The sequence below is a fragment of the Onychostruthus taczanowskii genome, unplaced genomic scaffold (assembly GCF_017590055.1).
Source record: "Onychostruthus taczanowskii isolate IOZ18803 unplaced genomic scaffold, ASM1759005v1 scaffold6, whole genome shotgun sequence".
In the NCBI taxonomy this organism is placed as follows: domain Eukaryota; kingdom Metazoa; phylum Chordata; class Aves; order Passeriformes; family Passeridae; genus Onychostruthus; species Onychostruthus taczanowskii.
This window is the reverse complement of record NW_024503679.1, coordinates 7942526-8230883: the sequence shown is the minus strand read 5'-3', so window position 1 is coordinate 8230883 and position 288358 is coordinate 7942526. Positions and strand designations below refer to the sequence as shown.

General features: G+C 39.9%; 5 protein-coding genes across 8 annotated transcripts in view; 3 read left to right on the top strand and 2 right to left on the bottom strand.

Moving 5' to 3' along the window:
* The window catches only part of SHC4 (SHC adaptor protein 4), a 27491-nt gene extending 5258 nt beyond the window's left edge, over nt 1–22233 (top strand). The window contains exons 2-12 of the mRNA XM_041418680.1: nt 2421–2491; nt 8435–8498; nt 9388–9507; nt 10542–10595; nt 12958–13009; nt 13354–13480; nt 15493–15673; nt 16987–17047; nt 18429–18608; nt 20080–20333; nt 21030–22233. Coding sequence (XP_041274614.1) covers nt 2421–2491; nt 8435–8498; nt 9388–9507; nt 10542–10595; nt 12958–13009; nt 13354–13480; nt 15493–15673; nt 16987–17047; nt 18429–18608; nt 20080–20333; nt 21030–21185 — 1320 coding nt within the window. The 3' untranslated portion in view covers nt 21186–22233. The remainder of the gene's footprint in view (nt 1–2420; nt 2492–8434; nt 8499–9387; nt 9508–10541; nt 10596–12957; nt 13010–13353; nt 13481–15492; nt 15674–16986; nt 17048–18428; nt 18609–20079; nt 20334–21029) is intronic.
* Nucleotides 22234–24687: 2454 nt separating this feature from the next.
* On the top strand, nt 24688–45943 carry CEP152 (centrosomal protein 152). Its single transcript, XM_041418646.1, has 25 exons — nt 24688–24731; nt 25800–25922; nt 26592–26692; nt 26907–26973; nt 28005–28176; nt 28814–28954; nt 29854–29993; nt 30289–30489; nt 31873–32020; nt 32680–32771; nt 33599–33762; nt 34357–34561; nt 35343–35435; nt 35564–35694; nt 35866–35994; nt 36130–36265; nt 36994–37173; nt 38389–38502; nt 38796–39446; nt 40828–41002; nt 43157–43229; nt 43317–43423; nt 44163–44319; nt 44600–44703; nt 44824–45943. Exons 2-25 carry the CDS (start codon nt 25836–25838, stop codon nt 45693–45695), a joined length of 4440 nt encoding a protein of 1479 aa, XP_041274580.1. The 5' UTR covers nt 24688–24731; nt 25800–25835; the 3' UTR covers nt 45696–45943.
* A 15708-nt stretch (nt 45944–61651) lies between these two features.
* FBN1 (fibrillin 1) lies at nt 61652–207423 on the top strand. 2 transcript variants are annotated; one of them, XM_041418594.1, is made up of 66 exons: nt 61652–61705; nt 62125–62396; nt 75998–76080; nt 76971–77069; nt 83639–83734; nt 85249–85344; nt 113385–113582; nt 116831–116956; nt 121368–121493; nt 125228–125386; nt 128265–128423; nt 129773–129913; nt 130672–130791; nt 134357–134482; nt 136593–136715; nt 141697–141819; nt 142742–142894; nt 144100–144153; nt 145034–145159; nt 146985–147110; nt 147644–147763; nt 148700–148837; nt 149833–149883; nt 152417–152542; nt 153337–153561; nt 154735–154860; nt 154953–155081; nt 155519–155644; nt 155773–155898; nt 156639–156761; nt 160365–160490; nt 161312–161437; nt 169455–169577; nt 170125–170247; nt 172018–172143; nt 173678–173800; nt 174361–174483; nt 175359–175523; nt 175908–175976; nt 176091–176216; nt 176833–176955; nt 177066–177224; nt 178117–178188; nt 180438–180563; nt 181315–181437; nt 184246–184371; nt 185075–185191; nt 185535–185663; nt 185932–186051; nt 186498–186623; nt 188580–188729; nt 190134–190199; nt 190899–191015; nt 191375–191494; nt 193115–193237; nt 193663–193794; nt 194339–194464; nt 195014–195220; nt 195791–195916; nt 196125–196247; nt 197161–197277; nt 198038–198166; nt 199011–199130; nt 202364–202595; nt 203630–203804; nt 204549–207423. In XM_041418594.1, the coding sequence occupies exons 2-66, from the start codon at nt 62230–62232 to the stop codon at nt 204936–204938; spliced, it is 8595 nt and encodes a 2864-aa protein (XP_041274528.1). In that variant the 5' UTR covers nt 61652–61705; nt 62125–62229; the 3' UTR covers nt 204939–207423. The 2 variants fall into 2 exon arrangements, with proteins under 2 accessions (XP_041274528.1, XP_041274527.1); XM_041418593.1 differs by lacking the exon at nt 61652–61705 and having other exon boundaries at nt 61913–62396.
* A 22795-nt stretch (nt 207424–230218) lies between these two features.
* Nucleotides 230219–236990, bottom strand: DUT (deoxyuridine triphosphatase). 2 transcript variants are annotated; one of them, XM_041418902.1, is made up of 7 exons: nt 236870–236990; nt 236143–236305; nt 234579–234670; nt 233450–233494; nt 231995–232069; nt 231005–231075; nt 230219–230565 (listed from the first exon to the last, which is right to left on the bottom strand). In XM_041418902.1, the coding sequence occupies exons 2-7, from the start codon at nt 236301–236303 to the stop codon at nt 230509–230511; spliced, it is 501 nt and encodes a 166-aa protein (XP_041274836.1). In that variant the 5' UTR covers nt 236304–236305; nt 236870–236990; the 3' UTR covers nt 230219–230508. The 2 variants fall into 2 exon arrangements, with proteins under 2 accessions (XP_041274836.1, XP_041274835.1); XM_041418901.1 differs by having other exon boundaries at nt 236698–236905.
* Nucleotides 236991–243217: 6227 nt separating this feature from the next.
* On the bottom strand, nt 243218–287206 carry SLC12A1 (solute carrier family 12 member 1). Of its 2 annotated transcripts, none has more exons than XM_041418612.1 (26): nt 286678–287206; nt 282736–282870; nt 282461–282536; nt 277874–277969; nt 276391–276530; nt 275826–275936; nt 274769–274880; nt 274152–274279; nt 271360–271444; nt 268876–269027; nt 267160–267267; nt 266271–266394; nt 265280–265381; nt 263420–263575; nt 261640–261739; nt 261444–261555; nt 258917–259057; nt 256981–257087; nt 256039–256121; nt 253709–253852; nt 251681–251812; nt 251336–251447; nt 248375–248461; nt 246112–246247; nt 244083–244150; nt 243218–243353 (listed from the first exon to the last, which is right to left on the bottom strand). In XM_041418612.1, exons 1-26 carry the CDS (start codon nt 287086–287088, stop codon nt 243218–243220), a joined length of 3294 nt encoding a protein of 1097 aa, XP_041274546.1. In that variant the 5' UTR covers nt 287089–287206. The 2 variants fall into 2 exon arrangements, with proteins under 2 accessions (XP_041274546.1, XP_041274547.1); XM_041418613.1 differs by lacking the exon at nt 277874–277969 and adding an exon at nt 277143–277238.
* Nucleotides 287207–288358: the final 1152 nt, after the last annotated feature.

Sequence of the window (288358 nt, the reverse complement as noted above, 5' to 3'; positions counted from 1 at the left end):
GATGAACACCCCTCCCTGAACACCACCTTTGGACCTGGTTTTCACAAAAGCGCCTGGTGAATAGCTTGCACTGGAGCAAGAGCTGTGGGCTGCTGTGCCTTCCACTCCCAGGCACCTGTGGTTGCTGCCCTGCTCATGTTTTCTTTAACCTTCCCTGCAGCAGGAAAGATGGAGCTGGCCTTGACCCTGCATCACCAGAGAAGCCCATTTATGTTTTCCTGGCATGTGCTGTTCGGGGTGTACAGGGTGGGGAGTGGGGCATCAGCTGAACTGGAGTTTGGGTGCAGAAGTCTCTGAGACAAACATTATCCTTCTCTTATGCCTTCCCCTTCCTGTCATGCATTGGTTGTGCTGCTTCTCATATTTTGCTATGGAAGGGTTAATATTTTTGTTTATTGTTAATTTTTTTCCTCCTTGGAGAGCATCTTTTGTTTTCTTGAATAGGCTTCTGGTATCCCATTGTCCTTTTGTGTGCTCCATAAGCTTCTCCCAGGCTCTGTGACCCTGACTTGCTCTGCCCCAGCCCCACATTGTCCCCCTGCCCAAGGCTCTGCTGGTTCTCTGTGCCCTCGTACTGCGATGTGAGGGTTCAGCCATTTCCAGCTGTGCCAGTTCAGATAACCAACGACAGCTAAAATAAATGAGAGATGCAGTGAGGTGCCATGTTAATGCACTTCCCTACTCAGGCTTTTAAAGGGAAAAAAAAAAGGTCTTTTGTGAATCATTGATAAGTTCAGCTTCACTCAGGGTCACTTATGCAAAAACCTAATATTGATTTTTCATCTTTGCTTAGAGTAGCTTCCCACGCATCTGTTCAGGATGCAATGGGGACTCACTTGTCAGCATATGACTCACCTACTTCTCTAAATTTTTCTTTTTTCAAGGATAGAGGAGCAGCCAACCAGCTTACAGGATGCTTGACCTTATACTGTAGGATCAGAGGTCGTTGCTGTGCTACAAGCTGGGGCTCTAGACATATTTTCCACATTTGCTTTGTTCCTGTTAAGCAGGAATATCTTTAACAAGGCAGCTAGCTCTCAAAGTCATTAAATGTTCATTAGGGAAGCAGTTCTGCCAACCTTTCAGATTCTTATTGATGTCCTTCCAGGTCTCTGACCTAATTCTGGAGTTCTCCCAAGGGTTACATTGCTATCTGTAAAAAAAGCAAAATAGGGATAATACAATTGTTGTGGAATCCCTGACTGCACATATGACATTCTCTTTTTCACACACTTATTTCTGAAAGTCTCCAAAGCTGAAACAGATACCTAAATCCAACCCTCTCTGAATGGCCCAGTAGAAAAATTGATTTACAGGCAAAGTGAGGCAGAGGAACTAAATATGGTACCTCTCTCTGACACAGAATGCCTCCTCCATCCGTTCAGATAAGGGACAGAGTATGCCTGACCCTGCCTGGGTTTTCCAAGTTGTCTCTTTGTCCCAGAGGCTTTGACTTCCTGCAGGAGAGGTCTGCACAGGCATGCTGTGACTGCAGCCCTCGGGCACTGTGTGAGCACTGCAGGATGGTCCCAAGAGGAAAAATGAGAGAGCCAGACCTGTGCCAGCCTGTTGAAATGAAGGGATCAGACTGCTTCAACAACAGAGAGATTGACATCCATAGAAATGCTGAAGGATTAGTAAGATATGGTTGGGGATATTCCATCACATCCTTGATATTTCTGAGAATTAGTATTATACAAATCCCAAATGAGTACAGAAAAAGGCTCAGCTCTGTCCCATACAACAGACATGTGGCAGTCAGCCTTTAATTTAAAGCAGGTCAGTTTATAGTGTAGGCTCTTAAGGGCTGTTGCTATGAGCTGGAATTGCAACTTCACATCCTTCATCTTCTGCAGAGGTTATTTGTCATCAGACATGTAGCAGTGTGGAGCCAGTGGTTTTCCTTGTGGCCTGTAATGCCTCCTACTCTCTGAAGGGACACTCAGCTCTTCTGCATGGGGGCTCTGAGTGCATTGGTCTCGAGGGGCTTCCAGAGCCTCTCTGCTCCTGAGGACTCTGTTCTCTCCAGTATTTCCTCTTGTATTCCTCCCAGCTCAGTGTCACAGGCTAATAAGTGAGAGTAAGCAGAAATGGAAAAAAAAAGGAATAATTGGATTTTGTATCCCCAGAGTGCTTTGCCTTTTTTGTTTTTTTTTGGTTTTTTTTTTGGTTTTTTTTTCCTTTTTTTTTGTGCTATGGTGTTTAAGCCATTGGTATCTTTATTGCTCTTCTCTACACTTTTAGTAAAACAAGATCTATTTAGGAAGCAGCTTTAGGATGGCTGATTTGATTTTCCATTTAGACTGTGGTTCTGCATAAACTTAGTGGACAATAATCACATTTGCTTCCTCCTGTGATCCTCCTCTTACTTGTGTACCAGATATTAACAGTCCTCCCTTTTCTCTTTCTGTTTTCCATAGTACATGGGCTGTATTGAAGTGCTGCAGTCAATGAGATCTCTGGACTTTGGCACACGAACACAAGTCACCAGGTAGGTGGTGTAAAACTGAGATTCAGACCAAGAATGAAAAGCCCAAGTGCTAATTTTTGTATAAAGCTGAGGGTGCGTGCCAAGCTCCGAGACAATTCTGAATAGGAGTTTGCATGTTTTGTTTTGTCTTTTCCTAAGTGATGATTTGAATTATTTGATCATTACAATAGGCTATTTGCATTGGAAAATGAATTGTTTCAGGCACAGACGTAATTTCTCTCCCAGTGCTTGCTCAGAGAGCCTCCCCCTGCAGTGGCAGCACAGAGCAGACATCCGCAGCCAGCTGGGGACAGCAGCAGCTGGGCTGTGCACGCGGCTCAGCGCTGCCTGCACGGCTCTCCCAGGCCACGGGGGAAATCCACTGGTGCTGCTGGGCCAGGCTGGAGAGCCAGGACCCTCATGGGTCTCTCTGTCACGCCTCTTCCCACCTGATGCAGAAAGTGCCATCAGTCCCTCAATCCAGCAAGGTCATCAAGGAATTTTTATCAGATGTATGACATCGCTTGACCCCATCTGCACCAAGACCAGCCTCAGCTGGAAGTGGAATCACAAGGAAAACATGTTGAAATACAGCTGTTTCCATCTGTACTGCAAGCCTAAGTTTTTAGGCTGCAAATCAGAAAAAGATTAATGTTTCATTCTCAGATACAGCTGGGGATGTGGTTAAAACATGAAATATCTTGTGGTCTTTTGAGAACTTTGCAACTTCTATTGCAGGTTATTGCCAGTTTCTGGGTGTAGATTGTTAGTACTCCTGTGCCTGTGGGGTGGCTGAAATGTCCTATCAGAAATAGAAAAGCACAATTTTCTTTTTTCATTTATTCTTGTAAGTCTGGCAGTGCGGGAGTGTTTGAATTTTCAAAACAATCACCTTCTCTCCAGCTCTGAGTGCTCATGGTCCACCAGTCAGGACAAGTGTCAGGCAGCCCCAGCAGCCTCTCAACAGCTTCTTGGAGAGGTGGGTGGCTGCAGGTTGTCTTCACCTGGCCTTAGGCATGTTCCCTTGTCCTCTCAGCTGCTTTTCTAGCATAGTTCGTGATGAGGATGCCAGGAGTGTGGTTGAGGCTTTCTGTGCCTGCCCAGCTCTTTCTTCCTGCTGGAGGGAGATTTTCAGATGCTGTTTTGCTTCTTCAAGTTTGTATCCAAAAATTCATGGAGAAAGGAAACCAAGGTGAAGGGATTAGTGTTACATCTATACCTGCTGGCTCTCAGACTTACCAGCTGAAAGGAAGTGAAAAACATGAATCCTTCAATGCCTATAGACTTCACTTGAAAGCTGTCCTGTTTGTTTTATATTCAAAACCAGCAGTTATTGACATGTACAACTGGTATAAGCACACACTCACCCAGTTCCTGCATGTGTGTATGAAGAAGTGCCTGAGATACCAATATACTTCCCTCAGGCAGGTCCTTCACACACCAAGAGCCATGTAGTGCACCCAGCCCAGGCCAATGTGTTCTTCACAGCTCAGCCAGAGGGCAAGGTTATCTCCTGCTTGCAAGAGGTGTGTGTGCTGCTGTGCTAACAGAACAAAGCTTTGGCTGGTTTGTCAGGAAAATAATGAATATGAATTACTGCGTGACAAGAGCTTGCCAACTTAAATTTGGGCTAGATAGTAAGGTTTTGTTAAGCAGAACTGTGTCAAAACTTAACAATGGAAATGTTTCCATCACCAAAAAAAAAATGCCACTGCTGACCTTAACGGGCTCTTTTGTGCATGAGAAATTCAAAACTTAAACTGTTTGCAAACCAAATGCTGAAGTGCTGAGCTCACACATGCAGACTTTAAAGTTCAATCGATGACAAGCTGACTGGAGCAAAGATAACATTGATTATTCCCCTATTGTTCTCTCGGGGGAGTAAGTTTATAGACACATGCACAATGCACCAACCAAGGAGCTGCTGGAAATTACCCCATTTTAACCATGCCTGTTATTTGAATTGGGGTAAAAAATATTTTTACTTTGATGGCATTTCATTAAACAAAGAGGCATCTTCTGTTTTAAAGTGATGTAGAAAGGGTCTCTAGTTATGTCTGCATCCTGCCTTGCTTTATGTGTATGTACATGCTTAGTTACCTCATGGTATCTAAAACTGAAGATACCATGATATTATTACACTGATATTATTACCTTTCTCATGAATGTTGGAAAGATCAACAAACTCTTGTTTGCCAAAGTGCAGTGAGGAGTCCAAAGGAGTTTACATGGAGAATTTACTTTCTGTTTGCTTGCTGGACTTGCATTTTCAGTTGCTTGGCAGGCACATGGTCAGGGAAGGCAGAAAGTGGCCTCTCTGGTGCTGACCATGGGATGCAGAGGTGCTGTGTGGCCAAATGACCACAGCACAGCAGGAGAAGGGCTGGGCACTGAGGTGCTTTTACCCTCGGTGGCTGTGGGGAGAGGAGGTTGGCAGAGGAGATTCCACTGCAAGTTTTCCAGCTCTGCTGTTGCCTGCCCATGACCTGACTTTTCTTAGGGACATCACTCCCATTTTGCAGAAATCTGAGATCTCAAACTCCATGTAGATGACCAAAGTAACACCAAAAAATAACAGTAAGTCTAACAGGTTCTTCTGCTTGAGGGTCTTTGTATTTTTTTTTTTTTTTTGTAATGGTTAACCTAATGCTTGCTGCTCTGGATACAAGACATGTTTGGGTTGTCACCCTTGTGCTGTGGCAGGTCCTGCCTTTGCTGGACCCTAATGTGTGCTTCTCTTGTCCAGCCATTCAGCTCTTTTCCTCTTACACATTTCCCACTTCTGTTAAATCAAGCTGGTTATTAGTCATCAAATTTGGGCATTTCTGGGAAAAGAGATTCTGTATCTTGGATTGGGGCATTAACTTGCAAACTCGAAAATGTTCAGGCAGTGAGGGGTGAGGGGTGTCTGAAATGTGCAGCCAGGGAGGGCTGCTGGAAGAAGGCTGACTTTGTTTGGAAGATTAATTTCAACTTTGTTGAGCCACATAATCCCTTTCTGTTACATGGTGTAGGCAGGGCCCTAGATGCTTAAAAGCAAATCCTCAACAGCATGCTTGCTTGCTTACATCAGCCCATCTTTCGTCTTTTATTCTCGTTTTGGGGGAACAATAAACAAAGTGGCTCAGTGTTCCTGCCCACAGACACCCTCCCTCAGGGGCACGCTCTGGGAGCTGCAGGAGCTGTGTCTGCCACAGGTCTCACTCCAGGCTGCGGATCCAGGGAAAACCTGTGGACTGTACTTCTGAGTGGGCCTGAAAAATATCCCAAAAAGCTGGTTTAAAGACTTATGGATGCCAAAAATGGGTCACTCATTTTGGTTTATCATGTGTGCATCCAGAGTTTCTTTTCTTCCTAGTGTGTGGTGCAGGTTCTAGTTTGTGGAAATGACTGCATGTAAAAAGTGTTCAGTTTTAGCAGCGAGTGTTACCAAACTCCTGCTTTTCACACCTTTCAAATAATATTTGTAAAGTTTTGTTAGATCACTTAGAAAATCACCCAGGAAGAATTGTCTGTACAACTATTTCCCCTACCAAAGACAGGTAATAGAAACTATTAAGTGGAAATGGTTTGCTACTTTTTGGTTTCTTTTTACTGGACAGTTGCTTCAGAGCATGGTGAAGTGGGCAGCCACCACACTGGCTTGTATGAGGACAGGCTCTGTGACTGGCAACTCTGCCTACAACTCTTGATTTCACATGGGCTGCCTGATGTGCAATAACTCATTTGTCACCAAAAGAGACAACTTCCCTGTTTTCCCGATTTGTTCTGTATCTGGTTTTCTTTCTAGGTAAGGCTAGACTTGAAGGCTCCAAGTAGCCTTAATGTCTTGGCTCTGATTTTAATTTCCTTTAATATTGAATGAGAAGATGAGTTCTCATTTTCCAAGCTGAATATTGGAATCTGCAAGATCATCCTGCAGGATGCCTTCCTCTTTTTTTTTTTTTTTTTTTTTTTTGGGTCATGTTTTTGCCTTCGTTCTGGTAACAGCTGAATAAAACAGGAGCCAACCAAGAAGGGTATCAGAAATTTGCTTAATAAAATATATTTTCATTTTTTTTTTTTTTTTTTTTTTTTTGGTCATGTTTGGCCTTCCTTCTGGTAACAGCTGAATAAAACGGGAGCTAACCAAGAAGGGTATCAGAAATTTGCTTAATAAAATATATTTTCAGTTGTGTAGGGGAAGTACTTTGCTTTTAAATGCTAAGAGGGTCAGTGTTTAAAAGGCTGGGTTTCTGATCTTGTGTAACCCACAATGAGGCCCCTTTTCTTCTCTGCTGTTTTCACTCAGAAAATATCAATTATATGTTGCTGTGGGTGAGGTCTCCATTCATTTGACAGCATCCAGGTTGAATTTCTCAGTGTGTTCCCTCAGTGTGTATCACAATCTCCAGTGCTTCCAGCACTCAGCCACTGGTGTGGCAGCTGAGGGGCACTGAGCAGTGACTCTGGGGTTCACCCGTGCTGGGCTGGCTTTGCTTCCTCTCGCATCTGCAGGGTCCTGGGGACCACACTCCTCACTGAGCACTCCTTCATGGGACACACCTGGCTGGAGCCTCTTGTCGTTGTGTGGTCTCCTGACACTTTTCAGCCCTTCTGGACTAAATACTTCTCAGGAGGTGAAGGCCAGTGGTGTTTTCCTCCCACACACACGCTGGGATCTGGAAACAGACAAGATTTCCCGACCAGCTTGTTTCCTAATTACCTCTTTGGATAATAATTCAATAATACAAACAAACAATTAAATGAACTCCCTTCCCCTTTGGAACCAAATAAAATCCCATCTTTGGAAGGTAAATCTGAATTCAGCCACAAGAGAGAGGCTGAGAACACTACAGTCCCTGTGGGACAGGGCCAGGGCAGCAGGAGACGCCAGGGCTGCGGCTCCAACCGGGATGTCCAGGCAAGGCTATGGAAACTTGCTGAGCACACCCCAGCCCATTTTCCTGTTGGCTTCAAAGCAGTAGCTATCAGTGAGGGAAAGGCTGTAGCTGCCAGCAGAAAGGTTTTGTCCCAGCAGCTGTGCTGACCTTGACCAGGGCCATCAGTGCTGTGCTGTGTGTCCAAACCAGTCACTTGCCTGAGCAAAGGCCAGAATGTGCCTTGTTCAAGTGTGGAAAACAGGCACAGCGCAGCACTCTGTCATCCTGTGTGGATTTATCTTTCATCTAGAAATGGGCACTGTGTGTGCTTTATGCCTCACCCTTCTGCTGCCTGAACTGAGAGGAACCTGCAGAGGAGAATGGGTGGCTAGAGAGAAGGTCTAGTTTGGGACATTCCTACCAGAGATGGGAAGATATGGATTGATAGCTCTGAAACGGAACTGGAGAAGCTGATTTTACATCCCAACCCCTCCACTGTTGTTTGGGTTATTGTGTTTTTTTGGATTTTTTTTTGAGGAGGGGTATTGTTTTGGGTTTTCTTCTGTTGTTTCTGTTGTTTTTTTGTTGTTTTTTTGTTGTTTTTTTTTTTTAAAAAAAGAAATCCCAAACCCCAGAAAGTCAATCAGAGAACCCAGCTGGGCTCACTCAGCATGCACCTGCTGTGCTAAATAGGAAGGATTAAGCAGGGAGGACCCCCTCCTGCCATGCAAGGGATCTATAAACCATTCTGAAAAAAAGGCTTTGAAAGTATTAGGTTGCTTGTCTTCTGGTTGAAGTTTTTTCATTAAATAAATTTTCATAAGATCAAATGGGTGGGTTTGGTAAAGAAAAAAATACAAACCAGGCTGCTGAATCACTGTATTTTGTTAAATAGTTCTTTTGCTTGTTTTTTTCTGTTTTTTTTTTTTTTTTTTTTTAACAGTGGGAGGAAAGAAGAAGGAAAAACAACTGTGAGAGACCTTCCAGAAGATTTAAGAGTTTATAAGTGGGCCGATAACAATAAATTGCAGAGTTGCTGGCTCTGTTACAGATGGTGCATGTGAAATGATCCAATGGTTTGTGCTGTATTTTTTGTTTGCAGGGAAGCAATAAGCCGACTGTGTGAAGCTGTGTCGGGTACAAATGGAGCTATAAAAAAGCGGAAGGTAAATCCTGTTTTAGCTCAGCAATTATTTTTCTATATCTGCTTTTGATAAGCTGGATACATGATTCTCTAACAGGCTTCAGTCCATGCTGGAATTAGTGCATTTTAATCCATCTGAACTCAGCCTGGATAACATGGAAGTGCTGGTAGCAGTGTGTTTAGCCTGTTTGGTCTGGGGCTGAGGCTCTGCCCTACTTTATTTTTCTCAGGATTAATGCTTTGCCCAGAGTTCCTGCTTCTACCAGCCCTTGCAGTGCATGATGCTTTATAAGTTTTAAGCTTTGACTGCTAAACTATTGGAATTGGGTTGGTTTTTTTTTTTTGGTTTGCAAGAGGGAGCTAATTCACTGGAAGATTATCTGCTGCTTATTTATATATACAAAAAATTAAACACATTAAACTAAAATGGCAGTGTGCAATGGATTTTATTAAGTGACTGGGATGCAGTGAGGGGCAACATCAGTGGTTGCTGTTGGGTTGTGTCCAGCAGAACTTACAGATTTTCTTCTGTAGCTGTGGAGCTCAAGAGGAATGAACTTGCTCCTGAAAGAGGAATACATGAGATAATTTCTTGCTTTACTCAGAAACACTTCATCCTCTGGAAACAAAGAAGAGTTCAGAAAGAAAACTGCACATTCTGAATTACTGAGCCAGCTATAACATTTAGCTCACTGGGATTTTTTTCCCCATTATTGACATAAAAGCTATTCCTACCAGTATTGCATTCAGAGCTGATGTTTGTTAGAAGATCTATTTGCATTTGATCAAGCCATTATCCTTGCTCCATTGAAAGTCTCAACAAGATACCATAAAACCTCCTTGACTTTCATATGTTTCTGCCCCTCACAGACTGGGCTGACAACCTCTTTCTTTTCCTTCTTTGTTCAAAGCCTCCAGTGAAGTTTCTGTCTTCTGTACTTGGCAAAAGTAACCTTCAGTTTTCTGGCATGAACATAAAGCTGACCATTTCAACAAGCAGCCTCACTTTGATTAATGCTGACACGCAGCAGGTAGGATACATGTAATCAGTGTCCTTCTCTCCATGCTACAGTTTTGTCCTCATTTGTGGCCTCTGAGGGAAGGCTGTGCCTGTCGAAGGGAATGCAGCACCCTTCAGCAGACCTGTGCATGCCTGGTGAAGCTGAATTTAAAAAACACTTTGGAGGAATTGACATACAGCACAGGTCCTTTTTGTTCATGATGGTGTGTTCCATGGGGAGGGATCCTTGAGCACTTGGCAAACTGTTTCTCTGGATGTGTTTGCCTGTAAAGTGCCTAATAAACAAGGCACTAGTCCTGACTGTAGTTTCTGACAAGTCCTAGGAGGAAAAAAAAAATTGATATAGTTATTAAGTCAGAGCTTGGCTTTGGTGTCATTCAAAGCTATTTTACAGCTGGATAGTACATGTGTACAATCAATTATACTGTGTAAAGACTTTAGGCTCCATTGAGGTGTGTTCCTGAGAGCCTGGGTTTGCTTGGAACTGGGCTGTGCTCCCTTCCTTCTTGGCAGATATGATAAGGATCTTTGTCTTGCCCACCTAATTCCTCCCTCAGCTGTTGGTATCACTCCCTGAGTGATCTCATCCCGGGCCAGCAGCAGGTTTGGCTCCAAGCTGGAGCAGGGGAACATCAGGGAGGTCATTTTGGCTCACTGGCTCTGAGGAATGCTGCACTGAGCTGGTGCCATGCTGAGCATCAAGGGGCTCTTAGGGGTTTGTCTGTAGTGCAGAGGTCTCCTGTCCATTGCACATCTGTTCCAGGAGGGGATTAGGATACCAGGTTTTCCTTCCTTTTGGGTACAAGAAGTGGGTGGTTGAATTAATTCTGAAGACCCTTTAAGGAAGATTACTCAGGGATCTAGACATTGCTAAACATGAATAGGTAGTGTAAAAAATATTCCTATTTTTATCTCTTTCCTTCCTAAATGATACATGCATAAATTAATAAATGGGATTGTTATGAGTTTACTTGCTTGTTCTGTTCTGATCTCTTCTAACGTGTGGCCCAAGAGCATATTTAATTAGCCTGTTATGCTTTTCAGATTATTGCCAACCATCATATGCAGTCCATCTCATTTGCTTCTGGAGGTGACCCAGTAAGTATTGATTTATAAAATATACTTCTGCAGGTGTAGTAAACTCATGTAATAATTGTTACCTGAAAATGCTTTGCTTCATCCTTTCCTTCCACAAGCACTAACAGAGTACACTGCACTTCTGGATCATGAGCAATAATACAAGAAAACTGGGGGACTGACATTGAAAAGGAAACGTGGAATAGTGACTCAGTGCTTATTTAATAGATACATAGTTAACTTTCCTGTTGCCCATCAGTGAGTGTCAGTCAATTCAAAAGCCCTCTGACTTGGGGATCTGAAAATAAGAATGTGAACATAGGAATTGATCAGTTCAGTGGTCCCTGTGATCCAATTCCAATACCTGTCATAAAAGCTGTCAGCACTGGCACCTCTAAATTTTTAGATTAATTTTGACTCAAGCAAACAGCTCCTATGAGACAGATATAGCATAACCACCTTCTTCCTGCAGACAGGGCTGTTCTTCCTAGTGTCACTGCCATGCACTCATGGATGTTTTCAAGTCGGAGGGTTTTTATTCTGTTCCAGACTCTTTACTGTAATGATTGTAAGCAGCAACCCAGATTGCATCTGTCTGGATTGGATAAGTAATTCCTTGGGGCTTGTTTACCTTTTTAGTGTTTTTTATATTATTATCCTGCACTGGTCTTGCACAGTGACTTCAAATTTCAGAGGCTACACAGGGCTGGGTTTGGTCAGTGCTTAATGGCAGGGCCAGCAAGAGATGTGTGTGCACACAGATGTGCTGCAGGAAATGGGCTCGGTGGAGCAGCTGCTGACACTTCCTACTGGAAGGATAATGTAAAATAGAGGCCTTGCTCATCAGTGGTAACTATAAATCTAATGGCCCTTCACATAAGAGGCAATTTTGTTGTCTTGTTCAGGTAATTTTTTCAAAATTCCCCTTTCATTTAAAATGGGACACAGTTTCCACAGGACCTGTCTTTCCACCTGCCCCACATTCAGGGTCTAAGTGAAGTTCAGTGTTGTTCTCGGCTGTGAAGGAGTAGCAGTATTCTGCCTGATAATTAAGCCTATTCTGACTTTATTTTAAAGCAAAATCATCCAGGCATCTACATAAATATAAAAAGACAAAAAATACCAGGTGCTGCTCCAGTTACTTGAGTTTCTAGTCACTCCCTAGATCTGATTTATTTTAAAATATCTATCCTGAAATATTTATGAACTTTATGAAAAACTTGAAAAGAAAAGGAAGGAAATTGAGTTCACTAGACACATAAGAAATATTTAGCTTGCTTTGCTTTACTGATATTAACTTTAGAGATTTAAAAAAAAAATCTAGGCCAAGTTCTGCTGGCCATAAGACCTGCCTCTTGTGTCATTCATTGTGAATTATTAAATGATTGTTTTTGTGCATATTGCAAATGGGGCCTTGTTTCCTGCCAGCTGATTGCATCTTCTCTCAAGAGAACCATGCCTTTAAGCTGTGAATTGCATTTTCCCTGTCCCACCTTAAAGATCCAAAATAACAAAATGGATCTTTAATAATTAAAATAATGTTATTCATTACCTCACCAATTTGACTGTAACACTGAATTATCAAGCCACTCTTTGCTTTTGTGGTATCATTAGAAATGTTAATTTTTCTAATCCAGTTCCCTTTTCAATTTGACTAGAAAAAGAGGATTATTTCAGTGCTGGCTAGAAAGAGAATCAGAAACAGAAAACTGATTATACTGAGGTTGTCTGATCTCAGCAGCAGCTTTGAGATCCAGAGTAATTTAACCTGATTGTAGCTAGACTAAAATTGGGCAGGAGCAATTGAGATCAGATACCCATTTTATTCTGCGTAATTTTAAAGTTTAACTTTTCTCTAAGATGCCTTCAAAACTCAATCTTATTGCTACCAATTGGGACCACTGGAAACTCGTCCTTTGCAGTATGCTAGCACTATTTTATCTTCCATTGATTCTGGCAGGGACTGTCCCAGCCAAAAGCTGTGAGCAGCAGTCACACAGCCCTGATGTGTTACATGGGAAAGGCTGTGAGCTCCATGGGAGCAGTGGAAGGAGCAGCACTGCCTGGGCACCAGTTGTGTTTCTACTCCTGTTGCAGAGCTGGAATTGAACACATGGTTTATTCAAGACCCAAAGAATGACAAATTGTCTAGTGCATTTTTTAGAAGAAAAAGAATATGGGACAATTGCTGTGTTGATAGCCACTAGTGTGTCATTGATATTTTCCTTGGCTTACTTTGCTTGTACCTCTGGTTGTTTTTCCCTGAAAGAAACGTGCACTTTAAAGCTAAAAATGTATCTATCTGTATGCAATTGCTGTGCTGTGGTGGTAGGATTGTTCATAATTACAATATTCAAGACATTTGTTGTCTTCTTTCCTGTAGGATACAACAGACTACGTGGCATATGTAGCAAAAGACCCTGTTAATCAGAGAGGTATTGAAACAAGCTTCCAATTGTTATACGTGTTTATATGATTGCTTTATTTGTATGTAACAAGGAATTGTTTGAGTTGCAAAATAAGGAAGCTACTGAACTCAGCTCAATACTTTGTACAATTTCTGCCTTTGCTGTATGTATAGGGGTAATAATATGCAGGCTGTGGCTTTAAATGTCATGTTCTTTGTGCAATGAAGTGGGAATCTGCAGGTCAGACTAAAGCTGTACTAGCTGCTGCCTCCATGGAGGGGTAGGAGCCTTGCCATAAGCAATATAGCTTGAGTCTCTACTTTCTGGTATAAACTGCATTTACTTAATTAAAGTAAGGTGTCTCTTTTCAGCATGCCACATCCTGGAATGTCCCAATGGGATGGCACAGGAGGTGATCAACACCATAGGGCAGGCTTTTGAGCTGCGGTTCAGACAGTACCTGAAGAACCCATCTAGCCTGGTTACATCTAATGAAAGGTCAGCACATTCTCAGTCACTTAACTGGCAGTTTCCTTCTCTTTAGTACTTTTCAGGAAAAAGTACACTACAAAGAGTGAACCATAAGTAAGATGCTTTGAATATGCTTTCTGGACACAGAATAATTCAAATGTATGCCTGTATGTGCAGTGTATAAGACACTAAAATTAGCTTACTCCAGTGAACTCCATTGATTTTTGTGACATTTGTACAGGTGCAGAACACAGAATTAAGCTGTATTGTTCCTTAGAGAAAGCAGCCTTATTTTAAGTCATGCAAGTTGAACAAATGTTCAAATTACTCTGCCCAAGTAAGTTCAGCTCTATAAATAGCAGACACACACATACAGACAGAGACTGAGCTCAGTCCTGACCTGTGCCAAGCTTAAGCTTGCTGCAGCTCTGGAAAGTGTGTGGTGGGGAAAAAAGCCATTTTGATTCACCTTTCTGCTATTCTGCTCATGTTCTGGCAGCAGCCTCAGTTTTCACCTGGCACAACTTACATCAGCCTCATGAACTGAAATAAACACAGCCACCACCTGGCATTTTAAAGTGTGAAGCCCTGTCCTCTGCACATTGCCTGAAATACAAGGCCTAGATTAGTTTCTGGACCACAATTCCCCATTTCAATTACCCTCCTTCCATTGCACTGGGGACACAATTCTTGCTCTAATTTGTGGCTCTCCTCACAGATTAGCCATGCCTATTTTTCTCAGGCTTCTTTTTACTGTAACACCAAATTTGGTTGCCTGCTACTTCTCATGAGTAGGTAAAGCTGTGGCACTGCTTACCTGCACCCTGAGCACAGCAGTCCTGAGCAGGCAGTGTCACTGGAACAGGGCCTAATGCATCACAGCAGAGCTGGTTTTATTGCATAAATGCAACTTCAGTTTATATTTATTTCAATGTGTATGGTGGTTCTTGCCATTCCACGGCTAAAACTGGGCTGATTTTCCTGGGGAAAATAACCAGAGGAAAAGCCTTTTATTCCTAAGAAATCCTGCTAGGTTATGCCACAAGCAGCATAGGAGCAGGGAGAAATGGAACAGGGTAATTAGATTTCCTCCTTGAGCATAACCCACAGCCAGCCTCTGAGAATGGTCCTTGGGCAGAGGAGTCGGATATTGCTGTGTGAATGAGTCACTCCCTTCCAAACAACTATGAATCACATAATCAAATACTTGCACTGCATATCACATAATCAACTACTTGAACTTTATCTCTTTCCTGCTCATGGCCTTTTATCCAATTATACTCTTGTTAATCAGAGAAGTAAGATTTGAGATGAGTTTTTTTTTATTTTGGGACCGGAGACAGTACAGGAAGCACCTAGTTGTTTTGCAGTGTATCAGCTGTACATTTAAACTATCATTATTCTGGTTTAGCTCAAAAAAAACATTGTGTGCTCTTCTTCGTGTCATTCAGTGTTCCCTTCAAGCTGAGCCAGAATATTGATTGTGGCTATTAAAATCAGGGTAAATGTCTCTGATGAGATGAGCCTTTTGGGTTTTTTTGGGTTTTTTTGGTAGTAATATTTGATTTTCTAGAATAGTTGCAGGCTTGTCTGACTAAATGCCATGATGTTTTAATTTTTCTCTTGAAGTCTGGCCACCCCCCAGCAATCTCTAGATTTACAGAGTTCAGTCAAGAAGCCATAAGAATTAGTTTTATGGTCAGCATTTTGATACCTTAATGAACAATGTGTTGGAATTCCTAAAGTTTCAGTAGATTCCTCTTACCTTTTCTTTGACTTGAAAATATATCTGGACTGCCTGGTGCTAATGAAATGGTTGTTCCTCCCTTTATCCCAAATGGCCATAACTATTTTTAATTCAGGAAGAAGTAACTGGAAGAATAAACAGCTCTGAAAGTTCCAGCCCAAAGCCCTTTACAGCCTCCATATGGTGGATTTGTGTACCGTGTGTTGTGCAGACACTGCGGATGTTTGCCTACACTAGAAAGCAATTGATTACATCAGAAGCTTCTTTTTTTTTTTCCCCATATTTTTTTCAGTGAGGCAGCAAATGCTAATGGATCAGCTGGGAATTCACAGGAGAGGGAGGATCATCATGAATATTACAACGAAATTCCAGGGAAGGAGCCTCCCACCGGTGGAGTGTTAGACATGCGGATGAAAGCGCAGACAGACCCCAGGGCTAAGTGTCCTGTCCAGTGCAAAAAGCAGTATTGCTCAGTAAGTACAGCATCTGCTGGGATAAATATTCACTGCCTATTATGGGAATGAATAATAAAATGTTTCTGTGGTGTTAAAGCATGGCATTAACATCAGAACCAGGTCCTGATTATCCTGGGAAAAGGTTTTTTTAGGCTAGATTTAATGATGCTTAGTACATAATTGAATCCCAAAGCACTTTCTGAATATTAACTGGTTTGTCCTCAGAGTACTTTCAGGAGACCAAGTAATATTCCCTTGTTCACTCATTAGCTCTGAGAAGAAAATAGATACCAATTTAAATGGCTTGTTGGAGAGAACATCTGCAAAATCTGGGACCTCCTGGCTCCCTATTCTGTGATCTAATAAATATTTCATCCTGTCCATTATGCTCTACAACTTATACATACAACGTTGACTGATTGCAATATATATGCAATATTCATTACTCTTGGATTGTTTCAAGAAACTCTGTTAAATCAGCAAAAGATATCTGTGGCTCTTGTCTGGCATAGTGGGAAATAAAAACCAATCAGGGAGTAAAACAAGCCAAGCTCAGACTGGCTGCACAGATTTCAGTCTGCTGTGTGAGGCCTTGGGAGCACCATCATTTCCTCACACAGGAAAGAAGGCACCACCACTTTGCTCAGAGGGAGCACACTCAGATGTGCCTGCTGGAATCCAGTTGGCTCTGTCTAAAAACTTGCTGCTCCCAGGTGTTAGTTGTGTCTGGTGGCAACTGCTCCTGGGCTGTGTGTTCCTGTGCTACTGCTCCATCCATTTTTTGCTGACATGAACCATACTCTGCATATCAGGTCCCCACCTCCCCAACAGTTCTCCAATTCTAAAAATGTTTTACTGTATCCAGAGTTTGCACCTGATGCTCACCAGTGTTGTTGCACAGAGTTACCCTGCAGGTAAATGCCAATGCCCTTTTCCCATGAGGTGTTACTTTTTGGTTTTCCTTTCTCTCTCAGTGCTGCTCAAACAATTTAGTAACCAATTCACTTTCAAACCATGATACTTGTAGTTGATTTTATGATGAGGGACACTTACTAGAAAATCTGAGCTTTCTTACCTAGGAGTTATACTGTATATATACTAAACATTAGATACATAACTGGGCAGTTATGACACTCAGGTTGGAGTCCAGATGTGACATCTAAAGAAAGAAGATTATCAGTGTGAAATGTTATTTGAGGAGATGGGATTTTTTTGGTGAAGAACATGTTTAATTACCTGTATGTCTATTAACTAATGCATGGATGTTTTGAAGTTACCTGAGTTTTTCTAGGGGACTGCTTTATGTGACTGATTTTAAAATTTTTCTACAGACAGGCAGTCCAACCTTCATCAATATATATGAAAATTGTCCAGAAGAAAACAAAACTGTGGGTATGTACTCTCTTTTCCTTCTCGTGCATATGCAGAATTAACCAGGGCAGGCTGCCTGGAAGAGCTGTCCCTTGGCTTTCAATACAATGGTGAAAAGTGTTCTACTTAGTGGGTCATTTTTAGTTCCCTAGATGGAGGGCAGACAAAAAAGCCTTACAGCTTTTCTAAAGGCCACTAATCTATCTTCATGTCTGCTGGCAGACTTACTCATTTTACTTCTCATGATACTGTACAGTAGCTCTTTGTTTTTTTAATTCTCTTTCATACTCTTTGTTGTTTTATTCCCTTTCTTCATACCATTTGAAAAAGGAAGACACTTCATTACTTATCTGTCTCTGAATATATCCCTTCTCCTACAAATGCTCAATGAGATCCAAAGTATCAGCATCAGTTTTTTCCAACAGAGCCTGGCCCCTTGGTTCCAGCATCCCTGGCTTCTCAGTGGGACTGTGCCCTTCCCCTGCCTTAGGCAGCTTTGTACCCAGAATCAATTTGCCTTTAGCAAAGTCTGCTCTCAGGGACCCCAGGAGATCATCAGCCTCCATCCCTTTCTGGACTTCCTTTGCCACAGCTGATGCCCTGAGCACATTTCCTCAGCTCCTCTCTTTCACTGCACAATGAGGTCCTTTCTGAATTCCCACCTGCACGGCTCTGAAGTGATCCATTACACTGTCTGTAGGGGATACTTCAGTTTCTTGTGTTATTTCCAATTCAAGGAAAGGAGAATCAAATGGTTTCTACAAAGAAAGGGTGAACAAATAAAAGAATGAATGAATAGATCTATGAATAAAACGTTTGTTGAAGAGCAAAAATATGCCTGCTATTTGGCTAGCTGAAGTGCTATTATTTTCATACCCTGTAGGGGATATTCTGTTATCCTGTTCCTAGGCTTGGATCCTAACCTGACAGATGTGGCTTGGGCTCTCCAGGCAGAGCCTCAAAGCACCAATCTCCTCCATCTCTCCCTTCTCCACCAGAATAGCAAGAGAGAGAATTGCTCAGCTTCCCACAAGCTCTTTTTGTGGTGCAGAGGGGAAGGAAAAGGTTTTGAAATAAATAACATGTATGGTTTGTGTTTCTGTAGAGGCATATGTATTAATTTCTTTCCAGTCTGTGGGGGGTGCACTACTGACATTGAAGGAGAACTGGACCAGTGCAGAACATTTCTGAAAACTTCATTCTAATTACTTTTGGACATGGTACCTTCTAGACATATGGAAAAATAAGTTCATTTGCATTTTTATTTTCCTTCTGAATTACTTTAGTGGGCTATAAAAAAGAACATCATTCCTATTTCAACTTTTACAGTTACTTAAAGCTGAGTTAAAAAAAAAAAAGAAAAGTAATCTTTGCATACTTACATACCATATACTAATTACAGGTAATTGTGATGAGAGATCACAGAAGACAATAAAAGAGGCAACCTCAGTGAAACCTGCCTACAAAGCAGATCTCTTTGATGATCCATGTTACATCAACACCCAGTCCCTGCATTCTGCAGCCTGTGCAGCCCGAGGTCCAGCAGCAGCACAGATCCCTGGGAGCCCTCTGCGCCAGGCCAGTAGGTTCCCTTTGCCATGCCATACCTGTCTAAGCACTGCTAGGAGGGGGGCTTCTCATTTCTCTGCATGCAGAAAGATCTGGGATTTCCATATGAAATATAGAAAAGATGGGGGAAGAAATCTATCCTGGTTGTTCTTTTTCCTTGTTAGATTCAAGAGAAAAGGGATTAAAGAGCAGAAACAGTGATGGTAAAAATGCAGAGTAACCTTTCATCTTCTGTAGTTCATTGGTGACAATGAAGGGAGTGCCACAGGTATTGAAAAGCAAGTCTTTAGGATGATGGGAGCTTGGGACTGCACATTGCCTCAAGGAAGAGGCTTCTCCTGTATGTTCTAGGTTTTAACCACTCTAAGGTGGAAATGACCTCAGATGCCTTTGCTTCACAGGCAGTAGCATGCAAGGCTAAAGTGGGATTATTGTGACTGTCTTTTCTCATCTCTTCCATAAGTGACCATTGAATCTCATCCAATAATTTCTAAATCAAACAGTTTGACCTGTGGTATCAATTATATGTATGTCCAAACTTGATTTATGGACTTAAAGTGGTGGATATCCGTTAAATGATTATATAGTTGCTACTGATTGTCCTCATTATTGAATATACTTTATTAGCTTTGCCTTTTATGGTTTCCCACTCAGTGTTTTCTCTGTCAGAGTTGGCTCCACACAAGAAAGTGGAAAAAGGACTGGACAATAAAGGAAACACAATAAAGAAATCTGTAACCATTGAGACATTTCCAACTTGGGACTGCCTCATGCTCTAAAAGGAACTGCCTATATCCTGAGGAGTCTTAGGTTGCACAATTCCATTGAAGAAGTGGTATCCCCTCATATTTTCCTTAGAAGAATCCTGCCTGTGAATCATTTGCAGTCTGACTGGCTATATCCCAAACCACTCAGTTTTTTTAGTACATTTGGTAATTGTTCGTTTTTTAACAGCAAATGCATCATGCTGTAATCCTTCCCTTCTGGCTACATTGGCTATGTTGTCTTACATTCCTGCACATAGCTGGAGCCACTCAACATGACTCTCCCAATGATCTGTGACAATCTCTTCAGAGCTTGTTAAGGAAGAAGGAAAAACAAGATCTTGAGGGGAAAAAAAAAAGAAAAGCTAAAAAGCCAACAAAAAATCTTGTTTTTACAGGGAAGATTTGACTTTTTCATACAAAGAAATGTAACCCCAAACTAGTACAGCATCAGAAAAATTCCTCTTTCTAATCCCTGTTGCCTAGCGACCAAAGGCTTTCCCATGTAAGGTAGGGGAAGAGGTGGTGTGATAATTTTGCCTAATGCACTGGAGGGTCATGAGCATTCATGTGTGCATATCCTTACAGTCTGTAAGGTTGGTTTGCTTCAAGACTGAATTGTTTGAATTTTTTAAAAGCTATTAAAGATATTGGCTTGCATCCTTTTAGGATGAAGTTTTAGGTGAAGTGTCCAATACATTCCCTTTCATTTAATTTTAGAGTTACCGGAACCTGTTCAGCAGAGTGCCACAAGCAACACAGCTGGTCTCTGTGTTCTGCCACAAATAAAGCAACAGCTAAAGAATGAAGATTGTTACCATGGCAAACTGAACAGGAAAGCAGCAGAGAGCCTCTTAGTCAACGATGGGGATTTTCTGGTACGAGAAAGCACAACGTCACCTGGTCAGTATGTCCTCAGTGGACTTCAGGGAGGGCAGGCAAAGCATCTACTCTTGGTGGATCCTGAGGGCAAGGTATGAATATTTCATATAATGAAATTTCAGCGCTGCTCAGATATTCCAATCAAAATGCATGGGTGCATTCCATGAAGTGAAAGTGATTTGATTCTATCCAGGTTAATTTAAATATAGCCAGTGGCTACAGTACGTTTGAAAGTTCAAAAACTTGTAAACACTGAAGTACTGTGGAAGTAGCAGTGAGGAACTTAAATACTGTTAGTCCAGGTGCTGATAATTAGTGTATACACTTAACACATTCTGAGAACAGTTAGTGTTAGAAAAAAATAACCCTATCTTTAATTATGAATTTCTGGATACAAAAAAGGTTTGTTGTTACTTCAATTCTACTTTCTTCTGCTCAGAAGAGCAGTCTTGAGTGACATTTCTGAAGAGAGAGTAAATCAAAAAAGTAATCCTCAATGGGATTTAGGGAAAAATATCTCTTTTCTGTGGAGAAAAATAAAAGGTTATTTCTTTCCCCTGTGCATAATCAGCCCTGTTTGACATACAATCTTTTTACTTTACCACTACTTTTCTTGTGAGCTAATGGTGGGCCAAAGGATAGATCTGAATTGCTGTCTACAGCCTAATGATCCTGCTCAAGTGAGTTCAGTGGTTTAAGCTTCTTTTGATTTTAATGTGTTAGCCTCATGTCCAGCTGGTTATAAGAACAATCTAACTTTAAATATATTCTTTTGCTCCTTCCACTAGGTGAGAACCAAAGATCATATATTTGATAGTGTGGGTCATCTTATTCAGTATCACATGGAAAATAATTTGCCAATCATCTCTTCTGGAAGTGAAGTGAGCTTGAAGCAGCCTGTAAGGAAAGAGAGTAATACGGGACATATGCAGTATCACAAATAATCCCTTGGATCTCACAAATCCCAAGACAATTCATACCTGAACTTTCTATTATGAAGACAAGTCAAAAAAGTATAGACTGCACTTTCTGCTGCTGTTCCAGAAGAAGCTCTTTTGTGTGTGTATGTATGAATATATGTATATGTGTATATCTATGTAGATCTATAGAGATCAACAAGCATAGTTATATAGATACATATAATCTTAATCTTAACAAAATTACACCTTCAGAGTGTGAGATTCATTTGTGAGAAGGTATTTTAGACATGCACAAATGTCACTTTCAAGGTCATACTGAATCAGTAACTATTTAAAAGCACAATTAAAACTCTAGATACAAAAGCTCACTTGAAAGAACTGCTGGAACATTAGTATGTGCCTTTTAGCATAGAATTATTGAAACCAATATTATTTATACTGAATTAGTTTTGGGTGGTTAAACAAACATGTCTATGCTTTTAACTATTTGCCAAAAACAAGTACAATTTGAATATTACTAAAATGTCATCTTCTTTCAATAGACACTAACAATTTCATTTTGCTTGTAACAGCACTTTACTAGCAAGTAATGTTTGAAATGAATGGCATTCACAATACAGAAAGGTTGTCCGGTTTCTTAATAATTTTTTGTCACTGTCTGACTACTCAGATTTGAGATTATGAACATTTACAAAGTTGAAATTAATATATGTAATATAATTTTGGAATAGAACTTGTTAAGGGACAAGCATGCTAGATCTTAATATTTTTGTCTTGCATATGATTTTACTATTATCACTTAATACTGGAAACATCTTTTTAAAGGTAGGCTGAATATATTTTCATTGATTACATAGTTGTTTACAAACTAGAAAAGCTGAACAAAACTAATGATACATTTTGGGAGAAAACTATTTAAAAGATGTTTGAACTTTGCATGTGTCCTTAGTCAGTGTTCTTTCCAAAACAAGATAGTTTTCCCCTCTTCACACAGAGTCCATTTGTTCCTAAACATGGAAAAATCTTTTAAAAGAAATCTATTAATTGTTTTGCCACAATAAATACTCTAAACATGAACAATCTTATATTCAGAGTGAACAGTGATTTATTTGGCTTCCTGTTGAAGAAACAGTGACTTAATAAGTGACTGAAGAAAGGCAGGGGAGATTTGGGGAATGAACTGGTAGTCCAGGTGATGGCCTGAGGGAAATGGTGCATTTAAGACAAGCAATGTCCTCTGGCATGAACAGACATAATTCTCTTTGTCTCCCAGCCCACCGGCTCAGTTCCTAAGGCAGACAATTGTGGAGTTAAGCAGTTGCTGGAAATCTTCAACATAAAAGAATACATTCTGTTTGTTTGCCAGTGTTCATGGTAAATGGAACACTGTAGTATGAGCTCTTTCCTCTAGAAAACACGAGGAGAGAGGTCTTATAAAATTACAGAAGACAAACTTCCTTGGAGGGGAAAATGTAAACAGCCACACTTAGAACCTACTAGAAAACACTTTTATTTTTATCCTCAGCTAATAGCCACAAAAATACATTTCATTCTTTGATAATAATATGATTAAACTATTCAATTACATATACTGAAGCAGTGAGAAGGTTTAAAACATTAGTAGTTGATTTCCTTGCTAATAGTCTGGCATTTTTGATACCCTGAGCCTTCAGGGCTAGCAGCCCAAACTCATGCCCATTCTATCCTAAGCAAGGAGCTCACCTGTGAAGGCCTCCAGCAAGAGCTCATGCTGGAGCCTTGTGCCACAGCAAGAAGCAGTAACTGGGATATCAGTCCTCTGCAGAATATCCTTTCTGTTCTCACATCTTGTCCAACTTCAGAATGTGTTTGATATGACCATAGAGCAAGCAATGAAGCAAGCCCAGCTACTTGTGTGGCATGTCAAGAGAGAAAGACCTGCTGTTTTGATTTTTGCATCGAAGCTGAGTTTTGTGATAGGTCATAGAAGGAAAATGTGCAGAACTCCACCTCTATTTTTAGTACAAATCAAAGTTACTCAGGACTTAAGTAAAAGCATTTGGAGCTGTGATAGTATGAGATCAAAGTTTTTTGACTTTGCCAGTCAAGATGCTGACTCAGGGACTTTTTTCACTTCATCAGTTTTCACTTAAGCAGTGAATAAGATCAGCCAGAGCCAGTGTGTGATGTATATCACAGTATAATGCAGTGTCTCTCTCTTTGAATATCACCAATGTAAAACGTTTGAAAGACCTGGATCTTTGTTCTGATGCTCCTGCATATTTTTATGTGTCTGAAGCAGAACTGTGAAGTAAAAAGGAAGGAAAGGGAGATAACTGGGTGCTAGAGCAATAAAAGAAGTATATCAAAATCTTTTGATGTGGGAGAAAGCAGATAATCCAACTAATTACAGATAAAAATCAAACACAACACATCCATGCATTTTCCTAGATTCATTCTCAGTTTTTGGTTTCTAGCATTTACATGCCTTCATTTAAGCTATTAATGCTGCTCTGTGGCCCAGCTGTCTCACGTAAAATACACTGTCAGTTCCTCTGTGGAAATCTTAGGAATAATCATGCTAAAAAGAAAAATAGTTTTTTGAATTTTGGAAAGTTTCCTAAATATTGTTCTTGAGAAACTCAGTATGAATTGTCAGACACATTTAAACCCTTTTTGTTCTTGTTTGAATAATTTAATTCCTGTAATTATTATGAGAATTGATTAACCTCTGTTCGAATGGTTACTAGAATCCTCTGTGAAAATTGGCTGATTTTGCCTATAATGTCACGCATTTACTAGACACAGCTTGTTCGTTCCTTTTCAAATTTCTATAAATTTCACTGAAACACATGAACTGTTTGCTCCCATCAATAAAAATCCTCTAACAAATGACCCAAACGTCTCTGCCCCGCGGTCCTTTCCCGCTGTCGGGGCTGAGGGCGAGGCACCAGGTGGGGCTGTTACAAACGGAACCAACTCTCCGTCAGAATTGCTTCCTGCCCACGACTCCGCGCAATAAATCTGCTCCTTCTGAGGAGGTTTTAATTTTTTAAAGAGAATGAGGTCGGGAAGCAGAGCGGATCCCGAGCAGCCAAGCGAAGGCTGCCTGGGGAAGGGCTCGGGCAGGAGCGGTGACCGCGCATCCCCTCAGCGCCATCGTGACACTGCCGTGAGGCGCGGCTCGCGGCCCCGTGACGTCACCCCGCGGCCGCGCGTTGCCAGGCGACCGCCACGTCCCGCTGCGAGATGGCGCCGCTGTCCGCCCGCGGAGACCCCGCCCCTCCACGAAACTCTCGTTGCCATTAGTGGCCAGCTCAGCCAATCGGCTCGCCAGGCGCGTTCCCGCGACCATGCGCGCCTGCTTTCAAACAATCAGTGGGGGCGGGCCTGCCCGCCCGGCGGCTGGGCGGGCCCTGACCGCTGATTGGTGCACGGGGCTGTCAGTCAGCGTGGCTCTGGGCGGTTCTGGCCGCGGGTTGGTGCCCGGGGCTGTCAATCAGCGCGGCGGGCGCGGGCCGGCTGTGGTGCGGAAGAGCGGCGGGCCCGCCCCGGTGGTGGCTGTGAGGGCGGGTGGCCAGGGCGCCTCAGGTGGGTTTCGCTGCTCGGGGGCCCCGCGGGAGCTGCGCTGAATAACGGCAGCATCGCCCCGCGCCGCCGTCGCAGCGGACTGAGGTGGCGGCGCCGAGCTCGCCCCGTGCCCCTGGCGCTGCCCCCGGCCCGTCCAGGTCCGGCTCCCGGGGCCGGTCGCGGCTCCGGCGGCTGCGCGCTCTCCAGCGGCTGCCTTCGCTGCCGGGGCCGGGGAGGGCTCTAAGGAAGGGGGCAGGGCCGGTGGTCGTGTTCAGCCGGTGCGGTGTGGGGGAAGCGGGAGCCTCGTGTGAGAGGGGTCGCGGGGGGTGCACAGAGACAGCGGCTGCGTTGTGAGGCCTCCTGCCAGCCCTGTTAGAGTGTCCTTGAACAGCAGTGTGAAAGAGGGTCCTTTAAACGTGACGAAGTGACTTTAAACTTGGAATTAATGCTCTTGTAGTGTTACGTTATATCAAGTGAGGACTTCAGTACGTGCTACACCTGTGTGCCCAAACAAGTGTCCCTTCAACAGGGAGTAACTTATCTTGTAACCAAACCTGGACCAGCACTCACACACAGCAGCTTTCTGTGAGCACACTGCTCAGTGTGCACAGTTCCTTGGGAGTCAAGACTCTCTTAAGCTGTGAAATCTGCAACTCATGTGATCCTTTTTAGATTTCTGGGATACTTCTCCTATTTTTCCTTTTGGGGCTATTATACAGCATACTTTCAGTTTTTAATACAAGATGTAGTTATTCCCTAGAAGACTACCGAGCAAGATGCAAAAGTGGACATAACTATCATGTATCACATCATGTGTACAGTGTACAGTACTAGAACTTGCAGAAAATAATGTCTGGTTGTAAGTGAACTTCAGAAGTTATATTATGTCAGCCTATGAAAAACCCAAATACTTGTTTTAAGTGCTAAATTTTTGCAAGTGGATAGGCTTGGATATATGAGAAACAAATACTGTGCAATGACTGTTTCAAGAATTGCATTTTCATGCTAAGTAATTCAGATGATGAGGGTGGTGCTTTTTGATTCCTCATGTATTTTACTCAGGTGTGATGTTTTCCTGTCCTGTGGTAGGTTTTGCTGGATACGCAAAATCAATATTAGAAAACAATGTCCCTTGACTTTGATAGTGGAGCTCTACAAACTCAACATGAAGATGAAGACTATGACCAAGAAGATTATGCAAGAGAACAAGAGGTGAAAAATAATTAAGTAATTTAATCTGAAGGCTTGTGAATTTAGCTTCTTCCTGTCTTTTAAGCACATAAAAAGAAAGAAAAAGGTTTATGTAGTCTGGTAGGAGCAAAGAGGGTACAGACTGTGCCACTCTTGAAAAGCGTAAGAAGTGAAGTTGGGGTGGGTTTTAGTTGTTTGTTTGTGTCCAGTTGCTTGGTCCAGAGCAGAGCACTAATCATTGCAGTGATGACTTCTTGAAGGTAGTGATACTGGCTGGCAAGTTCTTAAGTGGATTTCTATCCAGGCTTCTCAGAAAGAGCATGTTTTGAATGCCTACTGCCTCTCTAGCCTGGAGTTTAGAGAGGAGAAATTCTGGCATCATCAATTTGCAGATGATTCTTTGAAATTAGTCTGTCCTGGACATGTCTGCTAGATGGCATTTCCCTTACTTCTTTCTGGTGCAGCTCTTCTCTCAACAAGAGTTTGGCAGAAAAATGCTTTGGTTGGTAGTCTAGTCTAGTAAGCATTCTGTGGTACAAGCCTCTTTGTGAATTCCAGTGTTGTGAATTCTTCCTTGGAGGAAGAAAACCAGGATTTTGTGCAAGTGGCCCACTTTGCCAGTGTTTTTGGGCTGAACTTGTATTAATTCTCCTGAAGAGCATATAATGAATGTTGTTTGTTCTATTTCAGTTGCAACAATTGTTGACAGACCTTCCCCATGACATGCTGGAGGACAGTGGAGACCAGCTCTCCAGTTACTCAGACTGTAGCATTCAGGAGACTGAGGAGCAGTAAGGCATTTGGCAACATCTTGTTATTATTTATGTTGTGCTTTCAAGAATAAAGCAAAGTCTGAGTTGATGAGGTGTGTAAAAGTAATCCAAGTAAAAGGGGAGCTGTAGTGCAATTTGCAGTAAACTAGATATGCCTTAATTTTAAAAAAAAGAAGGTTTGTTTTTTCCCTGAAGTTATTAGTGCATAGTTAAGCTGCTTGTGTCTCTCTAGGTCACGTGAGCCTGGGAAGCTTGATGGAAGGTGGAATGATCATCCATTGATCAGTGATCCTCCAAATGTAAGCTTGTATGAGCAGGAATGTAATTGCTGCTTGTTCATTATAACATGCTAAATAGTGTTTAAATTAATTAGAGAAATCCGTGTAGGTGATGTGTTTTGGTATTCATTTGAAGTATTTCTAATTTGAGGGCTGGTAACCTCAGGAAAAAAGAGGGTGGGGTGAAATCTGAGTTTTGAGAGAGCAATTCTAAACCTCATATCCATTCATAGGGCTATGAACAAGGACAAAATCTGTACCCTGAACAATTCTTGTGTGACCAGCAAACTGATCATGTTGAAAAACATGGGAAGAATTGGAATGGCCTACATAATGATGAAGAGAAGAAACATTTATATGATGTTAAAGAAGATTACTGTGGCCAGGATGGCCAAGGTGGTCAAGTTGATGTGTATCTTGGTAGAGATGGGTTTAACTCTCCAAGCTGCTACCAAGATAACAATATGTATCATCTTCCTGAAAACTTCAGGCCTTATACAAATGGCCATAAACCAGAATTTAACAATCAGCAAAATAAAATACTAAATTTTTCTGATGATCCAAAGGAACATCTTAAGGTATTTTAGAAGCTGACACATTTTTCTGTCTCTTGGAAAATTTTCACAAGACTTTAGCTATTGATAGTAATATTTCTAAATGTCTTGAGTCTCTTCCAATCTTTTGAAACAGTGATGGGAGGCTTCTGTAGCCTATTTTAAAAAATGAGACATTAGTAAGTAAATTTTCATATTTTCATGTTATGATTTTTGTTCTTTCTCCTGTTGCCTTGGTAGAATTCCATGAGGCAGAATGAATGTGATTCACTTAATTGTGTGCTTATTCTATTTAAGTTAATACTTCACTACTTTTCTAAGGTGGAACTTTTCATGAAGAATTCTATCATGCTTAAATGGTGTGCTGGATTGGAGCCTGAAAATGAAGAGCTACTAGAACTCTTCTTAATGTCAACCTGTAAAATGAAAGATATTTTCACTGAGCAAGAGTATAGTTGTAGTTTTAATGTATTTCTTCTTATGTGTATGTTGTCACAGCAGCAGTTTGTTGCATCTGATGTTGTCAATGGCCAGTCACCAGAATCTTACAAAGTGGCTTATAAACCATACCAAAATGGCATTCATCAAAATATTCCAGGAATCCAAGAAGGAAACAGAAGAAATGAAGTGTTTGAAGGTTTGCAACATGAATTCTTGGGCAATGATGAAAGTAAGTGTTTGGTGCTTAGATTTAAAATAAACTGGTGTAAAAAGTTCACTGGAAATCAGTGAACCTGTTGATTTCAGTAATTTTTCAGTAAGAGGACAACTAAAAGTATGTTGAAGTATAGAATCTTTTATGTCTAGAAATGATCTCTTTTTGCTGAGGCTATATGAGTTTTGGGCATTGAAAATGTAGTTTTGATTGATGAAACTGAAAAAATGTATCTGATGACTTGATGTCAAACCTTGTTGACACTTTGTGTTCTTTCATAATATTGAAGATAATGACTCACTGTACCTTAGGAAGTGCACTCTGAGTGATGCCACATTGGGCTTTTCTGTTAGGTACACTTCAAATGACAGAACTACTTTGTTAGACTTGTTGTCAACTTGTAGTGGCCACAAGTTTGTGAGTTCTTTTATCTGAGCTTGCTGTAAGGTTGGAATTGTACTTTGCACACAATCCTTCAGCCATTGCTGCCAGAGCAATTTGTGTGATGCAAATCAAATGTGGATAAAAAATAGATTTTGTGCACCAGCAATGAACTTAGCACTATAAAAACAATATTTTGGAGCAGGAATTACAGTGATGACTTTCTTAGTATCTGTGCTGACTTGTCTGCATGCTGTTTGAAATTTGGCAGATTCTTCAGAAAACATGCAGATTCTTCAACTTCAAGTTCTAAATAAAGCAAGGGAAAGACAACTGGAAGAACTTAATGAAAAGCTAGAGAAGAGTGCACAGCAGATTAGGTATTTGAATCATCAGCTTTCAATGGTCAAAGGTAAAATATTTTGTGCTAATTCTTAGATTTTATTCATATCTAGCAACTTTTAAATTCTGAGATTGATTTAGAAAAGTGTCTTTAAAGGTATTTATCATAATTCTAAAATTGATTTGGGACAATATGTGCCTAAACCTCTTCCCCCAAACATTGTTCTAAGTGAAAATCTCTGGATTGGTGCCTGACTGCATAACTGTCTTAACTTTTACTGCATTTTCAAGACTACTGTTGTTTCCAGAGTCCAAATGTGTCAGGCATCACAAATGTACAGAAAAGTGAGAAGTCTGCCAAGTAGTCTCTTCAAAGCTGGGGGGAGGGGGGGAAAAAAGTCAACACCAAAACACCCAAACCCCAATAGAAGTGGACATCTGTGAAATTTTTTATTTTGGTGGTGTCTAGTGTAACAGGCCATTTCATAGACTGTATGTAGAGAAAATCTCTTTCAAAAATTACAAAATCTGATTGTCTTAGTTTCCCATTTCCTATAGTAACAGAGAAAAAAACCACTAAACTTAGAGAATTAAGACTATAGTTTTTGGAACGCAAAAGAAGCAAAGGAGAGAGAAAAGTTCAGCTGTCAACCATTTGGCTGTGTCTTGGCTGTTCCTCCAGAGGACTCTCCCTTTAAATGGTGTAGGGGAGGAGGTCAGGTCCTCCTGCTGCCAGGATGGGGCTTGTACCTTCAGGACCCTCCTGGAAACAGTGTATTGGAGTGCTCCCTGCTGCCAGGAGCACACAGTGGTTGCTGGATGGAGACTGAATGGTTTTGTTCAGTCTTCTGTTGTTTCCACAGTACAACCAGAGTGAATGGTTCTGTAGAGCAGCTACTGAACAGTTGTGTTCATGAAGCTCTTGGGTGGCTGGCCACGGTTCTCACACAATGATGTCTCTTTCTTCAGATGAAAAGGATGGTTTGGCTCTTAGTCTTCATGAGTCTCAGAAACTGTATCAGAATGGAAAGGAACGGGAAATGCATCTTGAAGGCCAAATCAAGGCCCTTGAAACTCAAATTCAGACTCTTACTACCAATGAGGAGCAGGTACTGTAAATATTTTTAGACTGTTTATTGTGGAAGACCTCTACAGTTCAATGTGTGGTGCATTTGCATTAAACAGAAGTGCTAGTCTCTTGAAATGCTGGTCATGATTATTACAAAAGCTAAATACATGATGGATGGATAGGATTCATTGGTTGAAAATACTGTGTGTGAATATACAGGCATCATCTGAGGACTTGTGGCAACTTTTGCACAAAAGAAATGAACTGATGTACAGAATGTTGGAGCAACAGTGAAATGTATGTAACTAGGAGCTACTGTGATACTGTTCCTACAGATTCTGAAGCAATCCAAAGTGGCAGAGGTGGCCATGGAAAGCTTGCAAAAGCAGCTGTTAGAACTTCAGCGATCAGATGCCCTCCAGCGAGCCAGAGAGCAACACGAGGCCATTATTTCTGCACTCAAGCAGAAGTATGAACAGCAAGTATTGTCATTAGAGCAGAAACTTGATACTACACAATCTGCACTCCGAGAGCAGGTGAGAATTATTTTGGGATGCTGAGTGCTGTACTGGAGACACTGTAGGGCTCCCCGTGTTTCCCAAACTGCGTTTCTTGACCTACAATTCTAATAACTCCTTCTGGAAGCTGCTTAGAAAATGGAAAGTCTCAACATTATGAGGCCTATGTGGTATGTTTTCATAAACATCTGCAGGCAGTTGTAAGTTCAAATTGTGAGCTTGTACACAGCAGATGCAGAGGAGGCAGGAGTTCATTGTCTTAGTTGCTCTCCTGAGCTTTCCTTCTGTGCGCTGTCTTTTTGAAGGAGTCTGCAAATAACTCTGGGAAAGAAAAGGACTAATTAAGAAATAGTGTGATATTGTTGCAAGAAAAAAGCAGGAGAAACTTTTTATTGAACAGTCAGTTGCCAAGATTTGTTCTCAAAATGCTGAAGGATGACTAACCACTCAACAGTGACCTTATTTTAGAAGTAAGGATTTAAGAGTAGAGGAGATGTAAAAGGCTGTCTTTAAGATGGAGTTTGATATAGATTGTATTACATGGTTGTAGAGCTTACTGAAATTATTCCACTTATATATCATAAGAATCCATTCCACTATTAGAAATATTCAAGCAGTGTATTCCAGGTAGGTCTTAATAAATTTTCCTCTTATTTCACATAAAGAAAATAAATTTCTCTAATCCTTGTCTCAACATATAGAAATAGGTGGGTTGTATACTTGGAAAGATAACTGGTACTTGCTTCTAAACAAAATGCACTGCTGAATTTTTGTCTGTTAGTACCACAACAAAGCTTATACAAGCTTGTCTGTACTGTAAAATATATGGTAGCATTTTTGGGGTATTGAAAGAGGGAGATCTGTTTTTTGAGAGAAGATAGAAAAGTCAAAAGGTGTAGATACAAAGCAGGTCTGTGTAGGTAACTAAGTAATGCCATATAAATGTCTACTTTGTATATCCTGTGAAAAAGAAACTACAGTTCCTCTTTTAAAGAGTATTGGCACTTGCTTACTTGGCTTAAGTCTAGTTAAAATAAACTGACTGGCTTGATATGATGTGAAGGCTTGATTTTTTTCTGCAATAGACTAAGTGTATGTGATTAATTACAGGAGATAATCTGATGTGCTGAAAAGTAACTGCTCTAGGAAATATGAAATGATTCTCATCCATGTATGTTTATATATGAGTACAATTACTGCCTCCCAGTGAAAACTGAACTTTGATGCTGTAGGAGGTCACTTGTCAGCCAAGGACAGTGTTTGATCTGTGATTGATTTAACTCTCCTCTACCCCTTTAGGTATCTGATTGATTATTTTTCTCTTTTATCCTGTATATATTGAATTTTTCTGTATCTGAAACAGTTCTAGATGTAAAACGAGTAAAAATACTCTCTTCCTAGAAAGAGCTTTGCAAAAATCTAGGAGAGCACGTTAAGCAACTTGAAAAAATGCTGGAAGAAACCAAATGTGAAAAAACTGAAATAATTAATCGACTGACAAGAAGCCTAGAAGAAAGCCAAAAGCAATGTGCAAATTTACTGCAAACAGGTCAGCCTTTTACTCATACTGTTACCTTTCCTTGCAGAAATATCTTCATTTTTTCTAAATATGAAATTGCATATTGATGTTTCTGTGGAAGTGGAATCAATGTCAAGCTGATTTGTGTTCTAGACTGTTTCCTGTGCAGTGGATTAGTCAGACTGAAGGTTCATTCTAGACTAAGATGTAAAAACCAAATAGAAATAAAAGTAAACATCTCCAATCCTCAAACAACAGTGATTAAAGTGTTTTCATATGTATTTTGTGCTGCATATGTGTAAACCTTGTTTCATACTAAACAACAGGATTTGGATGCAAGTTATTTAATTTTGTATTAAGGTGCTTGACTTGAATTGCCATTCTAAATTGAAGTCCTAGTGAGAATTGTTTTAGGAGCTGGAGGCTGATTCTTAGAAACCTGTATCATAGAAATAGATTGTGAAATGTTTTGCAGTTTGTGTGTTTGACTTTTGCCTACCTTCACACATTGAAGTCCTTTGATAGTAATGTATTTAGTAGCTGTTAGTGAGCTCAAGGAAATAGAAACAGTAATGTCTATTGCCAGAATCAACACTGCTATTTTTAACAGAGATTTTTTCTTCAGATTGCATAGACTTTCTTGCATATTTATCACTTGCTCTTTTTCTCCCTTTTCTTTCCTACAATAGGCTCAATGCAGGAGACAAATCAGTTACGGTTTCAGTTGCAACAAGCTCAGTCTGCACAGATTATAAGCAACAACATGAACAAGGCTTTGCAGGTTCATTTTATTGAATATTTTGTTTGAATAAAATGTTTTCATTTGATGGGGGTGGGGAGAGGTATTGTAACTAAGAAGTTTGTGGTTGAAACACTTTAAATTTTTGGAGGAAACAAGTGCATAATCTTTGACTACTTCCTCTCCCAGTGTTGCATGTTGGACTTCCTCCCTCCCCTCCAATTAAAACACAGTTGGGCAATTGTATTGGCACAAAGCTGATCTCATACTTCTGTCCAACCTGCTTTTGGAAAAAATTTGAATGTAAATTCTGTGTGCTTGGAGTCTTGTAATTTAATGAGGAGATACCATGTTCTGAATTTTATCTTTTGTCAGCAAAAGGGAATGCTACAAAGTTCTCTGTAAAGCATCAGTGGAAGTCTGTGTTTCCAATTCATATATTTGATTTAAATCTGTTGTCTTGGAAACTGTGAATCCTACTAAGTACTAGAGTAATAGCTGTTTCTCCAGGTATGTGCTTTTCTGTTGTCATCCATTTTGCTATACAAGGACAGCAGGAATGCAGAAGAGCAAAACAAATAATACTTCATGGATGGACTGTAATGAGAACAATAAGGAATATTGCTTGTATATTTAAACAAATTTTTAGTTTTAATATATGCTTTTAGAGGTATCAGAAATGAAAAATTAGCGTATAAGTAAGTTAATGCTAGACAATTCAACTAAATGCAGCTAAATATAACTATATTTAGAAGGAAGAGCTCCATGTGTTTATTTTCTTTGGTAGAGTTATCATGGGCCTGATATGTTGGCTTGGAGTCTCTCTGGTCAGTGTAATTTTTTTTTTTTTTTCTGTTTCCTCCTTTCAGGAAGAGTTAACGGAACTGAAAGAAGAAATAGCTTTGTATGAATCTGCTGCCAAACTTGGAGTGTTTTTGAATGATGCAGGTGGAGAGCAACCTATGAGCCTGGGTGATTCCTATGTAGAACTGGGAATTAAAAAAATTACAGGGAAGAAGCCAAAATTCTGCAGGTATTGAGTAATTCTTGTTGAAAGAAAAATTCTAAATCCTTAAGAAATTATGCATGTTATTTGTAAAAAGAGGGCTCTACTGGATCTACACATAAGTTTTTGATAGATATTTGAAATACTGCTTGTATTGCCAGGTAATCTGAGAAAGAGAAACTGTACTAATACCATAAATTGGTTGCCTAATTAATAAATCTTGGTTGCTATTTAATAAGTCTTCAGATTTTGTAGGGACTATATTGCTGTTCCTTTAACTGTTGAATTATATTCATGGATACTTTTCTTGCTCAAAGCTCCACATAGTTGCTTAAAGCTAAAGCTGTCTTTTACATCAACTAATTGAGTTACTTCAAAACTCTCCACATAGGGTGAGGATGAATCTTTTGAGGAAACAGCTGAATTAACAAGTTTTCTGTAAATTAATTGCAACTTGATGGAAAAGCTTTGATATTCATGTCCTCTTAGGCTTTTTACTATTACATCTTCGACATCCCGGTATTTCTGGTAGCATTAGTTACTCTTCTCTTTGCTACCACAGACTTTGAGCTACATTATTTTTGTCTTTTAAATACTGAATGATTATGTCTTTCCTGATAGTGCAATACAGAACAGAGACGTGGATAAAGAACTCTCTAAAGATGAAATTATAGTAGAATTAAAAGCTGAGCTGGAACGTTTATTGAGCAGTAATAAAATGAAGAGAAACCAGATTACTCAACTGCAAAATAGTCTTAAGGATTGCCAGAAGACACTAGAGGAATACAAGCAGTTGAAAGCAGAAAAAGCATCAAGAGATTCAGAGGTTTGTCCTTTTACACTTCTTTAAAAGTCAAGTATTCTGGTTTTTGGTGAAAAAAACCAAAACTTCTTATGAGAAGAGATAAAAAAATTATGCATAGTTGAGTATTCATAGCAACTCTGGTTTGGTATCTTGGTTTGAAAAGAAAACAAGTGAAGCAGAGCCTGGGCAGCCTATGCATTATTAAGTGAGTCCTAAAATGATGACTTAGATGCTTGAGAGTGCCTAGTGTCTCTGCCCTACTTATGTTAGAAGTAAATTTAATTGGAAAAAGATGGTTTTCTTTAGCCAAAAGGACCTTGTAATTTCTGCAAGAGAGCTGATAGTACCATTAGATTATACAATCAGAACATTTAACAGATTGCCTTCAGAGGGCCTTGACAGGTAATTTGATCAATAAGGAATCTCCTCGATATTGCATCTCTCTTCACCCCATTATTGCCTTCCCTCTGTGGATTGATCAGGCTTGCAGTATCTGTGCATGGAGACCTGGATGTGGGATAGAATACAATGTATGTGGGAAGTGTGCTCTCTGTTGGATGACTGTTGTCATTCAGCTTGCAAACACAGCACTGGGTGTGTGCTTCTGCAAAGCTTCATGATACTGAGTTTTAAGAATTCATCTAGAATAGCAGTGATTCTGTGATCTTGCAGTGCAATAATTTCCTGTGTTTTTTGTTTTTTAAGTACAATTTTTATTTGGCAACTCTGAATTTTTTTTAAGCATTAACTGCTAAATCATTTATGTATTGAAAGATATAATCTTAATTTTATTTATTTTTAGCCTGTCACAAATTTGAAGGATGCTTCTCCTAATCTAAAGGAAGAAGTTCTGAGACTCAAAAAGGCTAATGAAGCTTTGCTGCAGGAAGTTGAGGTAAGACAGAGATGCTGCTTACCTCTACAGGAAAGAAAAAAGTCACAAAAAACCCCCACCCCATGCTAAAAATCTGTGATTAGAAAAGGTTCTTACAACCCCATATTACTTGACCCTTGTTTGTCCAGGCCCATGCTTCAACTATTGAAGAACTGAAGAAAAATGAGGAAAAACTGAAAAGCTTAAATCAAGACCTCTGTTGTCAGATGAGAAAGATGGTTCAGGAGTTTGATCATGATAAGCAAGAAGCCATTGACAGGTAAGTGTGTTAACTTAGTTTAATTTAATTTGTGGATTTTCATCCTGCACACACTCTCGTTTCACCTATCAGGTACAAGAGGAGGTCAATGTTAAAAGGTATTTTCTTACAGAAAACTTAAACCTAGGTTGTTGAAATCAGGTAGTTATTTTTCCTTTCTTGGAATTGTAGGTGTGAAAGAACTTATCAGCAACATCATGAGGACACCAAAGCACATTTTGAGAAGGAGCTGATGGAGAGGTTTGCTATGGAAAAGCAGCTGCTTCTTCAAACTTCTGAAGAGACAATCTCACAGTTAAAGTAAGACTTAGCATTATTTTCATTCCTACTGAAACTTTCATGTTTCTTGTCTGACCTTCACTGCTAGTTACACTTATTTAAAGCTGCTTGCTGTCCTCTGAGGCCAATTGATAATAAGTCATCTGTCCTTTGAAGGGATAACATAGAGGAGCTGAACAAAGAGATCACGGCAGTGAAGGAATGTTACATTGGAGTTTGTCAGGAGAAGGATGCCTTGGAAACTACTTTAAGACAGAAATTTCAACAAGAGCAGCAGCTGAAGGAAGAGAAGGTACAAATGGAATTGCCTATAAACCATATAATTCCACTCTGTTTTCAAGATGTAACATTAAGAAGTGTAATTAATTTTGTACATGTTTGCGGAACCTGCTTGGGAGAGATGCAGCTGAATCAGAAAGCTCATACACAGGACTTAGTGGTTTTTAAATTAAGCTGGTCTTGTGTTCTGGGCTTTGAAATACTGTACAAGTAACTCTTTCCAATAACTGTTTGTTTTCATGTAGTGAACTTCCATAATTCTGATTTCTGAGGATGCTTAGTCAGCAGTATGAGCTTTTACATTCATAAGACATTTTCAAAAACTCTGAATGATTATACAAGTTTACTTCTCCCTGTATAAAACTGATCTAAAAATGCTGTGTTTTTTTAAAGTAGTAATGAATTCAGATTGATTTGATTAAAACTTTGCTTTTCTGAAGATCTTAGTGTGCAATGACTGAAGCAGATCAATTGTCTGGGTAAGCAAGAGGTGCAGCTCAAAGTATGATGGGAGTAAAGATGCTTGATACAAAAACTTACTTTACAGCAATAGCCTCTAATAACCTCTGATATAATATCTTAAAACACCTTTTTTGCGAGTTAAATTTCTTGTCTAGGTGTCATCTATAAGGTCAGTGCACAGCCTCTCCAGGGTTTATAACGTGTCTCATGCGTTCTCATAGTTTTGTACCAGAGCAGTTGTGCCTTGGAGAGTACTTCATTTATTTATTTTTGGTCTAGCTCAAGAAGCAGCTACTAGAAGAAAAGGAACTCTCCCTTAAACTTCTGAGGACTGAGCTTGAAGAGGAACACATCAGGTCCATGATAGCAGCAAAGAAGCAGTGGCTGGAAGAGAAAAACCAGCAAGTTCAAGAAGAAGTTGCATTAGCCAAAGTTCACTGGGAAAAGGAAGAAAAGGAGGTGTGAAACTTAGATCAGGGAATTTCAATTTGTTGTTGTTGTTTTGCTGTTTATTTTCAGAAACAGATCTTTAGATTTGTGTGCTGTTGTTCTGTCATTGGAAGTGGCTGTTAAGGATTTGTCAATTTAAAAGCCTCTGAAGAAGTCATTAGGTATTACACACGTTTCATATTTTTAAAGAAACCCAAAACCTATATGTTGCAAAGTATGGAACAGAACACCCTGGATGTCACAGCTGGTAACATGCTGGAGTTTTCCACCCTGGTGCTTGAGTGAAGGTTATGCTTTCTGTTGTTTACTTGGGTGTCATGTAGAAATCCTTTGTGTATCCTATCCCATAGGGGAAAGCTGTGATGAGTCACCAAACTCTCTCGTCTATACATGGTTTTGTTCTCCTGTTAAGGAGGATCATTGATGTAAACAGTGTTTCATTTGCTAAACACCAGTGAAATCTGTTTATTTAGACACTGAGGAGATTTTCTTAAAAAAATATTTTTGTTCTTAGAATAAAGAACAAGTCTTTGCCAAATTAGAAAGAGAATGGCAAAGTAGGCTGGAAGAAGTGAGAAGAACTGTAGCTGAATGTAATGACTGCAGCTGCCAAACTGACCAAGTTGTGGATGAAGCTTCAGCAAAAGAGTTAGAAGGGGCTGTTCAAGACCAGAGGCTGCAGATCCAGAAGTCTCTGAAAGAAAATGCAGCCTCTGAAGAGGCCTTAAAAGAATTTGAATTAGAACTGGAAAATAAATACTGTAAAAATCTTTCCAGCCAGGTAACAAATAATTGTTCTGTCTGCCTAGAGTCTGTGAAACTGCTGTGTCCACTTAAGTCACCTAAAAAAAAAAAGAAAGTGGACTCCTTCACTAACTTCCTATTAAGTTTAGTATTGATATTTGCTATATTAGAAATAAAGTTCTGAAAAAACTGTAGCATATGATTTGTTTTTCACACTGTTAAACAAGTTTTGCAGGAGTTTTGAACAGAACTGAGCAACACTGACTTAGATTTTATATAATTTTGTTAAAAATAAATTTAGTATTTTTAATTTTGGCATAATTTTTTGCACGAAATGCTGCTGGTCTGATTCTTTTAATTTCTATAAACGTAGGCAATCCAAACTGAAATATGTTCTTGCACTGTTACATGAAAGTAATAATAAAAATGTATTCAGTGTACCTACCTACCTACTGAAGCAGGTTTTTTATCTGTTTAAAGGTAGATGCAGCTTTAGCCCAAGCTCGTGCCAAGTGGCTGCAAGAGTACAAACTAAATCTAAAGACAGAACAAGAAAAATGGGAAAAGGAACACCAAAAGACTACAGCAGAGCAGGTAGCCCAAAATATATGTGCTATATAGCTATATGTGTGTTGATAAACAGTGAAGTCTTCCAAATCCCATCTATTACTGAGGAATGATTGTAGACATAGGCACAGGGAGTCACTAAGGAAAGATGTTTGTTGGGTACTCTGCTCCACACCCTTTTTTTTTTGCCTATATAAGGTTTAATTTTTATTAAATATATTGAAAATATCTCCAATAGATTTTTAATGACTCAAAGTTACATTTTGTGTATCTGTGAATGTGTGTATCTATTTCTAATGACTATGTTGTTTATTTGCCAGTTAGCCCTGGTTCTCTCAGCTGCTGAGGAGAAATGGAAGAAAGAATATGAAAGTACAGAGACACCTGGACTAAGAGTTAAAGAACTTGAAGAAAAGATCATTTCTCTGAGGAGGGAACTGGAGCTAAAGAACGAGGAAATCCCTGCAGCTGTCAAAGCAGAACTAGCAAAAGCCCGTGTGCAGTGGAACAAAGAAAAGCAAGAAGAAATTCTGCAGATACAAGAACAAAATGAGAGAGACTACCAATCATTCTTAGATGATCACAGAAACAGAATTAAAGAGGTCCTTGCAACAGCAAAGGAGGACCTTGCAAAGCAAAAGAATGATCTCTCCATTCAGAAAGAGGCAGAAATCAAGATGTTACTAAAGCAAAAGCAGCGAGAATGGGAGGCTCAGGAAGCCAAGAGACTGCAGGATGAAATGAGGCAGTATGAGGAGAAGACTCTGGTTGAGCTGGAGTATTTGTTGAGTGAAATTCATGAAGAACTGGTCAAGTGCCCACAGAGTAAACATTCTTGGAAGGACAACTGTTTTGACTCTCATGTTCAATTAACCAGTCAAGACAAAGACAAACTGAAGGCTTGTTTACAAAAGGCCTATAGAAACACGGTGTGCACAATTCTGGAAAAGAAAGAGAGAGAATGGAAACAGGTAATATTTCTGTACGTTGTAACTGCCAATCAGAAAAAGTATTTGAGAAGTCAGTCAGGCCTGTTTTCTCCCATGAAATATCCATGTAATAGTAAAAAACAGGAAATTCAACATTTGTGTTCATTGATAAGTGTACTCTAAAACTAAAAGGAGGCTAAATCTACCATTAACAAGTGAGAAGGAAAAGGATGTAGCTTTGACATCTTCAGTCTTTAAAGAAGAGAAGGTCAGGTTAGGAATGTCATTTGTGCAAAGACTTGTAAATTAAGGAGATTAATCCACCTGCTTGAGGTTGGGAGCCTGTTAAAGGCTCCTTGTAATCTCTTTGATGGGCTGTAATGAGAGAACCCACCTCAGATTTTTGCATAGCTGCAAAATCCAGTTTGCAGTGGTGGTTGGACAGTGATTATGGATCATGTTACGCTTTTTTCCCCTCCTCTTTATACAAATCAAGATGAAAACCTTGCAGAACTAAAAATCCTTTTTACGAATTGCCTGCAGTAGGTTTGTCAGTCAGCTCTGTTTTGGGAATAAGAGTCTTGCCTATTTTATTGTGCCTCTAGGAAATCTTTTTCAGTGTGCCTGCCCAAATGAGGAAAGATGTCTTACCCTCTTCTAGAGGAGTTTGGGGCTGAGTCAAATTGTGTCCCAAAGCCCTTGTTTCTGTTGTTTTAGCAGATTCCTCTTCTTGCAGTGCTTATGCTTGTAATACGTTTTTTATTGTGGGGAGCATCCCACCGGAAATGCCATTGCTACCCAGCAGTTAGTAGCTGGGGAATTATCTGAGAATAGGACAGAGAAAATTCTTGTTTTTCAAGAGAAGATGGCATGTTACCATTTCTTTAATGTTAATGTATTTCTGTTCAGTAAGTGAGTCTTAAGGGTTTTCATGTCACAAGTCATATCCACGATGATAAAGAGAATAATTTTTTCCTGTGCCTTATGCACCTTCTGTAGTGGAAATGAAATGTCTCTTGGTAAACTGCTTAATATGCCTTTGAATCTCAAAACATTGGTTGGCTTGGACCACCTTATCTAGTGAAGTCTTTTTAATTTCCTACTAATGTCTTTTCTCTTTAAAAAGCAAGTTATCCTCAACAGTTCAAAGACAGGGTATAGTTCTGCTATGTTAAGGGCTACTGACATTTCCAAATAATACTCAAGATATTCAGGCACTGCTGTTGCGATGATTTATGCTAAATACAACTTCTATATCATAGAATAGATGTTTTCTTCACTATTTGACTTGTAATCTGTGGTTCTACTGCAAGTTTAAAGTACCTGTGTTAAAATTACTAAAGCTACTTGGTGACCAGGATTGGTTGTGGTGTGGAACACTTTTTGCTGTGTTGTGTTTTCAGGAAGTGTGTTTCAATTGCAGAAATATGAAGAGCTAATGAGTAATGCAAATAAAGAATCATACCCTTACCCACAACATGGTGCAGGAAACACTGGGGACGTGGCAAGACCCCCTGTGTGCAATGTTGGACACCAAGCAGAAGCACAAAGGAGGCTGAGAAGACAGACACCCTTGCAGGAAGCTGGAACAGACAAAGGTATTGAGTTTGATCTTAATCTGGCAGATTGAATATTAAAGACTGCTACTAACAAGCTCAGTTTGATGATATACAATGTCCTATTGATGACCCCAAAGCAAAGTTAGTTAATTAGTAAATATTTGGGTGATAGAGGAAGATACAGTTCTTCTGACTGTAAGGTTGTTTAATACTGCATAAGCTAAGTTAAAGTCACAAACTGCAACAAATGCTACTGGTCTCCAGTTTACTGATTTAATGCTGGGCTTTGAGGTTTCATTTTATCAAATGCTAGTAGCTTGCTGCTTTTTAAAGCCATTATTCAGGAGGAAAGAAATAGCTGTCTCATCTGCTAGAGGTGTGTGCATTCTTTGGGAGTTTTTAGCAGCAAATCCTTTGGAGTATATAGCAGTTCACATGCAAGGCAGTGTTGGCCATGATATGCAGGGTATGGTGTAAACTGTGTTTGTAAATGGGTAACACTAGATTGGAGCTTTGAAGATTGAATTGTACTGCTTGCTCTTGGCATTACACAAGACAAGGAATTCTGCATTCATGTAAAAGATACTATTGTGTTGAGAACTTGCTTGACCTGGCATGGTAATCTTCTCTGGTTCTTTTGGTCAAGAATGTAGCTGAAAAAAGTGTGAATCCCTGGGTGGTGTTTCTCTCTCTTTTTGTTTTTCCCCTTCTTCCCTTTCCCCCCACTCCCTGTGCCTAGTATGTACTTTGGCATCGTAGCTCTTCCCAAGGCTGGCACGTGTACTATGGCAAAACTGGAGACAGTGTAGATGGGAAAAGCTTCATGGGAGGGACACATGTCCCTGGGGCTTCAGTTTAGTTTGAGTTCTTGTGCAACTGAAAAACATAAAGCACCAAAACCCAAGAGAGTTTTTGGCTCTGTGCCTGTAGTGTGGCTTGAATTCCTTCAACACCAACATGAGGAGGTCTATTAAGACAGAACAATACCAGCACTGCAGTGCTCCTGTCTCTAGAGCGCCCTGGCCTGGCTGTGGGGAGCAGCCAGCGCTGGCCTGGAAGGAGCCCAGTCTTTGTGTATCCCTTAACCAGGCTCAGACATGTGTGAGGCTTTCCAGCTGGGACAGTTTCCTTCAGCTGACTTCAAAAGACCCTACTTGGATGTTGTTATTTAAAAAAAATACTAAAAACATTTAAAAGCATTTAACCTGCAAGTCTTTTTGCTGACTGAAGAACTCAGATCATCAGTGATGGAAGTGCATGGAGGCTGTGAGGGCTGTATGAGTTGAGAGATGCTGCTGCACCTTCTGGAACAGGGTACCAGCCTCTTGTGGTTAGTTTAATTGGGCTAAAATATTGCACACTTTCCAGTGAGAAGAGGACTAAGTAGAACATTGAAAATAGGTTGGGCTTGATTGTTTTGTTTTTTTTTTGGTTCCATGTTGATGTATAACTTTTAGCAATAACTGTTGCAAGTCAGAAATGTACAAAAAGGAACTTTGGGTCTCAGGAAGATTTGTGCTGCAAATGCTGCTGCCAGGAGCTTGAAAAAAGAGAGGCTGTGTGCCAGGACTTGAAAAGAGAGCTGGAGATGGCCCATAAACATCTTCAGCTTGCTGTGAAGGAATATGAAGCTAAGTCAGAGCAAATCCAAGGCTAGGATTGTTTGTCTCCTAAAGACAACTTTGATTCTCTCATCTTTTTTTTAATTTTCATTAAAAGATACTGGATACTGGGGTTTCAGTTATCAATCTCAAAACAAACAAAAAACCCTCACCACAATAAACCTACAAAACCTACCAAGATTTATCTTGTATCTTTGTATCTTGAAGGCACAGTTGCTAACCCACAAATTAATAATTCTTTTTCAGTGTTTGTCAAAACCACCCTTGTTATTTTTTATCCTGTCCTTTCTTTCCAAGTACACTTGAATATTCCAGTTTAGTGTTAGTAATGGCATATGAAGGCTTTAAACTTATTTAATTACTGTATGAGATGATTCCTATATTCAGACTTCACTGAAGTGTGTTGGGATTGATTCTTGTCTGCTTGTTACTGCAACAGCTGTACTGCAACTAATGATGCTTTGTGACATTGTCTTGTACCAGAAGCAGCAGTTATTACATAAGCATCTCTTGAACTTGAATTTAGAGACATGCAGTGAATTATGGTTCAGCTTTTTTTTCTTTTTAATAGAAAATGAGATGGTTCTAATTGCACAAAATTCCGACATGAAGACTAAACTGAAAGACCAGGGATCACCACCAAGGTATTTACAAAACTAAGAGAGATGATTTCTTATTTGGGGAATATATAAGTTGCTTTTTTTGTGCAGTGTGATGTGTATGCATTTCAGGTCATTGTCAAGGGAAGGCATCTCAAAACCTTGTGCATCCTCTGACTCTGTGAAAGGTCTGGAAGAAATGCGTGCTCACTACATCAAAGCTTTGAGCAAGATTAAGTGTAAGTACTAAAGTCTTAGTTAAAGATTTAGTGGAGGAAAATAAATTACTTTGCTTCTTCCTTCAGCCAGCTTGGACAGGAATCTGACAACCAAATCACATGAGAAATAAATTTTCCATCTTACTAGAGTGACTGTGAGAAATGGAATTGTCACCCTAAATTCAACATGCAATTGTGATGAGCAAAGCCTTGTTTTACCTTCCTTCCTTTGTTGTACTGTAGTATGTCTTTTAAAGTGGTAAAGTGTATTTTGAGAACTGATCTTGTTTCTCCAGAAAAAAAATCTACCTAGCCTGCAGCTTGTTCTGAGAGAAAATGTGCATTTCTCTTATGCTGTATCCTGCCTTCTGGCCTAGTCAGCAACCTTCTGTTTGAGGAGAAAGGATTAAGTGTAGCACCAGGTCTTACCTGACTGCAGCAGGTCCCCAAATTTCTGCATGGCCATTGAAAAGTTTCTAGACCATATTTTTACCAGCCAACATTCCTCCCAAATCCCTATGCCTGCTTAAGATGCAGAATCAGACAACTGAATTCCTTTCTGATGCTTCATATTGACCTGCTGTGGTTTGCCCTGGCATTCATCCAGTAGGCAACAACTGGCACGAGGATTTGGTGGAATGTTGGCAGGTGAATCCATGTCTTTGCTGACTTGTTCCAGGTCTGCTAGACAATCCCAGTTTGTGGTGTTGGCTTCTTCCCCACTCTGGGGGAAACTGGTACTAATGAAGTGTGTTTGTAGGTGATATGCTTTGTTATATCCGTGAAAGTAAGGAGAGAGCTGCTGAGATGATTAAAGTAGAGGTTTTAAGAGAGCGCCAAGAGACAGCACGGAAAATGCGCAAATACTACTTGACATGCCTTCAACAGCTGCTCACTGATAATGGCAAACATGAAGGGTAAGTTCAAGTATGTTTGGAAATGACTGTTGGCTGTGCAAGAGGTGTGTAGATTTCAGCCTGGTGTTTGTCCACCTTGGAGCAAACAGTGCCTGGCCTGAAGTCTTGCCAGGGTGTGCGTGTTGGTGCCAGGTCACTGCTGAGCTGCCTGGCACACTCTCCTGTCGGTATTCTCTGACTCTCAGTATCATTGCCTTGAAGTAAAATGTAGAGTTGAATTACCCTTAAACTTATTTTTGGTTATGGTTTTTTTCCCCCCATGTTCTGCAATTCTTGACAGAGCTGAAAAGAAAATAATGGATGCTGCCAGTAAACTTGCTATGATGGCTAAAGGACTGGAAACGCCTCTTCGGCACATTCCCCAGCACAAATCTGCCTGCCCAGGTGAGCTGGATTCTGTGGTCCTGCTCTTCTTGAGCATACTGATTTAATGCATGTAGTAATGAAAATGCTTTTCTTCCAGTATTAACATTCTCTTTAATTATCTATCTCTTTCCCTCCTAGCTCTGCGTTTAAATTCTGATCCTGGAGGTGAGTGCTCCAAGAGAGATTGTGTGCTTCGGACTAGGTCACACCATATGGAAAGCAAATCATGTAGTGAAAGCAGTACTGAAAAAGCCACTGATAAAGTTGTCCAGAAGCGTGTTCCACGTGATTTGAGACAGCAGTTTGATGGAATGCAGACCAAAACTCAACATCTGCTTTGTGAAACAGTGACTTCAAATATTCAGAGCAGGAATAATTCTCAAAATCTCGATGGTGCATCTAGAGGTGTTCTACCAGAATGTTACCCAAATGAAGATGGAAGATATGGCCCCATTGCAAATATAGACAAAGGACCGTTGTGTGCTGTGAGCAATGGTGATGCTCCTCCCTCTGCTGGTCAGGGAGCACTACAAAATAGGCAAATACCCAGGGTTACAAATGGCCACAGCAGCTCTGGGCCAACTCATCATATGCTTAAGAGCAAGAATGGAAGAACAGGCTTGAAGGAGGATAAATGTATCAAATCATGTGGAAAATGGAAAACTAAGTCTAAGAGAAGTCAAGAATTTGATTTTAAAGACCCTCCAGAAAGAGATGAAGGAAGCAGTAGTGAATGGAGTTCTGGGGATGGAAGCATGTATCTGGATTGTGGTGAAATGCCTCTCTTGTATCCTCAACAAAAAGCCAATACAAATGTTCAAGCACAGACTGTGTACTGTGAAGAGTTTCCTCACATCAGGTCATTTTCTCCTGCAGATGAAAATGTTACTTCTCAGAGAGACATTTCTAGTGGCAGTGGCAAGACTCTCAGTACAAAAAGCAGCACAAAAGTTTACAGTAGAGGCCAGCAGATAACAAACCCAGAGCATGCTTCATTCCTCAACTCTTGACAAATCGAATTCAGCTGTCCCACAACTCAATGCAACATCAGATTCAAATGTATGAAAATGCTGCAACAAATGCTTGGAGAATAATGGTGTGGGATCCCCAGTCTCAGCAAGATAGTGTTTTTTAATTAGCCCACTCTAACTTGAACCAATACCAGCAGTCCTCATTTGAAGGAAAAAATTAACTTGATGTTTAAATAAAGTGTGATGATTCAGGAAAATCCTTTCTACTGTGTCCATTTCGTGATCAATGTTACACGAACAAATTTTATCAAGTTACTTGAAATACTACTGCAGACTTTTCTTTACCCTTGTAATAACACTCTCATAAATGTTTATAGTGCACTAGAAATAAATTTATTAAATAGAACCTATTTTTATATTCAATTTAGCATGCAGTGTTTATCTAAAACCAAGCTACTGTAACTTGTGGTCATTTATAATTGGTTTTCAAAATTCCTTCGGAGCGTAATGAGAGATGTTTGAAGTTAGTATTTTAATTGACTTTTCCATTTTGAAGGACCTCCTGTAACCTTCTATTTGTGTTCCCACAACAAAAGCAAATATGCTTGCATTTTTTCATTAAATTATCATAACAAATCATGTTTCAATTATTCTTCTCTTTGATATAGCAAAAAATAGCTCATACTGGGCGTAAGTAAGGTATCTTAAGTTAGAATGACCATGTTCTCTAGGTGTTTCTTAATTACTGTGTTATCAGGGTAAACTGAAGGTGTGGTATTTTGCCCTCCTGATGCTTAGAAATCTCCTATTTTAAATGCCTGCTCACATTTTATAGAGAATTGCAAAATGTATCTTTTTTCCTAGACTTTTTCCTTTCCTTGGGGTGGCATTTCATTTCCAATGATCCTATGATGAGCAGAGGCTTTTGCTGCTGGTTATGCAGAGGGTGATTAAATCACACTTGTTGCAATTAATAGTTATGGGCCAGCAATTCATAGCCACAGTAATATGGGAGTTCTAAGCAAAAAGGTTTTGCTTGCTATTGTTTTGTGACATTTGAAGAAGAAAGCTGACTGTTCTCTCAAGGATGTTCTGTGTGCCTTTCATGTGTAACATTTAACTGCTTATTTGTGAAGGTTGCTTATTCGGTCTTTTGGAGTTGAATATCACAGTTCAGTTTGACAATCTTTTGAGTTTTAAGAAGAAAATAGTACAGGATCTGAAGAAAAATGTGCTTAACTTCCTTTACAAAAGTGTCCTGCCTGTTTATATATCAGGACAACTGGCCAGGCAGAAGGCATTTCAGCTCTTGGTACACAGGCCTGGCTTGTGCCTTGGGACTTCCACAGGCACTCGAATGAGAGACTTCTGAATTTCTTGGTGGCTTTCATGTTGCCCATAAATCCAACCCCACTTCCTCTTTAGTGAGGTGGGGTTTGTCATCATCAGTGGGAGCAAACTGAGGCCATGAGAGACCACTGGTGCCTAAACAAACATGGCCTGTGGTTAAGTTCAAGGGCCAAATTCCGAGCTCTTAGATGAGGAAATAGCTGTGGCCTTGTCTGCAAAGGAAAGTTTTTACTAGTTGTCCTCTAAGCCCCAAGTGGAGGCTTTTTTCCTTTTTTTTTTTTTTTTTCCCAATGAGTGGCTGTTTCTAGTTAGCTTAAACATTTTCCCAAGTTCCACAAGGTAAAAAAGAAGCATATTTAGTCCTGTGCAAGATGTTTGAGTGTTTAAACCAATACATCAGATTGATTCAATCATTGGGCAAGTTCAGAAGCCGACCCAGCTTACAGATTTGATCTGTACAAGTAAACATCCAGCAATCCAGGACATCCCTGGCCATTCAGACAGCAGCTGAGGGCCCATCACCTCATTGCTGTGGACCAAATGGAACTTTTCCAAATATTCCATCTGAGGTGGGTTCAGAAGCTTCTCTGTAGTTGCTTCCACAAATGCCACAGTTAGTGACAATGTGCAAACTGCTTTTAAAATTCTAAGATGTAACTTTTTGTAACACATTTCTGTTGCTTTGTTCAGTGTTGTGTACATAAGTCTTACTGTGAATTTCCACAGCTTTTAACAAATTCCCTGTGTTTAAAAGCTCAGTGGTTTCAATCCAGAGTGAAGTACTTACTGATCCTACATATTAAATTTAGAAGCTGGGGCCACACTGATGAGGAGGGACCTTCCACTTGACTGACTGCTCTTGTCTTGCTGTTTCAGTTGCATCATACTGAACAACTTCAGGGACCAAAACTGAAATGTGTGTGACAACGTGAAGGTAGGTAAAGATTCAGTTAAATCCTTGCTCACCTAATATTTACTGTGTGCCTTATTGCAGTGACAACTCCAGAGAGCTCCAGAGCTACCAAGGAGATTTTAAGTTATGCTTAATGAAAACAGCAGTAGAGGCCAAGAGGGAAGATTTACCTCAAAATAGCAGCAATTATTCCGTGGTGAGTAAAGTTTAAGGTGCAAGATGATCCTTAGCCCAAGAATCAACAGCTCCTAGTCAAAAGTGTTCCTCAGCCCTCCTCCTTCCAGTGTCAGTAGGAAAGACTGAAGCAATTAACAGAGTAGCATAGGGGGTGCAACTCCTGAAATTGGACAGCTGACACCAGTCAGCAAGGGGGATGTAATGTTGCAATATGTGTGCTTGGACTTGGACAGCTGAGCCAAGATTGTAGTTGAGTCACTAAATGAATCTCTTAAAATAAGCCTGTCGCATATTCTTACCCACTAGTTCATATGGCTGAAAGAACTTACCTGCTTTATTCAAGAACTGCTTACCTGCTGTTATATGTTTTTGATTCAGATGATTCCTTTTTCAACACTGTATTTATGCTGTAGGAGCCAGATCAAGTTTTATTCTAGTAACGTTGCAGTTTGGCACTATTTAACTTAAACTTTCTTTAACAACATCCCCAGAGTAGCAGAATGCAGTGGTATTCTTCTCTTTGCTGTATTTTTGTTCCCTATATTTTCTTTGGCTGATTTATCTTGCAAATGATAAATAGAAAAAAATTGGACCCAACAGTCTTGGTCCTACCATGCTTGCTAGTTTTCAGTCTGGTTCAGTCAGTTGACCGTTCTGCAGAATTACTGCAATCTTTGCAAAATACTCTATCAGATGGTGAAAGCCTTTCAAGACTGCTATGATTAAATTCAAGTTCCCTAAGTATAACCTGTGGACGTGCAACTAATGAGATCTCTGGCTTACCTGCATTCCCAGGTTTTACCTAACGCCTTTGCAATTTCATATTTCGTTTGCCCCCTACCTCTTACTTTACTTTATAGGTGGAACTTTCCTCTGAGGTTTGAAGATCTATTTACTGCTGTATCATGTCCCCTTTCCCATAAAATCTCAAGCTGGGTACACTTCTCAGAAGTATTGAGATACCCAGTCACATATATATATATATATTTCAGTCATTCATCCTTAAAATTTGCTGTCAAAGCTATTCTTCTGCTGTTGGAACTCTGTTCTCATGTTTCCCTTTGTTCTGTGGGAGTTGCTAAGATTTCCCATTGAAATTTATTTTTCTCTTTTGTGCAGATTCACTGTGCAGTCCTGTCTCCCACAGTGTGGATGGCTTACAATGGAGACGATGGCAACCTGGCAGCGATACAGGAGCACATTACTTGCAGCTGTAGTGAGATTTCACCCAGCATTCTGATGCAGAGTACTTTGCACTTCCAAATTAATCATGCTCCTCTCTGTTCTTGTTGCTTGGGTAAATATTTCACTCTTGTGTAGACTTTGATAGTGATCTTTGTGAGAACCAAGGTTCTTCATTTCGTTCCTGTACATGCTTACCTACTAAGCCAGCTTTTGAGCCCAATGCCTTTTTCACACTTGGTAAAATGAGTCTGTTTCCATCATGCAGCATTGCTTCTTTGTAAATCTGAATACAAGCAAAGAAATACATGTCTATTGCCAAATGTTATGGCTGAATGCCATCCCTGGTGTTCTGGCTTCATCCAGATGACGAATGTTCCCTGTCAGCCTGCAGCCTAGTGAGAGGGGACAATGGTACAGAAATACTGTAATTATCTAATCAACTTTGCTTAGAATGTTAAGCAAATGCAATTCTTTAATACTCTGGCTTTACTATAGCTGTTAATTACCATGTGCAAATGCAATTTGTACAGCAAAACTGAGTAGAGGAAACATTCACTTGTAAGTTACTTTACTCCCCTCTAGTGGTCTCACACCACACGTACGTTTATGTAACACTTCATCACCATACGTTTAAGGACAGTGTTAGTATTCTGTCAAAACCAAAAGTCTCCTGTAACTTCTCCTTCCTTCTGCTCCTCTTCTCTTTCTATAGAGAAACCTCTTCAGGGATTGGAGTTCTTGCCAGTGAAGCTCTCTAAGTGAAATTTTCTTTATATGTTGACTTTAATTGAAGGCCAAACTGTACCCCCAGTTTTAAAATCCTACATGCAGAAAAATCTCAAAGCTATGTAGTAAACATTTATTTTCTGTGCCCCCAAAGGTCTTCACAGGGGGTGCAGAAAACCATTGGTGTCAATGTCATAGTGACTTAAACTGCAGCCAGGGCTGTAGAAACACCAGCAGAACCCAGTCCTAACTGCAGTGCTGCTCTGTGTGTTCTGTGGCACGTGCCAGGTTTTGGTGCATGTCTAACAGTGTTTGGGCCTGTGGAAGCTGTGGGACACAAGGAGCCTGTCAGGTGACTGGGTTCCTCCTTTAAACTTGCCAGTTGGCCATTTTGTGTACTATACAGCTTTCACGAGGTGGAAAACAGGCAAGAACCTACAGGATCAGAATGGAAACTTTATTTTCCTCTATTTCCCCAGTTCATTGCTCAAGTTACTGATGTTGTAATCCAGGTGTGCAGCACAACTACTTTTAGCAATATGGTAATGGATAAGTTCTTGTCTTTTTCTTTGCTTCTTGGAATCTGTATTTTAAACATAAATTACTTCCTAATGTCCTTGGAGAAGATAGGGTAACTAATAAGAGACTTATCATCTGTTTCTGCTTAGGCAGAGGGTATAAAAAAAAGGTAGATAGAGGATTTACTTTTCAGAAGTTAGTTCCTCTTTTCAGTCTTCCCAATAGATACATTTCCATTTTCTTCTAGAATGCTTTGGAGTAATATTTTGAAGAGAGCAAAGGGGAATAAAGAGTATAGAGTAGAGGGTCAATAAAGAAAATGTTGACAATTTTCCATTTGAAAAAATACAGTTATTCTAAAATACTTCACACAATTGTGTTTGTCTTCATATTTAGTTATGGGAGAAAAATGGAAACATTCCAAGAATGAAAACTTTTTAACACTCTTTGACTGGAACCTTTTGTTTTAAAATGAGTCTTGGTTTGTAAACTTCTGCAGCTCTAGAAAGTCAAAATTGAAACTAAACAGTTTAGGAGATCCAAATCCGGCCTTTTTTTCCCACGTGATTTTTCTTTTGTGGAAAAATTAAGTATCTGAGTTTCCTTCCAAACTGGAAGGAAACCAAACGTGAAAAGTAAAATCCTTCATGAAACGTAACTCCTGTCTTCCTGCAGTGCTCTTACAAGAGATTATTTGCCTGTGTCAGCGATGCATGCTACAATAACCAATAGCTGGGGAAACTATTTCCTACACTCCTCAAGATTGTTCCCTTTAGGTCATTAGCAGATAGTTCTAATAAACATGAGCTGAGCCAGCAGAGGCTTTGACTCTATTTATCACTGCGGATGTCTGAGCAGTCCCTGTGGGAAGCTGTGACCATCAGCCAGGGAGTTTAACTTGTTCTTAACTCTTCTCTGGAACAGCAGTGTCAGCAGTCAAACTAAATCAAAATCATCCCCATGTACACATGTAGGAAGCAGGTAAGACATGCAATGTTGAAACAAAATCATCTTTATATCTGTAAAAAGCACACAGGCTGCAGCTGGTGCAGAAGTTGCTTTACTCAATGAGCTGGCAGGCCCTGCCTTGAGGGTGTGTGGGCCTGAGCAGGGCAGGGTCTGCTGCTGCTTGGGACCCTGTGGGACACCTGGCAGTTCTGCAGGTGGGCCCAACCTGGCACTGCTGCTCCAGCACTGCAGAGCAGGCACTGAGCTGAGCTGACACACGTTTCCCTACCTCCTTTGTGGTATTGCTGTGGGTTCCATTTGTTAGCTCTCTGCATCAGTCAGTGTAGTAGTTCCATAACCTTGCAATTCCAGGCATGTGCTCCAGCACCTTCCTCCAAGGAACAGACGTAGTTATTTAAGAGCTTAACACAGCTTAACATTTGAGTCAAAGTAGGACTGCAGGGTTCTTGTGCTTAGGAGAACAGGGCAATTGGCCAGTATGAATTCAAACTCGGTGATTGTGGGTTTCTGAAACAGAAAATCTATTGAAACACTGTGCCCCATAGAAGTATCAGAGAGGAGTGATTGAATAGATTCCAGTGGAATCACCTAGAGCTAGGTGTTCAGGATTTGGAATATTTCCAATGATGGAGACTCCACAACCCCTGTGGCACAAACTGTTCCAGTGCTCAGTCACCTCCACAAATCTCTGAGTTTAACTGATCAATACTTGCTAAAATCCCTAATAATGAGACACTTTCTGCCACCCTTATAATTATTCTCTTCGCTTTTTTGTAGTTTGAGAAGAATGAGGCTGTTGACAAGGAAAACAGGTCATAAAATGACTGTGTAAGAGCCCTTGTAGAAAGCTGTTATGGCAAATGAATTTCTGGAGTAACCCAAGAGATAGGCTACTTGCTGCACGTGTTTCTGCCTTGCTGTCCAAATGTCTTTCTAATGCTGCTGCACCTTGCCTAGCCTGGTGTCAAAGGCAGTGGCCAGTTGTCTGGAACTTGCTTTTTGTCCTGTTCATACACTGCAATAGGCCAGTTTTCCTTGGCGTTTCTGAGAGCTCCTGGAGTATGAACAACCTCATAAATTAAATCACCACACTGTCTGCTGAATGCTTTCTTGCAGAAGTGCTGGTAACTGTGGAACATATTTTGCTGATCATCTGAAGAACGGCAGCTTCTACACCTGGCAGCTGCCAGATGTTCTTGATACAGCTGGCTGCTGGTAGCTCAGGAGCAGGACTGAACAGTGCAGATTCCAATGGGTTTATAGCTGGGATTTGCAGATTAACACTCTGTTGTACTCTGCAGCATCTTCCTGGGCTACATCCCACCTGCATTCTTCGTGAATAGAAGAAATTCCTCAGGTTTTCTTTCTGCTCTGGCCCTTCAATCACAGTAAACAGAATTTAGTTCCAAATGTGTTAGAAGAGCTCTCTTAGCCAGCACGGCACTTGGATAAGTACAGGACTTATCCTGTACTTACATTTCCCATATTATGAGTGTAGCCAATGGCATAAATGGTAATACTCAATTTAAAATGTTTAAACTTTATTCTTTCCTTATTTTTTTACTTGCAAATGGTATTACATAGTTTTTGACTGCAGGAAGGGAAAGGACAGCTTGTGAAACAAGCAGGATAAGTTGCTATCAGGGTTGTCTAAGTCAATTGCCTTTAAAATGGAGTTTGTGGTGGGGGAAAGGTGGAAACCAAACAAAAAGAAATAACACGGAAAATAATAGATTTCAAATGCTGAGCTCCTGAGAAGAAACAACTTCTTCAGCGTTCCATGGGGAATGACTATTGTTGGCACATACATATCAGTGATCTGCTGAACTGATGCAATGGTACAGGTGTTTTTAGAAGACATTTAGCTCTGAATCTGACACTCTTGAACATGGGTATTAAAGCATGATACATAGGTGAATTCTGAAGACTTATTTTTTACAAGTCTGAGTAAATTCAAAAAGCAGTTATTTCTTGGTTTAGAGAACACTTCTGGAATTTCACTTTGTATTTTCCCTGTGCAGGACTCTGAATATTTAGTCAGCAAGACTGCACAGGCTTTTTGTTGTAAGGTCATTGTTTGTGACAAAACCCCAAGTAGGTTAAAGAGCCTCATGTACAGACCAATGAATGCAGAGGATTTCATACTTTGAACAGAGGAAAGACTTTATAGCCAACTATATGGAAGGAGTTGTTTCCAGCTCTCCATAAAGCTTTTAAATCCATGTAATAGGCTCTTTTCAGAAATGTCACTGCTCTAGCTTAGCTTAACTGATGGAATACCCTTCACCACACTGAAATCAGGGCATGTGCTGAACTCCACTGAAATAAGTGGAGAGAAAAAAAAGTATCTTGGGCTTGGATTAGGCTTGGAGTGCCAAGGGAAGCTTCTCCAGGTCATTGCAGTGCAGGGAAACTCTGTTTCCCCAATAGTTTATCATAAAATGTGTCCAGACTGGAGTCTCTGAAAGATTTCCTTATCTTGAAAAGGCACCATGAATCTCCTTATTGACATCATCCACTTTTCAGCCATAAAATTGCACTTCCTTCCTTTTACTGATGAACAGGAGTTGGAAAAGCCAGCCTTAATATATATCCATATATCCACAGATAGATAGATATAGATGTCCTTTTTCCCAAGCATCTCCTGTCAAGTATTTTTCCTTGGCTCTCCCTCATGTGTTTCAAGTGACATTTCCTCTGCTGACTGCCTTTTTGACCTTCATTCTTATTTGTCTGAAATTTTGTGGTATTTTTCTTGGTATTGAAAGGAGTTCATGAAGCTAGAAAAAGTATTCAGCATCTTTGTTTCAAATTTGTAAAGTGTCAAAACCTGACTCTTTAAAAAAGAAATGTAGCAGCTCAGTCTCTTCTGAACTCCACCCCATTCATCACAGTAAAAGCAATTTTGGGTGGACCTGGTGTTGGTAATTTGTAAACCATTAGGGACGTTCTAGAGGCAGTAATTCTGTGTTTTAAAAAAAGCTGAAAAGATTTTTTTTTTATTGTTGGAATTTCTTCCCTCATTTAAACATAATCTGAATAATTTGTACTAGAAACTAGTAAAAGTTACTCTCATTTCAAGTGTTCTTGAATAGATTTTAACTCTATCCCTGTATCTTAATTTTCTGTTGGACAGTAAAAAAGGTTTTCAACCTCCAAAAAGCATACGGAGTTTTATTCCTGTCCCTTCTCTTTCCCACTTTGAGCCACAGTATGTAGAATCTATTGCAACTTCCTCCTCAAATAGCTTCTTTTACTTAATTTGTCTACTGGCAGAATAAATATATTATTTAATTAACTGCAATTTTTATTTCCCTTTTCCTTATAAGTAAAGGCAACCTGATTTTATCCTAAAAAATAGTTATAGAGCATCTATATACTGCAAATCAACCAGTTTGCCATGAGTTGAGCCAATGCATAAACGAGAAGGGGCTAAAAATAAAACAGAATACTCAGTTAATAGGAAGTTTCCTGTTGATGTCTGTGGGCTGGATTTATCCAAATAACTACTGCAAGTGTACAATGCAATATATGAAAGATGTATGTAATAATAAATGGATCATGTTCTATCCAGTGTGGTGTATAAAGACTTTGCATCTGATGGACATTTTGAGGCAATGAAGGCTGGCTGCTGAAACTTGTGACCCTGATTAAATAACACCCAGTGATCCTCAGTAAGTAAATTTTAATACTTTCAACAGACAAAGTGGGAGGGAAATCCCCAAATGATTTGATACCCAGTAAGAAATCACAGACTCTAGATGAGGTTGTCTCAGTTTACTGGTATCTAGAAAACCTGAGGAAATGAAGTCAGCCTTTTGAAAGTTACTGAATAAAGGAAAGTGCAGATCAGAGCTGTTCTGAACTCTTTACTGGCCAGAGACTCATCCCTGTCCTCCGTGAGTCAGCGGCGCTCTCGCAGCGGACGTGGCCAACTGCACATGGGCTGTGCTGTGGGACTGCAGGGAAGGGATTCCCTGCCTCTCAGTGCTTGAGAAACTGTGCCTGCAGTGCTGTATCCAGCTCTGGGCACCTTGGCACAGAAAAAACACTCACCCCTAAACCCAAAAGCCTCTGACACCTGGAGCAAGCCTGGCAGCGGACACCAGTGTGGTGAGGGGCTAAAGCAATGCTCTCTGAGCAGAGGGTTCATCCAAACTTAAGAAGCACAGGTTAAAGAGGAGATAAACACCCTGCTGTCTTCAGGATATAGAGGAGATAGAGCCTGGCTCTGGTGGGCGGTGAGAAAGTGGTAGGATGAAGAGCAGGCACAAATTCTAGGGAAGGGAAATTCCTACTGTGTTAAGAAAAATCTGTCACAGCAAGGGTTGTGAAACAATGGAGTGGGTTACTCCAGAAAAGTGGGGTGTCCATCCTTGGAGATATTCGGAACTCATGTTGGATAAAGCCTGAGCAGCCCGTTCTTAAGTTGGTCCTGCTCTGAACAGAGAACTGGACTAAAGGACTTTAACAAATCCCTTCCTATTTAAACTCATCATTGGTTCTATCAGAGCTGTGTGCAATGCTCTCATAGTGTTATTTCTCTAAGGAAGGGCCTTGCAAATGGAATGTGGTGGGTTCAGTGTCTAATCCCTGGTCTCCTATTACCTATTTTATTATTTTAACTGCATCATGGGGCAACTCCCTATCAACTGAGACATCACATAGCCAGAGGAACACTAGGATGGAAAACAGAGGCAGAGACACCCAATCCCTTGCTGACAGTGTTTGAAGGAATGTAGGGCCTGATTCAGCTGTCTTTGTTGGAGTCAGTAGGGAGTTCTGCATAAATCAGAGTTTAAAGAAGAGGCTCTTCGTTACTGATTTCCACCCACTTGGAATGTATTAATTTGGATAAAAAGTTATATCCATTTTCCTCAGTGTTTTAGCCTGAAAATTCACCCAACAGTTGGCATTTTATGCTAAGCCATGAAAGCTGTTTCACTTTGCTTTTGAGTTTACAGGTGGGATTTAAGAGGTCATTGGGGACAAATGTAAGACTGAGGAAGCTTGGCTGTATTACTGTTACTGTGGCAAAATTCCCATTAAATTTGACAGGGTTATTAGCTGACAGAAAGTAGTCGTATATATATTTCTTGCACTAAGGATGGATTAAAATTCTTATTTTTGAATCAAAGAAGGAATTGCTATTGTTAAGATAGGTTTTCTAGCAGTATACATAGAATTAAATACATCACTGTATGTATATTAGATTTGAATTAAAAATAAAATTCCACTGTATTTTATTTATATTTTTATTCAACACTAGTCTTACAAAAATAGGTTGTGCTTCCCCTGCCTGCAAGATAGAATTAAAGTTTGCATTTCTTCTCATTTAATTCTTTAGGACCTCCTAAAGAATAACTCTGATAATGGATTCGCCTTCAGCAAATGGAGACATATGATATGTTTCACCCTTTCTGGGTAAGGGTTGATTTAAAATGAGATCTCACTTTAGAAATGAAACCAACTATGAATAGGGTAGAGAACATTCCTTAAAAAAAAATACTGAGAAGGGAATGTCTGAATTAGGGTCTCTTTTGAGTTTCCTTGTACTTTCTTTGTCACTGATACTGAGGAATCCAGGTGCCTTGGAGCAGAAAGAGCATCTGTTTCATTCAGATCTTAGTAAAGAGAAATGTATGGGTTTTGGTGGGGTGATGCAAAAATTTGACTTCTTGTAAATTAAAGATGTTAATTTTGTTTGGGACACATAAGATCTGTGTCAAACTGTTCCATAGAGGCATAAATAGGAGAGATGTGTTCTGAATGTAATAAAATGTAATAGGTTTATGCTCACTTAGGTTACAACTGAGATAAAACATTGTAATTTCTGCAGGAGTCTAATGTCTAAGCCAAGAAAGAACTTCTTTTATTTCCTCTCATATTTCTTGTATTACAGAAATATTACAGCAACACTTTGCACTGTATTGCAAATTATGGAATTATATGTTAATGTAGGTTGGATTTCCTTCTCCATCACTGTAAACTCTGCTGACAGATGAAAACTTCAATTGAGCCATTTGTAAAAATGAAGTAAAAGTCTGGAGTGAAATATGTCCCCAAATCTATTAATAATGGATTCCACAGCTACTTATCACAGCTTGTCTGACCAAACAGCATTAAAGAAATTGATGTGTTTTATTTTGAGGTACTTAATTTTTTTATTTTATTTTTTTAGACTTAAACCAGTTAATTGGTTGTCTGGATTTAATTACTGTTTGTGCTTCTAATGTACTTAAAAAAATACACACACTAAAACTTTCCCACACTATTTGTTTTCATTGGCAAAATAAAGGCCCTCTTAATAAAGAAATATGTAAGATGGACGTACTTTTTTTGCTCACTTGGGTTAGAGTAAATTTACAGATAAAAAAAATGCAATTATTGCAAAAGTTCATACAAATTGAAATAAAGAAAAACTTTTTGAAATGAGCTCCCAACTTATCATCGTACTTCTAGTGATAAGATTTTGTAATTTGCAACAGTTCAAAACAGTTTGCCTGAAAGATGACTATTCTGCTAACCATCCTTCAGGAGGAGAGGAAGGAGTGAAATGAAGAGAACTGGCCAGCCAAAGACCAGCAAGGAGCAAGACCAGTACTTTGCATCTCTGCTGCTGAGCATGAAGATCACCAGCACTGACAATTTCAGTTCAGTGGTTTTTATGTACACCTAACAGCAGGACAAGTATGTCTCTGAGGATCAGTTACATGTGAATGATTTGGGCACTGTGTAAAAGGATTCATGTACATGATGGTGATAAGCACAGGCAGGTACACTAAGGCATGGTTAGCAAGGAGGATGTCTTACTAGAAAAATATACGGGACTTGATTTAAAGTGTGTATAAAGTTATGTAAATATTTGGGGTCACTGTTTCCCAGGTGATAGCAGCTGTAAAGTGTGGGTTTTGCCTTTTCTATCATTCCTACTTATAATCAACCTACATGTAATTATCCTGCCTATTGTGGGCCCTGCCACCACAATCCATGCCATCTACATCTTTCAAAATACACCTGGAAGGATGAGCATTCAGTGGAAAAAGAGTTGCTTAAATGTTATGGAAAATTCTGCTGTGTTTGTAGCAATGATGTTATATGTCTTGTTCTTGGTATCTTTTATTTTTGTGTTTGATTCCATGGTTTGACCAAGGAACTCAAATATCACTGAGTTTGTGGATCTTGGTTACTTGGTTAATCTGAGAGTTTATCTTTCTGTTGGTCACAGGAAATGGTGATCAACGGGATCATCAGAATTGCTTCTTAGTTGCCTTGGTTTTTTTCTCCTTAAGTGAAGCTTCAAGTGGCTGACAAGTGTTTTGGAGGCCATATAGAAATCTGTTTGTCTAGATGTTCTTCAGAGTCCAAATGTTTGCAGAAACTCAAGTGGCTGTGGGAAAGAGTGTGGATGACCCTTATTAGTAGGGTCTGCTCTGTTCAGCAGCAGAGAGCAGTTGTTGTTTTAAGTCTTTGGCTTGTGACAGTGTATTTTTGTAGTGGTTTGAGAACCCAGGTGTGCTCCATTTTAAAGTTGTCAACAATGTAAATACTTCTAATGTATAAGCATATTCTTTAAAATGACACACTAGAAGTTGATGATGTGCTGCATGTTTCACTAGATTAATGAACTTCCAGCCCACATATCATGTAGCATTACTTCATATAGTGTAATCCACATTTCTGCAACCATGCAAGATACCAAAAAATACATCATAAAATGTGCTAGAAGATATGAGAGAGTTGCCCCATTAGCCTGTGACACAGACTAGATATTTTTCTAGTAGCTCATCCACAAAATTAAAGTGGTTGAAACAGAAAATGTTGAAACCAAAAGAATGTTGGAGTAAATAGCAACCAAGAATTCCTTTCATAACTCACTTTTGTTTACTGGTAAATTCTATTTTCACATAATGAACAGCATTAGTAAATATCTAGGGACATTTTTGCAGGTTCTTCTCTATAAAATAAGTAAATGCTTAGATTTTGCTGTATGCATAGATGATAGTGAAGGAACTGTATATCAATGTAATTCTTGTCCTGAATTTCTTAATACAAGGGATAATTACTACCCCTTTATCCTCATCTCTTTTTGGTTTTGAGCAAATTTTAATTTGACACTACAAAAGAAATACAAAATCCTTTAGGCAATGCTATTTTGTCTCTTCAACCAGCATAGCCATAAAAAAATCTTAATCTTTGTATGCTTACGTGTCAGACAAACAAAAACTATGAAAAATCAAATTCCTATTTATGCAACTAGATTGTAACAGAAAAATCAACATTTCTCATGAATCAGAACCCCTAACTTCTACTTCTGTGGTGCAAACTGCAAATCAGTAATACTTTGCTTGCAGAATTGAAGTTAATTAGTTCATTTTGTACAAGTTACAAAATAGTGGTGTAAAGTGTGGGCTGCTACTGTCTTGAGCCTCATTCAGACACACTGAGGTGGCACACTCTGTACCCCATTACTTCTTTCTTGGGCCAGTATCTCATGGTATTTCACATCAACATTTTACCTTATACTTTCTATCTGAAAGTCTTAACACTACACTGTTAAACAGTGACATTGAAATGGTCAATATCAAACGACTGTTTTGTAATTTGCAGAATCTAGCACTTGATGATAAAAATCAGCAAAAATGATTAGCAAGCTGCTATTGTGATTAGTATATAGTTTAAATAGTTCTATGTATGATTAGAAAGACAATGCATATTTATATATGTACTATATAAACTACTGTCAACTGGCTCAAACTGTATATTTCAACTAGCATCTGTCATATCTTGTGTCACCATTACAATTCAGCTGTAAACAGATTGGTACTAGGAAATCTCACACGCTACTTCCTTTTTTTCTGATACTGTTTCAGTGGCAGAATACACCATGCATTTATCTTTGGGCAGGGTGGTTTGGCAGCTGCTGTGCCTGGTCAGCTGCTGGCCTATGAAATTGTGCAGCTGAGCATTTGCAACATCAATGCAATAATACAGAACCATATCAGTACCTACCTGAAACTAACAAAAAGGAAAAATACCTGAAAATTAGGAAATCCAACATTTCTGCCAAAGTATTTATATGTGAGCAGCAGCAGACTGCATAAATATAATTTACTTTCAGTCTATTTTTTTGTTTGTTTGTTTTGTTTTTGTGTTTCCTGTCTGTGTTGAAATGGGATAATCCTGGGACAGAGTTACTTGTGTTTGATTTATAGAATCTGGGCTTGTGGGCTTGTACTCTGTTAACTGTGTTGTGTTAACTGTGTTGTGTTGTGTACCTTGCTCAATTATTTCAATATAAAGCCTTTCTACCTTTCAGGTGTTGGTAGTGGTTTGCTATTTTTTATTTAAATCATAAATAAAAACTGCAGGGCTTTCTTTCCTTGAGAAGGATGAGGCAGGCATTTGTTCTGGAACTGGCTGTGGAGATTTAGGAGTAGGTACAGAAGAGTTTGGTGCCTTGGTGTCTGTGCCATGTTATTTGCTAGAAAGCGCATTATTCATTCTGCAGCAGCCTCTCCGGTAGAGCCACCATCGATGCTATTTTTCCTTATAAGGGAAACAGATACCTTTATGTTATTTTTCGTAAGCTATAGATGCAAAATGCTGCACCTCGAGGAAGCAGATACCTCTACATACACATATCTATAGGCATTTAGATGGAGGCAGAGGCGTGCATTACCTTCGGTTCCCCCCACTCCCGTCTGACACACTTGGCTCAGCATTAAGGCTGCCCCAGGCGCTGATGCCTCTGCCGCGTGAGCCGGGGACCCGCGGGGTAACCCGAGCTGGCAGCGCTGCCCGGCCGCCGCTGCCTCCGGAGCGGAGGGAGCGGCAGCGCCGCGTCCTCCCGGGCAGCACCGCAGGCTTCCCGCGGCTCCCGGGGAGCCTCTCGGGGCCGAGCATCCCGCCAGCCCCGGGCCGGCCGCAGGTGACCCGCGGCGCGGCTGGCCAGGAGGCGGCCGGGCACCGCCGGGAGCCCCCGGCTTGGCGGCTCGGGGGTGGGGGGAACATTTTTATTCCCCTCTCTCTCGCGAGAAAGAGTTGGGCGGGCGATACTTGAAGAGGAGGGAGGGGGGGAGAGGAGGGGAAAAAGGAGGAGGAGGAGGGAGGGGGCAGCTGGAACCGCAGCTGGATTAGCGGCGGGTGCAGCGGCCGCAGCTGGAACAGCAGCGGGAACGGCAGCCGGCGGCGGCGGCGGCTCCAGCGGGTGCGCGCCCCTCGCAGCGGCTTCTCCCGGGGCGGGCGGGCTGGGCGCGGGGCTCCTGCCCGCGGCGCTCCGGCCGCTGCGGCTCTAGCGGTGCCCGGCTCGGGAGCCGGGAGGGTTCGTGCCCGGGAGACGCCTCCAGCCCCGGAGCGGCTTCGGGAGCGGTGGCGGCGGCCGCGGTCTGTCCGCGGCGGGTGCGGGAGCCCCCGCGGATGCTGCTGAAGGGGAGGCAGAGCCCGCGCGGCCCCGGGCAGCCCCTCGTCGTCCCCCCCGGCCGCCGCCTCTGGCGGGCGCGATGGCGGCGGGCTGGCCGGGGGCCGACGGCGCCGGGGCGCGGGGGCAGGCGGCGGGGGGCGCGGGGTGGCCGCGGCCGCTTTTCCTCCGTCCCTAACTCCCCTTCCTCCTCATTTCTCCTCCCGCAGCTCGCATTGGAGAGGCCGGTCGGAGACAGGGCGGCGGGGACCGGCAGTCTTCGGCGGCGGAGAGGAGGCAGCGGCCGCTCGCAGCCCGGGGGCTCGGGGGACGCGATGTGGCGGGGGCGGCTGCTGGGGATCGCCCTGGGAGTTGCCGTGCTGTGGGCGTCCCAGACTGGTGCCGCCGCCGCCGGGCACACCGAGGGGGTGAGCGCCAAGGAGAGCCGGTCCAGCCGGGCCAAGAGGCGAGGGCACGGCGGCGGGCACGACGCGCTCAAAGGGTAGGTGCGGGGCCGGCCCCGGCCCCTCCCGGGGTGCCGTGGCGCGGGCCGGGCAGCCGGCGCACATCTGCCTCTGTGTGTGTGTGTGTGTGTGTGTGTGTGTGTGTGTGTGTATCCATAGCCAGAACCCCTTGACGGTGGGAGCTCCGGGGGTGCGAGATCTCCCCGAGCCCCCTTGGGGCTGCCCATACGGAGGGGCGCGGAGCCCCGCCACCCTCCCAGTCCCCCGCCGGACAGGGTGCGGGGTCCTCTGCGACCTGCAGCCGTGCTTCACCTCTGGGGGGGCGATGCTTCGTGGGGATGAGCCGCAGCAGCGCGGAGGTTGCTAATTTATCTTCTAGGAAGGCCTTAGATAAAGGCACGCTGCGGGCTTGTGCATTCCTCCCGCATCCCGCGCTTCTGCTTTGCATAAAAGCAGAATAACGGTGATGCCTGGAGCCCACAGCAAGCCCTTTCCATCAGCTGTCCTCTCTCATCTCCACCTTGAGCCCTTTATGATATCCATCTTGCTCTCTCATAGACTAACTATCTAGTACTAGTATGGGTGAGCCCAAGCATACAAGAGTTTAATTTCTTAAGAAATGTTTTTGTACATGCCTAGCAGAGAGGTTTTTTTAAAGGCTAAATCTCTGTCAGGCAAACTTTCCCGCATTCTAATGGAACACCTTTCCAATGCAAAAATAGTTGTGAAGTCAGCTGAAAGGCATTGCATGCATGTGCAGTTGAAAATCTAGTTCACTAAAGGTGAAAAGTTTTTAATAAAGTAATAAAGAAGTTTCCTTTCTCAGGTGATCTAATGTGCCTTTTCAGCACATAGCAATTTTTTTTTCTGTTGTCAGGCAGAAGAGAAATGTAACAAAAATTGTATTAAAATAGCTAGGCTTCTGTAAGGGATGCAAGCTATTGCTTATTTTGCCCCCATTTTCTCAAAAAGAAGCTGTTACAGCTTTATTGTTGGAGGCCTTGATGAATGTGCTTTAATTTCTTAGTAACTTTCTCTATAGTTCTGTAGTACTTTTTACCTATATTTGGATTCACAATCTTGGCTTTTTTTAATGCTTGCGTGATTGAAAAGGGTTTATGTTTTTAGATCTGCATGCTGCAAAAATGGATGCAAGCTGTCAGCATTATTTTTCATGGATCTGATTTTGTAGGATCAGACTCTCTTATTTAATTTCCTTATACCTTGTCACAAAAGAAATAGTTGGACAAAGCAGATCCAAAGTAGATGTGACAAAATCTAGGAGGTGAGAAGGATGTACGGTAAAGTTTGAGGGACTAATTCCAAGCAATAAAAGATTATAATAAAGAACATTTATTAGAAAGTGCCTGTATTCTTTAGCGTGCTTTAATAACCTCTGTTGTTATAGAATTCTGAGATAATATCAAACTGATAAACAGAATTTTTTTGCTCAGTGGCACAGAATTTGCCATCTAGCACACTGTGCTGACTTGGTGGAAGTTAGAGGCATGTTCGCTGAGGATAAAATTTCTTTGGTGTGTGTAACTGTCACTCTAAACTGCTGTTTAGACATAGTGCATCCAGAGACGATATTTAATGTGTTAATTACTTCTGGAATCTAAAATGGGTTAGGGTAAGTATTTAATCTTATGAATTGATTCTTATCCTTAACAGAACCCTGTTATCTTTTATGTCCTTTGCAATAATTCGTCCTTTTATCTTATGTTATCTATGAGTTATATATCTGCTTAGTAATCTGCAAATCTAGAGATAGTGTCAACATAGATTTTAGTTATCCTGTATCTTGGTCAGTTTTTTGAAATTTTACCAACATGAATGCGTGTCCCTGGGAAGCAGATTCTTAGCAAGGATGTAATAATTTGCCAGATGAACTGAGAAAAAGACAAAACAAATTATTGTTTGGTTTCTTGTTCAACCTTCTTTTGTAACCCTGATTTGAGGCTGAATATAGAGTTTCCTAATTGCTTGGAGGACAGTAATTTTGATCATTGTTGGGTGAATCCTGCTGGATATTTCCAGTTCTGAAGTGGTGAGCACTTTCTTAGGTGTGGTACTGCACTGTACAATTTGAATAAAAAGAATTGTCATTCTAACAGACAAGAGTGGAACAAATTTGAAAGGACAGATGGAAAACATATTTTGAATGTATAGGAACTGTATATACTGGATTATACATTGTAATTGGAGGACTAAAGCACTAAAAATATGATTTTACAAGAAGACATAGTATTTTTTTAACTTGTTCATCAGTACAAATACATTTGGGAATCTGTTAATTGTAATACAAGTCATAACAGATGCTGGAAAACTTTATTTCCATGTTATTACAGTTGACTAAGATTTTCTTTTCATTTTGAAATGAACTTCTGCTCTTATTGTAAGGCACATGGGGATACATTTTTAAAGAAAACCCTTTTACACTTCAGTCATTTTGTGTGTTTGATTATAATGACTATTGGAAGTCTTTTTAGCATTTGAAAGTAGTCTGTGTGTGAATACTGGTCTTGTGTGTTAAAATGAAGAAGCTTAAGATCTGTTTCAGTTTCTCATGAGTTTTCCTACTAAACATTTTTTTACTGCAAGCTGTTGACTGCAGGAGATGTTTGCTTTCATCTGTGTGACCTCTGCCTCGTTGTTTATGGCAATGAGCTGTCCAAATGCACAATGTGATTCTAGAAGCATATTTTAATTTTAATAATTATAAATTACATGGAAGTGCCTCTTAGGTTTTCATTTTAAGACATTACATTTGCTGCTCATATAGTTTGAATCAATCTTTTTTTGGAGGCATTAAAGGTAAAGTCCTTTTAATGCTATCTGTGTTTGGCCTAATTCAATGTATATTTATGTGCTGGTGCCTGATGCCTCTAAGTAATCAGAATAAAGGCAGTAATTATTAAAAAATATAACTAGACTCTCTGGTCATGGAAATCTTGCTGGAATCCATTGTGATTCAGGAAGTTAAAATAATAAGCTGCTAGTGAGACATTTCTTCTCCAGATCTCCAGAATGTTATTGTATTGAGCTATAAGGTATCAAGCCATTATCTTGCTACCCCTTAAGCACCCAAGAATGTAGTGTCCACCACTGTAAGAAATAAACCCTACAAAAGTGGCCATGGACAGAAAGCTCTTTCTAAACAATATATACTTGAAGACAACCATTCCTATGTGTTTCAATCATTTGAATATAAAGCAAAACATAATTTACTATGATTTGATTAGTATTTGTCTGAATACAAGAAGTATTTTACCCAAAGTCTTAGAATTAATTAGGATTTCTCATTTTCTGATGATGCTAGAAGAATTCAAACACTAATGAGTATCAGTCAGTTCTTAATATAATTTTAAGCAATGTTTGTCTTGTTTATCAGTCTCTTCTCAGTATAATGACCAAAGAAAGCAATGATTTTCTTAACAAATAGCAGAAATTTTGAAAGAACTGAAATTTCTTTAAGATAGCTGACTTCTCACGTGCTTCTAATTAGGAGACTAATTAAATGTATTTGTGCAAGAATTGTTTAATTTCTTTGTTTTTATTAAGTTGAAATGATAGTGAATATTGCAGAACAGAATAGTTGGCTCCAAAAGGATTCATAAAAGTCTTGGATTAAAGGTATTCAACAGGAGATTGAGCTTTTTGAACCAATTTCTTTTGGGTACCTCAAATTAAGACCACAGCTTTACTGACCCACTTCCCTAAGTAAACTTGGTTGGATTTGACCCTTTTTATGCATCAGTGCTCCCTGAAATGGAATAATCTTATTAATCTATAACTTAATTCTAGTGTTCAGCTATATAATTAGGGCTTCTGGTTTTCATTTTAAACCAATCTTTACCACTAAAAGCCTGCTGAAGAAAAGCAGACTTTCTGTACTGGTAAATATTTGTTTATACTGAAAAACCTCAAGGATTTTTCTTGCCACTTGTGGCCTGCACACCTCTGGGCAGCTGCTGGTGCCACACCTTGTCAATGCCACTCTGCAAGCGGGAGGCAGCGTGAATACTTGGAAATAAAAAACTTAATTAAAAATACATGCAGGTTGCTGTAATATCCCATGTGCTGGAGCACTCACCTGGCTTCCAGGTGGCATGGCTGGCCTCCTTCCAGTCCTCTGTGCCTGTGGGGTAAAGATTACATGGAGAATGAAGAACTTCTATTCCAGCATATCCTAATGTGGAAACTGAAGTCTTTGGCAACTACACGTAGTGTTAATAATCTGCACTTCTCTGAATATGTTTGCCAATGGTTGTGGTACTGTTCTTTTGTTATTACATGATCCTTGCAAATCTAGTTCTGGAGTGAAGCGAGTTCATAGATATTGGCATTGTGCCTCGTATATGTGTTTCCTCTCTTTTGGTATGATGTGATTTGATGTAGGTGTGACTTTGTGGAGCAGGAGAAAAACAGTAAAAAGTAAATAATCTTCAGGGCTTTGTAGTCCTTGTAGTCTCCATTTAGATATCCAAATGGAGTCATTTGGATACCGTGTGACTTTGTGGAGCAGGAGAAAAACAGTAAAAAGTAAATAATCTTCAGGGCTTTGTAGTCCTTGTAGTCTCCATTTAGATACTGTTGCTTTAGAAGGCCTTAATCCAAATTCTGATTTATCAATTTTGGGGGGAGACGGCCTGTGTGGTTTGTAGGGCAGAATTAGGACTTTATTAGTTTTGGGCATGCCAGTGCAACCTGTGGTTAAAACTCTTGGTGAATACTGTTGTAGTCTCCCTTTCAGGGGGAGGCTCTGAGATTCTGTTTCTGACAACTTAGCCAGTCTCCCTCTCTGTGATCTTTCTCATACTATATTGTAGCAGGACACAAATGGTTTTGAAGTGCCTCTCCTAAAATACATTAGATAATTACTTTCTTGCCATTTGATGGTAGTGGGTCATAAATAGAGCAAGCAGAGGAAAAAGGCTACAATCAACAGCGTAGCAGCATTCTTGATGTACTGTATGAAACGATTGTTTTGGAAATGTTGTAAAATCAGCCTGGGAGATTAAGATGAAGTAGGTTTCTTATGACCCAGCACCACTGTGCCAAGTTGACATGTTGAACATCAAGAAGGCAAGACTGGATGTAATTATTTTCCTTTCTTCCCCTCAATTATCTATTTATTCATTTTTGTGTGCTTAGCTCTTGGCTGTATCAGGCTGGCCTGATGCACTGCCCCAGATGCTGCAGGAGCAGTCACAGCTGGCCTGTGGTGGGCTTCATGGATTTCACATCAGGGTTGTCGCTTTGTGTCCCATTGCAGGCAGGTACATCCTGAGGGGTCCTTTAAGGCTGATTGTTGCTATGACATAATTGCTTGGCAGGTTAAAAACAGATTAATCCCATAGCCCTTACTCAGACACAAGAGATGTCATGGATAGTACTTTGTTTCTCTCTTTGTGTTCCAGATAATAATTTTCTTCTTTGGATTTGGAGCGCAGTTATCTCATCTTATGTGTGATGGTGACTTTGTGGAGACTTTCTCTCAGTTTGTTAGTGTTTAATTGAACTTTGATTGACAGGGGTGTACTGTGTTTAGAAACTGGAGGCATAAAGAGTTGGGGGAAGAACAGCACCTGCACAAAGTGTGTCTTGTTGGAGTTTGCGGTTTGCAGTGCAGGTTTCCTGAGAGAATTGCTTTGAGGAGACAGAAGAAACTCTGGCTAAGCATAGCTGCACTTTCCTCAGTCAAGAGCCTACTTAAGTTTTATAAAAGCAGATTTCTCCCCTGTTGTGAGCCAGTACAGGACACATTTTGTGTTCAGTGGTGGTTCCACAAGTTGTTCATCAGATTCTGTATTGCCTGGGTCTGTTTCCCATGGTCACTGGATAAATTCTGCTCTATGTGCAGCTTCACACCGGTGTCAGAACCTTTGAGGCTGTGTTGGGCTCGAGGATGCAGACTTGAAGTAAGCATAGGGCTGCTCTCAGTTGATATGGGAGCAAAGGGAGGATCTCTGGGTCAGAGCTTGGCAGGAGCAGTCCATCTGTCAGCTTCGCTTATAGTCGTCCTTATCAAATAAGATTACAGCTTCTGTTTCCCTGTATGTTTATTTTCCTTTCCTGTGGTGTGTTGCTCAGTATTGCTGCTCACTTAGGACAGTCTTTGTCATTCCTTTTCCATCCTGAAAACTTGAATGTTTAGTGTATGAACTTCAATGCAGTTTTTGACAAGGGTCACTTTAAATATATTCATGGACTGAGCAACCTGTGATTGTTAGAATAGTATTACCCAAAACGAAAGACCCAAAATATTTAGCTGTATGGATCACAGGAGAATTTTCTCTTGGTAGAAATGTGGTAGACACTGGGTAACAGGAGACCATCTCTACTTAAATAAGATTTTAGGACCTTTAGATCTTTGAATGCACACATATGAAAATAGTAAGAAATTAATCAATAACTTTTTTGTTTTGCAATGAGAATAACTCCCATCTCATTCTTCTTCTTCATCTCCCTGATGAACCCTAAAGATGAAGAGGATATAGAGGCATGTCTGTCACTTTGGTCTTGCTCCCCAGACTCAGTAAATATTTTTGTAGAATGGAGCAATTGTGGCCTGGAGTGTTTCTGATTAACCATTGCACTGTGCTGGGAAATATATTTGTAGCTTTTCAATCTTACATTTATCCTTTGGTTGTTTTCTCATCCATTCTGACTTTCCCACCTAGTTTTATTTGTTTTATCTTTTAAAAAAGATTTCAGGCCTACTGAACAGCCTCATTCATGCTAAGGCTGGTGTGCAGATAGAGGCATGAGGACAATAATTTGGTTTTTTGTGACAGTTCAGTAAAGTCAGGCCATCCATTCTGACTTTCCCACCTAGTTTTATTTGTTTTATCTTTTAAAAAAGATTTTTGTTTTATCTTTTAAAAAAGATTTGTTTTATCTTTTAAAAAAGTGTATCTTCTTTGGAAGGTACACTGGGATGTAAAATATAGCCTGTTAAATTAAAATCTCTGCCTTCTGGTTTTGCTTATAGATCTTCACTGAAATATGAAGGAGGTCTAGCTTTTATCTGGAAAAATATTTTCAATGTTGACTTGCTGGAGAATCTGTTGTTTTCCTTTCTACTTCTCATTTTGTGAAATGATTCATGACCATTATAGCCTCAGAAATACCAAATGAAAGCCACAGTTCTTTTGTCTACAGTCTTAATCATTTTCATCCTCTTTTTCAAGCTTCCCTCTCTCATATTTTGCTGGAGGACATCAGAATATCCAGTGATGTTCTGCTGAGGTTTCAAACTAAAATTTGTTTCCTTTCAGGAACATTATTTTCCTGTTTCTTTTCTTCTTTGTTTTTCCCTTTAATATTCCATCTTCTTCTCTTCCCCATGTACAGAGTAAATTACCAGTTCTGCTAGGGACAAGTTGAACTAAAACAGGGTTTTCCTATTTCCTTATGGCAGATGTGCAGGTGATTAGCCTTTTGAAAATGTGATGTCACTGTCCCAGCAAGGAGAGAGACAAAGGGTAGAATATTGTGTAGTGAAGGGAGGAGAAATACTGATAACTTACCTAAAATAAATCTTCAGTAGCCTAAGGGAGAACACTTAATACACAAATTAATAGCATTGCTTAACACCTAAGGGCGTTCTCTGACAGTATTGATGCAAGTGTCAAGTATAGGAGACTCCCTAAAGGATTGAGTGTCCTCCATGGAGGGGATGGTGGGTGGTACCAGCACAACCTGCAGCCCTCGGGGAAGCCTCAACAAGGGGCTGGCTGCGCTTGGGTTTGTCTGGCCAGTGTGCCCCACACCAGCCCTTGTGCTGCTGCTCAGCTTGGGCACGGGCTGGTGGAAATCCTGAGCTCCCTGGGTGCTTTCCCTCGAGAGACACTGTTAGAGGTTTGCCTCCTCAGTGACCATTCGTGGGTACATGGTGAGTGTGGGAAGTAGATCTGGAGGTGTGAAATGTTCTCTTCCTGTTCCCCTCTTGGAAGTAACGTCTGGACAGCTAAACATTGACTTAGCCCACAGTTATATCCATTTCCCATGGGATGTTTTTAGTGCTACCAGATAGAAAAGACTTCTTGTCCTCTGAATATATATTTTTAGTTTGTTTTTTTTTTTTTTTTTCTGTGTGTGTGTTTTAAGAAAGTACCTGAGGGATCCTTCCTGTTTACCTGCTCACTTGTCCACCTAGCAGATAGTTTCTTTTGGTGATGTACTGGTACTTTCCGTGTCCTATACAGCCATGTAGATGGGTTTTGAACTGGACCCGCTGACATTCTCAAGTGGAACAATGAAGGAATACATGCCAGAAACGCGTCTGTCCCTGGCTATGAATGAGAACAATGCCTGGCTGTCAGGTTAGATGAGCGTGTCCCTGCAAAAGACAGGGCTGGATTTTCAGAGCAATTGCGGAAGAATTCTCTTAATGTCAATGCTGTTGTTGGATTGCTGTATTTAGCTGTCACACTGTGATGGAGGTTAGGGTTAGAAAAGTGTTCAGTGTTGCTGCAGGAAACTTGCATGTAATTTTGAACTTTTGGCCAGAGCCAAAGATACCCGTAGAGCTGCTCAGCGTGCTATTTTTTTAGTTGAACTGAGCCAGGATTCTGGGACAGCGGTATCCTTTCTGTCAGAGTGAGAAATAGTTATCATATTAGGCTCTCTGCATGGCACAGGCTTGCTTATTGCAGTGTAAAAATGAGTACATCAGATGCAGTCCTTTCTATGTAAAAATACATATTTTGCTTAAAAGTGCATGCTTATTCTTTATAGTATAATAGAAGCTAAATTTTATGTTTGTTCTAGAGTATAGCATAGTTTCGTAGGGTTTCCTTTTATATGATTTAAATAAATAGCTTCAGGAACCAGATCTTCCCTTCTGAGTTCTGCTTTGCTCACTGCTCCTTGGAGGAGGGGGTAGGTGCCAGCACAGCTAAAGGAGGTGCTTTAGATACAGACCTCTAATTTATGCATACTTGGCTTGTGTCATTTAAGTGAGGAGGGATCTTGGGAGGCCATGTGGTCCAACTCCCACTCAGAGCAGGGTGAACTTAAATCAGGTTGCTCATTGCTGTGTCCGCTAAAGTTTGGACTGTATCTGGTGATGGAAGTTCTTGATTCTGTGGGAAAGCTGAGTGAAACTCCAGTGCTGTCAGCAGAGCTGCTCCAGTCTGTGCATTTAGTATTTATTCTGAGACACTGAGAAGTTTAGGTAGGTACATAAAGCTGACTTACAGCAAAAAGTATAGATCTGATTTTGTGTCTCTTGAAACCTACTATTAAAAGCTATTCATCATCACATTCTGGAGACTTAACAAGCACATTTTTAAGACCAGCCTCCCATTTTTTCAGGTGCAGTTTGTCGTTCTTTTTAACTACCCAGTGCAAGCATGGAAACATCACTCCAATTTTATGTGGAAATGATCAGCAAATAGTTCTGGGTACAGTTTTAGCAGCTACCAGAGTTACCCACATAAGAAGGAAAATAGGCAAAACTTTCTCTAAAAACAACTGCTGGATGATGATATTGCTTTAAATTGCTTTTTTTCTGCCAGAAAACTGGGTCATATGCTAACCACTGCAGCCAAATAGTTAATAGAAGTTGCTCATGAAACGTTCTCTTGCAAGGAAGAATCCTCGTGTGTTTTCCTAGGGAGAGGAAAAAGGAGTTGAGGGAGCGATGAGAAACCCTTCCCAGTATCCCTGCATTCCAGCTCTCTAAGTGGTGGTCAGCTGTTTCTCCAGCTCTCTCAGCTGCTCTCTGCCCTCTCTGTCTGGTCTCTGTGTAATTTATTTGAGACCCGTGCTTTGGGTTTGATTCAGCGCGGATTACGCCAGCGTTGGCCGGTGCATGGCAGTGCTGCTGACAAAATTTCTGCCTGAAGCCTCGCTCACAGCAGTGCCAGAAACTCTTCCTCCCATGGGAGTTGCAGATGGGCAATGCTTTCTTCCGGAGAGGGTTGTAATTTCCTCGAGGGGTCACAGGCAGGGCAGAGTGGGGATGTAGAGAATTAGCCCTCCTCCCTGGCAGGCTGCAGGCTCCGACGGTGCCTCTGCCGGGACCCCGGGGAGGACAGTCCCAATGCCACAGGTGTCCCTGCCACTCCCGGGCTGGGTGTTTGCTCCTGCCGGCTTCACACAGGGCTTTTGAAAGTCTCCCTCACTTCTCTGGCTGTCTAGTTATATCTGATAAGAAGGCTGCCAAGCTTAGCATGGTTTGCTTCTCATTGTTTTACATCTGTGTGCGCACCCACCAATCCACCCGCAGTGCCTGGGTACCGGCTGCAGGTCGGGGGCCGGGCAGCCTCACATCCCTGCTGAGCCAGGGCTCTGGAAGCACGGGAGGGACAGCCCCAGTCTGTCCTTTCTGTGGGTGACATCAGTGTTGCCCTGTGGAGAAAGGAGACCTTTTATTTGAGAGGCTGTGCCAGCTGGAGGCGGTGATGCATCTCCAGGAGCCGATGCTGCAGCTCAGCCCGGCTCATTCCCCACGAGCTTTACTTGGAAATGGGCTGTAGGGCCCCTGTGGCTGTTTCTGCAAAGAATATCTTCTAGTTTGATGCATGCAGGTGCTGTCAATATCTATGCAAACCTATCACTCTCAAGTGTTAGTTATCAGAATTTCCAGATGAACCTTTTTCTCTCTGCTGTTCCAAGATTTTTTTAGCTGATGACTCATGTCTAATGCCTTTTGATAATTCAACTCGCTTTGCTACTGAATTTCTACTTGAGTGTCATTAATCAAAGACATAATATCTTGTTTAAATTGGACATCTTTGATGAAACTCTGGGCATCAGCCATCCTGTCTCTCAGCACCATGCCATTAGAGAAATCCTTTTATACTTTACAAGTTCATTAAGTGTCTCTAAAATAAAACATAAGACTTTTTATTTTTTTAATTTCAATGGTAACAACTCTGTTCTCTGAACAGACATTCTCTGTTCCTTCTCTGGGCTTTGGAGTGAAAGGAAGGTGCTGTAGGTAGTTTCAGGGTATATAGGTATGTTTTTGCTTATTTTATCATTACAAATATCAGATCAGATTTTACAACTGAATTTTTTGTCATAACAGATTTTATAACTGCATTCTGTTTCTGGTGCTCTTCAGGAAAACAGTTTTACAATAATATAAACCACTTCTTTAGTATTCATAGCTTATAATATCAGCAGGAAAATATGCTCTATGCAACACACAGTGGGTAACTGTTCAAAGTAAGTGCCATGATAGAGCCTTTACAATTTGATTGATGGATTCCATGATTTTACATGAGGTAAATTATTTATTATTGCCTTGGATACTTTATTTATGGGGATTTATTGCTATAGTGTCTGATCACCTCATAAATATCAATTAATTTAACCTTCAAAATTAATTATTTTCAAAGTCATTTTACAAATATGTACGAATTAAGAACACTCCCTCTGTCTCAAAGAAGCAACATGCAGACTTTAATATAGGTTTCTTTTATAAGCTAGACAGCAGTTTTCTGACGAAAAAGTGTTCCACTGGAAAATGCACTTGTCAGGTTCAAACTGTTCCATAGAAGTACAGTTTGATGACTTTATTTTTTTTTTCTTTCAAAACTAAGCACACTGCACTGGAGTTGGAGGCTCCTGGTTGTACGGCTTAGCCTATCCTGTGGACAGCTTCAAGGCTCCCAGGGTCTCTGACTTCATGGTTGCTGGCACATCTAGGTTTTCCAGAGTCCCATTTTGGAAAAAGATTTTTAAAACCAGGTTTCTCTGTGACACAGAAATCTACTTCTGACTCTTAACGTGGACCAGATGGTCCCCAAAGCCACATACTTGCTGAGACTGAAATTTGGCAGAGTACATAAACATCACTTTATGGTCAGCCTTCTATAGATCCTCACCAACTGGAAGTAGAAATGGGTGGTTTATGCCCATAGGTTGTAACAGGTAGCTACAAACCATTCTATCTGCCTTAATAAGTTCCATTATTTCTTCTGACTGGAGAAGGTGAAAAGCAATCTCACTTGTCTGCTTGCCAGTCTTACTTGGCAGATGAATGTGGAGCAACATTTGGCATTGATGAGCAGGGAACTCTAGGAAAGTTACATGGTTATAGCCCTGCAGGGAAGTAGCTGACATTACTAAAACTGAATACATTGGAATTAAATGAGTAAGACTTTGAGTCTGTAACACCAGTTGCAGGAAGGGAAAAGAACCCTGCAACAAGTCCAGTTGTGTTGCTCACATTCACCTCCATTACTACTTTGTAATTATCCAGAACCAGTGGAAGGTAATGGCAGTGCTTGCTTTGACTTAAGTGGTTTCTGGCCATGGTTGGAAAGAATAGGTGTCCCTGAAATTGGTGTAATCAGAATACTTGAAATTGCATTAGTACTGCATATCTCTAAATAAATAAGAGTATATAACTTTTCTTAGTTAGAAAACATGCATAAAGAAATGTTTGTATATATTGAGATTGTTTGTCTTAAGTGGCCTCACCATATGAAGTAACTATTGTTTACTTAAACATTGCAATACTAACAGTGAAGAACTTTCTGAAAGACCAAGGACAAAATAATAATAGGGAACCCTTCTTAAAACAGTAAACATTTCAATCTGTCTCTAATCTGTATACAATATTTTAATATAGCAGTTCCTAGGAAGTTTCTAGCTGGTTCTAGCTGCATTAATCTATTGAGTAATTGCTCACAGTATTAACAGAGGTTGTAACATTTTCCTCTGCTAAGATTATTAAGCGTAAAACAAAAGAAGGCACATGTTACCATTTTTGAAAGTATTCTTACTAGCTTTATTTGCATGGATAGATGCATCAAATAAATAGGAAAAGATAGAATAAAAAAAAAGTCTATTGTCCCTCTGTGTATGAGGGACATAGAATAATTTCCACTTTTCTCTTTTTATCAATAAAATCATGATAGAAATAGTGTCATGTCCTGTCAGCTTTCACTTGTCATAAACTCTAGTAATAAAGTTACTTGACAGGGTAAATGTGGATGAGAGGAATGGGCTGGAAAGAAAAATTCCAGTGGATACATCACTTAAGGAGGGCAGTAGGCCCCTCAAACTCATTTCATAGGACCCTATCACTACATACACCACCATCCTTGATTAGTTTTGGTAGTAAGTAATTTTTCCTAATGAATAATTAACATATTTTGACTCATTTACTTGGCTAATGTTCTTGTTGGCAGGTTTCACACACACATACATAGTTTTGTTCATGGACAAAACAGGGAACAGTAATAGTGCTTTAGAGTAAAGAAAAGAAAGCAACAGGAAGCTTAAAAATTCCTACTTAAAGAGCACTAGATTTAATTTGTGGCTATTAACGATGCTGGATGCTAATTTTTTATTTAAGTGTGAGTTTTGCTCAAAAAACCTGGATGGTTACTTCCTCAGATATGGAGTCTTGTGAGACAAGGTTTCCCCATTCTATTCCTGTTCAAATGTTACTGATTTGATTTTGTGCTTGTAATGTAATCTTTAATTTATAAAAGTGTATGTTACCAAAAAACTCCCAACAACTACAGGCCAAAAACATACAACACTTCTAAATTAAATTATTGAAATGTATATTGCAGTGATTTATCTTTTCCATTGTATGTCTCTACTTCTAAAACATATTTCTGAGTAAAAATAAAAATTCATCCTTATCCTTTTTCTTTTTTTCCAGACCAAATGTGTGTGGATCACGTTACAATGCCTACTGCTGCCCTGGATGGAAAACGTTACCTGGTGGAAACCAATGCATAGTCCGTAAGTTAATCTAATTATGCTTTGTCCTTCTATGTCTCAGGGTGGTTTTAATTGTATACCAGAACTGAAATGTGTTTCTGTATGTTTTCAACAGCAGCTGTACATGACTGCTTTACCATTTAAAATATATTAAGCTAATATACAAAGTTTCATGGGCTACAACACAGTGATGTGATACCAATATTTAACAAAAGATTAATCTCGTCCACATGTTCTGTTTAAGTCTCTAGTAAAGGGTTCCAAGGGGTGTGTGAACTCTTGGGAATGAGTAGAATATATTAATCTATTTAGGTTAATGGAAGGACACAACAGCATCAGGCCAGCAAATGCATTTTCTCCACTTCTTTGGACCATATCCCTGAAATGTATATGTAGGGATATAAATATATGCATACATCATAGTGCTATATGCATATTCATGTGTAGTAGAACAGTGTACCAGAAAAAATTCCTAAAGGCACTTTGCCCATTGCTGATAAGGCTCTCTCCAGAGATCCTGCACAGTGTGCTGTCAGATGGGAATTACTGCTCTTGTCTGTGTGTGGTGCAGAAATAAAGGAAGCATTATGTTGCTGCCTCAGTGCCATCCTTCCTTTGAGAAGGTCTGGTAAAATGGACAGCAGTTTCACTTTTCCAAGGAAATCTCCCCATATCTAGTGTGGCCTGTGGCATGTTCCCAGACCTTTTCATAGCAGATGGTGAAGGTCTAGGTCTTAGCTGCTCTCTATAAAGATGTAGATGAACAGGAGGAGCTGTTTTGGGATCTGTTGTATGTGGTTTAATGAGTTTGTGGGAATTTATGTTATGGTACTGAATTTTCTGTCAGGTGTTTTTTTATGTGTTTGAGGTTTTTGAGACATATTTTAAAGGCATTTTTGTTTTCCTAATAGCAATCTGCAGACATTCCTGTGGGGATGGATTTTGCTCTAGACCAAACATGTGCACATGCCCAAATGGTCAGATAGCCCCCTCCTGTGGTTCAAAATCAAGTAAGTATTTCTTCTGTGTCTCTGATATTGCTCTTTTGAGTCTTGAAGCTATTAAGGTATGTAAAATGGTTCAGTGGTCAGTATTTAAGACAAATAACCTCTGAGTCACCAGACGTACATTTTACCACAGGAAGGAAAGTGTAGCTTTCTATGATGAAACTGAAGAATGACTCAGAGATGGGCTTTTGGAGACGCTTCTTTTTTTTGCCAAATCAAACCCAAATCAGTCTTATTGGAAGCTATTTTCATTTGCCACTTTGTAACACTAATTCCAGTCCTCCTTGTTTTCTGGAAAATACCTTATTTCTGCTCACTGGTAGACATGAGCATGTATACGACAAAAGTTGCAATGACAGAGAGATAACTTTTGACAATTGGCTGATCTTGACATGCTTTGGAATTTCCTTCAGATTTCAAGGGTTATAAACCAGACACTGTGTATGCTGTATGCTAATACCAAAGCCTACAAGCTTTAGAGCATTTCCTTGCCAGGCTCAGTACATATCTTCTGAATCTAATACTGCTGACTTTCTTCAGGTGACACTTCTGAAGGTACTAGAGGTACAGAGTTGCTCAAGGTTTTAAGTGGAACAGCTTTTCATCAGAAAAACAAAGATTCTTTGAATATTAAGCTTTTCAGAGAGATGACTTTTCCTAGAAATGTTTGTATTTCAGGTTTTCAAGGAAGGTTCCCCAGAGCCAGGGAAAAATAAGTAAAATTAAATTAATTCAATGAACAGAGAACTCAATGGCTAAACATGAGTTGAGTGTTTGATATAGAGTAGGATTCAGATCTGAAATGCCAGCTGTAAAGTACTCTGTATTCTTGTTTGATCGTGGTTCTTTTCTCTCAGAATGTAGACAATTTAGATTTTTTTATGACATGTGAAGTTTCTGGAAAGAATTTTGGGGGGTCCTTGTTCCCACAAATGCCTCTAACTATCTGAACAACATATTAAGAGAAGTCAGTGGGGGATGCACTCAGCTGAGGTCTCTAATATTATGCAAAGTGGTTATCCTTTTAGTTCTGAATATCTTTTGAGACTCAGTGTGTGGTCTGCTTTGCTTCTGTATTTTTTACTTTGCCATTTTTTTGCTTTCCTGGTTGATAAGAGTTTTCCCACATAACTGACTATTTCAGTTTGTGGTTTTAGCATCCTTTTTATGCAATAACAGTGGAAAAACATTAACAACTGCAGAATGTAATGGAATGGCATGTACTGAAATGGTAAATATTGTTCTTTGTAGTTCAACCCATCTCATGCTCCTGTGATGTATGTTAGAGAAAGGACAGCATGAGGAAGATGTGGAGCTGTGGAGTTCCCAGAGGGTACTGGAGGGAGGGAATGGTGCAAAATGCTGCACGAGAGTGTGTAGTGGTGTGCTTCTGCCTGGGTTTGCAGCTGCTGTTTTACCAGCTGCTTATGCCTTAGTCCTGTAAGCCTGTAAAGGAAGGTATGACCTTCTCCCCAAGCCCTTCAGGGCACAGAAGGAGAGATATCTGTATCTGTATCTGTTACATGTTTTGGCACCCTTGGTGGGAACAAGTGGGTCTAACCTCATGTTTTTCTTTGGCCCCACTGAAGTCTTTTATGAGTCAAGACTCAGAAGAAAAATAGGGTAAAGTTTTTGGTTCTCCTTGTAGCTCTTCTTCTGAAATACTCTACCATTGTTGTCCACAGTTTTAGCCTTCATTGGAGTTGTTCAATTTCTGCAGTAACGTAAGATACATTTTGTGTATGTGGTTACATCCCCTTTATTTATTAAAACATACCAATTCTAAAAGCAAAAGTGTCTGGTAAGTTGTAGAGAAAAGAGACTCCACTGCTTCTGGGCACTCATGTGTAATATTTTTTATGATTTAGCACATCATTAGTACTTACAGAACATACTTTATGTAAATCATTTGTACTGTTGGCACTGTAGACAAAACCATGAATATGTATTTACACAATAGACCACAATGAATTAGATCTGCAATTAGAAAACAAAGGAAACATAAAAAGTACTGTTTGACATCAAATGGTTACTGTCAACTACCTTTGGTAACAGTTAATATTTTGTCAGAATATGCATTCATTAAACCTTATTTTAATTTTATGTTTTTAAAATAAGAAAAAACTCTAGTTAAATAATTAAAAATAAAATGTAAATTATACATGTTTGTCACATGTAAAATAAAAATAGCAAATATGAGTGAAAATGCCATGATTTCTCAGAATTGTGTAGTTTCTGATACATGAGATGTGTCTGAGATGTCCTTTGGATATTATAAGCTATGTGTGTCTTTAGTACTTGGACAATCAGTAATGGGCATGGATTTTCTAGTAGGTACATCCATAGATAGAAACTGAATTGGCAGTGACTCATACTCTGGTTGTCTGTCAAAATAAAAGATCTAATGCGGATTGGAAAGCATGTGGATTCAAGAGCAAAACAAAGCCTGCAAGTTTGGTTCTCATGCAGGTCAGTTGCTGGGACTTTTCTGGTTAAGAGTCAGCTTTAGGAATCTGATTTGTGGTTGAAAAGATCAACCGGTGGTTTTCTCAGCAGGGATTTTAGTGACATCAGTAAACTTACTGGCTGAGTAGTGGTTATTTCTGTGTAATTAGTGAATTTTTGGGTGTGCTTACAGCAGGCTTGGAGATAAGAGCGCCAAGTGAGGAGGCCTCCCTGCCGGCTGTGGTGTGTGGGTGCTCTGGCACTGCAGGTGCAGCTGTGTGGATGTGCAGCACTCCGTGCTGTGGGACATATCCCGTGCTCCGTGCTCTGCCAGCTCTGCGATGGCAGCGGCTTCACTGCCGCCCCGACAGCACCCGGGCTGTGCCTGCTGTGTCCGTGTCTGTCGCTGCTGCAGCCCGGCCCTTCTCAGTGCTCCATTCATGCTCCGTGATCCTGCCACGTCTTAGAGCTGCTGCTCTGCCCCGATGCGAGCAGGGGACAAACAAGGAGGAGGGTGTCAGGCTGCCCCCAGGGTTATGGCTCAGGTCTGGCTCTGAGCTGAGCCCCTGGTTTTGCTTCTGTAGTCAGAATGGTTTTGGCTGGCTGAAACAGGGAAGGCATTTGCTGTTGGGGCTGTCCCTGAAGGAAGGGAGCTGTGGCAGAGGCAGCTGTGGTGGGTGCTCGGGGTGATGGCTGTGGAGACAAGTGTCCAGAGCAGGGTCTGCTCTGCTCCCCTGCCAGCAGCATCAAAGGCACAGCCGAGGACTGAGCTCTTCCTCAGAGACTTCCCGCCCAGGGTCTTCCTCAGAGACCGCCCGTGGTGTGGGGCTGAGTCTGGGCCTCGCCTCAGTGCCCTGGGACCCCACTCCTCGGGTGCTGTGGGAGGCGTCTGCTCAATGGCAGTAAAACATGGAGCTCAGCCCCTGTATCTTATGCTACTGTCAGAGGTGGGGTAAGGTCTTGAATTTGGAATGTTCCCAGAGTTTTTGAGGGTACTGCGGATTTTGTCTATGCCTTGTGCAGGGCTGTGGGGCAGCAGGCTCGTGTCACGCCTTGGCGCTAGCTGCCATCTCTCTCCTGAGTCAGTCACTCGACAGAGAAAGCACGCTGAGCATCTGGGATGCGATGCGGCCGTCATTCCTTGTTTACAGCTCCTGGCAGGCAAAGCCCTGCGTCATCCCAGGGCTGGAAGCGTTTCCCCGGCAGTGGCACAGAGGCGAGAGCCGGCCTCTCCTGCCGTGCCCGCTGGCTGCGCTGCCGCCCTCAGCCCGAGGGGCCGGGCCGGGGCTCCGCCGGTTCTCCCACCTGAGGGCTGCAGACCCTCCCACCTCACGTTTCTTAGTTTGGGAGCGCAGAGTAGACAGCACGTGTGCTACCTTTCGTCTGCTTGGTGAGCTGTTTCATGAGTGGTCGTGCTTGTGGCAGTGCTCTGGGTATGATGAAGTCTTTACTCAGTTTTACTGGGTATTTATTTAAAAAGTCAGGAATTGTTATGCTTAAGAGGGCAGCACTTTGATAAAAAACACAACTTTCGCCCACGCGCAAAGCCTTTGTGGATATGTATGGTCTTGCCGGCTCTTTTGCGGGTTTATAAAGTTGTGTTCCTGCAGTTATTCCTGTTTTGACTTCAGATATTTCCAGTGCAGACTGTTTACAAATTGGATGTGAAAAAGAACAATAATTGATTAAAAGCAACCATTTATTAATGTTAACATTTCCTGTGCATGCCAAGATAAGGCAAAGCTATATGCGCTGATTTACCAGCCTTATGGTAATTCCTGTGCTTTTTCTTTGAGTCTCTGTCAGTGTGGTGTCTTGGAACAGGTTGTTTCATTTACCGGAATATCTCCACTGACATTAATGGAATTGTTGATATAGCTGAGGAAAGAGAACCTGGATCTAAATTAATATGCTAGTTTTCAAAAATGCATTTTTAAAATCATCATCTGAGCTCCAGACAGCCTTTGAATGTGTTTCTGTAAACTTTTGGAAGGATAATACAGAATAGTCTGTACAATTTTGGAAGTACTCTTTCCAACATTCCCACAAAAGAGGGCAGAAAATAAGTAATTAGTTTACTGACTATGTCAGTGATTCTCTTGCCTGGTACTAGGCAAGAAAGCTCACTGATTTAAATGGCTCATTTTAGTAAGGACGACTAGATATCCCAGCAGTCTCCCATAATGATTTTAGTTTTAAAAGGAGGAAGAAGTATTTTACCTTGAAAAAGTTATTCTAAGAAGCAGTAAGACAAGTTATGGAAACTTGGTGTGTGTGTCCCAAAATGAGGATATATACTTTATTTATACATGAACAGTTAATATGAAAATCATCATTTAAGCTACTGTTAACCTTTTAATCTCAAATGTAGTTCAAACTACTTAAATGGCTTTGGTCTTCATGTGGGAATGGAAATTAGCTCTTGGCATAGCTTGCTCTAATTGAAATCAGTTTGTGGTTTTTAAGTTCCTTCCCTGCTTGACAGATGATATCATTTCCTATGCTTTTTGTAATCCCCTCTGTTTTTCTAAGATTGTATAAAGCTAGTTGAACTACACATTTTAAAGTAACTGTACACCTTTTTCTGACCTACTTAGGACATTGTCCAAAAATCTTCACCAGATATTCATTCATTTGCAGACAATTTTACTTTTTATTGAGGAATGTTAATACATTTTTGTTGCTTGAAGTACTGAAGTACATCCAAAGCAGAACAAAGATGTATAATAACTATTAGACACCTAAGAAATGTAAAACAGTTTTTGCTTTTATATTTTAAGAATTAAGGTTACTAGTGTTTAAAATGCTAGATTGCTTTAATTTCTTTCTCCAGTTTTGTGTTTTACTTCTGTTTTGTGGAATCATATTGTTGTAGAAGGCAGTACAGTTAAAAGTAATAGTTTTACTTGAAAATGAAAAAAAAAAAATTTGTTCACATACTTCTGAACTGTTAAAAGCCAAATGATGCCTAAGGGTTTTGTGTGAGGTGAAAAATTCAGTGTTTGGCATGGCACCTGTCAGCTGCAGCCTCTGACGGGACATGCAATTCCCATTTTTCAGTCCTGAGCGTTTCAGACAGCATGGTGTAGGTATCCAGTGCTCCATCACAATCTACTGAAACGCTGATCAGACTGTAATCCTATGTGGGGAGGAGCCTTTCATGTGGTTCCTGTTAAGAGGAAAACCATTTCCCAGCTGCTTACTGGAGTGCAGGCCCCAGTTCACAGCTGTGTTGGACAGCAGGACCTGTAAGGACTTCACTTTCTTGGGAGACCTGCCCGCTTCTCTATGCCTTATGAAGAGCTTGACGTACTTTTAGTTGCTCCCAACATCTAGTTAAGAAATGTATTTGCCTTTATTACTAGAAAAATTACTCAGAGACATTATGTTTTACTGGCATGGGGCTTAAGCTGCGTGTTAACCATTGTAAGTGGTGGGGCTGCAGCTGAGGAGAGAGTGCTGCTGCTCCCCTGCCTCTGCCCTTGGCAGGGGAAGGTTGTTGGCTCTGGGGAAGGGCTGTCTGTGAGCTCTGCAGCTGCCAAGCACGGCAGCTCTGCTGGTGGGATGAGCCTACAGTTGGCATACAGGAGGATATCAGTCTGTTATTTCTCCTCTTTGTGCAAGAAATCCTGCATAGCCAGGTCAGCTTCTGGTGTTGCATGTGTTAGCAGAACAGGGCTGTCTTCAGGAGCTTCCTTACATGCTCCCCTTCAATACTTCCCTCCCCCACTTTGCAGATGATAAGGCTCCCCTTTCTAATGAGGCTGTCTGCCAGAAGTTTAGTACTTTTCCCTTATTGAATGCTTTTTCTCATAATTGCAAACTAGGAAAGAAATGTTGAGGATTTATGCTCATATGAAATGCCTTTGACTTCATTTGAATGAGAGGGTGCATCAAATTCTTGCACCATGTCCTATATTCCTTAGGAATGGTGAATATATATTGTGTTCTGTAGTGCCATTTTCCATATCTGTCCTAAAATGTGCATTCTTGACTTCTAAAACTTTCTGGTTCACAGAATCAATCCCTTAAAAAAAAAAAAGTAAAAGTAAACGTTTACCTTTAGCAAACATTAAAGTGTTTCTGGCTGGTTTGATTTAACTGAGGAAAATCTTTTTCCTTTCAAGTCCAACACTGTAACATCCGGTGCATGAATGGAGGTAGCTGCAGTGATGACCATTGCCTCTGTCAGAAGGGATATACAGGAACTCACTGTGGACAGCGTAAGTACCCTCCTAGGAATGTAGATGCTGTTAAGTGATTCTGTGATGTGTGGATTGGACACTCTTTAGCACTAAACTTCAGCTGCTGTTGAGCTAGTTTTTGATCAGGTATAGTGAAATTTTACAGAAAAACACTTGACTTTGTAATGAATGCTGAGTGAATTCTTACTGATCGAGACTATTAAAATAAACATCATGTGACTTCATAATAATTGGATATAACTTGATCCTGTAGTTCTCACACTGCCATAATTCCCATTGACCTCCAGAACTTCTCACCCACTAGAGCAGTGGGTCATACATCTAAATTTTACATGGGATTCAGTTTTCATTTTATAGATAAAATTAGGATTTTTAATAAAAAGTCTTGTTTTCATTTCAGTGTTTGCATAAGACTTAGATTATGCTTTAGAAATGTTGATGTTGTCTTATTAGAGTTGATTGACAGATTTTTTTTTATTTCCTTGATCAGTCCTTAGTCAAAAGCAATCCTGGATGTGCTGCTTGAAATCTCTCCCAAACTGACTCTGGTGCTCTCTTGTTCTTGGCTGGAATGCTGTGAAGTAACTCAAATAAGGATGTAGACACTGCTTTTAACCAAGGCTGTCACGTTGCTATCTAGTGAAATATTGGTCTGACACAGAAAATGTGTTTAGCTCATTTAATGAAAACCTTTTGTGCTCTGTCAAAATCAATGGCACACTTTACATGAACTTCAGTGGGACTAGGAATTTACCCTAATAATCTGGAGGAGGATCACATGGTGAAAGGATTAAGAATTGTATTTCTGCCTTCACTGTGAAATATCAAGTGGATAAAAGAGGATAAATGGAAATCTTCTTTCTACTGAAGTGAATGTGAAAAGGAACAAAGAATAACATTACTCAATGAACATCAAATTGTATTTAAAATCTCCTTTTTCATGTGTGTGTTGTATTTTCTGATTATTTCTGAGAAGAATTGCTTTTGGAGTTTATTATTAAAAAATTGACTTCTGAAGCTAATGACAACATGGTACAGAGGAAGAGTATCTTGAATTAACATGGAATAGATATTGATTAAATTTTGCTATCCTAGTTAATAGCATTATTTATTTAATGGCATTATTTATTTTAATACTGGATTATTACAGAAGCAACAAAACATTTGAGGATTTAGAGATGAAATATTCTTCTCCATCTTCTATCTGCAATCTCTATCAGTGTTTGTTTGTTACAAGTTTGAAAGAGATATTATTTTGAAGTTATGGGATTGTCCAGCTATCCCAAAGAGAAAGGCTCTGAGAGGTCAGAAAAGCTGTGGTTGTTCCTGTATTTGTGTTATGCTCCCCTGAAAAGATGAGCTCACGGTACTAATAAGGCCAGGAAGTAGTAAAAGGTCATGAAGTAGATTCTAGGAAAAGAGTTGGTATGTTTACCATTTTTACCAGTTTACCTAAGTTGGCCAAGTACATACCTTCATGTCTTTCTGCAAACAGCTCAGTAAAGATTACTCTTGCCTTCCCTTTGATCCAGCTGTCTGTGAAAATGGATGTCTAAACGGAGGGAGATGCGTAGCTCCGAACCGCTGTGCTTGCACGTATGGCTTTACTGGACCCCAGTGTGAGAGAGGTACGTGCCCTGAATCAGTGGGAAGAATCATGTTCCAACACCTCTAGCAGTGGGGTTGTTGGGCCATTACCTATTCTATTCTGTAGCTGAATTGGTTGTGTTTGCTTTTGTTGGTCTCAAGACAGAAAATAAATTATAAGTGGCATTTTTAGAAGTATGTGAACTTCATAAGGATAGAGGCCAGGATGAAACAGAGACGTAACTGTTTACTTTTTTTGTCATAAAAACATTCCAGTGAAAGAGGTGGCAAATGAAAGTGTTTGTGTGCTTTTGCTCAAACTTCAGTTTCTAAGTCATCAGAAAAGGTTTTTGCATTTGATATACATGATAAGTAGCATCTTGCCTCTGTCATTGTTATGTTCTCTTTTGTAGAGTTCATTCAATTCTCTTTTCCATTTTGTACAGATTTATTGTTTTTAATTTGGCTTTTTAGTTGCATATCCATAGTGATAATCTTCAAATGAAAACACAATGATACCAACTACCTTATATGGTATGTGGATTTTTTTTCAGGGTTATTAAACCAATTTAATATTTCATTTGTGAGCTGTACAGTGGACAATATTTAGGTATCATCCTGTTGAGTTTTATAAAAATGCAAATAAAATATTTTAATTTGTCAGAGCAATTTGTCTGTGTAGTTGGAGATTCATACATTCTATTAATAGAATAAGTTGTGTTACATCTCTATGAATCTGGGACAGAATAGAAATTAATCATCTGATTTTGGGCTTCCATGTAGAGGATGTGCTTAGCACATGAAATTTCTGTCAATGAGTGTGTCAGGTGATCTCTGCTGTCAGTGCTGCACCTGGAGGAGTAACAGTTGGCTTTTTTATGTGGCAGCATAGGTGGGTGATACAGACAACTACTCTGAGGGGACCAGAGGTTTTTTTTTCCTGTGCTTAAGCTGATGAATTAGGTTTTTCCAACACTCCCTGCAGCAGATAAAATTACCATGTTGGCACTGTGTGAAGTTGTGCCAGTTGTCCACTCAGATGTTAAAAAAGTAGTTCAAAGCAATGGTGAGGTTTTTCCAAAGATTGAAAAGTAGTTCAGTTCTGAATCGTGGGATCACACTGCTGGAGAGGAGTAAGAGGAAAGGGCAATTAGGTTAAAGTTCCTAATTTTGAAGAGAATAAATGCATATAGGTGAGAAACCATGGAATATTACTGCAAAGACTTGGAATTGCAAGCAATTACTGCTTGTTCTTCATGGTGAAGTTCTTGAGCCTTCAGTCTGGTGAGGATTGTAAAGTCTAAGTTCAGAAGAAGATTGTTGAGTGCTACTTTTGTGTTGCCTGATCTGAGACCAGTTTGATTCCACATCATTAGGGCAAGTTTCTAGGCTGAATCCTGGTAACAGCTTCAGTCCTGTCCCTCAGGTGGTGGGTGGAGTGAGAAACTTGTGGCACAGAGCCATTTGAGCCAAGTCAAGCTGTCCTGAAATTACATGCATGCTATTGAGCACAATTGAGGTGGAAATCTGTAACTTACATGCCTAGTCCATAGGCAGTTTTTTACTTAAAACATATGTTTGATTTTATAGTTATCAATAAAAGAGAAAAGAGACATTAATGAGCTGTAGTATTCCTGGTTAATGCTTGCTTGCTGTGTTGAGGCCAAATGATTGTCATATCTTCCCAGAAAACCTCTGAAATTTGGCTGCTTTCACAGATTTTATGCAGCCTCTCTACCTAGCTTAGCTAATATGTTCCCCTCCTCTAAAAAGGGTGTGGTGGTTTTTGGTCTCAGAATCACATTATGCCATGAGAAAAACTTTTTCTGAAGATAACTGTTCAAGTATAAACTAATCTTGGTCTTAGAATAACTTGCCTTGTTCAGCACATGCACCTGTGTGGTCATTGGGGAGTTGTCTGGCTGCATATGATTTTACACAGCTGTCAGCTAAGTAAGAGGTCCATATTTTGAATCTAGCTTTGGAAAGTTCTGTGGATTTGACACTCCCTGGTGGGCTTCTGATGTACATGTGAATGGATGTTAGCCAGTAAATTGACAAGATTCATGCCTTGTAGAGTAAAATGGTGTGTTTATTAGAAAGAAAAGAAAGAGGGGAGGAAACAAAACAACAAAACCAAAGCATCTTTGCATGGAGCTGGGGTGGGGCTGCAGGGAAGGAAGAGAAATGGTGTCTTAAACTATGCCATTTCTGGCAGAAGCAGGAGAAGCAGATTGTTTTGAAAACACCATTTCTGGATATAAACGTAATGTGAAGTGATACGGTTTTGTGGCATACACATTCTCCATCTGTTTGGCTGTGATTTGACTTCTAGGTTATGCCATCCCACAAACTAACAGTTATGGAAGTAATTTACTGCTATGTATCACCCAGTGCTTTTCTCTACAAGCATCAACTAACAGTAACAGTCAAAGAGTGTTTGTGGCACATATGTCACACACCAAAGAATATTCCAGCCTTTGCTGCATATGTCATAACTTAGAACTGACTTGAATAAAACAATGTTGAGGCAACCAAACACGTGGGGTTATTCTAATAATCCGATAGGGAAAACATTTAAAATGTTGCAGGTGGTTGGAACAAAATTAGATCCAGTTTCTTAGCTATGGAGACAAGTTGTGTAGTTCTGTTCTAAAACAGTGTCTACTGTTTTAAATAGTTTTTCCATACATTACCTCAGCAAATGTTGACCATGTGATTGCTGATGAAGATCTGCAAGACTTCTGTGTAGGTCAAGGGCTTTATCTAGTGAAAGACCCACTGCTTTCAAAGTGTAACAAACACCATCAAATTTGTGGCATAAGTATTTCTATGTATTTATTCAGTCATTATTTGAGAGGGTAGCAGGTGGCCTTGGACCGTTTTGGCACACAAATCACTTTTTTGTATGTCTTAGAAGTGTTAATCTTAGTGTAAAACACAATAAACATGAGCATAAGGAATTTTGAGATTCACTTTTATCAGTGGAGTTCCTCTTCATGTCTTGGGAGTGTATGCCATGTCACTGGTGAGACAGGCTTCACCAGAGCTGGATCAATAACTTTATCATGGTGCACATGTATCATTAATTCCTGAGCTGTTGTGTGTGGTGGTTGGCTCCTGTCCAGAGCAGGAGAAGCTGCCTGGACATACTGTCAAGTATATGCAGCTGTGTCATAAAACAACAGACCTGGCTTTTCTGTGGAATAGTGTTCAAAAAGGTGGACTTGACATAAACTCAACAGGAAAAGTGTAGTGGAGTTGGGAATGCTTCCTACAGCCATTTAAGACACATTTAAAATACATAGCCCAAGAAGGAAAATATTTCACAGATATTGCCTCAGTTAAAAATTGAACTTCAGGGACTTCTTTTAGGAAGGTGCTGAGTTCTCTGGCAGTGGTCCAGTGAGGAGCTTTGACATGCCTTTAAGTTCAAACCCAAGATGTCAATATGCTTAGAATTATGCAGGTGCTTAAGGGCCTTGCTGGATTTTGGCCCAAGCTTTCAGAGTTAGTTAAGATCTGAGAGATGCACTCAGCTTTTAATTTATCAGTAATCATATTATTAATGAAGTCACAGATAGCAGAAAATGAAGATGTGGACAAAGCAAAACTTCTCCCACTGGTTAAAAACTGGATGCCATCCTTATGCCATTTTACTGTTAATGCTGAATAACTTGAGTGAGTTACAGATTCTGCAGTTTCTTTCAGAGTTGCTGAAGAGACTGAGAGCAGAGACTTAGTTTGTGTTCCCCCGAGGATGACTCAGAACACTGACAGCTCTTTCTATTGTCTGTAAAAGAGCCTAGGGCATTTAGCTGGCTGTGGGAGATGCCCACGTTTGGGTGTTTGTGAAAACATCCCTGTATCTTGCACTTCATGAAAGTCCAGAGAAAAATTGATGTTAGGAGCTCAGGAAGATCCAAAACCAGATTTGGTAGAGCTGTCTTCAGATTTGTACACAAAGGTTTTCTTGACTCTTTGAAACAGTTTCTCTTTAGACATTTGGGTGATAATACTTTAAGAGAGTGAGTTCTATATAACAGAAGGTTGTACATTGTTGTTCTCCTTGTATTGCAGAAATGCAATGAAATGTGCTTTTCTTTTTCTGTCTGGATTCATTTAGAGGAACACAGTGGAAGCTTAGAATGTGTTACAGACCTGTTTGTTTATTTGAATGCTTGTGACAACATCAGGGGCTCAATCCTGCTGCATTCTGGAGTTTTGCCACTCGCTTTGCACAGGAGTAGAATTGGGCCTGATGTAGTTCAAATATTAAAAATGTACCACGTGTGTTTTGTTTTTTTATGGACTCAGAATATGAGCAAATGATTGCTTTTTCTTCAAACAGAGTCGTTTCTGTACTGCTCTCTTCATGGCAGGAATTTTTGCATAATTTTTAATTATATTTGGCCATTATTAAAAGTTCCCAGAATTAATGCCATATGTAAAAATATCTTTCCCGGAGCCTCCCTATGAAAGTGCAGCCGCTGAAAGTGGTCAAGAGTAATGTAGGGCTCTGTATATTTTTTTTTCTTTCTAAATACTACAACGGGTAGAATGTTTTTACAAAGAGGACACTGCACCCCTTAGTGTGCCCCGTCTCTGGTATTTAGTCTAAATGGAAAGTAAATAACAAAGTGTAGATAGCAGTAAAAGTATGTTCCCAAAGCCTTATGTTGCATTTAAAGTAGCATTGCAGCATATGGTAGCTGGCAAACATTTGAATAAACTTGATTTCTGTTGCTTTCTTCCAAAAAACACATCTGTTGACATGGACATGTAGTTTCTGCAGCCCTGTAACATGAATGCATGCATGTACAATGTTGTAGCAGCAAACTGAAGGATGGCTGAACTTGAAGGCCTGCAATAAGGACTCTTGCAAACATTTTTCCCCCCTGAAAAGTTATGAAAAATGGCTTCAGACTGAAGAGCAATATATTTAGTCACAGAGTGATGTTTTACTGACTTTAAAATAATTTCAGTATATTGTCACCTTTGATGCCTTTCAGTTTTAGAATAAAAACTCCATTGGGTTATCTTTTCTAACAAAGAGGTTAAGATAACTGGATGAGTTTTTTAATTTTTAAAATTGAAGCTGCAGCTTTATGGTCAAGAAGTCACCCTCTACAGAATAATTGTGTGTGATTTAGGTGGTTTGTAATACTTAGCAATATAATCAATAGATCTCTGGATCAGAACTCAGGACTCAGCTCAGTCTGTTATTTGATGCCAAAAAGCATTTTTAGGGATCTTGTGTATGGGAAGGCTTTCATCCATTGTTCTGTTCCTTGCATGTTCACCCCATAACTGGTCCTGTGTTGCTTGCTCTATGCTTTGTGTGTCTTAAAATATCATATAGCCAGTTTTAAAGTGTTTCTTCAGATATATGCTTATAACCTTAATCAAGATCCATAAATGATTAAGTACATATGGCTTAGGTCTCTTGTGAGATGTGAGGGCTCCAACTTTTGTACATGAAGCTGAACATTCACATTTTGTTCCAAATTGAGTTTTGATTTCAGTCAAACAAATCTAAAGTTTTCATTCAGCTATTTGGCAGACCTTTTTATATTTCCATGCTTTCTTGATTGGCTGCTAAGGACACTGACCTTTAGATGTGCAGTAAAGTATTGTTTGGACTTTGCTTTGTTTTGATTTTAGTCGTAGCAGTGGAGATGCATACAAATTTAATCACAAATTGTGGAGTCTATATTTGGTATAAATTATCACAAAGACATTTGAATGAAATAGCTGCTGTTCTAATCTGTAAGATTTGGTTCTTGTATGTAGGACATTGAAAGGACTCACAGGAGAGTCACTAGATCATTCTTCTGGTACAGCAAACAGCTTTGTTGTTGAGCCTGCCTCCTGCCTCCAGCTTTGCTGGCAGCTTCTGGCTCCTGCTGCATTCTGGAGTTTTGCTGTGCAAAAAATTGGGTTCAGCTCTCACTGCAGCCAGGCTGGACCTTGTGTTGCCTTTGCCTGCATGTGGTTCTTGCTGTCTGCCTTGTAGTGTCTTGAGAAATGAAGACTGGAGGCCAGTGCAGGAGAGGATTTGTAGAAGTTACCTACATGGAGAGATTATAGGATTTTACATGCAGATCATACAGCTATAACTTCCATATACACAGTGCAGACAGTTGAAAGCTGTAGCTTCCCTGACTGGCCTTCACTGCCAGATCTGTGCTCTGCAGTGTTCCAGGGAGAACTGGAAAGAATCCCTCTCATATGTTGTATCACGAGAGTAATTTTTTTTTTGGTGTTTTTGTGCTGAAAGATTGAATCAGCTTTTATTGATATTGGTTGTCATTGCAGCATGGTGTTACATTTGGGGCCTCAGAATGTGTATCTTAGGGCTCATGCTCCCCTCTTAGTACCATTTTACCAGGCCCATTTTTCTAATTTCAGCCCAAACTTGTAAAAAATAAAATAGCTGGCCACAACTGATTTCTCATGGAACTTTCCAAAGAAAAGGTGCCTTTGAAATGGTGACTCCTAGAGTCAGACATAATATAGGGAGTGAGTAAATGCAGCTGAGAACTTACCTAACAATGCCTATTTAGCTGTTAATGGAGAAAATGACTCCTTCTCTGGGCTGCAATATATTTTGATATAGGAAAGCATCGCTACCTGAAATCCTCTGATTTGCTACAGTGAAAACAAATGTTTTCTTTGTGAATCACCCATTCATAGCTTTTTTCTTCTTGGACTGGTAAGCTGAGAGTTTTTGTTAGAGTTGCCACAGAAGCAAGTATCAGTATGCATGATGCCTCAGTAGAGTTTGTGACTTACTTTTTTTTCTTTGTTTTTACAAGTGATCTAAAACTTTTTAGATGGCCAGTTCTAACAAAGAAAAGAAACCTCTTTTAAAACATAGATCTAACCTAACAAAAGGATAAACTGATGAAGGCATTTCCAAGTAAAACAATTCTTTTATGTAGGTCAGCTGCAAAATGCTAATGAAAATGCATCTTAAACAGAGGTGGTCAAAGTGGTCAGTATAACTGTTTTGACACATGTAAGTTTTTTTGCTACGTATTTGTAACAGAGCTGTTGAAATCTCTGTAAAAACAAGACTTTTCTAAAGTAAACTGTTAGATTTAGAAAGAGATCTACCCTGTATCAGCATAAAAGCTGCAGAAAATTGTGGGAAACAACTACCTAAGAGCAGCTGTAAGGACAGACGCATTCTCAGTTCCAGTTGCCCTTGAGAGGTTCATGAATAATGACTGAGTAGTTTTTATATTTTTTTTTTTTATGATAGCTTGTACAGTTTGGCACTTTAGAGAAATGCTGTAGGAAAAGAGGCCTAAATAAGGTCTGAAAGAAAGGAGCCCTGAGAGAAATATCACTCTCCAAATTCTGCTATGCTGTAAAACAGAGCTTGGCTTTGCACTTTTTATCCAGAAGAAACTTCTTTTGGAAAAAAAAGGTGGAATTTGCTACATAAAGAAACCAAGATTCAGTATTTCCCTTCCCTGTAGCTAGACGTGCAAAGGCTTTGGATACTTAATTTTAAAAAAGCATGAAAGTTATTAAAAGTGCATGTGTGTTTACACATATATACATGTGGATTTATATTTTAAGAAATGTGAACCTTTTTAAGCACCTGAGTTTTGATTGTGGTCTTATACATTGACTTTGTATCCGTTGCAGGCATTACCCAAGCTAAACTAGCACAGGTAGGTTAATGGAACTGAGTCTGCTGTGCCATAGCCTTCATTTCTTTCCATGGTGATGTGATTCAGATTATAGGTCTCCCATTCTGAAAGAGTGGTCTTTGCACTGTTTTACTTGTCCCTGAATGTTTAACTTAGTGTGTGCTTCAATTTTAAAAAAGCATTTGCTCGAATAAGCCTGGCTTACCAAGTGATCTCAGTTATGTTTTATAATGATCCTGTCCTCAATGTTTATGTTTTTTGCAAAGTTTACCCAGTGATTGCCAGGTGTTCAGTACTGTCCCCATTTGCTCCTTGCTCCTTACTCCTTGGAATGAATGGTCCTCTGTGGCCCTCTAGGGCTTTTTCTTCTGACACGGAGGTGCTGACAGTCATGGGGAAGCAGGAGCTGAGGAGAAACCTGTATGCTCACAGTTGTTGCCTCCTTGGGGAGGCAGTGGCTTTCATCCTGCACCACTGCACACAGCATGGGACAAAGCCAGAGGTGTCCTTGCTGGCATTGCAGCAGCAGTCATAAGTTCACTTGCAAATAAGTGATATTTTGCAAGACTTACCATTTTCCTTATTTCTGTATGCACAGGGACCTCATAGTACTCTCTGGTCTCAAGATTAAGCCCTCAGCTTTTGCTCTAGGTCCTTTTATCTTGGTCCCATTAATTACAATTGCTCCATTGAATCTATTGATAGCTGAATTTTCAGCAAGGTTTGGAAAATCAGTTTATCTCTGGCAAAAACAGGCAGCACAACAAAATGCATATTTGCTGGTTAGTGGGGTAACTCCTGCCTATCAAACGATGCATTTACATTCTTTTAAAAATAGAACTGTAAGATTTACAGAGAGAGAGGGTAATTTGTAGCTGTATTTCAGCTTACAGAATTGCTTAGGGTGGAAGGGACCTCTTTAGGTCACATAGTCAACTCCCCTGCTCGAACAGGACCAGTTGGAGCAGATTGTCCAGGAATGTGGAAAATGTGCTAAAATATGTGTTAGTCTGTGATTTGTAGCACCTCCAGCTGTACCATTCAGACCTATTAGCTATTTAATGAAGGTCCACTGCTAACATTGTCCAAGTGTTCATTATTCTGGATCTTCTGTGGTTTTTTTTCGTATTTGTGTGTTCTGTTATCCAGAGAGTGTTTTTCTCCTGTGGCAGTGATTGATTGAGTGCTGTGAAATGAAAGCACATGTTATGCCTTTGACATCTAATGTACTTGCCTAATAAAATTTTAAAAATGGAACAGTTAGTTTAAAAATGAAGAATAAGTTGAGAAAACTGCAGTGGTTCATGGGGTGTGGAATAGGGAATGGTTTTAAATCTGAGTAATATTAATAACTACAGACAGACTGTCAGGAGAGTTTTCCTGTTTGCACTTGACACTAATTATAGTTACCTGCTTGTCACTTAATACAAAAAGATGGGGAGACCTATTAGGTACTTGATAATTTCACCTGATTTAGGAGGCAGCTGAGTACCTCAGTGATGGGAGGTTTTAGGACCTCAACAGCTCCTGTTTGCTTATGTTTCAGAGAACTACAGCAAGAAAAAAGTGATAAACATACAGTGGAAAAAGCATGCTGTGCACTTTCTTTAATGTGCAGTTAAGGTGACTCTTAAAGTGAGACACACCTTGAACTATTTCTTCAAGGGCCATTGGACTGGTCTCTCATCTGAATTGTCCAGATGTCTTAGCTCAGTTGAGCAGTGCAATGACAGAGCACTACTTGGACTTGAAACGTTTAAAAGAAGTAATAGTAAAACCAGCAAGCAGTGAAGTATAATTGTCCTGCTGGGATATGATGAAAGCCTTTATGAGAATCTCCATGTCCTGGTGGGACAGTATGGGTGGTAACTTGGAAAGTAAAACGCAAGTATGGCAGCTTTACAGTTGGATTAATACAGACTTCAGAAGAAGACACAGGGTCAAAAATTACTTCCAAGCCACAGGCTTCAAAGGCCAAAAGATCTGCAGTGAGAAAAGAGGTGAGTTACCCACCTCTGTGAAAGGAGAGTTGATGTTAAGTTACTTGGGCTCCAATGACCTTTAAGGTAAGATATAGCTTAATGATGCAGGCATTATGTCTAAAATTGAATTACACCCTGTGGTGTGAACTAATTCCAGCTATTAATTGGTTCTTGAATTGAGGGGTTAAAGAGTAGTAAGAGGACGATTGGTGAACTTTTTGAGGGATTGAAGGAGATGATAATGCTTTAGTACACTAAAATTTGGTAGAGTTATAGGGTTCATAAAGCAAAAGCAAGAGATACAGGTGAGAAGGGAAGATAGGCAAGAAGATGATGACAGAGAGGATCGAGCCAGTTTTCACATATCTGGGGAAAAGAATGTTGGAGGCAATTGAGACGTTTTTAGACTGCTGCTTGGGCAGGGGAGGCTCAGTGGAGATGTGCATTCCATTCATCTGAATGGCTCTTCTAGTGAAAACATTGCTAGACACAAGCACAGGCCAGGAATGGCAAATGATGAATGACTTAGCAAGCTATCTTGCTGGGTATTTAATCTGTGTGGTTATCTAAATAATTTGAAATGCTTCTCTTGGCCTGAGGCAGGCTGGACAAAATGAAGTGCCATGCATTAAACCTTGTGCTATTTCAGTTCTCAGGTCCCAGCAGGAACCCAACAAGATATGGTTTAATGAAAGGTGATACTATATTAAAATAACAGTACAACTTGTATCAAACTTGGTTCCAAATTCAATACAAAATGTTGTGGTTTTAGAAGGCATTTTAAATCTAGCACTAACACTTCAGTCACTTGCTGATGTCAGTACAAAAAAAGTGCTTTGTACAGCTGCTGAGTGCAAGGAAGATGAGAGGTTAAATTGGGTTAGCGGAAATGAAAGACGTGCTGTGGAAGAAGTTTTGGTATCAGATTGTTTATGGAATTTGTCATTAAATAACAGAAGTGTTTAAATTGGAGGCCAAATTTAAAGCATTCCTTTTTTTAAATTGTTCCCTATTTATGTGCAATTGAAATTATTTACAGAGGTGTACAAGGAAACATTAATTTATTTCTCTCTTGGAAAGATGAAGGCAAATCCTTCTTAGTCTCTTACTGTTCAAGCCTTCTTGAGCTCAGGCCTGAGCCACCGGTGTGTATTCAAATAATTCTGCATTTCTTACTACAGTTGATTACAGTGCTCTGTTATAAAGGGTGGAGGCACTTGGTGGTTCTCCAAAGAAAGTGAGTAATAATTGACCTAATGTACAGAGCACATGAATAACATATTCTTTTGGTAAGAAATTTATGTTTTACAGGGTGTGCTAGAGTTCACATCCCTTTTTCACATCTTCCAAAAGATTTTAAAATACTCAGCTGCTCTATTAAATTTCTAATTCAACAAATACTCAAATACAAAGTATGCATTAGATAAAGCTCTTGAGTTGAATCCAAACATTGAAAAATCTTTTAATCTGCCTTGAAAACAGCTGTTTAGAATTTTGAGTAGAAATAACAACTTCCTGCAGCCTGCATTGTTGATGTCCGTTTCAGTTCAAGCTGGGAGGAATTTCTCTTTGTTACTCTGCAGCAGCAGCAAGCCTTTGCATCTGTGATTCGACTATCCCCCAAACATACTAGGACTGGTATCCTGGTCCTCTTTGAAATAAATGAATGAATAAATACACTTCCTTTGAATTCAGCATGATGGAGGAGAGACTTACTGAGAAGACTTAGGGTAGTTTTGACACTTCAGTGGGAGTTGTCTGGAGTGCAGCTTACAGGAGCTCCTTTTAACATCTCCCACTACTGAGAGACTGCTTCATGTTTGTCTGCTGAAGGAATTCTTGATATGAGAATTGGGTTTTTTAGTGTCTGAAATTATTTAACCAAATTAGATGGGGTTTGTGCATATGCATATATAACTTTTATTCTTTATTCATAAATATTTAGGTAATCTTATAAGATGTTACACAGTGATTTGGCATCAAATACCACATACAAAATTTCTAGGCAACTGCCCATTGAATCCCAGGAAATACCAGAAGAGTTCAAGATGACTGGCATTTCAAGAAATATCTAAAGCAGTAATGATTTGCCACTTAGTGTAAACTATTGCCAAAAGCCTGCAGGGAATGGCTTGTGTTTATTCTACAGTCTGTTTTGCTATGTCCAGAGGGTAGATTGTACCTGCATTTCACACACACACACACACACACACACACACACACACACACACACTTTTGCCTGTATATTATTTTATGTTCAGACATTCAAACAGTACTTTAAACCTAAAGGTAGAAATCTTGACATTGTTCGGAGAGGTGAAGCCTGGATGAAACTTCACAGTCACTAAAAAAACCTACTCACATAAAATAAAAGGATGCCCAAAGATCTAAATGGCCTTTGAATTAGGAGTCAGAGACCTGATCAAATCTTTTCAGCCGGATTTCAGTAAGGTTATTGAGAAAGCAATTAGATCTGTGCTGTGGTACCACACAATAATATCAGTCAGTACTTTTGGATAAAAGTTAAAAGTGCTTAAATGCATAAGCCACAAATAAGATTGTGGTTGTAGTGGATAGAAAATACCATTATATGGAATGGTATTTATTTAACTGCAACTAGGGATTTCAAGATGATGAGTGAGAAATACTCTAGTAGAGTAAATGGCAAAGGAAATCAGTACAGCCTCTTTCAGTTTTATAATACACTGTTCTTTTCTTTTTGGGCTTATGTGCCACATACAGAGTCTTTCATGTGATATTTTCATTTCTAAACCACTTCTAGAATGCAAATATGTTAATGAACATTGATTAGCACCTAAACAAGTTTGTATATGTGTCTTCCAGTAGCCTCTGATGAAGTATAAGTAGCTCTTTTAAATCTAAAGGAGATATTTGCATTTTAGTAGGATTTAGGTTATGCTCAAATTTGTGCCAGTGTAGAAGAGTTTTGGACTTTCCTTTTTTGCTGAGGTGATGTCCTTGTGTCTTTTTTTTTTTTTTCTTAAATTGTTGTTTTTATTCCAGTAGTCAGTACTGTGTGTGGTTTGCAGTGGGGGATGTTGATGCAGATGCAGTACCCAAGGTGCCAGTGATTCTCCACACCTCTTTCAAAGTGGAACGAGATCACAGCAGAATTACTGCCCTGCAGAGGGGCAGCCTGATGCTCATGTGAAAAATAACCAAGATCACTTCTGTGAACAGGGCTTTTAATCAGCTGTTTAAAAGTTGCTGATCCAATTTCAAGTTGCTAATTAAATGAAATGGGAGGAAGAAAGAGATCAGCATGCTGCCAGGCAAGAGTTCCAATCCAGTGGTTATGTCATTTCAAATGTGTGGGCTAAATATCTTTATAACTTAAGCTTATATACACACACAAATAAAATGTTCTCATGTAAGGGTAGTTTAACCACCACAAGCTTATTTTATTTTATAAGACTAAACTGTTTGATGCTCTAAAAACATTTTTCTCCTGTGAATGTTATTTATCACAAGTGTAGTTGAAACCTGAAACTTAATTATTAAAGCAGATATTCAGACACTTTCCTGACAAGAATGATGTGGATAAAAGACATTATTCCTGGAGGAAGTCCTACTTGCCTTTTGGATGTAGTACAAAATATTTCTGATAATCAGGAGGAAGTTTTCTCTTCCACTGAAGTGTCTTAAATTATGAGCTTTCTACTGTTTTACAAGAATTTTTTTAAAGCCACCTAAAAGTTTTCCCACAGTGCTGGTTTACAAGCAGCTGAAACTTAGACACCCCACGGAACAGTCTGTTGTTCCACTCACGTTACTGAAAGTGAATCACATATGTATTGATGACCACCTGGATTGTTAAATGTACCCATTCTGCTAAAAATTAGAAGAAAATATTTCCTGTATTTTTAGGTACAAATTTATACTGGCACTGCAATTGCTAAACCTTGCAGTTTAGGCAGATACCAGAGCTCCCACAGAGGACCTTTAACCTGCATTGTGCTGCACTCTGTATGCTTGCCCCTCATAACTGCTCTCTGCTCCCCAGCAGTAGAAGGGTGCTCCCTCTTCCTCCTGCTTCCCTACCCCTCCCTCCTCTTACCAGCTGTGGGAACCCCAGGGTGCTGCCTGGCATGTGCTGCTCTCTTGCACTTGGTCCCAAGCAGCATTTGACTTTTAATACCTAGGATATCATCTGTGTCAGCTGTGAATCTCTTTTGGTTCGAGGGTAAGGGAGTTAATGGATCACTGGCTTCCTGATGGCTTGATACTTCATTCAAAGCCCAGTGAAATTAAAAGAAAAAAACATACTCAGGAGTTTTGGTAGTGTGGAGCAGGTCCTATATCCAGAAAGGTAAGGTAAACACTGAGACACTGCCTCCACCTGGATTACTTCACTTCTGTTCTTTCTCTGAGTCCTGATTCCTTGACAGGATCACCCACTGATTTAAGTACCTGCTTTGTATGATGCTGATTTATGCCAGGAAAACTTGTTGGGGAGAAAAAAAAGAAAATTAACAGTCTGTTTTGACTGTGAAATGAAGCTTGTTCTCAGAAATAATTTTTATATATATATATATACACACACACACACATACACACACACCTTACTGCTCTTTTTTAAAATAAATTTTAGCTCTGAAGATAGGAACACAGACCTTGTCATAGTTTATTCCAATCCACTCAGTTGCTCAATTATTGTTCTTTTAATGTAAAAAATATTTCAGAAGATAGCACGAGTTTTTACTATCTAGTAGAAATCCTCTAGTAACAGCTTCCAGTGTTTTTCTTATTCAGTATAGTTAATTTTATTTCTTTGAGATGGATAGATAGGAGCTGCCTAATTGAAGAGATAAGCAGTATGTTATCACTGCTAGATTAGGCCACTCTTCATGTGGTTTGTAACGCCTTTTTTATCTTGTATTCTCATTTATCACTGGCCTGGTTTTTGTTTTTCTTGATTTAGGATTATGTCATTTAACCATATAAATGATATCGGGGTACATAATTTGTACTTTGTCATCTTGAAAGTATCAAAGTAGAAAACAAATATGGATATCAGCTCTACAAATGGGAGGCAAATGCCTTTTGGGAAAAGGGATGGTTAATAGCTGCAATTTGTGTAGTCATTGTTTATTCATATTTGGCCACCCAATGATCCTACTGGATAGTATTTCAGAGTGCATAGCCAGATGTGTCAGTGAGATGTTCACTCTATCTCTGGGATGTTCTCAGGCATCTTTTAGCTTCTTGCTCGCTGCTGTTGTTGGCGCACAGGGCTGGGTGCTGCTCCTGCCCGTTCCCCTGCCACACGTGGTGCTTGCTGGGCTCACCCAGCTCCTGGGTGCAGCTGGGATTGTGCCCACCCTGCTCCATACATGGATTGCTCTCCTGGATGGCTTTGCCTGCCTGGCTGCTCTCTCTACTAGTTGGCCCTCTGGCCCTCATTTTTACCTAGGTAGTTGGCTGGCCTGTCCTGGCAAACTTCCCTCTCCTGGTCAGCTGGTGAAGCTCTTGGGCTGTCCAGCCTTTTCCTTCCCTTCCCTTTTCTCCCCTTCTCACACATGGTGTCTGCTGGCTCCCACTGTTTATCTCTCCTTGTCTCTGTGCCTCCCACTCATTTCTTAGGTTTGCTTTGATCCATCCCGTCTTTGCTGCCTTCCTGTTTTTCGTCCCTCTGCTCTTCTGCTGTTTTGCTTCTTTGTATCCTTGTTTCCTTCGCACTTGTTCCCTGAAGGCTTTTTGCTCTGGCTTTCCCCTACCTACAAGCAGTATGTATCTTTTCCAGAGCCTGCTGTCTCTCCCCTGTCTGTTCATCTGATCTAGCAGCCATATTGTTTGAAATAGTTACTAACAGAAGACTGATTTGTGTTCCAGGTTGGAGAAACTGTAATGTTTATCACTTTTTGTTTACTTTGGATATTTTTATAAGTTCTTTATAAATCTAGTCTATGCTTCCATAGAAACACCCATAGTAAAACCCCAACTGAAGCACTTTATTGTGCTTCTGTGCCTTTTTTTCCCATAATTGTGGACTATCAAGTGTCTGTGTATTCTCTATAATTCACTGTCATCTCCCTTAGGACTCTTAGAAATGTCACAACTCACTGTTTTAATCCAGACATCACAATTATAACTTGGGTCCCACAAACACTTCATTATGTTAGTGTGGAATAAGGGCTTGTGGGTGATCACAATGATGGGAAAGGAAGTGCAGAGAAAATTCATGGCAGTTGAAAATTTGCTGCTGTAAAACCCTGTGAGAGAAGGCAAAAAAGTGGCCTGGCCATTCTTCTCCTGCTTCTTTCAGTCTTTGATCTAGAGTCCTTATTCAGACATAGTGATGCTGATTGAAGTTTTGTCTGTGTTAGGACTAGAGAAACAGATACCTGTTGTTAGATGCTGTAACATATCTGTTGTAATATGTGGTTAAAGCCCCTGTAAATATCTACATTTTTTTGTCTCTATTTGATTCAAACCTATTTTTAAGATGTGTCTTTTTCTCTCCACATGTTTTTGTTCTCCCTAGTTATTGGGTAACCTAATATCATAAATTAAATACTGATTAATAAGTCAGTCCCTAATGGTAACTACACAACCTTGTCAATGGAAAAATACTCTTATGCACCCCATATATGTTTTTTCCCTTCATGACAGAAATATAAATTCCATGTGAAAGGACACTGCTCCCTTGTAGCAGCCCATTCCCTTCAAGTGAATATCATCAGTCCTTCTCCTCTCCTTTTAAATGTCTTTGGGTTGCTTTTACACGTGTATAGATACATTTCTGAAGAAAAAAATTCATAGCATCTATTGAGTTGGAAAATTAATTAGACGACCTAATTGATTGTGCATGAGTTCCTCCATGGAATGTGTTCTGCTGCTGTTGCACTTACCCAGTACAAAAAATCTCAGGAGCAAATTCCTCTTGTCTTTTACTAGAAACTGACAATTAATTGAACATTAAAAACCCTCATAAAACACCACAACCATCCCTCCTCCTAAAAAGAAAAAAATCGAAACCCAACCGAACATAAAACCTTGAAGAATCATAACAGAAAAACTTTACATGAAAGGTCTTTTCTCATTTTATTAGAATAATGCCAAGAGGCCTGAACTCAGCTTGAGGCTCCCTTTATCATTCAGAAAACACACAAGTCTGCATCCCAAAGCCTGTGTAGTCTAAATAGGAAAAAGCCCCACCAGCATCCAGAAGTATTGGCAGCCCCACGTTCCATGTGGGGAGCTAATACACAGGGAGATTAAGTCACTTGTGTAAGGATGTACTGGGAGTCTGCAGCAGAGTCTGAAACTGAACCCAGGTCATCCCAGTCCCAGCCAAGTGTCTCAACCACAAGGCGCTCCCTCCTTTTCAGTATGTCAGTGTAGAAAGTAGGCCAAAAAGCAGTTTCCAACCTTTAATACACAGCATTTTGCAAGGCTGTGAAGTATTATGTATTAGACAGGCATCTGGATCAGCAGAAGTTTTTGTGGATACGTTTATCTGTAAACAGAAGCAAAGCTTGTAAGGGCTTTGTAAAATTTACATAAATTATTATTTTATCAATAAATAACATAGTTAAATTTAAAGACTGTACTTAAGCTCAGTGCATTTTAATGATTTTAAAGAATGGAAAATACGTTTAAAGGACTTCTGTTGCCTGTGGCCCTCTGATTTTCATGTGTTTTAGATTCTGGTGCTACTCATCCATCACGACGCATTAGCGGTGATGCGTAGCTCCGCCAGGCTGTGCAGGGCGCTGCACCACGCGGTGTAAGCTCAGAGAGGGAGCCTCGGCTCGCATGACAGGCTAACGCTCCAGTGTTATGCAAAGGTTAAGTATTCCTGTGTTGAGAGTTAGTGAGGCTTGCAGTTTGCTGACCTAAATCTGAATGATTCCTATTATGTTGAGTATTTGCTTATCTTTTGGAGCATCTCTGTGTAGCCAGAGTGTAACAAAACTTCGGCTTGAATCTGTACCCTGAATGGAGGAGGATAAAAGAACTGCAAGTGTGAGTGAATATATGTACATATGTAGCCATCCCTCTTCTTCAACTGGGATCTCCCATTTTGGGCATGAAATCAGCATTAGTGTGTGGTAGTCTACAAAGAAGAGGCCAGACCTTTTTTGTCCCCTCAGTACACTACTTAATTATTCAGACACCTGGCTTATTTTCTGAACCTCTGATTCCTTTCTCCCACATCCCCCAAATAAAAATTACTTATCTATTTCTTACTGGCTCTCATGTATGCTCTGGGCCACTTCAGGACCTCCATTATTTGAAACCATTAATCTCAGATGTTGTGTGCATTTACACAGATAAATTTCAGTGATTGTCATGGGAAAAAAAACATGAGCTTTGATGGGATTTATGCATCAAAGGTGAGAGAAATCTCAGATGTTGTGTGCATTTACACAGATAAATTTCAGTGATTGTCATGGGAAAAAAAATGAGCTTTGTTGGGATTTATGCATCAAAGGTGAGAGTAACCTTGTTTTCTAAAATAAATGAGAAATTATTCAAAATCGTGATCAGTGTAATGGACCATTCAGCACTCACGGCAGTTTCCAGGATTCCTTTGTAAGTACATAATTAGTAAAACACAACTGGGGTGTTTCGCTTTTGGTTGAACCACTGTGGCTCAGCTATTGACAAGAGCCCTCTGAAGCTGGGTGGGTTTCTCTTCCCCAACACCCCCCCAAACACCGGCTGTTTTCTATGTGAGGGAGTGTTCATGCAGCCGAAGACAATGGCATTCCCCTACTGAACAATTGTTCTTTCATCAAAGTCAGTGAGTCTAATCTTTCCCTTGTAACTGGGACCTGGGCTTCATGCTGGATGTCATGGCTGGGCACCCACAAAACCAAGCAGTTCTATCTAACAGAGAGGAAAGAAAAAACTGCTAGGATTGTAGTCCTAGATCTTGAATGTTCCTGTTGAAGACACTCAGACTGGTGACTGTTTCCAAGTTTTAATGATTTGTCCCACATGTGGAGGCAAATGAAAACTTAGGACCTGACATTCCCTTCAACAAGTAGAAGAGACGCCAGTTTCCAGTGCTGAGGTAAAAATAGATTTGCATTATCTGTTAGACTAAAATAGTGTATACAGAGCAAGTGTGATGAGTGAGAAAAGGCCAAAGGCATCACCACAACTGCTATTAAAAACTCAGTGTTAAACAATACGCTAAGAATGTGGAGTTGCTTACACTTTCAGTAAATGTATGAAACCTTTCCAATATTATCTGGAGTATTCATGGTAATTCAGTCTTTTAGAAAAACTTGCAGTTCTTCTTGACTAATTACTAACTTACATTAAAGAACCAAAAAGTGCTCTTCATTACATCACTAACAGGAGTCAGGGAGTCAGTAAAGACCTTTTGCTCTTCTCTCCTGCTGCATGCAAGTAAGAAGAGAGCTCAACCCTCAGTTTGAGAATTGTCTGTGGATTAATATCCCTTCCCCTCCCCATCCTTCCCAATTTAAGATATTATTATTCTGTACTTTCCCACTGCTTGGGAAAATCAGAATTTTAATGTGGTTTTACGAAGGCTTTAATTGACAATTGTCATAAATATTTTCTGTAATCTTAGATTAAAGATGTTAGGGTCCTCAGTCACTTGAGGCTGGTCCTTTACTGATGCTGGGGGACATCCACCCATTAGTGCTAAGCAAAGAGAAGGCTCCTTCAACCAAGTGGTCAATGAAGACAGGAATGACAGAAAGCCTTAAACGATAATATGAGTAATGAAGCACATGTATTAGCATTTCATGTACTTCATGTTGGTGGGTATAATATGTATTTAATAAAATTACACTTGCTTACTTGAAAATTGATAAATCAAGATTGGATAGTTTACCTTCTTGGTTTTCTACTTCTAGTAATAAAAAGTGAATACATGTGGTAATTCTACAGTTATGGTATGTATTCTGTAACATTTCAACAGAGACACCTCAGGATTATTCAGAGTTAAATAGTGCATGTTATTGCTATGTTTATTTTTGGACCACAGTCTTAATGCAAATCCCATATATGTGGTTATGCAAAATGATCCAGATTGTGGTCATGATTACACTGGTGTATACACAGAGTGATGCCACAGTTTCGTTGAGGAAAAAGTCTGATCCTGTAACACAGAGGGTTGCATGGTATTTCAATTAGGTAGTTGATGTGTTTCACCATAGAGTTAGAGGTGAGGTATTAGTGTCTGAAACAATTCTTGTATGCTATTGACTTACATTTTTAATGCTGAGATTTTTTTGTGGGTTATTGTGCAACCATGAAGTGAAATAATTGTTAAAATATTTCTGTAAAAACCAAATACTCTGTGTTGTCACTGTTTTCCAAATATTTTTCATGTCTTTTTAGCTGGCTGTATAAAATATAAAACTCTGTGTTACAGCCTTACGCCGGAAGAATAGTATTAGTTATTCCAAAGTCTTCAGGCTAGTAAAAGACAATAAATTATTTACATCATATCAAGTCTGTCATCACTAAGATCATATCACAAAAATACATATATATGACAATACAAAAACCTGAGTAAGTGTCTGGTTGAAGAAATTTGGCAAGGGAACTGTCTACCATGTGGAGAAGAGTCTTTACAGGGATACAATCTGTTTGCCCCATCCTTTCATTCAGTGGAAGGTTTCCATCGTTACAATTTCTCAGGAGTGCTGGTCTTTTTGGATTATGGGAAAGAGGGGGCTTGCTTCAGACAAGTTTGGTGATTCCTGTTATAAAGGAGTAAAACATACTGATTGTTCTAATCACCTTGTTAAGAAGCTGCCAGAAGTTCAGGGTTCTGTTAGGACCAAAAAAGCTATTTGTGTATGTATCATTAAGTTAACATATCATTGCAACACTCAAACCATCAATATTACACTTACTGCCTTCCTACACTGAAAGCAGGTCAACTTCTCTCCATTCCTGCTGTATGTTTACTTCTGCTGTGTTTCAGCTTGAGCACTGCAAATCAGTTCCCTCTCTTCCCCCATCTCCTCTTCTTATTTATAACCAGCTTTCAGTTCTGGACTGAGTTCCATTCCAGTGCTCTGTAATTACATTTTGTTTCATGGCACTGCAGAGGACCATTTAGATTTTAGAAAAGAAAAGGTTAGTTTTAGTGTATTGTACCACTCTATCTCCTTTGTCAATGTGAGTAGTATCTCTTTAAATTGTACATTGCATTGTCTGAAAGCATTTTCCCTCTTTTTGGATCCCTCTCTGTGTAATATTCTGTAAGTCATTAGGATCTATATTTCTTAAACTGTTTGCACTACATTTGGATAGTCTTAGTTACCTTAGTCAGTGTCTTTTGAAGCCAAAGAGAAAAAAAAATACCCAGAGCTCATGTAGCTTTGTCTTTACCGTGTTAGTTAATGGTTAATACTTAGTGGTATGTAAAGAGACTTTCTCTAACGTGGCGCTCCTAAGAACACTTTTGAAAAAATAGTGATAAACTTCAGTCAACTTGTTCTTTTTGAGTGAAACGTGCAAAGTTCTGTAGTAGAATCCATTCTTCTTAATAATCATCTGGTCTTGACAATAAATATGTCACCAAAGCTAGTTACTTTTTAGGAGAAAGGGAGATGAAAGTAAAGTCAGAATTTTATTTAATTGTTGCTAGCCTGTGAAAGATATTGGAAAAATTAAAATCTACAAAGACATGGTTCTTTGCAGTTTATACAGCAAAGCAGGGTAGGCTAGAGTTTGTCAGGTAACTGACTTCAGAAATGAGAAGTTATTCTACATTTAGCTGCATTGCTTACTGTTTTCTTCATCATGGAAAAGAATAAAATGTGGTAACAATTTTCTGTATTTGGATTGCTGCTGCACATAATTGGGAACAACAGAGCTAAGGCTTTGATTTTGGTGAAATGCTTAGTCTGCATGTTGGATTAAAATATGTGCAACAAATCACTCCAATTCTGTAATAATAATTTTTGAACACTATTTTTTATTTTATTACTGTAATGTTATTACTTTTCAGCTACAGACTTTGAGAACTGGGTCAGTTGCAAGAACAAAATTGGCATAAAAATAGTTGTATATTTGTTCTGGAAAATAGATTGCCAACATAATTTATAAAATAGTCAGCCTGAATTTTTCTGTGCATCAAATGTAAGCGATAATGTTAGTCTCATATTATTAGTAAGTTATTATTTCAAAGTACTGTTCTTTAACCAGTATCCTAGGAAGACTAGATAATATTTGCTAAATAGATGTGTTAAACACGTCTGTGCAGAAATGGATTTGTGAAGCAGCTTACAGAATGGAAAATAAATTTAAGCTGCAGTGTGCCAGCAAGTCAATATATGAGAACAATTTGCAGCGAGCAAAGGTGAGGAAGACATGAACAAATGGGGTCATCAGATTCATGAATTAAAGGATAATATTCCTAGGGTTGGGTTATATGAGGCAGTAACTAACTTTTTGGCTGCTTAATACAGAATAAAGAGTTATGGTACCAGTGTTAGATATGCTTCCTTGGATATTTTTTACTCTTGTGAAAATAATGAGAAGCAACTTGGAGCTGTGATCTGTCCGCAGCACAGCTGTAGTAGTTTGAGACATTTCTGCTGCCAGGTTTATATCCCTGCCAGAAACAGTGCCTGAATGGTTGCACTCTGAGTCCCTAGTTCCAGTGACATCTTAGCCAGTGTTAAATCTCAGCTATTTGAGCTCAGTGCTGTGCTGTGCACTGAAGCAGCTGGGAAATGGTCTTGCTTATATGTGAAACCATCTCTGGCACTGGAAGGGAGCAGACAGAAGTGGCATGGTGATAATTTCTTCACATACCACGTCCAAACCTACCAAACCTCATTGGTAAGAAGTGTCAGACATCATAGGAAATAAGTTTTTAAATATTTACAGAGTTTTGTTTTCTTTCCTTCTGAACACCCTCTGATATCTTTGCCATGTACTTTCCAATGATGACACATTGGGATCTGACTGGGGTGAGTAATGGTGTCTGGCTGGGGGGAGGAGAGGACAGGGAGTGCTTAACAGTGAGTAATTATTTAAGAAAATGGTCTGTGTGGAAAGAAAAGTGTGTTGTGATTGGATGCATTTATCAACTGGCCTTTCAGTGTCACCTGTGGACAGAGCATTATTGTGTCTGAGTTTTTAAATAGTTGGAAGTCAGTTTATTGAACTAACTTGGGAATGTGTCAGGGTCTGTTCTTGATTTGGTCTGTGAACTGAGATGTGAGGCTGTCCCCTATTAGAAAGAATGGAAGTAAATGATAGTTATCCCATGGTCATCCTGAGCATGGTCATTCACTTTTCTGATCAGAAGTTAAAAGTTGTAAGATCTTGTATGCAAAATATAATTTCATGATCAATATAATTTCAAGTCTACAAGTGACTGACAGGAAAATTTTGCAAGTGGAGATGGAATTACAAGCTTGTTGCTCTTCCCTATTTTCTTTGTACAGGGACACACAGAGGTTTGCATTAATTTTTTATGGGGGTCATATATCTAGAGCCTTTTGTTTGTTCTCTCTGTCCTCTAAAATCGGGAGATTTTAGTATGTCTGCAAATACCTAGAATCACTTCAATTTTGAAATTAAGCCTGAAGTGCTAAACTTTTGTGTTCTGTACCTCTGTGCTATGGTGATGTTCACTGCTACAGTCAGCTTGGTCATGCTGTTTTCTTCTGTCAGTGCCAAGACTCTCTTATTCGAATTTTACTGCGAAAGGTCTCATTTCAGACACAGCACATCCTGCCTTCAGAAATGAGGCACATTATGGTTTTCTCAATCATCTTCAAATGTTTTCTACCTTCTCTGAAGAAAGTGAAATGACTGAAGTATGGTGAAATGTACAGTGATGGACGCTGTGTTTTTCCATGGACAGTATAGTTGTTTGTGTATTCTTTGGCTGAGTGGGATCAGGTTCCAAAGGAGCATTCTCAGGTACAAGTTCGACTGTGACTCCCTTTCCTGACATGTGGCTGAGCAGTGGAACAGGCTGCCAAGTGTAGTGGGTCACACTTGGGCAGTGCTGAGCTTCTGCGCAGAGATGAGATGGTGTTTCTGCCCTGTGCAGTCTCTCTCTTCCAATGTCCCTGTTTAATCCCCAGCTGGTGAAAAAACCCAAACAAGCCTTCAAACAGCAGAAACAAAAGTGCTGCTAGGCAGAAAAATAAGTTGTACTAATGATCAGCTTTAAGGTAATTCACTTGCCTTCGAGCCCTTTCTGACCTTTCTTTCATTATTTGTATGATAATGGAATATTCCTTTTTTTCCCTTTCCCTTTCTCCCTGTACTCAAGAAAGGGAAGTTGCTGGTTTGTGTTGCCGAGGGGAGTTTCAGTTGCACATCAGTCTTGGCTGCGTTTGTGGGTTCGTGCTGAATTCTCCCCTGTGAGGTGCTAACAGCCCAGAGGAGCTGGGTTTGCTGCTCAGGCAGCACTGCAGCCCGAGGTACTGTGTGAATGGTGTGTGGAGAGCTGGAAAAACACCACTCATTTTATCGTTAGCCATTTTTCTGTGATGGCAAGAGGTGGCATTTTCCTGTGTTCTGTAATGAGATCTTGATCATGGTCAGATAAATGCTGGCTTGCTACAGTCTCATGCTTTGGACTCATTCAATTTTCATTGATTTTAAGAGAGTTGAAGGAGTCTGTCAGCCTCCCTTAACAGGTGGTTATCAGTTTGCAAAATCAGGCTGTTAACTTGAAACATCAAGAACTCTTTTTAGGATATTTATAGTGAATCCTAGAGGATAGAGGGACCAAATTTTATCCAGCCTCCTTGCACTAGCATAATTGTTTAATCCAGGTTCCTTTAGTTTGCAACATTTTTGAACTTTATTTTTACATTAAAAAATATATTGTGCCTGAAACTAAGCAGAAGTTATTGTGAACTAGGAGTTTAAAATGTGTGTTTGGTGCAGAAGTCTTGCACTATCATAGTGCTTGCAGTCTCTTTGGTGCTGTCCAGAATTACTTGGAACAATTATCATTACTTATGGCTATGCTTGGTTTTGATCAAAGCCGACAGGACTACGTATTTCAGCAGCCTCTCTGCTGCTTTTAAGAGTATGAAGGATCTTTTGAGAAGATAACTAAAATTATGGTTCTGACTGAAACAGGAATGAGCTCTAGATCAAAATGCAACTTGATTCTTTCCTGTGGAATTAATAAACTGAATTGTTGTGTGGGATAAACCAGTGTCATTCTGTTGCCCTCTTGCTCTTCTTGACAGTATGTGAACAGAATATGGTTTTACAGTTTCTACCATCTTCTGAGCTGTCTGAAGCTCCCTGTGGAGTTATTCCTTATCAAAATAGCTAATAAATATGTAAAGAAGCAGATAAAATTGTTATAATGCTGGCTATCGCCTTACTGAGGGCCGCTTGCACCTGCTGAAATTTTCATTAGAAGTGACTCAAAAGATTTGAATTGCCAGTTGCACATCTTAAATAATTGTACTAAAATCATTACAAGCCTCAACATTCTTCAATTAAATTGAAGTTGTCCTTGAGGAAGAAATCCCAACACACACAAATTGTGTAATAGCTTTTCTGGGCATATCTTCCTTCTTTCTCTCTTTCCAGCTCCTGACTGGTCACTGGTACCTTGTGTTTGAGCTTTACTTTTTGAAGTAGATTGAATAATCACAAATTACATGAATATATAAGGAAACTTTGATGCTACAAAATAAGGATTGGGGTTTTAAGCTCATATACTCTTCTCATTTTGTGAGTGTTAGTAGAATCCCATTTCCTTCTTGTAGGCCTTCATCCTGTAATAAGTAAAAAAATCTTAAACTCACTATTTAAAACACTTCAATTTTAAAGTTTTTTTTAATTTGTCCTCTGTATAAAAAAAATTAATTGATATGTGGATTTCTCTGTGGCCTGAGGCTGGTGTGTACATTCAAATGATCTTTTTCATATGAATTTTTTCACTTTTAGAATTTTCCATTAAGAATAAAGAAAAAAATTTAGTTGTGAAAATGTCAAAGACTGTATTTGAGAAAATAGAAGGGAAGCTGTATTTAGAAGAAAACTGAGTATTAGGAATAAAATTTATCAAGGCAAAGTATTTGGTGAAAATTGAGTCTGTAGTTCTCCATATGAAGTGTTATGGACTTGATTAATAACAAATAGTAGCTGGACTTGCTTGGTTTTGAGTGCATATTCGACCCACGTCTTGTTACTGAGACCTTGTGGAAAGATTTGCATGATGATGAAGTTAACTTCGTTGGGTTCACCATATTTCTAAGACATATTAGCCACTGCTAAGTCATTTATAGCTTGAAAGCAAACAATTGTAAATGCTGATCCATTCATATCCTACCATAAAACACAAGATGAATTATTCACTACTGTCTGACGCGTGCCCCCACTGCGACGGAGAACAAAATGACTCCTTTCTAACCCATCTATATATAAACGGCAGAGGGACAATCTACAATGGGGGATTTCATTCTGGGGAGGTACTCGGAAGATTTCCTGCTGCCAACACAAAACTATGGCATTTCTAAAGAAATTGTTGTCTCTTGTTTTAATATTTGGAGTTACAACATTGGGAGTTTTGCACAGAGTAAAGCGCTTATTCTTATTTTGATCAAGGATGAAAAATCAATCTGGGAAATATTTTTTTATTTGATAGGTATACTTGTTCATGATTTATTTGTATTAACTTAGGGAAAAACTTAATAGAAGCTGTAGTGTGGAAAATTCATATGGGAAATGAAGTGACACAATAAGAAATAGCAAGCCAAAGAAAGTTAAGATGATGATAAGGAATTAATTAATCAAGGGCAAGAGAAATAGCAGAGATTCTGACTCATTTCATGATGAGACTGAGGGAATTGCTAGAGAAGGGTGGGAAAAGTGTTTGGTAAATGTAGCTGTATTGTTTGAAGGGGATAGGACAGGAATTTTATACTTGAAGTCTGATAGACTTTAAGGCTGAGATTAAATAGCAGGAGTTGGATTTAAGTATTTTTATACAGCTGATCCAGCTAACCAGAGAGCCTGAAAATAGCTAGTGGGTTCTCACAGGTTAAATTCACCATAGAGCTGGAAATACAATTCTAGAGGCTGAAAGAAAATTTCTGTTGATCCAGTATTTTAGAAGGAAGAGAGATTATCTGAGTGATTATAGGTGTGTTAAACAGACAAAAGACAGAATGGCACTTATTGGAGTGATACATAATTAATGAAGAATAAATGGTATTTAGTGTCACTTGGTATGAGTTCATCAGAGAAAAGTCCTTTGATCTAACTCAATATCCTTTCTGATACCATCATGTTAGTAGATGAAGATAACAGTAGCAATATAGCATTATTGCTTGCCTTACAGGATTTCTGTAAGCCATTTTATTAATTGTATCAGAATGGTTTGATGAATTATCAGAATTACAGCATATGGACACACCATCTCTGGTTGGCATGAAGATTTATTAAATGATAGGCTTCAGGGTGCATCTCATGTGGGGAGATGGAGCAGATGGGAAAGACATCCATTCTCATTTCTGCCCTATTTAACACTTTTTAACAATGGTTTATTGAAAACATATTACTGTTAACAAAGTTTGGATGTGGCATGAAAATTGGAGGAATTTATAATGACATGAGTCTGAGGCAGTGTGGATTACTTAGTGACCTTGGCTGAGGGATCTGGTAACTACTTCATTACAAAGAAACAACAGGTTCATAATTTGGTGGCTGTGCTTACAGAATGCTGGACTCTGTCCTGGTGCACCATAACAAAAAAAGCATTTTAGAGTTGCTTGCGAAAAATTAACTGAAATGTGCACCCTGGATGTCCAGGAGACAGCAGGAGCTGGCACTACCACTGTTTGGTTTTTGCCCTTGGAGGATGGAACAAAATGAAGCCTAATGTTTTTTTATTAATATCTTAGTTCGATTCTGTCTGTTGGCTGTGGCCTGTCCTACCATAAACAAATCAAAGCAGATGTGTTCCACATGCCCTCTATTCAGCTGTAGGCAAAGCTTGCCCACATATCTGGTACAGCATATGCCTGAATAGCAGTGAAAACTGTCCTCAGAAAACTTCCTGTAGTCTGTATTCGCTTCCCTTGAGCCTCATTTGAGAACAGACATCCAACTTGTGGAAATAAACATACCCTAACTCTTTTATCAGTATTCTTTTAAATAATGCACTGAATATCTAAAAGATACTGATGAAAAGACCCTTGGAAGAATATTATGAGTGATTAAATGAAGCAGCGAAGGGGATCTACAGATATAACATTCCTGGTAAAATACTTACAGTTTGTTTTCAGTGGACTTGAATTAAAGAGAGAGAAAAAATCCTCTGTAGAACACTTCTAACTCAAATTGTTTGGTTGGTGGGCAATACGTGTAAAAAAGAATTGAATTGCCTAAATGTGCAGTTGTTTTGCTTTATTAAGAGATTTGTTGTGTATTTCTATTGTGAAGCACTACTGATCAGATTTCCTGTTTTTGGCACAGATTACAGGACCGGCCCTTGCTTCACTTTGGTAACCAACCAGATGTGCCAGGGCCAGCTCAGTGGAATTGTCTGCACAAAAACCCTGTGCTGTGCGACTGTCGGGAGAGCGTGGGGCCATCCCTGTGAAATGTGTCCTGCCCAGCCGCATCCCTGCCGCCGAGGCTTCATTCCAAACATTCGAACGGGGGCCTGTCAAGGTAAGTTACCAGCAAAGCTTCCCCAAAAGCTGCTGAAATTGTTACTGGATTAATCTTAATTGAGTTACACTGCTGTGAATAACCTGTCCTAAGCCATTCTCAGCTATATGTGTGAAGAATGGAAAAACACTGTCAGATGCATTACTTCATGATTCAGTGAGTGCCTGATGTTCAAGTGAGTACATTAGTAACTCAGGTCATGTGAGAGCAGCCAGCATCTTAATGAATTTCTCACTGCCAGCAGTGCTTTCCCTTGGTTCTGTAATGGTGTTTTTCTGAGTGTACCACCTGATCATTCTGTGGAGGAATTTGTTCTGTTTCAGAGAGCACTCAGAACATGCAAACACCAATCTGTGGCAATAATGCCCCAGTTACCCAGTGTGAGATTTTTTTAGCTAAAAGTTGTCTAACTTGGATTCGTCTTGGGTGTCTTATCTCTTGAGCTCCACTGCTTTGACCTGGAAAAAGTGCCTGTCGTGCCATTTGTAATGCTTTATTATATGTTTTGTACAATTTTGGAAATGCATTTGCATTTGTTTCAAATCACAAAATCCACCCAGATGTTGCTTACTTCTTTCAGAGCATGCCTTACCGTAGAAAGTCCTTACACTGCTTTTGGCTTTTATTCTAATACTTCCAGCTGTATAAATTCTTTTATTGTCTGGATGTCTGACAGGAAACAGGAGAAAGTTAACAGGGGCAACTGTGTATTAAACTGATGTGGATTATACATTCCCAGTACCATATCTTTGGGGCCAGTTTATTTCAATCTGTCTAATGTTTTCTAATAAGTTACAATATTTTTGAAAATAGGGAAGATAAAGATTATTAATCTATGAGTAATTTTATATAATCATGAAATTCCTGTGAAGGGATTTCAAGGCATTCCATTGCATTAAAGATGTAGATATGCTGTGTCACAGGCCAAGTGATGGCTGGTGCCTGCAGAGAGACATGATGAACTTCAAGACAGACAGCATGGTTGTGTGCACTGCATGATGTGCCTGTATTTTGACCTCAGTGATTCTGTTCCCCCCTCACTGTAAAGTTCAGGACTAAATTGTGCAGGAATCTGTGAACCGTGGTTCTGGACACTTTTGAAAGCTTATGTACATAAATATGTGGCCCACACCCCTGAAGTTATGCCACACCTAGTTATATCCCTCTTGTTTGTGTCATGGGAGAGCTGCAGTGAAGTCTCCAATGGGTTTGTGCAGTTTGGAATAAGGATACTTCTGCTTACTGCACATTTCTTAGCAAGCAGCTACATTGATGCTGATCTGTATGTGGTGCCAACACAGTTTTGGCCTGATACGTTTGACTTGTATTTTCCAGTTTTCCCTTCTTAAGTATTGCATTTTCAATTTCAACAGATCTTTTATGGAATCACATATTAACTTTATTTTTCATGCAATTGTACTAAATACTTTTGAAATCAGATAACATCCATTCAGACTGAAGACATTTTAGGGATTTCACATCCATATTCAATCTAAATAAAGGAAATCGGGTTAAATAAGATCCAGGTTCTCTGAAGAGAAAAAGAAATAATTATTATTGTGTGGGGAAGTAAAGAAAAGTAAAGAAATAGTGAGGGTGGGCAAGGTTATTTGCTAAAGTAAATAGAATATCACTGCCCAAATTTTGACTTTGGCTGAAAGTTAAATTAATATCACAGCTGAGATTTTTAAAGATACAAAGAAGAAAAATAAAACCAAAAGGTGGGATTTTGAAACGGACATCATGATTCAGAGGCATGACTTTCGTTTCTTTAGTTTTTAGGTTTTTTAAGTCAGTACTGTGCCACGAAGTCTGGCTGATTGCTGTTGCTGAAGCACAGCCCATTGCTGTAGCTCGAGTCCCAGCAGCTGTGTGGCTGGGTCGAGGCTGCTGAGGCTGTGCTCCTTCTGTGACCTCCCAGCACAGTGGTTCCCCCAGGGCCAGCTCTGCTCTGCCGCTGCTGCTGCCCCCACCCTGGATCGCTTCACCCAGGGATCTCTACAGAACGCTCTGCCATGTGGTGCAGATGTGCTCCTTGGCATTCCTGAGACTTACTACGTGTGCTCCCAGGAAAATTGCCTCTCAGCCTTTTGTGCAGACATAATACTTCGCTTTTCAGACTGCAAGACACACTACAGCGGTCTCTCTGGGATCTATAAAGAGAGATTTGAAGGCATCATCTCCTTCATCTTGTGACCCTGCATTGAAACCTATGTCAGTGTGAAGCCCAAGAACTCAAACAACCAGTTTTTAGTAGCAGCAGCTGGTTCTCCTGAGGAAATGGGAGAGTTGGAGAGTGGAGTGCTCTGTGCTCCTGAAGGAATTCCTGAGCAGCAGAGACAGGGCAGCCCCTGGGGACTGTGAGCTAGACTTCCCCAATGTCCTATTGCAATGCCAGTCCTCCACCTCCTTTAGTCTCTTTTCTGTAGCTGTTATTAAACCATAGCAACACTTCTGCAGCTAAGTGACGACACACATGTTGTTGTGCTAAAATAATTGTGAGGCCACAAACTGGGGCCTCTTGAAAATGTTTGTCTTGAGCTTACTACCTAGCCTGTGATATCATCTGTGTTGTTTCATTTTCCTTGGTAAAAAAATGAAAAGCAAACAAAGAAAAATAATAGGGAAAAACCCCTTAAATTTATCTATGTCTAAGCAGGTCATTAGTAATTCCTCCTGAAACATTAATTATGGCTATAAAACCTTTTGAGTCAAATACTAACCACAGTCTAATGTCATTGGTGCTGATCTCGCTGGAGTGTCAAGTTAATAATTTCCATCAAAATGACTCTGTGCCTCTCCATGAGGCCCCCTCCATGCACACTGCAACTGCTCCTCTATGCTGGTGGCCTAAGCACTGGATGGTGTTGCCAAGATTTTCAAGGGGGCAAGTGATTTTGGGTGACCAGCTTTAGACACTTCAAAGAAACTTGAGTTCTGGCAGGCTGTGTTTTCTGCACACCATTCCCCAGATGTTTTGGAAAAACAAAGCAATAGCAGTTAGATATTTAATGTCTGTAACAATAATAACCATGTGATTTCTTGCAGAAAATATTTAGAGTACTGTACTTAATCATACTTTGCATAGAGTAATTACAAAATTAGTGTCTGTCTTCCCAAGCAGTATCATAATATTATGATGGGTGAAGAACGGATTTAGGCATATTTCATTTCTGTGTAGACAAATTATTATGGCTGTTCTTGAGAATGAAATTAAAGTGGGTGTTTTTTCCTTTTTTATATCACAGATGTGGATGAATGCCAAGCCATCCCTGGGATCTGTCAAGGGGGAAATTGCATTAATACTGTTGGATCTTTTGAGTGCAAATGCCCAGCTGGACACAAGTTTAATGAAGTAACACAAAAATGTGATGGTAAGAACTTCTAGAACTTTCTTCTGAAAGTAGAAGGGGGAGTGTCTTCTTTTGGGGAATCAACTTTGTTTAACAGTTTGTAACAAACTTACTGTCTCTTCTGCCTTGAGCGTGCAGGTGGCATTATTCAGAACAAATACAAATAGGGATGCTTTCTCCCAAACCAGAGAATGTTAAATATTGGCCCTGCAACTTTTATAGTCTTTTTATTCACGTAACATTTCAAACTTGAAGGTACATCTACCATTAAACATTAAAACATTAAAATACTTTCTAACTGATATGTTGCTTTAGAAATGCTTGAGGCACATGTTTCTTTGTGGATCTTTTGACCAAAAAGTGTATATGACTGGAAGATTCAAATATTCCTATCTACTCAGGTGAACTCTAACATAAGTGAGAGCTTGACACTGCTCGTGTGAAGGCTGCTGCATTGTGGTCTAAACTCAGCCTTGCAATTGCATGTTACAGAAGGACAAACGTTTTATCTTCACTTACTAGTCATTCTAACTTGGGGGTACAGCAGGTGCTAGACATTAGTGTGGAAATTTGCAGTGTGTGATTACGGAATCATGCTATTTTTTTACTGTGATTTGATAGAAATTTTTTTTTTCTTTCTAATATAATAATCGAGCATAGACGTCACCTTGAAAAGAATTTTGAGTAGATAAGGAACATTGTACTAAAATGTGTTAGTTGCACATTATCAATTTGTATTTACAGTGAAGTCCAGAGGATGTTTAAACTCTTGCAACTGATTCTACTTTCAGTAATTAGACTAAAATTAACTTGAGTAGACAAGTTTTATAAGTGTCTAGTGATTTTGGAATGCTAACTTTCAGTACAATAAAAGTATTTGTGAGAGAAAGGTATGCATTCACCATCCTTTCTTGTGTCAAGTTCCCTTTAAGAAGCACTCAAAACTTTTTAGTTATTTTAGAGGAATTATTTATTACTCTTTCAAAAGAAAAATTGCTATTTTAAGCAAAACTTTATAATTTATTTGCAGGTTAGGAAGAGCAATTTCAGAAGAGCTTGTACACAGCATGGTTTACATATTGCCTGCCAATGATTTTGGCAGAATGTAATCTACATTTAGAATAGAACAACATTGCAAGTGTTTCCTTCTGTGGATGAAGTACCAAGAATGTGGTGAATAGGAGAGACTGAACATGAACCTTTTTAAGTATTAGTACACAAAAAGCTGAGAGCTGTAGGCTGCATCTCATAAACATTTTGATGGTATTTTTCAATTGCTGAATCATTTTAAAAACAAACCCCAACCAACAACCAAATAACAAAAAACCCCAAATAACGACCACCCTAAGAGCCTGCACTTGCTAACAGTTAAGGAAGTTGGCTCAAGAGCCTGGTGTAGGTTGCTGTGTTCCCAAATCCTGCCACAAATTTCCTCCCCCTTTTGTGAAATCCCTTTGCAGTGATCATCTGGCTGCAAAGATCAGATGAATTTTTCCTTCTTCAAATTCATACCTATTGATTTTTGAATCTCTGCAGACAGAAAGTTACTTTTAGTACATCTTCATGTTGTATGTACCAAGCAATTTTAGTTAAAGCTGTGTAGGTATTAATATAATTCAAAGAATTAAAAGCACCACCTTTATACCAGTGGCATGAAATAAGATAGAAACACAACATTTAAAAGCATGATCATGCAACAACTGCCCATCCATCCTGTTCTTTCTGAATTATCTTTTGAATTTTATAAGTCAGTATAAGATGAGTTGTTTGGTTTACAGCAATTAACTGTAGTTAATTCTGATGCATAATGAATAACATCTGATTGTTTGCTTGGTTTAGCTTCGTATTTAGCAAGTAGGACTTCCAGCAGTTGTAACATGTTCTTGCTCACTGATTTAGTTCACCTGGGAGCTACCTGCTGAATTACAGGGGTCTCCATCAGGGGGTCTCCATTAAAGTAAGATTATAATAGCAATCGTCAAGGGCAGGTAGAGAATCAACAAGATGGAAAAGGAGGGGGTTGGCCAAGGTTCTCTTTGTTAGCATAGCTGGTGGAAATCTGTATTTTAACTGCTACATTATTTCTTTGTTTGATATAACCATTTCTTTTCCATTTGCACTAATGCTGAGATAAATTCTATTTTTTGTGATGACTGGGGGAGTAGTTTTTCCTAGAGTGACATTTAAGTCTGCAAGTACATCAAATATACTTACCTTTGTAAAACTCACGTACTTAACAACGACAATGTTGCTTATATGGATGTCAACACTAATATAAATAGTGAAATACTGTTTGGGTTAGGCTCAACCCTAAAATAAAGAGTGATGATTTTGCTTTTAAAAAGGTCGGACTCTATATAAACAGTGGCAACACTGACTTTAAGATAAACATCGGTGAATTTGAGTCAGAAAATGCTTGAATCTGATCCACTTACAATTGCATTTTTCTCTGTTAATTAAGGGCTTTATTCAGAACAAAATTCAATTTCCACATTTTTTGTCACTGAGACTTGTGGGACTCCTGTGGTGTATAATCTTGGAGCAGAAGCCAGAAGTCTCTTAGCAGTGCTCCCAGGGAACTCGGACTTGAGTCTTTGGCAATATCCTCGAAGTAGCAGTGAAAAAAAGGTCACACCCCTCTCACACACCCAAGTGAGGAATGTGACCCACATCAGGACAACTAGCAAGATGCTGGGGAAGAATGTGTGCACAGGGGACCCAGGGCCCTGCTCCACTTAGGATGGCTGAGTCTGCAAACTTGGGTTATCTGTGTGCCATCCCAATGCCTCCACTACTTTCCTGCAAAGGCAAGGGGCCACAAAAATATTACAGCATCCCACGCTTTACCTAGGAGACCAGAAGTTGTTAGTTTTTATATTACTGTCTTCACAGAAGAAGTAGGGCTGAGAGCCTTTCTACTTGCTAAAATGCTCATTAACAGTCCTGTGGGACTTTGGGTGTTCCCCCATCTGTTGGGGCCAAATTCCAATTTATGTGTTACATTAAACTCTTCCAGTCCTTTTTAATGACTACAGTATTATTCACTCCTTGCCTTGGTGTGTTGGGTGGTGTTGCAGTATTTCATCTCAGAAATTTTTGTGGTTGGTGAAATCATTATTACAGTCATGTGTCTGTTTTCGTAGATCTCTGGAGGAGAGGTTGGGTAGAGTCCTCTGATGCCATTATTTCTAGCTGGATGCTCCCTGTCAGGAGAGCAACTGGGTGATCGTAGATGGCTGTGACAAGCAGATGTCATTGAGATATCTAGAGAATAACCTCCTTTTCTGCTCTGTTTGGCTGATTCCTCTTGTAGGTACCATGGAAAAGAGTGAGCTGTTTTTAAGCTCAGCAGAACTCCAGGTTCCTAGGAGATGAGGGCAGTGCTAATTAGATACAGCTGCATTGTTAAGACAGTCACTGGAAACCAAGGGGAAAGTAACTACACATCACAGGCAGGCTACTGGTGGTAATTAAGGAACACTTGGGGCTGACATAGGTCGTTATTCACATAGCTGCAGATTATATAAACTAGCTGTGGAAGAAACCCTTCAAGTTCCCTCTGTGCAGCTATGATGAGCTGTAAGAATTTGTTAGGGCTTTTTTTCTGCAGACTTTGAAAATTTTTCTACATGGTATCTATGATGATGATGATTTAATATATGGATTGAGATTTTTTAGTGGAGACAATCATGATATGGAAATTTTATTTTAAAATTACTGACAAAAGGTAGGGAGAATTATGGAAGCTGTCTGGCTTCTGCAGTAGATATTTTGGTTACACTCTAGAAACCTGTTGAAATTTCTGCACATTGATTTAGTGGAGAAAGGCAGAGAAAATAATTTCTGTTGCCTGCAGTCATCCTGGTCTGAGCTGTAATCCTGTCAGATTGCATTAGTTGAACAGAACCTAGCTGCTCAGTGCTTTTATGAGGGGTATTTCCAAGACAAGCCCTAGTGCAGTAAGAAGGACAGGCAGTTCAGTAGGTGGTACGTGTCCCTGTGAGTCTGTTCTGAACCAGTGCCACAGTGTGCTACCAGGAGAGTCTGTGCTGCTGGAGATAATGGTTAAGCTCCTGATCACTGCGGTCATTACACAGTTCACACTCTGGTCCCAACACAGTTTACTTCATGCCAAATTCAGACTGGATGTGTTACAGTTTTGTTAGAATTAGTAAATTTATGCAGTATTAAGATGCTCTTCCATTTGTATTAATTAATAAAACTTTCACAGGTAACAGGTACTGTATTTTGAATTTGCAGATGCAATATTTTTTTAGATTCTGTTTAATTTCTAAGATGCCTAACGGAAGATACTAATTCAAAACTATTGATTATGCCCTGAATTTGATTATTGCTACTAATTATAAAATACTTTTTCTTGTGCCAAAACTATTTTAGCTAACCTGCCTCTGCATCTCTTTTTGTCTTAAAGATATTGATGAATGTAGCACCATTCCTGGAATTTGTGATGGAGGAGAGTGTTCAAACACAGTTAGCAGTTACTTCTGCAAGTGTCCTCCAGGGTTTTATACAGCTCCTGATGGCTTAAAATGCATAGGTGAGTAGAATCCTGTGAACAATAGGACAGTAGGTGTTATAAAAAGTCATTAATATCAAGAATGGGTAACAGTGTATCAGAAACATATTTCAACTTGTGAACTTGAAACCCTTCTTTTATGTAGAAGTACATCACATGCCTGTATATGTATTCTGAAATGAGTTTTCCGTTTGCAGGATAGTTCTTTTTTTTTTTGCTTTTCTTTGAGACCTCTTATTTTTCTACTTCAGCTTTTCTGTTATGTCATATTTCTTGCCTTAGTACTTGTTTAAAGGTCTCCTTGCTATTGTTGCTCTCATGCTTGTCTTTAATTTAGTTTGTTTTATATTCAGCACTCATTTAGAAAAGCAAATTTGCATTCCAACTGTTACAACCCTAATGCAGGCCTTTGTCATTAAAGGAAGTAATGTGATAAACTGAGTATGGGATATATTTATGTGCTTTTATGATGTTGATGATTTGGCAGAGCTGTTCTCTCTGGCTTCCACTGCGATAGAGCAGAACCCATCTTCCAAAGGCTGGACTGGGAACCAGAGAGCTTTGTGAAAGAAATTATTGCCACTGCAGTGCCAAAGCACTGAAGGAACAGTGTTAGCAGTTAATGCTTGTGGGAAGCATACAGCCTACACTGAGGCAGGTCTAGCAGTTAGTTAATTTTTTTTCTCTCATTTTTGTGCAGTAATTCATTTTTTCAGTGCCAGTGCTGAATTTTGAGCAAAAATCAAATGAAAGGTTTATTTCCTCAGTTTTAGCATATTTATTTAATGGTTCTTACACAGTGCCAGCACTAGGAACCAAGACAACATCCTGTTTAGTACTTCTGGTAGGAAATCGTTTTGGAAATAAATTGGAAAGAATCCCAAAGTTCACAGAGATAATATTAACTTTCCCAAGAGATCTGCAAGTAGTTTGGGTTATGATTAATTTTGAATGGTGCCATTCAATTTCTGCAGGCTGTAAGAAATAAACTGCTTTTCTTCCATCATCAACAATAGCTTTCCTGTAGATTTGATCCTGTACACTTAAAATGCCAATGGGAGTTACTTTTATTGCTTCAGATTAATAGCTTCTAAATTGCTGTGGATTGTTAAATCATTGATTTCTGCCTGTACTTAATATTTGTGAGCAAGATTTTCCTTTCCGTAAAAAAAAAAAAAAATTCTAGAGATGCACAACTTGCATTTGCTTTTTATTTTTATAGTCACCGCTCTGTCAGGGCTGCCCAACATTCACACCCATGTCATATTTGTGCAGTTTCTCAGCATTTTTACCCCCTGTATTTGTAGGCTGAAGTAATTCAGCTAAAGAATGGGAGTTTTAAATGGTGACAAGGTATGATAAATAATATGTAAGACTGTGAGCCATCATTGACATTTTGGCTTTGTCTTCAAGGCAAAATGTGCTCACTGGGCAGCACTATCAATTGTCTGCAGATATTTTGGATTCTTGTCTAATTTGCAGACTCATTCTTGCCATATTCACAGGGACAGAGCTCAGATCTGTGGTAGTGCCGGGCAAAACATGTAATCTTGATTTAATTACAACATGCCTGTCTTAAGTGAAAAGTGTTAGCTGGACGTGTCTGTTCTGTTAGGGAGGAGGAAACGCTTCTGAGAAATGTATCCCTTAGGGGACTCCAGCTGAGCAGCACTGGGGCCAGATATCCAAAGGATGCACCAGGAGCTCCATTATTACAAATCTTAAAAATAAGAATAGACAAAGCAGAGATATTATCTCCCAGAGCTGAAGAGCAGAAACAAGAGCAAGGCATCTCATCCCAAGTGCATGAAGAGTGCGGTGAAGAAAGTTCCTAGCCCATACTTCCAACTGGCATAAATTTGTTTGGTCTGTGTTACTTTTTGATGGTCTCTTTTTACATTTTTTCTTTTCGAGAGACATGTTTTTATTGAAATTTATTCTTGATTTTTTGCCTTTTCAGAAGACTATAATTTTTAGTAAAAGCAATAAATACTAAAAAGTGAAACAGATAAAGGTAATTTCCTGCTGTTCTTGTCCTGGTTTGTGTGTTTTTACCATTTGGAACAGAAAAGGAAGGGGGGGGGAAAGTAAGAATAATACATTCTGATTGGAAGATTAATGGAAAGATTTCATATTTTTCTTATAAACTTGCTGGGGTTTTTTTGTGAAAATGATGTGGTTTTGGACACTCTTATAACTGTAGGTAGATAAAGGTGTTTGCTGTGTGCTTATCTCTTCATGGCACATTGTGCACTTGCGCAGATCCTATGTGCAAAGATTCCTTTTCCACTTTCCATTACTGCTCTTAAATGTTTCAAAACTTGGTACTGACCAAAATGGAGAAGGATGAATTACAAAAGATGATGACCAGGTCTGTTAGATTACTTCCTTCTTCCCATCCACCCCACCATCACAGCAAACAACTGAATATCTCTCCAGGGGTACTAGAGAACAGTTTCAACTCAAAGGAGTTCTGTTTGATTTTTAAAGGGTAGATGAAGGAGTAAATATGTGTGGCAGTTTAGCTGGGTACCAGGAGAAAATAGAGAACCAGTAGTATAACTGAAACCTGATTTTTTGTTCTCTGTTTCAGCTTTCCATCGTATGATAGTATGAGTGATCTAAAAGTTTGGAAATAGAGGCCAACTGACTCTTTTAGCTATATTGTCAGTAATATTCATGTTTAGGGTTCCATCTAATTAAAGACAGAACTATCACAGATTCTCACAACATATCACTATATGTCAATTTCCTCAAAATAGTAAAAAACTCCCCTGCTTTTTTAAATATCCACTTGTGTAGCTAGTGAATTCTGGAAAGCACTGGTACTAGACAGATGAATCCACCATGCCCTGGATAATTGAGGTACTGTTTCTTTAGGGAATGATGTCTGCTGTTATAAGACTGGATCTGCAACTTTTTCCACTACATTTTGACAGCAACTATTTGTATATTTTAGAAACAAACTTGGTCTGGTTTATCATGCACTGTCAAATCACATTACAGCTTATATTGAGTGTGACATGATGTGACATATTGTGAAACGATTCCTCAAAGCTTCAGATGGTATCACAACATTATTTTTTATGATATTTTTTAAAATCCCATCCACATTTTCCTGTCCTTCTCTAAGCTGAGCCGTCTCTAACAATGTTTCACAGAGCTGAGTATATAAAATCTGGGTACAGGACATTCTTTGTACAATGCCTGCTGATCCTTTTCAGACAGGAAGCCAACAGATCTCCATAAACAGTGTGATAACACCAGTTAAAACTGTGTTGCACTTTCTTGCCTGCAAGACTATATCTTGTCAAATCACTACATACTTCAGCTGGGGAAGCGATGACTAATGAAAAATGAACTAAGGCTTTGTGAATTGCAATGCTGTGAATTTATTGCTGTGTGTCAGTGCTTTCAAATCAAGACTTATTTGATCTTTAATAAAGATGAAACTGCAATTTTTCTTTAGGGCCATGGAAGCATATGTTGTTATATGCTGAATATATGTTTTTATTGCATTTTTGCCTCCGTTAATGCACTGCTGCTCCATATTTCACTGCAGCTTTCTCACAGGTTACGCTTGAGTCCAAAGCAGCCCAAATATTGTCTACATTGTTTTCCTGATTGTTTTAGTGCTGCAAGGGCTGTGCCATTGATAATGCAAATCACTCCAGAAAAATGGGACCTTTCCCTTGTGTGAAAGGCACGTTTCTCGTTGAACTGATGGTCACCCATCCATTTCCTTCTCTTGGCAGACGTGCGCCCTGGATTCTGCTACTCCACGCTGAGCAACGGGCGCTGTGGCAGCCAGCTGCCGCAGCCCCTGTCCAAGATGCAGTGCTGCTGTGACAGTGGCCGCTGCTGGTCATCTGCCCCCGCCACCGCTCCGGAAATGTGCCCCATCAGATCCACCGGTACGAGCCCACCTGAGCTCTCGTCAGCATGGCTCAACACTGAATTAGCAGTGATTTGTTTTTTATTGTTTTTTTTAGCTGTAATGTTTTCATTCAAGAGCTACACAGAATGGTTGAGGCTGAAGGGCACCTTAGCAGATTGTTTAGTCCAACTCCCCTGCTCAAGCAAAGCCTCCTAAATGGAAGAGTGCTCAGGACCCCCAGGAGGGCAAGCAGACAGAAAGAAAAATTTGTTGCTGATTAGTGTTTTGTAGTCAAGTTATTCTGACCTTACCTGCTTCAGATTTGTTTTCAAAATCCTCTTCAAGATGAAGTTACTTCCTCTAGACCCTTTTAATACATCCCTAATCCCTCTGCATTTTCATTCTCATTGGGAAACAGGGATTTCCTTCCTTATGACAAACTTTCTGAGGTGCCATATATTTTCTGGAATTTGACACAGAAGATGATTTCTCTCTGCTACCAAAATTCATTATTGCCTCCTTGTGTGTTGAAATCCTCAGATAATGTATCACTTGAATTGAGGGAAGATGGTGATGGTGAAGATTGTTGAACTAAGTGTGAGGGACTGGAGAGAAGCTGATTTTGAGATTGTTTAGGACTGGAGACCTAATAAAATCATTTAGAAGAGGAGAATATAAAAATTTAAGAATTTATAGGAGGAGGTTAAGGGAGGTGCCGAGTTTATGGAGGAATGGGATTGTAACACTATAGCAGTGTAACTCTGAAGAAATTGTCAGAGTTCATGGTTGGGAGTTTTTATTATTCTTGTTTTTAATCCTTTGAGTGAAACTGCATAATACTGGAGCAGAAATCTACAATCAGAACTGCTGGAAGACTTCCTGTCACTGCCTTAATAATATTTAAACATGTTAAAAGTTCAAAACTGGCTAGAACAATGCTAAAACATCGTGCACTGTATTGATAACCATCTGAAATAGGTAGACAAGGAGAAATGTTTCAGTCTTAACACAAAGATTTTCTTCAAATACTTTCTTCAAATACTTTCTAATTGTTCATATCTAACTGGTGAGTAAACTGGGTGGAAAAGTAAAGTAATTTGGCCAAAGCTGCAGACTGAGACGTCATGGAGAAGGAGCTAGAACCCAGGACTTCCTGACTCATAAATCCATGCAAGGTCTTCCAGATCATGGTTACATGCCACTTCTTTTTTGGTTTTGCTTCTGACCTGAGATATAAATTGAGACTGTATATTACTCTTTTTAAAAGTGGTTTGAAATTCTTTGAAAAGCTTCACATGCATTTAAGGTATTGCTGTCATTATTTAATCAAGTTCAGATATTCCTTACGTAGTATATCCTGAGAAAGCAAGACAAGGAATTTAGAGCTGTCAGTGGCCCAAAGCGTCTTTAACTCTGAAATGGAAATTTGCTGCAATATAAAGGGGAGCACTAGCTGCATAATGTAACTGAGTAGTTACATTTTAAATGTGGGCAGCAGACCCAGTTGCTACTACAAAATAGTAGCTACAAAATTGCTAGGAATTACACATGGAAATTGAAGTTTCAATAAAAAAGGCTTGCACTGTAATTTTTTATAATATGGTGGTAATTGTTTATGTGGAGTAACAGGGTTTACCATTGACACTATTTAAAGACTAAAAGCAACAACAGAGTGAAATGCAGTGACACATGAAAAAAACTGATCACCCAACAGCATTACATAAATGCAAACAGCATAATCAGGAAAAGCAGAACTTTAGGCTATGGTGTTTGTTTAACAAATCCTCTGAGATTCAGGAAGAACTTCTAATGTGTTTTACAGGTGGAAGCAGATACGATGAAAGTGTTGCAGGCTGAAATATCCAGCTTAGTTCTCCCAACATTTGCTTTATTTTTCTGTTCTTGTTTTTCATATTGTTTCAGGAATTCATTAATCTTTAGATTTTTTTCCCCCATTATATAATTCCTCTTCCCTGTTGTTCCACAGACTTTAAATTTTGAAGTTCAAAGATATTGGCTGCACAAATAATTACTTGTGTGCACACAAATTGTTAACATGAATTAGGTCAGCTGGAATGTGGTCTTTAATTGTGATACTCTGTGTGCATTTTTTGGATTGCAAGTTCCAAACCCCACACTTCCCGAAGACAAAAGAGTCATGGGCAAGAGGAAAAGTGGGGCAGTAGGGCAGATGCCACTAATAGAGATAAAGAATAGGAGAATGCCACACACTCACCATAGACTGTGCTTACAGCAAAATAGATAATTTTCCCATCACCTGGAAAAGGATGAATTTATGTGGATCTGACTTGGTTTCTCTTTGGCTACACTGCTTAGACTGCACCTTCTTTGGTTTCTGCTTTTACTGGCAAACTTAATTTTCCCAGGGAAATAGTGTTAGTGTATTCATTCGCTAATTGGTTTTGCTTCATTGCTTATATTTGTATTTCTTTGTTTTAGGAGGTTAACTTTTAAGAAACCCAGTTGAAACTGGGCTTTTTTCCCTGTTCAGTATTTTTCTAACTCTGTGGCAAGCTTTCTATTAAATTAACTTGGGATCAAATCCAGAAGTCCTTCTCTAGGTAAACTTCACACTGAGTTCACCAAAGATTTTTGCATGAAAGAAGACTAAGTAGATTAGGATCAGGTCCCTGCCTCACTGTTCAATTCCATGTCCAGAATGTCAGTTCTGTTGCCTTTTTACTGGCAGTCTTCTGACAAGTAGTGTTGAGATTCTGTGGATTAATGACTCAATTCAGAGAGCAAAGCTTGTTGCTATGAAGAAAACATTTAGGCTTTCCAGATTATTTAAGGTTTGTTATTGCTAATCTGAAACACTGCAAAAAGGGGGAGTGTTGGATTAAATGGAACAGGCTGCAAGAGTCTAAAACAGCACTCATGTTTTCATGTTTCAGATGAGTATCGTAAATTGTGCACAGTAGCTGCTATGCTGCCAGCAAGACCTGACCTTCCTCCGGCCCGTCCTGACATCATCCCTCCGCCACTCATTCCTGATGTTTACCCTCCTCCACATCCAGAAATCATCTATCCATCTCGGGCTCCACCAGTTCATCGTAAGAGAAAGAAATAACTTCTCCTTGCACCATGTGCATTTAGCTTCTTTAAAAACGTGCATTTCTCAGGAGCAGTGTGCTGCCTTCAGCTGTTGGATGTCTTTTACTTACTTTATGTGGACATGGAGGCTCTGGATGTCTTTTTAATCAGAGCCTGCCTACCATGTACCTTGTGGCAAAATACCTATCTCATTAGTAGTGTTTTCCCTGATAAGATAGATTTCAAAAATTACATTCTCATTGTCTGTACTGTTGCTCATGTATTGTAGTAGTTACATTACTGTTATTTTAGGGCTGTTGTGAGCTTTGCTGCATATCAGCACTGCAGAATATGAATATCTCTTTGACTAGGTTGTGAAGGATATTTACATTAAAGAGCTTGTCTGAGAGGAAGCAACTTCTTTCAGGTTGTTTTCCTCACTTGCACTTGGGCAGATAGGAAATGTACTGATCAAAACTCTGCTGTATTCTGCTGGACACTGAGACTGACCCAGTGCACAGAAAGAACTATTTTAGTGATACACATAGATGGGTTAGTTTTCCCTAAAGTAAGAAGGAAGCCTGAGCAGACTACCGATATACAGCAACATACCAATATAATATAATCCCTTTTTTATAGTCTTTGCTCAGATAATTTACTGCATGCCCATGTGGTCTGGAGTAGGCATGTGCCACCTGAAATCATTTGGCATAACCACATACTCTATTGCAAGTAAACATTAGCTGATTTTGCCCATACTTTGTGCAGATGCAAGCAGTCTCTGCTTGCACTGGCACCAGCTGAAACTATTTAGTCTTGGTTCAGCACCAAGCTGAGCTAATAAGCCTAAGAGGCAAAGTATTTTAGCTTAGGCTGACACTGCACTGACGTAGTTGCACAGCTTCTGGTCAGCTGGTAGCAGGGACAGAGCCAGCTCACGCCTGCCTGCCAAAGACAGTATAGGCATATTCCCAGGGTTATCCCTGCCCTCCTCACTGCTATCTGGGAAAGCGAAAATAATGAACCAGTCTGCCTGCTCTTTGCTACTCCTGGCTTTTATTAGAGAGTCCGTGCAGTGCCACACATCCACTTTACCTCTAGGTATGAGCAGACATAGTCCTCCTTGATAGGACAAAAGATGAAAACACAACCAGACTTGTCTTAATGAAAATTTCTGTGGTTGCTAGCTGTTTTCAAACAAATCTCTAAGAGTCAAAGTGCCATTTTTGCTCTCCCGTTTCACTAGGTAATTCACATTACAATGGAAGGTAAATGTTGATTTTTAATGGAAAATCATGCACAAGTTGTAGATTATCAGAAGCTATTATGATGAACTATTAAAATATTTTTCCAACTGTTGTTATTTCAGCGATCTTGCCGGTGAACTTAACTGACTATTGCCAAACATTCCGACATCTCTGCCGAAATGGGCGTTGTATTCCCACTCCTGGGAGCTACCGCTGCGAGTGCAACAAAGGATTCCAACTGCATGGTAGAGAGGAATGCCTTGGTATGTGGTTTTCTGCTGTAAATCACAGAAGGGAATTTCATTTTGGAGAAAAAAACATTCTTCTGCACACAATGTAATAACTGAGTACTTAAATAGAAGAGCCCTGCCTCCAAAAAATACCCAGTAAAGAGACTTTGATAAACTGATTGATTTCAATGGCTAACTTATTTTTACAACAATTTTGCCTTTAAAACAGTGTTTAACAAATCTTGTAACAAAATTACACAGAAGCAAGGATTTCTTATTTTACTAACCCATGACTATAATGTGTTTATTAGTTATTGAAAATGGTCTCTTTAAAATGCTACCAGCTTTTTGAGTATGCAATGACCTATTGTTAAAAAATCATAAACTTAGGCTTAGTAGGATTTACAAGTCCTTTTTAAGTTCATGAGTAGTATCTTGTTAGGCTCTTGAGACCTTTAGGCTTGGAACTCAGTAAGAGCTCAACAACAGAAGCAAGGATTAACTGTTCTTATAGGCAAGATTTTGGTTCTGCAAAATCTTCAGTGGAGCCGGGAATGTGGAGATGTGGGATTAAGGCCTCAGTCTCTCACACATGCAATATTTTACTGAAAATTCATTTTCCCAGATCCTGTTTATCTTAAAACATGGGATCTTTTTGGGATCTCAGTGATGTCCCCTTTCCTTAGGGATTGAAGGGCACTATTTCTCCAAGTACAAAATTATAAACGCCTGCAGGGAAAAATAACTGTCAGCCAGTGTGGTAATAAAATTATATTGTCTGTGTTCCACAGATATTGATGAATGTGAAAGGAATCCATGCATTGGTGGAGACTGTGTGAACACACAAGGATCCTACATCTGCCAGTGTCGTGTTGGGTATCAGAGCACGGCCACCAGGACAGAGTGCCGAGGTAATGGGCATGCAGCCACATCTGCTATTGTCTACTTATCAGGAGGGAAAATAGTTTGCAAGCAAAATTTAACAGATGGGTCAAATATGGAAGTTTGAAAAAAAATAAAATTCAGTTATGGCAGTAAAAAAGACTGACCTGCTAGAGCTGGCTGTTTACTGACTGGGTTATGAGAAAAGGCATTTTGTCTTGTGCTAAAAGGATCTTGGCAATATTTATGGCTTTGAAATAGAAGAGACATATTTTCTTGGTTTTTTGGGCTTTTTTTTTTAATACTAAGACATGATTTAATACTAAGACATGTGCTTGAAGATCTCAAGGACAATTAAGCATCCCTTCACTGGAGAAACACTTTATGTATAAAAGACTAAAGAAGTTGGGGAGAAAAATAAAACTTCCAGTGAGTAAATGTAAGGTTACACTGCCCGTATGTTGTCTCTGCTTACTGACAGAGAAACAACTAAATATAAATTAGAGCAATGAAAACTTAGATATGGAAAAGTATTGGGAAAAAAAAGTAGGGAAAGCCTACAGGAAAGTAGGGAAAGCTGCAGGAAAAGCAGCCCAGAGCTAGGGCTGGTTCCAGGGAAAAAGCTGTTGAGGAAGGCATGTTGTGGCAGTTTTGCGTTCCCCTTGGGATGCCCTTTGCAGCTGCAGTGTGCCTGGAGCCCTGATGGGGAAGCCTCAGAATCCTCATTATACTTATTCTGAAGGTCTGACTTGACTTTAGTCCTGATGGTCTTCATCCTGTTTTCCTATGGGAGTGGGACCACATAACTCCTCAGTGGTCAGCCAACCCTCTGTCAGGGTTTTGTGACTCCCAAATTGGGGTAGGGATTCAACTGTAAAGGTAGATGGATGCAGTCCTTTATAATTAAGGCATGATGAGAGATTTCTGGCAGAAGAATAAGTTATTGCTTTGATATTCCATAAGAAATGAAGCATCTAAATGAAACAGGATGTTTGAATGCTCAGAGTCACAGCTTGTGTTCATATTTTGCTTCCTGCACTGGGTGCAGGGTGCAGAGCATGCACTCAGTCTGATGCAGAAAGTTTCTAAAAAGCCAGAAGAAAGTTACCTGCGTTAGTGTGCATTTCTCTCCTTCCTTTTGTGAATCAGAATGTTTGTGGTACAGAAGCTTGCTCTCTGGTCCAGGAAGATATGCAGAGCCAGCATACTGCTGCCTGTTGCTGGGGAGTATTTGACCTAATTGCTGCCAAGCAGCCGTGTTGCGGAAGCATCTTCATAGTTCAGCTGACTGGTGGTGAGGGAGTGCTGAAGGGGAGTCTCAGCTGTGATGAATTTACTCATGAGTCATTTTTGTCACACATTTTTAATTTGACTGATTCATTACACAAACACATGGTTGTCAGAAGCCCAGTAGCTTAATGGCATTTAAGTGTGGTCACTTAGCAGTTCCTTTGCAGTCTATGGGAGCTGTGCCTGCTTGACAGCCAGAGCAGAAAATGCTTCGATGTGCAGAATCTTGATTTTCTAAAAGAATTTTTAGGACTAGTGGGGAAAAGAAAAAGGCTAGTGGGGTGCATTTGGCAAAGTGCACATATAGTGTACTGGTGGCTGCCAAATCAGCATTTGTTGTAGAATTACTTTGCATGACTACTTTGGATGTAGCGATTTTATTTTTTTGCATGCACAAATGTGTCTGTGCTGATGTGCTTTTGGAAATGTGTTCCTTATGAAGTCTCTCAAGCTCTTGGAAAACGAAGTCTCTGTAATGACCAGCTGTTTATCTGTTCCTTGCTCTGAGGTTCCAGGGGAGGATTTTTTCTACATGATGACTCTGATTGGTGACTAAACATTGCAGTCGTTATTGCAAGCTACTGATTATCCGTTCTTAGGAACCCTTATAATTCTAATATGAGCTTGGCTGAATTAATATCTTAACTGGAGACATAAGTGAATAAAGTCACATTGTGATTAATGATCTGAACAAAAAATGCTTCTCAATTGCAGAAGAGAGGATATAAAATGGACCTCAAAAAAAGATGAAATTTTATTATGATTAGCTATCAATATGTGCTTTAACAGCTAAGTGCTTACTATAATCTGCTTAACATTTCTGATGAGAGGAGGTCAGATCTTATGAGGAGGTCAGATCAGCAATTTTGGATGTTTCATTGAGAGAGGGTACTTTGATGTATTCTCTGAGGAGAAAAAAAATGGTGATGTTATTTCATTTGAAAATTAGAAATATGTTGGACTAGTGGTGGGACTCTGATCAGCTGTGTGTATGTAAAGAGCAATGAGGTTCACTATTAATTTTCAACACATTTAAATGGCATCAGATGCATAAAAATACAAAACCAAATGAGCTCTAAAAATCAAAAGGCCTTGAGATGCTGTAGCATTTCTGCCTGTCCTAAGGAAGAAAGCTGGTGTAGTAGCTGAAGCCAGACACGGATGCAATCAAGGGCCGGAAAAGTGGGGTGAAAAGGGACTGAACAGAGAGGAAAGTCACTTTTATGCATTGCTACTTAATGATGCTTGTTTATCAAATGTGGTTTATCAAGCCTGTACCCTTTTGGTGGAGGGCTGCAAGCTGCTGCTGCTGCAGCGAATGGTCACTGAGCAGCTCGTGCCTCTGCTGGCATGCTTGCTTGCTTGCAAAACAGTCATTTTCAGGGATTTCTTAGACTCTTCACAGAACTACCATGCTGCTAAGAAGGCAAGTATAGATTCACAGTTTCAAGAGGCATCAGGTCCCCTGGCCTAAGTGTTCAGAGAGCAGGGGCATTTGGGAGGACACCCTGTGCTCCACCTCTTCCTGAAGTGCAGCAATGATTTCCACAGAGAGGGCTCGGGAAGGGCACCCCCAGGGTATTTGGGAAGCATGGGTGCATAATAGACAGGTCTGCATGGGCTGGTTCTGATCACTGTGAGTGGAGTCCCCTGTGTGCAGGAATCTCTGGGAGATGGTCCAGGCCTTGATGGAGAATACTGAGCAATCTGAAAAATGTCTAGACAGTCTGTCTCAGCATCTCCTCTCCCCTCCTTTGGAGGAGAGGGAGAGCTGCCAGCCTTGTGTGATATCACTCTTCAGGTCCTCCAAAGCACTTGCCAAGCACCTCCTGCAGAGAGAGGGGAAAGAGGATCTGATGTTTCAAATACAAAGTAAGCAGGAGAAATTCTTCTGAGGTGGGAAAGTCTTGAACTTTCCTGTTATCTTACAAAGCAGCAGCAAAAGACAAGCTTTCTCACATCTTTCCTTAAGTAGTTAGGTACTGTTAAATTAAAGTTCAATAAAATATTTTAATGATGAGCAAAAATTAAATTTTAAAAAAAGCAAAAATTATGATTCTTGTTTGAGAAAGCTTGCAGGGTAGTGTTCACTGAAATTCTTTCACAGCAACTTGAAATTTCAAGCTGACAAACATTTTCCACCCCCATAACATTCAGTTATGGAAATCAAAATAAATCATTTTTCAGGTAATACAATTTCCATGGAGGTTTAAAAACCTGGGGGAAGGGCAAATGGGAAAAATTCCTCTTGAGTATAAAAGAGAATCTCCCAAAATGTTATTTTGCTTTCTGGTTGGCTTTCAGACATCGATGAATGCTTACAGAATGGTCGTATCTGTAATAATGGACGATGCATAAATACAGATGGCAGTTTTCACTGTGTGTGTAATGCTGGCTTTCAAGTGGCAGTTGATGGGAAAAACTGTGAAGGTAAGACTTTTCTGAAGTTATTCCATATCAGTAATTACAGTTGCAAGAGGTTATTCACAGCACATGAAAAAGAAAAGGACCCCTGGTGGGGGGAAGGGAAGGAACAAGGAGTCAGATATCCAAATATGTTTTGCTGTATCTGGGAGGGCAAGTAAAATGTCTTCTGCAGCCAGCTCTGGAGCCTTGGCTTGGCAATCCTCAATGGGATGTCTGTCCAGCAGGAGAAATAGCACATACCACTATCACAAAATGCAGTTTCTTTGATGGGAGTGGTACATTTTAAAACATAGCACAGGTCACATGCTGCCTGATTTTACTGTGTGCTTAAGAGTGTGCTTTATGGGATCTTACTGGGTGACTAGCAATGTGGTTTATGTAGATGCGGGCTGGTCTGACCTATAAAAATTGTTTTAACAAAAATTTGTAAACATAATTGATGTGTTCCTACCTCCCAGACCTTTAGTAAAGGGGAAAAAAAGAAGAATGTTCTTTATCATGCTTCCCAAGGTCCTTGGGAGGGTTCCCAATGATCTATTCATACGTTAAAAGAATTTCAAGCACTGTTCTTAGAAACATTTTTGGCAGAATATTATCTCAGTGATTCAGCTCAAAGACTTAATGCCAAAATTCCTGGTTGGGATAGATACACGATTTTTTTTTAAAAATCATAAATTATTTTTGTCTGACTTAGCCTGTAAGTAAAAAGAAAACACACTATGTCTAGAAGTGTAATTTCTGTCCAAGACAGCTGCAATATTAAGGAAAATAGCACGATTCTGAATATATTGTAATGTCATTATGATCCAGTGATTTTATGTGCTAGTAGTGATTCTGTTAATCCTTGGTAGAGACAGACATTTTAAGACTCTATTTTTCCTGACTCTTTTTTAGATACAGTTTAGCACTATAAGCTGCTTTAAAAATATCTTATTATGGAAGTACATTGACTAAATATATTTGGAAATTAGACTATTCAGGAAAAAACTCTCTATTCTGATTTCTTCCTTTCCCACCAAATACCATGTGCTAATAGTAATAAAAACCAGGACATCGGCAGTCTGGTAAAACATTTTTAATTCCATTGCATGTGCTGCCAGAATGTCTGTTGCATCCACTTATGAAACAGTTTCATCTCTGGAGTTGTAATGCATTGAGTTGTATGCACACAGACTAATCAGTAAAGACCATGGCATTGTGCCATACCTTAATGTAACTGTGTGTATTTCTTTAGATGAAACTGGTAAATACTACTGATTTTTTTTGGATGTAACATCCGAAACTGATTTCATCTGTGCCAGGACAAAATAAGGACTGAGAGGATATAAAAGCTTACTCAAATCAAGAACAGAATTCTCTGTACTTGCCTTTTTTTTTTCCTTTCCCATTTCGTGAGTAACTGTGCAGGGTTCAGAATAATAGTGTCTGAGACCTCCACCTTTTTTTATTTGAATCCTCCATGATATCCCGTTAGGTCAGAGGATCAATAATGCTTTCATGAAGCTGTAATTAGTACCCTTCTGTATGGTGTGTCATGCTGAATGCAGGAAGGGACAGATTTTACTTTAAATGAAAGTTGAGGGTGCCCACAGAATTCATGCTTGAGCACAGTGCTGGTAATTCTCCCATACCATAAATCCTAGATTTGTCCAGAGAAGGTTATAAAAGTTTTCACTCTAAACCCAAATGTTCACTCTTCTCCCTTCAGGTCTTCTTAGTAACAAAATTGTATTTACATTCCAAATAGGAGACTGCTTCTAACCTAGCTTCTATTTAGATTAAGATGTCAAACCCTCTTTAATTACATCCCTTCTCACTTTTTGGTGACTTTTACCAACTGAAAGTTCTTAAGTTGTCCAGTTTCTCATCCAATTTTTGTTCTCTTTGTTTTTTTGGATTCATTCCTTTTTATGTTAATGATTCATTATGAAAAATGGAGTCATTGCTTTGACACATCCTCTAGGACAGTGCAGTATGCCCCATCATATGTTTCTGATTATCATGATAGCTCTGACAACTAAGAAAAAGATTAAAGTTTATCTTTTGGATATAACCAGTAACAATTCTTATGCTTAAACATTATGAACATTGTATCTATTGTCTACATTTTCAGATATGGATGAGTGCAGCATCAGGAACATTTGCCTCAATGGGATGTGCATCAACGAAGATGGCAGTTTTAAATGCATTTGTAAACCAGGGTTCCAGTTAGCATCTGATGGACGCTATTGCACAGGTAAGCACAATAAATTATGGGTTCCCAAAACTTGAGTCCTGTCTCTGGGTAGCTTCAAGAGTAGCCTTATTTGTGATTCTTGGGAACAAGAGGTATGGGGCAGAGTTGTCAGCAGATATGCTTTTTAAATCAGCTGGAATTATTTGTCATTGTGCATGGCACAAAGTCATTGGCATTGTACAAGCCAAATGTGCAAAGTGAATAACTTGTGTCCTACAGAAGTCTTTGAAACACTCATTGTTGACACTGCATATCCTGAACTTGTCAAGTGCATGCCTTAAAATCTTAAACAAGCTAAAACTCTGTGCAAAGTAAGAAATCCTGTTCACTTTTGGTGAGCAACAGAAAACACTCTGGGAAATGTTCAGCTAATAGCGAGGTAAAAACCAGCTTATGTTACCAGAGAACAAATTGTATGGCTGGTGTGTCGTTGCCTCGTGCATGAGGCAGTGGTTGGTTGACAAGACGCATAGACACTACAGGATCAGAGAGCTTGTTCAGTGCATTTGTTATCCAGATGAAATAATTTAGCTTGTACTTGATAATGTCTCTTTTGGTATCATGGATAGGAGCTGTAATTTGTCTTTGTCTCTGTGCCAGGCTGCTGTCTCTTGACGGAATTCAGATGTTTATAGTGCAGTGTTTGGCAGATTTTGTGACAGAAATTTTTTTTCTTTTTACCTTTGGACAAGTTGTTGCAGAGGTATTGTTTGCTTGCCTTTAACAAGAGCAAACTTTTGTGTGTTTTAGCCTTATTTTGGTGCATGTGATGTTTTTTCTTGACGGATTGTACAGTGAGGGTGGTCATTGCGTGGCAAGAGGATCATGGATGGAAGCAGGTGGGAGGAAGATCATAAATGGATATATGCAATGACTCAGGGAGGTGATTCCACTCAGCAGGGTGGACTTTGTGCAGCAGTGTTAGCTTTGGGGAGTTTTACACAAGAAGCAGTTAGTATGATTAGTGATTCTGAATATGTTGTTTAGATCATAATGTTGATACATAGAGTTTTATAAAGGGATTTAGCTGTAAGATAATTGTTAGATGTTACGTATATGCATTCCTTTGGTTGTTTGTAGGTTGTTCATATTACCATTGATTATTTAGCTACTTGTCTGCAAGAAATGTATAATTTTAAGAAACTTTCCCATCTGATATAGATAGAGGTTTGCTTGAAGGATATTTTAGGGAAACCCTTCCTGTTAAGACCTAGGCTCTGGCCAGGCCCTGGTCCTGGCTGGTCAAGAAGTATGCCAACAGACCCAGGTGTTTCTGCACTAAAAATGTTATCAAGTCACTTTGATTTGCTGATATGGTCTTATAAATGCTGGACCCCCTTTTCGAGATAAACTTGGAAACCTTTTCTGGAAAAGGTCCTTCATGTTCTTGCTGTGAAATGTGGCTCCCCAGTGATTGCAGACCCTGGATGATGGTAAAGTATTTAGGCAGCTGATGATGTATTACCTTGCTTATTTTTGCTTCTTGTGTGCTTAGTCTTTTATTAGATGTATTGTTTTACTGTTCATAGTCAGAGAAGTGCATGTTATCAAAAAATAAAAAAGGGGAGTATGGCATGTGCAGTGGCAAGGCCAGCTGATTTACTAACCTAGGGGAGAGGGTATGCATGTGTTCTATCACCAGCAGGTCCAGAGTGCTCACCTGCTTGTCTGGACAAACATTGAGCACATCCGAGACAAAGCCCAGTGAGAGGAAAAATGACCTAATCACCATCCAGCCCTTGTGGCCAAAGCAGGAGCAGGGTAGGGCTGCCAGGAACATGGCTGTGCCTGAAAGCTTGCAGGGGCTGCTTGCCAGTAGAGGCCTTGTGTCTCACTGCACTCACCATCATATTGTTATGTGTCTGCTGACTTTCTTCAGTTATTCCCTGCTCCATGCTTCCAGAAAGACGTTCAGTAATGTTAAAGTCAGCATTTCCAGCCAATGGACTCCCTCCTGCCTGACCAGCACAGCCCCTGAGCCCAGGCCATGTGAACTTTGGAACAGTAGCCATTTATTTCCAAATGCAGAAAAAGCAACTCTCTTCCTGGGGATATTGGACACTGTCTTTTTGTTTTCCTATGCTGTGAGTCTCTTTGTCAGTGGCATAGTTGTTTTTGATGTGTTTTTATTGATTGAACAAAGAAGGGGAAGATGTGGGAGATAAGAAATCCTGTTCACTTCTGGTGAACAACAGAAGGGCTCTGGGAAAGGTTCAGCTAAGAGCAAAGTAAAGAACAGCTCATATAACCAGAGATGGGCTTGCCTGGCTGGCGTGTGGTCGCCTTGTGCGTGAGGCAGCGGTTGGTTGGCGAGATGTGTGGGCACCACGGGATCAGAGGGCTGACTGGACAAAAGGACACGTGAACAGCCACACCACAGTGGCAGGCAGCCACGTGTGCCTGTCTGGGTGAAGCGTAGAGCATAAAAAGGCTTGGTTTGTTGCAATAAGTGATCTTCTTTGGAGCAAGCAAGAAGGAGAAAGTCCGTGTATCTTTGTTCCCCATTGCTACAAAACTCAAAGGTTGTGCTTGGATGTGCAGGGAGTGTTTGCACAAATGGACATTTCTGCAGCAAATTTGTTTCCTGCCTGAGCAGTTTTGATAGGGAATTGCATGTGTGTTTTTGCAGAACTAGGGGATCAAGAAAGGAATGGAAGGGTGCAACTCATTGCTTCTATAACTGTCTCGTTTGATGTTTTCCAAGCTGAGTTTTCAGCTGTTAGGAAGGTCTTCTAAACCAAAGATGGGGATAGTGTAATTAACACTTAGTTCCATAAAACTGGAATTTAAGTATAAGTACAGGGCATATGCTTGGCTGTCTGGTAAAAAATTCCACTTAGACTTTCTGAAATAACATGCCAAAAAATAATGTTACACCACAGTCTTGTATATTCCCTGAAATACAAGACATGCTAAATTTATTCACCATTAACTTCTTTCAACGATGATTTGCTTGATTTTTCAGAAACATGTATCAGGCATGCAGAAGTTTGAAGCATTATTTCTGTTCCATACATTGTTTCATCTTTAAATCAACAGGAATTCCCCAAATTAAAAGTTATTGCAAGGCAATTGAAAATGGTAGTTTAGTAGTCTGAGCAAATTTTTCCTGCTTAAAATTAGAGAACTTTGTGTACCCGCCTAGCACTACTAAGCAAGCTAAGCAGAAAAGGCAAAACTCATTGAACATGGAGAATTAATCCATTAGTTGGTTTTCCAGAGCCAGGTCGAATATGTTTTAAGTTGTCCAGATGGTGACTTTTACCACAGAAGAGAGTGGAGCATTCTCAAGATTAGAATTTCGGACTTTATTTCTGTGGGTGAAGTTGATTTACTCTGTGGAATTTCAGGCCTGTTAAAAGCAGAAGCTTTTTACCCATCTTTACAGGAACCAGGTTTTCAGCTGACTTGCACCATTTTCAGTGACCCACTTTACCTTTAAAAAATTCTATAGTGGTATTTCCAACACATTCGTAAATCAGTACAAAAGAAAATAGATGACACATTTCTCCCTTTACCAGGTTACAAAATCTTTTTTTAAAAATGAACTACAGGAAATGGGAAAGAAGTAATTTTGCCTTTCTGTTTCTAGAAATAACCTTAAAAATGGAAAGCTTTTTTTCTTTCTTTTTGCTTGTAGGAGAATCTGTTATAGGAGTTCAGTGTTGTTCACCAAAATAGCTGTCTACGCCATTAAAGAGCATGGCTCATTTTGAATCCCAACTCCATTTTTACCTGCACTGAGTAAGGACTAAATTTAAAGAGGGAAAAACATCTAAGATTTGTCTGAAACAGAACAAAAGATTGTAGGATGAAGTAAAAATGATTTGAGCCCATGTACTTAAATATAGCTTTTATTTTAAAATGCAGTTTGAAGAAGGAATCTTGGATCATACAAGCCGTTTTTTATGCCAAACAACACAAACTAAGTAAAACACAGAGGTGTTTCACTCTCAATTTGCCCTTTTAAGGTCAGAAAAAAGGAAATTGTCACACACACTGTCTCTTGTATATAGTATGGAGAATTGTTATGAAGTGATTATTTTATAAAGGTTATGCATATTTCCAAACAATATTTATAACACTAATTTTCTTTATAATTTCTAAAATGATAGTATGCTCTCTGCATCTAGAGAATGATCTTACTATTATCAGGATACACAGCCTATATAGGTTTTTTACTAATTTAACATCTCTGTGTGATAGTTTAATATTATAAGTTTTCATTCCTATATTTCATTGCTATGGGCCTTATTGTCCAATGTGCCATTGTTGGGCAAAGAGGGTGGCTTGTGCCAGGCAATTGCTCAGGGCTCAAATCATTAATGAATTCCTTTCAAGGCTGGAGAGCACTCTGTTTGTTGAAAGTTTATAAAATGTGCTGTAATGAGCATCCGATAGGAAAATCCAATTGTCATGCAGATCACCAGAGAGACAGGGACTGCAGGCAGGGCCTGACTGGGGAGATTCAGATGTGCTGCAGGAGGAAAGGAAATTCTTTGGTGGCCCCGTGAAGGCACCTTGTTGGAGGGGTGAAAGATTCAATTTGCTATTTGGACTGATTTTTTACGGCATGAACTGTTAATACAGAAAGGGAATGTCCTGTTATATACTACACAAGTCCTTTGTCTTAGCAGCCACAGTTTCCTCCTTCCTCCAATTATGATTTTGCCTGAATGACTCTTAAATCGGAACATGTACCTCTTGGGAACAAGTCAGGAAAATGTAGTCCCTTTTATTCTCCAGGGAGAGAAAAATAATTTTGTTCTGTTTATTTCTCCTGAATTTGGCATTTTCCTATTCTGTTTCAAATACCGAATTCATTATTCCTAACAAAATCTTCACTTGAACTACTTTCCATTTACCCTTGATATTTTTCTATAGGATATATTGAAAATAAGCTGCACAAATGCAAGTTTCAGCCAGGCATCAAACACTATGTAGTTTAACTTCTAATAAAGCTCATTCTGTTCTCCAACAGACATCAATGAGTGTGAGACAGATGGAATATGCATGAACGGGCGCTGTGTGAACACTGATGGCTCTTTCAGATGTGAATGCTTCCCTGGCCTTGCAGTAGGACTGGATGGACGTGTCTGTGTTGGTAAGACAAACTTCATGGAGTCACAGTTAACCAAAGTTAAGATACTAGTGCTGATGAACACTAAGATATTAGTCTGATGAACAGATCAAGTCTGAATGTAGAATTTGCCATTTTTTCATGGAATGGTGGGTAGTAGTTATAGTGGATAATAATAGCTCTGTAATGTTTACTGTAATAGCCCAATTTGCTCTGTTTTCATTTCCTTTTTATTTAAAGAGAAAAAAAGTGTGGGTCAAATCACAAGGTCAGGTAGACTGTACAGAGTAGAGGTGACTAGTGCTGCATCAGTTCTGAGAAGGTGAGAATTTGGCCTGTTTCTGTCAATGTAAAATTCTTCATTTGTCACTAAGCTTAAAGATGTAATTACTCTGTCACGTCTTTTTAACATGGGATGGACCCCATTTTCTGCCCATTTCTGTACAAGCTCAGTGTTGTTTATAAAATACTAATAATATGCATGAAAGCTATTTATGGGCCAGTTCTTAAAGAAAGAGAAAAATCACCCCTGGACCTGAAAACAAAAATATATGAAGTCTTATGTATTGGAATAGTATTAATGACTTTTCCTTGAGTTTTTACAAGCAAAGAAAGAGCAAAGACTTTGTCCATTTTCCCCACAGCTTCTCACTAGTTCAAAGTTAAGAATTGATTGTTTGCCTAGTAGTTCACCAGTGCATATTAAGTCATTAAATACAATGACTATTTGAATGCCTTAATTCTTGGGAGTGGAAGAAGAAAAATTTCTTCTCCCTAGTAGAGGGGTGCATACAGGTGGCTGGAAAGCAGAGGGAAATAGTGAAAGAGACTTTGTTTTGACAGCTATTTCATGGTGTTTATGGCACCTGAGCTACATTTAATACTTGTTGTAATTTATGGCAGGATAGTTGGCTATGACAGGATTAATAGAGATTTCTTCCCCCAGATACACATATGCGAAGCACATGCTATGGTGGCTACAAGAGAGGACAATGTGTGAGACCATTAACGGGTGCAGTTACAAAGTCAGAATGCTGCTGTGCCAGCACTGACTATGCCTTCGGAGAGCCTTGCCAGCCCTGCCCAGCACAAAACTCAGGTATGGCATGTTCACTGGTAAATCTTCTCATTTACAAGGTAGAAGAAAGTTTTATATCAACATTGCAACTTGAATCAGGAGATTACATTGTAGTATAATACGTTACGTATTTTGAGCAATCTTTTATTTTTTATATGTTTTAAAACTACAGGAAATAATTTTTTAAAGCAACAGTAAATTACAATATCTGGCACAAGATTTGATATGCACATTAAAAACAAACAGGACATTTTCAGACAGCAAACCATATTTTGGTAGATGTAGATAACAAAAATCAGAAATTTTAACAAAAGTAACTAATGGAAAAAATGTGGTTAATTAATAGGTTCAAATCCATAAGGTACACCTGCCAGTCACATGTTTGCTGCTTGACTCATATCCTTCAAGTTATCTGAAGTAGCTCATTCAGTACCTTGCCTTTGGGTAGTCAATGCACAGACAAATGTCCAGTTCAGTTTCTTGCAAATACTTGAGTCTCTCGCTGAAATCCCCACCAAGTGAAGTTGTCTGGGACGTAACTTCTCTCTGGCAAGAAAGCAATCCTAACCATTTCAATGGGCAGAGTGTTTTAGGAAAATTCTTCCAAGAAGACTCCACTGACACAGTCCTTGCTGTGACGCCAGTAAATTAAAGAGACCTTGGTTTCATAGAGGTGACTGACTCCAGGGAGCTGTTTTGAAACCTCAATTTATTATGTGTTTCTTGTTACTCAGCAAATTTGTTGTTGCACATAAACAAAGTATACCATTTGATAAGATATCCTTGGTCTACTATGAACGCATGAAGACCCTCTTTCTAAATGGAGTTAAATATGGGGCAGATTTATAGGAAAAAGTGTTCTGTTTCCTGGTCTCTTTGAACATGCACCCTGGGCAAGGACTTGGTCATAAAGTTCTGGAGAATCTTGCTGTGAATATGTTATGGTTCGTTTGTGTAGGAGGACCAGCATGAAGTTTATGTCTATTCTTAAATGCCACAGTTCATCATGTGAAGTTTTTACTCATCCATCTTCATAAGCAGATTCAGACCCTCAATCTGCTAAAATGCTTCACAGGTTCAGAATACTGTGAGGTTATTAATGTTTTCAGAAGAATTGGAAGGCACGTTACTTCTTTCAAATAATTAATTGCCATACTGTAAATGGTGATGCTGAAAGCAATGAGCTAAGAAAATTATTTCAGTAAGTTTTTTTATCATTTTTCCAGCTGAATATCAGGCTCTGTGTAGCAGTGGAACTGGCATGACTGCAGGAGGAAATGGTAAGATCACCTAATGTAATTCAAATTTATATATAGCACTTTTGTCTGAAAGTGTTACCTTGATATCCTTAATTTGTTAGCCGTGCTGGTGGGGATGGTAACAGAAGAGAATGGGAGAGAGGCTTAGGGTGAAGTGAATGGAGCATGGAGTTTCAGGATCATGCCATTTCACCAGTGGGGCCTCTCTGGTTTACATCATGGAGTGTCTGTAACTATCATTATAAAATAATGACAAATTCATGAGAAATGTCATTACCTACATGCCTTTATATGTAAGTCATATTTGCATATTTCAGGTGAAATCATCCTGAAGAATAAAGCCATATTGAACATTGAACTTACTCATGTTTTCATCTGTCAAAATAGGCCATGGTTTGTTTAACTATGGAGAAGAAAATTATTACAATAAAAGCTTTGTAGTCGTAGAACTGTGAAACTGCAAACTCTTAAATCAGCCAGTGCTCACTAGTAGATTTGCTGGCAGTAGATAGGGAAAAGCACTCAGAAAGGAGGGATATTAATGCTTTGGCAAGTGATGCCATCTGGAAATGCTATGAATCAGGAGATACGGGGAGTATTAGTATATGGGCCTCTCGAAATCTAATCTCTGATCCCCAGTTTAATATCCCAGTTCTTCCCTACAGTTGAAAGTTTCCTAAATGACCATGGACTAGAGATAAATCAATGATGACGAGATGCTTTTTTCTCTTGAGTGTGAATATTTAGGTGTGAATTTCCCAATCAGAACTACATAATTAGAAATATGGAGTTGCCAACGTTAAATTATATTGAAACTGTCTTTTTCTAGTTTGGAGAATTAACCCCTATAAGCCCTCAACAACTGCTGCTCTGATGTTTGGGTTTTTTTACCTTTATGTAGATATTAATGAGTGCTTATTGGATCCTGATCTCTGTCCAAATGGAAGGTGTGAGAACCTGCATGGAACATACAAATGTTATTGTGACCCTGGATATGAAGTGGACTCAACTGGGAAAAACTGCATTGGTATGAAATGTCTTATCCTCAAAGTATTCATAAAGAATCATCATATCCTTTCTCAAACTCTGTCGGCTAAACTATCCAAATCTATGCTTCTATTCTTTTCACACAAATAGAGGCTGCAGCCCTCTCTTGAACATGACTGATCTGACCAGTGTACAGTATTCTGCTGAAGTCTGACTGGTGCCTTGTATAGTCATGCCAGAAATTCTCCATTTCCCCATGGAATATCCTGCCTAAACTGATTCTAGTGTGCATTAGTCTTTTCTCAAATACATGTTATACTGTGGGATCAAAGTCAACCTCTAATTGAGATTTACATCCAGAGTTTGCTCACTAGCCTTCAGCTGATGAGTTCTGGTTTCTAGCATGTTATTGTTACTGGTCCCTAATTGCAAAGTTTTGAATGTTGGTGATTATATTTCATCTTATTTTTCTTGTTCATGTTGTCAAGATTAATTTAGCCTTGCCTGATTCTCTGTATTGGCAATAACTTCCAGCTTAGTGTTGGCCACAATTTTTGATTCAATTAATTTTTTACTTCTGCATTAAAATGAATATTTTATAGGATCATTCCCAAGTTTAATCCCTGAAAGCATTTCTGATATCCTCGCTTCATCATGATTGTTCTACTTTTTAATATATCCTACTGTAATCTCTCCTTTGTCCAGCTCTGGAACCACCTTAAAATTCTTAAATTCCTTTCTATTATCTCCAGCTTACATAATAATTTTGTTTGGGTTCACTATTCTCTACTTAAACCTAAATAGCTTAAGTCATGGGTGTTATCCCAGTCTAAACTATCCATTATCTTAAAAAAAAAAAAAAAGAGTTGGTATTTCTTAGATAAAAATCACACTGTAATTCATCCCATTTTCCCTTTTGCTTCTTTGGCTTTAATTATCCATGTCCTATTCCAGTGTTTGCTTGCAGCTGATGGCATCTCTTCTCCCAGTCCATCTGTGAGTTTTCCAGATGCTCTCCAGCCCACCCTGTTGTAGCCCACATCCATGCTCCATCACAGCTGTTTCCCATTCTCCCGTAATGTTCCACCTGGCCCTCTCTCAATTTTTCTGAACTCCTGTGAAGCTTCCCACATGGTCTGCTTTATTTTGCAAGTCTCCCTTCTTTTCCTAGCACTTTTGCTGTTCCCAGCTGCTGCACTGACCCTCTGAGTCTTCCCAACTTCTCTCAACACTTTCTAGGCCTCTCTGACTTAGCCAATTGTTCCTGTCTGCTCTTTGGGTCTCTCCTGGTCTTCACCTGCTATTCATGGCCCATTGCCACCTTCTTGCAACTTCTCCCTAATGACCACAGTTCTTCCAAAGATTTCCTCAGGGTTCTTAAATTTAGCACTAGCAATTCTATTTAAATTTTTCATCTCTGAAGCAAGTGTAGACTTACATTAGCCTTGTTAACTATAACATCTAAGTTCAGAGCCAGCCTGGAAAAAATAGTGATTTAAAGACCAAGATGATCAGCAAACCTTTTCAAACCAGTCCTTTCCTTGTTCCTTTTATTACTGTAGGTGCTGCTGTGCAGTGACTCAGAGACTGTATAGACCTAATCCATAGTAAAGGCAGGATGAAAATGTGAATCCCAGCTTTATTTTGAACTGTAGTGTGACTGTCACATATTATTAATATGTGAGGAAAGAAAGTAAAAGCTCTTGTGCAAACCTGTTGTCTACAAAAAGAATCCAGTATTCATATTCCACATTCCCCTGCCCTATTTGTCTCCTCTGAAAAGTGGCTGTTGGAAGTGAAATTCTGTCCTGACTTCTATTCCAGAAATGTTTTCTTTCTTAAAAAGTTCTTTATTTCCGTTGTAGATATTGATGAATGTGCACTGAACATGCTGCTTTGTGACAATGGGCAATGCAGAAATACCCCTGGAAGTTTCACCTGCACCTGTCCAAAAGGATTTGTATACACTCCTGATCTAAAAACATGTGAAGGTAATTGGTAATGCACCATTTCATCCTAGTTTTATTCATATGGACTATTCTCAGATTGTGCCAGAAATACTTTGAACCTTCATGAAGGTATAATGTGTAAAAATAAAAAAAAATCACAATAAATAAATTCAGTGGGAAAGTAGGAGAATGAGGAGGGAGGGACAAGGCCAGAATGAAATTATTAAATAACCTCATGGAATAGCCTGTATTTACTCTCCCTATTTACTACTACCAGTGAGCTCACACTCTGCCAAGGGTGAGAAGAACCAAGTTTACAAATCTGTTGTGTGAGTAACAGAGCCAAAGGGCTCCTAGTTTGAACCCTTTTTGAGTCACAGACAGTTCTAATGCATTCATGTGTCCTCAGGACACAAGCGTTGGTAGTCTGTTGTGAGGGGTTCATAACAGAAAAGGGGAATATCAGCAAGATTTGGTATGAGAAAAGCTTCATCCCCTTTTTCCTAAACTGAAAAGAGCCATATGTATTTTTGTTAATATTTTCTGGCACTAATAGCAGTGTGTTTCTTTTCTAGATATTGATGAATGTGAATCTAACCCCTGTGTTAATGGAGTGTGCAAAAACACACCGGGTTCTTTTGTTTGTGAATGTTCTCCTGAAAGTACTTTGGATCCAACCAGAACCATCTGCATAGGTATTATTCCTCTGAAGAGTTTATATTTGCTAGTTAAAAATGTCTGATGACATGCAAACATTGTACACCAGGTTAAGAAAATATTTTAAAATAAGTTATCTAGATTAATTTAGTGGGAAACATAACAGAAGCAATGTTTAAAAGTGCTTTTTTTCACCATTACTGTGGGGGCATAAAGTGCACTTGGGAGCTTGGTGTGCTTCCATGTCAAATTTGAAAGAGAGGTGAAATTTTTTTTTTTTTAACCAGCACAGAAATCCTATGACCCATACTTCAGGGCTGTGCTCACCTCCTTAATTTCTCCTGTAATAAGATGAATGTGTTCTAATTAGGATCTGCTCTCTGGAAAAAAATTTGTATTTGAGATGGAGCATGAACAAGTTGTGCACAGTCCAAACCAGCTCAAGAGCATCCATGGACAATGCTGTGACTCAGATACTCTGTGGGCCCATAATTTCCTTTCTTGCCTGTGTTTTATTGGGACAGTAATTTATAGCTCTTTTCTAGTCATTGAGGAAAACTGTAGGACAACAGCTGTCTTAGCTAACTCCTGCCACTCCCCTGTATGGGAAGATATCCAGACTGGGGGATCTAGTAAAATAATGGAAGATGGAAGGGTTCTTCTGCATGTGCTCCTAATCTGAGTCATAATCAATACAGGGACTCAGATCTTGAATGGTATTGACATATACTCTCTGTTAAGGACAGTAAGCATAAACAAGGATTTGCAAGAACCTTGTGCTGGGATGATTTCAGGCTATAGTCCAGCATAGAGAAGGTTAAATTAAGAGACTTTAAAATAAATTTAGCTCTGATGTGGTAAATTATATTGAAAAGATTATTCTTTTTCATGGTTAAATGCACATGTGTTTGTAAATACAGTAATGCATAATGCTAGAGAATCTACATGAAAATATATTGTTTTTTTCCAAACAGAAACTGTCAAGGGTACCTGTTGGCAGAACATCGTCAATGGAAGATGTGAAATAAATATCAATGGAGCAACTTTGAAGTCCCAGTGTTGTTCCTCACTAGGTGCTGCTTGGGGAAGCCCATGTACACCATGTGAACGAGGTAATGCCTTTAGTTTTCCTCAGAAACCTAAGACTTTTCCTCCTCTGAGGTTGGTCGAGATTATTGTTGTAGAAGTTGGGCACAGGCTAGACAAATAACTTTACTTGTTCTGTTATCAAGCAGTCATTCCTTATTCAGTCCCAAAAATGAGAAGTCTTAATATTTGAGAGGTAGCATGTAGCTATAGAAGGTTCTAACTGGATTTTACAGTACATATTTTACAAGTTTAAGTGCTGAAGGGAAGGGACCACACCTAGAGTCTGTAACTGGCAGCCTTACTTTAGCATGGTTTGTCATAATTAGTGATCTGGAGTTCCTAATGATGTAGCAATAAATGCATGTTCCCTGGAGATCCCAAGGAAATGTTCGCAACAAATGGATCTTTGGTGTGGTAATGAAGGGAGGAGAGGGAGTAGCCCTTGTTATTATACTCTGTAGATTAACTGATGACCTGGAGAATCATACAGTTGGTGAAAAAATGGGTTGAGGTTGCTGCATATTCATTTGACAATTTTACTGAACTGTGGGATGAGCTGGGAACCCAGGGATGAGCTGATGAATGCAGAAATGTGTGTGGGTTGTTATTTCTGTATCCTGAAAGCTGCTAGTTTGCTCAAATCTTTGGTTAATTTCATTCTGTGTATTTTAACAGAATTCATCCTCATTCATCCATGGTAAATAGGGTTGTAATGTGCTGTGATCGAGTGAAATGAATTAATTGGTTCAAATGAAACAGAAATCATAACCACTTTTAGGCTAGCTAGCTGAGGCACATGGGAAGCAAAAGAGGATAAAGGCTGGCACTCTAGATAGTTTATGTAGTTGCCTCATCTTATCTCTTTATTATTTCAGAAAATACTGGGATACTGTCTAAGCATTCAGACTTCTCATGGCCATAAACTAGATAATGTTTCACATGATCAGTTTTGCACAATAAATTAATGGTGAGTTTTGGACTGTAGTATTCTGAAACTTCACTTCTGTTTGTTTTACAGACCCAATATGTCAAAAGGGATATTCAAGAATAAGAGGAACATTGTGTGAAGGTATTTATTGTTGCCTTAACATAAATCAGCTTGAATAAAAAAATGCCAGTGTTTTGATTTAAGTGGTTAATTTATCATAGAGGAACACTATGCCAAAGTCTTACCTTGTGTTGTTCCATTGACTTCATTAGAGTTATGTCGGGGATGAATTTGGTTTCAATTTTTTTAACATTTCTGCATACTCACACTTTATCTCAAAGTACACACTTGCAGATAGTTAACCAGTTAGAGTGTTAACCAGTATAAGGAGGTGCCTCTCTCTTCAAACACTTAACTGAGTAACCTGTTTTTACAGATTATGCGTCTTACATATACTACAAAACATGGCATAAGTAATACAGTGGTATGATAAGCCATTACTATGCTTTAGAAAAAGAGTATTCAAGGACTATAGTTCACATTAGTTTTTTTTTTTCTTTTTTCCCTAATCTTGGCTTTCTCCCATATGACATTATATGAAATCTTACACATTCCAAAATGTATTTTCATTGTCCTATAAAAACAAACAAACAAACAAAAAACATCAGGACACTGTTATGCTTTGGCTAAAGGAAAGGTTAATGTTTTAAATGTGTAGTTTTTTGCTTGGTATGGGATGACTATACTATTCTGTGAGAATTGAAGGTCCCACCCTATTTCATCTCTATTTGAATTGATTTGAACCCCTGGAAAAGTACTGCATATTTACATAATATGCAGAAGCTCAGAGAGTCTCAAACTGCTGTGGGTCATCCTGACTGACAACATCTGACATGACACTGCAGTTAAAATATTTTTTAAAAATTACTCCCATATGTAGCTTCCATAAAGAAACATTGTTTTTTTCCCTTAAAAAAAAAAAAACAAACAAAAGAGGAACACCCTCACACATACTCTTTGCTTTCCAAATGATGACTGAATACCTTGGCACGTCTGTGCTGCAGATCCACTGTACATAACTTATCTGACCTCAGCAACACTTTGAGGAGTGTGTAAGTGAAAGAAAATAAAAAAAAAAAGTGGGCCCACCTATCTCTCTTCACAAGGAAAGTCTTAGAACACTTTCAACACTGCTGGGATGGAAAGTTTATCCTTCCAAGATACAGACTTAACTGTTTTCAGCATTTTCTTTACCACCACATCGGATTACATCTATTACATGCTTTAATCTTTCTCGTTTCTATGGGACCTGGATAGCCCCAGGTTTTTCAGAGTAGTTTTCCTTCCTTGTAAACTTACTGAAGCCTTACTTGGTTTTCAACCAATGTAAGCATTTTTCAAGACAGGGAAAGGTCTCTAGGAAATTTACTGGCAAGTTAGAGACAGAAGTAAGTTTGGTTCCCAAAAGGTGATAGTCAGTTCTCCCATACACAGCCTATGTAAAATGAGTAATAGGTCTTGTGCAGGGAAATAAGCAAACTAAATTGGCAGCATTCCTCTCGTTTACGGGTGAGCCCTGGAGTTGTCAGCTGCACTATTGCTCACAGGCTGTGAACAGTGTTTCAGTGGTTTCTAATAATCCACTGGCTTTACTTCATACCTTCCAGTCAATTTACAGTATCTGTTCAAGGGCAGAGGCCACTGGTTTTCCCCCCCAGCGTTTATCCTCCGTCGTGCTCTGTGAGGTTTGAGAGATGCAATCTCTGCACCAGGAGTTTTGTCTGGAGGCTTAACCAGCCCAACCTTCCCACTTCTTGGTTACACTATACATGAGTATTCATCTACAGATTGCCAGTCATTCTTTTTCCATTTCTTGTTCTTATTCTCTCCTGTCCTAAAAATTGTCACGCTTCATCTTGGAGCATGTTTAATGCTGGAAGCTTTTTCCCAAAGGCAGTTGTGAAGCATATGCTTTCCACAAAGGACATGGGTGGGAGGACCTCACACTTGGATTACTAAACATTTATTTAAGCTCAAGCCAAGCTAATGCATATAATCAATTTTTCCTTACCAAAAAATGTTAAATTTGCCTTTTAAATATAGAAATACAGTTTTTACTTAACAAAGTTAAACTCTGTGTGTAGTTGTAAGGAGGCTATTTTAATATATGTAAAGTTACTAATTGCTGATAAGGCCATAGACCCAGATTTAAAATGGTGTTGTAGTTTCCAGATGTGCAGATAGAGAAAATATTAAAAAATCTTTAAAAAATACTGAATCTAGTTGGAATAATGCATAATGTCATTTTGCACTTATTTTGATCTTTCTTTGTCCATTTGCTTCAAATATCTGGCCCACAGTGAGTATGAAAATGGATATAGTTTTTAAACATCCCTCCCTTTTCTGTTACTTTTGAATTTAATTTCAGTATCTGTTGCTGATAGCAACATGTATTATTTCTGATCTTCAGCAGTTTTCTGTAATTAGTTGGATCTGGCTGACTTACTTTGGGAGTTGTAAATGTTTTTAATTTTTTCAGGCCATGTAGACTGCTGTCATTTTTTATTTTATCCTAAAAACACTGCAATGTTATTATTTTTTCTATTTTTGCTAATTTGTTTATATTTAGCATGCTAGTGATTACTCTTACTCACTTCCTTTTTTTCTTTAATAGATGTTAATGAATGTGAGGTGTTTCCTGGAGTCTGTACAAATGGGCAGTGTGTCAATACCTTGGGGTCATTTGTTTGCCAGTGCCCCAATGGGATGACTTTAGACGCTTCTGGACGCACTTGTCTTGGTAGGTATTAATTCCATGTACAGGTCTACTGGTGAAAAGCAGATCAATGCAGTGACCAGTGGTTGCACTGCGTGTTTTCTAATAAGAAAGGAAATTTATTTTTGTCCATTTTTCAAATTGAATTAGTCAGGGACATGAACTTAGTTCACCTGGAATAGGAACAGGTTCCGGTGGTAGTAGCTAAAGCTCATCACCGTCTGCTACTTGGTGAATAGCTGTGATTTACTTCCAGATTGCTCATCTGACAAATCCCTACAGATCATCCATGCTCTTAGAACTCTTCATCTGCAGCCCCACTGAAACCACTTTCCACAAAGGTTGGAGTAGTGGAGGCCACACTATTGTGGGCTGGGACTTGGCTACACAATGCATCTTGATGCAGTGTGCAACAGAATAATCCAAGTTTTGTATGCTGTCCACCCAAAGCACCTTTGTCTGTTTATGACAGTAATGCCCAAAATTTGACTCTGAACAAGGCATAGCTTGTAGTAATTAAAAGGCCTTATATAAGTATGACAGGCTGGAAAGTTTAAAATCCTTTTCTGATCCAAAATTTACTTTGAGTGTTGAACACCATTTTTCAGAGTGGTGCTTTAAACTTACTTCAGCTGTTAATTTCTGAGTTTAGCATTAATATTTTCCTGTTAGGAATTATGCAGTGAGCTTGGTATGCTCCTCCGAGTCCGCAAAAATGTGGAGTGAATTGTCCTGTGAAGGGATTTTGGAAAAAAATTCCTCTGCAGTGAAGTAAATTTTCTCTTTCTTTCTCAACATGTTGTTAAATTGCCCAACAGACATTCGCTTGGAGAGTTGCTACCTGCAGCACGAGGACGAGCAGTGCACGTCCCAGATCCCCGGGCGGCACCGCATGGACGCCTGCTGCTGCTCAGTGGGGGCAGCCTGGGGCTACGAGTGCGAGGAGTGTCCTCTCAGGGGAACTCCTGAGTTTGAAGCTCTTTGCCCAAGGGGACCTGGGTTCTCTACGAAGATAGAAATAAGTGGGAAGCCTTTCTCTAAAGGTATGTGATGCATTTGTGGTTAATGTCAGCAAATCCTGATGGCTTCTGCTTTTACTCTTCCATCAGAGAGCTCCTCTGGGTTTGAAAATTGCGGTGATAGGCACTTCACTCACCCTAAGGCAGGTTTTAAAATCCACTTAAATTTCATGGCAACTGAAGTCCAAATAAAATACAAGAGAATTTAGTTTGTGATAGAGACCATTAAATACTATATAATACTGCAGGCTCAAAACACAGAATTTGTGTCACTAGAGAGGTTAAATTATGCCTGACTTTTCCTCCTGGCATCTCAAAGTACAAGAACTGGAACAAACTGGGCAGTCAGCTTTGGATGTATTGAAGGAGCAATCCTTACTTGTGAAGGGTGCAATAATTTTAATTCTAATGTGAAACAATGAAGAAATGGTGAATAATTTTGGACATTTCTTGTGAAACTACTTGGAGAAGTAGAGGAAATAGCTTCCAGGGTGATGGCTCAAATCAGAAAATTTTATTTACAGTAAACCTAGTTATGTTATGACTCTTGTTGGTAAACTTCCAGCGTTAAATGGGAATCACACAGTGACACTCCAGCATCATGTGCTGAAAGCTGTCTCTCCAGGATTACCAGTGAGGTTAAGCTGGACAATGTCAGAAGTTAGCCAAAAACTAAACATTATTAAGTCTGAAATGAGGGGAATATATATATATGAATGACAATTGCTGTTGTTAGTTTCAGCCTTGTTTTATAAACAGTTACTAAGCCATTAATTATGCATAAAGAAAGTGACATGTGCTTTTACTTATGCTCATTATATTTTCTGTGACTCATGGAAGTCACATTTTTTTCTCAGAAATTAGAAGACAGAGTGCTTCTTTTGAAAGCTGTCTTTGCCTTCATCCTCTCTCCGCTGAAATCTTCCTGATTTGCATGCAGATCAGATCCTGCAGGACAAAGGGGAGATTAATACTATTCTGTAGCAGAAAGTGTTCTTGGAAATTCCAGCACAGAGTATCTGTCCACACTGTTGGTTGTGGGGAAGTCAGTATCAGTTTATGTAGTGTGGTTTAATTTTCCCACAAGGAGGGGTCACTGCCATGAAAAGTGCTGAGCTCTGATGTCAGCATTGCTCTTGTGTGCACTGTTTTTGTATGCAATGGTAACATCATATGTCCACACTATCTCATTTTCAGACATCAATGAATGCAAAATGTTCCCCAGCCTTTGTACCCATGGAAAATGCAGAAATACCATTGGCAGTTTTAAGTGTAGATGTGACAGTGGATTTGCTCTCGATTCTGAAGAGAGGAACTGCACAGGTAAACTGAATGGATGTCTCTCTCATAGCTGTGAATTGAAAAGGGAAAACTGAACTCCTTTGAAAACCCTGTGAATGTGTTTTGTCTTGCAGATATCGATGAATGCCGCATCTCTCCTGATCTCTGTGGCCAAGGCATCTGTGTCAATACTCCTGGAGACTTTGAGTGTGAATGTTTTGAAGGCTATGAAAGTGGATTTATGATGATGAAAAACTGCATGGGTATGTTTTTATAGACCTTAGATGTACAACAGTATGCTATGCATGGTTTCTTTGGGGTTTTTTTAAAGGTTTGATTGTGCTTGGGTTTAATTCTCTCTTATTTTGTGAGACTTATTAAAGCTAACTTTAAATGTAAATTTGCTGCTTCTGCAAGTTGCCAAAGCATATATAAGCAAGGGACAGGATTTTAGGACATTAAATTTATCCTCACAATCCCCATCTTTCTGAGTGGGACACCATCCTGAACTTTGAAGCTAAGGTAAATTAAAATTTAGAAGAAGGCTTTTTGAATTTATTTTCTTTTTCTAACTGCATTGTGGTGCAAGGGATGACTGGCTGTAGGACAGGCTGCAGGGTCAATCAGGGCAGTGATGGGTGAGGGGCTGTGGTGAGGGATGTGCTGGCCCTGCGCTGATGTGCCTCCTTTCTCCCCACAGACATCGACGAGTGTCAGCGCAATCCCCTTCTCTGCCGAGGTGGCACCTGCATCAACACAGAGGGAAGTTTTCGGTGTGATTGCCCTCCAGGCCACCAGATATCACCAAATATCTCTGCATGTGTAGGTGAGACATGCAGGCAAAATCAAGATTGTGCACAGCATTTTGTACCTCTCTTGTGCTGTGCATTTGCAGTGGTTGCTTTAGTACCATTTTCAGGATGAGAATGTGTTCCTCTTTTTCTTTTGCAACAGATATTAACGAATGTGAGCTGAGCAGCAACCTGTGCCGCAATGGCCGTTGTGTCAACCTGATTGGAAAGTATCAGTGTGCTTGCAACCCTGGATATCAGTCCACACAAGACAAGCTATACTGTATCGGTAAGGACAAAATCTGCACGGGAGCTCTAGCAAACAGGGAAGATAAAACACACAGTTTTTTCACTTTAGTAGACACATAAAGTAAATTTTAACCATGAATGAAAAAATCTATTAGAGTTTGTTACAATAGTGTGCAAAGTCTCCAAAACATGCACATCTGTTTTTGAGAGAATTGAATGAAGTTATGACAGTCCTACACTTAGCTGAGTAACAGATTATTTTCTCTAGTAAATCAATCATGATGCATAAAATCACATATTTTTAATGCCCCAAGACTTCAGACTGTGGTGATTAAGAGGGAGTAACTTGTTATATTAGTTATTTATTTAATTAAAAATCGTCATTCCTGCTGGACCATGAAATAGAATCATGAGGTTCAGTTGCATACATTCCTTCTACTGTGCCATGGAAAAATCCACTGGCTTTAATTCCACCAAGTAACTTTTTACCTTGAATCTTACAAAAACTTTGCTGCCCTCATGATCCTGTGCTAATGTAGTGCTATTTCTGTATGTGGAAGGAGAAGCACAGAAGTGTTTGTATATGCAGTCTTTCCATCCCTGGTTTGCCTGAATCCTTCCCAGTGCCTACCTTTGCAAACACTTGAATGTCAGTGTGCAAACACCAAGTATAGATTCTGGATTGATGGTGTACTGGAAAGCTGAGTCTAAGTGTGTCCTTGAAATGTGCTTTAAAGTAAATGATATTGTGGGTTTTAACAGTTATTTTCTCCTTTTTAGATATTGATGAGTGCCAAATAATGAATGGTGGCTGTGAGGACTTCTGTACAAACTCAGAGGGCAGCTATGAATGTAGCTGTAAACAAGGCTTTGCACTCATGCCAGACCACAGGACATGCACTGGTAAGACAGATTTTGGTAACTTTCTGCTTAAAGGGCTTATTTCAATAATTTAAAAATTATCCTTCTTTTTAAGGTTAAATCTATTGTAACAAATACAGTATTAAAAAAAAAAAAAGGAAAGTGAAGTTCTTCTTCTGAAGTAAATATCTCCAAAGTATCAGAATTTGCAGAAAAAAGTGCTTTGAAGGGAATTGGTGGTTGATAATTTCAGAAAGTGTACAAGTTGATTCTGATTTTAATAACAAAAATCTCTAATTTTTTCAGAACGAGATAAATTTTCCCCCTTAAAGTATTGTAGTAGATCCAAATCCAAAACAGGCTGGAGATCATTAAAAAAATTAACATGAACAGAAGCCAAGAGGCTGTGCATGTGTATTGTATGGTTATGCTGGAGAGAGGATGTTGGAGAGATAGACAGAGATGGTAGAAAAGAAGCTGATTGCTCTGTTTTGTTGTTTTGTGGTATCTGCTTTTAAACAAGCAAGAAAATTCCTATTTTTATTCTATGTTTAGTCAAGTGCAAGTATGTTGCATTAATTCAGAGCTAAATGACTTGCAGAGAAATTGAAGTCTGAATAATGAGTCATTCTTAGGAAACAGGTCTTTTGCAGTCTTAGAAGAGTTTGTGAGCAAATTTTCAGAGCTCTCTTATGGCCGGGTGCTCTCCTTTGGGAGTCTGGAAGTCATAATCCCAGGAAGTGAATTGTACTTGGTGATTACCACATAGGTTACTGGAAAGATAATTTTCTCTTCTTGCTTCACAGCCACTGGCCTGATGAGGCATGTGAATATTTGCCAGCTGTTTGCCAATTCCATCCAAGAGCTCCTTGAAGAGCATGAGAATTATAACAGGGTTAATCCCTTGGAATAGAATTGCCTTTATAGTTGAACAAATGGAGAGTTTTCTATACTGGATTATTAGAGTGCTCACATTTAGAAATTGTAAATATTTGTGGACCTTGAACCAGGGTCTCAATTACCCTGAGGCCACTCACTGCTATTCCAGAAGATAAAAGAGCCCTAAAGCACAGCAAAATGTGGTTTTCCCCCACATTGTGGCTTGCTCTGTCAGAAAGATATAAAGTAGCCAGCCTTCAGCGAGTATCAGACCCTCATTCAAAGAAAGAATTCAACTAGAAAAAGTGCAGATTTGATTGACCCTGAAAACCTAAAATATTTAGATTAGAAGTAGTTTGCTTTAGCTCAAGTTTCTAGAAAAGGCAAGCTTTTACAAAAACTTGCCCAAACATTGGTGTTTGGGGCACTTTTTTAGTGCAAAAATAAAACTGGTTGATCGAAGTTGTGCCTCAGCCAGAATCTAAGCCCAGTGAGAGGATTAGAGTGACATGAGAAGGAAGGGAGGAGGTGGGGGGAACAGTCTCTGAGCCACTTTTCTGTTTTCATCTTCTTTATTTGACTTGGAACAAATGACCCATATGTGCACTTGGACAGTCTTTGTGATCTCAAATCTGCTGGCTAGAAACAATTCTGTCTTTACTCCCCCTTATCCTTTGCCACCCAAACACATCTCTAAACCCAAAACCAGAACAGATGATTTACAGCACCTTCCTGCATATTAAACTAAAAACCTTGGAATAGGAAACTAGCATCTTTCTGTTCTCAAAGTCAAAATGCAAGCATGTGCCTTTGCTGTGGCGAGAGGATGGATTCTCTGTAGTTTGTCCACACATCAACCTGACCCTGAACATGTCAATTGAAGTTTGTAGTCAGATCTTACTTTAGTTATCAATTTCTACATATCTATTTCTGCATACCTTGACTCCAAAAAATAGAATTTCCTTCACAGACCAGCTGTAATTCATTAGCTATTCATTTTCATACTCTCTTCTAATAAGGACTTGAGTGCAATAGCCACACATAAAAAGGTTTAAATAGCAGAAACACCAGACAACTTTGGATGTCAAGTCAAATCTAAGAAAATATCCAGAGATGTGGGGGGTCACCTTCACTACCCTATTAGTATTGAAAACACTCCTTCCTTCTCTTGAAAGGATGTTATTTACATATGTAAACATCTGGTGAGTATTCAAAATCCACATACTAAAGTTTTGCCTCTGGCCAAACTAAAAAGAAGAAAAATAATTTGTGACTTTGCTTTCATGGCACTAAATATCTGGTTTTACACTGTTAGATTACAAGATAAAATAGGACTGTGACCTTCAATTGTGAAACACCTATTTTACATTTTCAGTTTTCTCTGTGTGTGAACATGTCTTTTATCTTTAACATCACACAAAGCTGGAAGCCATCACAGAATATATTTGCTGATAATTGACCTGGTAAGAATGCTCTGCAGTTCAGTAGTAGGTCATGTTTGAATTGGTGAGGTTATGCATAAATAATCAGCTCAATTAGGAGAAACAACAGGTTCTTTGTCAGCTGATTTTCCCCCAACTGTGAAATCGGTACAGTGGCAGGTTAGTAAATAAAGTTCTTTATTTCTGTCACTATTATTCCCATTTCTAGGGCTTAAATTTGCATGTTAATTCAAATTCCATTCCAAATTAACATTTTCAGACTTATGTCCATGTCAACATTATTTACTTGTTAAGATAAACAAGGACTGGTCAGCCTTCTTCCTTGCAGAAGTCGTGTATCCACACAAGCACTAGCTGCTAGAAATACAGCAGAATAATGAACATAATATTTTAAATTAATGTGAGTTCATTTTCTGTAGCTGCATAATTACTGCAATGCACAATAGACTGCTCTGATAATGAGTTACGCCCTTTCTCTTGGAGAAGATTCCTGAATCTTGTCCTTTTTGTGCTGATTTTTTTCCCATGGTATCACTAGGCAGAAATTCTGATTTTTGCTCTTGCTGGTCTGTGTTGGTGCTGACACAGGAAGATTCTAGGGATTTTTACAAGGAACACTAGCATAACCCCAGGGGCTCTGAAAGATTCCAGAACTTAGCATGGTTGCCTTAGTATAATAAAGTATCTGCTTCTGCAGCTTGGCTCCAATCAGTGGTGGCAATTTTATCAGTTATCAATTGAGTAAACAACTTTTCGTCCTAGAGGATGTAACTATATGGCTGGCCTGGCCTGTCAGCTGAAATACTAAATAAGACCATAAAAATCTTTTAGTGAAATTAATGTATGTACTGCAATTATTCCCATCATGAGTTGAACTGTTTCCAGTTTGTCACCACCCTTGAGATCTGTAAAGGTACATTGCATGTATGATGGCTTTTTTAAGATCTATAAAGTTTGATATTTTTGTCACTGAATTTGACTTCAGAGCTTCCATTGATTTCAACAATGATGGCTTGTGTCCAAGAATGCCCAATTTTATGTGGCCTTGTGGTGTGACAAAGGTTCTGTTGGAGCTCTTTTCTCTGAAGGAAAAGTTGGTTCCTGTTCCTCCCATTTGAGTCAGAAGGGAATGTTGTTTAGCCACTGACTTTAGCTGGAGACAAGGAGCTTACTCATCAGGACAATTTTTCAATGTCCTGCTCAGTTATTTACAAGGATTCAATCTTCACCATGTTTATCAGAGCATTAAAATACTTACTTGCCATGATGATGGCTCATTGCACTGGATAAAGGTAACATATTTTAATCTGATTTTTCCCTGTAGATATTGATGAGTGTGAAGACAATCCTAACATCTGTGATGGAGGCCAGTGTACAAACATCCCAGGAGAATACAGGTGTCTTTGCTATGATGGATTCATGGCATCTGAAGACATGAAGACTTGCATAGGTAAGTGAAAATACATATATTCCAATCCGCATTAAACACTGAAAAAATATTTATTTATTTATTAAGGCACTCTTTCCAAGTAGACAGACAATGATATTTGAAGAGTATTGCTCTTATTTCCTAATTTTGGTCACCTGACCACAGAACCAGCCCTGTTGCACAAGTGCAAATGTAATCTTCTGTAAATCCCTGTAGATAGGGGTGCAAACATGATCTATAGCATTGCATCTTTGGGTCCTCTTCCAATGAAGTTTTTATGCAACTTAGATAAAAGAGTTCCTGCAGAAAGGAAGTAGATGATGCTGTGGAAAATTTCTAGCAAGATAAATCACCAGTGCTGATTTAAACTTGTCTCTGAGACAAAACTTTGTGGAAGTGTTGTACCATGGTAGAACAGATTGTGAAACAGCATGTCTCCAAAACCACATTTTCACATTTTAATTTAAAATCTTGAGTGTATTTCAAGAGAAACGTCTGACAAAACTAGACAATGCATGCATGCATATATACATGTATACAGACACATATATGTAGGAATTATCAATAATCACAGTCATTCTTTGGATAATATACTGCACCTTAGTGTCTATTTTTATGAAAAGCTGGCATTAAAGGTATGTTAATGCAGATATGGTAATTAACACTGTTACCCCAGATCTTAAAATGTACGCTTGTATGCTAGGTAAGGAATAACTACTATAAGCAGCTTTTTCTCTGCATATCTAGACCTGTGTTTGTATCAGAATTAATATCTAGAGAGATTTTTCCAGTTACTTTCTAAGATTTGTATTTAATAAATCTTAATTCATGGGGTTTTTTAGATGTTAATGAGTGTGATCTGCATCCAAACATCTGTCTGAGTGGAACTTGTGAGAATACAAAAGGCTCGTTTATCTGTCACTGTGATATGGGATATTCAGGCAAGAAAGGCACAACTGGTTGCACAGGTAAGTTTTAAAGCTTAATTATTAATTTTTACTTAAACTCATGAGTCCGCTTTTCTGGTGTGTAGAACCTCTTCTCACTGTGCTTCTTTTCACTTACTTGTGCTCTTATTTTACCTTTCATCCGAATTTGCTGAGCTTGTGTTCTGCTAAACTTCAGTGGTGTAGCATTCAGCCTGATGCTGCTTCTGCTGAAATGAGTGGAGCAAAGACTGGAATCAAAACTGGGTATGTCACTGCACAGTTGTTCATCTAAGAGAACAGCAAATGCCATTCTCTATAACTTGACAAACTCCTGAGGACCTCAGTGCATTTGGATTAGTTAATTGTATACTATGCAACCAAATAACACATATTTGAAAGTATTATTTGGCAAACACAGATGGCTTGAAATATGTGCTAAAATATATTTTCAATTTTTGCAAAGTGTCGACAGTACAGCTACACAACTACATTCTATCAGCTGAATCAGAATTTACTTTATTTCATGTATTGCCAGCAAACAGAAATGAGATTCAAATATACAGGCTCTGAGGGCATGATATTAATAATCGAAGTGCTGGTGTCTCAAGCCAAGGTGTTGAGAGTCTTAGACTTTGCCCAAATATGAATGCAAACATATGTTTAATATAATTTTTAATGTAGACTTAGGGTAAACACATTTTTGGCAATGTCTTTGAGACACACTTTTATTCTTAGTCTGCCCTTATTGTATATAAATATGTATATATTTAATTATATATTTTTTTAAATGTCCCAAATATATGAAGCTGGCTTTTTACAGCTCTCACAGAAAAGTCTGAGAGCTGGAGTCATATTTTGCATATTGGGCTATGGATGAATAATTGTGCATTAGTAACAGCTGACTTTGACTTACATATGAACTGATCTATATCCAAGAAATCCCTAATTGTACTCTCTAGACCAGCATTTCAGTGTTCTTTGTTTCTGTGCTAAATTATGTGAAGATTTTCAGATCTCTGGACCTGAAAGCCCTCACGCTGGTCAGTTACACATGGTGCAGCTATCAGTCCCAGCCTAAGGAGCAGGCAGGGAAGATGAAGAAGTGAGTTGAAGGCAAAAGACAGAGAAGGGTCGTGGAGGCAGGGGAGGAATCTGAGGTATGGCTTCTGGAGAAGTGCCTGCAAATAGCCACCATTTTGGCATCATGTGATTCAAGGTAGTGGCAAATGTCCCAAGCAATAATTTTTTTTAAAGGAGACACCAGGAAATCCCTCTGTCCTGGTCCCAGCCAAGCCCTGACCTGTGGATGGACACTGTCTGTCATGAGGGCTCTTCCCACCTCCTTACACATTTTTAACCTTTCCTGCTTTTGTCTGCATGCCAGTATTTCAGAGAGGCTGGCACTCACGAGGAAAAACAGCAGAACACCTTAATTCCAACAGATACTGTAGAGGGGCTCAGTAATTTGAAAGAGCCCTGCAGTCTAAGATGAAAAAGTGAAGTATCAGTTATGCTGATACAGCTGAGGTGGGATCATACTCAAATAATAATTTTTTTAAAAAATTTAAATAAGAAAGCAGGAAGCAGAGCAGGAAATTTCTAGATCGGTTTCATAACGAAAAAAACTGTGGATACAGATCCCATAGTGATTACATTGTGCAGGTTCTCACATTCTGTTTTTTAAAATGTCTGATTTGCTGCTGGAGAGCTTTGAATTCCCCATTTCTTGTTTGCACAGTATTAGAGCAGAGTTGAAGTTCCCAGGCTCAGGTACTGCAGACCATGAGAACATCCTTCAATATTTCTTCTGGAAGGACCTTGCCGACAGCACTTTGACTCCAGAATTCAGTTTTTGTCTTACAGAAAGATCAAAAGCATCCACAGTTTTTAGGAATTCCCATGGAAAAAAAAAGTTACAAAAACATGTACAGCACTTTGAATGGGAGATCCTCTGTTTCTGAGAACAACTAAATCATGTCCTTTGGATTCCATTCCAGTTTTGTCTAAATATTTCAGCTCCCTTGTCATTACTGAGTGATTTCATTTTAACAAATAAACTTGTTTTTTTCCCCCCCAATCATTTAACAGTATTCAGAATCCACCCACTGACTTACATTCCCATCCTACACAGATGTTAGTTGCCCTAGTTCTCCCCTCTCCTTGGTTCTCAGTAAGAATGTGAACAGTTTAGTAACAAAATTGCTATTTTTAAAATTTTACTATGCAAAAATACAGGTTGTAGATGCAGCTTTCCAGCATCAAATACTATGAATGGTTTAATTTCCATTCACAAGGCAAACGGTGATAACAGTTGCTGCATTTTCCCCTATCCAGTTCCAGATCACCCAGCTTATTACAAAAACCTTGTCTCTACTTTTTCTGTCAATAAAGTATACGTGTACTTCTGCAGAAATGAAGTCCTGCTTTGGAACTGGAGTTTGTATTTTGTGGTTCATCACCACTCTGACTTACTGCCTGTAAATCTGCAGTATTTCACTGTTGATGTAGAGACTTAAACTTGCTCTGATATTTTCACAGAGAAACACATTCCTCTCTGACTCTCTGCCATCCATCCTTGCAGTTATGGCTGTGTGCTCAGCCCCCCTGGCCGTTCCTGGTGGAGGGGGGCTTGCACATGCTTAGGGTGCTCTTCACAGAGTCAAACTGAAAGAGGTGAACTTGGGCCGTCATTTCCCAACATAGCCAACAGATCAAAAAGAAATGTGTTACAAGTCAGCTGGATTTCTCCACAGCAGGCTCAGGGAGTTGGAAGGCTGAGACCAGGCTCTGATTCCACAAGGGCCGTGCTGTTGCCATGTGGAGGAAGGCTGGTGGAAGGTATTCAGCTGCAGCTTTGGTGTGGGCTGTGAGCTTGGAGAGTTTGTGTGGAACATCTTCCAGTGATGACGGCGTTAGTGGATACAGGAAGAGTGAGCACACTGCATACCTGCATGGCTGACAGGAACTTGGTTCTAGAGGGGTCAGACATCTGAGACAGGGAAAGGAAGAGGTGAGCCTGTCATTTGCCCTCAGAAATACAGCCATAATATTTTGTGACTTGTATAATGTACTCTTCTCTCTATTATTAGTGGCTTCTGGCCATTAGTAATACATTGTGTTTCAGGCTTGATGGCACAAGAGAGTTCTGGTACCAGTGAAGCATATGTTTGCCATCATGAATCTGGGAGCTGGCTGTGTCAGGCCAAATACCAGAAGATGATAATGAAATCCTGCCCACCAAAGGGGGGTATTACAGGAGGAGAGTACTGGCAATAGGCATCTGTCCAGCAATAACACGCTGTGCCTCAGTGTGCTGATGATGTAAGGATGGATAGCAGGCAAGAGCTGAACTGTCCCATGTGAAACTCCAAGAATACAGTTTGCTAAATAAAATCTGAGAGTGATTCCAAAAGAGAAAACAATTTTATATATAGGAAGACCAGAATAGGGGATTTTTCCATATATTTTTCTACTAGTATGAGCGCCAAGTTGAAATTTACAGTCTTTTCCCTCTAAAAAACCTTCATTTTTGCTACCTGATTACATGGGCAGCAACCCAGGAGGAGGAAATGCCTTGTGACTTCCACCAGACGACTGGCCCTTGGGGAACTGGACCCAGGCTCGAAATGCCAGTGAAACGTCAGTGCGATAAAATGCACAGATATGCAGAGACTGCCAAAAAAATGGAAAAGTCAGAAAATGCTTAAGGGATTTGCATAATTCCTGACAAACAGTACTGATTTATAGGTGGAGTCTGAATTAAATTTACAGTTTGCTAAGGATCCTTATAGACCATTGAAGCCCAATGAAACCTAACAGAAAACAGTACACAGAATACCTAGAGGATTTCATGCCCAGTGATGAACACGTGAATGTTCTTCAGTTAATGTACACTCTCATTCTGTTCAAGTGCAAAGGAATGTTTCTAGAGTATAGGTGAGGAAACAGTGACTTATTCCCATGCTTCTCTCTGGCCACCTTCAGCGATCCACTTCCAGAGTGGGTAAAGATGTGCTGTGCAGATATTTGCTAGCAGTTTCTGTCCTTTGGTTGTCACTTTTTGCAAGCATAGTGCCAAGAGTGACAGGTATATATGATGTGTATTTTTGCTGCACGCACTTTGAGAGCCCTAAACATTTGTGCCACTGTGATTAATGGGAGAGACACTTTATTAATTGCCAAAGGCTTGAGAGAAAAAATATTTGTCCAAAGAAGAGAGCTGAAGGAGCCAACAAAATAGGGTGACTGACAGGTTTTTTTCCCCAGAGTGCTTAGGATTGTTATGATGTCAGACCTGCATATTATTTATTGTGCATATTCTCATCTGTTGTAGGCAGACAACTCTGAGTATAAATGGGAGTTGTGCAATTGCAAAGCTGGGAACATGTGTGCAGCAGCACTGGGGCACAGTGGGACCGGCTGAGGATGCAGTGTCAGTCTCTGACTGGAATGTCTTTATTTTCCTTGGCTTGTCACGGACTCATGCTGGAGGCAGAAGGAGAAGGTTGATATAAATCAGTGACTCACTCCTTTACTCTTTAGTGAAAATCCCCATGAAGTCAGTGGGAATAGGCCATCATTGTGTGAAACCCTGACTTCAGTAGTGTCCTCGTGGGTGCTCTTTGGGTCATGATACCTTTACTCAGACCGAGTAATGCCTTTGTCTTCAGACAATTAAATGAAAATAGCTGGAGTATTTGAAGAGTATAGTACTGTTTGTACTGCCATGCAGACAGAACAGGCTGGACTCGTGCTTTTATTAAAGATATTGAGTTAATTTTTCCCTTACAGAGCTCAATTTCTCCTTTCTGTTTCATTCTGTGAAGCCATAATTCAATACTTATGGCAACATAAATCCATATTAAGCTCCAGTATAAGAAGGCATAAATTCCACTGATTTCAGTGCACTGTTTACACAGAACCATGTTTGGTCTGAGATCTCTTTTGCCTTGGAAATAATGGCAATGTAATAAATGTAGACTTACAACTCAGCTGTGCAATGAAAGGAAAGAATTGGGATTATAGCAAAACAGCATCTGAGTTAAACACAGGGGAAAAGAAGTAAAATCTGGGATGAAGCCAGTGATGGTATTTTATATGCCTCAATCAGCTTTCATTTAAGTATCTGAAAAAAACTTTCCATACATCATGGAAATAAGCCCTGCAATGTGCCTTTAAAGGTAGTTGGTATTAGAGAATAGAATTTGCATTCCCTATTTGATCTTTACCCAGACAAAAACATATTGAAATCTATTGAAAATTTTTACTGGAGAAAACATTTTTTTTTAAATTCAAAGCAAGTGGAATGACATTCAGGTCTGATGCCACTGAAATGAGAAAGTTGATCCCATTATAAATATCCGCATTTGGGTATAGTTTTGTACTTGCAGCTGTCATTCCAAAGAAGATTCTAAGCTTTTTAGAGTGTGTGTCAAAGAGCTGGTGGGGAACAAGTGTCCACTGCAAGGGCCCCAGTGTTTTGGTGCTGCTGTTCTGCTGGGAGGTGTTAGTGGGGGTTCTCAGGTACAGTGTGTCAGTGGGTCAGTGCGTGGTGGGATGAAGTCCACAGTCACTTCATGGAGAGTGGAAAATTTGGCTTGGCTTTCCTTAAATTTGAGCCTGAGCATGACTTCATTGTGGTGTAGCTGTTGCATGCGAGTTTCTGTTTGTGTTTGCTGGTGGTTTAAAAAATTCTTGGCAGAAACCCCTCTACTGGTGATGGGTTTTTTTTATATTTTGTTGTGCTCTGCAGGGTATAAGGAAACTTGTGATTGTATGTTTCAAAGCACCAAATAATCAAATACAGTGGAATCTTGATGTGAGCAGTGCTTTAACAGTTTGGGGTTTAAAATAATGTAAAGGTTAAAATATAGAGTGTTTGCCTCAGCTTTTTTATGTCAGTGTATACTGTAGCTGACCTCTCTAAATTCCTTCCAGTCTTTCCCCAAGCCAAACTGAGTTGCATTTTTTTCAGGCCACCCTTAAGATTTTTTGACAGACACGAGTTTCCTGTTTAGGGTGATGTTATCTTCATGAGTTTCTGCACATGCTAAAGGAAAAACTGCTCTGAGATTATTTGCTCCTGACCCTTTTTTTAAGTTTTAAAAAGTGAGTGTCCATTTGCATGTTTTCAGGGCTGTTGGTGGAGTTAACATTCATTAGTGGTAGATTCCAGCTGCCAGATTTAGATTCATATCTAGATGTCAGCATTCAGATTATGGGTGTGCTCATGTCTGGGGTTTTGAGTCAAAGCAATGCCTCGCTTAGAAAGAGATTCAGAAAAGTAAGATTGGATTAAATTCCACTTCAACAGACTAAAAAACCTCCAAAACATTGAAAGCCAACCCATCAAAAAATACCCAAACAAACAAAATAAAACAAAACAAAAAAACCCAAAAACCAAATCACAAAAAAACCCCCAAAATCTCAACAACAAAAAACCCCATCAAGCACAAAGCTCACCAAACAAACACCCTGTCCTTCCTAACCAGCAGTCATTTTGGGTGTTTTCTGGCCTTGACTGTTTAATTTTAGGATAATAGACAGATGTTGTCTGCTTTTTGAAGTCATGTGAAAAGGCAAAATACGTGTGCAAGGCTTAGTGAAAGGACTCCGCCTTTTGTCTAGGGAAGTGTGAACAGACAAACCGAAGTGTTGTAAAGGTGATAGTTAAGGTGATACCTGGGCACTTTCTGCATTAGCTCCACAACCTCACCTTCTTTAAAGAGCTAATTATTTGCAGGTCAAATCATAGGGAAATTCAAGTCTGTGATTTTGGGGCTGGAAATCCCAAAGGTTGTTACATATTTGATGGCTGATGACTTTTCTTAATCATCTTCTTGAGAAGGGTCTGAGCTGAGTTTTTATCTGTGGAATCATGTGGGGGTGTGAGCTTGTTTTCCCTTTCCATCAGCTGTTTTACAGAGGGAGATGATTTGGCTTACAGCAACATCAAAGACAACTGGGAAGGCTAAAAAATGGCTATCGGTTTTAAGTGGTTTGATGTAAACTCTAGGTAGGTTACATGCTGCATGGAGGTAAAGTGCAGTTAAATAGCTCAGTTACAGAAAATACTGTAAAATCCAAAGCTCAGCCAGGCAAGAAAATTCCTGCCAGTTTTGATTCAGTTACCAGTAGTAATTTCTGGAAACTTCACCTTTAGTTTATGCATTCTCCAACTACTTATACGGGGCATTAATAATGTTTTGTGAGAAGGAAGAAGGGAGTTAAATTTGGGTTTTGCAGTCTATACATTTTGACATTGCCAGAGAATGCCCAAAAATGAAAATAAGATGAAAATAGCAAGTACTGAAATAGAATGTGCTGGCATGACCATGTATGTTGAAGATTGGATGACTTGCTGCCTGGTATCTCCAAGGGTGCTGACTTCTTCCCACTGTGTTAGGTTTCCTGAGTTCCTAATAAACTGCCTGCCTGATGAGCTCCTCAGCTGTCTTGGTGAATGCAGTGGAACAGCCTGTCCCCAACCTTGCACACAGCCTCTGGCCAAGCAGAACCTGCTTCATTCCCTGCCTGGGGACAATCCTAGGGGCAGCTAGCTGGTGGTGCCTGGCTGCAGTTCATCAGCATCTGTGCAGATATGTGGGGGCTGTGTGAGTGCTGCATTCCAGGAGTCCCTGGGCAGCAGTTTCCTTTGACACTTTTTAGCAAACTCTGCAATGTGGAGCCACCAGTGTAGTCCCTCTCTGCAGACTCTGCCCATCTCTGCAGGATGGGCACTCTGGGAAGGCTGTCTTCCAAGGTACTGTCTTCCTTCTGGAACATACTTTGAAGTGAGCTGCAGCAGCACTGCTTTATGTGCCTGTTAGAAGAACAGGTAGTGGGGCAGCATGTTTGAAATGTGCTACATGCTTCTTTGCTTTCCTTTGCTTTTCTTTGTTGTGATTTTGTCTTCACCTTCCTTTTTAAATGTCATGTTGTAAAAAATGCAGGCTTGCTTTCACATTCACATTGCCTTTCTTGAGAAATTCTAGTGTCAGTTATCTAGATATGAGCAAGTGTGTTCCATGAGCTCCTCAAACATCTCTGTTTACAGATATCAATGAGTGTGAAATTGGAGCCCATAACTGCGACAGACACGCCATATGTACAAACACTGCAGGAAGCTTCAAATGTAGCTGCAGCCCTGGCTGGATTGGAGATGGTATCAAGTGCACAGGTAAGAGTTTTATGCATTTGTACTTACTTGTAAAGCCAGACCACAGTGAGGTTCTAGCAATTCTGAAAAGAAGTAATACTACACCTGTAAAATGCGAAGGCAAATGGTTATTGAACTTGTTAGGTTGATTTGACATGATCTGTTGGAGAACAAATTCTCCACTGTGGTATCTGTGAAATCAGCATTATCTCATGTTTGGTTTGTGAAATGATGAGAACAGACTGAACCATGGAAAGAGATGCTTTGTGGTTGAGGGCAGCTGATGGGAGGCAGTGAGGGGCCTCCTGGTGCTCCCCTTGAAAACAAGGTACAGGCCTTAGTACTGAATGCCCTGGAGCTTCCTCAGTCACAGTTACCTTGTCACACTTCCTTGATGGGCTGCAAATAAGCTGTTCCCCACTTTTTCAGTCAGATGGCCATACATATGTATGGATTTATTATGGAACATTATTTAAAGTAGAGCTTCTGTGTGCCATACACTATTTAAACTCTGTATTAATGTATGGATTTTTAACTAATTTTTTTCCCCTTTTTTATTACTTTTAAGATCTGGATGAGTGCTCCAATGGAACCCACATGTGCAGCCCACATGCTGACTGCAAGAATACGATGGGCTCTTACCGCTGCCTGTGTAAAGAGGGTTACACTGGGGATGGTTTCACTTGTACAGGTGAGCTGTCTGAGGAGAGCAAAGGATGAACTCCAGTGGTGCCATGCAACCTAAGTTAGTCTGTGATCCAGTACACAAAACCAGCTTTTAAACATTTGAAATTTTCATTAATATGTCATCATTAATTGTCTTCTCCTTCACCTAGGTTGCCATAGCTTAAAACAAATATTATATATTACGCATAGTCTAACTCAATCACTTTTTTCCCTTGATAAAATGAAATTTTTCATTGAGCTTTTCTTGTTAGTTTAAATGAGTGGCAAAATTATTAAAACAATGCTTGATTATGTAATTTGGCTAGTAAATTTGGCTAGTTAGTAAATGATTCCATTGGCTACTCACCTTAATACTTAAATAATAGGGCATATGCATCAAAATTACTTCACAAAATTGCCTAAAAATGTTTGTCCTTTCCACAAGTGAGTGTGTGATGTCTGCTTTACTCCATCATCCTGAGAGCTGGTGTCAGGATGCAGTACTGGCATGTAGAATGAAGGAAGTAGCTGCTTCTGAAACCTCATTTTATAAACTGTAAATGAGATGATAAAACTTTGCTAGAGAGATGTTTCCCACCCACACTTCAGTCTTCTGCTTTGAAGAACAGATTAGCTCATGTGTGCTTAGTCATGAGGAGCCCTGCTCTTGCTCTGAGGATTGCAGTGTGGCTGGGGATGCTCGCTGTTTGGAGCAGAGCCATGTGATAGAGCTGGTGGGCCAGGTTGTCAGCTGGTGCAAATCAGCAGCACTCTATCAGCTGCAGCAGGTTTTTAGAGCATCTGAGAATCTGGATTATTATGTTTGAGGCTGGATTTGAATAATTCCAAATTCTGAGGAGACTTTGAAATTCTGTTTAATTCTCTCAGTATAATTTCATCTTGAATCTGATTCAGCTTCCTCAGTGGCCTTCCTAACCCCATGCTCTTTGTTAATTTCCTGTATGATGATTTCCAGGAGTCTGTAAGCTACACCCTTCAGATGGAGTGCTTACAGAATTTCTGCATTCAGTAGAACTTTTTTCTATTTGGATACTTTATTGTTTGTGAATTCAAGCGGTGTCTGGGACTCAAGCTAGAGCAGTCAAATGTTCTGTAAGCCCTCTGCCAAAGTGTGCAGTGTGCAGCATTCTCCCTGGTAGGTGATTTTTGATTTACCAGCCATGGACTTTTCAAAACTCCTGCTGCCAGCCAGACTCCGTTGCAATAAGGAGGTGTTTTGGTGATGTGTAACATTTCAGCTTGAGAGTAAGGGCCATGATCTATCCAAAGGTGAGTGGAGTCCAGTAGGAAGGCTGTTTCTCTCATCAGCTGTTAACCTGCAGTTTAGTTTTGATGAAGCTCTTTTCATGCCACTTTTTGTCACTGTTTTGATGTTTGGCATGGAGAACTGCCTATTACCATATGTTTGCTCGCTGCATAGTAAACCTCTTTTTTTTTTTCCAATTACTGCCTCTAGGCTTCGCTGTAATAGAAACAATAACTATAATAAGTTTCATGTGCTCATTCTGAGTCTAAATTTGACCCTGTGGCTGCCTCCAGTTGTTATTAACTGGAGCTACTATAAGAGTCCTTGCCTTTCTTTTTGATTTTCCTTTTGATTAGAAGTTGTATTTGCAACATGTCAGGGGTATACAGAGCTGTTACATGATTGCAGTTTCTTCTGCATGTGTTCAGAGAGAATAATTAAAATGCTTGGAACACTGAATGCTTCAGCTCAAATGTTGGTGAGAAAACCATCTTTACTGCTAATTTGCAATATCCCTTCCTTTTACAGACCTCGATGAATGCTCAGAAAACTTGAATCTCTGTGAAAACGGGCAGTGCCTCAATGCCCCCGGAGGGTACCGCTGTGAATGTGATATGGGATTTTTGCCAAGTGTAGATGGGAAAGCATGTGAAGGTAATCCTTTGTAAGCACTGAGCAACAGTCAACAGATTCTGCCTTAATACTATTTTATGTTCCAATTTTTTACAATTGTTTGCTGTTGTGGTTGTATTGAGAACTGCATGAATTTGTTTAATAGTATTTGCTTTTTTGCACTTCATACATTTATTATGGACCTTTAGATGTTCGTCTACCTGCTGTATATAGAGAACAGCTTTTCAAAGCCAATCTTATGATATATTATTTTGGGGTCTGATTGGTGATCCAAATGGCACTGATAGCTGCCATTTCTTCTTGATCATTGATGTCCAGTTCTTCATTTTATTCAAAATGATTAAACAGAAAAAGTTACTTCACATTGGTCTGTATGAAGCTGAAAAGCAGGGATTTGGTAGCCAATACAATGCATATGCTTTGAGGGCTTCTGTGAGGTGCAGAATCAGAGTGTGAAGCCTTGCAGAAAGTCTGCATGGCTATACCAAAAAAAAAAATCCTTTTTGTTCAGTTTCAAAAGTGAGCTGTCAGTTAACAGTTTACAACTCATTCATAAGAGCTTTGCATATGCAAAGATTCAAAACAAACAAATAATAAACATGTTACCAACATGATTAAGGTCATATATTTGATTTGAACATTTTAAATCCTCATTTGTTATAACGCTAATGAGTTAAGTCAGTCAAGAAGCTGCAGCCCTATCATCTGACATAGTAATAACTCATGACAGCTGGTATTTAATGGAGTTCATAAGTACCTCACTTTAAAAAGGATTTTTCCCCTTGAAAAGTGTTCTGTGTATTTTTTAGAAATCTACTAAGTTAAATAATTTGAGAGTGAGTTTTTCTTTAAACGAACCCAATATTAGGTTTCATAATATTTCATGAAACAATTTACTTTCAAACCTTTTAGCTAAGTTTAAATAGCATTTTTAGAGGCTAGCTCCTGTTGCTAAAACAGACTTGCCTTCATGTCTCAGATGTGTACACCAAGTGCAGTGTTTTAAGGTCCTTGGTAAACACACACTTTTTTATTGTATCAAATTAGTTGTTCTTTGTGCAGTGCATGTGGCATTCAGTAAATACTGTTTCAGACTCAGTGATCTGGAGAATAGACATAAAAGTGTCTGCTCTCCAAACTAGATCTGTCAAATGCAGAAACCCAGAGATGAATATGAAGTTCACCTTTGGGCACCGGCTTTTCTCTTGCTGGTGTCCAGCTTTCTGCAAATGACTGCTGATTTATAATAAACTTCATTTTATTAAGGCATATCTTCTGCTATGTTTAATATTGCTACTTGTCAGATTAGCCCACTAATAAGCTAGGATAGTTTCTGGCATAGCTTCCAGAGATATTGGAAGGAGCCTTTTTCTCAAAAAATCGTTATGGATTAGATTCCTTAGGCTCCAACATAAATCTTCCATGTTACTTTTTCTTGGCTTACATGATGTGCAGAAGCTCTTCCAGATCAATGCTGCTGAAAATGTTTGCAGTCTTCTAAGCCTCAAGAAGATCAGGAAACCTCATATTTTTTCCCCTTCTGTTCCTTAATCAGATATTGATGAGTGCTCACTTCCTAACATCTGTGTCTATGGTACTTGTCATAACCTCCCTGGACTCTTCCGATGCGAGTGTGAAGTGGGCTACGAGTTGGACAGAAGTGGTGGTAACTGCACAGGTAAAACTTTGAACAGCATGCCTTTTAATCTTCTGTCAATGCCATAGGCAGCTCCTTAGGAAATTCTGTTAAGAAGCTGTACAAATCAAACTGGATATAGGAAAATACAGACTGTATAACACAGGATTCTTCCCTACTGTATAACACAGGATTCTCCATACCTTTTTTATGCTCCTCTTTGTCCACCTCTGATATCCCCTTAAGAAGGGGAAAAACAGATCACAGATTCCCTCAGTACTGGTTGGTAAGCTATGTCCTTGTCTTGTATTTTCCCTTAAGTTTTTTTTAGTACTTTATGTGAATCTTGTTCATAGATTGATATTTTTCAGGAAAAAAAAAAAAAAGTGAAAAAAAAAAGTAATTTTTACTTTTTCCTATGAAATAATTAATTAATCTCAGACTACTGTTCTTCTAGAATGCCTGTTTATTTTTCAGAGCTTTCTGGAGACCACTATCTTGTAACTAATGGATTTGTGATGGTCAGCATATGGTACCTGATGTATCAACAGTTTTTATTGTCCTTGAGTATTTGCTTACCACGTGCTGTGTTTTTCTTGCAGATGTTAATGAATGTGCAGACCCTACAACCTGCATTAGTGGCACGTGTATCAACACTGCTGGTAGTTACACCTGTGAGTGCCCTCCTGATTTCGAGCTGAATCCCACCCGCGTTGGATGCGTTGGTAAGGGACCACTCCCTGTGCTGCTTACAAAGGAAGTTACACAGAGGGGCTCCAAGCTGACTGCTTAGGAATACAGTCCTGGGTCATGGGAAAGGGCTTGATCGGGCTCTTCAATTCCCATCTCTCTGCCCCTGGCTTAGAAGCTGTAATAGGGCAGCAGGAGCATGTCCAGAGTTGATGCACCATGCCAGCAGTGCCCCGCTGCCAGAAGCAACCCCTTGGGGCTTGTTAGAGCTGTCCACAATTTACAGCAAGCAGGAGACAATTTTAAAATTCAACAAACTTAAGTTCACATCCAGCTGGCCCCAAGATGGCAGGCAAATGAAGCTGTGGCATGAAGCCACCCGTGCTCTTGGAGCACTGAGTGCACTTGGCTAGGTGCAGCTTTATGACCAATGGAAATGCTCTTGTATTAGGCTCCAACTGCTTAGTAATCCTAATATTTCCTTGGTTTTGTTTGTTTAAGAGGGTGTAGGGATGCTTCTCAAATTTTAATGTGTTTGAAATTCCTAACATTTAGTAGATGCTTTCCTCCTTGTAAACCTTGAGTAGAGGAGAAGGCAGCGGATATCTGGAACTGGAAAGATGTACAAATGTGAGGGAAAATGTGAGTGAAAATGAGAAAAAGCCTGGCTGACGTGCCCTTGGACTTGATAAGTAAATTTCCTATTTTGTGAAAAGTCCAAAAAAGCCAAGAAGTGGGGCACCAGCAGCCTACCTAAGTGGAAATGCTGGGGCCCCCTGGGCAACACAACTTCCTTGCTTTTGTGTCCTGCAAGAAATGGGAGCCATCTGTAGGTGTTCTTCACCCTGGGAGGATGTGCTGTGTTTTGCTCTCTCCTAAGATGTGTTTGTCACATGTGCATTGTGAATAGATACACGATCTGGCAACTGTTACCTGGACATCAAAACCCGGGGAGATAACGGTGGCACCTTCTGCAGCAATGAGATTGGAGTTGGCGTTTCCAAGGCCTCGTGCTGCTGCTCCCTGGGCAAAGCCTGGGGAGTTCCCTGTGAGCACTGCCCACTGGTGAACACAAGTGAGTCTGCATATCCTGGCTTCAACAATGTGTTTGGTGGGTTTTTTCCTAATTTAGCCAGGTAGGTCAAATACTGGTGTGCATTTATTGTGGACATGCAAGGGACTGGCTTCCACTGGTCTTCACCAAAAACTTCACTAGTCTTTCAGAAAGATTATTTAGTCAGAGTATTATTGTCTCTTCTGAGAAAGTTTGCTATTGCACTGAAAACTACTGAACTATTTGGAATAACAGATAATGTTACAAAGTAAAATCTAGTGTCTCTAGCTGGTTAGTTTGTAAATTTACATTTAAATTATCTGTAATAATCTGATCTGTTTTCAAAAACAATTGTGCTGAAAATGTTTCTACTATCATATGCTCATAAATCTGTTTTGCTTTCAGCTGAATATAAGGTTCTTTGCCCTGGAGGGGAAGGATTTAGACCAAACCCTATTACAGTTATATTAGAAGGTAATGTTTGCAATTTCTTATATTTACATGTCTGAAATTATGAAACTCTGTAGTGAGGATATTTTTTTTTCCATTGCAAACATTAATAAAATGTTTATATGTTTGTTTGGACAGATATTGATGAATGTCAAGAGCTGCCTGGACTTTGCCAAGGAGGAAAATGTATTAATACATTTGGTAGCTTCCAGTGTCAGTGTCCATCAGGGTACTACTTGAATGAAGAGACTCGAGTGTGTGATGGTATGGAGCTTTCACTTAACTAGTCTTCTGCTTTATCCTTTGAAAACAATGACAGATGAAGTAAATATGATATCTTGTGTTGGGAAAGTGGCTCACTTTCCCAGTGAGTGCTCAGTCGGAACTCCACAGGGAGCCACTTTGGTTGTTTTCCAGATCTAAGAGTCCAGAATGGAGGAGATCCTCAAATACTATTTTTGTGCAACAGATGCAAAAGCCAAATTGCTGTTTCTTAGCTATCCAGACATATCAGAGTTCCCATCTTTGCATCACAGCTGGGCTTTCCATGGCCACCTGTGCTGCTACTTCCTTTTCTGTGTGACTTCACTCCTCCATGACCTTCCTCAGAGTGCCTTCAGCTCTTCTCCACCAGTACCTTCCTTCTTAGCTATCCAGACATATCAGAGTTCCCATCTTTGCATCACAGCTGGGCTTTCCATGGCCACCTGTGCTGCTACTTCCTTTTCTGTGTGACTTCACTCCTCCATGACCTTCCTCAGAGTGCTCTTCTCCACCAGTACCTTCTTACCTCAGACATTACTGAGACATTTTTGTTCTCAAAAGCACAACAAGAAAGCTTCTGTGGTCACTCACTCACTGCCTGTTTGTTCTCTTCTAGATGTGAATGAGTGTGAGACACCTGGCATTTGCGGGCCTGGCACGTGTTACAATACTGTTGGGAACTACACCTGCATCTGCCCTCCTGATTACATGCAAGTCAATGGAGGAAACAACTGCATGGGTACGTGCTGGGGTTTCTCTAAAGCTTTATCTTAGTGCATTGGGCCAGGGAGATCATCTCCCCTAATAGTTGCCTGCTGCATTGGCCTGAGGTTTTCTTAATTTTTGCAGATATGAGAAGAAGTCTGTGTTACAGAAATTACTATGCTGACAATCAAACCTGTGATGGTGAGCTGCTCTTCAACATGACCAAGAAAATGTGCTGCTGCTCCTACAACATTGGACGTGCATGGAACAAGCCTTGTGAGCAGTGTCCTATCCCCAGCACAGGTACATTTTTGTATTGCAAAGCTATCTGAAGGCCTTGGTAACATCATCGTTGCTATTAGTGAGTGTAACACAATTAGACATGCTATGTCTTTTTTTGCTCTTATGTGTCTAAAATGAAGGGATTAGTTGCCTCTCTGTCCTGGAGGTGACCAGCCCTAGTCACAATGAAGGCATATGTGGAGTGATTTGTGTCCATACTGTGTCCATTGTGCCCACCTTGTGCCAGTTTCACTGTCTCAGAGACTTCGTGCTCTATATCGATTAATCCATTTATTTGTTGGATTAATTGCACCAGTTTGATGGCTTGTTGATCCACTGTTGAGGCACTGACCAAGACTTTATTGGTATTGCTCCAACAAATACAGGGTCTGGTCTGTTCTGCCTCGATTGCTATTTGCCATGAAGGGCCTTGGTGGCAGCCAGGGGCTGGCAGAGATACCTTGGTGTGCTCTGAGAATGATTGTGTTGAGCAGCCAAATGGGAGATGTAGGAGTGTCTCTGCTAATTGCAGGGGGCATACAGGACTCTTCCACACTGGGTAAGACTGCAGAACATCCCAACCTGGTTTGAGGTGGTTTGCTTCAAAAGCAGCTTCCTAGACAATTGATTCTTTCAACTTGTAGTTCAGGTTTTTACACGTGAGATCTGAAATTGTATGAAACACTGTAATGCACAGGGATAGGCATATGCAGAGCAAAATCAGCATGTGATCCCAAATGAGTAAGAACCCAAGGGAACTGACATGGTGAGTTTGGGAAAGGGGCTGCCTACCTCTGCATGCTCTGCAGGTTCTGAAGGAGTAGAAGAACTTTCTTGGCCAGAGCATATGATGACTTTTTGACTGTTGATTAATTCCAAATGCTTTAATCACTGCTTTGCTTTCCTGTTGCAGATGAATTCTCCACACTCTGTGGAAGTCAAAGGCCTGGCTTCTTCATTGACATTTATACGGGATTACCAGTTGGTGAGCTGTAATTTATGTTTTGAACTAAATTCCGTGCTACCTCTGCCCGGGGAAGAGCTGAGGTTTGTTTTCCCAATTTTGGTGTTTTTTTGTTTTTTTTTTCATGTGAGGAATAACAATTAAACAGTGTAATGGAGTTCAACCCTCTGTTTAAGTCAAACTTAAGTGCAAACTGGCTACTCCTGGCTGGCAGCAGTGACAGTTGCTGCTTGTAATCAAGGCAACACAGAGCTCCAAAGAAACTGTAATCAGGGCTACATGAGCAGGGCACAAACATTGGGAATGAGAGGTCTGGGAGTAAGGCCAACCAGCATTTGGTCTGAGAGGAACTGGGAGTCTTTCCTTCAAACTAAAGCAAGATTTAGTCTGACATTTCACATCGGTCCCCCTGGGTTTTGGTTTGACACAAAAATCCTTTTTTCTGCTCAGCTGGAATATTTCTCACATATGTTATTGTGTGTTACATTTGAATCGTGAGTAACAAATTGCAAAACAAAAAAAGAGAGAGAGGAGGAATTTTAGGACAAGGAATTGAGTAAATCCCTAATGGGACTCCCTTTTGTTTTCATTTACACTAAAATGCAAATGAAAAGCAGATAATGTACCCTGTAACTAACAGAGATGGCATATAGGCAATAATCAGATGCTTTAGCACGAAGCTGTTGCTGTGGTGTAATGTTTAGCTAGGTCGATGAAAATACTTCTAGTAAAGTGGGGAATGTAATTTTTAAAGAGGTTAGAGAAATGCACAATATTTATTATTTACGAGGTCATTTCTTGGAAGCAAGTTTCCCCTTCTAGCTATTAGCTAATACCACATTAGTCCAGATTGTTGCAGAGTCTGCTCAGCTAATTGGGCCCTTCATCAGCATCAGCAGGGAGCCCTTGGATGTTTTTTTCATGCACAGGTAGAAGCTGCAGCTGCAGTGTTTGACATGTGTGCAGGGGTGTTGCAGGCTGCTCTGTGCTGCCACGGCACGGAGCTGTGCAGTGCAGGAGCCAATGGAAACAGAAGGGCTGTCCCACAGAGCCCACCAGCACAGCCAGGAGTGCAGGCCTGTGCTGGGACTGATGCACACACAGCTTCTCACAGCTGTGCCAAGCACAGCTCTCCCTGCTGCTTTGGGGTGGAGGCTGTGGCACTCAGCCTCATGTTTGCCCAAGGGTTGCTCATGTCCCATACACCTGCAGGCACAGGATCAAGGGAGAGCCTTCTGCAGGGGCAGTGCTCTGTGTACCCTCTAATATTTGCTTACAGTCCAATGATGTTACTCTCTGTTTGGATTAAAGTTCTATATAGTTACTCCAGGTGTTTGTTTCAGAAACAGTTTTGGTTTTATTCATTCTGTATATAAGAGGACTCAAAATTACAGAATCTAATGGAGAAAATTAGGGTTTGGATCCAGCAGAAAAACAAACAAAAAAAAAACCCACCAAAAAACCAAAACAAACAAAACCACATTAGCTGATGGAAACTCCTGTCCGCTGACAATTTCCCACCATATTCTGTGGCTGTGTACCTCAGTGCATATGTCAATGTTTACTGAAGGCAGAGGCTTTGGAGGAGTCTCTGAACTCTCTCATGTCAGAATATTAAGATGTGTAAGGACCCAGTAGGCAAGACATATAATTGTAATAGCAGCTGAGTTTTTTCCTGCCAAAATCAGTTACTTAACTGGAGTGTGTATAAAGCATTGGCAAGCCCTGGCTGCCTGGCTTAATCAATCAATTAATAGCATGTTGGCAGCACTTCAGATGTTACCTGTGTCATTGGCACTTTCAAACTGTTACATAAAACCCCGAAAGTCTTTTCAGATTAACCAGGGTAAAACAGTGCAAAACTAATTCTGATGAGTGTTTGCATTCAGTCACGCTCTCCTGTGTTAAACCAAAGACAGCTCCATTGTCTCTCTGAGTGGCTCTTCCCAATGACTCCAGCGTGGCACTTGGGAAGGTGATGGGGTTCATCAGGGCTGTGGGTGGGAGACATGAGGAACGACGTGTCTTCCTCTGTATCCCTCTGTAGCAGAATATACCTTCAGTACAGAGAAGAGTCAGAACCTGAGAAAACAGGAAATACCTAAATTTCCACAGTTTGGAGTGACTCCCTCACTGTTCAGTTGGGAACATTCTGATGCTTGCATTATGTTTGATAATTATCTTAAAGGTAAATGCATAAGGACATACTTTGTAGTAGAAGATTCCATGAAGTTCTCAGTACAAGTATTAAAAAAAAATTATTCTTGCAGATATTGATGAATGCAGAGAGATTCCTGGAGTGTGTGAAAATGGGATCTGTATAAACATGGTTGGCAGCTTCCGGTGCGAGTGTCCTGTGGGTTTCTTCTACAATGACAAGCTCCTGATCTGTGAAGGTAGAGTGCTCCTCTCATTCAGTAGAATGGTGTTTCAGACACTGCCAAATCAGTGCCTTGAAGGCATCCTTAATGAGGAGAAAATACTGCTGTCAGTGTACTAAGTCTGTGTTAATTCAGACATTTTGAATTCTTTTGCATAGAAAATACCACATTTTCTGTCAGACATCTAAGGCCTCAAAGGCACATGAGTCAGCTGTCCTGGGAAGTAATGGTTTTGGGTTTTTTTCACATTTGACAGTAAAGCCAAGAAAGAAAACAGTAGTATTGAGTCAGATCATGCGCACAATTATTTTTTATTTCCAAAATACTTTTTTTCTGATGGAACAAATATTTTTGTAAAAAATATAAACAGATGGTTGTTTATTTCTAGTGTAAACATTCCCTAACATTGTATTAGTCAGTTCAATGAAGAAACTGAAGGTAGCATATGAGTTGCTGTCATTCTCTGCTGTGTGTTATGACTGCTGACGACAATGGGTGCTGCAGGCAAGGCACTGAGAGCTTTGAGTAAAAGCTTCATCTGTGTGCTGCTTCTAAGTGAAAACCAATTACACTTCTGGGAGGGTAAAATTCTCCTTTTGCAGCACCTGAAGTAAGGAAAATTAATCAAAAATTTTTTGCCCAAAGCTTTGTGATGGTGTTTACATGGAAAGCTACTAATTAATACCTGCATGCTAAAAAAATACGCTTTTGACATCTTTCCACTGCCAGCTTACTATAAAACTGAACTTCCTCTTTGTCTGGACAGACATTGATGAATGCCAGAACGGACCAGTTTGCCAGCAGAACGCAGAGTGTGTGAACACAGCTGGGAGCTACCGCTGCGACTGCAAACCGGGCTACAGGTTCACATCCACGGGGCGCTGCACTGGTGAGTGCCTGGCAGGGCTGCAGCCTGAGGGCTGTTAAAGGCCTTGGAAAGACATCTCTCCTCTCCAGAAAGCTGGTATTTTAGGAGATGATCTGAGCTTCAGGAACTCTTCTCTTAAAGTCTTTTAGGGCATCCCATAAACACTGAGGTAATTCCAGGCCCATCCTATGGATGTGTAAGTGGGAGTTAAGAACCTAAGTAGGTGTTTTTCATTTTATCCCAACAAACATAAGCATTTTTCTTTAGCCCTTGAAATGTCTAGGAAGGGAAGACCATTTGATGCACTACCTTTCTGTATTTTCTGATTTTCATTATGATTTTCTATATGTGTTTTAGCAATTTATTTTCCACTTGTGTTTTTACAAATAATTCCCTGCTTGCTGCTGGAGCCTCTGCTGATAAGATAGACTTATCTGCTTGCCTGTATGCAATAACTAAGTTGAAAAGCTTATTGTTGCATTTCCTAACTTTGATACAGATTTTAACAGGGCCCATAACATTATTTTTAAATACTCACTGAGTGGGACTGAACTTTTCTAATCTGTTTGTTTTTTCTTACAATATCTTAGTCCAGAGAGGCATTCAAGTTATCTTACTTACTTGAGGAATTGCTGTGATTTTAAAGACTGCAGTGGGACAAGCTGCTGTGAATATTATGTACTATATACATTTCTGAACAAAATAAGAATTACAACGGAAGCTAGTAACATTATCCTTGGGTTTTTGCTTCTCAGTACTTGAGTTTTAGGAAGTGCACTTTTCCCTGCAGTGCAGTTTTTCATTGTTTCATGTGACCCTTGTGGGAAAAGGGTGTAGGGGAAATCAGAACACTACTATGAGAACTAAAACTTTGCTTTGTTAAGCTATGCAGTGGTACATGTAAATATTCAATATGTTCCTAATGTAATTGTTGTCGTTAAGGGTTCATTACAGGAGTACAGGAAGAGCAAGGGAAGGTTCTGATATGGGTTACAATTCCAAAGATGAATTGGCACAAATAGTAACACTTCCCTGTATTTTGCTCTTATTTTATATGTGGTGAAAATAAAGTTACACAATTAGAGTAAAAATAAAAGTGGTTGATAAAGTACGTGATCCAGCAAAGGAAGGAAATTCCCAACCACTCTGCTGGGAGCAGAGAGGGGTAAGCACCTTGCAGTATTGGATCAGTGCTACTGCATGGAAAACTATCACACCCCTGGAGTTTATGTGCTATTGAGTCAAACCCAGTACATAGCAGCCACTAGTACTAGGAGTACTGCATTTATCTTACCTTCAAGGTAGCATTCTTCTTGTGCTCTCTATTGTGGTCAACTAAATAGTTTTTCTTATAAATTAGTTTTTCACATGACTATTCATTTGCCCACAAAGCACTAGAGAGTCATAGATTTTCTTTTGTTTCTGCTCTCCTGAGCTGAAGATTAGGAGTTTTTAAGACAGCATTGGCTTTCCTTCTGCCTCCTTTAAACTGTAATTAGCAGTGCTATCTTCAATATCATTGGGAGAGCTTGGTCCTCAATACAGTCCCATCCAGAGTTCCTCACAGCCCCATGGAATGTGCAGAGGTCCTGGGGATGGGGCTGTCAGGATCGTCCATGATTGTCCCTGTGACAAGTACAGTGCAGGAAGAGGCAGGAAATGAATTTGGATACATGAAATTCTTTGCAATTAGGAACAACTGGACTCTTACTTTTGCAACAACCTGGGGATGGTTTGCTGAGAAACTGCATCTGCTTGGCTTAGATTGCATAGAAAGGAAAATGACTTAGCACTAGAGCCTAATCAGTTTTAATACAAGCTCATGACAGCACCTCAGTTCTCATATTTTGGAGCTGCAGCATAGGAAGGAAGGAAGTATATTGAATCAAACCAGCTCTTGGTGGTGATGAGGTCAACAGAAACACCTCATTTGATTTTTCTCATTTGTCATGGAAACAACTATGCCAGAGAGCAAACATTTTGTTTGTTAGCATTTTATTTCATTTACTATTGATAGAATGCTGGGATCTGCCTGAAAGCATTTCTAAGGAGAGTAGCAGGAAGCAGTTGGCTATTGAACAAGTATAAGAGATGCCCTGCTGTTGTAAGGCAGCAGTCACATGCTGGCAGGAGAGCTCTCCTTCTTCTCTGCAGAATTATACAAAATCTCCCCTGACTCCATAGAGCAGTAACTCTTCTTGCTGTTTGAGCTCTGTCCAGTTTATAGGATCACCACATTTCATGGATGCTGCAACATGTGTATGTGTGCCTGTTTTCTCTCTGCACGATGAGTTGATGAATCCAGTGCCTTTTTTCTCTCTCTAAACCTAGTGAGAAAAGTGTGGTCTTCATTCTCCTTTCTGATCTGTTGATTTCCATGAGTTGTTCACTCAATTTGTGCTACAATCAAATGTGACTAAATGCAAGTAGCTGCTTTCATGAGAATAATGCAAACTGTATTTCATATGCCTCTTTCATATCTCCTGCAGTCAATAAAGAGCCCTCAGACTCAGACCCTTTCCAGTCTTGTGTCATTAATTCTGCTTTTCAAAGCCATGGTGATATGCTTTACCTCCAGCAAGAATTTGAGGTTGCTAAATATGATTTTTATGCTAATTTTTTTCAGGTCCACAAATACTGGAAGAGGTAATTTACATGCAAATAGGCCCATTTTCTGGGATTTACTTGGTAATGTTTTTGTCATTAATAAATTAAAAATACTGTTTTCAGTTAGGCCATGCACTGGATGCTGTCTTGGCTGCTGCTAATGCATCTTTCCAGCCTTGTAGTTTAGAAGGCTTAACTTTCAGTGCTCCTCTTTGTTTTCAGATCGGAATGAATGTCAAGAAATTCCCAATATCTGCAGCCATGGGCAGTGTATTGACACTGTTGGAAGTTTCTACTGCATTTGTCACAATGGATTCAAAACCAATGATGACAGGACAATGTGTATAGGCAAGTATATCAAATTAAACTGAACTTAGGCTCTCATTAAAATAGTTACTAAGTCTGTCCCCTCTGTAATAAGGAGTTGCATTACAATATCTGAGATTGTGAGCCATTTACCATCAGAAAAAGGTGCAAAACTGGCCATTAGAGATGATAAAAAGTTGATACCGAATGAAAACCATCTCATTAAAGTAGAGTCAACCTTTAAAATTCATATCCTGTCTAATGAACTGCTAATGCTTTCATTTTTGAAGAAAATAGTTCATTCTTCTTAGAATTTTCTGGAGCATCTTGTTTCATTTATTCCTTTAGGGAAGAAATTTAATAGATTAATATTGCAATGCAGCAGTTATATGTGGCCTACTTGTTAATAGAGTGAATGAAGGGTAGATTTATTGCCAGAAAAAAATCTTTTTCGGAAATAGGCATCTTCATTAACAAGGGAATTTTGTATTTAACCCATTCACAGCTGTCAGTTGTGTGTTGTATGAACAAATTGAGATTTCTGAATACTTACTATTAAAGACAGGTTTCACTTTGGGAAGGGTGATATAGGAGCCAAAGTAAAGTAAATGACTGTTGGACCCTTGATTATTTTTGTAGCTGTTAATATCAAGTGTGAAAATGTATGCAAAATCTTCTTTTTGAGAGCTTTTGCCTTCTGTTCAGTGTGGTGGCAGTGGGTTATTTCTCTCCTGTTCCTTTGTAGATATTAATGAGTGCGAGAGAGATGCCTGCGGCAACGGAACCTGCAGGAACACTATTGGCTCCTTCAACTGCCGCTGCAACCTGGGCTTCATCCTCTCACACAACAATGACTGCATAGGTGAGGAGTGCTGAGCACAGGCACGTGCTCCTGAGCCTTCCTACTTCTAATAAAACTACCATAAGCACCATTAAGTAACCCTATTTTGTCAGTCGCAAAAGGCCTCTTTGATTATGCATTGCTCACTTTTCTAGAGCCACTTGAATGCTGGCACAAGATACAGGAACATTTGGGTTCCACTCCTGTTCTGGCAATTTTATAATACAAAAATTTCTTCCCACTTGCTTTTGAAACAGGATTGTGTTATCAGTTACTTTGTTGATGTGGTGGAAACAGAAATCTCACTTACCCAGTTTCCATTGTTGCTAATGTTTCTGACATCTTTCAATGTTCTTTGTCCTAGATGTGGATGAGTGTGCAAGTGGAAATGGAATGCTCTGCAGAAATGGCCAGTGTGTGAACACCATTGGGTCCTTCCAGTGTCTCTGCAATGATGGCTATGAGGTGGCTCTGGATGGAAGGACTTGTGTTGGTGAGTGCTTTCTTTTAGGGTTGAAAAAAAGTGCAGCAAACCTTGAGCAGATATGCTTAGTGAAACAGTGGGGTCGGAGAGAACTGCCACGCTGCCATCATTGTACCTAGCAGAAGGAAACAATGACAAGAGGACAAGAAGATGACTCCTCCCACTCCTGAAAAGTTCCACCTTCAGTTTGATGGAATCAAAATTAAAGTGGCCTCAGTCAGAGATTTATTGAGTTAACAGCAATTACCTCAAATAAATTGTCTTTCTTTTCTTCTAGATATCAATGAGTGTGCACTGGAGCCTGGAAAATGCTCACCAGGCACATGCCAGAACTTGGATGGCTCATTCAGATGTATCTGTCCTCCTGGATACATCCTGCAGAATGACAAATGTGAAGGTATGTACAGAACAATCTTTCCTCTGTCTCTTTTTTAGCTGCTCACAATTGTTACGTATTTCCTTTACATTTAAATGTGAGTAATGTTTAGTCTTTTGTGGCAGTGTATAACTCTGAACTGTAGCCACTAGTAAGTCTCTCACTTCCTAGAATAGGTCTCCAACATTTGTTTGAACCAGAACTACTTGCTCTGAGCCCTAGAAAAATATAATCCCAGGCTGTTTCCTTGGTGGTACATTGCTGAAGTTTACCCACTACCTGAGGATTTGAAAACTAACTGTGGATTTTGCACTTGGGTTACTGCTTCCTGTTTCTGTTCTTTTTTTGGGCTTTTTTGTTCGTCAAATATGATAGATATCAGTGATGATGTAAGATTGCCCATTATGTAGTACAGCTGCCAGTGTAAATATTATTGTTTCTCATCTCTTTAATTATTTTTCTTACAGACATTGATGAGTGTGTGGAACAGCCAGAAATTTGTGCCCTGGGCACATGCAGCAACACCCCAGGCAGTTTCAAATGTCTGTGTCCAGAAGGCTTTGTATTGTCTTCCACAGGAAGGCGATGCCAAGGTAAGTTCATTCCTATTTTCTGGCATTTCAAAATTTGTTTGCTGTTTCATAAAAGCCTTTTCAGCGAGCTGTTTCTAATACAGCAAGAAAGCTCTGGACTCAGACAGTGTTTTTCATAGGGAAAACATGATAATTCTGTAGCTGGGGCCAGGTTCTGTCTTGCCCTAACATCTGTTTTTCATTAAACAGAACATTGCAATAAAAGGGGTGAAGTTAATGTTAAATGCACCAGGTTAAGCAAAGAAATTATGTTTTCCTGAAATCCTCTCTTGCACCCCTGGAAGAAATGTTGGGGCTACGTGGACTCTTGGTAGACAGCAACAAGACACAGAGATGAAGCATGAATACAGGCAGGAGACTCAAGGCAGCATTTCTGGTTTTAAGGCTCTCCTTAGCACTTACCATATTCACCATAACACTTGTTAAATGCTGATTCTCTCTGCAAACATGGGTAGAAAAAAAGATTGTTGGAAAAAATTTGCAAAAAATGTTGTGTGGACAATTACTACCCATCTGCTTAGGGAAATCTGAAGTGTCATTTGGCTTCCAGATTACTTCATACGCAGTTCAGAGCCTAAACATGGGCACTAACAGATGAGATGCTAAAAGCTGAATATCTAGTAATTAAAAGCCACAGGTTAGTTTATTTTGTGTATAAAGAACAAGCACAACAAATTAGGAAGTGAGTTGCTTTAAAGGCTTTGGAAATTATTAAATAGATACAGCATTAAATGTCTTATACACTGTGCACAGTGGGAACCACTGATGAGTAAGACCTTTATAAGGACCTCTGTAGTTTTGCTTGGCACAGAGCAGTGATGCATGTTGACACCATAGCGAGTTCTTCCCTTCACAGTGGGCTAAATGAAATTGTGGTTTTGGTAAAAATGAATCCAACCTGCAGTAAACATTCATCCAAGTCTTCAAACCACCATGCAGTTTGGCACAGTTACTTCACTCAACATCAAGAAAGCATGTTTTAGCTGTGTTTATGTAGCTTGTATAAATGAAGTTTCTTCAGTCTGAGAGTTTTCTTTTCTTCAGGTACGAAGAAAAAAAATCACAAAAACCCACCAAGAAACAAAATCCTAAAAAGAATGCAGCCCAATCTTCTACTTTTTTAACACAGGCCACTGTTCCACACAATGTCAGAGGAAAGTGCACACTTGTGTATGAATTTCAAAAGGGCTTCTCTCTATCCCCTAAAGGGAACTGTTCTTTTTTCAAATATCTCAGGCCAAGCAAAGTTTTGTTTAAAACTTCCCATTACCTAGGACTTTGTTAAAACCTGGACATTGCCCAGCATTGATGCTGCAGCCGGAAAACTGGATGAGCAGCTGCTTCCAGAACTGCCCTGCTGCTGTCCCCCTGCCAGCACAGAGGGCTGCCAGCTCCCTTCCTGCTGGATGCTTGTGGTCTGTGATCTCAGTTCTGTCCAGCATCCTGGTTACCCAGCTTCAGGGAATAAAATGTGGTGCCACAGGGAGAGTTTGCTTTGTTTGTGTGTACCTCCGGAAGAACGAGGAAGGAAAGGGCTGTTGAAAATTGCCTCTCATTTTAGCACTACACAATATTGTCATTGCAAGTTGATGAAAATCTCTTGACTTGAGTGATTCTTACTAGTTGAATATAAATTCATGAGGCAATATTCCATTTTTTCAAAGGGGAGTGAGGATAAGAGGACAGTATATTTCTGCTGGACCAAAGAGGAAACCCCTTGCTTTTCCATACTGAAGTAGGAAACTGTTCCATAGCTTTTCTTTAATGAGGTAGGGGGCTTCCCTCCTTATTCAAATCTTCCACAGTCAGAGACAGTGATGGTCCCTATTAACAGAGCTAGATGGAATTTGGGTGTTTTGGTGGTGTGTATCCTGTAATTTTGCAGGTAACACCTCAAAGTGAAAATTGTACCAAGGTTACTCTAACTGCTCATAACAATTTTTTTTCTCTGTGCAGATCTGAGAGTGAGCTACTGCTTTACCAAGTTCGAAGATGGGAAGTGTTCTGTCCCAAAGTCCCGAAACCACTCCAAACAAGAGTGTTGCTGTGCCCTAAAGGGGCAGGGATGGGGAGATCCCTGTGAGCTCTGCCCAGAGGAAGCAGATGGTGAGTTATTGACTAGCTGACCACACGGCCTCTCTGAGCGGAAAGGACATTGGGATTCTTATTAGAAGGAATTTTGAAAAATAGTTTTCTAAAAGTGTTTAACCCTAGTAATTGTCATAGATCTCTGTAAAGTAGATGCCATTGCAGTCTAAAAAACCATGTCCCTTGGATAGTCAGATATCAAACATATTCCTTCTTTGCTTGTAGATTTGTTACAGTGTTTAGGTGCTGGGTATTTTGCTGTTGAGATATCACATACAGGAAATGGAAAGCAGCAAGTAGGTCCTTGATAGCCTTTGAGTAGCAATTCCTGCAAGACAAAAATGGATTTCTTCTAATTATAAATAGGTAGAGGAAGAGGTGCCATAAACATGAAATCTAATTAAAATAAAACCCCAAACAGTTAAATTGGATCTGCATCTGAATTTTGTTATTAAGAAAATGTAAATTTGCAATCTTATCAATGTGAATGACTTGCAAAAATAGCAGGGCATAACAAAATACAGGCCTTGAGGAAGGAAAGCCTGCCTGGACCATTGCTGAAGAAACACTTTCCTTTGTTAGTATCCTTTTTAAGACTGAGTAACTCGACATCAAGCAACTCAACAGGCCTCTGTAGCACGGTGGAGCAATTTGCTGAACGGACTGTAATTCGTGCTGACAAATGCGGTTAACAGCATTACTGGTTTCAGCAATACATGATTGCAGTTCATTTCATTCATTAGTCATGTAGATTTTTTGCAGAAAATCCTCACAAAAGCTGAGGTTAGCAGAGAGAATTAGAAGTGCCAGTTGCAATATTCCTCCTAGGCCTATTGCCTGTGCATGTCTCATTCCATTGACGTGGACCATGTGAACCAAAGTCAGCTGAAAAGCACAGCTTGTGTTGCAGCATTTCCTTGAAGTGTCAGCATCTATATTTTTCACATTCCAAACTCTCCCAAAGTGTATCAAAGTCCCTTTTCTCATCTTTTAAAAAAGAAATAGCTTTAAGATAGCTTTAAGAAAAGCTATCTAAATAGCTTTAAAATAGTCTGGATTAAATTATGCCTTCTTCAAAAAATATGGGAAATTTTACTTTTATAACAGAAAAAATGCAGTCACTACTACTGATACTTCTAAAATAGAAATGCTGCATTAGTTTGTTTCTTAAGGAAGTTAAATACTGCTAATTATTCACAGGATTTTGTACTTATGCATACAGGAGATCAGATTAAATGTAAAACAAACATACAGTTTTTGCATGAATATAAGATGACAAGTTTATATATTAACATACTTTTTTTCTGGACCTGAACATGAGGAGGATGAGCTGGTAGCAGTGGTTCCAGGTACTTTGTGCAGAATGCTGACTGCCAAGATAGACTTTAACATGTGGTTTGATTTTTATGGGGTTTTTTTCAGAGGCATTCAGACAGATTTGTCCATTTGGAATTGGCATTCTTGTTGGACCTGGTGATGCAAGGCTGGGTAAGTGCCTGAACTGCATGGTGCCACTTTTACATCAGTGTCCCTTTTCCACCCATAAGCCATTCTCCATTTCAATTGAGAATAACACCCCTGACACTATTTTCCAAAGCCATGAATTGTGGAAACTTCCATACCTTTTATCTTCCCCAATTTTTCATACTGATTTCAAATTCCAGCTTGAATATCTCAAATATAAGAAATAAAACTTCTTTTAGAGCTGGAAACTTATGTAGGATCTAGAGAATGGATCTAATGTCACGTAGCATACTTGTCTTTTCTTATACAATATGTGTAGCCTGTTTACAGTAAATGGTTTTAATCCTCCAGAAGTGCAAACCACGGTTTCCTAGATCCCTTCAGTACATTCTGTTCTCTCCCAAGACAAACAGCACTTCAGCCTTATTGGCAAAAGTTTGCATTTAAGGAGCACTGGATGACTACTGCTTTTCATATCTGCTGCTTTCCCTGTATTAGTTAGAGATGTTTATATCTGACATTTAGAATCAGTTTCTTTTCTGCATTCTGAAAGCTGGCCTGCAAAACAAATTCTGTGCCCTAATCCTAATATGTCAGAATTTAAATATTAGTATTTTTTGTGATCTCAGAAATATTTCTTGCCAGAACACTTGTTCTTTGAGAGAAGTCTGAAAGCACATGAAGCCAGTTGCACTTACTGTGTTGTTTGTATTTCTGGTTAAGATGTGGATGAGTGCCTTGATCCTGATAACTGTAAATTTGGGCAGTGTATCAACACAGATGGGTCTTTCCGCTGTGAATGTCCGTATGGTTACATCCTACAAGGAGCAGAATGTGTGGGTAAGTACAGCAGTTCCAGCTTCCATTTTAAAGATTTCCCTGAGTTGCTAGGTATGGCATTAAGGGGCAGTGGGGTTGTTTTAGTCTAACATTTTGGAGTCTTCATCCCTGCTAGTGCTTAAAACCTGCCAGGGCAGGGCCTGAGCAATCTGCTTCAAGTTGGCCCTGCTATGGCTGAATGTTTAACCCAGATAGCCTCTAGCAATCCCAAACTATTTTAGGAGTCTGTGGTTCTAATTCAGTACTTTAAGTGAGTTCTTGCATTTTCTGTTTTTCTGGTTGTACATCAACAACATGGATATTTTATCATTTTGGTTGAGTATAACCATGTATTCTTGCCTTGGTCTAACTACTTGCAGATACTGATGAATGTGCTGTTGGAAACCCATGTGGAAATGGAACTTGCAGGAATGTGATAGGAGGCTTTGAATGCACCTGTGTAGAAGGATTTGAGCCTGGGCCAATGATGACCTGTGAAGGTGAGACTCCTGTGTCCTAAGGACTGTTGTTGTAATTGTGTTCCCTGATTCTGAAAACAGCTGAGGGGGGTAAAGCAGCTTTTTTAAAAATAAAATATGGACACTTGCAATAACATCTCTTTATCTGAAATGGGAAAATGGACTCCTCCTTCCTGTATCCACCTTGAACTGTAGTATGTTTTTGTGACTGGAGCTGGGGTGGACAGACTTGAGGGTGATATCTACTGAGGGACTGCCCAGAGAGGAGTATTGGGGTGCAGTCTCTTCAGAACAGTTCCCCAAAGTTCTGCTTACTTTGTGTGTAGTTTTTGCCTATGTCCTTGAGTGAAGAGACTCACTGTGCATGATGAAGATAGGAAATGGGCTGCTTGAGTGAGTTAGGGAAGAAACAGGGAACAAATGGGAAAGTAAAAATACAGTACTCAACAATTACCATGGCACCCCTAGGTTGAATATTTTTCCTGCTTTGTGTCTCATTTCAAAAATTAAGATTTGAAAATGCACAAAGAGAAGTAAGGAAGATCAGAGGTATAGAAGAAAAATAAATTAGAATTTTTCAGTGTGGAAAATGTGGTTGAAGAGATACATGATTTTATAAAGCCACAAGTGGTAAAGGTACCAGAAATAGAGCGACCATGTTAGACAAACCAAAGCAAATATTTTTGTATGTATGGTACTTATTTAAGTTATGGAATCCTTTGCTGCAGAATATTAGCAAGGCCGCAAGTATAAATTGACCCAGAAAGAGATTATACAAATTTGTGGGGGAATCCATCAGTGGAAGTTAAGCTTGATAGTTTGGTTGTGGCTTTTGGCCGTGGAGTCCTTAAACTGAGAGTCTGTATCAGGGGAAAGATCTCTGCATACATGGTATAAGGTTTTTAATATTCATCTCCTGTTACAGCCAGGGAGAGGAGAATGTGCTAGGACGTTCTGACACTGCCCTCTGACTTGACACAGCTGTTCCTAAATTATCTGCCACAATCTATTTCTTTGCAAGCCCATACAAAAGAATGAAACTATTTTCGCATCAGATTGCATTATTTTTACATACAGTTAGAGCTTCATTTGCTTCTCTGTGGAATTTGGGTAAAAGCTCAAATTGCAGAGGAGGAGCTAGCTGAGTGCATAAACATCACTATATAGCAGTCATTATTCAAGTAGTCCAGGCATTTTGTATGTAAATGCACTTCAAAATAATGTTTCTAGTAAGGATATTGTTTTATGGAATTCAGTTTATGAAGAATCTGAATTAGTGCATATAGAATTTAAATAACCAATCAAAAAAACCGCCAAAAAACAAACTTAGGTGTGGAAAAGATACAGTTTTAACTGAGCAAGTATTTTGGCAGCATGGATCTGGAAATTATTTCCATTGGCTGCCTGCTGTTGAACTTATTGAAACTTCAGGTAGCTGTGCAAACATCCTGGCATGTCTGGTGCCTGCTCCTCTACAGAAATCCATGAAAAGTAGAACCAAGGGTCCCCAACTATTAAAATTCAGTCCTCGGTAAACTGGGGTCTGTGGTATTGCCTGTACCTAAAGCCTGTGCACTCAAATCTGCTGAGTTTTACACAAATGTTTCCCTCCCCCCTTGGTCCTTGTCGCCCCAAATGCAGATGTGAATGAGTGCATTCAGAACCCTCTGCTCTGCGCTTTCCGCTGCGTGAACACCTTTGGATCCTACGAGTGCAAGTGCCCCGGGGGGTACGTTCTGCGGGAGGACCGGAGGATGTGCAGAGGTAAAGCTCCTACCAGACTCTCACAGTTCTGAGATAATGATTCCAGCTCCTGCAGGGGCAGGGCTCTGACTCACTGCACTATTGGGCCAGAGTTTTAATCCCAGGAAGTAACTGAGTCAGAAAGAATTTGGGATGAAATTCTATGGTTTGCATTATGCACTTGATTGTACTAGGCCTGTCCTGCCAGTAAATTTATACATCTGCCTAAAGTGAGGTCATATCAGATGATACAGTTTTGTCTTGCCCTAAAAGTGGGCATTTGGGAGAAATCAATTTGCTCAAGGCTAGTATATTTTATGGTTGGTTTAGAACAATAAATGTATGTGTAGGGTTTGATTATGATAGCGATTCCAAAGTCAGAATTTACTATTGTGAATTTCCAGGATCATGTCTCTATATAATAAAGTCTAAACCTTGTGTTTTAGATCAGAATGAGTGTGAAGAAGGAATTCATGACTGTGACTCAAAACAGATGGAATGCAAAAACCTAATTGGCACCTACATGTGTATCTGTGGGCCTGGTTATCAGCGCAGACCAGATGGGGAAGGCTGTATAGGTAAGTGACACTGAAGTGTTGAAGCTCTTGAAATACACGGTTCCTCAGAAGGACTAAAAATTTTGGATTTTATGAAGTGCTAAGAAACTCAAGGGCAGAATTGCACAACTACTTGTGTAATGGATCTAATGGTGCTGTACAGGCTTGGTTTTGCTGTTCAGGTGTACACTTCTGTGGGTAGTAAGTAGAAAATCTGTGTGTGGATGTCAGTTTGTACTGCTGCAGCTGAATGCTCTGAGGGAAGAAGGTGAGGATTTGGGTTGGTTGCTGTAGGTTTGTTTACCTCTGCTAGCAGAAATGAGAATAGATCTGAATTTTTTTGAAACCTTGGATGGCATTCAGAAGTGCAGCTGTAACTATGAAAAATTTTGAAAACCAGTAAGGAATTTACTGCAGATATAATATAAGAATTGTGAGCAAAAATTGAACAAAAGAAACTTTAACAGATAAGAAAAAATTGAAGTTTAAGGGTTCCATACCAACCTCTTACCGACATTAATCTAATAATGGACTTGATTTTTGTCATAAAATTTCAAAAATGCAGATGAGAATGAATGTCAGACCAAGCCTGGGCTCTGTGAGAACGGCCGTTGTGTGAACACAGTGGGGAGTTACAGGTGTGAGTGCAACGAGGGATTCACGGTCAGCGACACCCAGGACGAGTGCCTTGGTAAGTCCCAATTTACACCTGAATGAGCTGTCACTTGAATAGCTGCAATGAGAGCTGAAATTAAACTTAAATGTATGGTGAGAAAACACACTCTTGAATTTACATGCCTTTGGGAAGGGGCCCTCTATGTAGGTGTCCTCCTGCAAGTTCCTTCTTCCTATGCTCACCATATCCCTGCCTGAGTCAGTCCAGCTGGGGTGATGTGCTATGAAAGCTGACTGTTCCATGGTTTCAGTCAGCCAGGAACTGCTCTGACATTTCTTTGATCCTGATTTTCAGCCAGTCCTTTTTCTCTAGGTTCAAACAGAAACATATATTTTTATAAGCATATTGTATTTTCTTGTCTTCCATCTTTTGCTGAATGCCTTGTCTTTGTTTCCCTTAGATGTCATTCTCTTGTTCTTACTGCTGGTAGTCTTTCACTCTCAGTTCTACAGTCTCAGGGTGAAGTATGCCCTTTCTGTTATATTTCTGACTAAATTCCCAATATCTCATGACCCTCTGGAATTCACCAGTAGGATTCTCTGTGATGCACAATTTGTCTTCCAGACAACAGGGAAGGTTACTGCTTCACTGAAGTCTTACAAAGTATGTGCCAAATCGGATCGAGCAACAGGAACGCTGTCACCAAGTCTGAATGCTGCTGTGACGGTGGCCGAGGCTGGGGGCAGAACTGTGAGGTCTGTCCCTTCCCAGGCACCGTGGCCTTCAAGAAGCTTTGCCCTCATGGCCGAGGATACACATCCAGTGGAGCAGGTACTTTTCATTAAATGATCTTTTAGACAATGCCAAATTAAGTGATAAATTGCAAACTCTCTTTTTGCATATTTGAACACTGTAATGTCGTAAATGTTTTGGATATCAGCTGAAATTTTCTGAGATGTTTCGTGTTGACAGAGTATAGTCCTTTGGGAGGAGGGTGCACAGCCAAAGGCCCTGGATGATGAGGCATCATCCCACCTTGACAGATACTTGCTTTATGTCCTGGTTGACTGACCTGCACTCATATGGGAATTTGCATCTCACATTTGGGTGTGTTGCAGGCACACGTTGAGAGGCAAAGGGATGTTTGATTTGGGAAGGCTGATACATGATCAGCTTCAGTTGTTCCCTCCCACTTACAGCTTGTTCACTGCATAAGAAACATTAATGCTTGATTCCTTATCTTTCCACTTACTATTTCTCCTTAAATCTGTGCAATATTTCACTATTTTTTGTAGTTATTTATGTGTGGTGTAGGTTTCTCTGTGTCAAGTCACAAGAATCTCTTGAAGCTGTACAAAATCAGTTTTGTTCCATTGATAACTAACCCTTGTTTAATTGCAGATATTGATGAGTGCAAGGTTATTCATGATGTCTGCCGCAATGGGGAGTGCATCAATGAGAGGGGAACTTACCATTGTCTTTGCAATCTGGGCTATACTACAGATGTCACTGGCACTCTTTGCGTTGGTAGGTTTTACGTTGTGGTGTTTCTATATAAAGTTCATTATTAAGAGAGGGCTTGAACAAGGAAATAGGTTTTAAAAATGAGAAAGTAAAAAGTCACTTGTTATATGCTTTGGGAATTTGGTTTTCCTTCTGATCTATCCTGAACATTTTGTAAAACATCACAAATCTTGATTACCAGCACTGAGGTATCTGTTTTTGCTTCTTGTAGATTTGAATGAATGCAATGAGTCTCCAAAACCTTGCAATTTCATCTGCAAAAACACAGAGGGGAGCTACCAGTGTTCATGTCCAAAAGGATACATCCTGCAAGAAGATGGGAGAAGCTGCAAAGGTAAAAATCAAGAAAAAAATTTACTGCAGAAACTGTGTTTCGCAGACAAAAATAATTGCAAGGACATTTAAATGATGCGAATCTCTCTCCTTGATTCATGTGAGTATTTCCACTACAGACAGTGGAAGTGGCCTGCACAGGATGGAGCTGGTATTTCAGTTAATTCCTTGTTAATTTGGTTGAACAACAGATCGACAGGAATTTTTGCAGGTTGATGGCAGCTGATCTTAAAATATTTTGTAATTAATAATATATATGATTGTTCTTATTTTGGTAAGCTTGTTTAAGCCATATAATGGTTTAAGCTATATCATTCAATGATAAATTAATTTTATTGGATGCAAAGGTGACCGTGGTTTGCAGTGCATTCCTCAGCATCAACAGAATTTTTACCTACTGCTTTTGCAGCATGCTGGATAAGGCACAGCAGTGCAGGAGAGATTTTGGAATTCTTTAGAATTCCATACATTTATGTGTCTTGGTAACTAAGATTTGATTAAAACCACACAACTTAGAGCAGCAATTCCAAGTTTGGCATGGAAAACGACGGTGTACTTTGTTGTTAGCATTTCAATATTTCTTTTGGAGTAATGTGCTTCAGTGCAAGGCCATTTTCCAGTCTGCAGATCTCATGAAGATGGTGACTTCCCATTTATTGGCTGAGCAGACAGTTATTACATCACAGGAGCTTTCAGACAAATGAGAGTGGTGTCTGTAATTCACTGTTAGCATGGACACTGTGTAGCTCCACAGTCCCATCCATTAAATGTGGGGCTTCATGTAAGAGGAAATGGGAACTAGTGTGTAAAGTGAGATGTAAATTCAAAAGGCTTTATTTGCTGTTATTTATTTGTAATCACTTATTTCTGAGTCCAGGGAATATAATTGAAAGATATTTTCTTGGTTTTTTTAGATCTTGATGAATGTGCAACAAAGCAGCACAACTGCCAGTTCCTTTGTGTCAACACTATTGGAGGATTCACTTGCAAATGTCCTCCTGGATTCACTCAGCACCATACAGCCTGCATTGGTAGGTGACATGGGAAAGTAGATAGATTTGGGATTTATTATTGACCCTTACTCCAGAAGCAAAGTAGCAAGGAGGTAAAATCATCTTCCTGAGGAATCAAATGGAAACATAAGCCAGATTCTGATCCTAATCACGCCAGAGATGCAAAGAGGCCTCTTCCTCCTACCTTTCTTTGCTTTCATAATGTCTTTGAATTTTGCACTTGCAAGAACCAGCCAGTACAAACACCACTTTTTAATTCTTGCCTTACTCTTTCTTAGGCATTGAGCAAAATTAGTTCTGTTTTTCCTTTTGTACCTCATTGAGATCATGTCAAGGCTTCTTGATAGCTATGAAATATACATTTCTGCACTTGTCCTCTGATCACATACCCATCGGGTCATGGAAATGTTAAACTAAACTGGTTCCTCCTGCAAAACACACTTTCTGCTCTGCAAGCAGGATCCTGTCTCTGTGCCAGTTTGATGATCCTGTGGTATTGGTGTGAATTTGCAGGTGTTTGGAGACCAAAACATCAAAGTTCATATTTTGGTGAAGAAAATGAAGTTTCCCTTCCAATTACTTTTGTGTTTCCAAATTCAAAAGAAGGCAGTGTAAACTTTCCTGTAATGCAAAGTGAGAACCTGGGAGGGCAGTGGGACACCTGTGTTACTGATGTGCCTTTACCTCCTGCCACAACCCCTTCATCATTAGCATAATAGCAAAATATCAGCTTTGAAATGACAACTACAAACTAACACCGAGCTTTGCTTTCCCTCAGACAACAACGAGTGTGCTACTGAGATCAATCTTTGTGGGGCAAAGGGCATTTGCCAAAACACACCAGGAAGTTTTGTTTGTGAGTGTCAACGTGGCTTCTCACTTGATCAAACTGGGCAGAGCTGTGAAGGTGGGTACAACACAGTGCATTTGACTTGGCCTTCTCTTGCTTCCTTAATAATCTTTCAGCCATACTGTCACCCAAAGGAGTAAGCACCAAAATCTGCAAAAGCAAGCATGTGTAGGTTGAAGTGAGGGGGGAGTACAGAAATTCAGCAACAAGACAGTATTTCTCTTCATGGGCCAGAAAAAATTGATATATTGTGGGATTCTAAAGAGCTGGACAGATATTTTCTGAGGAGATGTAGCCTGGAATGTTTTAGTTTAAGTGTTGTAAGTTCAGTGAACCTCTTTTGAATCCTGCATGGATTTCTGAGGGATTCAAGGACTTGAAATCTTGCATCTCCAAGGTGACCTGCTAAAGAGAGAGTTCAAGGGCTGCAGACTTATTCCTCTGGGTCCTTAGAGTCTTCTCCTGGGACAGAGCTTGGATTGTTTTGAAAAGAAGTATCCTGGGAATTTTGGGTTGGATACCTGGGTAAAAGCAAGGGTCTGTCTGCTGTGGAGCTGGGACCCTTGGGAAGGCATTAGGGATCCCCTATACAAATGGCTTTCTCCTGTCTCCTTCACAGCAGAATGCAAAAACTGAGCATTTTTGCTGAATGTGAGAGATTTCCATGGTTTTCAGCCCTACATTACTTGCTGTGGAGCCACAAATCCCAGCCCAAAGGGGCCCATAGTGGCCAGTTTTTTGGAAGATCATGAAATATATTATATATATATATATATATATATATATACACACACATATAGATATGATAAAGGAATATATATGATTATTTGTAACATGTTTTCCAAATACAGCATAATTTGAGCTTCTCTCCCAAAACTCAGAGTGCGTTTCACCCTTTCAGATGTCGATGAATGTGATGGTAACCACCGGTGTCAGCATGGCTGCCAAAATATAATTGGAGGATACAGGTGCAGCTGCCCACAAGGATATCTCCAGCATTACCAGTGGAACCAATGTGTTGGCAAGTCACTTTTGTCAATTCATACATTAAAATGCATGTTACTTTAGTTAGCAGCAGGAAGTGAAGGGCAATGGTGCAGTTTGCCATACTTTCTTTTCTGATTATAATTTGCTAAGCTCAGCAGAGGTTCATTTCAAGTGTGGTCTCCTGTGAAGGCAGAGTGGATATGAAGGACACAGTAACCCATGTCCTGGTTCAAGAAGTGCTTAAGCACAAAGCTCTCCTTGAGAGTGCTAGAGGTTGTATTGACTTTGAGGAAACTTGTGTTGCTCATGTATTTTGTGGTCTGAACAAAGGAAATCTTTCTCAGCTCTGCAATGGTCTCTGCTTGGGCAAAGGTCCTGTCCAAGAGTGGATGGTGGATTGAGCCTGGCACTCTCAGAACTACAACTTTGGATTGTTAAATCGTAAAATTCAACTTCTGGCTCCAAGAATTTCAAATTCCATTAAAATCCTACTTGATCTGTGCTTTTGTCATTCTTACAACAACTACAGGAAGGCTGCTGTGTTTAAGTCCCTCCTCTGTACAGAATTAACTATTTGTTATATTTGAGCAAACCTGCAGCTGTCTGTCTAAAGGTGTTTCCTTGAAGCTTTGGGATACAGTTTAGAGTGAGTGCTTACAGGACAATTCTGGATATAATTAACAAATGCTAGTGCTTGTAAGTTTATGTTCATAAGTAAATACACTGGTAAATTAAATGTCTCTTTCTTCCCTATCTAAACTTTGTAGCTGTACCAAATATCTGAGCCCTCATAGATGGGGCTGCCTGTGCAGCAATCATGGGAAAAGCCTCTGTTTCAGCAGTGTAGCATGCAGCATATTCAAACAAGAGAAACAGGAATCATTTTTCCTCCAGTGACAGTTATGTGCAGTTTCCATCACATTTAATAGGCTGCATGCAAGCTAGCCTTGTGTGGATGCCCAGAGTTGTGTTTGATGACCTCTTTGAGAACAAAGAGCTTTATAACTTTTTGTTTGGCTTTCTTTGCTCTCAAAAAGGTAGAAATGCCTTGCCTTGTTATCACTGTGCTGCTCCAGGGAAGTTTCTGCTTTTAATTGTGCTTACCAAACCTCCTGACATTATATGCAGGCCTTGCTGTGACATTTGCTTTGCCCTAGCACTCTATGCCTGTAACATACAAGGAACAAGGAGGGAACACAAACATATGGGGGTTTTGAACATTAATTCAATTAGCAGAGTTTAGGGTTAAATTAGAATTTAATCTGCAGGAGGATAAAAATGCCCCAAGAAACCAGCACTGTCATGTCTGGCTGCTGGAGGACACTGCGGAATCTGAAAAAGTGCAGTGCTGAGTTTTGTGAAACATCTTGGCTGTTTCCAGGTCTTTCTGGGTGAAAACATTTAACTAAGTGTATTTCCAAACCAGGTGTACACTGATATTCCAGCTTTTGAGGCCATTGACTACTGTTTAGATTTATACAGGGAATACCAGTTTCAAAATGCACAAGCAGTGAGTATTTGCCTCTCTGAAAGGAAGGTGCCAGCCTTGGCACCAAAAATAGTGGTCCACCAGAAAATTCAACAGGGAAAATTCTTGAGGGCCACACCTGGGGCAAGACTTAGCCAGTACTTCCACCTTCTTTGACATGGGGCAGTCCAGGCAGAAATTCAAAGCTGCAGGAAAGGAGGTTTGGGTCCCTGTGTCCTCGTGGCATTTCTCCTTCCTGCTGAAGCTGAGCATGACAGAGCTGTGTGTTACAGAGCACAGGAGAGCAAGGCTGGTGCCTGACAGCACAGCTTGTGCAGTCCATGGGTCCCAAAACTTTCTTTTCTTTTTCTTCAATTTTTTTTTTTTGACACTCAACCAAAACATGAGAATTAATCTCATAGTGTCCCCTTTATTGCCACTGTGGAGCATGGTGAAGTGAGCGTATCTGCTCTTGGTGCAGTAACTTCTGTGGCCCAAACAAGCATTTACGATGTTGGTATGGTTCCTCTGAGGTGTGAGAAACACTGAAACATCTCTCTGAGTTAATGACAAACCTTACAGGTTTTAGGAACACAGGATTCAGCCCCAGGTTTTAGTACCTTGTGGTCTCCACGTTGTACTGTCTATAGCTGTATATTCCTAAGATACTTATCTGGATCTCCTGGGTGTGCCACAGGGGAAGAATCCATGTACTAGGTTTTTCCGTGACAATTCCTTCATATTCCTTGGCAATCCCAACTCTGCAAACAGTTTGTGTCTTTTTTAGCCTATTTAATGAATCGTTCAGGGATTTTTTTATGTTGCTGCAACACATTTAGATAATCACTGAAGAATGCTTTGGTTCCTCCCATGTCTTGTGCTGTCTGTGACTGCATCTCCTGCCCAGGCACTTCCACAGTACACCACATCGTGAATCAGGCTGCAAGAAGCAAAGACATTGCTTTTAAACAAAGAACAAAGAGCCACATTGTTTGGAAAAAGACAATAATGCTCTGACTTACTACTTATTCTCCTGTAACCTGGAAGTTGAGGTCAGAGATACTGCTCTGTACTTCCCAAAAGGAGTTTCTTATGTGTGCACACACATACAAACTTACATTTATCACAGAAAATGGGGAACAATAATGTTCAGAACTTTTTGAAGCAATTTGCCACATCAGACATCAAAAATCAGACCAGCTTCATTTCAGAAAATAGCCATTTTCAGTAAATAAGCCTGAACTGACCTGAAACTCCTACAGTGCCACCCTTAGGAAGTTTGGGAAAGAACTGGTTCAGAATATAGCAGTCTTTTGTATCTATAGCTGCTTTTATTTTTACTTTACCACTTCCCATATTTTACCTATGTCTAATATTTAAATGTAAGTGTTTAGGGAGGTATTTTCAATGCCTGGAAAAAGTGTCAGAGCTTGATTCCTTACTCTTTTCCTTTAATGTTGAATAGCACTATGAACAAGGGATTACTTGACCAAGCTGTACAATGTTTTATTCTTCTCAGTTATTTCTGGAAAAAAAACCCCTATCTTCTGTGTTTCGCTGCTCTCCAGAGCATGACCTGACATGGCATGAAATATCTTCTGTAGAGCAGCCCCAGTGTTGCTGTTGTGGGGTTGTAGTCATCTCCCAGGGAGCACTGCCCCAGCCAAGAGGAAGGACAAGCCCAGCTGTCTGTGTCCATCTGAGGTGGCAGCACATTCAGCCGAGCACAACCTGTACAAGGGGTAGGCTGGACAGTTCCTGGGTAAAAGTTAACGTGGTATATTCTGCTTCTTTTCCAGATGAAAACGAATGTCTCAGTGCACACATTTGTGGAGGAGCATCCTGCCACAATACTTTGGGAAGCTATAAATGTATGTGCCCTACTGGATTTCAGTATGAGCAGTTTAGTGGAGGTTGCCAAGATATCAATGAATGCGGTTCTGCACAAGCCCCATGCAGTTATGGTTGTTCAAACACTGAAGGTGGCTACGTCTGTGGATGCCCACCTGGTTACTTCAGAATAGGACAAGGGTAAGGGACTCTCATTTTAAACTAACAGATACCAAGGGGACATAGTCCACTCCTTTCTTAGCAAGGTGGAGCAGCAGAACAAGGGGGATTGTCAGCAATTAATGAGGGATAGGATTGGGAAGGTGCTCAAGAGCTAGATGCACCTACTGATTTTGGAGATTGGAGCGGGCAGGGGAGGGTGGGGAAGGATAACAATGGAAAGGGAGGGGTTTAATGCTTGAAACTGAAATTTGGTCTGGGCTACCAGGTTGAATCCTCTATTTTAAGCTACTGCTTTCACCTCTCCTGCACACCTCAGCAGTCTGCCAAGTCCTCTGAGCTTGGCACTTGGGAGCTTGTACTCCTTGTTGTGATTCATTTGTCTCCTTAAAGAAGAACAAAACAAACATTAATAATAACACCCCCTACCAGCTGCAAAAAGAAATTACATTATACAAGAGGTTTCACCTACTGGTTGGAATAACAGCTCGGCATGCTCTTAGGTTCTTGTACGTTCCATATTCTTCTGTATTTCAAATTAATTTTTTTAATAAATGTCTGCTTTATCAATAAAACAAATTTTCCCTTGCCCCAGTGGGCGTGTTAGGGCTGTACATCATATAGGACCAAGCAACCCAAATGGAAAGCAGAAAGATTGTGGTTTAAAGTTTGTAAGTGACTAAAAGCTTTGGGATGCATTATGAAAGACCTCACTCTCCAGACTTTTCATTTGTTGAAAATTGGTCTCTTTAAATGTGTTCCAGGCTGGATAACAGAAATTGCTAACAACAACTCAGAGCTTAAGCCTGTGTTTTTAAGACTGTTAAATACTGGCAGGTCTCTCTTGGGCAAAAACCCATGAAGGCAGATTCTTGAAATAAAGAGTAGCCTCATTGTGATTCAGTGAGAATTTTGTCTGTTGACTTTAGCAGACATTTTTCCTAGGAAATGAATGCAACATGATTGCTTAATTATTTGTACTTACAGTCCCCCAAATGCAGCTTTTGATAAGATATGTCTCGCTGGAGTTAATTTTGAATTTCTTCCTTCCTCAGACACTGTGTTTCTGGAGTGGGGCTAGGCAGAGGTCAAGGACAAGAGCTTTCACTCAGTGGAGAAGTAGATGACAACTCCCTCTCTCCAGAAGCTTGTTATGAATGTAAAATCAATGGCTATCCCAAGAGAGGAAGGAAGCGCAGGAGCACTAATGAAACTGCAAGTGAAGCAGAGGTAATTGACCTTTTCTGGGGGGAAGGAGTTTGTGGCTGTCTTGTGAAAGCTGGACTCAGAAGGATGTGTGCCAAGAGAGAATCCCTCAGGAAAAATCTACACCCTAAAGTAGACTAAAGCTGGTTTTGGATGTCAGGTAGTGGGTTTTTTTTCTCAGAAGTGATGTAGAGCTTCCCTTGCTTTCCAAATGAAAATCTTACAGCTTGTGCTGCTGTCTGAAATGTTACCACCCAGTCAGAGGTGAAGGGTGAGGCTGCTTTTCCAGCACTCTGCTGCACCTGCAGGCTGCCCTGGCTCCACGCTTAACCTAAATGATTTTTGCAAAGCAGAAAATCCCCATTGAAATGCTGTGGCTCCCTCACAGACCCTGCTCTCCCTCACAGCTGTTCTCTCAGCCTGTGGCTCCCCTGGCAGAGAGGAGGAGAGTGCCTTGTTTGCTGTCTTTGCAGGAGGCTGGTCACAGGCTCCCAGCATGCAGGGGCCTCACCTGTCAGGCAGCAAGGCGTGTGCACAGAAACTTCCAGTGTGTCTCGGGCTCCTCTAACCCACACAGCAGTGGTGACGAGCTCTGTACTTCATCCTGAGGGGTCCTAGGCACATAAGAGTGGATTTCACAGAGGATGTTACAGAACCTCCTTTTAAAAATTGTCTAGTTAGTAATGAATGACCTGGGCAAGAAATACACACAGGCACGTGTGAAATGCTCTCTGACAAAGGCAACTGACATCCTTTGTTCTTGTGCAGGATCAGCAAGAGCAGGAGCCACCAATCAGTCTCGCCAGCTGGGATATTGAGAAAGCAGCGGTGTTCTCCATCAACATCTCAGATCTCAGTAACAAAGATCGCATCCTGGAACTGCTCCCTGCCCTCACAACACTGACAAACCATAACCGATATTTAATTGACTCCGGAAATGAAGATGGTTTCTTTAGAATCAATAAGAAGGACGGGATAAGTTACCTTCATTTCACAAAGAAGAAGCCAGTGCCTGGAAATTACTCATTACAAATCAGTAGTATTCCACTCTATAAAAAGAAGGAACTTAACCAGCTTGAAGCGAAACATGACAAAGACTACCTCAGTGGTGAGCTGGGAGATAACCTGAAAATGAAAATTCAGATATTGCTTCATTAATTCATCAACCAAAGACCAAATAATTAAACCAAAGATAGATAGGTAGGACTGAATATTCCTCCCAATCAGATTCTCCATATCATAGGTACAATCTTACGTGAGTACATTTGTATGAACAAGCACTATCATATTATTGCATAAACAAGGTACAGGATGAATACATGAGCTCAAAACTACCACTTTCTCAGGCTTTTATGTGTAGCTGAGCTACCTTGATATGTTGAATCTTGAAAACTGGGACTTTTATCATTGGAAGTTGGCCACTGATGCTGAGACACGTCATCATTTCAGCAGAGGTACAAGAATGTGCTTTCAACTGATGGACAGCTCTATTTTTGTAATTCTTAAACTTCGCTTCTCCAACTACAACTTACTAGGTCAGCCATTTATGATATCCATTTGGTGCTAGTAAATTCTCAACCTAGATTTATAAATGCACTGTAATATTTACACAACTTAGAAGCCAAAATTGCCATTATTCAGTCTAAATACTTCAATCAACCAAAGTTAGCTCAGTAGTTTATCTCAGTTATGCCTATAATACATTACATGTAAATTAAGTGTGTGTATACTGTAATCATGCTATTTTTATCAATGAAGCATTTGTAAACTAGATTAATAATACCCTTAATGTGAGGGTTTGTAATGGTGCTTATAAGACCAACTACTTGTTAACTGTATACACAAACCTGATGATAAAGATTCTGTGACTTGCCAAAATGCACTGAGGTCAGTAGGGACCATTAAACATTCTCAAAAGTCAGATGACAATCAGTGCCATCCTACACCATGACATATTGTAACATGTCAAGAGTACCCATAGTCATTCATATCAACAAGGGTTCAATGTCATAAATGTCACAATAAAACAGTTTTTTTTTTTAGTTTATTCTGTGGCCTTGTGTTTTTGCTAAAAGTGTGATAAACTGCATTCTTATACTTCAGGCGTTGTCAGTAGGGTTGTCTTTGTATCTGTCTGTGTGTCCAAGTGATTCCTCCTTGAGGGAGCTGCTGTTCATTCTTCATGCAAAGAAAGAACAGAAGAAGTACAGAAACCTTCACAAATCTAAACAGCAGTGGACATCTCTCAAGTTACTGTGTGGTTCCAGAACGGAAGCGAGAACATTTCCAATGACTTGACCTGAGTAGTCTGGTCAAAAAGTAATCTGATAGCCAAAGCATGCAGAAGTGGATGTTAAATCATTATAAAGAAAACACAGTTAAGTGTGAAAAAAAACACTATTGTTTGCTAAATCTGCCTTAAGATATTCCTTCCTTTTACCCCCACCTCAACACTTACTGTCATATAACCCAAGATTGATAAGAGAGGAATAATCCAATGCCAGAAACCATCACAAGCTTTAGATGGGTTTTAATATCAAGTGAATTATTCAGTGATGTGGGTGTACTTGTATGTGCAAATGCCATGGCGTGTCTTTTAGCAGCAGTGGCAGAACATTGTACTGAGGTGTGATGCTGTAAAATCTGGAAGAAAGAAGCACTGAAACTGCTGCTGGGACAGCACTGTAGCTGATAGAGGGAACAAATATTGAGCTATAATAGCTTTGGAAGGGAAAGGTACTCCTGTAATTCACCCCAAATTGTATTATTGCTCTCTGTGATTTCTTCTGCATAACAAATATAACTATATAAAAAGTAAGCTTGTGCACAGGATTACTTTGATATTTTTAATAGACCATGTCTGGATTTTATTTATTAGTGTGCCAAAATGTTGAACAATGTATTTTTTCCATATGTTGCATAACTATGGCGAGACACAATCAGAACTTTACAGTTGTAAATGGCACTCCTATATCAGCAGGTTGGGAATGATTTTTAATGCCAGTGTGTGTGATTGTATAGTTTATAGGTAAGTGTACCATTTAAGTATTTTTTCTCAGCCTCTGAACACTGAGAGGAGCTGAGAAGGATGATTTCAGAAAGACCTGTCAGGAGTCTGTGCAGTAGAGTTGGTTTACATTTAAACTCTGTGTAACTCCTTATGATGCCAAAGGTTCTTTGACTGTGTTCCAGCAGCCCCAGTGTTGCCCACGCCATTCTGCAAATTGCCTTTTCTGTGCTTCAGAAACAAGGAATCTTGACAGTTGCTCTTTTAGTCATTTTAAAATGGATAACCCAGACGTGCTGTAACAATCTGCACATAAAAATCCACTTTTTTGGTACATTTTTAATCTGTCTCTTTACAGATTAAAAAGCAATGTCCTTTAACTCATACATAATTTTTGTTGCTTGATTTTAGTTGCTGTATGTGTGTGATCATTTCCATTAGTTTGAATATTTGCAGCTTGCTTGGCATCTCGGTGAAGCACAAATGTTGCACAATAACATTGCATGCAACCTGCCATTAAAAAGTGGTTTCTAACTTGCAGTGTGATTTTGAAATAATCTGCTGTATTTCATTTGAGAGTGGGACCCCAGAATGACTCTAAGCACTAGACAGACTGAAGTAGAGGTCTTTCTAAATGTGTATCCTTTTGCAATTAAAGGATATTTTTCATATTCAAGGAAATAATAAAATGCTTAATTACTTGAAATAAGTGTGCCTTCCCTCCACTGCGATTGTGCTTATGACTCTGCATAGATGATTGCATGGATAATAAATCTGATTTTTGGTTAACAGATTTTAACAAAGATGGCTTGTTACTGTACACAGCAAATCATTCTCTTATTGTGTGTTGTAACAGTATCTTGTAAACTTGACAGCCCACGTGTATTTTGGCAGAACACCACTGTTTCCACAATCTCTCTTTAAAGCTGACTTTCAAAGAACCCCAAGTATTTGCTTTCTTATGGCAGGTCTTGAAGGGGCATACTCAGGTTTTCTCTAAGATAAATATTCTGTGCTGCGATTCAAGTTCAGCTTTGTGCTTTGGAAGAGCTAATCAGGTCAAGACTGCTCAGCACAGACAGGCCTGAGCTGTTTGGAGAGCAAGATGCCACAGTTCATGTCCCGCAGCTGCCTGTGCCTTCCTGGGCCCGAATTGGGCACTGGCAGTCTCTGCAGTAGCACCACAACAGGTAAGTGCATCACAGGGCACCAAACCTGCTGCTCCAGGCCAGGCTGGATGTGGTGGCGCTGGCATTGCAAAAGCTTTCTCACTACTTTTAAAAATTGATGTTGGCTGTGAAGGAATGGCCACTTGAACCATTAAAGCCTCACATTAAAGCCTCGCATTCCCAAACTGAAGTTTATCCTTCATCTTTAAGCTTAATCTCCAATGCAGCCACAGTGTCCAAGTGTCACCTTCCTCTTGTGGACATGATGGTCTCTGCCCAAATTAGCGAGGTTAACAGCTTACATTGTGCGGCTACTTTCTGACTAGGCACCAGATGAAGAGGAGAGAGCTTCTCTTACTTCACTGTGATGAGAAAATCTTGTCTTTTCAGTTGCAGAAGGGAAGCCAGAGTTCAGCATTGGATGAGGCTGGAGCTGCAGGAGCTGTGCACCCCTCTCATTTCCCCCCAGCTGCCCTGTGCCAGGTAGGACAGGAGCTAATGGGATACACTAGCTTCAAAAAACTGGGACATCTGAACCCAGGATCTTGTCTACTTCAGTCTCTCCCCAGAGCAAATCTTGCAGCTTTTCTGCTTGCAGGAGTGGCCGGGAGCTAAGGCCAAGATATGATGTACAGCAGATTAATCCAGTAAATCCAGGTTGGCAGCATCCTACCGGAGTAGTTGCCCAGAGTAAGCCCTCATGTTATCACAATCTTGGCAGACTAGCACTTGGCTAAAACCCTTGTGTTCAGAAAATCCCAGAGCTTCTAGTTGTTGCCTGTGGCCTGAGCATGTTGGATGCCTGCAGAGACCTGTGCAGCCCCTGTGTGAGCTCCTGTGGTTACACAGAGCTGCCTGGAGTGCTCAGTGTGCAAACCCCATTGGCACCACAGGTCTGGGATGTCACATTAACCTGCAGGAACATGCTGGTTCAGCATGCTGTGAAAACTGAAGACAGGGCAAGCAGACAGGTGTGATTTGGGGCAAAATATGCCATCATTTTCTCCAGTGAAAATATGAATGATTGTAGAGGTTGCAGTAGGAAAAAAGAGGGAAAGAAATAGGGAGAAGGTAGAATGCTGCAGTAATTCAGTGGCCCAAAGTGCTCCAATGCATGTTCTGCTTCACTCACATGTGCTGGTCCTGCACAAGCCCTGGTGCTTTGTGCTTCTGAGTTGTCCCTTGCAGGTCCCCAGGTAGGTGCTGCAGGGACCAGCAGCTGTCCCCACAGAGCAGGACATGCCCAGGCTGCTCTCAGAGCAGGCAGAGGCACTGCTGGTGCCAGGCTGGTGGAGGTGGTCAGCAGCAGGGTTCTGTTTGCAGCCCCATCCACCAAGGCTGGTGCTGCTCTTGAGACTTTGAAATCTGATCCCTGTGGAGTGGGCTGTGTGCTCTGGTTTGCCTGAAGATGAGACCCTCTTTCCAGGCAGCAAAAATGTTGAAGATGTCAATGACTTAAGCTCTGACAAATTCCAACGATCTGCTTCTGTTCTCCTTAAAACCTGCCAAATATTTCACACCCTTATAACAAATGCTTTTGAGGAATATCACACCCAAGCCAATTTCTCAGTTATGAGCTTCCCATTGAGTTCAGGAGAGGAACCTTGGGGTCAGAGAGGTCAACAAGTGTTTATTTTTGTATTTTGGGCTCTCCTTACTATTTCTACTGTGCCATGTGACAGGAAGCATCTGTGGAGGCCCAGGCTGCCTGACCAGTGGGAGTATGCTGGCAAAGCTGGGCTGCAGCCCTGTGCTGGTGCCAGCCAGCCCAGCGTGTGCCATTGCTGCCTGTTGGTGAACAGCCCAGCCCTCAGCCTGCTTAGCCATGTGCCCCTATGTGCACACAGACGTGTAGGTGGTTTTGTCTGAATACTCAGATGCTGTATCTTGGTGCTTCCAGGCCAAAGCAAGGCTGTGATAAGTCTGTTAAGTATGAGGAAGGGCTTTTCCCCTTTCTTGGGCTGGACCTTTCCCTTGTATGTGGCAGCAGAGCAGGCCCAGCCTCTCCCTGCCTTGGCTCTCACATCTGCAGGTTTGTTTGTTTATGAGCTTCTCTATGGCTCCCAGGGCTGTAGGATGTTCCTTGCTACACCCTTGTGAGGTTGGGATGTGTTTGTCATCCTTGTTTTACAGGATAGGAACTGAAAACCAGATGTTTTGGTTTGGGAGAGCTCACAGGCAATGGCCATTCTGCCAGGAGTAACTCCAAAGTACTGAGGTGTCCCTGGAGAGGAGGACAAGAGCCACAGGGGCTCATCAGCCATGACAGCATGACAGCCCCAGCTGGCATAAAGCCATGGTAACTTCACTAAAATGCATCTCAGATGGAGCTGCTGGAGCCCTGGCCACTCCCCAGACCCTGGAAAGTCTCTTTCCCATAGGTACCCCACCCAGGATGCTGCCACTGCAGGTGCAGCTGCACCAGTTAAAAAAAAAAAAAAAAAAAAAAAAAAAAGGAAAACCAGTGTCAGTTCTTCATAATTTACTGCAAGAAAAAAAAAAAAAAAAAAAAAACCCACAAAAAACCAGTGTCAGTTCTTGATAATTTACTGCAAGAAAATATTTTGGGTAAGGCCAGCAGATTGCATGGGCATAACCAAAAGTGGCACTGCTAGTGAGCAGGACCTGGGCTCTGCCAGCCTGCCTGGCATAACTCTCAGGCTGCTGGATGAACCAGCGCAGAAAACAGGGCTACTGCTTAGTTTTCTTTGGAGGTTGATTCTTTATCCCTGTAATTTCTGTGTGTAGTGCTTCATGGTGATTTTTTTTTTTTGGTCTTTGACAACCAAGGAGAAATAATTTTTTTAATCAGCTCATCTGGGGCTGAGTTTGTAGCTCCAGTCCAGCATATGATTGAGCTGGTGAGCTTGGACAGGTAGGGTAGGAAAACTGTCTGGACTTCTCTGTGTGTTCTTGCAGCTCTGTATAAATGTGTTGTTATTATAATCATAATAAATACTAGAGCCGTGAGAAATGTCTATAACCCAACCCAAATCAGGTGAAACTCCCCTGGTTTTTTGTTTCATTACAAGCTCTAGGCTTGGGCCAGGTTTGTGGAGGTTCATGAACCTCTCTGAAGCTGGGCTCAGTTTCAAGCAATAACAGGCCAAGTTTCAGGCAAATCTAGGCCAAGTTTTGAGTAAATTTGGAATGAACTTTAGTTGAATAAAAATTGATTTATGGTTTTAGGTTGAAACCATATCAGCTATGGACTTTTTGCTTGGTTTCAACCTGTAACCAGGAGATCTTGGCACTTTGGCTGAGTTTCATTTTGGTTTTGACTTTAGACCGTAAAAACAAAACAACCAGAGCAAAGAGGTGAATCTCAAGCCAAATCATGCAGAAACTGGTTTGTAGTGTAGGAGCCCAAAGCCCTGCACTGCACTGAGCACCAGCACTGAGATCTGTTCCCCCACTGAAAGTGATGCTGTGTATCGTCTGGTTTGGGTTGTGCTGCTCCACTAAACCATCCAAATAATTAAGCCTTCCCCAGATTCTTAATTTGAAGTTGCATGTGCAATTTCCAAGCCTGCAATGTGCTGATTTTGAGTTTGGTTTATGCAACAAAGATCCAGTCCATAATCTATGTTTGCATTTTGAGGAGTAAATTCAGCTAACAAGGGAATTAACAAGTAAGTTCAGGAGGTGAGGCCAGTGGTCCTTATCCTCATATTGCATTTAAACATGGTTCTCATCCAGGCATATAGGCATATATATAGTGGGAAAATGGACTCCTACCTGAAATGCTGAGATTCACAGTAATGAGGTGCCAGTTCTCTCAGTAGAGGGGTACCCAACATGATTGTGGGTCTCAGCTTCTCAGTGCTGCCAGTTCTGCCATAGCACAGTTACCTTAAAGATGGAAAAGAGCTAAAATCACTTGTCAATGCAGATTTCTTTAGATTCATTCAGTAATTTTAAAGGATTCTTCTGATACAAGGTTGCCTTTTTTAAAAAAAAATCATCATTAAACCCCTTTATCACAAGATTCGTTTTGCATCAAACATAAACTGTAGATGGAAAATATTTGAGCAGGATCTGGAGTCAACAATCAGTCAGAATATGAAATGGGAATGTAAGAGGTGGGTCCAGAGAAGAAGGTGATAGCAGAAGTTGCTGCTGCTTTGAGAAACCTGTGATAGAAGAGAGGAGGAAGGTGTCAGTGCAGAGCAGGCAAGGAATATGAAGGGACCAGTCTGTGTTCACATCAGTGCAAAGCTGAAAGGACAGGAAACTGGAAGAGAGGAGGAGGGGAATGAACAACACAGCAGCACTGGCTCTGCAGGGCAGCTGCTCAGAACTTTCTGATGTGCATCACCAGCCTTCTGCCTTTGTGCTATTCAGCTGCACAAGGCTGCCCAGCTTTAATGCAAAGCCTTCCCTGGGGCTGATGCTCCTGAGCCAGGCAGCTCTTTAGGAATGACTGCAAAGCAGCACACAGGTCTTTGGCTAGTAAGAAGTTACCAAATGAACCAAAGACAAAAACCCCACAACACCCATCAGGTTCAGATTATAATGAGACTTTAGCAGGTATTGTGTGCAGATTAATAAGCCCTTAAAGATAATTCCTTATTTACTGAATTGAAAACAAAAAGGTAAGTGATCAAGACAGAATTTAACAGATACCCCACTCCATACGTTTAAATAGTATTTGCCAAAGGCATTAACCCCCTTCACAGAGAGCTTTTTTCTGTAATGTTTTTGCCTCCATTTGTCAAATATGCTTCTAGAAAGATGTCCCAGTACCTTTTCAGGATCTCAGTGTCCTCACAGCACTGGGGAGAAGCAGCCACAACAAAGGATGGAGAGCTCAGAGATTCTCTAGCTTTAGTTAGTACAACTCCTACATCAAAGCTCATGGAAGTGAGATGCTGCTGTGAAACCAGCAGCAGTTTCTACTGTTGGGGTACAACTCTGGCATGATACAACTGAGGCCAGTTCTGGAGAATGCCAGGTGGAATCTCAGGCCATGAGAGCTGCTATATGGCATGGAAACATTTCAGTGAATGATGGCTGGAGGTCCTGAAGAGACCTGGTCCTTAAATCATGTATCATCTGTGTGTTTCATGGTTTAAGACTGAAACCAGCACCCAGAAATTGAAGGGAGGAAAAAAAGGCTGAGAAAATCCACTACACATGTGCTCAGAGCAACAGTGTAAGGAACCAAGAAGCAGAACTGTAATTTGAAAGTTCACTCTTCAACAAAGCGAGCTCTGTGTGAATTTGTCTGTTATACATTTGCCCTATAATATGATTATGTCATTTAGGAGACTGAATCTACTACAGATCGTGTTGTGACCCACACACAGGCAAACTCCACACTCCTATATCCCAAAATATCCTGGGAACAAAAGTGTTTTCTGCAGCACAGATAAAACCATGGGAGGAAATTGTGGATCCCAATGTGGCTGCCAGGCCTGGGTTGAAGGCCAAGTCCAGTGGAGTTGCACAACCCTCTGGTCAAAAAGACCAACTATTTGTGTTGGGCTCATTTGTGCTAACAAACAGCACAATCTTGAGTTACCCACAGACCAGCCTGGAATTTATTTAAAAAATAAAGAATTGGTAAAGGATTTATGCAGGGGCACCTTCCCATCGACCCCCCTAAGCATTAAATATCTCACGTCCTTCATGATGTCTAACAAAGAGCAGTCCTACAAGAGAAGGAGCTGAATGTTGTCTTTGAGCACCAGCTGGGAAGACGGGGTAAAAAAATAAGAAAATAATGCTGTCTTTGGTGTCAGCTGAACCCCCACCCTGCAAAATCTGCAATTAACCAAACTTCATTTGCTGCCAGTCTCCGCAGTGCCACCAGCCCATTGCCACCAGACACACTCTTCAAATCTACTGCATCAATCAAGCCCTGAATGATAAATCCACTTATTGTGCCACATCTGAGCTGCTGTGATCTGTGCTAAAGCTGCCTCTTTATAGGACGTGCTGGGTCAGCACAGCCACATGCCCACGGTACCTGTCTCTCCTTGAGAGCAGGAGCCAAGTGCCCCCAGGCTGTCACAGAGCTGCCTGGAGACAGCTCCCATGCAGAGACCTCAGCCATGGGCCTGCAACCCCTCAGGTCATTAATGCAGAAAAGGCATTTTCAAGGCAGTGCAAAGGTGACTGAAGGACCTCCAGGTGCCAGAAAGAAAATACATATTAATGCATGGAATTATGTTCTATGTGAGGATGGATCCTGACACTAGCTCTTGTCCCTTTTTATTTACTTGGAAATGAGAACAAAAGTCAAATCTAGGGGTTATTTTGTGTTCCATTACCCTAGATTTGTCCAGATCTGCCCTTCTTGGGTAGATACCTTTATCAGAAAGTAGGTTTGGTGGAGGATCACTCTGCTTATGCTTCACTGCTTCAGAAATATGTCAGCAAACTGATCTCTTGTGACCCAGGGTCCTGCTCAGAATAGTTGAATTATGTTTAGAAAGTCAAACAAGAAAGATGATGTTGATCAAAGTAATATAAACTATGGCATGGAAAATGAATTTTGAATGAAATGCACAGATAAATCATTTATCCTCACCAATACCCTCTCTATGTTTCTTATCCCAGTAATTGAGACCATGTGTTGTGCTGCAAACAATAACTATGGGAAATTACTCACAATTCTTCCTTCATAAACATGGGAAATGAAAGTGATGGGAAGTATGATCATCTTAATTTTTTTTATGTTAACAGCTCTAAATTATTAGGGTGGGAAGAAAATGTCAATAGAACATAAAAGTGCTTTGTATAGTGTTCACATTTGCTCATACTTTCAAATCCACTGTGGCTTATTAGTTCATGGGAAAAATGACAAAAAGGAATAAAACCCAGAAAATGAATCCAGTATCAACATCTTGCTTCTATAGTAACAGAAATTGTAACTTCTGGGTAAAAAGTGACAATATTAGGAAATGTTTGTTGAGCAATTATGGTAATTAACCCCCTCCTTTCCCCAGTACACCCAGCCTCCCTTCAGTCTAACACCTTCCTACACATTGAGTACCCATTGCTCTGTGCTGCTCCTTGTATTAAAAGCCTAGAGTCAGTGAGGGCCTTAACCTCTGTTTCAAGAGTTTATTGCTCAGCTGTAAAAATGTCCCAGGGCTGAAACTTGACAGAAAAATATCTCTGCCTGGGAGGAATTTCTATTCAGAGTTTGGTTTGAATTAGTTCAGCCCTTTTCCACTTGCAGTAGGACAATGGAACAGGATTCCCTCTCTCCTTTTTTTCTTTTTTAAAAAAGTGCCCATTGTGCCAGGGCAGTACACATGGCAGGCAGCACTCAGACCACAGTCCTCTCTGCAGCTTTAGCACAGGGTCACTGCTGGCTACTGCACCATTCCTATAAGGAGCCAGGCTCCATCCCTTTGCTTGTGCAGCTTCTGGTTTAGATGGTGGCTTCAGCCAGCTTTGTGCTGAGGCTGCTGAGGGCCAGCTTGGCCACGGTGCAAACTGGCAAAGTCCACCCTTGCTGCTATTGCTTGAGGGCCCAGCCCACTGCGAGGCAGAACCACCTGGGCTACACCTCCATGGGACTTTTGGCTTTTCCCAAAGCTGGGCAGCACGTATGGCTGTGCTCCTGTGGTGGAGGCACAAGTCAGTCCCACCAAGCTGCAAACTTACAGTGCAATACTGGCTTGGTAGGTTTCCCAGATGAAGGGCTTGGCGAGGGAAGCTGCTCTCTGCAGACCTTGGCCTGTGCCAGGGGATTCATTTCTAGAAGCAAGAGTGCAAGATCTATTACACTTCTGCATGGGCTGCCTGCAGGGCTGGTAAATCTATTAAAACAGTCAACACTTTATGAATGAAGTCCAGCCCCACCAAAGTCAATGGCAAAACTCTGGAACAAGATTTAACCCTGAATCCTCAAAGTGCCCCTGGGATCTCACCCATGTTCAACACAGCCATCCTCAGCTCCAGCAGAGGAAAGTAAAACAAAGAGCAGAGAAGAGCTCTGGTGCTTCCTTAGCTGAGCCTGTGTCCTGCTTAGATGGATGTGCTCAGATAGATATGAGAATATCACTTTGGCAGTACTGAGAGACCTGGGTGTGAGATAGGTGCTGTGCAGATACTTTGGCTCAGAAGCAGAATTTCCTAGGTCACTGGAGTTTTGCTCTGACCTCCCAGAGGGTCAGAGCATAAGTAACACACAAATAAAATTTATTATGTATGGAGGTGTAGAGATGTCCCACCCACCCAGTAATGCCTCGAGCTGGTGCCAGTAATCCAGCCTCCAGAGTCACTTCTTTGTGTGCATTTGACTGAACAGCCACTTGCTATCATCCAGAACTGCTTATAAAATTTAATGTTATTAAACATAAGGGTAGACAAATTTGCTGACGCTTATTTCAATAATTATGCTGTGCTTGCCTCTCCATAGATCTGACCTGTCACTTGAGAACTTAAATGACCCATAACATATTTTATCCAGCTATAAATTCAGGCAGTTTCATTAGCTGGACTTGGCACTGTGTCATATTTTGCCCACCCCTTTTACAACCATTTAACTGCCTCCCACTCTTACACTTTCCTATCACCCCTGCACACGACCTCTAGTGACAATATTTTGCCATCTACCTGAGTAAATTAAGAAGATCAACTAAAGAAGTTAATGGCTGTTATGCAAGAACTATTCCACTGGTCTCTGGTTTTGCCAACTCTTCCATACATTATTATTTGCTTAACTAACTGAAAGGTTTCCCCCATTTTTTTTATTTAAACAATATTCTTTTCTTTGACAGCTACTTTAGAGTTGCCCTCCCACTGATCCCAGGTGAGCTCATCTCCAAACTGTGCTGTGCGATTTCTGATATACAGAGCTCTTTCAACACTAATATTGGAGTGGCAGTTCAAATCTGTAATAAGAGCAGTCTGGCACCCTAAAGGCAAGACTTCTGTGTCTAGGAAGAGGCAAGGTTCAGTCTAGTCCCACAAAGACATTCAGTAGCAGCCCCTTCCTATTTGCTGCAGTCTAATACAGGTGAAGCTCATCCTGCTTGTTTTCATTTGGGTGGCAACTAATCCAGCCTCTCCTTCTCTGCCTTCTTTCCTGAAAGGCATTTATGAGCTCAGCAGCTGGTTGACATTTAGCACTTGCTTCAGTCTGGCTGATGCTGACCAGTGGCTTTGGGCTTTGCACTTTTACTAGAAGACATTTAAGTATATATAGAGAGAAAGCAACAGTGAGTATTAAGGTTAGCTCATGGCTTATAGTCACTGTGGAAAAAGTTCAACTGAACAGGACTTGACAGAATTTCAATCTCAATGCTATATAAAATGTTCCTTTCCATTCTTCTTTTTCATTATAGAAGCTGATTAGAAAAATTGTTTCTTATTTATTTTCCCCCTCTAAAGCGCTGTAAATGTCCCTCAAAAAAAAAAAAAAAACCAAAAAAAAACCTTCAACCACTTTGTGGTGTGATACCATAGAGGTTTTTACTTAGAGCCAAATACATATCAGGTTGGATTCTGAAAATCAGTCCATTATTTTTATTTCCCCTTTTGCTCCTTTGACTGTACAGAGTTTCCTTCTGATTTTTACAGTCATTTCAGTGATTGCTGACAGTACATGGCATAAGAATCAGTGCTCTAAAGAATGAAACAGTGCCCAAAACTATGCCAATCAACTTATCATGTGAATTCTTTCACACTTTTTCCCAGGACCTGGTCCCTTCAGGTCAGAAGAAGCAGGTGGCATGAAGACAAATTTCTTTTCAGGAATTAGAAGAATGTAAACTTATCTATTAATTCTGTATTGCATGTTCAGGTATAAGCACAAAACAAACAGCACTTGCTTATTCTCTTTTGCTGAGCTGGCAGAAGGAGACTGTGTGTCTACAATCTATTCTAAGTCTTGGTTTAACTTTTTTGGCTCAACTTATCTTGAAGACATTAAGACAGAACAGTTAACATTGGTGGATATATGCATGGGTGGAAAAGGTGAGCTGTGCTTGTGGCACTGGGAGCTTGAGGAGCTCAAATAACTACATGGTTTATAAACATGCATATGAAATGTGTCTTGGTAGCTCAGAAGAGGTAATGGCAAACTGTAATACAGTAGAGGATTAAAAAGAAAGAAACATATTTTATGAAGTCCACAGTAAGTACATGAACCCTTTGTAGTCCTGTTGTCTCTGCCTGATTTGGAAAGCTTAATGTGTTTATTTGCTCACCTCACGCAATAAAAATCTCTCTGTCCCAGAGAGTGGCAGTCCAATGGTGTTAAATAATTGCCTCTTCCAAAATTAATTTCTTTATATATGCCACTAAGATGAGTTTTGGTTGCAGACTCAATAAATTCATTCTAGATGAAATCATAAGCATTTTCGTATGAAAAAGATAAAATTATGTAGCGAATGCCACAGCTAGCTGGAGAAAAAAAGTTCTAGGACTACATTCCTCACTGATTACTATGCAAATCAAATAATCTGAATGATTGCTGGTATTGGGATAGCCAGAGAAGGATGGTCTATTGTAAAATAACTTTCTAGCTTAGATATTGTGGTTTAACACTTAGAAAACTCTTTTCAGAAAACAGATTACTACAGAGCAGATTAGCAGCTCTAGTAGAGCACAGGCAGACTTTGAATGAACTCTCCCTACTAGTTCCTTGTCAATGAATTCAGACTATATTTTATTCTGCAGTCACTTGCAGATGATCAGCAGATACTCATGCTGCTGTATATACCACTGCCCAGAGGAGTTTTGGATGGGGCACTGAACAGCCTGGTCTAGTGGAAGGTGTCTTTGCCCATGGTAGGGGGTTTGAACTAGGTAATATTTATGTTCTTTCTAACCCAAAGCATTCTATGATTCTGTGACGCTGGCAATTAAAGGCAAGAGAATGGCTGGTGCAAACAGCTGCAGCCAATAATTACAGACTCTTCTCATTGCCCCGCTTCCTGAGTGTTTGTAGCATTGCTGGGTTGGTGAAGAGAACATGATTAGCGTGTTCAAGATTTTAAACTACTGAAGTAGTAAGTTCTGTTTTTGTCTAATCTAACCTGTTGTTATAGATGGAGCAGTCTCTCTTTGTGGGTTATGGGCTGGTTTGGTTGCTAAAAGATTATGAGAAATAACCAAAGAGTCATGTGAAGCTTAAGTTTAAGGAGCAACTCAGAAGATCCATCTAGCTCAGAAAAAGACTAATTTGGTTTGTTAAGATGGAAAAGATTTTTCAGGAAAGTTTTATTTTGTCAGTGAGATATGTGGAGGAAAACGAATTGCTTTTGACTGCTGTTGCTGTTTAGTTTGTATGCTGAAAACACTAAGGGAGAGGGAGTGATATCCATTGTGAGAATGATATTCCTCAGTCACAGTAAGGCAAGCAAAGCTCTCCAGTGCCAAGGCCCAGGTGCTCTCCCCACAGCTGGAGATTTTGAAAAGCTCCATTTAGGGTACCTCACTGCAAATTAAAGGCTGTATAAAAAAAAAATAAGATTCCCTTATTTTTTTTACTGTTCATGGCTGGCAGATGGGGAATTTTTCTCATTTGTGTGTTGATAAAGTGTTTGTGATACTTAAGGACAAATCACCCTCCCCTGAAATTTAAGCACTCATGCTCCAACCTCCTGATCCTTGATGACTATTGCATTAGTCAATTTGTGGCTAGCCCAGTAACTCGATAGCAGCGAATTATGTAGTTATGTGGGAACTCTGGGGTTTGGAACAGGCAGATGTTCCCAAGCTCAGGCCCAGCACTGCTAGGGTGTGTCATCTGTGTGAGACATTTAGCGGAAAGAGAGAGCTGCGAAGCCACAGTCTCTGGTGCTTTCTGGAGCACAACATATAGCAGCAATATTACATTAGGGTAAGAATGGGAACAAACAAAACTGTTTCAGCACCAAGAACTTTTCTCTGTAGTGAGTGACTGATTGGTAATAGAATGCTGCTGCATTCAGACTTCAAATTTACTCTGGAGAGTAAACTGGATTGTGATAGAGCCAAGAAATAAACTGCTAAATTCATAAGAAACATTTAAAAAATATATCAACATGGCCTTTTAAAAGAGCAACTTAAATGTTACTAAGTGCCAGATTCTGTTCTACCTTCCATATGTGTGCAGTATGATTCTCTGAATATCAGGGATACTGGCCTGTGGTGGACCTTACAGTCAACTTTCAATTCTGGAAGAGGTTTTTCCACAGGGCCATTCTGCAGCACATGGAAAGGTCTGGATTTTAAGATATTTTCCTAAGTCACATTGCAGGGGTATGTTTGTTTGTATAGGTCCCCCTGAACTCCATGAGATATAATAGTGTTGAGGTGTTCTATTTTATACAATAGCAAAATGTTGGCTTTCATTTACTGATGTAAGTAAACACATGTGCTTTGTGCTTTGTAAGAAGTGCTTGAATTATTGTATAGTTGTGTCCAAGGCTACCATATCAAACATGTCTCTCAGAGCCAAGATTCTTGTCCAAGAACCCACCCAAAACTTTACTGTTGAGGTATGAAGCAATAATGGAACCCACTGATTCATCTTTTGATGAAACCAGGAGTGCCCAGTATTGCCCAACAGAAGGTTACATAGGGCTGTAATGAAGTGTTTCTCTTGCATAAAAGAGAACAGATGTGGCCAATCTCATGAGAAACTGAGCTGTGACCTGCTGTGAGTTCCCACTGGGTAAAGTTTCCTTCAGATTTGAGAAGTTGCTCCAGCTGAGTCAGAATATTCCTCTGGTTCCACCAGTCCTCCAAAGGCCAGATTTCTAGATTCAGATCTGGGTTGCTGCAGGCTACATGCTACCATATTTCATCTAGTTAAGGTATTGGCAAAATATCTTTCGGCTTTGCAAACCGTTAGAAATCTGCCTGCTGGCTGAGGAACTCAGCTCCAACAGAAACTGCTCACAAACTGGTTCTGCCTTAGGGGCTTCTGGTGCATCTGCTGTGGAGAAGCAAGCAACCAAGTTTTGGGTGACAAGAGAGATTGCCAATCTTCCTGCTGTACTCTGAGATAGCACTGGAACTGTTTTTCCCCTCAAATAATTCCAGCGGCAACAGGGTAAAGTAGAAAGTCTGGTCTTTGGACTGATGAATAAACCTGACAAAGAGGCTTTTGTGAGCTTGTACCAACTTTACAAGTGGATGTGCCATAGAAAAGAGGCTTCTGGTAGGCACAGAGTAGGTGAAGAGTAGAGAAGAACTACTGAGACATTTGTTGCTGAGTGAGGATATCTAGATTCGTTTCTTCATCTCCTAATGAACCAGTCTTGGGACCAGGTAAAACATGTGAGCTTATAAATCCAAACACTATCTTGAGTAAACAGTACAATAACTGGTTATGCACCAGGGTTTTTCTGCACTGAAGTAAGCAGCATGCTGACAACCATTGCAATTAGAATGCATTAATGCAAGTTTTTCAGGGGATCCTGGTGTTCAAGGCCAGAATAAACCCAACTAGAATTCTGAGGCATGTTCCCACTGGCATTCTTTTTGCCTCCCACACTAACACTAGTGGTGTTAGTTGTATTTCTGAGTTTCAAACCAGATCTTTATTAAGGCTTCCAGGAAAGCAAGAGCACTGTGGATGTCCACAGGGCCTTCAGTATTGAAGCCACAGAAGAAAATAACAGATGGAAAAGACCTGTCAGGTCATCTACTCAACCTACCAGCCAATGCTGGGCTGTTCTTGGTGCTATGCTTTTTCCTTTCTTTGTCTGCATCAAGCCAGAGGGGTTTCCACAGCATCTCTAGGGAGAGTATGACATAGCTGACTAGTTCTTGCCCTTAGGGAGAACTTTGAGCCTCTGAATAATAGAAGCATTCTATGTTTAATTTTGATGGAGAAAAGGAACTCTGAGAGAAGGTTCCTCAGTCTTATGACTACACTGTATCTCAGATGTAATTCTATATTCATGACTTCTTGTATGCAGATCATATGAGGCCAATGCTGTGTCCCACCCCACAGTTGTCTCTTTTGGTAATTATTCCTTAGACAGATTTTTGTCATCTCTCAGTAGTAAATAATGCAGAGACCCTGATTAATTGCATTTCACTTGGCAAACATTCAAAATTTGCCCTTACTGGTGTTTGAAGTGTCTGTCTGACTCTCACTCCTTTTAATTGTGCCAAAGTTCTTAGGCAATTTGTGAGCTCATGTCCCAGAAACACATAAAAGCCCATAATTCCAACATATTTTCCTTAGGTGAATTAAAACCACTCAACACATGTTTACTAAAACCAACTGCATTTATAGATAGAGGAATCTTGACAGCTATTGATTTAATACTTCCAAATGTTTTCATTCAAATCCCTTGGGCACCTACTGTTGATCAAATATAACCTTCTGGCATCCTGATCTCATGCAAAGCAATGCTTCTAGCCAAATATATGAATGTTCTTTTTGACCTTGAGTATTGGGCATTAATAAACATGAACCCAAATATTTTTTTCAGAGAGAATAAAATACTTCCATAGCTATTAAAACATGCAATCCTCTGACTCTTGTTGAAGACATCCGTGCATAGAAACTGTTTGAGTATGGAGATAGTTTTAAAGCAATGCCAGTACCATTAGCATTCTGATGAGGGCTGTATCAGTTTCACAGTTCTCAGCTGCTGAAAACTATATTTACCATGCAGGTAACTTTAAAGATATTAGTTATAGAGTTATGGAAGGCCATGATTAATACCATTTGGTGATTGTTTGAATTGTGCTTTACACAATGAGCAAGGATTCAGAGGAAGCCTTTGTGTGACTGCTACTCTGGCTGTGGGAAAGGGTAAGTCTTTGTTAGCAGTTGGATGTCATTTTCTTTTGTTTAGCATTTGCACAGTGCTCTATGTAATGTAGGAATATAATAAAGCTTTGCCAGCAACAGCACCAGACTTTGGGAATATGCACAGACCAGTGAGACCATGGAATGCACTTTTATCAGCAGAAGAGGCACCTTTAATGGACCTATGATGTTTAAGAAAACTTTTCCCTGGACTATTGGCATGTGCTTTATAGTGCTAAGCCGGGAGCTTTGCTCTTAGGTATAATTTTTGATTTTGGTGCCTACCTTGTTAGCATTTTTCTTTTGAACCAGGTAAATACAGCTCAAATTATTTCTCTGTTGTTCATTAGAAGTGAGCAAGTTTCACATGAAACCTCCTATTTAATCACTCCTACCATTGCCTGCTACCTGATAGCACATCTGGTGATGAAAGTGTGGTGATCCAGAAAGTAGAGATCAATGAGCAACAGCATGAGGAGAAAAGGATTTATCCAGGGAGATCCTAAGGCATCATAATATATGACTTTAGCCTTATCTTTCTCCACATCTACTCTATTTGTGCAGTCACAGTATTTGTAATAAACTCCACTTACATAATTTCTAATCTGGGTTAGTATCAACAACACTGTCTTGATTAACAAACCTATCACGGTTCTGATTTTGATGCAGTGTTGTTTTTGCTGATCTGTGGCTCTAGAGGCACTTGGTGCTCTCCAATGGAGGCTGGAGGAGTAACTCATTTACTGGGCAGATGTTGTTAGCATGTAACAATGCACAATGTTGTGCACCAGCTCCACAGTGGGATAAAGCTGAGTCTTCCAGACACCCATGGCTGTGACTTTGCTTGAGTTTTATTAGCCGGAGTGCCAGCTTGAACTGATCCCATCCTTCTTGTCATCCAGCTGTTTTATTATTTTGGCAGCTACTCAAGATTTCCTGGAATAATTGCAAATGAGTAATAATTTCTCATTTAGCTTGTATGCAGCACTGGAATCAGTGATCATTTGCATGCTGTAATAAATATCCAGCCATGCCTTGGACATTAGTTTTGTACATTTGAATAGCAAACTTCAGGAGGAGGGGGACAGACGTAGACTCCAATTTGCTAGTATTGTTATTGGTTTAGGTTCTCATAGTTTTAAAATCAACTTTATTAGCACAAAATAATGATCTAAAAATAAATAGGCAGGTTCTGTTGGCAAGCAGGTGGCCAGGAGCAGACAGAATTGAAAAATTAAAAATCCTGTTGTAGGATCCAAACTACCTGGAAGTGCCTGAGTGTTTTTCTGCTCAGTCCAGGCTGTCCCATAAATGCTAAGCATCTCAAAGGTCATCCAAATAAAAAGTAAATGCAAACAGAGGCTTCTTTCTCCCACACAGCAGACCTCCAGCCTGCTCAAGATACAATAGTGAAAGCTTGCCTGTTTTGACTATTAGTCAGTCTTATTCAGCTGCCATTTGGGAAAGTTATGAACAGCAGTCTGGGGGCTCTTTGCAGGTGACCTAGGGCAGGACACAACATCTGTCAGGCTTTCACAAATATGAGGCCCTCTTTAAAGCCACTCTTGTAGCCTTTCTTGGCTAGAAACTGATAACAAAGTGTACAATAAGGAATGATTTTTGACAAAAAAACCCCAGTACCTTGCTTCCTCCCTGGTGCAGCAGTTTGGCTTTACATCTGGTGGCAGTCTTCCAGGCAGTGAGTTCTATCCAGTTTTTCCTGGAGAACTTTTAATAACTTAATTACTATGATTAGTACTAAAACCCAACTAACCAGACAAAAAATCCCAACCCAAACAAAATAACCCTCACCAAGATGAATGGAGCTCTCAGTCACCTCCTCTTTGTGTCCAGGGAGAGCAATGAGTTCTCTGTTGCTGAATCCATGATTTCCTGTCGTTGTCACAGCTACTTTTTCAGTTTTCATGCATTACTAAGGACTTAAATGCAAGTTGAGAAGAAAGGTAAGAACAGGACTGAAATATACTTTCTCCCCTAACAAAATACCTCCTTTTCTTTGACTGCTGTAGCCTATACAGGTTGCTAAGATGCAGCATCATTTTTAGAATGAAGAAAAATACTCTTGCAGAATTTAAATGGCTTGAATTACCTGTAATGCTGATCAGCTTGGCTTGCTGCCAGCAGTAACTCCTATGTGGAATAGTGAGACTGATGTTTTTGTGTTTTCTGCTGTGAAAACCTGACAAGTGGGATTCCTTGATGCTCTCCTGCACCCTAAGGAAGGGTCCCTGGAATCTGGCAGTGAACAGTGTAAGCTAAGCAGGTGGGAAGGCTGTCATCAGGACTGAGGTGCATTAGCAAGACAGCACTGGATAACTACCGTGCATGCCAGACACAGCACAATCAGTTTAGCTGCAAAGGAAAGATGTTTCCTTCCAACGAGGACACATAGTTATTTTGTCTTGGACACTTGGAGACAACCTTTCACAGTAGGAATCCATAAACAAAAATACTCATGTTAAAAGAATCTGGCCAAGGATGCTACATTCATGTCTGTTTGTTTTTCCTTTTTCCTTTTACGAAATGAAAGCAAACAAATTCCTTTGCTACAATCAATAGTAGACAAAAGACAGCTTTCTTCAGTTCAAGGCTATGAGCAGTATTGATTGATACAAAACTCTTGTTATGAATTATACTATACAAATGTTCTCTAAAACGCAGAAGATTAATATAAAATTTTTGTGACAATTAAAAAAATCCCACTGAAATCTAAGGGGAAGCAAGTAAGTAGGCATACAGAGCTCACATGTGTTTTTTAAACATACTTTACATGTTAAAATACAGTAGTATCTCCTGGATGAGAGCTCTCAAATTATAAAATTAATCTGTCAGGTTTTCAGACTTGGCAGGGTAAAAACCTTTCTTGCTGTGTTCTGAGTAGGGGAAAAGCATCACTTCAGTGGTAAAGAGCTAAATAACCACACAGTTAATGGAGGGAAAGTTTAGGAAAATAATTACGTAAATTCACTTCAGACCTGATCCTGCAACCTTTAACCATGCAGTGACATTCTTTGCCCAGCAGCAGACCCAAATTTACACTTTGCAGAATCACATCCTTACTGAGGTAGAGACTGCCAAATAGCTGTTAGTGAGGGAAGTGCCATGTGTGCCAATTCCAGAAACCAGGAAGGCAGTACAGTCTGCCCTATATTTTCAGGCTTTCGGTAACTTACATAACTAGGTGCAAAATACTTATTTTTATTGCTGGTTCTTTTCTTTGGAAGTGCAGTCATGTGCAATCAGGTGGAATAAGTGTGCTGATAATTTTCCTTCAGAAATTGCAATGGTTAGCCATGTGGACACTTTTCTTTTTAGGCAAAAAACCATGAGGTACTGAAGCAAGCATTTACTTTTCTTGCACTTGAGGTCACAAATTTATGCAAGTCAAAAATGTTGTGCCTGCCAAAAACATCATGCTACACTCCACCAAATAAAAGGACACTGTTTTTCTTACAAGGAAAGGTTTGACAGGACAGGAAATAGGCAGGGTCATAGAAGTTTACTTAATACCAAAACTTACTTAACCATCTTTAAGCCAAAATACAATGATAGTTATTTAACAAAAAACTACCAACTTAACAAACAAACAAAAAAATAGAAGGTTAGGAGGAAGACAAATACAAGAGCTCCAAACTGTGTTATTACAGGAGCAGCAAACAATACAGAAACTAGGGAACCTTAATTTACATAATTCAGGTTACTATATATCACCCACCCTTACTGAGTTAACATGTATTAAGTAAGTTTTAATTTATATCCTGAACTTGCAAGCCAGAAGCATCTGATTTGGAAAATCCAATGCAGAGTTTACCAGGCTATACATTACTTTCATTACAATGCAATCCTTAAGTAGTCAGCATTCCACTTAAAGGAATGGAGGAAGAGAGCAAGAACAGAGTGAATATGAAAGATAGGAAAAATGTTGCTGTTCATTACAATTTTCCATTTTTGTTGAAACGCAGCAGGAGAGAAAAGCCACAGGCTTCTCTACTGCTCTTGCATGCCAGGAGGGATTATGCAAACACGGCAACCACCCAAATCTTATTTAAATTATTGTCATTGTTCCCCTTTTAATGGTTATACTTTTGCCTGCTTTCACTCAAATATTGCTGCATCTTTCTTTCCACCAACATAGTCCCAGTGGGAGTCATCAACTCTTAATTATAGATGAACAGATCTTTGAAAAATACCTCTGAAAAAGAAGTGGAAAAGAAAGCAAACTTTAAGTGCCATCTAGTGGCTGATCTAGAAAACATTAAATAGTTTAAAAACCTACCATGTCATAGAGTAATATAACAGCTGAGGAAGCTGTGCCTAAATTCTCAACTACTAAACACCAGGTTAGCACTCTGGGGGAAAGAAAGAACTAAAGATCCATGGTAGCAGTGGTGTTACTGCCAGAATTTTTGTTACAAGATTTTTGTCCAAAAGTGGAGAGTTCAAGTGGTAGGAATTGTATAGGAATCCCATGTTCCTTCAAAACCCTCATCAGCTTATGATCCTCTGCCTTTTTAAGGACAGAGAGTTTACCGTAAATATTGCAGCTGAAATAAAAAAATAGAACCCTTTCAAATCTCATAATATAACTCAAACCATGGAGGTGAATGTGGGGCTAAGCATCTCAACTTTCTTCCAAATTCACCTGGGGTGAAAGGCCAGATCTCTATCCCTGTAACAAGTCATATCCATTTCTAAAAAAAAAAAAAGGAAGTAGATTGTTAGTCAGCAATGTCCTTCTCCTTTCCTTGCAGGAAGATGTTCTTTTCTGCTGTACATAAGAATTCCCAACAAATTTCTTTTAATTTATAGTCTTCATGTTTCATTTACACAGAAGATGTTCCACAAGATTGTTCTTCAGTGTTTAGGTAACTCCTCTCACAAATGTGAGTAGTTGAATTAAAGAGTAGCTTTGCCTGGAACTGGTCAGTGATAGCAGAGAACAGCCCAATGTAATTTTTACTTAAAGTGATTATCATTTTGTTACTTTGCAAATAGCTTTACATCTCTTCAGTTTCATACCTGCAGTGAGCCCTGAGGATCACACCCCAGTGGCAGGCTCTGGAGACATGAATCTGTCTACACAGAAGTGAGCCCTGTGCACACTGCTGGGTAACTTCTGAAGGTACTGGCTGAGCTGAAGCATGTGCACTCAATGACACACTTAGGCAGTTTGTCACTGAATTACAAAACTGATTTACAACTAGGTAATGGAGGTAGGACAAGTCTCAGACAAAGTAAAGAAAGAAATTGTTTCCCAGTCCTCTCTCTCTTGCCAGATACCAAGATAATATACTTTTCTAACATTATAGGGGTATTATAGGGAGCATGAAAATAATTGGGGGGTATTATTTTTCATATTAACGAAATTGTGGGACTATAAATAAAAGATGTAGATAGCTTGGTTTGAACCATAGAGTAGCAAATGCTGTTTCAAGAAGCCTCTACTCAGTCCCAGTACAAAGTTTCTACAAGTTTTAAATGCAGGCCTTGATGCACAGTAGCAATATCAACTTTAGAACTTTCAGTACATTGGTAACTCTTGTTGCCTGGGTAGAAATATTTGTCTTTCACAGATTTGCTACTTCTATTGAAGAAAAACAGACCCCAACACCCTAACAGGAATCACCAGGATTCGTTACCCATGTGCAATGGCTTGATGCACACGGGAGAGCTCAGTGTACAGGTAAGCTTGAAAGCATTTCTCATTTCAGATAAACATTCTCAAGGTCCTTACTGGGAAGGGCCTTGCAGCAATCTCAAACTCATGATGCACTTCTCTAGAGAAATACTGAGAAACAGTGGAAAGGAACTCCCCCATACCGATTTTCAAAACAAGTGAGCCTTTACAGGTAATGACAGATAATGGCTTTAATGTTGACAAGTTACTGCAGGCATGCATATGTAAATCTCTTTTTTCTTCATATGTCTGAGATAGCTCCTGAGATTGTGCTTTTTTAAGCAAATACTTATCTCAGAATCTGTAGTATTAGCATTATTTTCAAAAATGGAAATCAGATCAGTTTCCATCAGGTACAACGAATAATGAGCATCACCTGAACTCCAACTTCTTCCTTGTAGGTTGCTGTTCCAAGTGAGGCCTTTTGTTGCATCTTTTTTAAAAAAGGACTTGCATCAGTGGAACCCCTGCTGGGTGTTTGCTTTGGGAGGTGGAAACTAAAATTGCAGTAAAACTGTCTCTTGTCTTCCAGTCCCGGAAGAGGAAACAGCTTTTCACAAAAGGATCATAGATTTTAAGACCTTTAAATAGCTTTTAAGTTCCTTTTTGGCAGGTTACTGAATAAAAGTAGTGTCAAGCTCAGTTTTCCCAGTTCATTTAGACTGCACTGGTATGATGTGCTCCTTGCTTCCAGGGGTCTGTTGCAGGGTGTGCCTGCTCCTGATGGTCTGTCTGGGTGTACAGATCCAAGCGCAGGGCTGTGAGGAGGGGTAAGGACCAACAGCAAAATGGCTGATCAGCATATCATGCACCTGGAGGAAAAGGCTTCTACCCTAGACAAAGATGAATCTACTTCTTGTTTCAGCACTGCCAAGCCAGTATCCCATGGCTGAAGGGATCTAAATGCAGTCACGCTGCTCTTTATTTTCCAGCTCCTTGCAGGAGTGGGCAGGATAAAATGTATAAAATGTGCAGTATTTTGGGCCTACTACACTAAAAATAGTCCTAGACAAGAATATGAAACTAATACTGACAGGACTATCCTGAGCTGAAACTACCCAGCAGAAGAGCAGTATGAACATCAGCATACAAAGGGCACACCTTTCCACTGCTAAAACTTAAAGTATTTCCTACCTGTGATCTTTCCGGTAAGAAAATCTTAAAGTACAGACAGCTGCAGGAAGAAAGTGAGAGCTTCAGAGCCTTTTCTAATTCTTTTACAGAAAGTGGGAAAATAGTCACTTTTCTTTCCTTTTTTGTTTCTTCTCTTCACGTTCTTTTACCTAAAAGTTAGACAGTCATTTAAGAAATTCCACACACTTATTGGATCAGGTTTAGGACAGATTAAAAAAAAATTCTGTTAACTGGACAAAAGTGAACTTAAAAAACCAAACTGTGCACTGCTTCAATAATTATCAGAATTTTTCTTCCATACAGTAACATATTGATAAATTTGTAACAAATGTCCCAAAAGTGTAATTCATAGCTCTTATTTACTACACAGAAGTTATTTCCAGATGAGTTGTGTTATTTAACTCAAACACTGTATTGCTTTTTCTTTTAATAGAGCTGAAAAATTGGCCACTTGAAGATCAGCTAAGGATCAAAGTCAGAACTTTAGCTTTGAACAGAAACACAAGTATTTGGACAGATTGTAGAGGATGCAATATTGAATATCTTTGTCTTATTCTGATTTTGCTATCAGAGTGGGAAGTCCTATCAATACTGTCACTGATGCTGCATGAAATAGGCTCTCAGTGTGAAAACCTGAGCCATGTGGAAGACAGCAAAAACTGGCAAGGGAACAATTGGCTGTTGTAGTTTAGGTGAGTAAAATAAAATATATCATTAAGTTATTGTTTCATTTATTATAGTATAATTGCCACATAAACAATGTGTTCTCATTGCTGAGGACCAAACATCTTGAAAGAAAAAATAATACATCAACTAGTAAGTCAAGCCAGTCCTGCACATTTCCTCATTATGCAAACAAATTCACTGGAGGATAGATACGGAGAAGTCTCAATAAAACTTGAAATATTTTTATGTACTCCAAAAATCCTATTTCTAATTCAGATGAAAATTTAGAAATAGTATAGCAAAAAACAAAAATAGAAAGCGTATTCAAGTAATTTTCAGTTCTTTCCAGTAGAGCCAAAGCCACCTTCACCACGGTCTGTATCATCCAGAGCCTGAAAGACATCAATTATGATAAGCTGGTTTAGTGCCTTAACTTGCCTTTTGCTTCTCTACAAGAAATATTGTCTATCATTTACTTGTGACAAGACTTATAATTAAGAAACAGAAAAATGTATGTATGTGAGGCACTTCAGAATATCTTTTGTACAAGCTTAAACAAATGCTTATGAGACAACCATTTCTAGTATATACTGAACTGTTCTTCAAAAACTGAAAACTTACAAAAAAGAAAAAAAAGTCTATGCAGGTATGTACAAAGAATCAAGACTTTCATTCAGGTAGTACTGCTGCTATGTAGTTTTACCACTGAAAGTAATTTTAGTAAATTTAGTAATTTTAGTAATTTAATTTATAATAAATTTCCTTTTATATACAAGTATCTTATACTAATAATCATTGAAAAAGCAGAAATATTTTCTTTTGTCAACTTACTTCAACTTCTTCTAGCTCTGGATAATAAATGCGTTCACAGATGAGCTGGGCAATTCTATCCCCCTTTTTAACTGCAGAGAAGTTAAAACATTATTAGTTCCTTCAAAAAAGTGAACAATGAATATAGACTTTAGAGAATCTCCTTTCAAGAATATCAGAATATACTAAAAGTGAAAACACTTATTTGAAACTTATCTAAATAGACTTTAACAGACCCAGAAAAATACAGGTCAAGATAAACTTTTGTTTGGTGAATGTCAGCAGCTGTAGCAGCTCAAGGCCTTTCCATTCATTCCTGCTGCCACACTCTGGCATCTTAAATTCATTATGTACAAGTACTGCAGAGGTGGAGAGATGGCTGTATGGATAATGTAGCTCCTTTTATGAACTAGACACAGGAATCTGGGGGGAAAAAGGCAAACTGATAAAAGGAAAACCGAGTTTCTCACTAATAACCAACCTGGCTCAAAGAACTTCCATAAGCAGCTTGTGATGTGAAGATGCAGAAGAGGCCACAAAAGCACATCTCTTGCAATTGGGCTCTGAAACTTAAAACTGACTTTTTGCAGAAAGACAGTGTAATGACTGGATAACGCTGTCTTTGTTACTCATGTTTCCCAGGATTCTGGAGAAGGTTTTTCTCAAATAATGCTCAGCTAATTTTGTTTTTCAGAGAAAGGTAGTAACTTAATTAAATTTGCATGTCAGTGCAGCTTGTGAATCTAAAGCTTAGCTAAGTAGAGATGTTTTGGTTTGCTTTTGCAGTGGTGTGGTGGTTTGGGGGGCAGTTTTTTTGCATGTTGCTTAATTTGCTATGAGTAGAATCTTTACATGTTCCCTTGACAGGACATTAAGTATCTATGTTTTTGTTAACTGAGAGAGGAAAGATGTTCCCAGCTAGTTCTACCTCTGCATAAACTTGAAAAACCCCCTTAGTTTCTTGTTCCCAGTCAGATGGCTGAAAATAGGCTTGGCAGGCTTAACACTTACCTTCAAATGACTCCTTGCCAAAGTTGAACAGTACCACACCAACATTTCCCCTGTAATCCTCGTCAATAACACCAGCTGTCATGAGAAATTTTGAGAGATACCCAGTTAGTAAATGTCAGTGTATGAGATAACTAAGATTAGATGAAGGTTTAGATTAATAAATGATTACAGTATCTCATAATGACATCCTTTATACTTCTGATGCACAACTAACAATATATATGCAGATACTGAGATCTAAAAATGCTAATCAGTCTTGCAAAAGGAACTGTAAAACACCATCACATGTCAAGAAATGCTTTACCACTGTACTACTAATTTTACTAGCAAACCTATCTGAAATCAAGACAGCTGACTAAATTCAGGCCCCATTTGTTCTGCTAACTTCAGCTCGTTCCGTGTCAAGCAGAAATCTGTTCTTAACTCTAACATTTCATTTGAGAGCTGTAGATTTGCACAGATCCAAATCCTCTACCTCTGGCAAAGTAACAGAATCAGAGCTGTAAGGAAATGACTGTCATACAGCTATATTCTAGCACCAAGACTATAAAACTAGCTTACTCTTGTATTTTGTATGACTGTATTAACCACATAGTTCAGAAGATTTGCTACCAGTGCACATTAAAATAATTATATTCTCCTTCTTCAGAGTTTTTCTCTCAGGTAGAAGAAACGTATTTCCAGTAGAAAACATGAGTTTGGGCCTCCCTGTGGTCCCAGGTATGTATTTTGAAGTCTACTTGCAAAAATAATTTAAATACTAAAATTAAATGCCATTGCAAGACACTCCCCAGCTTATACAAAGTACTACCATTGGAGATTACTAACACCAGGGAAACTGCAGTATGAGTGTACATTGAAGTTTTGATGTTGAACCACAAAATGCACATTTAAGAATAAAACCCCATTTTTTAAAGTAGCTCCTTCAGCTTTTGAAAAAATTGTAGTGCATATGATCCATAGTTACCATGCAATCTCTGCACTAGTTCCAGTGTGGAAAAGGTATTTACACAGCTCTCTTATGTAATGTTTTGGGTTAATCCAATGGCATTTCTGAACAGCTTCCTAATTAAGGTGCTAGTAACACGGGGAGTATCCCCTGGGTTTTGAAAATTTAGAAAAACATGTAATTCTCAAGTTAACTTGCTTGTTAAAAAAATGGAGAAACCAGCATGTAAGAAGTAATCTTTAATGCCTAAGCCAAAAAGTAACTTCTATGGCAGGCACTGCCTACAGAGGTATGATACAGTTATTATTTAAAAATAAAAAATCAGTAATCTTTTCTATAATTTAGAAATTGTTAACATAATTATGATGACCTGTCTCTCTCAGGTGTTACCCAGGTATCTCCTTTTGCCAGACTCCCCAAGAACTTGCACATTACAGTGTGAAACTAAGGCACTTCTGTGATCAAGAAGTCTCACCAAGTCTTAATAAAAAGAACAAAAAGCTTACCTCCAACATCTATGAAGTGCTTTGCAGCTAAACCAGAACGTGGTGCTAGAAAAGAATTTTTTTTTTAAGTATTACAATTTATTTCTTTAAAAAGACACTATTTATAGGTTATACAGTGTGTTTGCACAGAGTCTTGGGAATGACAATTGTTTCCAGTCTTTTTAAAATAAACATATAACAGGAATTACTGTTAAGACTTTACAGTAAAATATATATTAAACAGAGTAACAGCTGCACCAGGCTACAATAAAATTGCAATCTTTAAGTAATGGAAATGTGTCTTTATTTGACCTGCAACTGCAGGGTAGTTTTCTCTGAGGAAGGCAACTGGAGCAGACAGACTGTCTAATCTTGGTTTCTTTTTGGTGACTACCACTGGTTCAGCATCGTCTCAGAAGAGTATTATGTCAATCCATTTAAGTTATGAAGGAAAACAATACCTGGCAAGGAATTTCCCAAGCAGTGTTATACACAGATAAATTATGTGTGGGGATTTGGGTTTTTACTTACCTTAGGCTACTGGGATGTGGAAATAAAAATGGTATGATCTTTAAAATTTTCTTTGGGATAAGAGAAATGCATGTGTTCTTTTACACAAAAGAACGTGACAAACTCTGATCATGTTCTTCCACTGGAGTGGCTATTGCTTTTTTATTGTAAGAATTTATACATAATTCAGATAAAGAATGCACAAAATAAACAAAATATCTTGTACAGCTTCTCTCAACTATTCTATCACAATATGTCATCAAATTCTACTACACTGGTACTCTGGGGTTAATTTTTAAACAACCAGGGATGCATTTTCTGTATGTCCGTAATCTATTAGTCTTTGTGATTTGAATTCTGAAACTGCATACAAATAATGAACTACTGTGGGGCCTAGGAAGTTGTATGTAGAGTACAGGCATTTTTGCTGATCATCCTTTGGCCACCCGACATACACCAAACCTCAAATGTATCTGACAACAGGCAACAGGAAAATACCACAAAATTAAGTAAATCACACGGCCACCAGGCCAGGATTTTCTGTGCTAATTCTGAAAGCTTTAGGAAGAATCTGAATGCGAAGATGCTGTCAAACCTGCTCTAGAATGACTCTGCAGCCTTTTGACAGCTGTGTACTCACCTACTCGGCCATAGCATCCAGAAGGAAGTGCTATTTGAATGTCTGTTTTCACCACAGCCTTTTCCATGGGTGGTATCACACAGTCATAGGCACTACATTAAAGAAAGAAACACTGGTTTATATAGAATATTTTTTAAAGTTTCTTTACTGTAACTTAAGGTACAAAATTACACAGAATTAAACAGCCAGGGAATTTATACAATGAAATTTAAACACAAATATTTACAGATTTGCAAAATTTAATGCAGATCCTGAACACAATATGTTGCTATTCTGATGGTGCTAGTTTAAGATTCCAGAAGTGTCATTTGAACAGCATACTCCTGCAATTGCCAGTTTCAAATGTTTTTTTTTTTTTTAATTAGTAAGAAAAAAAAATACAAGTTTAAAGTAACCATTAGGTAAATGTGGTTGTGCATTTTTTGTGCAATAGCAGAAACTTTATGAATGATACAGTCTGACTAAACTTTCTACAGCAGATGAACCAGTTATAGTCAAAATTAATAATGTATTAAGTTAACTTTTAGGCAACAATGTTTTTTTTCTGAGCAGTCCGACAGTTCATGATTCACATGATTCTCCTGGAAACTCTGAACTACAGAGATTTTAAGAGCTTGCTGAAGCTACCCAACTGGAGGCCTAATGAAAAGCAGTGGTGACAATACTTGTCATGTCTTGACCTTGAGAAAGAACTGTTTTTTAAATGCTGGGAAGCAGTGAAAGGTCTTCTATAAAACAGACTTTTTCCAGGTTTACAGTGCAACACTGGAACAAGAACAAAAACAAACCTGGTGAGATGAAAGGGATAAAAAGAAAAAAGGGTAAGGTGTGGTGCAGTAAATCTTCAGCAAAGAAGTCAGAGAGGTGAAGGAAGAAAAAAGATTGGTTCTTCTATGTAATACTAAAAGGGGTAAGTTAGAAGTGGCATCAGCAGAGTTCACTTGTTCAAAACGAGTGACTTGATCACAGAAGCACTATGCAAACAACCACAGGTCTAGCTACAGGTATTCCTGACCATAGTGAAAGCCATTGAATAAGGGCCGTTATTAATTCAAACCAAAACCTAAGTCTGTACATGAAGCCACACGGTTTCCAGCTAGGAGCACTACCAAACTGCTACAGGGCCCTCCGGCAGGCAGCATCCCCGGAGAAGAGGAAGGCAGAAAAGCACAAGTGCTGGAAAGGAGGGCCCACGTGTGCTACCATTTTTTTCCTTTCAAGAGGAAGGCAACCTGGCCAATGTGAGCAGCAACATCAATTCTGGATGCCCTGTCAAGCCTGACTTTCAGTCAACGACTGCATCTGTGCCTGATTAAATCAATGCTGTAACATGGCTGGACCACAAATACCCGAAAATGGTCAAGGATGGAGGAGCAAGGGAGCTACGACTAGATCAGCTCTGGCCTCCTCTCCTGCATGGCCAGCGGGACTGTCCGGGGACTCAGCTCGGCAAGAGGCCACGAGGGCTCTCTCAGCCGCCGGAGCCCCGTGCCCGGGGCTCGCCGAGCGGGGCGGCACCGAGCGCGGGCTCCGCCGCGGCTGCCGTGCCCGCACCCTCCCTCACCTGTACAGATCGTAGCCCGCAGCGCGCGCGGAGCCCCTGGAGGGGGCGAAGGCGTTCTCGGACAGCTTGGTGAAGCGCAGCCGTGCGGAGGCTTCTCCAGGCCCCGAGCCCTTCTGCCTCTTGCTGGGGGACGGCTGCGGCACGGCCTCGGAGGCGGGCATGGCTGAGGGAGCGGGGGAGACGCCGTGAGGGATGGCCACCCGCACGCCAAAAACCCGCCAAAACGCGGAGCGGCCCATGGGGGCGGGAGCAGGGGGAGAAACCGGCCCGTCCGCGGCCTCTCCGCGCGCGGAGCAACCCCATTCCCCCCTCGGTGAGAATGGCCTCGCCCAACTCCTCCCGGGCACCCCGCGCCCGCACTGAGGGTCCCGCCCCGCGTGTCAGGCAGGGCTCGCCCATCGCCCCAAGCCGCGGCCAGCGCGGCACAGCCGGGAGGCCCCCGAGGGGCACCCAGCGGGCCCGCGGTGCGGCTGGGGAGCGTGTATACCCCAAAGCGCCCGAGGGCTGCGGGCTGGGCAGTGTATGCTGCCCTGCAACTCCCCCACCCCTCCTTACAGCGCCCGTAGGGGTGCCGGAGCCACCGGAGGCAGCGGGCCAACATAGCGCCGCCGCCGTGTGGGAAGCGCGCCACGGACCGCTCGCCAGGCGCTCCCCGCCGCGGTCCGTACGGCTCATGGGGCGCGGGCGGAGGTGCCGGCGCTCTGTTCTTCCCCTGTCCGGGCTCTACCTGCCGGCGCAGCCCCTCGGGCAGCAGCCCGGCCCGGGACGCCCCTCGGCACGCGGCGGCGGCGCTGCCGCAGGCTGGCGGGCGGACCCCGCGGGCCGCGCGGCGTTGCCGGGGGACGCGATTGCGGCTGCACGGCGGGCGGGGCCGGGGCTGGCGCGGGCGGTCGCGGCGCCCTCAGAGGAGCCCCGGGGCCGTCCTGGTTCCCGCACTGCCAGCCGGGGTGGCCGAGCACAGGGCTGCCCCGCGGCCGGCAAACAGCCACAGGCACGGCGTGCTGGGGCTGAGAGGGAGCTCTGGAGAGCATCCAGTCTAATCTTGCTGTTAAAGCAGATCTTAGAGCACGTTGCACACAGTAGAGGCAGAAGGAGACTCCTTCAGAAATGGTCAGGCCGCGTCAGAAGCGTTTGCCGTACGAAAGGAGAACAGTTCTTGACAATGAGGTGGATGGGAAAACCTGTCAATGCTAGGCCTGCCCTGTTCTGTCTCACAGCAGAAGACTTACTTCATTGTCTTTAATACGCTCTGCCATCTTGCCATTCGATTTATGATGTAATTTCCCCCTTATTTTTTCCTATATCTCCATCTTTCTATCTACATATCTATCTATATATGGATATATTCTACAGGACATATCTGTATCCCTAGGAATAGGGAATTTCCTCAGTTCCCCCATGGCTCTGCTGTGGGCTGAAAATCCAAATCTCTGAATCCAATGGATTCATAGTTTGAAAATTGTCCCTGGTGAGGCTAATAGAGGTATTTGGCTCTGCATAATAGCTACAGACTTTTGGATTCTTTTTGCTGGTCTAGATTTTGTCAAACGTGCAATACGTCTCTGTGATTTTTTTTTTTTAATTCTTAAGTGTATGTGATGGTCTCCTTGCTATATTTTCTAAATGCAGCCAGATGGCAGTGAAACCTTTACTACACATTGCAGTTCAGTTGTGAAAGGTATTTTTAAGAATGTCCTAATTTGGGATTTCTTTTTTTCCTGTTCAGTATTTTCAGTCTAATAATATGAACTGTTTGAAGGACAATATATATGTAACACAGACTCATGTGAAAAAACTACTGAAAATATTTTATGGCTTCTGATGTAAGCTATCCAAAAATTGAAGTTTATGGGAATTGAAGTTGTATCAAACTAATATCTAATTGTAAATGTTTATTTATACAAGCAGGACTTAATGGAGTTTATGACTGCATCCTGCATTATAGTAGAGAAAAGGACCAGTTTTATGAGTGGCCAGACTTGGGGAAGCAGGCTGGGTTCTAAACTCCACTTGAGGTAGCCTGGAAGTCCATGAATAAAAGAGAGGAGGACTCATCCAAAAATACTATTAAGGAGAAAGGACTCAGCTGAGTGACACTTGTTTTTTTCCAGATCTTTACAAGGGAAACCCCCCAGCCTTATGCCTGAAGTCTAAAACCAAGTTTACCTTGGTTCTGGGAATTGTTGCTTGCTCTTTAGAGTCAGGAAATCTTCCTGCATTCCTGATCACTGATAACTGCTGCTCTCCATTGGGCATTTCCTCCTGGCTTTGAAAAACAGTACTGAGATAAACTGAAATCATCTGCCTTTTTGCCTGGACTGAGAGCATGAGTGGAGGCTGCTTTGTTGTACACAGAAACAAACAGAGCCTCTTTTGGGGTGATAGCCACAAAATTCTCCTCATTGAAGTTTTGGTGTTAAAATGAGGATTTTTATTAGAAGAAAACCCTGGCTTTAAAACAGTGACTTCCCACCCCATTCTTACTTAGCACAGCTTTCTCTTCCATAATGATGAAGGTTTGTAATTAAAAAAGGCTGTAATGATGTTGTCTGTTTATAATGAAACTTTATTTTTGATTGCATGTTTGCAGCACAGCATGGGAGTTGTGGAATTTTGCCATTGCTTTTTACTCTGTTCCTGACAACCTTAGTGTGTTTGATTTTGTTTGAAACTTAATTTCCTCTGATGAAATTCCAGCCAATGGCATGATTGTGGGTTATTGCACTTGTTTGTGGAGAGCTGCAACTCGCTGTATTTGTTTGTTTCCATTTTTCCTTGCAGAGTCAAGGCCAGTGTGAGCTGTTCCCTCAGCAGTGCTGCCCACAGGGTCTCGATGGCCTGCACAGCTGCCAGGGGGCTGTGCCCTAGGTACCGGCATGAACAGATGTTTGAACAGTGGCCTGACCTCTGCTGAAGCACAACACTTGCAAAACCTTGACTTTCCTCATCTGTAACTTGAGTGATGAGTCACTCATTTAGCAAAGAGCTGCAGCACTGAAGGTTTTTGTTCTGCTGCCAAGAGCTGGAGAGGTAACGAGGGAGGCAGAGCAGGATCTTGGAGTGATCCACACTTCCCTTGAAGTCCAATGACACCAAACCACCAGAGGAAGAAGTTTGAGGGAGACCCCTGAAATTCAAGCTGAAAATACTGAGGGTTACTCACACTGTGTTCCCCCAGCTTTGCTGACAGGTCAGGGACCCCTGCCTGAGGGGAGGTGACAAACAGCTAAGGGGAGTTAAATGAGTCAGTAGTAGCTAAGACTGCTTGTAGCTGTTTGCCCCATGTGTACAACTGCAGTGCAGATTCCTTTTACCTGTTGATGTCTCTGGTTTGTAAACTACTGATCAGGTGCTGAAACTGCTTTTGCTGAAAAGATCTTGAAATCCCACATGGAATTAGAGAAAAAGAGAGAAAAAATGAGAAATGTCTAGGTTTTCTGAGGATTAGTATTGCTCAGTCAGGAAAGCTTTTGGTAGGACTTTTCAAAGATGTAATTAAAATTGCTGAGGTTTAAGACTGATGAAATTTCCTATGCTGGTGGCTGGAGCTTTGTACTTTGTGATGATGAAGATTGAGTGGAAACTCCTTCAAGTGTGAAGTAGGATAACAACATGCTTTTTGCAGTGTAGTTACAGTTGTTAATCCTCACAATGCAGAGCCTTTTTGGTTAGGTAGCTTTTCTACTTGCTCTGTTGGGTAGCTGATTTAAAAATAAAGAAACAATCCCCTCAAAAAGAATCTCTGTTGTGATCTAGTGAAATCAGGATTGGAAGAATACTGTTCTGGACAGCATAATCTGGACTGTGCTTTAGGGGTATGTGATCAAGATGGGCAACATGCCAGTGGCTGTAAAAAGATTTAAGGAAAGTGTAGTCTCTGAACTATGATGAAATGCCTTCTGTGATACCTGTTGGAGCTCCACTAACATTAGGAGGGAAAGGTAAGAGTCACTGATGAGAGGAACAATAGTGGATCATTTTAACAGGCCCTTAGGCACAAGCTTAGCTGTGCAGGATGCCTAGGCTTTTGAACAAAATTCAAAATGTTCTTTGTCCTTGCTTCATAGCAATGGTATTTTCACACTTAAATGTCCCTGGTCACTTTACCCGTGCTTGCTTTTGTCATGACTGGCCAAATCCAGCCTAAATTATATAAACTTGTGGAACTGGTAGTGTAATAAGCTAAAAATGTGCTAGACAGTGTTAGAGCTGTCTTTTCTCCTAAAGATTGCAAACATGTAATTAGTGTAGTTACTAACTTGGTGATTAAAATTCAGCAGTTGTTTTATGCATAACATATAAAGAGATGTATAGGCACACAGTTTTGGTGACTGGCAGTGGGGCTGTGCTGCAGGCACACAGTTTTGGTGACTGGCAGTGGGGCTGTGCTGCAGGCACACAGTTTTGGTGATTGGCAGTGGGGCTGTGCTGCAGGCACACAGTTTTGGTGACTGGCAGTGGGGCTGGCCCAGCCTCATCCCCCGTGGGCACAGCTGTGAGCAGCAGGTGAGCAGCACTGACAGCAAGGAGCCATGGAGTGCCCAGGGCACTGACCAACCACAAAGGGAGCAGAGGGCACACAGGGGCAGTGCATCAACGTGAGGGGGTAAAAGGCTGGGCTAAAGAACAAGAAGGGCTGAGGCTTGAAGCCTTCTGCAGTGGTAAGGTGTTACTCTGTGTGTTGTGGCTGTCTCAACTGCAACAGAACTGTCTTACGGAGTTGGAAATGAGGTAGGTAGACTAACAAAATTTTATTATCTAAGTTGCAATTTAAGATAGTTCATAATTACTATACTCTTCAAATTGGTCCACAAACATTCAGAAATCATGGTGAGGAAGAGAGAGTAGAAGCTGCTAGGAAAATACTGTGTTTCAATTACCTGTGAATTTGTGGAAATAACATCTTCAGGTAGTTTAGTGCTGTTGCATCCTTAGTTTATTCCATTACACTGTTGTGTGGGTACAACTTCTAATTAGTCACTGTAGTGCAAGCAAGAAATTTTATAGAAATGTCTATGTTAATACTTAGTTTTTGATGGCTATTTATTTAGAAAGGTATCTATTGGGATTTATTTTTGCAATGCCCACAGCAGTGTGTTTGTGAGAGAGAAGTGTGAGTAGTATTGCAAGCGCCATTGCTGGTTCATTTTGTGCTCCTTCTCTTGTTGGACCTGCTTGGGGTCCCCCAGAACAGTTTGGGTCAATGTTCCCTTCAGGTTGAGAATTACAGTACTTGGGAGTATTTAAGTAACAATCCCCAGTCATATGCATCATTAAAAGGCTTAACAGAGGTGTAGAATTCCTCCAGGTCCTCGTGTAGGTTGTGATAAGGAACCCACAAAGCCTAAGTGGAGCCTTCCTAAAAGCTTGGCTTTGGCTGGGTGCCATTCAGGTTGCATCTGTGTGAGGTGGAGAGGATGATGACCATTACAATTCTACAAGGAGCTTCAAGGACCTGGCAGCATGCAGCAAGCTCCAGTATCACTGCTGTGATCCTGTGAAAGATGAGAATGATCTCCTTGTTTTGCAGGTGCAGAATGTGAGCTTTGGTTTGCTCAGAGTTGTGCAGGAAGTCTGGTGTATGGAGGAAACTTCTGTGGAATGCAGTTAGATTGTAAAATGAGCCTTCAGCCTGATTGTAAATGTGTGAGAAGTCAAGGAAGAACATTATGAGAAAATATCAATATTTAATATCCTGCCTTTAATAGACAGAGAAAATAAAGCATGGCTTACTGGGCTACATTACCATGTTCTGCTGAATTGCTGCTGTTGAACTCAGAAAAAATATGAATATTAAATATTTGTCATTTTTGGAGATGGAGTGCTAAATCCACTACAAGTTAAATTCTAATAATGCAAGCAAAATGGAAGCTGAGGCCTGCTTTAAAGTATACATTTAGTGAAATTCAGGGTTCCCTGGCTTTCTTGTTGGTTGATCTCTGTAAAAGAGTTGCAGGACTACAGAAAATAAATAAATGTTCCTTGATGGTTTAATTTAAATAGTGCTTACACATAGGATATAGCTTTATCCATTAAAAAGAGAAGCTGTTTTTCTTGACAGCTGAAATTATAAAGTACCATAACATTGCAGAGTAGAAAATAGAAGAATTGCACAACTTAATGAATTGCCTTTATTTTAAGTTAGTGTATAATTAATATTATTTAGAAAGTCAAAAAAGAGAGAATTTTTTATATAAATCAGAAGTAAGGCATTCAACTCAGTTAATGAGTTTTTGTTTTCTAATTATATAAATCACTGTACATATTATCCCAATGTATAATGTCAGATTGTGTTAACCCTAACATTCATAGCAAAAATTGTCAGAATATTTAGTGTTTTACTAATTTTTTTGTGAAATTTACTTAAAATATTTAATTATTTCAATCACATATTCCATTGCATGTCAGAGCTTGAAAATGCATTATAAAGTCTTGTAATAAAGTCCATATTTTTATATATCTAATTTTTTTGTGACTAAATTAGAAGTGTTTGAATAAATTTAAATTAGCACAACATTTCAGGTAAAAGCATCTGCTGTAGGCATAGGTCCTAATATGGCAATATTACAATCAAAAATCATTGCATGTATTCTATCAGTTCATGAGTTGCACCTGATGGATGCCATACAGGTTTTTGTCTCACAAGTTGGTACATTTCATTTGAATCCTACTGTGTGCTCATTAGCAACTATGGTAGTGCAGTTTGAAAAAAATTAGAGATTTAATCCTTTCTGTTTTATCACAGTTAATTTATGCTTTCTAGGATAAATAACCAAAACTTTTTCAATACTTTATGGAATCAGAAGAATTTCTTCTTTGTGTACTCAAAATATTTGCTGTCTCATATGACATATAGGTAGATTTTCCTTCTTTTGCCTGTACTGGAGTGTAACACCAGCAGAGCCCATTTACTTTTTTTTTTTTCCTAATTCTTTGCTTTGGATTTTTGAAAAAAAATCTGTTAATTATGAAAATTTTAGATTCATATTAAATGAGCGTGTCTTTGATGAACCATTGCCATTAAAAACATAGCTGTTGGAATCAAGCAAGGCATATTCCAGGCACTGATGTTTTTCTAAGAGTAGAAAGTCAGTACGTTTTTGTGGTTGCCTCTGACCATTAAGACTGGAGGAAGGTTCTTGGAGAGAATTTCTAGCCAAGCCATGTACAGGTAATCAGACACTGCTCCTTTTCTTGCCACAGGGAGGCTCCTGTTCGGGCAGAGGGAAAAACAAAATTATCATTTTGAAGGCAGGGGCAACCTAGGCTTCTCATTAAATACTAAGCAGAAAACATCACTGTTCATATACAACTGATATCATTACTCTACAAGATCGTCTTCATATCATAAGGTCTTAATTTGCAAACCCTTGCTCACCTGATTGTACTGGACATGAACTGCTTGTGATTGTAGCCTTAAACTGGTAAAAAATATTTTTGGGGTCATGAAACTCACACATACTATGATTTTTATAAAAAGGCAACACATGCACAGTTTTGTGGTCCATCACAAAATGGACTGATCTGCACTTACTGTGAGATGGGAGTTTTAAAATATGGGTCAATTTGTGGTAAGCACTATATGACCACCCCTTTTTTTGAGACTGAATTAATAGAACTGGAGAGGTTTATCTGTGCATCACAAGTGCAAGCTAATTTATTGAAGCTGTGTATAAAAAATGTCTGATAAAAATCGCTTCTGGAAAGGGCCTTTTTTGGTAATTTTATTGGTGGCCTCCTTTCCTTTATACAATTGCTTCATCACCAGGAAAGATTCATACTCAGTGCAGTCTCAGAGAAGCATCAGTCCAGATGCAAGTCCTCCAGAAGGTACTTAAAAGATTACTTTTGTGCTCAGTGAATTAACACAAGGGTTTCTGTAGCTCCAGCCCAGAATCCCAATACACATTATTCTTAAAATCAAAAATGTTGCAACTCACAGGACAATGAGGTTGGCTGCTCTCGAGTGCTCTTGTAAGAGTTCATTCAGACGGACTTGGCGGTAACTCTGATTAAAACACAACAGGAAAAAGAAAAAGATCAGTTGGGTCAGTGATCCTCACCTCTGGTGTCTTATGGACTTCTACTCTTCCCCTTGCCTGCAAGATTTTCTGCTGTTGCGTTGCCAGCACTGGAAGCCAGGTCTGCTCTGGGGTCCAGAGTCTCAGCCACGGCAAAAGATGAGGCTAAGCCACACTTTTTGATTGGTGTAGCTATATTAGGGCCACTCTAATGGTTCACCCCTCTGTAAGGTTTACTGAGGATAGGGATTATTTTTGTACTGAACTTACTTTATAATCGAGCTCAAGCCCTCAATATTTTTATGGCTTAATCACAAGTCACAGAGAACAAGAGACCAGGGCAGGTTTATGTAAGATAGAAGTATCTTAACTGATTTTGTAAATTATTTTTCCCTGGGGAAAGTAAAAAGCAGATTTTCCTTCATTCAGATCTTAAATTTTTCCTTCTTTACAGAAATGTCACTGTTCTTGTACATACTATGTAGGTAAGACCCTCATAATGTAGCCAGCTGTTACCTCATGAGAATCATCCTATAACATCACCCTTTATCTGTGCTGCTAGGTTTTTATCTGTTGAATTGTAAATGTATTCTAATGGCCTCTAAAATTCCCAGAACTGCCCTACTTCTGAAGATAAGGGGCATGTGTGAACTAAACTTTTTGTTGCTGTTCTTGTTTTACAGAGTAATTTGGCATTTTCATATTGCTGTCTGTCTTCAACTTTTGAGGAATTTCTCTGGTTCCTGAATTACTGACCTAGACAAAACCAAGCTTAATCATATGGTTTTTTTCCTATTGTATTCTCACTAGTTCTGCAGGCAAGTGTCTGTGGTTATATTCCTGTTATCTTTTATACTGAGGTGTTTTAAAGGCTCTGACTCTCACTTTGGGATAATTTAAGGTGAGAATAATTCAGAGGTTTTCTGCCCATAGCTGACTGTATAACCTTATGCTGATTATCAGCTCCATGGCAAGGGTAGTACAGTGAGCAGCCAGTCTGCTTCCCAGCTGCTGCAGTCGATAGTGTAGTGTGTTACCTTAAATCATCATTGATTTCTGCTTATGTTAATATGTCAGGCTGTGACTTCTGGCAGTTCTGAGCTCAGAGTCACAATCCTTGCTCTGTTGAGGAAGTTACCAGCACTATAAATTGGAGATAACTAAACTCCCACTGTACTCAGGTTAATTCCACAGGAACCATAACTAAAATTGCTAGATTAACTCTAGCAATTGAGTTACAGGAGAACTTGTCTCTTAAAGGTGAAAGAGTTTGCTTCCTTTTGTCACTGGCCTGATGAAGCTTGCGGTTCATTGGTAGAAAGGTATTTTTCCAAGAAATGTAAAGAGCAGACTGGGCTGTAATTCACCCAGTGGATCAGCCAGCATCAGCCTTGAAGGTCCTCTGAACTGCCGGAGAGTTCCTGCATGGTAGACTGGTTTAGTCTTCACTCTGCCATTGAGGTAAGAATTCATGCTCAGCCCTGCCTTTGGAGAAATTTCTAGCTTAATTGAAGTGTCTGGATTCAGTTCTAAGTTGCCTAAAGTGGTGAATGTTTGGAACTGCACCCTTGAAGAGATTCAAGCTCCAAAACAGAGGAGCCATTTAATAAACCTCAGCAGACCCAATTAGCTCAGGCTCAGTGCAGTAACTGTGTGGCTTCTGGTTCAGAGGTGGTTTTCATCTGGCTGGCTTTGATGTGGGCAGAGCTTCTCATCAGCCTGGAAAATACTGTGTAAACATGCCAAGGTCTGAGAGAGCTCAATAATGCAATCATAACACACCTCTGCAGTGTTTACAATACAAATCCAGTCTGTAAATATCAAATACAGGTTTGTACATGTCATGTTTTTAATGCCATATCTGGTATTTCACTTTTTCTTACTAATAGCTTCAAACATCTGGAGGGTAAGAAAAGGTACATATGTAAAAAAGTTGGTGAGGCTTTACCTTCTCCTTGAATGCTTCCAGCTCCGCATCTGTAATTTTCCATGGAGTCTCTCGCTTTAATTTCTCAGCGGTTGTCATATCTTTGCAGCTTTCATGGAGGCGATATGGTTCAATCATCTCTTCAAAGAATTTCCAGCTGAAACAGGAATTACAAAGGAGGCCTTGCTGCAGGGTATGAACTCACTAACTTATTTCACAGGCACTGTGTATGACGGGCCTGACTGATAATAATTATAGCTGAAAAACATGCAGAATCTTTAACTATTCTTTGCTACATTGTGCCCCAAGTTATATCTGTGCCACTTCTGTACATTTGGGTTATTTGAGAATAATTAAAAGGTTATTTGGGGATAATTAAATACTGCATTTAGCAGAGAATTTTCTGCATTGTCCTGGTTCTAGCAAAAATACTGAAATGAGTTTTACAGTACCTGCAAACTGCAGTATGTTGGTTACTAATATTAACAATGAATATGGGTCTCCTCACTAATGCTGAACATTTTATTATTGTTTCAGCACTAGCTGGGCCTGTCACCTCACTGATATGGTCTTAATGCAATGGATAAACAGGTGATACAAACTGCCGGTGACAAGGGGCTGAAGGAAACACTAGGGGGTTTTTTGCTATATGTGGACTCAGAATTGTGTTCAGATTTTTTCTCTAAATTTCAAGTTGTTTCTGGAACTTTTGAATGTTTTCATCTGGAGAACCTTATTGTCCTTCAGTACTTCCTTGCTTGCCCATTGTTGAAAATTCAGAGAGACCTCAAGGAGTTTCTTTTGTATGGATGTGAGTGTATTTCTCTGAGCACTTGGTGCTGACAGCCCTTGTGAAGTGGCAGACTGGGCACAGGCTGGCCTTGGCTGTATGGCCAGGAAGCCAAGAGCTAGGTTAAAGGCTGTGATATGCAGCATTTCGTTTTGCTGTTGCTAAGCTGTCAGTGTTTGTCAACATCCTTACTGTCTGTTTTAGTATGTAAAATAGTGATAATCCTCTTATTATTCATTAAATAGATGGGGTGCCAGCTGGAAGAGAGATACAGTGGTCTGTCTGGCATAGAACTCGCTTTTCAGTTCAGATAGTGCTGATGCACCAAATGTGTGTGGCATTTTATGTTAATGCCAGATATTAATTCTTTTTGATAGCTTTTATTTATGTAAAATCACTGCCTTGTACTGGAGGAAAAACAAGATATGTATTGCACAGTTCTTTATATGATTAAAGATTTTACTTGAGAGATCAAGTGGGCACTGAAAGGGGATTTCAGGTATCTAGTTATAAAACCTTTATATTCTTCAGCTGCATTTCTTCAGTCAAAATCTCCAGTGGTCCATAGAAAATGTGGTGAATCCCATACTGTTTTTGCAAAGTTTGTGTGTGTGTAGAAATGGGACACAGAATGATGAAGAGCCTAACCTGGGACTGCACTTGAACCCAGGAGAAAGGCTTTGGCTGGAGTAAGAGATGGGATGGAAGAGGGCACATTTTCAGGGTTTTAAGACTAAGAGCAACACTGTGAATTGAATTTAGGATTCAATTATCCCCTGAACAGCTTGCTATGTACTTTTTTCTACATAAGCAGAACAAATAGATTATTTCTGTGGAGTTAGGTTTTAGAAAGCAAAGACTTTAAGGTGGTTTTTTTTTTTTTTTTTTTTTTTATTTAGCTAACACAGTTGGAGGTAGAGCTTTTTGAGCATTGTTTTACCAACTTCCTAACCTCTGCTTAAGAGCATTAATTCTGTAGATAAGTTAATTTTTAAAACTATTAAGCCTTCATTGTATCTGAGTGATAGGGGAGCATTATTATATTGACCTAATGGGAGAGAAGTAGTATGCTTGTGTTTGACCAGAACAATGTTATGAATTTATTGTAAAACCCAGAAGGCTGAGTTGACAGTGATGGCAAATTTACAGGAGAATTGTGACTGACTGGAGTCTATTGTAGCCTAAATAAATATGAGAAGTCATCATAAAATGTCTGTTAAATTTGAGGCCCATAAGTATGGTGTCTAATTAGTCTTTACAACATAAAAAAAAAGACTACACATGATTTTGACCCTTTAAGCTGTGATTGATAAAAGGTTCTTTTCTTTTTCCTGCTCTTGGTACTTAGAAAATGATTACAATGAAGTGACAGTGTTATTTTCTGTGTTATGCTTTGCTGGTTTTCTTTTTTTTTAATTTTAATTTTCAACATAAAAGAAATAAGCTCTAGATAAAGGCTGGCTGCTAAATAGTGGATTTGGTAATGCTTCTTACCTCTCTTTGTTGGGCTTTATATTGATATCACAAATGATATTAATATCAGCAAATTTTATTCTGAATTTGCTTAGGAGTGAAGCCATCCTGAAAACAAAAGAGAGAGTGTTTTATCACTGTACTTTGGAGTGCCTTATATCAAAGAATACTTGTAAATGAGTTAGATAACTGCACTTTATATCTTATCTTTAACTATATGGCAAATTACTTTAAATCCTTTACTGTTTCAGTTTCTAATTGCAGAACTGGATTAATGTGATTGCTGTAGCATAATTCATTTAACTGATGATCGATGAACATCACAAAATAAAAATAAATTAATAGCATACAGAGGGCAGCGTGTTTACATTTTGGGAAAACAATGGTACTTTAAGTATTCCCAAAGGCTTGAGTTATAAAGGAAGAATATTCAATATACAGTAGGTCAAAATTCTCCAGTACTTACAGAAGGCTTCTGTTACTCTGGTACTGTAAGAATGCTGTGGATGGAGTTTTACATCCATCCACAGCATGCTGGTAGTGCATGTGTTGGTCAAGATTTGGTCCAGAAGGTCCAATACTTAAAGAATCTTCTTCATCTTGTTCATTTATGAATTTATATTGATATACTCACGTGTTGTCTTTACACATGTTCATAAAAAAAAATTTGCCTTTGTGCCCCACTTGGCGTTCATTTATGAATTTATATTGATATACTCACGTGTTGTCTTTACACATGTTCATAAAACAAAAAAAATTGCCTTTGTGCCCCACTTGGCAGAAGGAATAGTTTATAGTTTTTTGTGTGTTTGTGCTGAGGATAGAGAGGTTTAATTAGGTCAGTTTTGACCTAGTTTGAACCGTGGTTGGGATCTTGTGGTTCTTCCCCACACCTCCTTCTCCCACCTGCTTTTTTGTTTCTATTTTTGGTATGTAAGCTTTGGCTTTTGAAAAGGTCAGAGAGTTCCTAGGAGCAAACCATGGTAGAAATACAATATTTGTTTATGACTTGAGAGTTTACTCTTTCTTTTTAAAGTATTTTATATAAAAAGAACCTACAGCTTGTATAAATCCTGATGTCCCTGGTGGCAGTCCCTGTTTTGAACACGATAAAGAGCAAAATCTCAACTTCTGTGAAAAGGTTTTAATATTTGGGCAATTACATGCTAGTAAAAGTCCAGTTAATAGACTTCTGAATTCAAAATACATGGCTGAAATTGTACTTGGGTGATTTTGTATTAGATCTACCTAGGGAATGGAGGAATCACCCAACCCATATCTGTCTCTTTGAAGGCTTTTGCATGTGGCAGGTAGGCCAGGTTTTGAGGAATGCTGGTGTTCAGGTAGCAGTGCAGACACATGTTTTCTTGGGGACAAGCTGGGTCTTTGTCAGCTGTCCTGGTCATGCTGTTTACTCTGGCCTTTGTGGGACAAGCAAGCAGTGTGTGCAGGTGTCAGAGCTGCCTCTGTAGAAGCTGTCATGTTTTGACAAATCCCATTTGGTGTCAAAACTTCCAGCAAAATCAGGTGCCTTCCAGCAAAATCTCAACTTCTGTGAAAAGGTTTTAATATTTGGGCAATTACATGCTAGTAAAAGTCCAGTTAATAGACTTCTGAATTCAAAATACATGGCTGAAATTGTACTTGGGTGATTTTGTATTAGATCTACCTAGGGAATGGAGGAATCACCCAACCCATATCTGTCTCTTTGAAGGCTTTTGCATGTGGCAGGTAGGCCAGGTTTTGAGGAATGCTGGTGTTTAGGTAGCAGTGCAGACACATGTTTTCTTGGGGACAAGCTGGGTCTTTGTCAGCTGTCCTGGTCATGCTGTTTACTCTGGCCTTTGTGGGACAAGCAGTGTGTGCAGGTGTCAGAACTGCCTCTGTAGAAGCTGTCATGTTTTGACAAATCCCATTTGGTGTCAAAACTTCCAGCAAAATCAGGTGCCTTCCAGCAAAATCAGGTTCAGTAGCCTGTTTGCAGTCCTGAGTAGCCAAGGCTGGATAGGGGGCAGAGAACACTTCCCAGCAGCTGCTTGAGCAGCTCCAGGGCTTTTTTTACCCAATTACAAGGATAGTTTGTACAAACACTTGTGAATCTCTTCTGCAGAGGTACATTAACTTCAGGGTACTGTTTAAAACTGAGGGAGCCACAGAGGAGTAAAGTTTGCTCTATATGTTTCCTTTTGCTTTAAGGGATCATCCTTTCCAAGGCACTGTGTTGTAATCCTAGTGAAGCTGGTGATACTAACTCCTGTCCTTGCCACTGGAGTTTTGGCTGGAGATGTTTTTAACTCTCTACATGGTGCTGCTTCTCTTTGTTAAGCAGTCACTGACTTCTACCCCAGAGCTGCTTCCACTGGTGCTGAAATGGCTGTGCCTGGAACATGTAAAGTGCTTAGGAAGGAAAGGTCCTACATGCAGTGGTGATAAAAATAAATTTGTATTAGTACCTTTCATTTGCTCAAAGGCAAATGATTATGAAATGATGATTATGAAATCTAGACTTTCTTTAAAACACTGAGTAAAATCAACTTGGCCTTAAAGTTGATTAACTTGCTCTGTAACTTCTTTATATTTTACCACAGTTAATCACATTTATGTGAGTTATCTGTCTATGCTATTTGCATGTGAGAGCTTCATGTGCAATTTCACTTCCTGTTACCTGGACAATCTCATGCAAATCCTATAAAAGTAATTATAATCTCATTACAGAGTGAAGACTGCTCTTCTCAGAGAAGGGAATATGAGCTATTAGTGGGAAAAAGTGCTGGATGTGAGTTTCCTTTGGTAATCACCATTTGCAGAGCCTTAAGGGCTATGCCATAAGCTTAACACCTTTCAGTCAAGTACATTTTTTTTCATGCTGCCCATAGTACAACAAATCAGTTGTGCTGAGAATTTCCCACCTTCCTGCTGTATATGCATTATATTCAGCATCAATTCTAATTCTTTAAACAAGTGAGAGAAAGTTATATTTACACTAGTTTTTCTTCTTCAATCCTATTGACTTTTCCTCCAGTGAAGATCCTTAATTTACAATTCTTCCACTTCTTCCTGATAGTTAGAATGTAAGGAATTAGGATTGTTAGACCTGGAAGAACATAGAAAATTGGTGGAATATCAAATTAATGCATTGCATGGTAAAAATTCCATCTTTCATTTCGGCAGTATTGGATAGAAGTTAATTTTTAAAACATTTAAGCCTGACAGAAAATTGATTATGTACGCTTAATAAAAACCAGTTTTATGCAACTTCCCAAGTCTGTTTTTATATTTGGTAACGGAGGAATTTCTCTCCCTGTGATTCTTACTAAAATTCCTTACCTCCATCATCGAACAGCCACCAAATGTCAATTGTACCTTTTCCTTGCTTCTTTTTAAATTGAGTGCTGGCTTCTAGCAGCCTCTGATTGAATTCACCCACGTGCATTGACTGTACGGTGTTAATGCTGCTCTCTGTAATGAGAAAGAAAAAATGTGGAAGGAGGTCTGATAAGTGAGGCAATAAGTAGCTTTAGGGAGCCAAATGGAGGGAAAGCTTCAGGAAAATGAACTGTTTCTGACATAATTTCTAGCCTTTAAATCTGGAAAAAAGGTACAGAGTAGATGCTTTGGACTTCTAATTTTCTCATACGCAGAAAGCAAAGCTTGTGTAACACATTGTCACTAGACGATAACATTTTGAAAAAGGTTACCTGATTATTTGTTCTGTCTCTTTTTAGTTAATGTAAAATTCACTGGGGCCTTAAAAAGCAACTGGGAAATATCTGATAGATTTTAGAACTAAATGTGTCATTTTGCATCATTTACAAGCTCAGCTGTCTTGTAAAATACAGAGCTCCCTGAAAGGTAGAGTCAGAGTGGATGAAATGAGCTGATGGGGTGCAGGGGTAGCATAGGTGAAGCTGGAAGTTAGAAAAGCACATATGGCTGTTTCCCTATGCTGACATGGCCACTGATAATGGGAAATAAATTTTGGTTCTTGCTGTTTGCTTGGCTGGCTTGAAAAGATGCAGTCTTGACTCTGTACTAACAATACCTTCTCTCATTCCACCTTTTGAGGCCTCTGGCTTTATTACTGCTTCTCTTTCAATGATTTCAAAGAGATGGTGTCAGAGCAGTATTCTAAGTGGAACAAACAGGCTTCTTTAGAGGTTTTACTCTGCTCTGCTAGGTTCTGAAAATGCTTTGTTTGGTTTTCCTGTGTTTCTGAAGTGCAAACAGGATAGTTCCAAAGCAGTTACTGGCTTTCCTTTTCCTCAGTTCTAGCATCTCTGCTGGGAGATGGAACAACTCTGGTGAGTACGAGCATCAAAACAAGACAAAGAGGTGGAGCTATTTATTAACATAATCTATCTAATACAGAGAGCCAAAATGTGTAATATGTATTTACTTTATGCATTTCTCAACTAAATCAAAAAGGGAAGTTGAAATGGGGGTATGCACTCTTGGAATGGTCATAAAAATTTGTTCTACTGAAATAAAATCAAGTGAAGCCTGCCAGCTGAAGAATAATGGCATTTTAGTTCCCAGTCTGTAGATCTTCCTGGCACCTGCAGGAGTTGCATGCACAGCCAGATGTAATTGTCTCTGCAGGTGAAAACTCTCAAAATACATGTCTGTGTACAAGCATGGCTTCAGGTGGGTCATTATCATTACAGCCTAGCAGTTGTGAAATGAGACCTTAAATTGGGTCTGTATCATTTCACTATATCTGAAATGTAATATTGACTTCATCACCTACACATCACTGTGTTAGTTATTTGACAGGATGTTGTGTATGTACTTTCAGTACTTTTACCACCTTTACTTGTGCATTTTTATGAAATTGTGCTTAGACTATAGAGCAGTTGTGCTATTTTTACCTGTTTTTTCAGCTGTGTACGTAGTTTGTGTGTGTATGTTAAGTATGAATGCTTGTTCCCTCCATATTGTGCATAGTTCCTGTTTTGCTTAGGAGGAAAAAAAGCTTTTTTTCTGTTTAAAAGCTTAAAACACCCTATTGAAAAGACAAAAACAATCCCCAAAACCCCCCAACCAACTTATTCTGAACTCTTCAAACTTTAATAACCATATTGTTTTTGTCAAGTGCCAGTGAATTTAAGCTGAGCTGAGAAGTTTATCTAGCAAACGAGGGGAAATGGTTGTGCTGCAGACAGCGTGTCCAGCGAGCAGAGCGTGTCACTGTGCTGCGTTACAGGGTTGTGGCCACCTCGCTTTGCACAAGGGAGGTTCTGTTCCAGGGGCTTCTGTGTGGTCAGGAGTTTTTGGCTTGGAGTAAATTCCAGTTTGCATATTGGTAAAGTGTGATGCATGGAAGGGTTGGGGACAAGTTGTCATTTTGGAACTTACCCTTCTTTGTTTCGTGTTTTGAGATATTCAGTGTGCTGGCTTTTTTGAAGAATCCACAGATACCCCTTTTTCCTTCTTCAAAATCATTTTCTTTAATGGTGGCTTCGAGTGCCAATCTCTCCTGCTCCAGCTTCTCTAATTCCTCTGTATATTAGAAAAAGTAAAAGAACTGGTAAAACATTGCTGTCTTTTAAATTAAATCCCTTACTGAGCTAATGGCAGTGATGTAATTGGTGTTGTGGTACTTTGTAGACAATGTAAAGCTCCTGGTATGAAAATTCTTTTAAAACGCTTTTTCATTGCAAACCAGTAGGGAGAAGGAAGCTGAATTCACCTCTGGAAGCCCTAGCTTGGGGTGCCTGTGCCTACAGCACCGTGGTGTGCCACATGCTCTGTTTGTCTCTTCCAAATCAAATTCAGTATTATGACATTTTATAGTTACATGAGATATTATTTATTGAGTTATGTTTGTGGGTGTTTGGTTGATTTCTTTAGACAAGAATTTGAAAAGACATTAGGAAAGTTGTTTTCCTACACTGAGGAAGCTGAAGTATTTAGTTCTAGCCTGTGGGTCTCTTTTCTTAGTACAAAGTCTTATGGTTTGTAGTTTGAGATTCTCAGAAATACATAAGGATGCTGAATATACAATCATTCTCCATGCACAAATATTTTTCATGGGCTTTTTTAAGCAGTAGTTACAAAGATGTAAGATTTAGCCAATCAATTTTGTAAGCTTAGTAATAGAGAAGAAAAATTTAATCTTAGCATTATTATGCTTTTGCTGAGAAAAAGGTACCATGTGTTATTGTGGAATATATTATGGTGAGGCACTAATTAATATGATCCAGGCATTTGCCTGCAGAAAACTTTTTTCATAAGGAAATCTTCTATTTGAGTAATACATTTAACTAAATATGAAGTAAGTTCATTTAAGACATTGTGTTGAAAAAGTAGAATAAACCTTCGCTAGCTAGACATTATTAGCTCTGTTAGGACCCTAGCTGTCAACAGAAAGATTATACTTTTTTTAGGTTGTAATCAATGACAGTCTCATACTTCTGATTATTAGACATGGTGATAACTACAAACTTAATGGTTACGCAAAACTAAAATTTCAGTTTTTCTATTGAACAGAATGCTGTAAAAAGTATGAGAGAACACAATGATCATTCTTTTCCACTACAATGACTCTGTATCTGCTTCAAAATATTTTTTGTGTTTGAGGCTCCCCCCCCTTAAATCTTTCTGACTCCTTGTGTCATGACACTTGGAGAGCATTTGCTCGTTTTTAAGATTGCAGAGTTGTTTTTTACTGTATTTTTACAGGTGTTCCAAAGACTGTGTATTTTGAGCACTGTTTCTGACTTGCGTCAAGCAGAGATATGCAGATACCTCACAGAAATCACTGGGGTTGAAGAAAAAGTTGGTTATTTTGGAATCTTTTCTGAGTCCTTGTACTTTCGCCCCGTGGGTCTCCAAGCACATCAAGCTGCCGGTGCTGAGGGAGTGTTCATCTGCCCTTGTTCCTTAAGGGAATCTCTGGCGCCTTTTCATTCTGCGGGCTGATTTCCTTCGGGGCTTCGCTCCTTCACCTGAGCCCGCGGGGGCGGCGGGCGGGCAGCAGGCGGCAGCAGAGAGCCGCGGGAGCGCCTGCCCGGCCCGGCCCGGCTGCTCCGGGGCGAACCGGGCCGGTGGGAGAGCTGGCCTGCTGGAAATCTAGGGAACCGTTCCGCCTTTGCCACCCAAAGGCACCTCTCCCGAAATGGTGGTGGTATGGCGGAAGGGTTGCCCTTTCCCCCTGGGATGTGCACTGCTAACCTAAGGAAGAATGGACAGAAAGGGGGGAGAGAGAACTGGTGTTTCCTGCGGATTTCAGATTTTTTTAACGGGTGGGAACTCTGTAGGACTCAGTTCCACAGAGATGGTACCAAACGTGCAGCTTCCCCTTTCCTGTCTGTCCCAGAGGTATCAGGTAGGTAGATAGATAGAGGAAGGTGTGCATGACCAGGAAGGAAACATGCAGCAGGGTCACTGGTTGCTGTGGCACAATATGGCTTTGCTGTAGTCTGTGCCTGTGCTGGAACTGCTTTGGGAGTTGAGTTCTCTGGTGTGCAGAGCCCCTTCATGTGTCAGGCTTGGACTCCTGTCACTGCCAGTGATCAGCAAGTGATTTAAACTGCACAGGCAAGGACGAACTGTGGAAGTTGTGATTGTATTGTGAGTGTAGGAACTATTCTAGAAAGCAGATGGTGACTCTTATGAGTGTCAGAGGCCTCCTTATGCTGTGCATCTAACCAGCAGAGATACTGAGCTGTTGAGTCACTACATACCTTGAACCTGAAGGACCTGAGATATATCAAATCCTTGGCTAATTCTGATGATAATTACACCAAGCTCAAAATCAAAGGCATCACTGGAAAGAAAAGGAAGAGTAAACATGGTTTTACGTTGTGCATGTTGATGAGGAAAGCTCTTTTGAAAAGATCAGTGAAAATGTTCACAGAGAGGACAGACTAGGTAAAATTGCAGAAGGAATTGTCCCAGATAAATTTGTAGTACTTCTCTTCCCTCATTTGAAATAAAGGTTTGATTGAGCATGGGAACAGATCAGCTATTCCTGAAATGGGTCTTTCAGACTGCACTTTTTTAGGAACTAGGTTGCTATAGGGTAATTTTTTTCTCCCCTCTCTGAGGAAATAACAAAGTTGAGGTGGGTTTTGTTGCTCTGTAACTTGCTTCAGCCTTACAAGTGAATTTTGAGCAAGTATCTATGAGAAGCCTGTTCTAAAATGACTGTTTCCTGGCTAAATCCCAACCCACAGAGCTGCTGAGCCTTAGGCACACATGAGATTTGAAGCAAAGCTCTTCCTCTGTCTCCTAGGCTTAAAAGAAGAATTCCATGATGTTCTCTTATTCCCTTACTATGTACATCAGAGTTGTTTTTCTCTGAGCTCCTGCCTACTAAAAATGGGAAAATGCAGTTCTGCAAAAGCACTGTTGACAGCAGCGCAGCTTCTTTAGCATTGTCCAGCCACATCAGCTGTGATAGTGCCAGGTGTTTGGTGAGCAGTGTTTGGTGAGCAGATCCTATGAGGTGTGGGAAGCCAGTGAGCCTTTTTTGATGGGCAGTAACTTCAGCCACAGAGCTAGGATGTGTGAGCCCAGGTTTGTACCTATGTCCTTGCATTGTCTCTACACGTCAAAGTCTTTATGGAAATGCTACATTAATCTAGTCTAAGAGGAGTGAAAAAGGAGGTACTGAGGTGACTTACTGTATAATGCCCACATAGTTCTCAACTTGAGCGGCAGGTGCACTTCTCCAGTCCTTCTTAAATCCAATCACCAGGGTGTTTGGTTTCATTCTACCCAAGCCTGAGGCCTGCCAATATTAAAACACTGCTTGAGAGAGGTACACATGCATGCTTTTACTGTAAGTGAAAAGTAATGGCAAAAGGTAACTGAAGTAATGTTCTGGAGACACAACTAGATGGCATTTCATAAATGCCCTTCATGCTCATACCCACGCAGAAAGCAGAAAGATTACCTTTAAATAATTCCAACTATAAATTATTTTAGATGACAGAAGTGTAGTTTTTCTAAATTAGGATTCATTTGCATTTCTTCTGACATGCTCTCATTAAAATGGTTCAATAACTTGGAATCAAGAGGGAGTTCAAGAACTGTTTGTATGTTCATTCTGATATAATGTCATAAAGCTTTTATCATCTTTGGAATACTCAGATGAAGTGGGTCTGTAGTCTCTTAAAACATCTCAGATACACAGAGAAGGCATAGGCTCCTAAGAATATTTTTTTGCCTTGAATTTGGAAACTGCTGCTGTTTCATTTGCTGTGTTCTTTTCAAAAGATGATCCAAAATCAACTGAGCATGCTTTGTAGAGAAAATTATATTTTTATAAACAGGAAAAAAAATGGTTTGGCAAGATATTAGTTTGCCTTCAAAACTAATTCTGGATGCTAAAACCTGGACAAGCAAGGGAAGTCAGATCTAGATTCAGCTAACCTGGTGTTTATAGAAATCTAAATATTCAGTGTATTGGGAACCTTTAGGTGGATACACACAAAACACCATCTTGTATAGTTGTTACACTTGCCAACTTTTTACTACTAGCAAACAGAAAATAGGTAAAAACTCTTGGAACCTTGGTGGGTTTTTTGAGTCGCACAGTTTATGTTGAAATCAGCAATTGTTGCTGATGTCTTTAGGTTGCAATAATGATGATATGGTTATCCTTTTGTTTGCTGGAAGAGAATTATTTGGGGTCCAGTAGTTGACTTAGTCAATAGTGCTTATATAGTAATGGAAAGGAAGAGATCCTCAGACTGTAGCAGTTCTCAAAAACATCAGAAAGATCTCCTACTGAGTCAATGTATAAGCCCAAGATGAAGTGTCTTTGTGAGGCTTTTACAGAACAAAGGGATCTTTATTAATAGCATTTCATCTCGCTCAATTGTACTGTCCATTCAGCGAGTGTACAAAGAGCCCTGGGACACCAGTGGGTGACTTACCCAGAGTATTTCAGTTGGCTCCCTACTGTCGCAGTTGGCACTGGTGTTTTTTCAGCAGTGTATTTTGTGAAAACGATATGAATTTTCTCTATATTTTGCCTCAGTACCTATATGTTTAAATATTCATATATGTGAGAGAGGAAGGGAGATGGGAAAAATGAAAACAGTGTCTCTGTGCCTTCATTATGGCCGTTTTAAATGGACTGTTGGAAATGATCTCCTGCGTTCTTAGAGTAATAGAAAAATGTTGCAGACTTTTGTTTAAATGACCTTCTCACTATTTGCAGAAAATGTATATTACACATTTTCAGTTGTCATTTATTGCCAAAACATTCTCAGATATTTAATATGCTGTGTAATACCAAACAATAGAATTGATTTGAAGTGTATCAAGTGTCAGCTGCATAGACATTGATATGTTGCCCTGTAGATGATTCTCTTTTTTCATAATAGTGTCTTGTTCATTTAGGAGAAAATCAGTATGCCTTGTCTCATAATTCCATAGCCCAGAACTAGATCTTTATGAAATAATCTGTAATATAATATACATGTACCCCCTTTCTGTCTATTACATTACCCATATATATGTAGAGCTTCTTCACAAGTGAATAGTAATGTCTCACATAAAGGGATGCTTTGATGTACACTCTCCTGTGTGTTCTGTAAACAAAAATCTTACTTGAAGTAGACTTTTTACTCCATCTCTGAAGCTGTCAGCTGCCACTGCTGCATAAAAGGCTTTTCTTTTGTTCTTTGTGAGCCAGGCCTGCTTTTTTTCCATGCCACTGTTCATCTCCTTAACACACAGCTTGCGTGGTCCCTGTATGATACAGTAAAATATTATTATGAAGGCTTTGTATTGTACATCACGCAGTGATTTTGAAGGAGTTACCTAGTCTGCTGTGGGAGCAAATGGAGAGAAACAGAAAAATACCTTTCCAAAAAGGGTCCACAGAGATTCAGCCCTTTGAAAATATCTGTGCTGCAAACATTAGTCACAGTCTGTTTGAGAGGGCTGAGACTGTTAATGCTACTTAAATGCAGTGATTCTGACAGAAGGCAGGAGTACTATGGATTGTAACATCTTAAAAAAAAACCATCTAAGGTATGATAAAGCATCTCAGAGTGAATAAAACCCCTCCCTGGCTTGACTATGTAAAAGAGTCTCAGGAGATCTAAATATACATGGTTAAGTTCCTCTCTACTGACATAAGAGAAAAGAGCTGATGCAATGCAGTTAAAGATGCAAATGCCTTTATTGCCAGTTTTCTTTCAGTGGTCCTCTAGTAATTTAATGGGAAAAAAATCCATGTGCATATCCAAGTCCCAAGACATCGATATCACTTAAGAAGGATTTGATCCTGGATGTATGAAGAGCTGGAAATGACAACTTGAACAATAAGCTTGAAGTTTCATTGTGAGTAAGGAGGGGAAGCAAACAAGTTTTGCCCTTCTTCCCTGTCTCTCAAAGGAAAGCACCTGAAGGTGGTTTTGTAACTGGCTTGCACAATATGTTTCTGCTGGCCGAGGGGCCAGACCCACCCCTCTCCCATGTGCCTGTCTGTGTCCTCCCCTGCTCCTCCTTTGCACCTGTGGAATGTTTGTGCAGGTGTCCAAGGAGTCGAGTGAATTTGCAGACTGGGCACTAACCCTGAAAAAGTATGTTACATGAGGGTAGGAAGTAAAAGAAGAAATAGTCCCTTTTACTGGAAGCTCAGACTGTTCAAGCCAACATGCAGCCATAACCTCAGAGACAAGTAATCTTGAAATCATCTTTATGCTCTATTGTGATCTTTATTTTGTCCATTTCTAAGCTATGTATCACCATATTCCTGGAAAGTTTCTTGCTGCCTTTTGGAAGAAAGGAATGGAAGATGTTCTCTCTGGCATGGTGTTTCAAAACTTTATGCATCGCTAACAGCATGTCAGCTTTTGAGGCAGAACGTGCATTTGTTGTGATATTTATTGCAGGCTGCTCTTCAATGTGATTGTTAATTTTATCATCTGTTTTTTACCACAATTTTGCAATTCATAAAGTCTCATTTTGTCACACTTTTATTACCAAGGAAATTAAATTTCACTTAAGTTGCTGAAGAAATAATTAGAAGGCCCCCCCTAAACAATTACAAAGCCTATACTAAGGGAATAGTCTTTGGGGGCTTTTTGTATAGTCAGGAATGAAATCTTAGTTCTCCATAGAAAGTACTAGAGAAACATACCTAAGAATTCAGAAAACTTGATGAAACTTCACTTTAAGAAGCTGCATAGTCTCAGGATCTTGTTGTGATTTGGTTCTACACTTAGTGAATTCAGTGGGAAATCTAACAATAATTTTAGTAGGGAAGAATTAGGACCATTCATTCTTTATAGATTCATTTGATTTGGGAAGAATCTCATGTGTATCTTCCTTACTCTGTTTCTGCAATGTGGCAGCATCAAATGAATTATTCCTTTGCTGCTGTAGAGGAATACATTATCTTGGCTGGCCTGACTCTATTATCTAGATTCTGCAGCCCCATTTAGTGCCATGAGCTGTTTTGGTTTTTTTTTCTCTCTCAAAATTAAAAGGGCACTGTAATATTTAAAATACATTTTCTCCCTACACTACAAACCTATCTATTTTTGTTCTGTTCTGATGAGAGACTAGATATTCATCCTCTAAGATATAAATATACAGCAAATGATGTATCTAGAGATACACTTTGCTCCTCTCTTTAGATCTCAGAAGAGCGTGTTTACCCTCAAAATTAGCATTGTAACAGTTTTGGAGGAACCACTGCAAAGAGAGCTGAATTACTTGCCAAACCCCAACTCTGCAAATTGGTGGCAAAGCTGAAAATAGAACCTGCGTAATTTGACTCTCACAAATAACCCTTCAAATTTTGTGTTTTGTGTGGTTTGGGGGTTTTCTGTTTTCTAAGCCTAAAATCTTTCCTTGTAATGTTTTTTTTCCCCTCCAAACCATTTTTTAGTTCACCTACTGTGAACTTTGAAAAGCATCTCCATGAGGCATTTACCAGCAAGCTTTGTATCGGCCGATAGCTTCGTGTCAAGAATTATGATGAAGTTAATTCTCAGTGCAAATCTCTTTGGTGGTGTGCACAGCACCAGTGGGAGCACCGTGTGCTGGGTGAGAGTGGAGTGTGTGACAGAGACCTGCAGCCCCCACTGGTGCTGGGTGTGCAGGCTGGGGGCAGTTCCCTTACCGTGTACACTTCACAGCAGATACACAGCCCGTTGTTCTTCGTGAAGGCGTGGGTGATGTCCAGCAGAGCAGGCCTGACCATAGGAGCTCCTGTTAATGCTAGGCACTGGGGTCTGGTGGGGGAAAAAGAGGTTGTATATAATTGGCTGATGTCCAGATTCAGGACAAGCCATTCTGCTGTTCACTAGAAATCTTACCTGAAGTTTTTAACGTGGTCTTCCACTGTCGTTAAGGCCAGAGCGCTGTCTAAGGCGTTAACAAAGTACAGAGCCTGCGTAGAGGAGCCCCAGTTTACCTCTGCATATAATAAAGATAAATAATGCATATTAAACCACAAGCTTTTCCCTACATTGTTGCAAAAATGAGCAATGGTGTTCTCTATGAAGAGCAGAGTATATTCTCCTGTGCTTCGTAGATACAGATCTGTTGTTCTTTGTGCTTCATAATAGAAGGAATTGGTTTTGCTTGTGTGATGCAGAAAACCCCATCCAAGTAAATAGTTTCATTCTTTATTTAAATATTGGGTATGTTCTTCCCCGGCTTAAAACTATTTTCTTATTTGTTACATTAACTTTGTGTCTTCTCCCATTAGAAAATGGGCAGCCCTGAGTCATGTTATGTTGTGTGGAATTTCAGGAGGTGCAAATGAAACCAGTAGGAAGGAACATTGCTGGTGCCAGTTTGCTCTGTTCTACTGTATAGGCCAGAAATTAGTCTCCAAACCCTGTTTTGGCATATACATATTTTCTCATTATTGTGCAGCTGTTTGGTCAGTGCAGGCATATAAGAAATGTCTTTCTATGCTTTGAGATCTACATGAATGCAGATCAAGTCCTATTATGCCAAGATTCAAAGCCTGTATTAAGTGGAGGTTTGTGTAAAGTCACCTTTTCTCAGGAATGTTAGTTTTTTCTGAGCTCTGCAGTTGTTGGTAAATTACTGCTGAACAAAAGTCACTCTCTTAGCAGTAGACAGAGGGCTTTTGTACAGCAGCTTCAGTGAATTTAACCAAGCTTTAGGTGCTATTTTGCGTTAGGGACCCTGGCAATATCCAATGAAAGGGTAGAAATCCTGAAATGTTTTTGACAACTGACTGGAGATAGGTGTGCTTCCCTGCATCTGATGATACATTTACAGGGAAGGAAGCACAGACCATCCCAGTGGGTGTGAGAGAGCACAGATAGGGAGGACAGACAACAGCAACAGAAACAATAACAGAGTCTCAGACCAGGTGTTGCTGTCCCAAGAGAACTCCAATAAAAGTACATCTGTTGCTGGGAACCGTGCCTCTTTTATTCGTTGGCTTTGTTTTGTGTTTTCTGCTGCAGAAGTAATTCAGGTGGTTAGCACCTAAATCTGGACCTGGGTTAGTTTTGTCCTGTATATGAATAGCCAGACTGTCTGGCTTGTACAGCACACAGGTTTTTGAGGACAGCTCATGTGATTTGCTGAGCTACTAAGTGTTTTTTTTTTCCAGCAGTAAAGTGGGCCCATCTGTCTTGATTTATGCTGGAATTGTAGGGAGGTGCTGGAGGATGATCAGTTCATGAGTAATTCAGCTTGCATTTTTGTTGTATAATGGGCAGCAGGTTTCCATTTTGAGTAAGGACCCTGCATAAGTCAGTTTAGGAGCACTGCAAAATTCAGGTAAGGTTTTGTGCGTGGGTGGAAAAAAATTGAGTGCTACTCAAGTAAAAGCCCAAATGTCATAAAGATGTGGTGGGAATAAACCAGTCTGCTGGAATGTTTACAGAAAACCCTGAACCACACTTGAGCTGCTTGTTAAACAGGCAGTCACCAGACTATCAACTTAATCTGTATTATATAAAGTGGAGTTTAACGGGATGCTTCAGACTTGCCTCTAAATAAAGATAGCACAGAAAAATAATTTCTAATTCTGTTAGCAGAATTACTTTCTTTAAAATCCAGTCTAGCAACACAACATATACCTGTAATAATAGTTGGGTTTGGCCTTACCTGGCTTCTTATATGTTACATAAATATATAGGAAGAGCTCAATGGCATAAGTGATGAGAGCTGCCCACCAGTTGATGACAAACATCACCCCGCAGCACAGCAGGGCTCCAAAAAGTGACACCCACATGTTATAATATCTGAATGCAGGTCTCCAACCTGTTTAAAGAGAATTGAGGAAATTGGAAGAGCATAAAATGTATAGATAAAATGGTGATCCATTTTTTTGTAGATAAAATCCAATGTACAGTTTGTTTCAGGCTCTGTCAAAGTAGCTGTTCTGTTTATATGTACTTTTGCAAAATTAGTTTATTGGTTCAGAATATTTCAGAACATCAGAAGGAGATTACCTGTAACTCCAGGTAATTGATGACTGTGTACTTTTGATGCATATACACAGAACTTATTCCTGGTAGCTAAACACTTGCTGAGAGGAGTGTTTATCCCAATACTGTAAGTGCACCTGTCTTAAACTTGGAAATTGCTTGGCCTTGTGGCAGAAAAATAAAATCATCTGCAATTGAATTTAAAAAGATATTATTCCTGCTGCTTTTCAGCTGCAGTATTGATTCCATCCCCTGCTATCAATTAAAATGATGAGGCAAACACTGAACCTTCATGGTTTGCAGGTCTCTGCCAGGTGTTCTACAGAGTGCGCTTTGGAGAGGGAAAAAACACAGAAGATACACAGAAAATAGGGTTGCTCAACCTCTTCTATCTTGGATCATCTTTATGATGAGGGAATGGGAAGGACCTGCTGGGAAGAAATTTTCTGTCCTGCAGCCTTGCAATTATTATAATCTATCATTGTGAATTGGCAGAAATTAACTGGAGGAAATGAGAAAAGAAGAATGGCTGCAGTTCTGTCTGAAATGTTAAGTAGTGGCAGAGCAGAGTCAGATGTATGCAGATGAAATCTGTAGAGGTAATTGTCACTCAGCGCCAAGGCCGCATGGAGCAGATCTGCATTTGTTCAGCTGTGCAGGTAATTAGCAGAAGTGCTCATCTTTTCTGCCCTCTAAACGAATGGCACTGTGCAGATCTATAGGAAGGAAGTTGATGCAGGCATTTATTTCATTACTGCAGTTTCTTCACACTGGAAATCAAAAATGTATTCCTTGCTCCTTGAGTTGAATAATTAATTCATAAAGCAGGAAATTGTCTTTCCTGTGTGCCAAACCGGCTGATTGACTTTATTCCTGAAGGTGTCACCCCTTCATTCATGAGATGGTGAGAATCATTCTGCTGTGGCAATGCACAAGTCTGACAGCCAGAATGTTCCTTTGCTTCAAATGCAGAGGGAGGATCTCAAGTTACCCCTGAACAGGACCTCATTGTGCTTCACAATTGTGCTTTACAACTCTGCTTCTAGGCGCTGCAGAGCTGTGCTGGTGCTGTTTGATGGACCTGCTCTTGCTTTGCGTGTTCCCCTCCAGGCAGCATCACTTGTAGCACTGTTACTGTGCTTAGGAATCTCCCTGTACATTTTGCTGTAGGTTTGGAGAAGGGAGTGATGCCTCCCCACTATTCTTTCCTTGCTTCATTGGCCAGAGTTGGCATAAGCTTTTACCCACTTGTTTTTTAATAGTGAGGGGAAAAAAAATACCACCCTGCAGAGAATTTTTTTCTCCAGTGGGATGCACTAAAGCCTTTCTCATCCTGTACAACTGTAGGCATTGTAAGGACTTAGAGCCATTATTTTTATCTTTTGGAGATAAGTAAAATATAATATTCAATAAGACATCAGATCGCATAACTTAGATACTTTATACATGCTGCAATTTTCTCTGACATACAGTTTAAACCTTCCAGAGATCAGAATATAAAGCTCTATATTTAAATCACTGCTGAATGCAGACTCACCTGGAGATTTTGCATATGAGGCATGAAAGCAGGAGAAATTAATCAAAGCGTATGAAGCCAGGAAGAAATTGGAGATGATGGGCGCAATGGTATTCAGTTCAGCTGCAAGACACATACACAAGTCAGACAGAGGCACCAGTTTCCTGGACTGTTGGCTAGCTGTTTCCTAATGATGTATTAAATCTGAACATTGCATTTGGCATCCAGGGAGAGCTTGGGTATTTTCCTGTCTTGCTAATTTAAGGCCACCTTGATCTACCTTCATTCATTCTGCTAATCCTGACTTTAATAACATTATGTACTATGCAGTGTTATACTTGATATTGGGATTCAGCATACTGTCTCTTAATGATCTGATGTAAAGTTCAGAATTTTAAATACATAATTGACAGGATGGATGCATTAAAAAAAATATTTGTAGTTACAACTTAGTGGGAATATGAATTCTGTACTAGACATTCTATTTACTTAGCGTAAGACAGTTTGAATTTCAAATCTTGGAAAAACTGATAACAATCCCTGCACCCCTAAATGTAGTAGCTGGAGTTTTCTTTCACCAGTCCTGGTAAACGGGGATTGCTTTGGAGCTGACTGTGGGAAGGGCTTGGGCAGAACAGGCTTCCTAAGTATCTCGGAATTAGGTCTGAGCTATGTGCAATATAAACTGGAAAACCATTTTCAAAGATTGTGACTTTGCCATATCTGATAGAATTCTAAGCACTGCCCTCTTCCAGCAGAGTGAACAGGAATTGCAGCTACTCTGCATCTTGGAGAATGAGGCTGTGGTGGTGGTGGTAAGTCACTGGAATCCCTGCTACTTTCTTTTGCTTTCATTAGGAATAGTGGAACTGCTACCAGGACTTGGAGTATGCTTATGTCAGAGCTTACCCGACTGGAAATGTTCCAGACTGCAGCTACTAATTGTATTATAGTATGAGTTTGTGTAATTTCAGAACATGACACTATAGCAGCTGTGCAACGTTATACAAACCAATCAAAATGAAGGCCATGGCGATCACAAAAGTGAGGACATATCCCCTGATAGGCTCGTTGTTTTTTCCATATCCTTTGGCAAAGAATTCTAGCCCTTTGTAGACGTTGTCCTTGCAAAGAGCCTGGTAAGAAAATCAGCACGTAACTCTATTAAGCAGCACTTTCTTGCACCAGAAGTCACTGTTTATGAGTGGCAGCTTTCTCGGTTTTTGCTAAACAAAAGTTAAATCTTAGTGCTTCAAGTACATCAACTGCTGTGGCATGTGAACATTTAAATAAGGTGAGAAGACAATGTGCTACTGTGTTACTATATCATGGGAAATAGTATCACAGGCATCTAATGCTTATTCAGTGCTTTAAAAGAAAAAGGTAATTAAATAGCTAAATAGAGTCCAAACTGGGAGAAGCTGAAGCATAAATCAGTGGCTTGATGTCATTTGTACAGCTTATCTCTCCCATGCCCTCTGCTCCCAGTCTGTCCACGTTGCTGCTGCCCAGACAGCTTCTGGACAGCCTGTTAAGAGCACACCTGACAGCACCTGAGTCTTATGGAGCTGAGGACTCCTGTTGCTCCTGTGCTTACAGGGTAGATTTTTGTAAGAAGACAGAAGTGGTCCTGAAAGTACCCTTGAAGCTATTTATGACAGGCAGATGAGTGTCCCCTGCTCCTGCAGCAAAGCTGAGCTCTGACCAAAAGAACAGTATCGCCCTTGTATGATGATAAGACTTGTCTTTTTCTGCTGAAAAACATTCTACATATTGGTTTCCCTGCCTCTTCCTGCCACATGTGTCAGTGTTGCTTAAATATACATTACCTTTGGCACACAGAGTTCAACTTTGTCTCTGAAGTAAAACCAAGTATAAGGAAATGGATAGTTGAATTTTACCTGGAAAACTTTGGGTGCGCTGACAAGAGATGCTAGAGCTGATGACAGAGTAGCTGAGAAGATGCCAGCTGTGATGAGAGGACCGAAGCCAGACACCATGCTCATCACCTTTAGGAAAAAACGAAGGTAGAAAGAATAGGCTTGCATTTGGATGCACTTTCTAATGACAAACCCATTCAAGTGCTCTATGTGTCTCTACTTTTCACAGTTCTAAATTTAATCTGCTACAAACTGTATTATTATTTCTGGTTTAGTTAAAAGCAATGGAGGCAAAGCCAAATTCTTATTCAAATATGCAGCTGTCTGCTGGGGCAGATGAGTACTCTGAGATTTCCTCACTGCATTTACTAACTGATTGCTGTAAGTAACAGCCTCTACTTGATGAGTAAATAGTCAGCTTGTAGCAGACAAGAAAATGGAAATAGCAGGGAAAAGCACCAATGTATGAAATGTGTTTGGAGGTACTTTATTTTGTTTGGGTTTTTTTCTTCTTGATTATTTAATATGGCTAAAAATGAGAGAAAATGTCTGCTGGTGCTGATGTAACTGCAGTGCTGCAAACAGAAATGATGGTCACTGTCAAGCCTCCCTCAGCCCCTCCCAGGAGCCTGGGCTGGCCTCAGTGACTACTGCAGTGAAAGGGCTGTTGAGAAGCACCAGACAAGGGAGCTAAAAGATGGATGGATGTGATTGGTGGTGTGTGGGCAGTAATTCAGGAAATAAACTGGTGCATCCTGAAGGTTTGTCAGATGTAGTCATACCATTTTATGGCTCTAGTCTGGCAGGGGTAAATGCAAGAAGTGAAAGTTTGTCTGGCTGTAGGGAGGTCACTGATTTTTAAGGGGTGCCCTGAGTGTGGGCAGCTGAACTGAGGTGGGAGTAAGGATGGTAAATGATCAAGGAAGGAAGGGAAAGTAGTCTATGAAAGGGACAGCATATCCCTTTCAAGGTGGTTACCCAGCCTTGTCATTTAGCAGAGCCAGCTGGGAAAAAAGCAAGTGACTTTAAAAGCTACAAGTGACTCGTTGAAAAGCATGTGCAGGTGGGTGGTGAATTCCTCTTGCTGGCCATGAAGCACAGGGGCTGAACAGAGATCTGGGACCTGTGGTTGTCAGGCTGCAGAGCTGCTTTACTTTGATGCTTACCCTAAGCTTTATTTTGAAGAATAAAAATGGCAGACAGTCTCTGGCCTAGGAGAAAGACTCCATTACTTCTCACTTGATTTTTTGCTCTATTTTTGGATGCTTTTTTAAAAGAAGTCAGAACTCTGGTTTTTGTACTGTGACACAACCCTTTAACTGTGGCCACAGCACCCCTGAGGTGAAATCACATCCATGTGTCAAGAGCAGTGAGGTGAATTCCTCATCTAACAGGAGCTCCTGAGGTCTCTGTTAAGTCTGGGCTTTCAGTTTGAAGATGTTACAACATGTACTGCTGCATGGTACTTGGGATTTGCTAAAAGAGGAGATTTGTTAAAAGAGGAGATGAAGGCCTTACCAGAGTGTTAAGAAGGCTAGTGAGGGACAATGTGAAGGTAAACGTGCAGTGCGGGGGATTTTTGTCTTTCATCATTCCTATAGTTTGCTTTTTTAGATAAAAGTGGTTGTCCTGTTGTAGTTGTCTGCAAATAAGTTTTGCATGTTCGTACTTATGTACATGTTTTGCTTAGTATGCTAATATATGCTTATATGCTAATATATATTATCTCACTAAAACCTGAAAATTATTCATCAGCCCATAATCACATGGCTGACTTGCACATCTTGAAAAATCATAGCCTAGGCCACAGGCAGATGATCCATTGCAGCTCATTCCAGGTACAATTGTATCATTGACATTCCCAGTAGCATCTCTTACAACGCAGGAGGCTGTGGAAAAAATGATATCTTGTTATTTTGCTTCCTTGTGACATTGAAAGACTGTTCTTGCCACACTTTGGCTCCTAACTGCACACTTCTTGTACAACTGCTGCCTTAGATTCATCCCAAAGAGCAACATTTCATGTTGGGCAGGGATTTACTTTCATGTACTATGACTGAGTTTCTCATGGTGTCTGTAAGCAAATATTTGCTTCTGTTACTTTTAAAATAATCAACTACTTAACTAATAAGAATTAGCATATTTCTAAGATTAGAGATCCAGACAGAGATCAGCAGTAAACTGACTAGCTCAGAAGTCTTTTGTCTTCCTGTTACAGCTTTTAAAAGTGCTAGTATTCAGAGCAAACAGGTTCAGTGAGGCTTTTATGTCTAGGCATACTCTTTTTTCTGTGTAACGGGCATCAAATTACTTTAGAGACCCAGATCCTCAGCTGTTCAGATTGCCATAGCCCTACTGATACCAATATGATGAGAAAAACTTCAAACAGGAGAAATTACCTATATTCTTTCTGTGTCTATTGATATTTATGTTACCTTTTTTTTGCTTATGGCCTAGGCTGACTTTATGATGCTTGTATCCCCAATCATCTGTTCTGTTTATGCTGGATATTAATTTCTGCACCTTCAAGACTGGCTTCATGAGTGAAGGGGGAGAGAAGACACATGAAGTTTGTTTTTAGAAGCTGCACTTGCTTCCCTGCATTCCTTCTCACAGACTGTGTTGTCTGTAGCAAGGACAGCTGGAGAGAGCTCTCCTTTGCTTTTAGTTAGTTTTGAGCTAGCTGAGGAAGAGAAGCTCCCCAGACTGTGGCTTTTCTTTTTATTGGAACTGTTCAAACCTCCTCTCACTGAAAACCCAGAAAAACACTGGGAGCTCACACCTGTGGCCCACTGGGGCCTGGGACACGGCATTTGCAGTGCAGGAGGGACTGGTAACAGGCAGAGTGAGCTGAGCTACACCACATGAAATTTTATTGTTTAATATTATTCATTTTTTATGCTTGTGAATACTTTGCTTGTTAAATAAACAGGTTTTTTTTCCCCCACTTTTCTCCAAAGAAATCTCCCAAACCAGGTGGAAGAGGGGCCACTTAAATCTGCTTTCTGGAGGAACCCCTTTGGAAGTTCCCTTCCAAATTTGCCCTAAACCAGGACACCACCAGAAGTGAGAAGAAACATATGGAGTGTTGCTCTCAATATCTTTAGTGGCCAAAATGTAAGTTTATATTGTTTCTTCAAATTTGTCCAAAACATTGAGTCCCAAAATACCCATTGGCTATTTAAGAAACTAACATGCAAACATGGAAAAAAGTAATAAAAAGGGAAGTGTTACACTGAAAAATGCACAGCTCTGAAGCTGAAATACAGCTACTGCTTGTGAGAGCCGAGCAATGTTCTCAAATAAACAGCAACAACTTATAATGTAAAGAGAATTTATATAAGAAAGTGAAGAATGGCTACTTCAATTTTAATTGCAGGGGGAAATTTGATTCAAATAATGCAATGACCTGAGCTGAGGCTTGTGTCAAGTATTCTGCCTTATTCATGAAGTCCGGGAACCACAGAAGTTAAGAAGCCTCGAGAGTCATCTCCCAGAAAAGGGAGTTCTCTGCAGGGCTTTCTTGTGGTATTGAGGTATTTGTTCATAAGAGAGTTGTAAGCAACACTCTTTCTTACAATACTATTAAATACAAACGGAGTTGTTGGTTTTTTGTTTTTTTTTTTGACGATTTATTGTATGCTTGTAATGAGATTTTAACTGCATAATCCTCCAACACAGTTCATGGCTTTCAGTACAGGCCTTCTTTTCACTCTTGCCCATTTTGTTACCTCACAGCCCACTACTGTAGAACACGTGTTGTTCCTTTGAGACAGGTAACTGATTTCTGTCTTTGACATGTAATATACAAAATGTGTGTGTTACCCTGTTGCTGTGATTCTCATGAGTGTTCAGTAAGAAGACAAGCAGAAGCCATGTGAAATTTCAGTGTGAACGAGGAACAAAAGATCAGCAGATTGATCAGAGGTTCCTTTGATCTTTATTATGTTCATGGATACTATATGCTGGAGGCCTTTGTCACTGAATCTTATGCAGAAATAACCATACAAGTTACCTGAAGGTCCAGCTGCCAAATGGGGACTTCTGTTTCCACTGATTGCTGCTTTTTTAAAACCACTGTTTCGATGCACAGTAAAATCAAAACTACTGTCTCTCTACATAATAAATCCATGGCATGAAAAAGCAGTGAGGCTAATCATTCATTTGCATGCCAAGCTTTCAGACTTAACTGTACAAGTGAAGCAGAGGTTCTGTACTTACCTGCACATATTGCAACAGCAATGTAAGCAATTGTGGTGATCACAATGGCCAGCATTGTTCCCTGGGGTATGGCACTTTGTGGGTCCTTAAACAAAGCAGTGACACGAGAAACACTGTGAGCTGTGTGCTGCAGCCTGATTGCATTTGCATGCTGGGAGCTCTGCCACACTGTGGTGTGAAGATACCCCAGAGAGCAGATTTTTATCACTCTGACCTGAATCAACATTTCTGGTCCCAGCACAGCAGAGCTCCTGTGGTGCAACTCTCCTACCCTGCACATGAGAAGGATATTCTGCTGGAGCAGAGCTCACATTTATAGCAACAGAAGTGTCCTGAGGTCTGCATTTCTTGAACTCCAAACTCTCTTTACATTGCAATTGGCTTTATTTTAATGTTTAATGACATAGTGGGTAAATAGTTACTGAACCATCAGACCTTTGTGGATGACAAGATGGGACCATTTTTGGTTAATTGGTAAGATAGATGTAGTCACCCTGTACAGAATACAGTACTTCTGTGCTTTGCGACCAGTAATTGTTAGCTGGGTCTTCAAGACAGCTACTTTCTTTCACTGTATTGGCTTAATTTAGATTATTTAATGAGGCTGGATTATAATGCTTATACACTGGCTCAAAACAGCATCAGCTTTGATAATGCAACTGTAAGTAAGAGTCCAAAGATCTGCACTATACATTTTAAAGGGATTTTAAATGCTAGATAACCTTACAATTTAGGGTGTGTTTTTTTATGCTAGGAAGAATTTTTTATGAATTTTCTCCTTAAGTTGGTTTAGCATGGTGTTTTTAAATCAAACATTTGTTGAATGCATTTGAAGTCACAGACTCTTTAACTATGCTTGTTGCAAGATAAAAAACCAAAATACAAATTTGGAGTGTGTTGTGAAGCATACATGAATTGCATAACTGGATTAGTAATTAATATAGTTTTTAAAGGAGGTGAGGATTTATTGAGCTAGGAAATAATTGTGGAGTCACTCCTGCTGCATAAGAGCCTTTGCACTCAGACCACAGTGGCTGTATGCAGTTCTGATGTGCATGTTTTAGGTAATTGTTTGTGGAATCATGTGGTTATCTTAAACTGTGTAACATTACATCTTAAGATTAAAGCTTCTTACAATTTAACAACTTTTATGTTTTGTGTTTTTAAAATTTAAATCCATATTTACTATGCTGTTAGCACTTCAGGGGCTAAACCCCACTGAAGTGAGTAGGAAGTCATTAGGAAGCTGTCCCTATGAGTAGGCTCTGGAGTAGGACACAACTTGACTGTGTGTATGTAGTGGCTGCAGGAGCATGGACAAAGGTGTACGCAACAAATTCTAAAGAAAGTTTGATAAATTTTACACTTTTTAAACATTCCTTAGCTTGTGTTTTAGGTTCTGGAGAGGCTGGTTAATTTAATTAGACTTGTCTAATGCATCTGAACGTGCTCAGTGGGGAATCTGTTGCCAGGAGGACTTGGTTACAGAAGTCTACTTATTGTGAGGCTGAAATGACTGCAGAGATCCAACAGGAGAACTGCTTCCCTAGGTCTGCTCAGCTGATGAAAGAAGAGCTGCTGCTTTGGGAGTCTGCCATGCAGACAGAGCACCATATATGGCAACAGAATTATTTTTGTTTGATAAAAGGATGGAGATTGTGTGAGGCTGGTGCAGTCTCACTGGGCAGAAGTACAATGGTTTTTGTTTTTTTAATTAAAAATGGGATCTCATTGACGCTATCAGTGGCTCAGTTTCTACGTATTTTCTCTGTGCTTGGCTTGAAAAGCAGTCCTCTGAAAACAAAGGAGCTGAGACATGCAGCTCCGGGTGAGGAAGAGAAAGAGAATTGTCTCTCAGGGGTGGTAAGACTGGTGAACTTGTGACTGCTGTGCCAGTACAGAAATAGAAGACCTTTGGTTGAATCCTTTAAGGTCTGCAAAGCAATGGATTTATAGGATAAGGCCAAATAACTCCAGCATGTCAAATGAAGTTATCAAGCTGTGAGCCATGTCTTGTTGGTGACTTTTTTTCTTTATTTAATTTGGTTGTTTTTTGAGTGTTTTTGTCATGAAAACTAGAGAGCACTCAAAACTAAATTCCTGTCTCTAATTTATCTGTATGTTTAGATACTAGAAATTCCATCTCCTCTAAGTGGTAAACTGCAAGAGGAGAGTGGGGAACTGACAGATTGGCCACAGCAAGACAACTGGGCACTCTTGGACCTCCTTTACCTTTCTCTTCAGACTCCTTTTTTGGTCACAGCTGCAAGCTTGCAGCTTTTCCTTTGAGCAGCAATACTCACCTGGGATTGGGACATACTTGCTTTCTTTAAATGCTCTATTTGCTCTGCCTTTGCTATGACCCTGAATATGAAAAGCTGATCTTCACTGATTCTTGTGAGTACAAACATGAGCTTTCCAGGTATGATTTTTGGGATGATGTTTGGATTGTTTACAAAAGATGAGCTCAAAGAGATACACATGTAATTTCTCTTATAGCATGTGCTGCTAATGGACCATTAATGATATATTATTACAGGTTATTGAAACACGTTTTTAAATTATATAGCAACCGAAATCTAGCTACAGTAATTTCTGTAAATACCCATAATGCATTACAGGAGAATTTGTGAATTGATGTTTTTAAATAATAAAGCAGGTACTTAACAGAGAGAGCTTTGCTTCCCAAATTAAGACATGATTTAAAACTGAATAGAGTGTTGATTCATGATTAGTTTTCTTGTTATTTTTCCAACCTATGGCTAATATTATGAAGTTCATGAAATACATACTTTCAGATCTCCTGAGATATTGGCTCCTGCAAGAATGCCAGTGGCAGCTGGAAAAAATATGGCAAACACCGAAAAAAATCCTTCTCCACTTCTGAAATCCGGTCCAAAGTTTTCTGCAAATATCGATGCTGCAAATATAGTGAGAAGGAAATATAGCAACAGGATTTGATTCCAAAGTTACTTAATGAAGGAGGTGAGTAAGCCAGTCTTTCACATCTGGACAACTGGGTCTGAATCTGTCTCACATCACAAGCAAAGTGAATTTGATTTCCTTAGTCTGCTCCCCAGAAGGATGTGCTTGTCTGCATCTCAGAGGTACAGATCCATGCTGAAGTGACAGACGTGTCACTGCAGCACTTGCTCTTAGCTCTATGTTAACGTTTCCCTGTGCTCTACTGCTGTATAAATGACTCAAGCTGTATTTTACTGTGCTGTCAGCTGCAGCAGCAGAGACAGACTCAAAATTAGAGATTGAATCCATTCCCTTTGTGTGCAAGCTCACTTAAACCTGCGCAGAAGATTCTGATCTTGTGACATTTTTCAGTGGAATCCTTAGCCTACTATTAAGTCAAAAAAATGCAGATATAATTTTGTGTATAGACAGCAAGGTTGCTTACCTTGGTAATTAAAAAAGCCTCTTGCCTTCTTTTCAGTGTTGGTAGGAATGACTGTCCCAATAAAGAAATTTGCAATGGCAACTAGAAGAACTATTAGAAGAATAACTTGAGCCTGTTAATAGAAAAAAAGAGATTCTCATATTGTTTTAAACTTTGTTGCTGTGGAGATGGTTATATAGTAAGTTATCTGTGTCTGTTCCCTATAACAGGTTATTAATTTCTATAGTTTTTGAAAATACCAGGAGTCAAGATAGCTGAATCAGCTAATGACAACAGCAGATGCTTTTTACTAAGGGTGTAATGAAATAAGAGTTATAATTTAATTTTAGGTTAGTTTCCTTACAAGAAAAGGAAAAATAGAACAGCTAATGCAATAGTATAAAGTATAAGACATTTTTGTACTGTTATAAATTTTTTTTAGTTGCAGGGGTTTGTCACTTCAAAGCTTATAATATCAAATTATTTTCTGATCTCTTTTACAAGTGGTTCTAGTCTCCATCACAGCAAAAACAAGGTACTGTTGAACCTAATTTCTGGACCTGATTTCAATAGCTGTATTCCACTGTCTAAAGTATTTCTGTTTGAATTTGCATTCTGACCTGTTTCACAGGTGAAGGAAGAGCAGAAATCATTAGAGATGAAAGAATGGGTAACAAATAGAGCTCTTCTGCTGAGTAGGGCTTGAGAGAGTACAGTGATAAAATCACATATTGTTTTTGCTACTGTTTATTCTACCAAGCTGCATCAAAAATAAGGACGAAAGGGGCATGTAGCCAAGGCTCTAAATGATGCCATGAATTATAAAAATGGATATAACCAAGTTGTCTGCAAAACCCCAACTTCCTCTTTGCTTTTAAATGTGTATTCAAGGAAGAGTTTAGAGTAATTGTGCTTTCATTGAATGTAATGATTAAACTGCTATTGCTTTTAGAAAGATTAAGCATAAACTGAAACGGAGTGCTTTTGAAAATTCCATCTGTTGAACAGCATTCCTCACACACTAATGCTGTACAGCAGGTTAATATACTGCTTGCTTTTATATTTTTTAAAAGTTTACCTTTGCTTCCCATTCCATGCCAGCAACAGAGATGCCGAGAAGACACACCACAGTGATGGTCCCTATGATTCTGATGTCGTTGGACTCATCTACCATCAGTGTATCACTCTCCTGAAAGTGGTTAGAAATGTTATGAGAACCAGTCTTTCTCTGCCCAGCTGGTGAGATCAAGTAACAAGGTGAAATAGAAAGCAGTGAGCTGTCAAAGTTTCAGAGCTTTGAGAGACCAAGTGTTGGTATGTCATGTTCCAGCTGGCTTTTTGCAGTTGGGGTTATTTGGCTAATGGGATGCCTGTTCCTATTCTGATTTTGAGGTTCTTGTCCAGAAATGTATGAAATATATTCAAAAGGTAGAAATAATGAAGAAGCACTCTGTGGCATATATAGACAGACCAGCTTCTTCCCTGCTAAAGATGCCCCTCAAGCCTTAACTAAAACATATCACTACTTATGCAAATACATTATGTAAAACAAACACCACCATTGCCACCCCCCAAAAAAAAGAAAAGCCACACAAAACAAAACTGGGCCAATTCCATTGTGTACACGAAACATCTATATTTACCTTAAGAAGTTCTACAACTGTTTCAGCAAATCCAACTACATACATGGCAACTGCCACTGCATTTGCAAATGCAAAGATAAGTCCTATAGATCCACCAAACTCTGGGCCCAGACTTCTTGAGATAAGATAGTATGCTCCACCTGCAGACAGAAATTGTTATTTCAGCACAACTAAACACTCAGCTTTTGCTCTTTTTTTTCCCCCCCACGTAACGTGATTGGAGAAATCTGTGCTTTTAATCTCACAAATATAACCAATCTTTGCCCTATGTTAATAGGGGACCCTGCAGAAAAGCTATGTGCTTTATACTGGTTCTGCCTTGAGACTTTTCAGTATGCCTTTCTATTCCAGAAATCTTCTTAGTGCATATTAGCATGCAAAACTGGACCTTGTTATAATTTTTCATGTTGCATGATATAGTAACATAAAAGAGAGAGAGCTTCACTTCCAAAAAGTGAAGTTAACTAACTTTTAAGTAAGTTGTAACTTATGTGGGTCTATCCCAATGTTAACATGAAAGGTCACATTCTGTGGTACATTGTTTAAGTTCCTGCATCATAGTGATGCAGTGAATCTTTAATGTTTTTTGCACTGTCTATACACATTTCCATTTGCTGTTGATCCACTGGGAGAAATCACTGCAAATACACATATTTTTTTTCTTTGTTTATAACACAGTTATCTCAGTTCCATTTATTTTTCTAAGTCAAATCTGCAGAGAAGATCATATTCAGGAGATCATATTCACTTACCTCCTCTTACTACTCCATTAGTGCAAATGGCAGACATGGAGATACCTGTCAATGTTGTTACTACTACACTCAGAGCAATAACTATGATTCCAAGACCTGAAAGATCCGAAAAAGAAAGTATATGCAAGTGTATTCCAGTACCTGTTTTGCTTTAGGGACGTAGTAAGAACTTTCCATTTTCCACAGGGCTTAGACCAGACCAGTTAAAACTTTAAGGCTCTGAAATGCACCAAAACTTTGTTTCACAAATACCTGACATGGACTTTTACAGCTGAATTATTTACCCATCTTCCAAGGAGGGGCTGAAATTTAAGGAGTGTTATAAAGAAGGCATTAAACTGAAGATATCCACTGATCTGAATCAGTCTTCAAAATGACACGAAGAGATGTCTCGTGCTCAGTTTGTTGAAGAATGTCCAACCTGGAATGCTCTGAATAGGAAAGACCGGCTGAAAGGTGAAAGAATTCCAGGAAAAGCCAGAACCATCCCTTGCTCAGCAGTTGGCAGGAACACCTGAAATGTACTTCTCAGACTGAACTGAAAGCTGTGCTTTATTAGAAATGACAGCTCAAACATGCCTGAAATTGTGATGAGAGGTGGCTAGAATTGTTACCTTCCAGTTCCACTAGCTGTGCCCTTTGGTTTATGGTCCCTCTGGTTTGTCTCATACGAAAATAATACATAAATACCTTCTGGGACTTGAAAGCATTAGTAACCCTAAGATTTTTACCTCCACGGACAAACCCATTAGTTGCTATTGCAGAAGTTGACAACCCAGTAATTGAGGTTACCATCGTGGCGAGAAGAATTATGATTACTCCAAGACCTGTCAGTAATGAGAAGATAAAATATTTTACTCATGTTCCATGTTTCCTACAAATCATTCTTTCTTTAAATTGAATTTTCAGGCCAGAATCAGAGCAATAAACTGAAAAGATGGTTTGTTGACCACTTGCAGCTTGCAGAATGTTTTCATGAAGTCCGTGTCACGATAGTAAATTATTCCCATCAGTCTTCAAGCAGTGATCCTTTCTGATAGGAGTACCTGGGCCAGGAATTCTTACAATTTCCAAAGGATGGAGGAAGCAAACAAACAGGCATCCCTTCACATGGATGCTTATATCTACCTTTAACACACAATCCTGGCTGTTTAAATTAAGAGAGAGGCACATGAACCAGAGCTCTTGTAACAATGCTGTTGTGTTTCATCAGTTAATGGAATGTTGAATCAGAGGAAGACTGACTATACAGATTCACAGTGCTTGAGGACAAGGAGTCTGTCAGGCAGAGGACAAGGCAAGAGTGGGAATCTTCTACATCCTCACTTACTAAGCTGTGAAATGCTGGGCTTTCCCACCTGTTCTCTGCCTCTTTCCCTGCAAAAGGTAGTTTTACTCTTAACACAAAACAAACACTTGAAAATGGAAATGTTGCATTTTAGACGCCATTTACTTTAACAGGTGACCTGTAAAGTATAATCATAGAGAACTTAGATTATTTTTTTTAGCTGATAACACAATGATAATCATGTATCAAAATATCAGTGATTAGTTATAACTGGGTTTCAGTGTAAGATTGAAACCTGAGAATGTTTCCAGTCTTTGGCTATATGGCTGGGTTTCTGTTAACTTTGTGAAACTGCTAGAAACTATATGAGTAGGATGTGCTTTGTGTGATTTAGAATCATAGAAGCTTTGGTTTGAAGTGATTTCAGGAGGTCTGTAGATCAGCCTTCCAGTTACAGCAGTACTACTGCCAACACAGGATTAAATCAGTGACGACCTTGGCTAGCTGGCTCTTGAAAGCCTCCGTGGATAAAGATCCCACAGAAGATCCTCTTTGGATTACATGTTCTAGGGCTAGACTGCCTGTCCAATGTACAAACTGCACCTCCCAAGGTACAATTGCAGCCATTGCTGTTACATTTCTGGCACTACCTAGAGGGGTTTGTCTCTGTAGTTCCAGATCTCCTTTTTGTTTCAAGTCAGCTGAAGAAATAATATTTTTTTTTCTCTCAACTTTATTGCTTTTATTCTCATTTCTATCTATGATAAGGGACAGAGAAAAACAGGAGAAAAAAAAAAAAAAGAATTACAGTTTGGTGCCAAGCATGGAAACAGTTCTTAGTTTTATCTGAATTTGCTAAGACTTATGCAGTATCTTTTTTTTCCATAGGGCACACAGGCATTCAGTGTGGAACTGGAGAATATACATTGCTTGTAGCTGTGTTTATTGGCCAGGGCTCATCCAAATTGAAACTTAGATCCTACAATTGACATTGAGCTAGAAGTACTACAAGCTTATTGATTTATCTGCTCTATTTCTACCATCTGACTTACAGATCAGATTCCTGAGTTCAGTTCATACTGGATGGCTATAGACATCCAGTCCCTGAATTAATGTTCTTTGCTGCTTAAATTATAGCCATGTTATCACAATCCTTTAAGATAAAGCAATGTAATGTGTGAGCCGTAAATGATATATAACATAGTGTAGGATATTTAAGAATTATTTGAGCCTCTAATAAATCACGTTTATCTTACTGATTTCTGAACTCTTACTATAACTAGTCATGCAAGTGTTTTATGTGCAGGTCTGTATAAAAAAATTCCAAACGGTCATTCCTGTTGGTCAGCTACCATTGAGCAGGATGTGCTTTGAAGGGTATTGTTCAACCATGCAAATTTTGTGTCTGAGAAGTGAACTGGCTTTTAGAGCTGTTAACTCTTAAATTGAGTAAGTTAGACACATAATTTTCAAAGCAGTTTTAAACTTATTTGCTGTGTGCATCCTAAGGATATTTTTCAAGGATGTTCTATTGCATTTCACAATTCATATTGTTATCATATATGTGATATATGGGGTCAGATATTTTGCTAATCTGATAGTAACATCTTCATGGAAGGCTTTAATGATAATTTTTTTAAAAAATATTTCAGCATTTTAAGAAGAAAAGTGCATAAAATGAAATGACTCAACCAAAACATCATTGTAATATGATGTAATGTAACATAATTTTAATATTTGGGGCCAGATTTGCAGGTAGCATAAACTTGGGTTTTCCCTGCCTTTGTCTAACCATTCCATGTACAGGTACAAATACAGATTTCAGAGAGTCCCCAGATATTAGGTGGAAATAGCAGACTAGTTTTGGACCTGGAATCTTGTCAGAACTATTCTGTGCCTTTTTTCCCTAGCTTATGATAGCCAGAGAACCTTGCAGAATCCTATTTTTTCCCCTGTAAGAGCTTTTACCCAAGGCAGCCTATCAGGGTATGGAAATAATTGGGTTGTCTCTCTTTGGCCCTCTAATGATGGGGATGTAAATGGTGCCCAGATGGTGGTTTAACTGTCTCATTTAATTTCCATGTTAGTAGCAGTACCCAGTGAAATCCCTGAGCCTTGGTGATGATGAGCTTCCATCACTGTTCTCCTTAAGCAGCTTGGCTGGGGACTTAAAGCTTATTGCTTATAAGGCATTCCAAAAATGCATTGAGAAATTATTCAAATGGAATTTGACGTCTCATTTTCAAAAATAAAAGTAACCCCCTTGCATAACACATGCAATTTAAAAAAGCAACAGCAGAGCAATAAACTGTAAGAAGAGCCTGCTTATCAATGAGTTAAGATGGTAAAATTAAAAATGAAACTAGGAAAGTTGTAACTGATGTTGTGCAAATTAATGTTAAAATCTGATTAAAGTTTAGATTGAAAACCAGGCATATGGCTCCTAAGTAAGTTGTTCCAAAATGAATTACTCTTGCCTATGGCTATTCTCACACCTCAAAACAAAGTAATACTTCTTGATGATCTCAATAAGTTACTAAACTGCCCTTAAAAACTAATTTTGCATGAAACCCTAGAGCAAAGTCTTGGCAATATTAAGATGCAGAATTTTCATGGCAAGGCATATAGTTATGAGTGCCCTGGGCTGTATGTGCTCATTTGGTATGCATCATAAAATCAGAAAGCACCCTTTTGTCAGGCACGGTGCTGGAGCCATGCATGGAGCACGGCAGAAGTAGTAAAGTTCTTCCGCTTAGTTCTGGATCTTTTATTGTTGGGTTGTTTTTTCTTTTCCTATTTGTGTCTCTGTAAGTTGGTGATTTTTTTCTTAATAAGTGTTTCATTGTTGTTTTTTTATTAAAAGCTCAGTCTTGCTCAAGTAAAACTTCTATGAAGTTACTGCTTTTTAGTGGAAATGAGACTTCAACCATGCAAAATTTTGGAGATGTTTCATTTCACTTCCATTGACAAGGACATAAATGATAGGTATAGTCAATCTGATTTTGAGCACCGACTTTTATCCAAGTCCAGCAGAGCTGAGACCCCTTAATATAACTGAATGTTTCCATTCTGTGATCATCCAAACTGGACTACTTGCGATCATCTCGCCTTTGCTGTGTTTTATAACATCTGGGTGCAAGTCAAAGATCAGGGTCCCATTGCTCTAATTGTATGATCAGGGATCACAGAGGGACACTGCCATGGCAGCTGAGGTTTCTGTGCTTCCCCACAGCAGTAGCTCTAAAAAGGGAGCTGTAGCACCCAGCTGTGGGACATTGCACCTCGCTGAGCTGCTCTTTCAGTGCTGGGAGCACTTCCCTCTCTTGCTGGTTTCACTGAACACTCTGCAATATGCTGGATGGAGGCCTTGGGGCCCAGTCTCCCAGGGATGTGGAATTTGGATTAATTAAATTGCACAATGAAAAAGCAAAGATACAGCACACAATGAAATGTACCTATTTCATTTATATGAAAGCTGAAGCAGAGTTTTTAAAACTTAGTCTTTCATAGTACACTAGTATCAAGTACTGTTCTGTAGTTAAAAATAACAAAATCCTGTTGAAATGAGACCTCCTTCCAGTTCTGTTTTCATCTTGGCAGAGAAGTGTTGAAGAAGTGAAGAAGTGTTGTTTATAATATGTAGATGACAAGGTTTGGGTTTCACAGATAAGCAAAGTGTGAACTCTTAAAGGTTAACTCTGTACGCACATATTAGAAATTGGCCCGAGTCATAAAGTTTACATCTGTTACAGGATCTAAATACAAATTTCACTAAAGCTCAGAAATATTCAAATGTGATGATCATATGCATAGTTAACAGATCTATGCCTCTAAGCAGTAATTTGGCTGTGAGTCTGGAAAATTCCAATAGTTTGGAGGATTAATGTCTTTTACCTTGGCAAGCATTTGAAAACATTATTTAGTTCAACATGCAAATGCACATCTTGGATTATATATTAATCATGATCATGTATAGTTTATCCTCTTTATCCCTTTCACTGTTGAAAATGATATTAAATAAGATACATACCAATTCCTGCTTGACCTACAATCCAGGAAAGTCGAATAAAGAGCATCACACCCCAAATATTAAGCATGCATCTTACCTAGGTTTTAAAGAAAAATTACTGCATTAGTTCAAGGTTGAAGGTAATGTTTAAAACCAGAAGGGTGCTAGAGTGCATTTCATTCCAAACATCCCTGAAGTCTGCCTCCCTCTCTTAATTCTTCAAAGACTTAAGTGTAACAGAACTGATTTTATTTCCTTGTAATTGTTTTTTTTAGAAATGCAGGTAAGTTTCTCACCAGCACACCCTTCACCCATCCGAACTTGACAAATCCTGTTTTGTTTTCTTCTTCCTTGCTGACTGCTGTCTCATCTCCAGCCGTGCTTTCTCCATTCGCCACTCTCTCGACGGAGCCAGTGCTCACGGCAATGTTCTGGAGGACCACACAGAAAACAAATTCATTTTTTGGGCCAGGCAGAGGACACCTGGCTGCATAAGGGAGACACAGTAGAAAAGAATTCCAAAGAACACGTTTTACAGTCACTGGAGTAGAGAGTAATATTCTGCTCACACCAGGCATCAGCAGGTGGGCTTGCTAACAAGGGGACGAGATGAAAGAATCACTTAAGCAGAGTAAATACATTATTACCTGATCTGATACTAACCTGTTTTTATTGTAAGCTATTCCACATATATGTTGTGTTGACATGTTAGTAAAGTGTCTAACATAATGAGGGTCTTGTGGTTGGCCTCTGCATGCTCTTGCAATTATTTATGAATAAGCTAAGTGTAGAAACGAGGATAATTGCAAACAGTGAAAAGAGACCTAACTGAATGCAGCCTGGTTAAGTTCTGTGATGAAATCTAGTGTTTTCTGTTGAATGAAGTACAAACATAACTGCAGCAGCAGATGGGTAACATGTTCCTGAAAACAATTAGAGAAATGCCAGGGAAATGTAGAAATTGAATAATCTTTTCTGTGGCTTAGACACAACTGGTGTTACCATAGTAGATAGGATTAGGAATTAATATATTTATGGTGCAACCAGAGTGAGTAGCCCAGAATTTTAGATTGTTCACATCAGTTACAGATATAAATGTGTATTTTATCTCTTCAACTCTCTTGCCCCAGAATCATTGATATGTTATATGATATGTTTCTTGTGGCTTGAATAGGAATTAATCATGGTGCTGAGATTTGTACTCATTGTAATTGTCTTTGATTCTTTTTATTCAGAGCTCCCACTGTTTCTGTGAGGAATTGGCATTAGGTTAGCAATTGCCTGATTTTTCTGGGTCCTCCTCAAAGGCCTTCAGGAAGAACCCTGCATGTTGCCATAGTCTGGCAGAGAATCAGGAGTGGGTACCACACCTGGAGAGGAATCAAGATGCTTTTAGCCTTTGGAGGGTGATAAGAGGTTTCCAGATTAACTTAGCAGGTCAAGGAGGAAAGACATCTGTGATTCTGTGAAATGTGAGATTTTTAAATCTTGGTTAACTTTAAGGTTATTTCTATATTTTGTCCATTATTAAAAATTAAAAAATGGTCAACACACAAACCCAAAACATCTATAAAGACCAACTGTATATGCCTCTTATACTAATGTTTGGAGTTGCCCCTCAGGGATGGGGGCTCTAGCCAAAATGATGTAAGGTTTTAGAATGCCTTTGACACAGTAAATCCTGTACTGTACTGACAAATGAAAAATAAGTGACTGGATAATATGTTTTGATGTGGGCTGAGCTTGGTGCCTATTGCCCTACTGGCCCAAAGAAAAGTGGGAATACAAGATCTGTTGAAAGGCTGTGACTTTGAGCTCCTTTGAGATACTTAGATAATTTTGATGATTTTTACCCTGAAATAATAGTGTCTGTGTTTGCTCAAAATGCAGTAAATGATTGAAGTCAATGGAGGAAGATTAGCAGAATAATATGACAGGCTTTTGCTACAGTGGTTAGAATTTCAAAGACAAAAAAATTAAAAGGGCTTGGTCTTTGTACTTGAAACAAGTTGTTTCCTCTGTAGTTTGAATTAATTTGTGCTCTCTGTGTCATTATCATAAATTATGGCCTTAAACCTTCCATAAATGCATTTTAAATTGGTGTGCTTTAGTGAATGATTGGTTATTTACCAAGCAGCTGTACCTGTGCTAGTCATGCATTAAAGATGTGGAGTAAAAGTGACAGAACATTTTGAAAAGCTACTAAAATAAAAAGTTTACTGCTTAAAAAAACCCCAAAAAACTAACTCAAACATTTTCCTTTCCTTGTTTCAGAATGGCTTAGTCTTCATCTCTCCGGGGGCTAAAGACGATGAGCTCATCAAATCTCCATAACAAGTGTGGAGAATAGCCAAGAGGAAGAAAGGTTAGATTATTTTTTATGTAGGGTAAATATTAAGCCCAAGTAATTATCACCAGCCATCAGCTGTGAAATAGCACTTAGACTATTTTTTAGGGATTTAATTGGTTTAATGTGTGCAAAAACTGACACATCTTGCTAAAAGATGACACGCATTTGACTCCAGCAGTGTGGAAACTAGATATTTCGAGTTCCTTTCAGCCTGTCTTACATTCTGACATTTGAAAAATACATATTAAAAAATGTATTAAATATTAATAGTTATCTTCTGATGTTAAGCCCAGCATCAAAGCACAATGGGAATGCTTATGTGATGTTTAGCAATCTGAAGTCAAACATATGCCACTTCTTATCAGAATCTTGCAATGGGCTCTGACAGAACAGTTGTCTTCAAAAACTTGAGTTTCAAATCAGGGGCAAGGGGGTGGAATTGCCTTGGGGTATGGTGTGGTAAACCCAGATTTTAGTGGTTAAGTAAAAAAGGAATAAAGCATCTGCCTCAGAAGTGCACCTTGGGCTATCACTGTAACTCCTGTCCACGCTCACTGTGGCACCTCCTCCCTCCTTGCGGGGGGCAGGAGCCCCATCCAGCCGTGCACAGCCTGAGAGGAGCTCTGCCTTCTCAGACATCTCATTTCCCTTTCCTACTAAGCTCCTGTTTGGTGACCTCGTGCTTGTTTATTCTTCAGCAAAAGCTCTGCAGACAGCAGTGATTTCTCCAAGGTCACCAAGTGAGATCATGGGACGGGCAGGAATGGGCTCCAGCCATGCTAATGGGGCATCGTTTGTTCCAGAGCCGTGCTTGTGCTCCCAGACCAGGGCCACAACCCACAAAAGGGCACAGCAGGTTGCCAGTGTAACAAAAACCCCATTACCTATGACATTCACCTTCCTATTTTGAAAGGCATAAGGTTATCTTTCTGTAAGATTGATACTGGAAAAAGTCTGGAAATCTCTAAGTTAGATTATGCTTTTTTTCTCTTTTTCTAACAGTCCCAACATGTGAAGCAATTTTCATTTTATTCTGTGATATAATCTGCCTTCTTTTTAATTGTCTTTAAGTGAAAGCCGTAAAAAATCCCTAAAAAATTACATTTTGTTTAAAATATACAAACCATTGAGAGATACAACAGTAAAAACCCCAGAATTTTCTGGTTACCATCAAAACTGAAAATCCTTCAATGTGCTGATGTTCAGTATATGTTCAAAGCCAAGATACAGTTTTACTCTTTTCTGGCCACTACTGAAGTAAATTATTTCTATAAGAGGATATTTCTTCTGAGCATGGAAATGTGTTTAGTCCTTTGAGTAGCAGTTTGTACAAATGAGTAGGGATACTAAATTAGTATGTTTACATACTATGTATGTTACATACAGCAACAAACAGGTAGTGCTCTGGATATCTGATTAACTGAAATTGCATTTGTTTCACATATATTTTTTTATAACGCTTATATTGGTTAATGAGTAAAAATGGAGAAATCTGTCAAAATTAGTATGCATTGATGTAAAATTCAAGTTTAGAATAAGTGTGAATTGTGTAGCTTGGTTAAAGTATGAATTGGCGTTCACCATCTGCCATCCTAACTCTTATGTGAAACAGAAGAGATTTGGTAGATCCGTACTTTTAGACAAGATTAAGCTATGTTTTTCTGCTTATCAAGTTACATTACAATTATCTTTTAATAACAGTCTTTTCTTTGAGCAGGGTACAGAGCAGAGAACAAACTGCAGCTACCAAAGGAAATATGGTAAGTAGTTACTTGTACTTCTTCTCTTGGGCAAGGCCCATGAATTTAAGGACTTTCTCTTATTAATAAACAGAATTAACAGTCTGGAAATAGAATAGAGAAAAATTATTTCTTTCCTTTTCACTTACCTTTGCCAGTTGTTCATGAATTTCTAATAAACTTGGTCTGTTGAGCTTATTCCCACTGACGCTGCCAGTGTTTCTATAATAATCAATTTTAGGAACTGGGTCCATTGTGTTATGGCCAAAAGTTTGTAGATAATACATTTTACTATGAGTATCATAGGGATGTAAGCTAGCTTCTGTTTTCTCCCCATTTTGATGGAAATTGTCATATAATTCTCTTTTTCCTGGTCTGTAACTGATTCTTAGTCTGTTATGTGTTTCATCAGTAAAAGATGTTTCTTCATAATGTGGTGGGTCAGAGCCCTCATCCTCTTGGGTTGTTTCATTGTTGTCATGGTCTTCATTAATTATGTTGACTTGAAACCGATTTGCATTTGGATCCAAGAATACATTTGGTGCATTGTTCATTGACATCTTCAGGAACGCTACACACGTGGGTCACTGATCCGTGCACTCTCCTGTGGCTGCAGCCACACAGTTGCAGATACAGCAAAGGGTTTAGTGATGTTGCATATCAGACCTTTGCTTCTCAAATAATGAAGGGCTGAGAATTTTCTCTTGAATCTCTAAGCAGTCTTCCTGATATTGGCTGCAGGTTTACTGCTATAAAAGATACAAATAAACTATTTCTATTATCTTGCATGGTTAGATAAGTTTTCCACCACAAGCTCTCCCCTCTCCCCTGCCTCACCATGTATCCATGAGACTGTCATCCTATGACTTGTTGAGTAAAAACACAGTTGAAGCAAAGACAGAGCTTGTGGAGATGTTCCATCTGTGATGGATGCACTTGACCCTCTAACCAAAGCAGCAGGATTTTGGTACAAGCTCCAGAGGAGGTAAAGGCCTGAGCTGTAAATGGGCCAAGAACAGCTCTAGTTTCAAACTGTTTTATGAAAACCCACAAAAGAGCAGGGTGACATGGGGAACATCCATGTACACAAGCATGGAACATGATCATGCAAATTAACACATGGATAGCATGGGGTTCACATGCTATCCATGTGTTAATTGCATAATCATGTACAATGTTACATGTGTTAATTGCATGATCATGTATGATGTTACATTGTATCCATGTAGCCTGCTCCCCCTATCCCTTCCAGGAGAGTTGCTCCCTGTAAGATGCAGATGTTAAATCTGTTTGAGGTACAGGATTTGCATTTGTCCTTGTTGAATGTCATGAGATTCCTGCTGGCCCATTCCTCTGGCCTGTCTAGGTCGCCCTGAGTGGCAGCCCATGGAGAGGTGAACACACAGCTGTATAATCTGCTTCTCACCTCCTCCTTCACACACAGATCTCCTCAAAAAAACCACACAAGCAAACAAAAATTCCAAGAGAAGAAGGGGTACATATATTTAAGGCCTTTAGTGGGTTAAGTACCTTTGCAGCAATTTAAAGTATGGCTTAGAAAGCCCTGAAATGAGCTATTGAAATGATGGCAATCATTTGTCTTGAAACATATTTCTAAGGAGATTAGGGAGTGTGGTTGTATAGACTTGTAAAATTCAGGAGGAGCACAGCTTGTTCAAAGGCACTAAACCAAAGCATGCTTGGACATTGAAACTCTGCAAGCATTTGTAAAAGCAGAAAGTTTTAGAAACAAAATACATCTTATAAACAAATATGTTACCCAAAAATCTGGAAAAATAAGCCCATTACATTTTTTTAAAAGTTCCATAT

Coding starts and splice junctions, on each gene's coding strand:
- CEP152 (XM_041418646.1), top strand. CDS start 25,836: ATGTCCCTTGACTTTGATAGTGGAGCTCTACAAACTCAACATGAAGAT. Junction 26,974..28,004: donor TGATCAGTGATCCTCCAAAT/GTAAGCTTGTAT, acceptor ATGTTGTCACAG/CAGCAGTTTGTTGCATCTGA. Junction 30,490..31,872: donor AATCTGCACTCCGAGAGCAG/GTGAGAATTATT, acceptor CTCTCTTCCTAG/AAAGAGCTTTGCAAAAATCT.
- FBN1 (XM_041418593.1), top strand. CDS start 61,915: ATGCTGCTGAAGGGGAGGCAGAGCCCGCGCGGCCCCGGGCAGCCCCTC. Junction 170,248..172,017: donor GGATGGTTTCACTTGTACAG/GTGAGCTGTCTG, acceptor TTCCTTTTACAG/ACCTCGATGAATGCTCAGAA. Junction 202,596..203,629: donor TACTTCAGAATAGGACAAGG/GTAAGGGACTCT, acceptor TTCCTTCCTCAG/ACACTGTGTTTCTGGAGTGG.
- DUT (XM_041418901.1), bottom strand. CDS start 236,743: ATGTTGGCCCGCTGCCTCCGGTGGCTCCGGCACCCCTACGGGCGCT. Junction 234,671..236,142: donor GCGGGCTACGATCTGTACAG/GTGAGGGAGGGT, acceptor TCTTTAATGTAG/TGCCTATGACTGTGTGATAC. Junction 233,495..234,578: donor TGGATGCTATGGCCGAGTAG/GTGAGTACACAG, acceptor ATTCTTTTCTAG/CACCACGTTCTGGTTTAGCT.
- SLC12A1 (XM_041418612.1), bottom strand. CDS start 287,088: ATGTCAATGAACAATGCACCAAATGTATTCTTGGATCCAAATGCAAAT. Junction 274,881..275,825: donor GCATGGAATGGGAAGCAAAG/GTAAACTTTTAA, acceptor TTCTATTAACAG/GCTCAAGTTATTCTTCTAAT. Junction 263,576..265,279: donor CTCATATGCAAAATCTCCAG/GTGAGTCTGCAT, acceptor CTCTTTAAACAG/GTTGGAGACCTGCATTCAGA.